A 285,408-nucleotide genomic window follows, 5' to 3' on the forward strand; every position below is an offset into this window, starting at 1 on the left:
GCGCGCTGCACCGATCCGAAGCCAGGAGCCAGGTGCTTCCTCCTGGTCTCCCGTGCGGGTGCAGGGCCCAAGGACTTGGGCCATCCTCTACTGCACTCCCGGGCCACAGCAGAGAGCTGGACTGGAAGAGGAGCAACCAGGACAGAACCTAGAGTGCCCGCGCCGCAGGCGGAGGATTAGCCTATTGAGCCATGGCACTGGCCAGATATTGAAATTTAAAAATAACATTTACTATAGCATCACAATGATGAAATACTTAGGGGGAAATGAGACAGGTGATACACACACTGTGTACACTGAAGACCATTAGACATTGATGAGAGAAGTTAAAGAACACCAAAATAAGTGGCAAGCAACGCTGTGTTCGTGGAGGGCTTGATGTGATGATAAAAGACTAAGAGAGAATCCATCAAAGCACAGAATTTTAAATCTGGGATTCAGAGGGTGCTTGGCTCCCAAGGAGAACAAAATTCTGGGTGTAAATTTCTGAAAATGAATGAGAACTTCAGGGAATCCATGGGCGGCTCTTCCTGCCTGGCTTCCATTCTTGGCTCTGATTCCAGCTTCCTGATGCGGCAGACCCTAGGAGGCGGCGATGACAGCTCAAATAGTCAGTTCCTACTACCTCCGTGTGGGAGACCTGGATTAAGTTCCCCAATCCCAACTTGGAGTTCCTGATTTCAACCGGGAGCCGCTGCACGCATCTTGGGAGCGGGCCAGCAGATGGGAGTTGTCTATCTATAGCTCTGTCTCTGTCTTTTATTATGGAGATCTGAAGAATACAGGAAACACAAACTTAAAATACGTTTTCTGGAATAAGCAAAGGGCTTGTGCCAGCACTGGTGAGGTTGGTCTTGTAAATGTTGCCAACCTTATCCTCAGTTTATAGAGGCAATGTGGAGGGTGGAGCCAGGTACAGGCTTCTTTTTTGGAGTGGATATATGGAGTGAGTGGCAAACGCAGGGCACAGGGCTTCCAGGGTGTGCCTGGGAAGCTCTCGACAGCTCTGTCAGCTCAGCTCATACTTGGCCTGTGGGGTGACTGTCCCGGATGTATACTGAATGTATACATGAAATGCATGAAATTTGCATACCTTAAATAAAAGGTTTCTAGGTTAAAAAAAAAAAAAGATTTAGAAGCTTAAACACCCTCTTCAGAGGGGAGGATAGGCAGTTTTAGAGGAATAGTAGTGTTTTTTAGGGGAAATGAAGGGACCCAAAAGCCAGGCAAAAGCCCAAGACTGTTTGGATTCTGGGTGTGGCATCCACCATCGTCTTCTTTGAGTTAATCTTGGGTGTTTGATGAGATTATAGGGAGTAGGCTTATGACAACTGCATTCCTTCTGCAAGAACTTCCTTTTGTCATATAAGGGAAAACCTCTCCCTGTGCTTAGGGAGAGACAGAGAGACTCTGATTCTGGGACTGCTTTTAATGCTGAACGTTCTCAGCACGCAACCTGCAGGGCACCATGTTCTGAGCCTCGACAATGGCTTTGCTCTGGATTTGCTGAGGTCCGGAAGCAGGGGTAATTCAATGACTTGGTAAAAATGATGTTTTAAAAATTAATTTTTTACTTTTTAAAGAGCTTTAGGAGAGAGAGAGAGAGATGATTCCATTCACTGGTTCATTTCCCAAATGCCTGCAACAGCCAAGACTGGACCAGGCTGACACCAGGGGCCAGGAGTAGCATCCAGGTCTCCCATGTGGGTAACAGAGACTCAAACACTTGAGCCATCCTCAGCTGCTTACCCCGGTCCACTAGCAGGAAGCTAGATCTGAAGCAGTGTAGCTGGGACTTCAACCCACATCCTCTGTGGGCATCCCAAGTGGTGGCTTAACCCGCTGCACCACAATGCTCCCTCCAATAATTTTTTTGAAAGTGGAACTGCAGAGCAGAGATTACCCTATAATTGGTAAAGACAGCTTGTGACTCATGAGACAGCCTCAGGGTATACACAGTCATTTTGAGGTTTAGACAACGTTCTGGGTTTTGTTTGTGCTATGATTATGGAGTAGTTTTATTTCTGTCTCGCTCCCCTGTGGTCTCAGAGTGGCCTTGTCTGAGGCTGGTGTTCTGTGAAAATGTGTGTGTTCAACAGAGCCCCGTATCCCACAGCAAGTGCCCAGGCAGCTCCCCACTGCCAGCGGTTGCTTTTCTCTTTCTGTTTAGCAACATTAAAAAAACAAAATTTCAACACATTTAGCTTAAAGATCGAACTGGTTTCTTCTAGTGATTCATGAATGGGGGAGTGCGTCACCAGCAGATTGAGAAAGGGGCTCGGTTGCTTTTCGTAAAGTGGCTGGAGCAGGCAGAAGGAAGCAGCATCACACAGAGACTGGATAGCAACAAGGAACTGCAGCTCACTTCCCACATAAGGCTTAAAGCAGGGGCGACGTCCTTATCACGCAGCTACCACTGGCTTGTTTGGGAATTTGGCTCTCATCTCTCTCCTGACTTCTCAGAATTCCCATTTAATGACATAGATCTTTGGCATGAGTAACTCCATTTGCTTTGGTCTGATCTGTTGGGGCCTAGTGCAAGAGCTCAGCTCAAAACAAGGGCCTCCCAGGATGGCCCAAGTGTTTGGGCCCTGCACCCGCATGGGAGACCAGGAGGAAGCACCTGGCTCCTGGCTTCGGATCGGCGCAGCTCCAGCCATAGTGGCCATTTGGAGGGGGTGAACCAATGGAAGCAAGACCTTTCTCTGTCTCTCTCTCTCTCACTGTCTACAACTCTACCTGTCAAAAAACAAACAAACAAACAAACAAGGGCCTCCCATAGATGTCATTTAACAGGGAGATTATATCATCACGGGTAGTATAGCCGAACTTTTAGCTCCTCCGTCCACACTCACACTGATGCTGCCACGTTGCCTCGTCTGAATCCTCAGCTGCTGGAGCCTGGACATCTGTGCTCTCTCTTGCCTAATGTGGGGCAGGATACAGGAATTAAAGAGTAGGAGTAAAGGAAACGGACAATACTGTGACAGACATGGACGACATGGACCATGGAACTCGGGTTCTTTAAAAATGCAAGGGGCGGGGCCGGTGCTGTGGCATAGTGAATGAGGCTGCTGCCTATAGTGCCAACCTCCTATATGGGTGCTGGTTCAAGGCCTGGTTGCTCCACTTCCAATCCAGCTTGTTGCTATGGCCTGGGAAAGCAGTGGAAGATGACCCAAGTCCTTGGGCCCCTGCACACGTGTGGGAGACCCAGAAGAAGCTCCTGGTTCCTTGCTTCAGATTGGCCCAACTCCAGCCATTGTGACCATTTGGGGAGCGAATCAGTGAATGGAAGCTCTCTCTCCCTCTGCCTCTGCCTCTCTGTAACTCTGCCTTCCAAATAAATAAATAAATAAATAATCTTAACAAAACAAAACAAAACAATGCAAGGGGCAGCCAGGCTTCTAGCCTACTGGTTCAGATGCCTGAGGCCCACATCCGAGTGTCTGCCCACCCACCTCCAGCTCCTGACTTCAACTTCCTTCTAATGCAGAGCCTGGGAGGCAACCGTGACGGCTCAAGTCATTGTGCTCTTGCCACCCATGTGGGAGAGCTGGACTGAGTTCCTAGCTGGTGGCTTCGGCCAGGCCCACCCCAGCCACTGTGGGCACCTGGGAAATTAACCAGGGGTGACTGCTCTCTATCTCTCTGCCTCTCAAAAAAGTAAACAGATAGTTTTTTAAAAAAGCACCGAGAGAATTCCAGGTATGCAAAAGATGAGCCAGCATTGGGGCTGGTGCTGTGGCACAGCGGGTTAAAGCCCTGGCCTGCAGTGCTGGTACCCCATATGGGCACTGGTTATAGTCCCGGCTGCTCTTCTTCCAATTCAGCTCTGCTGTGGCCTGGGAAAGCAGTAGAAGATGGCCCAAGTCCTTGGGCCCCTGCACCCACGTGGGAGACCCGGAAGAAGCTCCTGGCTCCTGGCTTTAGATCGGTGCAGCTCCAGCCGTTGTGGCCATTTGGGGGGTGAACCAGCAGATGGAAGACCTCTCTCTCTATCTCTATCTCTCTGAAACTCTGTCTTTCAAATAAATATTAAAAAAAAAAAAAAAAAAAAGATGAGCCAGCATAGCAGACTGGATATAAAATAGCAAGGGCAGACTCCAGTGTCGGAAAAGGCCAGCAGGCTGTCAGTGGAGATTTATTACAGCCAGGAGAACTGGGTACAATTAATTACTGGTAGCCTTGTCTGTATGTGGCACGAGGTCACAGTTACTCAGTGCACTGATGTCTGCATTTTCAATAAAAAAGGCAGGTAACTGGATCAAAGAGACAAGTTCACTTCTTCTCTTCTCTGAGAAGGTAATTTTCATCTAACTTTAAAAAAATTTTTAAATTTATTTTTATTGTATTTGAAAGAGAGAGAGGGAGAGCAAGAGAGAGATATCTTCTGGTTCACTCCCCAAATAGCAATGCATCGGATCAGGAGCCTGGAATTCCATCCTGGTCTCCCACATGGGTAGCAGAGGCCCAGCTGTTTGGGCCATCTTCCACTGCTCTCAAAGGTGCAGGGCCGGCGCCGTGGCTCACTAGGCTAATCCTCCGCCTTGCGGCGCCGGCACCCCGGATTCTAGTCCCGGTCGGGGCGCTGGATTCTGTCCCGGTTGCCCCTCTTCCAGGCCAGCTCTCTGCTATGGCCCGGGAGTGCAGTGGAGGATGGCCCAAGTGGTTGGGCCCTGCACCCCATGGGAGACCAGGAGAAGCACCTGGCTCCTGCCTTTGGATCAGCGTGGTGCCCCGGCCGCGGCGGCCACTGGAGGGTGAACCAACGGCAAAAGGAAGACCTTTCTCTCTGTCTCTCTCTCTCACTGTCCACTCTGCCTGTCAAAAAAAAAAAAAAAAAAAAAAAAAAAAAAAAAGTGCATTAGCAGAGAGCTGGATTGGAAGTGGAATAACCAGGAGTTGCTCATATGTGATGTTGGCATCACAGGTGGCTATTTTTTTTTTAAAGATTTATTTTATTTATTTGAGAGGTAGAGTTACAATGAGAGAAAGAGAAAGAGAGTTCTTCCATTAGTTGGTTCATTCCCTAAATGGCCACCATGGCTGGGACTGGGCCAGCCCAAAGCCAGGGGCTGGAAACTTCGTCCCAGTTTCCCATTTGGATGCAGGGGCTCAAGCACTTGGGCCATCCTCCACTGCTTTCCCAGGCACATTAGCAGGGAGCTGGATCAGATATGGAACAGATGGGACTCCCATGTGGGATGCTGGCACTGCAGGTGGTGGCTTAACCACTATGCCACAATGCCAGCCTGGCTGGTGGCTACTTGACCCACTGCACCACAATGCTGGCCCAAGAGAAGCATGCATCTTAACTGCTAGGCCAAATACCAAATAGCTATCTTAACACATCATTAGTTAAGTTTATTCCAAGGTATTTTTTCTTTGGCAGCTGCTGTGAACAAGATTACTCCTATAGTTTCTTTCTCAGTGGGTTCTTTATTAAGGTATAAAAAGGCTGATGATTTTTTGCATGTTAATTTTGCATCCTACAACGTTACTGAATCCATTTTTCAAGCAGAGAGTGAGGTGGAAGGCAGAGTGAGCTTCCAAAGCCAAGAGGCAGGAACTCCATTCAGGCTTCCACATAGGTAGCAGAAACCCAAGCACTTGGGCCATTATTCGCTACCTCTCAGGCACATTAGTAAGAAGCTGGATTGGAAGTGTTAAATAGGTCTCACACCAGGCACTCTGAAACGGGATGCTGGCACCCCAAGTGGCAGCTGAACTCACTGTGCCTGCCCCAAATCCAGAGACCCTTACGCTTGATCTGGTTTGTTACCAAGGCCTTCAACTGTATTTTTAAAAATTGATATATTTGAAAGGAGGTGAAGAGAGAGAGAGAGAGAGAGATCTTCCATCTGTCGGTTCACTCCCCAAATGGCCACAATGGCCAGGGCTGGACCAGACTGAAGCCAGGAACCCGGAACCCCATCTGGGTCTCCCACATGGGTTGCAGGGGCCCAGGCACTTGGGCCATCTTCTACTGCTTTCCCAGGTACAGTAGCAGGGAGCTGATCACAAATAGAATAGCTGGGGCTCAAACCAGCACTCATGTGGGATACCAGCAACGCAGGCAGCAGCATTCTGCCACAACTCTGTTTTTTATTTGAACAATTATTGAGTTCTTTGTTTCCAATATTTCTGTTTGGTTCTTTTTAAAGTTCTTGTTCCTAAATTTCTTATTCATGTTATGCATTGTTTTCCTGATTTTTTTCAACTGTTTGTATTCCCTTGTATCTCTCTCTCTCTCTCTTAAGATTTATTTATTTATTCGAAATTCAGAATTACACAGAGAAGGAGAGGCCAGAGAGAGAGAGAGAGGTCTTCCATCCACTGTTTCACTCCCCAATTGGCCACAACAGCCGGAGCTGTACCAATATGAAGCTAGGGGCCAGGACCTTCTTCCAGGTATCACACACAGGTGCAGGGGCCCAAGGACTTGGGCCATCTTCTACTGCTTTCCCAGGCCATAGCAGAGAGCTGTATCGGAAGCAGAACAGCTAGGACTTGAAACGGTGCCTATATGGGATGCCAGCACTGCAGGTGGTGGCTTTACCCACTATGCCATAGTGCCGGCCCACTTGTATCTCTGAATATCTTTATAATAATTCTTTTGAATTACTTCTCAGGCATTTAATCAATCTACTTTTCTTTGGAGTCCGTTACTACAGCATTACTGGGGGGCTGGGCTGTGGCACAGTAGGTTAAGCTTCTGCCTGTGGCGCTGGCATCAAATATGGGTGCTGGTTCAAGTCCTGGCTGCTCTACTTCTGATCCAGCTCCCTGCTAATGCATCTGGGAAAGCAGTGGAGGATGGCCCAAGTCCTTGGGCTCCTGTACCCATGTGGGAGACCCAGAAGAAGCTCCTGGATCCTGGCTCCAGATCAACCCAGCTCCGGCTGTGGCCGGCCATTAGGAGAATGAACCAATAGATGGAAGACCTCTCTCTCTCTGTCTTTCCCTCTCTGTAACTCTGCCTCTCAAATAAATAAATCATTATAAAGCATTATTGGGCTCCTTTGGGGCATCTTCTTGCCTTGCTTTTTCATACTTCCTGAGTCCCTACATTGATATTTGTGCATCTGGCAGATCTTCCTGTTACTTTTTTTTTTTTTTAAAGATTTTATTTATTTATTTGAGAGGTAGAATTACAGACAGTGAGAGGGAGAGACAGAGAGAAAGGTCTTCCTTCTGTTGGTCCACTCCCCAAATAGCTGCAACTGCTGGAGCTGCGCTGATCTGAAGCCAGGAGCCAGGTGCTTCCTCTGGATCTCCCACATGGGTGCAGGGGCCCAAGGACTTGGGCCATCCTCCACTGCTTTCCCAGGCCATAGCAGAGAGCTGGATTGGAAGAGGAGCAGCCAGGACTAGAACTGGCGCTCATATGGGATGCAGGCGCCACAGGCGGAAGATTAACCTACTGTGCCATGGTGCCAGCCCCTCCTGTTACTTTTAATGAGCTGCATTTACACTGGCAGAAGGCTTTTTTTTTTTTTTTTTTTTTTAAGATGTGTCTTCAGATCTCGGTTTCGTGGGCTAGTTTGGCTATATTTCCAGCTGGATGCTGTAGTATAGTCTCCCCATATCTTTCTTTTTTTATTTTTTAAAGATTTATTTATTTTACTTGAAAGTCAGAGTTACCCAGAGAGAGAAGGAGAGGCAGAGAGAGAGAGAGAGGTCTTCCAACTGCTGGTTCACTCCCCAATTGGCTTCAACGGCTGGAGCTGCACTGATCTGAAGCCAGGAGCTGGGAGCTTCTTCCAGGTCCCCATGGGGGTGCCGGGGCCCAAGTACTTGGGCCATCTTCCACTGCTTTTTCAGGCCATAGCAGAGAGCTGGATTGGAAGTGGAATAGCCGGGACTCGAGCCGGCGCCCATATGGGTGGGATGCCAGCACTGCAGGCAGCGGCTTTACCCGCTATGCCACAGCGCTGGCCTCCCTGTATTCTTTCTCCACAGCACATGATGGTAGTGGCAGTGGAGGCATGGGGTGCTCTCCGCACACTCAGCAGGGTGCATGGGTCTCAGTAGCAGGATCCAGAATCATGGAACACCAGCCCCAGCCCGCCAGTGGCTGGAACTGTAGAAGCACCAGCCTGGAGTCCTGGAGAGGTTGCTTGGTTACCGGCTTGGTTACCTGGAATTGTGGCAATGTGAAGTCCAGCAGGGGCACCAAGTCCACACAGTGCCAGCCTCAGAATTCCATGCAGTGTATTGGCACCCATAGGCCCTTTCTTGCCTCAAGCAGACAACTGCTTGTGAGTTATGCCTCCTGGTGCTGGGGGAGCAATGGCGGGGGATGGGGGGGGGGAGGAACAGCTGCCAGATCACAGCCAAAACCTGCAGCCCCCAAAGCCCAGCACATCATGGGGTAGGGCCAAGGCCCACTTGTAGCCTGAGGCCACTGCAGTCACCCACTGTTGATGCTGGTTGGGATCTAAGTCCAACTGACCGGGGCCGTGAGGCTCTAGCTGAAACCAGGGCAGTTCCAGGGGCTCCAACCCCAGTGACCATTATTATCTGTGCTGTGATGGTGTTGACAGATCCGAGATGCAGTCTCATTCTCGCTCTGGAGCCCTATTGGCTGGGCTGGATCTTGCTCTTTGCTGTCTGTGTACAGCTGGGAGAGGGTGATGAAGCCAGTTTCCTGGCTGCTCAGGCTGACACTAACCTGGGTTGCACGTGGGTCTTGCAGCCACGGGGCCCTGCACTCATAGTTTTGCGTATGCACAACAAGCATGCACGAGGCTGGGCGGGGGGGTGATGCAGGCTGAAACACTTGTCTGTCTTACCAGGGCACAGGCATCTGCCTGATGCCAGGGCAGGCCTAGAGGCTGAGACTGTGAGTAATGGTCAAGGCATAGTGGACTTTGGGCTTTATCTGGCTGCTGAGTCTCACTGTGGCTGGCTCTGCTCTGAGCTTCAAGGAAAAGCCAAGTTCACTTGCCCATCCTACTCCCCAGAGGCTAGAATTTCGCTCTGCTTCGTGCCAGAGGGCAGAGGAAGTGCAGTTCCTCAGCTGCCCTGGCTGACGCTAAGCTGGGTGGCAGCTGACTCTCGGTCACCAGGTTGCACTGTGCAATCCTGGCGTGGACATCTGGCCTGAGCGATGCTGGCACTGATACGAGTGAAATGAATCCATCCCTACGGGGTGCATGTCTTGGCCTGATGCCAGCTAAGCCAGCTTAGTTTCAAGGCACAGCCCGAGTTCACTTTCCTATCTCTCTCCCCAGTGCTGGAGTCTTGCCCTACTATGTGCCAGAGGGAAGTTGAGAGAGGAATTGTAAAGGTGGACCTTTGGCCACAGGCTCAGTCTGCAGGTACTGGCCTGGAGGCAGAGGCTGTGGGGTCCTGTCCAACTCTGGGTTTCTCTGAGCAGGCCTGGGACTGTTTTAAGTTTAGGCTGGACATCATCTCTCCCACCTCCCCTCTCCTCTCTGCACTGCGCTACCTGGAACTGGTGGAAGGGGACCCAGTAACTCTGTCCTGCCTGCTTCCCCAGGGTGTCCTTTCCTGTTAGACTAAAACCAGGCACTGCCGTCTCTCACTTGACTTCCCTGGCTCTTGTGATGGGGACCTGATGTGTGAACAGCTTTGCAAATTGGAGTCTCCATGGGGAGACGCTGGAGCTTCAGTCAGCTGCCATCTTGCTCTGCTTCCCTCCTCTACTTGCTTTGTCTCTCTTTAAAAAAAATCTGAGAGGCAGAGAGACTTACCGACAGAGTTGCCACCTGCTGGCTCACTTCCCAAACGATGGCCATGACGGTGGCTGGACCAGCCAAAGCCAGAAGTCATGAACTCAATCCTTGTGGTGGCAGAAGCCCAATTATTAGAGCCATCACTGCTGTCTCCCAGTGTCTGCATTAGCAGGAAGATGGAGCCAGCATCAAACCCAAGCACACCGACGTGGGATGTGACATCCTAACCAGAGAGTCAATGGCTAGGCCCAGTGCCCTCTCCCCAGTCTGCCTTCTGCTCCTTTTCTGCCTTGTTCAGCTCATCTCTGCCCATAAAGCCAATTCCGCTGGCTCGGCTCACTGGAACACTCACTCTATTTCATACTAAGAGGTGGCGCCTGACTTCAGAATCTCAAATAAAAGCCAATTAGATCTCTAAACCAAATTTGCCTTTCGATAGTTATAAATTAATTACCAGTTGATGTTTCACTATAATTTCAATTATGCTCAGATTCTGAGTTCTCCTAACAAAAGACCGTTAGCCTAAAAATAAAAATGTAATAAAACACTGCCTCATACTCACACTCCTCATTCCCTGTCTTAGCAAGTCCCATCAGTACTGCCTCCCAGAGCCCAGATCCAACACAGGCTGTCAAGTCCTCTCCCCATCCACCACACCTCTCTGGGACTCCAGGAAGTCTCCACCGCACTGAAGCCAGGGTTTTCAAGGAGTGTCAACTCCGCAGGCTGCCTGTGACCATTCACATAAAACCCGAACTCCTCGTGGAGGCTGGCTACTCCCCTGGTCTTTTGTCCCCTCATCTCCAGGCCTCACGACTTTTCAACTAAGTTTGCTTCTGTCTCTGCCCCTTGCACTTGCTGTTCCCCCTACCCAGAACGACCTCCTTGAATTTTCATGTAACCGCTTCTCAACTTTTCAAAGAAAATTATTTTTATTTGAAAGGCAGAGAGGGGTTGGGAGGGAGGGAGGGAGAGAGAAAAAAAGAGGGAGAGAGAGGTTTTCTATTTATTGGCTCACTCTCCAAATGCCCACGACAGCTAGGACTAGGCCAGGCTGAAGTCAGCAGCCTGGAGCTCAATCCAGGTCTCTCATGTGTGTGACAAGGACTCCAGAAGTTGAGTCATTACTTGCTGCCTCCCAGGGTGTGCACTGGCAGGAAGACAGAATCAGTAGGGACTCGAACTCAGGCGCTCCGATATGCGATGCAGACATTTCAAGTAGCATATTTATTTTTTAAAGATTTATTTATTTATTTGAAAGTCAGAGTAACAGAATGGGAGAGGCAGAGGCAGAGAGAGGGGGAGAGAGATCTTCCATCCATTGGTTCACCCCTGAAATAGCCAGAACGGCCGGAGCTGGGCCGATCCAAAGCCGGGAGCTTCTTCCTGGTCTCCCATGCGGGTGCAGAGGCCCAAGGTCTTGGGCCATCAACCACTGCTTTCTTAGGCCTTAGCAGAGAGCTGGATCGGAAGTGGAGCAGCTGGGTCTTGAACCGGTGCCCATATGGGATGCCGGTGCTTCAGGCCAGGATGTTAACCCGCTGCGCCACAGCTCCGGCCCCCGGACTGTATTATACGATGGATGAATCCTGTCTCTGAAGTAGGATGAAATGCTTTATTTTCCTGTACCACAGACTTCCTCTCCAAGGAATTTCCTGGCACACGGAGACAGGTATCACTTAGGAGAGATGACCCGAGAACCTGGGAGTCTCTGAAGCTGTCACTGCCTCGCTTTGCTCTGGCTCTGTCTGCCCCAGGCAGCCTTCTGGTTCCATTTGTCAGGTAGCTTCACATTCCACACTCAGCTGTTACGATGGGGCTGCGAGGAAGTGACTGGCTAATCTCCTGTTTTCCTCCACTCAAATTAAGGAGCAAACACATCAGCTTTCTGGAACAAGCCAGGCACTGACACAGTGGGACTGATGCGTCAGTCAGGTACTTGGGAGGGGCAGTGGGTGGCTTCCCCCCCAGAAAGCTAAAGGTCAAGGATAAGATCCCTTGGCACAACGGTCAATTCAGGGAACTCTCCCTGGCTTTTGATAGCAAACTTGATAAATTTGCTTAATCTACATCAAACAAGTATAATAGCTTACAGTGCACTGAAACACACAGTATATTGCTTAATTGACTTGCTATCATTTGTTATGATCATGAGAAAAACCAGGGGCGCACTAGAAGGGCAGGTGTTTGGTACAGTGGTTAGGCTGCTGCCTGGGACTTCCCTGTCTCCTATCAGTGTCTAGGTTCGAGTCCCGGCTCTGCTTCCAATTCTAGCTTCTTGCTAATGTGCATCCTGGAAGGCAGCAGATGATGGCTCAAGTACCTGAGTCCGTGCCACCCACACGGAGACCTGGATTCAATTCCAGGCTTCTGGCTTCAGTTTGGCTTAGTTCTGCCTATTGCCGCAGGCATCTGGGGTAGTGAACCAACAGACAGAAGATCTGAAAGATCTGGCTGTCTCTGCCTCCCTTTCCCTAATAAAATGCAAGCGTGCACACACACACTGCAACTAATTTGAAGAGGATACAACAAAGAGGTCATTGACAACCCCTCACCTTTTTTTTTTTTTTTAACACGGAGTAGGAGCTCCGAGAGGACAGATGCGTTGCTGGTTCTCTTCACCACTGAGTCTCTAGTTAGTCTTAGAACAGTGCCTGGCACGGATTCAAAAGTGCGGGCACAATGTGAGGAAGTCACACTTACTAGCATAAGAACCAGGGGCTAGGCAAGGAGATACTGGGTAGCGGAAATTGGGCCAAGTGGTCTCAATTACCCCGCAGGGAGGGAGTGGGGGAAAACACACCCACCTCAATCTCCTTCCTCCTGCCGGTACTGCGGATGGCTGAACCCCCGGCAGAAACCAGAGGGCAAGGGCTGAAGCTCAGAAGTGAGAATGGGGATGAGAGGGGCAGTGAAAGACAGTCTGTTTAGGCAAAATGAAAGACACGTCTTCAGAGTACCCGTGTATGACAGATTCAATCATCTGAAACACTGACTAGCGTTTCCTGCCCCACGTGGTTCACTAGCAGCGCTCTGGCTCAGTTAGCTGTTGTCGCTAACACCCAGACTGAGTGGCACACAACCACGCTTCACTTTTTCACATTTCTGCATGTTGGCAGATCAGGGCTGGGATGTTTCAAGCTGTGGGTGACTGGCACTAACAGGGTAGCTCCGGCCCCTGCGTCTCTCCTCCTTGGACCAACTGGCTGGCTTCAGTGACCACAGAGATGCAAGACCTTAAGTTTAGCCGTGAAATGTTTAAAATTTCTGTCATGTTCGTGTTCTGTAGCTGTGGTAATAAAGTACCACAAACTCAGTGGCTTAAAACAGCACAATTCTATTCTCATGCTTCCTGGAGCTTCGCGGGGCCACACCCCTGCCAGGGGCTCCCGGGCACAAGCGTGTTTCCTTGCATCTCCTGCGCCAGCAGCGTGGCGTCTCCGAAGTGTGACTGCAGAGTGGACAGTGAGAGAGAGAGAGAGAGAGAGAGAGAAAGGTCTTCCTTTGCCGTTGGTTCACCCCCAACAGCTGCTGCAGCTGGCGCACCGCGCTGATCCGAAGCCAGGAGCCTCCCCTGGTCTCCCATGCGGGTGCAGGGCCCAAGCACTTGGGCCATCCTCCACTGCACTCCCGGGCCACAACAGAGAGCTGGCCTGGAAGAGGGGCACCCGGGACAGAATCTGGCGCCCTGACCAGGACTAGAACCTGGGGTGCCAGTGCCGCAAGGCGGAGGATTAGCCTATTGAGCCGTGGTGCCGGCCGACTGCTGCTATTTCATGGCAAATATTTCTGACTTGCGACCTCCTCCCCTGCCCCTCACCCCAGCCCCTGCGTCTGCACACCCTTCCGCACATCAGCAAGGCTCCTTCCCTCAGGTGATTTTTGGGAACTAGAACATTTTTTTTTAAACCTTTTATTGCATTTATTAGAAGGGCAGTGTTGCAGAAAGGGAAAGGGACAGGGAGAAAGTGTCTTCCATCCATTGGTTCACTCTCCAAATGATGGCAACAGGCAGGGCTGGACCAGATTGGAGACAGGAGCTTCTTCTGGGTCTCCCATGTGGGTGTAGGAGCCCAAGCACTCGGGCCTTTCTCCACTGCTTTCCCAGGCCATTAGCAGGGAGCTGGATGGGAGGTGGAGCAGCCAGGACTTGGACTGGAGCCCACATGGGACGCTGGTGCTGCAGGAGGTGGCTGAACCTGCTAGGCCAGAATGCTGGCCCCAAACGTCAATACTCTTGGGCAGGGAGGACTTAATTCAGCTACCAAATATGTAACACCTGCTAACACTTCTATGGCCAAAGTCAGGCGGTGGGAAGTACTTTGCTTATGGGGGTTGAATGGGGAAGACAGTGAATTATTCCTGACAGTGCTCTAACCACCCATACACCTGTCAGGCCTTTCATGTTTATTGAAGCTGAGTTTGGAGCATAGTGACTCAGGGAGCTAACAATCTACGATTCCTTAAAACACCCCTGAGTTTGGATCGACTCACAGCTGTTGTGTCTGTGAGTTCCTGCTGGCCCTGCAAGTAGCCCTGCCTGTGCCAAAGGCAGATGGGACCATAGGCATTGATCCATGTATTTACAGTGCTATGGTGCACTCCAGTCACACCAAAACCGAGGTTTGGCGAGATGACGTGTATCTTTGCTGAACCTCCCAAAAGTGCAGAAAGGACTCTGCAGGGTTCAGAAGGTTTCCTTTAAACTCCTCCTGTTTGCCAGCCATGGCCCAGAAGTCAGCTGCGGAAGCCTCTCCTGGGGCAGTGAGGTCCTCACTGTGCTGTGCTGTTGAGTGGGTACAGCACACAGGGCTGTTTAATAGTGGGTTCCACTTGGAGGGACACAAGACACGAGAACACAGGAAGTCAACCGGGACGATCACAGGATTCAAAGCTGTGGCACTGAGACAGGGCTGAGGGAGTGGCTGCCTGGAGAACGGGGGACTTTCAGGTGACATGTTTTGGTGTGGCTGGAGCCAAGCAATGACTTCCCAGCCTGCACATAGTGAGAAGGCCCACAGCCAAGCCAGCAGCAACAAGCACCCAAGGCCCAGACAGTGGTGACAGTGGTACCTGAAGTCTCATTCCCAAGTAAAAACAATCAGGGCCCCTTGGAGAGACGGCTGCTAGTTCTGGGACCGGAGATAAACAAGACGAGCCTGGAAACCTTACTGTCCAGAAGCAAGCAAGCTCACAAGTTCAGGACTATTTCAAGAACTCAGCGGACAATGACTTGGGTCTTGTTGACAAAAGGCAGAGTAAGAACTGCAGGCAAAGATCATCAACGGGTGCCACTGTTTTAAGAGATACCCAGTCTTGGGAAGAAAAGCACTGGGATTTGAAGGGCACAGCAGGTCTTACAGTGTAGCGTGCAGAACCCCGGGCCAGCCTGTATAGTGCACGACTCCGTCCGGGATGCAGCCCAAGAAGCTGCATTTCTTTTTTTTTTTCTTTTTTATTTTTTTAAATTTATTTTAATTTTTTTTTTTTGACAGGCAGAGTGGACAGTGAGAGAGAGAGACAGAGAGAGAAAGGTCTTCCTTTGCCGTTGGTTCACCCTCCAATGGCCGCCGCTGCAGCCGGCGCACCGCGCTGATCCGATGGCAGGAGCCAGGAGCCAGGTGCTTTTCCTGGTCTCCCATGGGGTGCAGGGCCCAAGCATCTGGGCCATCCTCCACTGCACTCCCTGGCCATAGCAGAGAGCTGGCCTGGAAGAGGGGCAACCGGGACAGAATCCGGCGCCCCGACCGGGACTAGAACCCGGTGTGCCGGCGCCGCAAGGTGGAGGATTAGCCTAGTGAGCCACGGTGCCGGCCGAGAAGCTGCATTTCTAACAATCCCCAGATGCTGTCACTGGCCCAGGGACCACACTTTGAAAACCACTGGCTCAGGTGTTATCAGTTCACAGGAAACCCAATTGAGAGGTGACACAAGACTGCATCCAGCAAAGAATGGGAAACTATAGGACACTGACCTGCTTCTTTCACTGTGACTGCAAAGGGAAAAAGGAGGGACTCTAGGGCTAAGCTGTTCCATTCGTATGTTTTCCCAGACACCAAGCACTGACAGCCTGCTTTTCCCAGTATTGTCTTGAAGCAATCTGAACCCCCAAGCCCCTGCTTTACAGAATGCCCACAAATACAGCTTCTAACATCACCAGTACTGTGGCACGTCCCAAGAGTGAGTTTGAAGCAGGCTTTTTATAGGCCCACTGCCTTCCCACAAAATGTTAGAGAAACTGGGACTTTAAGGGAAGCCAGCTTATCACCATGGGTCCCTAGTGAGGAAGTACTGAGCAGTCTCATTCTTGGGATACCCCTGCCAAAAAGTAGTCAACGTAGATGCAGGAGAACCCAAACTGAGGGAAATTCTGTTCAAGACTACTGTCCTTTCCACATCGACAGGGTTGAGAGGATCAGTGCAACAAAATGTGACAAATGACATAAAGGACCATCATGGGAATGATGGAACCTTCTATTTATTCACAATTAAAGAGGGAGTGAATCTACTTCCATCTACTAGTTCACTCCCCAGATGGTTCCAATGGCCAGTGCCAGGCCAGGCCAAAACCAGATGCTTGATTCACGTCTCCCGAGTGAGTGGCAGGGGCCCAAACACTTGGGCCAGCTTCCAATGCTTTTCCCAGGGATCCATTACCAGGGTGCTGGATTGGAAGTGGAACAGCTGAGACACAGACCAGAGCCCATATGGATGCTGGATACAGGCAGCAGCTTTATAGGCCATGCCATAACACAGGCCTCCTGGGAATGATAGAATTTAAATGAGTCACGAACCCAACAGGATCGTGGTAACGTTAACTGCTTTGAAAGCTCTTTGCTCCTCAAACAGTCCTCCACATCTGTGGATTCTGCACTCACAGATCAACTATGGACTGAAAAGACTTAAGGGAAAAAATTACACTGGGGCGAGTGCTGTGGCACAGAAGGCTAAGCCTGCAGTGCCAGTGTCCCATATGGGTGCCAGTTCAAGTCCGATTCAGCTCCCTAATGCACCTGGGAAACCAGAAGATGGTCCAGGTCCTTGGGCTGTTGCACTCACACGGGAGACCCAGAAGCCCCTAGCTCAGCCCTGGCCGATGTGGCCATTTGGGGAGTGAAACAGCAGATGGAAGCTCTGCCTTTCAAATAAATCAATCTTTTAAAAAACTATGCCAAGCATGTACTTTGTCACTATGCACTAAACAATAGCGTGACCAGTCACGTGTTAATGACAGGGGTTGTGCAGAAAAGGGGATGACGACCAGCAGACGTGACAGTCGAACACAATGTGCCTTGAGGCTGTTCTGTGCTAACATCAGTGATTTATATAGACAACTGCATCGTAACTGGTGATAGAACCAAGTCATGTGGGTCCTGAACCAAACCTCCGTGGATACTGAGCTGACTCCACAACAGTCACTACCATCACCCACAGTCCCACCCACACCTCCTACACAGGTTACCACACCGAGCCAGCTGTTGCTTCACTCCCCTGGGGTGCTAGAGCGGGGTCACGGCTGGGCCCTGTTAAGTGGCTAGCAGATCCAACCCCAGCTTCTTATCTTCAAGGATTACCGTCATGCAGCTTTCAATTCTGGTACCTTCCAGGCCCTCTGGCCACATGGTGCTCTGCCTCAGATGGGTAAAACCAGTTCATGAAGTCCACACACTCCAGCCCAAGAACCTGGGGCAGAGCTATGATGTAGCAGGTAAAGCAGCTGCCTGTGAGGCCAGCATCTGTGGGCATTGGCTCGTGCGTGTCCTGGTTGCTCTACTTCTGATCCAGCTCCTTGCTAATGGCCTGGGAAAGGCAGAATGGGATGGCCCTAGTTTGTGCACCTACCACCCATCTGGGAGACCCCTATCAAGCTCCTGGTTTCCACCCTGCCCAGTCCTGGCCATTGCGGCCATTCGGCGAGTGAACCTGCAGATGGAAGACATGTCTCTCCCCTCCTGCGGAACTTTTCAAAAGCTTTAAGACCCAATGCACTGCAGGTGCAGAGGGACGATCGTATACACATTAGGGAGAATAGAGATGTCTCCAATTTACCTTTAATGGCTCAGAAATACTGGAGAACAATATTAACCGTGAACACAATGCCAAACAGATCTAAGTATTATTATCACTTTGCCTTTGTACAAATGAAATGAGCCACCTTTGCAATGTGAATTTCTCTAGATTTTCATAAAGCATCTCCAAAAAGGTGCCTAAGAAACTCAAGACCCGGGTTTCCAGAGGCCACAGGTTAATTTCTCCTTTCTACCCATGATTCCTTTCCATTCAATGAAAATGTTGGGGCCAGGATTGTGACCTAAGGATAAAGCCACCTGTGATGCTGGCTGTGTCCAGCTGCTCCACTTCTGATCCAGCTCCCTACTAATGGCCTGGGAAAGGCAGCAGATGTTGTCCCATGTGTTTATGCCCCCACCCACATGGAAGACCAGGATGAAGCTCCTGGCTTCAGATTGGCCCAGCCCTGGCCATTGTGGCCATCTGCGGTATGAACCAGCAGATGGAAGATCCCTCTGCTTCTCTTTCAAAATAAATCTTATTCAAGATGTGGCCACTGGCTAAGAAAACTCCAAGATGGGCATCTGAACAGATAATTAGTGTACCAGGTGGAAAAACTTAAGAACTCTCAAATAGTATCTTATATATTAAATGTCCCAAGTACTTAAGATCCATAACATATGCCAAGGAAGTACTATTCATAATATTAACAAATTGTCAAAAACAAAGGACATATACGAGGGTACTGAAAATAAATTGAGCTCCTGGCACAGCTTTTTCATAGTGGCTCACCTCCCATGAACTCTGGACACCCTTCGCAACATCACAGCCATCTGAGCAGATGCAGATACTAACACTGGCTACCTTAATGAGTGGATTCAGACCATCTGCTAAGAAAATCCAACCAGAACGTATGACAATGAAACCCTTTCCTCTAGGTTCTGCATTCAACAGGAATTGGAAGTTGGAAAACACTGCTGTCTGAAAGCAAGGATAAGGAAGAAACACGTGATGGTGTCTCCATGTAAACAGCCAGTCTCCACTGAGGCTTCCTAGTGGGAGGCGCTACAGTGTTGGAAAATTCTCAAACCACTGTAAGACATTAGCAGGTCTATCTCATCCATCCTAGCAGCTGACAACCCCTGTAGCACCCATCTATGCAATTCTCAGGCATTAACCTTTAATTTTCACAAACCTGGTTCCATATTTGACAGTGATGCACAGGGGTTAATGACTTGCCCAAGACAAGCCATTGTACTATATGTTGGTCACAAACTCCTAAAGAACTGAGAACCAGACTCTTTGTGCACTCAAGAAAGAAATGGCTTTGCAAATGGCAACTCCGACTCAGGAAACCTTTGCCAAGAATCTGGTGCTGAGGGGGAGCAAAAAATAAAAAAAATTGAAAACCAGTCTTTCCCTCAGTAAGCATTTTATTGATGAAGCATAAAATAGATGAACAAAGTGGGAGAGAGAAGATACCAAGATGAAGGTAGCAACACAGAGTGGGAACGTAAAAACTGAAGGAGTAGGTAGGACTAACACTGGCCATAAAGGCACTACGGCATATCATTAAACATTATCAAGTAAACAAAAGGGTAGTCAAGATGTTCCTCATTTCTCCTTGTTCTAGATCAGCTCAAGACTGCATCCAGCCTCTGATGAGCACACGGCATGCACTGTTGACTCAGATTCTACTCACAAATTAGCAAGGACCTAAACATATCTGTCAACTACGTTTTCAAATGGGCCAAAGTTGTACACAGCGGTTGGCTGCATCCAATCATTTAAAAAGTCTATAGGTACGGACTAAGAATTTTAAATAAACTGGTCTTTGCTGTATTACCAAAAATGTGATTGGGTACAGGGTTTTACCAATACAATTACCCGCTTTTTAGGGCAGCTAACAAAGGAGTCAAATGCCCATTACCATGGATGTCGTAAGAGCCCAGCTGAAGATGCTGTGAACTTATGGCCAACGCTCATCATAATACCACCCCTCCCTTCTTTTAAAAGGCTGTGGTTCAAAAGCTTTTAGGTTCTTTCCCTGAAAACAAGAGAACTTTGGTTAAAGCCAATTCTTAAGAATCATTACTTCTATTCTTTGAACAGGCAAAATAATGAACTACAAATACAGACACAATTTTCTTATGATGGAAAAATAAACCTATTTCTTATAAACATCTAGATAAACAAAAAAAGTATTGAAGAAAATAATAGAAGTGGCAACCTTTTGGGGCACTGTTGATATTCCTAAGATTAGGCTTTAAGGTTTAACAGGAAGCTTGGGAATTTCCTTAAAAACAAGTTTTCTCCACTGAGTACTCCTAGCTACTATGACTGACATCTGGATTCTTGAATCTATTCTTTTCACTCAGCCTCATTTTGTTAGGGACATCTTCTGGATTATCTGAACCTACAAACCAACTCCAGAACACAGACCACCACCATGCCTTCTAGCCACACCCAAGCACAGCGCATGCTGCATCACCACGCCTCATCATAACCCAGCTCTTGGGGCCTTGCATAGTGGCAGTGACCAGGAAAGTTGTTAAAACCGTGCCCATTCTTCTACATCTTGACCTCAGACTATAGTTAGTAGGTTTTTAAAAACGAAATTGAAAAGTATTTAACAAAGGGAAATAAGGTAATTAATTTTTCAAACTGCAGTTTCAACTAATTATGCTTATAGATGTAGGGACTAATTGCTAACCCAGTAATTCCCACAAATTTGTAATATTGGATATGGTTTCCACAGTATGCATTCATTCATAGTAAAGTACAAAGAGTTGAGTTTACCCATATAATTGCTTTCCAAATCAACAACACGAAGTATAAACTTTACAAAGATGACCTAACCGATTATCATATAACCCCACTAACTACCAAGGAGACTGTTGGGAGGAATCTTCCTTTAATCAGCGACTCATCTTACCAAGTGATCTGTTAAGTGCCTGTGAAATATAATGAACTTTCAGCAGAAAATGCAGTACATGCTTTTCTACTTCAACTACACCAAGTTTCTCAAAGAAAGGCTACTTTCCTTTTTATGTGACAAACATTAAAGACCAATGAACCATACTCCAACAACATTAATTACACTGACTACTTCCAGAAAGTGGGATTGTTAGTTGAGTAAGACCCAAAGGATTAGGAGCTATTTCTTGAGGCATTCAATCAAATTTAAGTTTGGAAAAAGTCTCATTATTTAAAACCCATTAATTTAGACAAAATTGTGTGTAACAGACCGACTACCAACTACTACTTATTTTCACCCTTCTTGTTAAAGGGGGCAGATGAAAACTTTGGCAAATTTGATTAACAGCACAAAATAGTGTTATTCAAACTGAATAATTTATTGCTGGTCTGAGGCTTGCCTTGTTTTACACTTCCGCAAAATTTACATTTTTTCCACGAATAGCAGATAAACATTGAAAGAATTTAATAGTGACCTATTCAATAAGGCAATCATCTTGGTAGCAAACTTTTATTTAAATCTTACATAACTCAAGCTTTATAAAAAGCCAACATAATTGAAAATTGGGTTCTCCCTCTAAAGCCTTAAGTATCCAAAGCTTGAAACTGTTAATTTAAAAATAAGCAACAAATAAAACAACAAAAACCCCTGCAGCAGATCCTGCTGAAATACTTAAAAAAAATCTAATTGAGCTTAATCTTTACAAAAGTTATTTTAGCTCAAAAGCTATAAAATCAAAGTTATCTTAATTCTACAAAGAAGGGAGAGGGTCTTTCATGCCACCATTTTAGAACCTCATCTTTTTCATCAAATTTGGCCACAAATCAAATTTCTGTGTGCCCCTGTTTTCAGGAGATTCCTCTTGTTGCAGAGGACAAGTACAAACATGGAAGAGTAACTGCCTAAGCAAGTAGGAAAGAGTTCTGTACTAGTGTGCAAAGAATGGAGAGTTCTGAGTTAATCTCTGGAACTCGACCTGGACCTTGACCTCGAACGAGATCTAGAACGGGACCTTGAAGTTGCTCTTTTTGGTGGAGGGGACACAGAACGAGCCTTTGAGGGCGGAACAGGTAGGGGTGAATTGGAACGAGATTGGCTCCTTGATCTGGATTTTGACTTTATGTCACCTTTTCCATTTTCTTTGGGGGACCGAGAGCGAGACCGAGACCTGCTTCGGGATTTCTCATACTCATCCTTAGATCTGCTTCGAGAACGTGACCGAGAGCCCCGATCAGACTTGGGTTTGGATTTGCTCTTCGATCTAGATTTCCTGCCTTTTGATCGAGAACGCGATCGACCTTTGCTCCGCGACCTGGATCTGGACACAGAAAAGCCCAATTTCTTTTAATGCCTTGCAGCACACACACGCACCCCACGAACAAGCACAGCAGCAGCCAGAAAAAAAGGACAACACAATATTTACCGGGAGCGACTTTTAGAAATACTTCCAGATCTACTGCGGCTGCTCCTGCGACTCCTACTTCGTGACCTTCTTCTAGAACGTGACCTGTAACAGAACCCACAAGGAGCCCTTAACCTCAACAATGTTTGTGCCTTATCAACAGATCAGCCACACACACACACAGAACGCATTTGCTTACCACAAAATTAAATGCACTAACAAAGCATATGGCAAAGAACCCAAGATGCATAACCAGAAGTACCAGTTACTGCTCTCCATGTTCTTCAAACAAGTTACCTAGATCTGCTTCCAGAGTAAGATCGCCTATGGCTTGTTCGTGGCTTATCTTCAATAAGCCTAATATTTCTGCCATTTATTTCTGTACCATCCAGTTTATCCAAAGCACGCTTCATGTCCGAGTAGGAGCGAAATTCAATTACACCTTCATTTGTGCGTTCTTTGTGAGCATCCGCATAGGTTACTTCACCTGCTTGGCGCATGAAATCCTAAAACAGCAACAAGACTGCTCAGGTGCAGAAATCTGAGGGAAAGTATCTATACCATACTGAGTTCTTAAAAAAATAAAGATTGCAAAAGAGTTTACTTTCAGCATGAATCTTAACCCCTTTCATTGTAGCACTTACCTTTAAATCTTGCCAACTGCACCGACTAGAAAGATTTTCTACAATTAGCCTGTACTCTGTACGAACAGGTGGTCCATATTTGTCTCTGCCAGAGGTTCTCCGACTGCTGTATCCACCACCACCACCTTTATCACACGAAGGGAACAATCAGGTGCTTGCAATGGTAAGGATGGATAACGTTTTTGAAAGTTAGTACAAACATATCAACTTTCATATACTGGAGTAGGACTTTGCTATTACACTGCTAAACCTTTGATACATTTGTGATTTGCCATAAATTAAATTAAGGGCAAGTCAAATAGACTAAATCCGACTAAACCTCTCCTACAATCTGTTAGAGAGTGACTGCTCCTTTATTCAATTTACCTCGCTAAGTTTTATTTTACAGAACATTGTAAAATATAAAACTTAACTGATTACATGCATTTCTACATTTTACAAAAATGTTTACTAGTTACACTAAGTACTTACATCACAGTGTGAGGTTTTTGGTGGTGGTTTGGCCACAAAACACGCAAGGTAACAGTCACCTAGTTCAGATTAACCAGTTTTGTCTAACCCTTGGAATCCTCACCATCACCCTGCGTCTAATGGCAAAAGGCTGCTGTCGTCATGGCTTCCGGTAAGGTCAGCCAAAGGGTCATAGGGCAAGGGTCACACAATGTATGGAAAAGCCAAGGCCAATCAGGAAAGGCAGTCATCTTAGCCTCAGTGGACACAGCCTCAGCCCCATTGGTCACTTTCAAATTGAAACATCAAGGACTTGTTAAAAAGTTTGAATTCAACATGCAACAATTTCAACATCAAACATTTAAAATAACCACCCCCACCCGTCCTCCCAATAACATGCCCCGGCAGTTCAAATGCAGCATAAAGCTTCTTTAGATTTAGTTTGTGGTAAAGTACCACGTTAGAATCGCATTTTCTTTGCCCCCACCAATTTTCCTAACTCCTAACTACAGGCTCCGCCCCTTTCCCCGCCCCCGCCCCCACCCCAACTCCCCCACTTCTAGCTAAGGCACTGACAGGTGAGCCGGGGGATTCGGTCAGTACGGCCGCCCCTCGCTCCCTCCGTGGGCAGCACCCACGTCAGTGCCAACGGGGCTCCGCACACGCCACCCCCTCCCACCGCGGCCCGCACCAAGCCCCAAGGCAAACACCCGGACCCAATCCCCGCGCTCCGGTGTCCCCCGGCTTCCCCGGGCAGGCGGGGCAGCGGCGGGGCCCGGGCGCGCCGGGACCAAACGACCCCCGGCCCCCGCGCCTGCCCGGGCTGGGAAGCCCCGCCCTCCACCCCGGTGCCCGCGTCCGCCCCCGGGGTCCCAAGGACGCGGAGCGCGCGGGGATGCGACTCACTGCGGCTTCCGTAGCTGTAGCCGTCGCGATCGCGGCGCGGGCCCCGGGCGTGCTCCACGATCACGCGCTCGCCGCAGAGCTCCTTGCCGTTCAGCTCGTAAACGGCGTCGTCGGCGTCGCGGGAGTCCTCGAACTCCACGAAGCCGTACCTGGGGGCGGCCGAGGGCCGGGCCGGCGGGGGCGTCGTTAGCCGGGGGCGCGCACGTACGCGCCCCCGCGGCCGCCCGCGCGCGCCCGCGGCGCCGCGCCGCCGCCATCTTGGGAGGCCCTGCCACGCGGCGCCGCGGCCTCAGCGGCCTGCGTTGCCGGACGGCCCCCGCCGCCGCCGCCAGGCCCGGGGCGCTGGGCGCGGACGCGGGCGCCCAGACCCGACTCACCCGTTTTTTAGGTCTACTTCGAGGAGTCGGCCATAGCCACTGAAAAAGCGCTGTATGTCCTTCTCCCGGACGTTGTAGCTCAGGCGTCCTATGTAGACGCGCGGCATGTCCGTGGCGGGCGTGGTCCCGGAGGCTGGCTGTCGAACGGCTGGCCGCAAGGCGGTAGCCGCGGTGCGGGTGCGGGGACGGCGAAAGCCCGAACACGCGCCTCACACCGCAGCGGCGGCCGAGTCCAGCCACACAATGGTGCGCGCGCGCGCCAGGGCTACGCTATATGGGCGGCCGGAGGGGGCGTGGCCCGGCGCGTGACGTCAGCGCGCAACACGCTGCCTTCCCGCTGCGAGCGCGGGGCTGGAGGGTGCCGGTGGACTCCGCAGCCCGTGAGATTGCGGTAAAAAGTGTTAGCTTGTTCGCGACCTTGATTTTCTCAAGTCTCCCTACAAAGTTTTGTGAATACAGTGTCCCGTGGTTCAGCCGCGGACTTGTCTTCGGACTTACACCTTTAAAAAACTTCCATAGGGCGATCGCCTGGGGGCTGGTGCTTGGGCGGGACGCTAAAAAAAAATTCCCCGGTTTTCATTGGTTCTCAAGGTTGTCATAATAAGACCCTTGGTTTTTGATTGGGTCCTCCAAACGAGGCTGCGGGTTCCCGCCGCCTATTGGTTCGCGCTCACTTTGGTGGGGAACGCGGTTGAGCAGCCTGTGTAGCAGAACCCGCGGGGCGCGCGAGGGGGTCGCGGTGACTCTGCCAAGGTCGCGCTGTGGGCGCCCAGCCGTGGGGGCCGCTGCCCCTCGGGGGCTCCTCCGCCCCCTTCAGCCGTTCCCCTCCCCCTCATGAAGCGCCGGCCTCTTGAGTCGCCCGAAGGTTGGGCTGTGCGTGGGAATCCCACGCTCGCTGCGGGTGCCCGAGAAGGCTGAGCAAGCCCTCCCACGGCGGAGAGCGTGTCCTAAATGCTAGTCTCTACTCCCAGGGTTGGAAAGCGCGGGAATATGCATTTGTGAGTTTATCAATAGAGATGGCATTTAGTGCTGGAGAACGAGGCGAGAACTGAAATGACATTTTTTAAAGTACTTTTTTTTTAAAAAAATATTTTATTTATTTATTTGAAAGTCAGAGTTACACAGAGAGAAGAGGTAGAGACAGAGAGAGAGGTCTTCCATCCGCTGGTTCACTCCCCAATTGGCCACAACGGACCGAACTGCGCCGATCCGAAGCCAGAAGCCAGGAGCTTCTTCCCAGTCTTCCACATGTGGCTTGGTCTCCCTTGTCGATGCAGGGGCCCAAGGACTTTCGCTGCTTTTCCAGGCACATTAGCAGGAAGCTGGATCAGATGTGGAGCAATTGGGACTGGAACCGGTGCCTGTACTGATGTGGTGCAACAGGCAACAGCTTAACTGGCTAGGGCATAGTTGTGGCCCCGACGTTTATCTTTTTTTTTTAAAGATTTTATTTATTTATTTGAGAGGTAGAGTTACAGACAGTGAGAGAGAGAGAGACAGAGAGAAAGGTCTTTCTTCTGCTGGTTCACGCCCCAGATGGCCCCAATGGCTGGAGCTGTGCCAATCCGAAGCCAGGAGCCAGGTGCTTCTTCCCAGTCTCCCACATGGGTGCAGGGGCCCAAGGACTTGGACCATCTTCCATTGCTTTCCCAGGCCATAGCAGAGGCTGGATCAGAAGAGGGGCAGCCGGGACTCGAACCAGTACCCGTATGGGATGCTGGTGCTGCAGGTGGAGGATTAACCTACGGCGCCACGGCGCTGGCCCCCTGACATTTATCTTTAAAACTTATTTTTTATTGATTTGCATCTACTCGTTCACTGCCTAGATGCCTGCGATTGCCAGGGCCAGGAGTCAGGAACTCCAACCAGGTCTTCCTGCATCGGGGCAGGACCTGAGTTAGTTAAGGTCACCACCGCCTGTCTCCCACGTTCTGCAGCAGCAGGAAGCTGCAGTCGGGAATTGGGAGCCAGATCCAGGCACAAAGGAATAGGCTTAAACGGAAAGCAGAAGCCCCAGCACCAAGCCCTGGGGTACCAGTGACTCGGAAGGTAGTGAGAGGAGCAGGTTCCTAAGAGGGTAAAGGTTATCATTGAGAATACCTGTTCTTGGTCTTTGTTTTTTATTTTTTTTTTAAGATTTATTTTATTTATTTGAAAGGCAGAGTTATGGGGCCAGGGCCTGCAGTGGAGGAGAATCTCCCCAAATGCTTGCAATGGCCGGGGCTCTGTAAGGCCAAAGCCAGGAGCCAGGAGCTTCTTCCGGGTCTCCGATGTGGGTGCAGGGGCCCAAGGACTTGAGCCATCTTCTGCTGGTTTCACAGACGTTAGCAGGGAGCTGGATGGGAAGTGGAGTAGCCAGGAATTGAATGGGCTCCCATATAGGATGCTGGCATTGCAGGTGGCGGCTTTACCTGCTACTCTACAATGCCAGCTCTAAGAACACCTGCTCTTTAGATGTTTCTGTATTCCTGCTTTTTTTTTTTTTTTTTAAGTTTTATTTAATTATTTGAAAGGCAGGGTTACATAGAGGGAGAGAGAAAGATCTTTGCTGGTTCACTCCCCAAATGGCTGCAACAGCCAGGGCTGGGCCAGGCCATAGCCAGGAGCCTGGAACACCATCCAGGACTCCCATGTGGATGGCAGGGGCCCAAGTACTTGGGCCATTCTCAGCTACCTTCTCAGGTGCATTAGCAGGGAGCTGGGTTGGAAGTGGAGCAGCCCTTAAATGGGATGTGGGGATTGTAGGCAGTGGCTTAACTCCCTGTGCCAAAATGCCCCCCCCCCCTTGAGTGGGACAACTTCAGTATCCTTTGGCTTCTGGTTGAAATGGGGGCAGTTTTGCCCCACAGGAGACATTTGGAAGAGTGGAGATGCCGGTTGACTTGACTGGGGAAGAGATACATTAATATTGGCATTTAGTGGGTAGAAGTCACACTTAAAGTTAGGTTAAAAATATAGATAGTGGGCCGGCGCCGTGGCTTAATAGACTAATCCTCCGCCTAGCGGCGCCGGCACACCGGGTTCTAGTCCCGGTCGGGGCGCCGGATTCTGTCCCGGTTGCCCCTCTTCCAGGCCAGCTCTCTGCTGTGGCCCGGGAGTGCAGTGGAGGATGGCCCAAGTGCTTGGGCCCTGCACCCCATGGGAGACCAGGGGAAGCACCTGGCTCCTGCCATCGGATCAGCGCGGTGCGCCGGCCACAGTGCGCCAGCCGTGGCAGCCATTGGAGGGTGAACCAACGGCAAAAAGGAAGACTTTTTTTTCTGTCTCTCTCTCTCACTATCCACTCTGCCTGTCAAAAAAAAAAATATATATATATATAGATAGATAGATAGATAGTGGTTAAGCCACCCACTAAAGATGCCTGCGTCTCCCACCGAAGCACCTGTACACTCAGCTCTGCCTCCTGATTCCAGCCTGCTGCTCACGCAGACTGCGGTGAGCAGCAGGGGGAAGGCTCAAGTCATTGGTCCCTTCCACCAGTGGGCAGTGTGGATTGACTTTCCAGCCTCTGGCTCTTGCAGGCATTTGGAGGATGGGCCAGTAGCTGACAGCTCGCTCTCTCTCTCTCTCTCTCTCTCTCTCTCTCTCTCTTTCTGCCTCTCAAATAAGTAATTGAAAACTATAGGTAGACATAAAATTTTTAAAAATTTGTGAGCTGTAGTTAGGGAAATGAGAATTCAATAGCATGATAACATTTTCTATTCATCAAATTGTCAGTATTTCAAATCTGTTAAAATAATTGCTTGAGTCAGTTCCCTTAAGAAATCCTGTCTCATTTCTCTCCGTGTGTTATGTATTTATCAGACCATACCCTGGGGTTCTGTATTCCTGAAATAAGTCCAAAGATTGCTGTAACAAATCACTACCATTTTAGTGACTTTTTTAAAAAAAAAAAAACAGTTTGTTTATTTATTTGAAAGGCAGTTACAGATAGAGGTAGAGATTGGCAGAGAGAACAATCTTTTTTTTTAAGATTTTATTTATTTTTTTGACAGGCAGAGTGGACAGTGAGAGAGAGAGACAGAGAGAAAGGTCTTCCTTTTTCCATTGGTTCACCCCCCAATGGCTGCTGCGGCCAGTGCCCTGCAACCAGCGCAACGCGCTGATCTGAAGCCAGGACCCAGGTGCTTCTTCTGGTCTCCAAGGCAGGTGCAGGGCCCAAGGACATGGGCCATCCTCCACTGCACTCCCGGGCCATAGCAGAGAGCTGGCCTGGAAGAGGAGCAACCGGGACAGAATCCGGTGCCCCGACCGGGACAAGAACCTGGGGTGCTGGCGCCGCAGGTGGAGGATTAGCCTGTTGAGCCACGGCACTGGCCAAGATTTTATTTGCAAGGTGGAGTTACAGACAGTGAGAGGGAGAGACAGAGAGAAAAAGTCTTCCTTCCATTGGTTTACTCCCCAAATGGCTGCAACAGCCAGAGCTGCGCCTATCTGAAGCCAGGAGCCAGGTGCCAGGTGCTTCCTCCTGGTCTCCCATGTGTATGCAGGGCCCAAGTACTTGGGCCATCTTAAACTGCTTTCCCAGGCCACAGCAGAGAGCTGGATTGGAAGAGGAGCAGCCGGGACTAGAACTGGCACCTCTGCTGCAGGCGGAGGATTAACCTATTGCACCATGGTGCCAGCCCCTGAGAGAACAACCTTCCATCTACTGGTTCACTGCCCAAATGGCTGCAACAGCTAGGACTGGGCCAAAACCAGGAGCTTCCTCTAGGTCTGCCACGTGGGTGCAGGGGCCCCAGATACATGGGCCATCGTCCACTGCTTTCTCAGGCGCATTGGCAAGGAGCTGGATTGGAAGTGGAGCAGCTGGGACATAAACCGGCACCCGTGCGGGATGCTAGCTTTGCTGGCGGGAGCTCAATCCGCTACGTCCCAGTGCCAGCCCCAGTGTAGTAACTTAACGGGACACACATTGACTCTCCTGCGGCTCTGGAGGTCACATGACTGCAGTGGTTCGCTGGGCTCCGGTGGAGGTGGCAGCGGGGCTGCCTTGCTCTGAAAGCTCTCGGGGACGATTCCTTCTGTCGGTGTTTCCCAGCTTCTAACTTTCCCAGTTCTGACTTCATTCTCTGGCGTGTGGGCCCTTTCTGTGTCTTCAAAGCCATTCGCTCTGGTCCAGACCTTTCCGTGCCCACTCTGCCGCTGAGCGCTGCTCCCCACATCCCATCTTCTCTGGTTGTCCTGCTTCCCTGCCGGGAGGGCCCTGGTGATTGCACTGGGACAGCCCCAGCAACCCAGGATTGGCCTCCCTTGTCACACCTGCCAAGTCTCGTTGCTGTGTAAGGCAGCGTCTTCCTAGGTTGTAGGGGTTAGGGCATGGGCATCTTCAGGGGGGCTGTTATTCTGCCTCCTACAAGGACCGCAGGGAAGGTGACTGGGAAGGAGCGCCTGATGAGGTGGGCAAACCCCTGAAGCCAGGAGTGGGGAGGGGCTCCAGGAAGTGGTGGCACCGGTCCATCGCCTTTGAGCAGCACCCTCCCTCCTAGAACTGTAGGCCCACGGCTGCATGCTCCAGCAGTGGAATGCTCTTTGCCGTTGCAAAGAGTCAGGTGCACGGAACAGGTATTTGCTGCGTTGACTGCCATGTGCCAGCCACTGCCATCCACGTCGGAGGCAGCGACGAGGGGCCGTGCGTCTGTAAGCCGTGGCCGCAGCCGCTTCTCACCGCCTGTGTTGTCAGTGAGGTTCCGTGGCAGCACAGGCACAGCTGTTCATTTGCACACTGCCTATGGCCGTAACCGTGTATCGAGCAGTCATTTTACTGAGCAGTTGTAGCAGACAGCACCCTGCCCACAATGCCTGGGGTATGGCCACACATCGCGTGCCGATGAGGCCGGTTCTGAGAAGCTCGCGGCTAGGCGTGGATGGTGGGCACGTGCTTACACCAGCCTGCATGCTGTCGCCTTCTGCATAGCTGTGCCGTATGGCATTGCTGTCCTCGGCTGGACTGCCTTGGTGTGCTCCACCAGATTGTCCCAGGAAGTTCTTTTCCTCCCTCAGCTTCCCTGCGATGTATCCAGAGCTCCAGCTCGCCACTGCCATTCCGGTAGGCAACGAGAAATGACTCTTGAATCAGTTAAACGCCCCAGAGCTGGCAGCAAATTCAGCATCGTGGCTGTGTGCGGCCTTTTCCTAAGAACTCAGGTCTCCGACATGGGCAGCAGGGACCTAATACTTGAACCCTCTGCTCACCGGCTGCCTCCCAGGGTGCACATTGGTGAGAAGCCGGGTTGGGGGCAGAGCAGGACCGGGACCTGCCCTCTCCTCCCAGCCCCAGTAGAAGGCAAGGTTCAACAGAGCAGGAATGCTGTCTTTCACTCCTGTGTCCCCAGCACCGAGGAATGCGCTGGACACAGTCACTGTGTAAGTAGAGCCACGCCGTCTGGGCTTGTTCAGAGCCCGTGGGGTGAGACTGCGCTGGGCCCTGGCTTAGCGGCAGGGGCTGGGGAGGCGAGGGCTGGAATCATCCACCTTGGGGCTTGTGCCTGCTCGCGAATGCTGCCCAGATGCACCCCTCGGAGGGCCCTCAGGCTCAGGGGTGCCCTCTCTGGGCCCCACCTTCCCTCCACCGAAACAGAAATTGCGGTGTGGCTAGGGGGCCACAGACGTTGCTGGTGGGAGTGTGAATTGTGACAGTCGCTTTGGAAAACCACATAGCGATGTCTGCCAAAGTGTCCACAAAAGCTGAAAGCTGCCAGTGGCTTCCCCTGTGACCTGGCAGTTCCATACCCAAGGGAATCGTGGGTATGGAATCCCCCATGCTGGGGATTCACCTGAGTGCCCCGTGCAGTAGCCCCTAAGCTCCCCGGCTCTCCAGTGGACCATCTGCAGAACAGGCAAACGAGTCGCATGCCGCTCATGCCACCGCTCAGCCGTCAGCGAAGGTCCTGAATGATGCAGAGGGAAGACACGAAGGCCCCCGCCCTGGCATCTTCTAGGTTTGTGCGGTGGAAAAGCAGGCAAAACTGCTCCACTGTGCTAGAACATGTGGTGGTGACCAGTGGGGCCTCCGGGGTCCCAGTCAGTTTTTGTTTCTTGAGCTGGATGCTGGTTACATAGGTGCTCTCTGTTTTGCAAAACTCTGTTGCAGTGTAAACGCACGGTTTGTGCACTTGGCCGTATGTCTGTCTGTCGTACTTCACTCGAACATGGAAACCAGTAAGGGTGATAAATCTCGAGAAAAATTGCAACTTCTTACTTTATCTAAGCCCCCCTACACCTCTACTAAGGATTTGATTTCTAGTCTTTACCCTTGAATGCCAATTTGTCTAAATTAATTGTTTATGGTTTTTTTGGGGGGTGGGTGGGTGGGAGGGGAGAGGCTTTGTTTTCCCATCAGGTTTTCTCTAAGTTAAGGTGCTCCAGGGCCCTGAAGGCGTGGCTTGCTCGCCACCTGGTGGCTAATCCTTGTGACTGCAGTGGCAGAAAGCCCTCTGGCCAGCTCAGACAGGTCTTTGCAGGCTCCCTGAATCCAAGTCTTCTAATTGCCAACCTCTGTATTCATCCAGAAACTTCCTGGCTCTTACTTGACTAACTCCTCTGACGAGTTTGCTGCCTAACTAGACACCCAAGGCTGTTGTTGGACATCTTTCACTGTGTGTTGTTCTTTATATAAAGTAAACCATTGCTGCGTTGAAGTGTCCCAGTTTTGCTTGAAGCTGTGCAAATACTGCATCTGTTTCCCACCAAGAGGGTCTTTCAGACACTGGGGCGGCACCCGGGTCCTCCATGCGTGACTTGTCTTCTGGCCGAACGTCCTTAGCCCTCCAAATCTCCCTGTTGTGAGCTGGTTTTGAGTCTCCATTGTCTGCCTGCCGATCTCTCCTGTGCTCAGACAGGAGACCTGAGGTGTGACCTTCAGAGCTGACCTTGGTCCTCCTGGATGCGTCTGCAGTCGTGTTGTTCGCTAGTTATGAGCCACGGCTGCTGTTTGCATGGTGGCAGCTGGTGCCTGGTTCCTGACTCGGTCCCCTGGGCCAGCTCCCTGTGGCGGACAATGTTTGTGTTCAGCGTGGAAGTAGGGCGGGCAGGCGGCAGAATAGAAACGCAGTGTCTGCTGACCTTGGGCAGGGGGCGCTGCTCAGGGTCCCCGGGCAATGGGGGGATGGAGACACTGAGGGGGAGGGCCTGGTTGGCTGTGGTTAAGCGAAGAGCACAAGGCCACGGGGCAAATCAGAAGATAACACTCAGCACTGGGAGCACACTCCTGTCAGTACTGTGGTCCGCAGGCCTGTCAATCTCATGAGGGGGTGGGTGTTTGGCCTGGTGGTTAAGATGCTGGTTGGGATGCCAGCTACTAGCGTTGGAGTGCCTGGGCTGGAGTCCTGGCACTGGCTCCTGGCTCCATCTTCCTGCCAGTGCAGACCCCGGGAGGCAACAGGTGAAGGCTCAGCTTGTTGGATCCCTGCCACCCACGTGGGAGACCTGGATTGAATTCCTGGTTTCTTGTTCTGGCCCTGGCCCAGCCCTGGCTGTTGTGGGCATTTAGGGTAGGGAACCAGTGGGTGGACGCTCGCTCTCCTATCAAGGAATGAAAAAGGAAGTCCTGCAGGAGGCAAAGCTGGGGTCCCGGCGCAGGACTTCTCTGGAGCTGGCACGCATGGTTTTCTGTTCTGAGCTGGCCCTGAGCCTGTGGCTGGCAGTCATTTTAGCCATTGTTAGTTCCAGGTGCTGTCACTTGGACAGACCGAAGCTGAAGCACGTTGCTGGGTGCCTTGAGGTTGCTCGTGCCTTCCACTCACCACAGCCCTGTTCTGACAGCGAGGCCGCAGCAAACGGTAGCCCTGCAGGGTCACAGGGCGGGGGAGTGAGCGAAACTGCAGCAAGCTGGCGGCACAGATGCCCTCCTGGGAGAGTGCAGGGAAGCGAGTCCTTCCTGCACCTTTCCTGGCCCAGGCAGGACACGTCACCAGGAACAAGACAGAGCCAGTCGGGCCAGCCCATGGTTGTGTTGCAAGGCCACGGTGCTCAGACGTCAGTGAGCCCTGCTGAAACAGACGTGCGGGCTCCACGGTGAGAGGTGGCTCTCGGGATCTCTGTGTCTGACATCCTCCTGCAGGACTACAGCCCAGGTCACCATACTGGACAGGGAAGAACTAAGGGGACGGAAAGCCGATCAGTGGCTGTCTGGGGCTGGTGACTTGGGGAGGGGATTGACTGCAAGGCGGCAGGAGATCTTCCTGGAGTGAGTGACAGGAATGTACCCTCTCTGGTTCTGGTAGATTGATTTGCGAAAACCCCTCTAACTGTATAGTTGAAATGGGTAAATTTAAAAAAAAATTATTTTTATGTGAAGTGCAGAAAGAGAGAGGGAGAGAGAGAGAGAGAATCAGACACCCATATGCTGACAACAGCCAGGGCTTGGCCAGGCCAAAGCCAGGAGTTCCATCTGAATCACCCATGTGAGTGGCGGGATCCAAGTACTTGAGCCATCACCTGCTGCCTCCCAGGGTACACATTAGCAGGAAGCTGGAATCAGGACAGAGCTGGCACTTGAAACAGGCACTCTGAGATAGGCTGTGGGTATCCTGAGTGGCATCCTAACCACTAGACCAATGCCCTCCCCCCTTACTCTTTGTGTGGCCTGAAGACCCCGTTCCTCCCCAAGCCTCTTACCCGTCAGATGGGTGTGGTAATGATGCCATGGCATCCAGCTGTTGCCAGTGTGGGTGGGTGGAGGCCATGGGCACAAGTGTGGGTGTTGCAAAGATGTTTTCTAAACAGAAAGCATGAACAAAGGCTCCACCTTTAAGGATTTTTTTTAAAGTTTATTTAAAAGGCAGAGTGACACAGAGGGACAGAGAGAGAGAGGAGGAGGAGAGAGAGAGAGAGAAAGACCGCTGGTTCATTCCCAAATGGCTGCAATGGCCAGGTCAAACCCAGGAGCTCCATCGAGGTCTCCACGTGGGTGCAGGGGCCCAAGCACTTGGGCCAACATCTGCTGCTTTTGCAGGCGCAGTTGCAGCCAGCAGGATTAGAAGCAGAGCAGCCGAGACCTGAACTGGGACTCCAGTGCAGATGTCAGCGTTGCAAGCAGTGGCTTAACCCGCCAAGCCAGAGCATCGGCCCATCTTCCAGGATTTGTCATGCACGGCTTTTCACCCATAGTTCCTCTGGATTGAAGATCATTTCTTGTCTCTGATCTGTGCAAACAGCCTCCTCTGGCCCCTCGTGGGCTCTGGGAGGAGATCGGTGGAAGGCACAGGGAGAGGCGTGATTGGCTGTGAGGAGGGTGAGGGGAGAGTTAAGCGGCCTGTTCTGAATTCAGGCCCAGGCTGGCAGGAGCTGCAGACAATCAGCTCTTGCCTCAAGGGCTCAGTGGTGTCTGGAAAGAATTAATGGCCAGGAAAGGTGTCTGCCAATTATCTTTCCACTCAAGGTGCAGAGATTAGAAGAACACAGCTGAGCCCATTTCAGATCCAGGCCTCCCAGCACTGGCAGGCAATTTCCTCCTTACAAGCCCCCTCCCAGGAGAGGGGTGTCAGGGGTCCTTCCTTGGAGGCTATGATCAGACTTGTAAGTGTGTGCAAAGACATTCCATGTTCCCACAGAGAACAGTGTAAGAGAAGAGGGCACATGTACCTCCTGGTTTGAGTTGTCCCAGAAGTGGGCCGCAGGAGAAGGATTCAGGTATGTGCCGTGGTTATGGGGGATGACCCCTGGAATCCCCGTGACAGGGGTAGAGAACAGAGATGGGGCACAGGGATGCACCAAGCAGCCAGCCGCACTGTGGGCGACGCTGGGTAATGAGTATGCAAATTGCCTCTCAGATCATCCCACCCAGTGGACGGGTACTTACACACCGACTCGGGGGTTGTTCGTTGAGGGCAGCCCCAGGGGTGTTAATGACCCATCCTTCCAAGTTCTAGGACAGGAGTCACAGCAGTTGGCAGCTGGTGTGCTCTGAGATGCTGAGGCCTCGGGGGTGAGCCAGGTACCCACAGAGTCTGCTCCAGCATGGCCCGAAGGTCTGCTCTGACACCTCTGATCTCATCTAATCCCCACGACCATCCAGGATGGACCGTGTGTCACCTCCTTTTCACGGATCTGCTGTTCAGGGCTGGGACCAGGGGAGGTGGGTGAAGACCTCTTCCCAGGTGCACGGTTTAAGGGAGCATCAGAAAACACAGCAATCAGATAATATGTTACTGCTACATTAAAGAATGAATGCAGGGAAATCCGTGATGAGCAAAATATCAAAATTCTTAATCAACGCTGAATCAGTGACGGTGCTGAGCCCAGCCACACGGAAGCCTGAGGCAGGAGGATAAATCAGTACTCTGATCTTGTTCAGCGTGGGCCTTTTGCATTCATTTTGACTTTTAAAAATTACCGCATTAAAACACCATTTATCTTGATTACTGAGTTTTTTGGTACACCTTTACATTTGGTTCCCTGCAGGGAGCATCTCTGCTCATCCCAGTCCTGGCCCTACTGTCCCATCCTAAGCATCCCGTCTCGGTGGGTGAGTACTCACACTCAGTCCACGTAGTTGCTCAAGGTAGAAATGGTAGGTGGGTGGGGGGCTGGGGCCAGCACTGCGGTGTAGTGGGTAAAGCCACTGCCTACAGCACCTGCATCCCATTTGAGCACTGGTTCAATTCCCAGCTGCTCCACTTCCAGTCCAGCTCCTTGCTGATGGGCTGGGAAAAACAGTGGAAGATGGTCCATGTGCTTGGGCCCCTGCATCCACGTGGGAGATCCGGATGAAGCTCCTGACTCCTGGCTTCAAGCTGGCCCAGCCCTAGCTGTTGTAGCCATTTGGGAATAAACCAGAGGATAGAAGATTCTCTCTCTGCCTCTGCCTCTTGCTCTCTTTAATTCTTTCACATAAATAAATAAATCTTTAAAAAAGAAACTGGGGGCCGCATGTTTGGAGCAGGGGTTAAGGTGCTACTTGGAAGCCCACATTCCATGTTGGAGCACCTGGGTTTGAGTGCCAGCTCCGCTTCTGTGCCAGCTTCCTGCTAATGTGCACCCTCTGAGGCAGCAAGTGTGTGGTTCCCTGCTGTTCATGTGGGAGTCTTGGACCCAGCTCCTGGCTTTGGCCTGGTCCAACCCCAGCTGTTTTTTAGGAATTTATGGAGTGAAACAGCAGATGGAAGGTCTCTCAGGTAAATAAAAACATAAAAAACTGGGGTTTCCTCCCCCGATTCTCCCTGAGCGGTGCCCCTCCTGATCTTCCAAGCCCACCTCCAAACCTCTGTCACGTCTGCTCTCTTTCCCCATCTCATTGCCGTGACCCCCACAGGAGTGGCTGCTTGGCTTTCCCTGCACGCTCTGCTGTGTCCTGCAGGTCAGGGCTCCTGGCAGCTGTGAGAGTCTCTGGTCCCCTCACAGCTGCAGATCCTCTCTTCTGTGTTCACTCTCCTTCCAGGATGAAATCTCTTACCCCAGGCTGCTTGCAAAAGATACCGCACACACACACACACACACACACACACATTTACTGGGAAGGCAGAATTAGAGGCGGACTCAAAGGCAGAGAGAGAGAGAGAGAGAGAGAGAGGTCTTCCATCCACTGGTTCACTCCCCAAATGGCTGCAATGGCCGGAGCTGGGCTGATCCAAAGTCAGGAGCCTGGAGCTTCTTCCAGGTCTCCCATGTTCTTCTACTTCCCAGGCACATGAATAGGGAGCTGGATGGGAAGTGAAATAGCCAGGACTTGAACCAGTGCCCATATGGGATGCTGGCATTGATGGCTGTGGCTTTACCTGCTACACCAGAGTACTGGTCCCATGGGGCTCTGTTTCTGATGCCAGGGTTTGGATGTAGTTTGTTCCCAAAGTTCATGTGCTGCAAGTTTGGTTCCTACTGTGGCTATGTTAAGAAATAGTGGGACTTTGGCCGGCGCCACGGCTCACTAGGCTAATCCTCCGCCTTGTGGCGCCGGCACACCGGGTTCTAGTCCCGGTCGGGGCGCCGGATTCTGTCCCGGTAGCCCCTCTTCCAGGCCAGCCCTCTGCTGTGGCCCGGGAGTGCAGTGGAGGATGGCCCAAGTGCTTGGGCCCTGCACCCCATGGGAGACCAGGAGAAGCACCTGGCTCCTGCCATCGGATCAGCGCGCCAGCCGCGGCGGCCATTGGAGGGTGAACCAACGGCAAAAGGAAGACCTTTGTCTCTCTCACTGTCCACTCTGCCTGTCAAAAAAAAAAAAAAAATAGTGGGACTTTAAAAAAAAAGATTTATTTATTTATTTATTTGAAAGGTGGAGTGACAGAGAAGGAGGAAGAGAAAGAAAGAGATTTTCTGTCTGCTAGTTTGCTGCCCAAGTGGCTGCAATGAGCAGGGCTGGAACAGGCCTAAGCCAGGAGCCTGGAACTCCAACCAGATCTCCCACGTGGGTGGCAGGGGACCAAGTACTTGGGCCTTCTCATCTGCTCTATCCGAGGCACATTAGCAGGGAGCTGGATCCAAAGAGGAGCAGCTGGGACTCCAACTGGCGCTTCGGTGAGGGAAGCCAGCATTGCAAGCAGTGGCTTAACCTGCTGGCCACGACCAACACTGTCCCAATGTTATTCTTCTAATTACATTTTCTCTACGTTTCTCCTTCCTTGGTTTCATCTCCAGGCATGGAGATTACCTATTATGGGGTGGACATGTTTCTGACCTCACCCATGGATTCCCACCTCTCATTGCTTATAATAAACTCCAGACGCAGGGCCTCAAGCTTTGCCCTTGTATAGTGCGCAGGTTTTGTATTTAGGAACTTCCTTCCACCTCCCAACCAGGCCAGTTTTTAAGAGTGCTGCCTTCATTCAGACTTGGGGCTAACCTGTGACCTCTTGATTTTAGGTGATGTCAGCACTCCTCTTAAAGGAATCAGCGCTTTAGATTTCACGTCTAGGAAGTGCTGGGAGAAGGGACATGGAACATTGTGAATGAGGGGGTGAAATGCTCATTTGCCTGATGGTTTTAGAAATACTATCCCCTTGGCACAGATGAATCCCCAAGTTCCCAGGACCTGTGCTCATCTCCTGGGCATTCGTTATTTCTGGAGAGTTCTGGCCACTTCTGTTCTCATTCCTCTCCACACAGGGTGGTGTGTCCTCTTGTCTCAGAGGCGAGTTTGTCTTGGGGCCACCCACTCGGCTCACTCACTTAAGTCCCTAGTGGATACAGGGGCTCCTTGAGTCCCTGATCCAGATTTGGGATGGACATTTCCACGAGGAAAAGGGAGACCTGGGTCCTGATCCTGGACCTGATTGATTCTGGTGAGGTCTCCGAGTGGACAGTGGGAAGACAGGTTGCTGGAAGGATTAAATGAGATGATGTGTGTCCATGATGCTTCGTGCAGCAGCTGGCCCGGACTTGCTCTGTGTTCTGTTTCCATGGCCTCCTGCCTCCCCTGTTCTCTGAGCTCAGCCTCCCTAGTTTAGAATCCTGCACACACACAGCCCCGCCCCCAGCACAGCCTAGTTTGTTAAATCACCTGTGAAAGATAACCCAGCTCTCCAGCACCTGACTGTGTGGCTGTCATTGAACAGGGATCCCTGTGCGTGGGCAGCAGCTGACCAGAGCTCTGGTTATTAGTGAGATTGCTTCAGCACAGAGCCAGGTGTGTTGGTGTTCAGGCCTGCGATTGACCTTGGAGTTGAGGATTCCCAAATGTGGTCTGATTATTTAATCATCATCATTATTGTAATAACACACACACACACACACACACACACACACACGGACACATTGTGGGCCCTGGCTCCTGTGTGGGAAGCTTGGATCAGCAGAGGTATTGGGTTAAGGGAAGTGAGTGGGGGAAATAGTAGAGAGGCCAGAGGTCCCTCCAGGTACCTGCATCCACCCCTTGCCAGATCACTCACCTGTCCAGCCCTGAGTACTTGCATCACACCTGTTCCGAGGTCAGTGTACACACAGGTGGCTGAGACAGAGCTACAGATCCCAGGGTGCAGTGACCCCTGGGGCCCTCCTCTGTCCTGACCCGCCCAGCCCCTCTGTGCTCTTGCTGCAGCCACAATGACATCGTCCTGGTGGCCCCCTCTGAGCCTCCCACCTGCCCTGCCAGCCCCCTGTGCTGGTGTCGCCTCCCCCACTCCTCCCATGGCTGCTTCTCATCCTCAGGTGTTGGCTCTCAGGTCCCCTCTTCAAAGAAGTCTTCCTGGCCTGCCCTGCATAAAGGGGGTCCTACAGACATAGCACCTCACTGCCTTCGTGGCGTCCGTCACAGTCTGTCCCTTCCACCAGACTGCACCCCACAAGGGCCAGCGCCTCTATCCCCAGCACCTAGAATGGGATTTTTTTTTTTTTAATTTATTTGAAAGACAGAGTTACAGAGAGAGACAGAGATCTTCCATCTGATGCTTCACTCCCCAAATGGCTGCAACGACCAGGTTTGGGCCAGACCAAAGCCAGGAGCTTTCTCCTGGTCTCCCACATGGGTGCAGGGGCCCAAGCACTTGAACCACGCTCCACTGCTTTCCCAGGTGCATCAGCAGGGAGCTTGATGGGAAGTAGAGCAGCCGGGACTGGAACGAAACCAGTGCCCGTATTGGATGCCGGCACCACAGGTGGCAGCTTTACCACGGCACCAGCCCGTAGGATGTGATCAGTATAAACACTTGGGAATGCATCTGCACTTCCCCTTTCTACTTCATCATCTTACACGAATTTCACAGGCAGCCGCTGGGCCATCTGGCTGACTCACACCGGGAATAACTTCTGGGGTCAGTTCTTCTCAACTCCTCAGAAGCAGCTGGGGTTGGATCATCCAATGTGCAGTGCTTGAGCCTCCCTGGAATTTATCTTGTACTTGCATTGCCAAGTCTAACCCTGCTGTGCCGCTTTTCTTTTCTTTTTTAAATGTTTAACTGTCATATAATAATTATATGTGTGTATGGGATATAATGTGATCTTTCAATACATGTATACATTGTGTAATGGTTAACTGGGTAGTTAATGTATCTGTCACCTCAAACATTTATGTTTGTGGTGAAAACATTAACAATTCTCTCTACTACTTTTTTAGGGGGATATACACCACAACACTGTGAATTAAGTCACCCTACTGCTGAACTTACTCCTCTGAGCTGGCTGTACTTTTGTGGCTGTTGACCAATCTCCCCGTCACTGCAGCCTCCACTCCTCCCAGCTTCTAGTAGCCACTGTTCTATTCTGTACTCAGATGAGATGAGCTTTTCTAGATTCCACAACTGCATGAGATTATGGTTCCTTTCCAGTAAGCGATTCTCTCGGCATCTGGTGAGGGGAAGTCAGGGAGTAGAAGCTAATTTTTATTCAGAACTTACTACAAGGGGACTTCCAGAAGTTCATGGAAAATGGGATGAAAAGTTTCTTTTGGTGCAAAACATTTTTGAAATCCATGCATAACAAGCATCTTCAAAAACTCATAAAATATATATTATGAAGATACTAGGTGTGGATGTCAAAATGTTTTTGCATCAAAAAAAACTTACCTTTGAATCCATTTTTTAATTTTTTTAAAGATTTATTTATTTATTTGAAAGAGTTACAGAGAGACAGAGGCAGAGAGAGGGAGAGAAAGGTCTTCTATCTGCTGGTTCACTCCCCAGATGGCTGCAATGGCCGGAGCTGCGCCAGTCCAAAGCCAGGAGCCAGGAGCAGGTGCAGGGGTCCAAGAACTAGGGCCATCTTTTTTTTTTTTCTTTTTTTTGACAGGTAGAGTTAGAGACAGAGACAGAGACAGAGACAGAGAAAGGTCTTCCTTCCATTGGTTTACTCCCTAATGGCCAAATGGCCGCTACAAGCCAGGAGCCAGGTGCTTCTTCCTGATCTCCTATATGAGTGCAAAGGCCCGAGTTCTTGGGCTATTCTCCACTGCCCTCCTGGGCCACGGCAGAGAGTTGGACTGGAAGAGGAGCAACCAGGGCTAGAACCTGGCACCCAAATGGGATGCTGGTGCTGCAGGCTGAGGATTAACCAAGTGAGCCATAGCGCTGGCCCCAACTTGGGCCATCTTCCATTGCTTTCGCAGGCCATAGCAGAGAGCTGGATTGGAGGAGGAACAGCCGGGACTCGAACTGGCAATCATATGGGATGCCAGTGCTGCAGACCCAGGGCTTTAACCTGCTACACCACAGTGCCAGCCCTGAATTCCATTTTATCATGAACTTTTTTTTTTTTTCCCCAAAGAAACCTCTTATTTAAGGAATACAAACTTCATGCATTTCATAAGTACAACTTTAGGAATATAGTGGTTTCATAAACTTTTGAAGTATCCATGTATGAAAACTGTGAACTTGGACAAATTAATCCCTGTAGACTGCAATTTTCCCACATTTAAGAATGGAAGGCTGAGCCGGCGCCGTGGCTCAATAGGCTAATCCTCCACCTTGCGGCGCCGGCACACCGGGTTCTAGTCCCGGTCGGGGCGCCGGATTCTGTCCCGGTTGCCCCTCTTCCAGGCCAGCTCTCTGCTATGGCCAGGGAGTGCAGTGGAGGATGGCCCAGGTGCTTGGGCCCTGCACCCCATGGGAGACCAGGAAAAGCACCTGGATCCTGGCTCCTGCCATTGGATCAGCGCGGTGCGCCGGCTGCAGCGGCGGCCATTGGAGGGTGAACCAACGGCAAAGGAAGACCTTTCTCTCTCTGTCTCTCTCTCTCACTGTCCACTCTGCCTATCAAAAAAAAAAAAAAAAAAAGAATGGAAGGCTGGCACCGTGGCTCACTAGGCTAATCCTCTGCCTGCGGCGCCGGCACACTGGGTTCTAGTCCTGGTTGGGGCACCGGATTCTGTCCCGGTTGCCCCTCTTCCAGGCCAGCTCTCTGCTGTGGCCCGGGAGTGCAGTGGAGGATGGCCCAAGTGGTTGGGCCCTGCACCCACATGGGAGACCAGGAGACCAGGAGACCAGGAGAAGCTCCTGGCTTCGGATCAGTGTGATGTGCCGGCTGCAGCGGCCATTGGAGGGTGAACCAACAGAAAAGGAAGACCTTTCTCTCTGTCTCTTTCACTGTCCACTCTGCCTGTCAAAAAAAAAAAAAAAAAAAAAAAAAAAAAAAAAAAAAAAAAAAAAAAAGAATGGAATAACAGTAATACAGGATTTTTTTTGCCCTAGTACCATGGACGTTTTTGGTTGGATCCGATTTTGCTGGGTGGACTGTGTGTTCCGTGCATTGCGGGATGTTTGGCAGCATCTAGATGCCAGCAGCAAACCCAGTTATGACAGTCAACAATGTCTCAACGTTGTCAGATGTCCCCCGGGAGCACGGCCTCATCTGCTCCTCCCAAAGAAAACCGCTCCAGTGACACCTGCCTTCTGGGACTGGTGGCAGTTTGAAAGTGATAGGTCATGCTATGTGCTTATTGTCATCACGTCTGGCATGGAATAAGGATTTTATATGTGTATATGTACACTTTTAAAATTAATACAATATTGTACATTGTAAGCCTGAGGGCCACAGGAGTTTCAGGGAAGAGAGGCGCGTGTAGGGAGGCAGGCAGCCCGGGAAAATCGACTTTTGTGGAGATGGTGCACCGGAGCTGTTCTGTCTGTGCTGCCAACTATGAGAGTTAATGTTTCAGGAAACTTTGCGAACGGGTTGTCAGGCACAGCCATCCTTGCAGCTGGCGAGGGTAGAGGTGCTTATGCTGTGGGAATTGGCAAGCACTACGTGGCGTGGCAGAACTTTATTTTCTGAGAGCTACCTGGCTGGCCACAGTGCTTCTCTGTTAATATGTTGAATGATGAGACCTTGTGGCAGGTCTGTTAACCACGTCCAGTCTGATAGAGTGCTGGAGGCAGACGACATTCTGAGATACCAGCAACGGCTCTGCTCCGATAGGACACCAAAGCCTGTCATTTCGAGTGGTGACAAAGTCACCCTTGCAGATTTGAAGGAAATGCTGACTTTCAGGTAGAAGTAGGAGGAACTAAGGATGTATTTTTTTTTTTTTTGGTCTATGGACCCCCCTGAATTCTACTCACGGACCTCGGTTAAGAACCTCTGCACCTGCTGCCGTGTTTACTCAGAGCCAGTTGTCTGCTTTGATTCTAGATTGTTTGCGCTTCCTTGGGGGAAATAGCCTCATGGGGACACAGTGTTATGAGTTGAACTAGAACACAAATTATTTTCTGGCCAGCGCTGCGGTTCACTAGGCTAATCCTCCACCTGCAGTGCCGGCACCCCGGATTCTAGTCCCGGTTGGAGCACTGGTTCTGTCCTGGTTGCTCCTTTTCCAGGCCAGCTCTCTGCTGTGGCCTGGGAAGGCAGTGGAGGATGGGCCAAGTGCTTGGGCCCTGCACCCACATGGGAGACCAGGAGGAAGCACTTGGCTCCTGGCTTCGGATCCGCGCAGCGCCGGCCATAGTGGCCATTTGGGGGATGAACCAATGGAAGGAAGACCTTTCTCTCTGTCTCTTTCTCTTTCTCACTGTCTAACTCTGCCTGTAAAAAAAAAAAAAAAAGAATACAAATTATTTTCTTTTCAATCATGCCCATGATTCAGATGACCAAGGTTGAGAACATGCTGCCCCCAAATATGGCACCTTGGCCTATGGAGTCTTTTCAGGGAAGGCCTTTGAGTAGATGGCAGAAATGGGAGGCTCCCTGACTCCTCCTCCGGCCCCTTCCCTGGTGGCAGGCCGCCTCACCCTCCTACAAGAGGGGTCCTCCCCATGCCTGGAGCTCAGAACACCTTGTCTCTGAAGGGGGACGTGGAGAAGAACCTGAACACACAGACCTTGCTAAGTCGCCGTTTCCTACTGTAGATCAGACCTGCAATCTACTGCTTCATCAAGCCTGGCATAAGAAATGCACAGATTTGCATATTTCTTTGGGTCCTCATTTCCTTCCGAAGTCGCCTGTGTCATATAAAACTTATCAAAAAATTTGTGTGGTTTAACAAAAACCAAAGGAATATGCTCCCGCTGCCCATGTCCCCACTCCTGGCTTGGGCTCCGAATTGCAGCTTCCTGCTCTTGGGAAGCAGTGGTGATGGCTGGAACAGCTGGGTTCCTGCACCCTGGTGAGAGACATGAGTTGGGTTCCTGGCTCCCAGCTTCAGCCTGCTCCAGCCCCGGCTGTAGGAATTTGGAGAGTGAACCAATGGAGAGGAACTTGCTCTCTTTCTCCCTGTCTCCTCCCAAATAAAAAAGAGCCAAAAAACAAAATGAAGGGGGAAAAAAAAACCCCTCTGTTCTAGTGGACACATTTGGTGGTAAAGTGTAAATGAACTAGGGCCTCAGGATCAGACAGAACTGGGTGTGAATTCCAAATCTGCTGGTTACCTCGGTGGGCAAACCTTCATTTCCTGTCTGTAAAGGGAGAACTTCAACCTCACGGGTGGTTGTGGGGATTAAATAAAAGGATGTATTTAAAGTGCTTTAAGAGAGGCCTGGCACCCAGTAGAGTTTGTGTGTGTGTGTGTGTGTGTGTTGTGTGCACGGGGCGGGGAGGGGGACTTTATAACATTTCTCTCCCACCCACAGTGCCTGCAGGGATGCCTGGATGTGAGCAGGTAAGGCTAGTACCAGATTACACCCCAGATGGCGCTCCTGGCTCATCTTTCCTTTTAGTTTCCATCTGTCTGAAATATTTGTGATGTGTACATTGGGCAGAACAAATAGAATTATGACTCACTTTTCACAATTGTGTAGCGGATTTCACATACTTGCATGCTTGATTTTCCACCATATTTCCAGCTGTTTTCTTACCCTTCCTCAGGGTGTTCCAGTGGGACAGGGCGCCATAGCCACCCCCCATCCTTTCCCCACATTCTCTCTCTTGCTCTGCCTGGAGGCGTCACTGTTCCCAGGCACAGGACACTTTTCCTGCTCATTAGAATCTCGAGCCGAGATAAAGGAGGGCAGAGCCATTAGATAGCAATTTATATGTAAATGTGGATGGTGTCAAAGAGAGAGCGGGCTCCTGTTCTTTAGGCAAATTCAAGTTGGGACTTTGTGGGGAGCGGGCTTCCTTGGAGTCCAGACAGACTCTGAAAGCCGCACCGCCTCCTGTTGGTGAGTAGTGTGCAGAGCCAGTAGGATGGACTCCAAACGTCGTGAGTAGTGTGCAGAGCCAGTAGGATGGACCCCAAAGCCAGCACTTGGCCTTCTGTGGGGCTCCTGAAAGGTCAGGGGCCCCTCACCAACCGCAGCCTCCCACTCCGTCTCTTCATTTGTTTGAGTTTTTTCAGGCTTTTCAGGCTGGCGTAGACTCTTTGCTTTGTTTGATCAGAACTTTGTTATTGCCCCTCTGAGGCTGAAGCAGGATCAGACCGACCTTGAGCTTCCTCTCTGACCTTACAGGATCCTGCCACGCTGCTTTAGAGAAAAATCTCGCCTTGGCTTGCCTTTCGCAAGCGCTCTCTTGAACTGACTCACTGATCCCCTACCCTTTAGGTGTCCTGTGAGTGATTTTGTGTCCGTACCTGCCACCCTGCTCTCTGGCTGTAAGTCTCCATTTGTCCTTGCTGAATCAGGGTTGAGTCCAGTCTCTCTCCTGCTCAGGTGCCCACTGCAGTTCTCTGTGCTTGTCAAGATGGCCCTTCTTGAACTGTGTTTGCCTGTTGTTTTTAACAAGTGTCACAAATGCTTATTTTTTAATGTGATTTTTTTTTTCTTTAACAAGCTTGGAACTTGGAGCTGAGGGGAAGTGAGTTGCACACTCCACTGATAAAGATTGAAGTACAGTGCTTGCTCCTTACTCTCAGAGAATATATATTTTTAATAAGGTATATATTTATTTTTTAAAGATTTATTTTATTTATTTGAAAGACAGTTACAGAGAGAGGTAGAGACAGAGAGCAAGAGAGAGAGAGGTCTTCCATCCGCTGGTTAACTCCCCAGATGGCCGCAAGGGCCAGAGCTGCACCTATCTGAAGCCAGGAGCCAGGAGTTTCTTCTTTGTCTCCCACACGGGTGCAGGGGTCCAAGCACTTTGGCCATCCTCCACTGCCCTCGTGGGCCACAGCAGAGAGCTGGATTGGAAGAGGAGCAGCCGGGACTAGAACCTGCACCCATATGGGATACTGGCACTGCAGGCCAGAGCATTAACCTGCTGCGCCACAGTGCCGGCCCCTCAGAGAATATCTTTTAAGACCCTCATTGGATCCCTGAAATTAAGGATAGTAGTGAGCCCTACTTCTTTTCTTTTTTCTTTTCTTTTCTTTTCTTTTCTTTTCTTTTCTTTTCTTTTCTTTTCTTTTCTTTCTTTTTCTTTTTCTCTTTCTTTTTCTTTTTCTTTTTCTTTTTCTTTTTTTTTACAGGCAGAGTGGACAGTGAGAGAGACAGAAAGGTCTTCCTTTGCCGTTGGTTCACCCTCCAATGGCTGCCACGGTGCACTGCGCTGATCCGAAGGCAGGAGCCAGGTGCTTCTCCTGGTCTCCCACAGGGTGCAGGGCCCAAGCACTTGGGCCATCCTCCACTGCACTCCTGGGCCACAGCAGAGAGCTGGCCTGGAAGGGGGGCAACCGGGACAGAATTCGGCGCCCCGACTGGGACTAGAACCCGGTGTGCCGGCGCCGCAGGTGGAGGATTAGCCTATTGAGCCGAGGTGCCGGCCCTGAGCACTACTTCTATTATGTCTTTCCCTATAAGCCCTGCAGCATTGCCACATAATCCCAGAGTCGACCTTTCCTTCCCAGTTTTTTGCCTTGGTGGTGCCTCCTCTGTCACTATGCTCGCACTTCGGAATCAGCAAGCAAAACCAGGGTCGCTGGAGCAGAAGCAGTGCGATACCGCAGCAGTGGGTCTGATGACAGAGACGACACTAGGTGGCTAAAGGAAGGTGAGTATGGGATAGCGACACTGGGCAAAGGGATGAGTCACGTCCTGGGTGGATGGAGTGGCCGGGAGAGGGATGACATCCCACTACCCACAATGGTGTACAATTTAAAACTTAGAAAGTGTTGACTTCTGGAATTTTCCGCTTAATATTTTTGGACCTCAGTGGACCATGTCTAACTGAAACTGAGGCAAACAAAGCTTTGGATAAGGGGATTCCTGTGAGTAGTGGTGCTCAGTGCTGTGCTGGGTATGTGGGGAAGAAAGTCCCTAGCGAAGGGGCCCTTTGGGCCTGGTCCCAAGCTCTGGTGTCAAGGTGTCAGGAATTAGGTGGAGGATGCTGTAAAGGAAGTTGGCACAAAACCTCCTCCCTACAACTAAAGAGAAGCAAGCTTCCTCCACACCCCAGGCTTTTCTTCTCTGGGGTCAGTAGTCTCCAACCAGCCCATTGCCCCAGCCTCTGGAGAATAACAGAGTCAGGGAGACTAATGAGAGATGACAGACTTCCTTCCCAGGGGAAAGTAGGGACCCACTTGGAAAGTCATTTTCCAAGGAGGGAAAGACATCCTCACCTCTGCTAAGTGTTCCAGCCGTATAGCAGCTTAGCATCCCTAGCCCTTGGATGTGTTGACCCTTGAACAGCAGTGCTACCTCCTTAGACATGGGGTGGACACAGAGATCAGAGGTGGGAGGTGATGTGTGTCTGGGGAGGCTGAGCATATCCTTAAACCAGTGTTGGGGAGACCTTCAAAGAGTTTCTTAGCAGGGAAGTAAAATCATATTTGTGGCTTGGAAAGATCCATGGGAGATGAGTAGGGGATGGTGGACTGCTTCAGTCATTTGGAAGAGAGATAATGGTGTCCAAACCAATGTACTAGCAGTGGAGGGGTGACAGAGAATGGATTTGATAGAGACCCCAGAATTTAAAATTGGTACTACTTGGTGATTGGTTCCATAGAGGGCCAAGACTGAGTCGAGGTGTGCGAGCTCACGGTTTGAGCACCTGGAAGAGTGGTACCATTTCCTGAGATGAGGCTGCAGGAGGAGCAGTGGGGTTGAGGGAAGGATGATAAGATTAATTTTGGCTCTGATGAGCTGGATGAACCCGTGGGACAACCGGAGATATATGGCTGGAACTCAGGAAAGCAGCTTGGGAGACATTAATGTCTAGATGGTAATTAAATCGAGGAAAGGAAATGTCCAAGGACAAAATCCAGGCAGGTGAGGGAAAGGGGTGAAAGAGGAAGAAATCGAGGCTGGAGTGGGGAGCAGGGTGCCATGGAAGTCAGTGGAAGATGTGAGATGCTGGGGCAAGGGTCAGATGGGAGGAGAGTGCAGTGGGGGAGGAGACGATACGAAGCAGAATGAGGAACAGTAGAGACAACGCCTCCCCTCCTCCCTTCCTTTCAACCAAAACAAGGGAAGAGTACCCTGGAACCCCACTCTGAGATGCTCGTCATGAACGTCCTGGTGCCTCCCTGCTTCTCCGTGTCTCCTGAGAACAGCTTCCTGCCCATGCACAAAGGCTAACTTGGATGAGATGACATCATGCTAGGTTTATCGTGGGTTCATCCCCACCTTAGCACACAGCCTCTCATCGTAGCCGGTCTCCGTGGCTGTGTTAACAATCTAGTTCGTGTTCTTCATAGTTTCCTTTGTGTGACTATAATCCTGTGCATGCATGCGTGTGCGTGTGTCCGTGTGTGTGCTTTACAACCGTAGGATGAGATTACTCACACCAGCTTTTCTCCCTCCCCAGTACCTCGGTGCGACGCCTCTAAACTGTTTATGGATTGAGTCCTTGTATGGCCCATAATGTCCCTCGTGTGCCACACTTTATTCAGGTGAATCCTGCTCCGGTGTGGCTGTGGTTGGAATGTGCCCCCAAGGGACACCTTTGCTTTATTACCTCTTTATTATCTACTCATTCGTCGTTCCATTTATCAATCTGTCTGATTTTTCGGTACATTTCAAAGTAAAAGATAAACAGTACACTTCGCCCTTAAATCCTTTAGTATGCATATTATTAACTTTAGTTCATATTTGTTTACGGAGTTTTTTATATATAATTTATATAAACTAAATTGTGCAGATCTCAAGTGTACCTTTCAATGAATTCTGACAAATGCATGCACTCTTGTATCCTTAATTCCAATGAAGTTATAGAACATTAACATCACTTCCAGAAAGTTCTGCTGTGTGCCTTCTCAACAGTTCCCACCTCACTCCCAGGAACCACTGCTCTGATCTTCTCATGATAGCGTAGTTTGACATGGTGCAGAATTTCCTGTAATTCCAGTGTCTTTGCTTTCTAGTACAGGTCTTAACTCTTCATAAGGAATGTTCAGGTTGTTTGTTCCTTTTTACTGATCAGTAGTCTTCTATTTTATGAATTTATACAGTGTATTTGTCCTTCTGAGCTGTTTTTGGCTTTTGATTTTTTTTTTTTTTTTTTTTTTTTTTTTTTTTTTTTTGACAGGCAGAGTGGACAGTGAGAGAGAGAGACAGAGAGAGAAAGGTCTTCCTTTTTGCCGCTGGTTCACCCTCCAATGGCCGCCGCTGCAGCCGGCGCACCACGCTGATCCTGGCAGGAGCCAGGAGCCAGGTGCTTTTTCCTGGTCTCCCATGGGGTGCAGGGCCCAAGCACCTGGGCCATCCTCCACTGCACTCCCTGGCCATAGCAGAGAGCTGGCCTGGAAGAGGGGCAACCGGGACAGAATCCGGCGCCCCAACCGGGACTAGAACCCGGTGTGCCGGCGCCGCAAGGTGGAGGATTAGCCTATTGAGCCACGGCGCCGGCTCGGCTTTTGATTTTTTTAAGATTTATTTTATTTTATTTTATTTGAAAGACTGAGTTACAGAGAGAGGTAGAGACAGAGAGAGAGATCTTCCATCCACTGGTTCACTCCCTAAATGGCCACAATGGCCAGAGTTGAGCTGATCCGAAGCTGGGAGCTGGGAGCTTCTTCTGGGGTCTCCCATGTGGGTACAGGAGCCCAAGGATTTGGGCCATCCACTGCTGCTTTTCCAGGCACATTAGCAGGGAGTTGGATTGGAAGTGGCACAGTTGGGACTCGAACTGGCGTCCATATGGGATGCTGGCGCTGTAGGCTGGGGCTTTAACCCACTGAGCCACAGTGCTGGCCCCTTAGCTTTTGATTATTATGAATAAAGCTACTGTGAGCGTTTGTGTACAAAACTTCTTGCAGACATGTTCTCTTTTCTTGAATAAGCACCTAAGAGTAGGATGCTGGTTCATAGGGCAGGTGTAGGTTTACTTTTATAAGATGTTGACAGATTCCCCGCCCCCCCCCCCCCCAGTGATTATACCATTTTATACTTTGCTCAACAATGTGTGAGTTATGGTTATACCACATCCTTAACAATAATTGCTGTTGTTAATCTTTTTTTTAAAATTTTTTTATTTTTATTTTTTGACAGGCAGAGTGGACAGTGAGAGAGAGAGAGACAGAAAGGTCTTCCTTTGCCGTTGGTTCACCCTCCAATGGCCACCGCGGCTGGTGTGCTACGAACGGCGCACCGTGCTGATCCGATGGCAGGAGCCAGGTACTTATCCTGGTCTCCCATGGGGTGCAGGGCCTAAGCACTTGGGCCATCCTCCACTGCACTCCCTGGCCACAGCAGAGAGCTGGCCTGGAAGAGGGGCAACCGGGACAGAATCTGGTGCCCCGACCGGGACTAGAACCCGGTGTGCCGGCTCTGCAAGGTGGAGGATTAGCCTACTGAGCTGCGGCGCCGGCCGCTGTTGTTAATCTTTAAAAATAGCCATTTGGTAAATATGTAGAGGTATCTCATTATGATTTTAATTTGCTTTTCCAGTAACTAGTGAAGGCTATTGAACATCCTAACGCATATATGTGCAATTCATATATTTTCTGTTGTGAAGTGTTGAGATATTTTGTTCGTTTTCACATGGGTTGGTCTTTTTTTTTTTTTTTTGAAAATTCAGTTGTAGAGTTTTTTTTTTTTTTGAAATTTATATTCTGAATAGTATAGTACTGACCATTGGTCAGTTATGTATTTTGTAAAATTTTCCCCCAGTCTGAGATTTGCATATTCACTTTTTTTTTTTTTTTTGACAGGCAGAGTGGACAGTGAGAGAGAGAGACAGAGAGAGAAAGGTCTTCCTTTGCTGTTGGTTCACCCTCCAATGGCCACCTCCACTGCACTGCCTGGCCACAGCAGAGAGCTGGCCTGGAAGAGGGGCAACTGGGACAGAATCCGGCGCCCCGACCGGGACTAGAACCCGATGTGCCGGCGCCGCAAGGCGGCAGATTAGCCTAGTGAGGCGCGGCGCCGGGCGCATATTCACTTTCTTAAAGGTGTCTTTTGATAAACAAAAGTTTTTAAATTTTGTTTTTTAATTTTTTTTAAAAAAGATTATTTATTTGAGAGGTAGAGTTACAGACAGAGGGAGAGACAGAGAGAAAGGTCTTCCATCTGCTGGTTCATGCCCCAAATGGCTGCAACAGCTGGAGCTGAGCTGATCCGAAGACAAGAGCTTCTTCCAGGTCTCCCACGCAGGTGCAGGAGCCCAAGAACTTGGGCCATCTTCACCGCTTTCCCAGGCCATAAGCAAGGAGCTGGATCAGAAGAGGAGCAGCTGGGACTGGAACCAGTGCTTGTATGGGATGCTGGTGCTACAGGCAGAAGCTTAGCCTATTGTGCCACAGTGCTGGCTTCTTTAAATTTGCATAAGACTAATTTGTACATTTTAAAAAATTTCATGGTTATTGTAAGAAATATAGTCCTCAAGTTAAGTTTCTACATTTGCTTCTAGAAGTTCTGTGTTCTTTTAGGTTTATAGATCGAGATCCATCTTGATGTAACTTCTGTGTGTGGTGGGAGGAGGTAGAGTTGAAGACCATTTTTTCCCCCATATTGGATATTCAGTTATCCCAGTGCTGTTTGTTGAAAACATTTCCTGTCTTTATTGGGTTGATTTGGTCATCTCACCTGTGAGAACCTGCCTCTGGGTCCTTGATCTGTTTGTCCCTAAGACGGTGCCGCAGTGCGGCAGCTGCTACAGCTGCGTCACGGGTCTCCAAGTCCACTCTGCAGACCTACAGATTTGTCCTTTTTTAAGATTGCTTTGGATATTTCTGGGTACTTCACATTTTCATATGAATTTTAGAACCAGTTTGTGACATTTTACAAAACTGTCAGATTTAATTATGGTTGGGAAGGCATTAAGTGTGTACATCAGTTTTGGGATAATTGATATCTTTCTTTTTTATATTTATTTATTTTTTAAAGATTTGTTTTTATTTATTTGAAAGAGTTACAGAGATAGAGAGGTAGAGACAGACAGAGAGGTCTGCTGTCTGCTGGTTCACTCCCCAGATGGTTGCAACAGCCAGAACTGAGCCAATCCAAAGCCAGGAAGCCAGGAAGCCAGGAGCTTCTTCTGGGTCTCTGTGGGTGCAGGGGCCCAAGGACTTGGGCCATCTTCCACTGCTTTCCCAGGCACATTAGTAGGGAGCTGGATCAGAAAAAGAACAGACAGGACATGAACTATTGCCTATATGGGATGCCAGCAATGCAGGCCAGGGTTTTAACCCACTGTGCCAAAGTGCCAGCCCCTCTTTTTTATTTTAAGGATTTTATTTATTTATTTGAGAGAGTTACAGACAGACAGAGGGGGAGACAGACAGAAAGTGCTGATTCACTCCCCAAATGGCCACAATGGCCGGAGCTGGGCTGATCCAAAGCTAGGAGCTTGGAGCCTCTTCCGGGTCCCCCATGCAGGTGCAGGGATCCCAGCACTTGGTCCATCTTCCACTGCTTTCCCAGGCCACAGCAGAGAGCTGCATTGGAAAAGGAGCAGCCAGGACACACACCAGTGCCCATATGGGATGCTTAGCCTACTATACTACAGCACTGGCCCCCTGTGCTCTTATTTTAATACTCCTTATTTCTACTAAGTTTGGATTTCCTTTACTCTTCTTTTTGTAGCTACTTGAAGTAGAACCTTTGGCCATTTATTTTCACAACTATTTTACTTTCTAGTATAGCTATTTTCATCTTTTTAAATAATGATTTATTTATTTGAAAGGTTGAGTTACAGAGACAGTGATCTCCCATCTGCTGGTTCCCTCCTTGAATGGCCACAGTGGCCAGGGCTGGACCAGGCCAAAGCTAGGAGCCTGGAACTCCACCTGGGTCTTCCATGTGGGTGGCAGGGACCCAAGCATTTGGGTCATCTTCCACTGCCTTCCCAGGAACACCAGCAGACAGCTGGATGGGAAGAGAGCAGGCAGGACTGGAACCAGTGCTTCTATGGGATGCTGGTATGCAGGTGGCAGCTTAACCCACTGCGCCACAACACCAGCCCCACTAATAATAATTTTTATGTCTCTGATGAAAATGGACCATCTTACCATCATAAACTGTCCATTTTAAGTCTTTGTTTTAAAGTCTACCTTTTTTTTAAAGGAAAGCTTTTATTTAATAAATATAAATTTTATAGGTACAGCTTTTGAAATATAGCGGCTCTTCCCCCCATATCCGCCCTCCCACCCTCACTCCCATCCCACCTCCTGCTCCCTCTCCTATCTCATTCTTCATTAAGATTCCTTTTTAATTATCTTTATATATAGAAGACCAACTCTAAGTATATTTTAACAGTTTGCATCCACACAGACACACAAAGTATAAAGTACTATTTGAAGACACGTTTTACTGTTAATTCTCATAGTACAACTCATTAAGGACAGAGGTCCTACATTGGGAGTAAGTGCACAGTGACTCCCATTGATTTAACAATTGACACTCTTATTTATGATGTCAGTAATCACCTGAGGCTCTTGTCATGAGCTGCCAAGGCTATGGAAGCCTTTTGAGTCCACAAACTCCAACATTATTTAGGCAGGTCCATAATCAAAGTGGAATTTTTTTCCTTCCTTCAGAGAAAGGTATCACCTTCTTTGATGGTCTCTTCTTTCCACTGAGATCTCACAGAGATCTTTTATGTAGGCCATTTTTTTGCCACAGTGTCTTGGCTTTCCATGCCTGAGATGCTCTCATGGGCTTTTTAACCAGATCCGAATGCCTTAAGGGCTGATTCTGAGGCCAGAGTGCTATTTAGGGCTTTTGTCATTCTATGAGTCTGCTGTGTGACCTGCTTCCCATGTTGGATCATTTTCTCTTTTTAAATTCTATCATTATTAGCAGATACTTGGTCTTATTTATGTGATCCCTTTGACACTTATTCCTATCTTTATGATCAGTTATGCACTTAAAATGATCATGAAAATCTATCTGATTGGAAATTAGCCTAATCCTCATTCCAACTTTTTTACAAAAATAAACCCTTATTTATTTATTTGCTTATCTGGGGGGTGGGGAGAGAGAGAGAGAGAGAGAGAGAGAGAGAGAGAGAGAGATGTTCTATTCACTGGTTCACTCCCCAGTGCCTCCAACAGCTGGGGCTGGGCCCAGGGTGAAGCCAGGATCCAGGAGCTCCATTATAGTCTCCCGTGAGTGTCAGGAACACAAGTACTTAGGTCATCATCCACTGCCTCCCAGGTGCATTAACAGGAAGGTAGATCAGAAGCAGGGGTGGGACTTGATTCCAGGTACTCTTGTATGGACTGTGGGTGTCCCAAATGGCTACCTAAACTGCTGTGTTAAAACACATGCCCACAATCCTAGTTTCCTTACGCAGGGATTGTATGTTGTGTGATGCATCTTTTCTCATCCCTTTCCTTTTGCCTAGCTGTCCTGTTGCATTTAAAATACATCCTTGGATGGGGGTTGTGTCTGGCAGTTAAGATGTTGGTTGGGGTGCCTGTATCACATATTGGAGTACCTGAGTAGGGAATCCTGGCTCTGTTCCCAATTCCTACTTTCTGCTAATGCACACTCTGGGTGAGAGCAGTGATGGCTTGAGTGATGGGGTCCTTGCTATCCAAATGGGAGACTTTGATTACGTTCCCAGTTCCAGTTTCTAACTGGCTCAGCCCCAGCTGTTGTAGGCAATTAGGGAATATATCAGGGGATGAGAGTTCTCTGTCTTTCTGTCTCTGTGCCTATCAAATAAATAATTAAAAATGTAAAGAATGCTTCTTGTAGTCAGAATATAGCCCTTTTTTTCTTTTAAAACTATTCCTACATTCTCTGTCTTTTAGTTGTTTAGTCTATGTACTGATCCAGTAATTATGGGCATGATTTAAAATAGATCTTTTATTTGTCAAGTTTTTGTTTTCATTTTTTTAAAAGATTTATTTATTTATTTGAATGAGTTACACAGAGAGAGGAGAGGCAGAGAGAGAGAGAGAGAGAGAGAGAGAGAGGTCTTCCATCCGGTGGTTCACTCCCCAGATGGCCACATGGAGGTGCACTGATCGGAAGCCAGGAGCCAGGAGCTTCTTCCTGGTCTCCCACGCGGGTGCAGGGGCCCAAGGACTTGGGCCATCTTCTGCTTTCCCAGGCCACGGCAGAGAGCTGGATCAGAAGTGGAGCAGCTGGGTCTTGAACCTGCGCCCATATGGGATGCCAGTGCTTCAGTCCAGGGTGTTAACCCACTGCGCCACAATGCCAGCCCCAAGTTTTTTTTTTTCCTTCCCCCTTTTTCCTGTTTTTGGGTTAAATAATTTTTAGAACTCTATTTTAATTTATTAATTGGCTTTTTAAGCTTTGCAACTTCACATTTTAAAGGTAGTTGTGATATGTGATTGTAATATTTACTTTTTTAAAGGCTCTATTTATGTTTTTGAAAGTCCGAGTTACCAAGAGAGGGACACACACACACACACACAGAGATCTTCCATCCACTGGTTTACTCCCCAGATGGTTGCAACAGCCAGATCCTGAGCCAGGCTAAAGCCAGGAGCCAGAAGCTCCTTCTGGGTCTCCCATGTAGGTGGCAGGCCCCAAGCACTTGGGTCATCTTTCGCTGCTTTCCCAGGCACATTAGCAGGGAGCTGGATTGGAAGTGGAACAACTGAGACATGAGCTGGTACCTATATGGGATGCTGGCATTACAGGCAGCGGCTTAACCCACTATGCCACAACTCCAGCTCCAATATTTATTCTTGCTTTAGAGTCTACATTTTACTTAAGTTTAATATTTTACCACTTCACACAAAATTTAAGAGCCTTGCAATGATAATAGGGTCATTTGCCTTCTCAACCTTTATACTGTTGTCATATATACATGGCATCTACTTACATTATAAACTCCACAGACATCATTGGAGTTTTTTCTTTAAAGAAAAAGATGCATTTAGAAACTAAGATGACTCTAGCCGGCGCCGCGGCTCACTAGGCTAATCCTCCGCCTAGCGGCGCCGGCACACCGGGTTCTAGTCCCGGTCGGGGCGCTGGATTCTGTCCCGGTTGCCCCTCTTCCAGGCCAGCCCTCTGCTGTGGCCAGGGAGTGCAGTGGAGGATGGCCCAGGTGCTTGGGCCCTGCACCCCATGGGAGACCAGGAAAAGCACCTGGCTCCTGGCTCCTGCCATCGGATCAGCGCAGTGCGCCTGCCGCAGCGTGCCGGCTGCGGCGGCCATTGGAGGGTGAACCAACGGCAAAGGAAGACCTTTCTCCTTCTCTCTCTCACTGTCCACTCTGCCTGTCAAAAAAAAAAATAATAAATAAATAAAAAAAAATAAAATAGAAATTAAGATGACTCTATCTGCATATTTAACTTTCCAGGAATTTTAATTTCTTCTTGAAGAGATGAGTTCCCATGTATGTCATTTCCCTCCATCTGATGAACTCCATCCAGGGTTCCTGTGCCACAGGTCTGTTGACAGTGAATTCCCTTGGCTTTCACTCATTTGCACATGTTTGTGTTTCCTCTCCTTGTGGTGGGCAGACCTTGAGTGGCCCTCAACAGCCCCCAGCTTCTGGTAGTCACCTCTTGGCGTAGTTTCCCATGAGTGTGGTTAGGCGACAGTGATTGTTTTACTTTGCTTTACGAAGGCTCCTTCTTGCCCACCGACTGTAGAGTCTCTTTCTCCTGCTGGCTTCGACCAAGCAAGATGAAGTGATCAGGGACACAGGGCAGAATACTGCAGGCAGCATCTCAGACAGTAGCTCAGGCTGGCTCCTGTCCTGCCGACTCAAAGCAGCGAATCCTGCTACCTACCTGAGTGGGCCTGCTCAGTCCAGGTTCTAGATAAGAACTCAGCCTGGGCTGACACCTTGACTGCTGCCTTCAGAGGACCCAGCCAAGCTGTGCTCTGACATTTGAGCCACTGAGACCGTGGGACGATAATGTGCATTGTAGTAATTGTCACAAAGCAATGTACTCATTTTTAAATGCATTTAACATTTCTGTTTGAGAGGTGCACATGTACATGTATGTGTGGGTGTGCGTGTATACACACACACAGCGTGAGTGAACGAGCAAGCACACTCATTTGCTAGTCCACTCCCCAAATTTTTGCACTGTCTGGGGCTGGGCTGGGTCACATCAGGAGCCAGGAACACAACCCAGGACTTCCACTCCTTGAGCCGTCGTCACCTCTGCCTCCTAGAGTGCATGTTAGCAGGAAGCTGGAGTCAAGAGCGGAAGCCTGGATTTGAGCCTCAGCCGTCTGAAGTGGGGTGTGGGCGTCTTAACTGCTAGGCTAATGTGCACTCCCAACACAGTCATTCTGGACGTATATTTTAGTGCATGTAGAATTCTGGTTGCTGATGATTCTTCCATCTCTCCAGTGATGTTACTCTATTGTCTTTTGCCCTCCATTATTTCTGATGTGAAGTCAGAAGTAATTCAAGTTGTTGTTCCCTGTGGGGAGCAGCCCGGACTGGACTGAGTTACTGGAATTAAGACTTATTCTATGCATCTGCTCTCCCACAATATGGCGCTGGGAGAGAAGTAAACAGCTTCTGCACAGCTGCCTCCAGTTCAACCAATAAACTGTAGGACTTGCTCCTGACTGGAGGAGAGCAGCGTACTCGGCGTGTGGGCAGCCGAGTTAGGATTGGCGGAGGAGGACTATAAAGGAGGAGAGAGACGGCATGCACCAGGAACATCTAAGGGGAACATCTAAAGGGAACACCTGTGCAGCCCCCGAGAGAGCCGGCCGGCGGTGTGCCGCTCCCCTGCGGAAGTGGGGAATGTGGCAGGGGGAACTGCCCTTCCACGGAGGTGGAAGGGATAGTAGCCAACCCGGGAAGAACCAACAGCAAACCTGGGGAGGGCCGAGCAGACGAAAGAACAGCGCAGGGTCCTGTGTTGCTCCTCCACGAAGACGGGGAGCGACAGTTCCCCAGTATACCAGTGTTGTTTCCGTGTCTATTTTCATGACATTTTCTTTTTTAAAATCTATTTTTATTTAGTTTAAAGGGGGGAGAGAGACAGACAGACAGACACTGGACAGAGATCTTCCGTCTGCTGGTTCATTCCCCAAATGCTCACAACAGCCCAGGCTGCACCAGGATGAAGCCAGGAGCCAGGCATTCACTCTGGGTCTGTCATGCAGATGGCAGGGACTCAATCCCTTGAGGCATCACCTGCGGCCCACCAGGGTGTGCATTAACAGGAAACTGGGATTGGAAGCAGAGCTGGGACTCAAACCTAGGCACTGCAGTGTGGGATGCACGCATTTGAAGTGTCTGAACGCTGCTCCAAAGGCTGGCCCTGCGGCATTTGCTTTATCTTTGGTTTCCAGTAGTTTGTTATGTGGTATTCGTGTGAGATTTTCTGTGTGCTTTTTTCTTGTGTGGGTTTGAGTTTCCTGAAATTGTAAATTTATAACTTGTACTAGAGTGGGAAATTTTGGAACATTATTTATTCACAAAGATTTCTGTCCCATTCTCTGCTTGCCTTCTGGGGTTCATATTAAACAAATGTTAAACTTTGTGCTATTGCTCCGCAGAGGGCCACTGAGGTTTTGTTACAATTTTTTGGTCTTTTGCTTTCTCAGATTGGACAATTTCTATTGCTCTATCTTCAAATCTGTTGATTCTCTGTCACCTCTAATTGCTTGTTAAACTCATCCAGTGAACTTAAAAGAATACAAAGATTATATTTTTTAGTTCTAGAATGTTCACTTGGTTCTTTTCTATGGTTTGTGCTGAGCTGTTTGAATTTCTGTTTGCTTCGTTTGTTTGGAGCGTATTTTTCTTGGCGTGTTGAGCATAATCACAATAGCTGCTTCGCATTATTTTATGCTGGCAGGAATTTCTGAGAAGCAGGTGCTGAGGCAGAGTCAGAAGAACCAAGGATTTTGTAGGGTGACGTCTGTGAAAGGAAGTGAGGGGAAACGGGTTGGGGAGGTGGAGCTACCCCGTCACAATGTAATCCTATCAGCTGCCAGCCTGGCAGGAGAGCTTTGTAAAAATTGTTCTGTAAGGGGCAGGCTCTGTGGCGTAGCCTCCCATGTGATCGCCTGTTCAAGCCCCAGCTGCTCCTCTTCCAATCCAGCGCTCTGCTATGGCCTGGGAAAGCAGTGGAAGATGGCTCAAGTGCTTGGGCCCCTGCACCCACGTGGGAGACCTGGAAGAAGCTCCTGGCTCCTAGCTTTGGATTGGTGCAGCTCCAGCCATTGTGTCCATTTGGGAAATGAAACATGGATGGAAGACCTTTCTCTCTCTCTCTCTCTCTCTCTGTAACTCTGCCTCTCAAATGAATAAATCTTGAAGAAAAAAAAAAAAAACAAGAAAAAATTGCCCAGTAAAGCAATCTTCTGTTGGGTAGGTAGTCTGCGATTTTGTGCTGTTACCTTCCTCGGTCATTGACTGGAGGCCACCCAGAGCACATAGGGCTACAAATAGCTTGTTGAGTCCTTTTAGCCTTAGCTGGCATGGTGGCTTTGAAATGTGTGAACTTGGCTGGACTGAACCACACTGCGTAAATTCCCTCACCTATAAAGTCCCAAGTGGGTCACGAGACAGGTTCCTGTGGGTTATTTGGAGGGCAGAGGTGATGAAGCGCTCATTTGTGGTTCCACATATTGTCTCCCACCTGCAGGCTCACCTGTGAGGTCTTGCACCTGCTCCAGTGTCTTTTCTCCCATCCTAGCAAGTGCATCATTTCTTAGCCAGCCAGTGCTTTTGTCGCCGTGGATTGAACAAGAGATTCAAGTCTTTCCTGGGTTCAGGGAAATTTTTTTCTGTCGTGTGTTTAATTATTGCCTCTCCCACTCTTACTTTGTCTTTGTCTGGAACTTCTGTTCTTTGCATGTTAGGTCTCCTGAAACTCTCCTCTAAATCTTTTATCTTCTCCCTCATGACTTTGTCTCATTACCTTTCTTCTCTAAGCTCTAAGATATTTCTTATTCTTGATCTTCCAGCTTTCTGATTCAGGGCTCAACAATGACATCCTCTCCTTTAATTTACCTATTGTTCTTTGTTTTCTTTTTCAAGCTCAAATTTTCATTTTAAACTTCAAAAGTTCTTTTTGCGATGCATTTGGGTCATCTTTTTTTTAAAAAAATTTTTTTTAAATTTACTTGAGAGTCATTTACAGAGAGAGGTAGTAGAGACAGAGAGAGAGGTCTTCCATCTGCTGATTCACTCCCCAATTGACCGCAATGGTCGGAGTTTCACTTATATGAAGCCAGGAGCCAGGAGCTTCTTCTGGGTCTCCCATGTGGGTGCAGGGGCCCAAGCACTTGGGCCATCTTCCACTGCTTTCCCAGGTGCACCAGCAGGGAGCCAGATCAGAAGTGCAGCAGCCGGGATTCAAACCGGCACCAATAGGGGATGCTGGCAGTGCAGGCTGGGGCTTTAACCTGCTGTGCTACAGTGCTGGCCCTACATTTAGGGCTTCTAAAAGCCTACTGTCAGTCTCAAAATTCAGGTATGAATTTGTCTCTTTTGGCTGCAGTTCTGTTTGGTGGACATGTGATCTGACTGTCCTACCTCACTCTCCTCTGGATCCCTCGGTTGTGCTGTTGTCTTTTGTTGTCTGCTCTTCTGGTTTAGATCTGGCTGAGAAGTGTCCTAGAAGATGGCTGGGGACAAAGGATGTAATCCTGAGGGTCCATGCTTCCTGGGAGGCTGTCAGCCCCCTGCCAAGTGTCCAAGGGAGGCTTCCCGCTCCCTGCATCTCTGAATCCTCCCATACTTGCAGGTGGCTAACTTAGTCCATGTCAGTCACGTCTGGGCCTTTTAAAGTTCAGGAAGGCTCAGCAGTTTCACACAGGGTCTGTGGGCCTTCAGACCCCTGATTCCCCTGGAATGGTCACGTTCAACTCCCCCATCACTGCCCTATGAGTGATTTCTGTAGGGATCAAGTCTTGCTTAGAAAAGGCAGTAGCCTGGGATTGGGAAGGGAAGGGAAGGGAAGAGAGGCCTTTCAGGCTGCACTGTCCTCAGAGCCCCTTCTTCAGAGTAGAGTGGAAACTTAACTTTCCATAAAGTGAGCATGGGTCAAAGATTTAATTAACTTATTAATGAGCGAAGCAGCAAGATGGTAAGGAGAGTTCAAAAAAAGTATGAGAGAAAGAAATATTTATAGCCACTTAGAAAAAGAACTGGAGTAAGATTGCCAAAATACATATAAAAAATCCATAATTTTTGCATCTGTACTGGATCAAATTCATTGGTTGCCTTTTGTTTTCTACAGTTAACATTTACCCTTCCGTAGCTGCAGAGTGACCTAATCAATCACAACTAGCAAGAAAATCACAGTACATATTCTAGAGCAAAGCTGTCCAAGAGAAATACTATGTGGGCCCCACGTGTGAGCCACGAATGCAATTAATCATTTTGTTTAATTTAATGTAATACATCCCAAATTGTATCATTTAAATGTGTATTGTGGATTGAGTTGTATCCCGTCCAAAAGGTTTGTTGAGGTCCTATTCCCTAGTATCTCAGAATGTGGTGTTGTTTGGAAGTAGGGTTGTGCAGATATAATTAGTTGAGACGAGATTATCCTGGAGTAGGGTGGTCCTTAAGGATGTCACGTGACGTCACTGACCCACATGGAGAATGTCATGTGACAACTGAGGTCCAGAGAGATTGGAGGGATGCTGCGGCCAGCCAAGAAATGCCAGGATTGATGGCCACGGTGAGAAATTAGGAAGAGGCAGGACAGGTTCACCCTTACGGGTCTTGGAGGGAGTAGGGCCCTGCTGATGCCTTGACCAGGGCCCTGTGGCCTTGAGAATTGTGAGATTAGAAATTCCTGTTGTTTCAGGTCGTCCTGTTTGTGGACTTGGTTACAGCAATCCCAGCAAGCCTCTGATAGAACAGGTGTTAATGAGGTATTTGACATTCTTTTTGTCTCACCAAGTCTTTGAAATCTAGTATGTATTTCATCCTTACAGCACACCTCAGTTTGGACCAGGGACATTCTCAATGTTCAAGTGCTGCCTGCGGCCAGTGGCTACTCTGCAGGATGGTGTGGCCCTTACAGAATCAGGTAACTGGAGAATGGGACACCTGCCTGGTGACAGGCAGTCCCGAAGGAGCCCACGGTGACTGCTTTGCCCCATTCCAGGTGTTGGCCAGTTTCCCCGAGTGCCGGCCTCTGCCCATGACAGCTCTGGAACTGAAGAAGAAGCTGGGAAGGGAGAGGCTGACAAAGATGACAGAGTGATAAAGGGTTCCGGGAAAACGGGTATCCAGGTGTCAGGGCCTCCGCTCACCTACAAGATAGTTTTTTTTTTTTTTTTTTTTTGACAGGCAGAGTGGACAGTGAGAGAGAGAGATAGAGAGAAAGGTCTTCCTTTGCTGTTGGTTCACCCTCCAGTGGCCACCACAGCCGGCACGCTGTGGCCGGCGCACCGCGCTGATCCGATGGCAGGAGCCAGGTACTTCTCCTGGTCTCCCATGGGGTGCAGGGCCCAAGCACTTGGGCCATCCTCCACTGCACTCCCGGGCCACAGCAGAGAGCTGGCCTGGAAGAGGGGCAACCGGGACAGAATCCGGTGCCCCGACCGGGACTAGAACCCGGTGTGCCGGCGCCACAAGGCGGAGGGTTAGCCTAGTGAGCTGCGACGCCGGCCTACAAGATAGTTTTACTTTGAAATGTGGACCCCTCTGGGTGGATGCATTAGAAGGCATGCCTGTCCTGCCTGGAAAGCAAGAATGGATGGGGTTTCAGTTCCTTCTGGCACCTGGGCTGGGTACCCTCGTGCAGTACACGAGCCGCACAGCCCCCCTGGCAGGCCCTACCAGGGGTGATCCCCACCCTCGGGTGGTGCAGTTATGGGCCCCTTTCCACCCTGGCAGGAAGGAGGGTGGGGAGTGAGGGTTTGGGCAGGAGCAGGACAGAGTGAGGTGAGGAGGGAAGTCGAGGGGCTCTGTGTGAGGGTGTTATTTCCTCCGCGAGGAGAGATGGGCAGGCAAGAAGGTGGGCCATGGAAGATCAGAGGGTCCTTGGGCAGTGTCAGATGTGGCGGGCTTTCCTGTGGCCCGGGGCGGGAGCGCTGAGCCCCCTGAAAGTGGACCTTGTGGAGTGCAGGCAGGAGGCAAGGAGCATCTGTTAGCCAGAGGTGAGACAGAGGCCAGCAGCTGCCCTCCATAAAATATGCGTGCCAGGCCCTGCTCCATGTGCTCTGCAGATACTAAGGTCTTCGATTCCCAATTGCTACTTCCACCTGGCAGGCCAGGGAACAATACAGCAGGGTTACAGGACTTGCTCGTCGTCCCACAGCTGGTGTGTGGCAGGGCGGGATTGGAATCTGGACCACCTGGTTCTGGAAGCCGTGTGGGAAGAGTGTTCCTGTAATTGTGGCGGGAGCTTCCCTTCTCACTTTTCTACCTGAGGTGCCTGTGTGGCCATGGGGTCCGTTTCAAGGAGGGGGCAAGGCGGTTTTTGAAGGCCAAAAGATCAGTGGTTTGTTTTGCCGGCTTCAGTCTACACAATGCTATGTCCAGATGTCACGTGCCCTGGGTGGGGCTGGGGCTGGGGCTGGGAACCTCAGCTGGGTCTGCTTTCTGCCCCAGATTGAGACAGACCTGGGAGGAGGCAGGGGTCAGGCAGTGACACCGCCTTATTCAAGGGTCTGTGTTAGACTGCAGTGTCCGTCTGTATGCATGGAGCCCTTCCTCTGCAACAAACCATTTTTCCATTTCTGTTTTTTTTTTTTAATTTCAGAAAACATGTCCAAATCAACTTCATAACCGTCTCAGTCCTCATTTTATAAAACACAACATTTTCTTGACGCTACCAGCAGCATCACTTCTGTCAGCCACTAGCCTCGTAAAATGAACGAATCCATAATCACCCCTCTACGGGAAGGAGGTCGATTTCAATGACTATCTAATAAAGGAATAAATTCAGCGTTAAAAAAAAATCAGAATCCCTAAGAACCCTAGAGGCAAATGCCAAAGGAAATCTGATCTGATGAAAACAGGTCTTTTTTTTTTTTTTTTTTTTTTTTTTTAAGGGAGGCTTTATTTTCTTTTTTCCCAAAGACAAAACTGCATTTTAAAAATGGTCGTTTGGTTTATCGACGAATCTCTATTTAAGGAACTGAATACAGAACTGATTATACAGCTGGGAAAACTTCTCCACTGCAACGCACTCTGAAATGGTCTGATTTGGTGGAAAGCTTGAATCAGGCCGAAGCGGATGGTTTTGCAACTCTGACGTGCTTAATTACTTTCAACGCAGAGCCAGCCAGGAACTCATTCTTTTACCTGCGGAGTCCGGGAGAACGCACCCCACAGCTGATGAAGATGGTTTGTAATGAGCGGCTCATCTGCGCACTGTGAGTCACCTGCTTCCTGTTGCGTGTACAGTGTGTCATCCAGGGAGCTCTTCTCCATCCTGAACAAAGAGTCAACCTCCCTGCCTCAGCCAGCGGCACTGTGGCTATCACTGCACTTAGCTTGGGGGAGGGGGACTTGCTCAAGGTGTCAAGGCTCAGCTGTGGCCAGAACACATCTCTCTCTTTGTTTATTTAAGATTGATGTATTTGAAAGAGTGACTGAGACAAAAGGAAAAATAGATCTTCCATCTACTGGTTTATTCCCTAGGTGGCTGCAATGACCAGAGCTGGGCCAGGCTGAAGCCAGGAGCCCAGAGCTCCATCTGGGTCTCCCATGTGGGTGGCAGGGGCCTAATCACTTGTCCATTTTCTGCTGTTTTCCCAGGCACATCAGCAGGGAGCTGGATAGGAAGCAGAACTCTGAAATGAGAGACCAACATTGTAGGCAGTGGCTTAACCCACTGCACCACAGTAACACTTTTTTTTTTTTTTTTTTTTAAGATTTGGAAGGCTGGCACACACACACAACACACATCTTTCATCCTCTAGTTCACTTTCCAAATGACTGCAAGAGCCAAAGCTGGGATGGGCAGAAGTCAAGAACCAGGGTCTTCTGTTTGGATTGTAGGGAACCAAATACTTGAGCCATCACCTGCTGCCTCCCAGGTGTGCATTAGCAGGAAAACTGAGTCAGAGGGCAGAGCTGGAACTCAAACCAGGTACTACGATATGGGATGCAGGCTTCCCAAGTGAAGTCTTAACTGCTGCACCAGACACAGCCACCTGGAACACCTCTATGACTCCCAGTGCAGTGCTCCCTGTGGTGTATATCAAAGTATTTGGCAGGGGCCAGCATTGTGACATAGGGTTTAAGCCTCTGCCTGTGACACCAGTATCTCATACGGTGCTGGTTCATGTCCTGGTTGCTCCATTTCCGATTCAGCTTCCTGCTAATGGCCTGGAAAAAGCAGCAGAGAGAGGATGGCCTGAGTGTTAGGGCCCCTGCCACCCACGTGGGAGACCAGGTTGAAGCTCCTGGCTTCTCAAGAGGATGGAAGATCTCTCCTTCTCTCTCTTTCTGTAACTCTGATTTCCAAATAAATAAATAAACCTTAAAAAAGTACTTGGCGTATGATAGAGTATTAGTGAAAGAAGAGAGTGTTATAGAATTGTTCTCTGCTGTGTTTTACACATTTCTCCTGTAATAAGGCCAGCTGCTGATTTGGCCCCTCTGTGTGGGCCAACATGTATGTAGCAGTTCTTACACACCAGGAACCCATCGAAATATTGCATATACCCTCAATCTTACCTGCAGTTTTATGATATATGATTACCATCTGCAGTTATATGTGGGGAAACTAACCCCAGAGCCCAGAGAGGTGAAGTGAAAATGCTGAAAACGGAGATTCCCAGCATTTCTTTGTGCCCCGTGCCCTGAGTAAAATTTTCATGGTTCCCTAAGGTCAAAAGGAATACTTAGTAATTTTGTTTACTAATTAGGTTCAAACAGCTTACAAGTCTTTATGGCCTAACAATTTCTTAGTCATTTGAAAAAAAAAATAAACTTGCACAAAATTGAAAGATACATTTTACAATTCTATCTCAAGTATCCAGGATTACTTAATAATGGGAAGTCTATGCCCGTTGGGCACTGCACAATGTAATGGATCAGATTGGACGTTGCCACCATGTTTCCTGTTCTTCATTGAGTTTTACGTGGAGCTTGCCCTGTATCACAGTAACCACTGGCAGAGGTCAGCAGAAGCAGCTCAGCACAGCTAATGCTGCAGCTGCAATCTGCCTCGAGCTGTGTCTTGCAGGTAGTCCTGTGTTTCTCTCCAACATTTGATAGAATCTGTGGTACTCTGAACCCCCCACCCCCAATGCTGCAGGATCCAGATGTGCAATATCTTTTAAAATTTGTCTTTTTTTTTTTTTTTTTTTTTTAAGAGAGAGAGACAATGAGAGAATAGTCCATCTGTTGATTTACTCCCCCACAATACTGGCTGGGCCAGATGAAGCCGAGAGCCTGGAACTCCAACGGGAGTCCAGGCCTCCCATGGTGAGTGTCCCTTATGTTTGGCACTAGGTGGGCTGTGTTGTCTAGTGTGTCCCTTCCAGGAAGGCCACTCTTAAGGAAGTAGATGCATCCATTCAACAGACTATTTTTTTTTTAAAGATTTATTTTATTTATTTGAAAGAGTAACAGAGAGAGGTAGAGACAGAGAGAGGTCTTCCTTCCACTGGTTCACTCCCCAGATGGCCACAATGTCTAGAGCTGAGCCGATCCGAAGTCAGGAGCCAGGAGCTTCTTCCGGGTCTCCCACGTGGGTGTGGGGGCCCAAGGACTTGGACCATCTTCTACTGCTTTCCCAAGCCATAGCAGAGGGCTGGATCAGAAGTGGAGTGGCCGGGTCTCAAACCGGCACCCACATGGGATGCTGGTGCTTCAGGCCAGGGTGTTAACTCACTGTGCCACAATGCCGGTCCCTCAACAGGATGAGCTGCCACTCTGTGCTACACCTTGGGCTGGGCTAGGCAGGGAGGGACAAAGATGGACATGCTCTCGGTCTGGTTTTGAATAATCTTGTTGTGTGGGAAAATACTTATAATTCAGATAAGATGGAAGGATGTACAAAACCCAGCTATACCCAGAGAGAGGATCCTGGGGTTGGGGGAGGCAGGGCACTACTGATGTGGCTGCCGTGAAAGCTTATTTAGGCTATGTTAGTAGAGACCTGAGGGTGGCATATGGCTAAGCAGTTAAGATGCCCCTTGGGATGCCTGCCTCACACATTGGAGTGCCTGGGTTTGAGTCCTAAGTCCTCTCCCGATTCCGGCTTCTTGCTGATGCACACCTTGGGAGATGGCAGGTGATAGCTCAAGTGGTTAGATCCCTATCACCCTAGTGGAGGCCTTGGATGGAGTTCTGGGCTCTGGTTTTGGCCTGGCCCAGTCCTGGCTGTTGTGGGGCTGACTGGTTTATGATGGCATCTTTGCCCAAGATGACGGGGCTGTCTCTCTCCACGTGGCTCCCTGTGATCCCCTCCCCAGGAGGCCAGCCACGGGGTGAATTTCCGGAGCTGCAAAAGAAGACAAACTCCATTGCTCAGGTACTTTCTCAATTTCTGCTTGCATCATTGTGCCTGCTTGTCTTGGCCAGATTGCACCCAGCTGGGTCCAGAGTCCAAGGGAGAGGGCATCAAGGTGACCTAACAAGGTGCGGATTCAGGGGCAGAGGGTATAGAGGGTATGGGTGGGGGAGGAAATTTGGTTCCTTTTTTGCAGTCTTCACAGCGGGACAGCCCTCACGACAGGAACATCTGTGTGCTTGTGTGACTGTGTGCCCCCCTAGGCTGTGAGCCTTGACTTCTGCAGATGCTGGCACGGAGCAGGTGTTTAGTCGTTACTCACTTCTGATGCCTGTGTGGCCCACATGGACGTTTGACCCAAAGGAATGGTCAGAGAACCCCCCAGGTGCAGCTGGTGGCAGGTCAGGGGAGGAAGGGACAGGACGGAGACAGCCGGTCCTTGTCAGGGTTTGCTCAGCAGCTCAGGCATGCAGTTTGTCCCAGGGAGCGATGAGATGTGATTCAGCCACAGTCTGGTCTCCACCTTTAAATGTTGGGAAGCGCATAAATCAGCACGTTCCTCCCAAGCAGACTCTGGGGACAGCACTGCCAGCCTGCTCACTGTAATTAGGCCTCCAGCAATGAGTGTTTTATTGCCGGCTTCCCAGGGGAAGGGGAGTGGAGTGACTGGGGCTGCGATGTTTGTGTGGGACCCTAATCTGGGGAGTCTGGGCCAAGAATGCAAGCCTGTGCCCGACTTGGGGTTTATCCTCCTCTCTTCACGTCCCAAGGGCATATCCAAACACTCTCCACCCTCAGCCCCTGCGAAGAACCTTCACTTGGCCCTGTGAGTCCAGGGGTGCACTCACTGGGGACTGTCACCCTTGGGAGGAAGGCTCCAAAGGAAGAAAGATACAAGTCCCGGAAGCAGGTGTGAGGCCACTGAGGTGAAGCCGAGAGCCTGGACCTCAATCCAGGCCTGGGGGATTCTGGGGTGCCGGGGGACTGTGCGTGGCCTGGGATGGGGAGGGTCTACAGGTGGGCATATGCTGTCTTTTCTCGCTTGGTTGGTAGGGGCATGGCCACAAGAAGGGTGGAGAAGGACCTTCTGTAGTAGGGGCCCCATGCGAGCAGGCCCTGGTCGCTGAACTCTAGGGGTGGTTCTGTTCGTGTGCCTGCCGAGCTGCCAAGGCAGGGGATCTGAGATTTGACCTTCCCACATGACCAGCAGCACTGGGCCTCCCAGGTTCTAGGAAACACGTGAGTGGAGCCAGGCCTGTTGAGGACTCTGGAAGCCACAGTCAGCACATCTCTCTACTGAAGTGGAGGCTTTATACCTTCGTTTTGTATTTGACGCTTGCCGTAGACCTATGGGTCACCACAAAGGGCATCTCAGCCCCTGTTGACGGGATGAGGATGCTGGGCTCTGAGGTAGGTGGCTCGGCACAGGCCACACCCACATCACTGGCGGAGCAGAGCTTACTGGGCCCCACTGGCGGACTCCAGGTGCAGGACTCCTGCTGCTGGATTTCAGGTTAGATCTTAGGGTATGGACCTATCTCTTGGACCTGTAGTTGTCTCAACTCCCCCTCACTGAGCTGTTTCCAGGTTCTCTTTTTCTCTTGCTACTGTAGACAATGTGACGGTGAGCACCCCTGCACTGGCAGGGCAGGGCCCCAAGTCTAGGATTGAATCCTACCTCTGGGGGGATACAATTACTGACTGTCTTGAGCATGTTCCCCCAATTTTTTTTTTTTTTTTTTTTTTTTTTTTTTACAGGCAGAGTGGACAGTGAGAGAGAGAGACAGAGAAAAAGGTCTTCCTTTGCCGTTGGTTCACCCTTCAATGGCCGGCGCGCTGCGGCTGGCGCACCGCGCTGATCCGATGGCAGGAGCCAGGTACTTCTCCTGGTCTCCCATGGGGTGCAGGGCCCAAGGACTTGGGCCATCCTCCACTGCACTCCCGGGCCACAGCAGAGAGCTGGCCTGGAAGAGGGGCAACCGGGACAGAATCCAGCGCCCCCCCACAATGTTTTTAAAGATAAAATTTTATTTCAGAAGAGTTTTAAATTTACAAAACAAAAATTGTGAAGTATGAAGAATTCCCATATCATTCTATCCGGCTTTCCTTATCATTAACATTTTATTTTAGTATAATGCATTTACAATCTATGGGCCACACCCTCTTTCCCCAATTTGTTTTTATCTAAACTCTATCTGTTCTTCCCACCCCTCTCAGCCTCTGGGAATTACCATTCTGTGTTAATATTGAGAGTTTTTGTTGGTTTGTTTGTCCCCACATATGAGGGAGAACTGCAGTATTTGTCTTGCTGTGTCTGGCTTCTTTCACTGAACATGATATCCTGTAGTTCCATCCATTTTGCTACAAATGACAGGATTTCATTCTTTTTTATGGATGAATAGTGTTCCATTGTGTGTATGTATTTTCCTTATTCATTCATCTGAAGACGGACACCTTCTGTATCTTGGCTATTGTGGATAGCACTGCAGTAAACATGGTGGAGAAGGTCTTTCTTTGATACAATGAATTTCTGACTTTTGGGTACATACCCAGTAGTGGGATTGCTGGATCAGACAATAGTTCTATTTCTAGGTTTTAAAGAAATCTCCATACTGTTTTCCATAGTGGCTGTACTAATTTACATTCCCCTTAACGGTGTGTGTAAGAGTTCCCCTTTCTCCACATCCTCACCAACATTTGTTACTGTGTGTTTTTTTTTTTATAATATCCATTGTAACAGCGATGAGGTGATATCTCACTTTTTGATTGCTGGCTAGTGACATTGAGCATTTTTTCATATATTTGTTGGCCATTGTGTTTCTTCTTTTGAGAACTAGCTGTTCATATCCTTTACCTGTTTATTAACCGGATTGCTTACTTTTTTTTTTTTTTTTTGTGCTCCAGATGCATTCTGGATGTTAATCCTTTGTCAGATATGTAGCTCGTGAATATTTTCTCCCATTCCACCAGATGTCTTTTCATTCTATTGATCATTTCCTTTGCTGTGCAGTAGGTTCTGAGTTTGATACAATCCCACTTGTCTCATTTTGCTTTTGTTGCCTGTGCTTTTGGGGTCTTATCCATAAAATCAATGCCTACAGCAATGTCTTACAGTATTTTTGCTATGTTTTCTTCTAGCAATTGCATAGTTTCAGGTCTTATATTTAGGTTTTTGATCCGCCTTGAGTCGATTTTTGGATAAAGTGAGAGGTAGGGATCTAATGTCACTCCTCTACATATATACATCCAGTTTTGCCAGCACTGTTTACTGAAAGTGTTCCCACATTTGATGTGTTAGAAACATAGTCTCCAGATTCATTTGTTGATGGTATTTGCAGGTGGGGCATGTGGGAGGTGACGGGGTCATCTCATGAACGCATTAATCCATCCAAGGATTGGTGGCTTATTGGGCTGTCACAGGACTGGCTTTGTTATGAAAGCAAGCTCTTTCTGGCAGCTCGCCGTGGCAGCTTGCCGTGTCTTGCCATGTGCATGCCCTGTGCCTCTCTGGGACTCTGCAGAGGGTCCCTGCCTCCCTGAAGGCCTTCATTGAGTGTAATCTCTTGGTTGTGGACGTGAACTTCTCAGCCTCCAGGGCTGTATTATAAAGATTTTGGAGTTGGTGTTGTAGCTCTGTGATTAGGTTGCCACTCGGGACACCTGCGTCCTGTGTTGGAGTGCTTGTTCTGTGTTCTGGTTTTTTCACCTCTGTTCCAGTTTCCTGCTCATGCACATCCTGGAGGCAGCAAATGATGATTCCAGTACTGGGAATTCCCCCTGCCACGCATGTAGGAGACCAAGGTTGAGCTTGGACCAGCCCTGGCTGTGGTGGGCATTTGGGGGATGAATCACAGGGTGGAAGATCTTCCTCTCCCTCTCCCTCTCTCCTCCCCTCTCCCTCTCCCTTTCTCACTAAACCTTCCAAATAAATAAGAAATGCATAAAACTTCAAAAAGAAACTAATTTCTTTTCTTTATAAATTGCTGTTCGAGGTATCTGTTATAGCAGAATGGACTAAGATAATTATTAGACTTCACTGAAACTCAATTTCCCCATTCATATAAGAGACAATAATATCTGCATAAGATACTGAAAAATGAATGAACAAGCAGACAGTGGTGTTGATGATGGGTGTAATGAGAATGATATGTGGTCTACCTGACAGCTGCATTCCTTGTTGGGTGTTCTGGTTTGGATACCAGGCTCTGGGAGCCCTGCAGGTCTGGGGCAGCATCTCTACACCTAACATATCTTGGGACTCAACAAGATGAGCCATTTTAGGCTTAGACCTTCTATTCGTTTTTTTTAAGACTTTATTTATTTATTTGAGAGGTGGAGTTACAGACAGTGAGAGAAAGAGACAGAGAGAAAGGTCTTCCTTCCCTTGGTTCACTCCCCAAATAGCCGCAATGGCCGGAGCTGCACCCATCCGAAGCCAGGAGCCAGGAGCTTCTTCCCGGTCTCCCATGTGGGTGCAGGGGCCCAAGCACTTGGGCCATCCTCCACTGCACTCCCGGGCCACAGCAGAGAGCTGGACTGAAAGAGAAGCAACCGGGACAGAATCCAGTGCCCCAACCGGGATTAGAACCCGGGGTGCCTATTAGCCTATTGAGCTGCGGCGCCGGCCTCATTTGGGTTTCTTTTAATGCTGTGTTACATGTTACTAAGTGTTCCATGTGTGCTAGCAAAGAATGTTGGCTAACGGTGGAGCTCTGTACACATGCATCCACTTGCTGATTGAGGTATTTGTTCACCTGCTTTATTGGTTTTAGAAGGGATGAATTAAATTCTCCTAATAAAATTATTGGCTTATTTGTTTCTCTATGAAGTTCCATAATTTGGCACATTATGTATTTCAAAGCTACAGTTTTTAGTGAAAATCTATACTTGTGGGTGGAAATGTGAAACTATACATCTTCCTCATGGTACTTTTGTTTGTATTGAGTTATATTTTGTCAGATATTAGGATCATTGCTTCAGCTTTCTGTTGGTTCATATTTGTCTGGTATATCCTTTTTAATCCTTTTTTCCTTCAATCTCTTTGTGTCCCATTGCTTTAAGCGAGTACATAGCTCACTCCTGGATTTATTTTGCTCATTCGCTCTTTGACTCTCTCTGTTTTGATTTGTGACTACCACCCATATATCTTTCTTGTAAATGCTGCTGTATTGTGCCTCATATCCGCTATTATTTCATATTTTCCATTTGCTGTATTTTCTTTTTGTTTCTCATTTTCTCCTTTATTGCTTTCAAATTCTCTCCTGTCCATCAACCAGTGAATGGATAAACAGCCTGGCACATCTATACAATGGGATACTACTCAACAATAAAAAGGAGCACGCTACTGATACACGTGATGGTATGGATAAGATTTAGAAGCCTTCCACAAAGCGAAGGAAGCAGACTGCGTACCTACTGAATATTTCTATTTGTATCACCTACTGGAAAAGCCACACTGTGGGGACAGAGGACAGGCAAGGGGTGACCAGAGTCTAGGGGGGGGGGCGAAGTTGACTAGACAGGGGCAAGGTGAGTCTCTGCAGATGATGGAAATATTCTGTATCTTGGTTGTGGTGGTGGTGGATTTGTGACTGTATACGTTTGTCAAAATCCACAGAGCTGTGTACTTTAAAAAAGTGAGTTTTGCTACATATTAATCATATCTCACCTACAAAGGACCCTGTCCAAGTCCTTATGTTGGTCTTGCAAGTTGCGTCCCGTGTACCCAGCATTCCTCACCTGCTTGTTGTCCTTCAGATTCCCGATTAAAGATGTCCACCCCCAACACTTTATCACCTCCTGATGTTGCAGAGATCTGCTAATTATGTGAGGGCAGGGGCTCCTCTGGACTGTACCTGTCACATAGGCAGAGCTTAAAGGAAGAGTCCGTGAGTTCATGGAGGCAACAGTACTCGAGGCTGGTGGTATTCAACAGAAAGACCATGTGAACCACCCCTGCAGTTTGTTTCTAGTGGCCACATTCAGGGTCAAACAGATCGAAGCATACATCATTCTAATAAGTGTATTTAATCCAACATGTTCAAAATATTATTTTAATAGCAAACTATAAAAATTGCTAGTGAGATACGTTTTATTGCTTTTTTCATCCTGAGTCACTGAGGTCTGGAATTCATTTTACACGTACAGCTCATCCCAAGTCCAGATTAGCCCCTTTGTAAGGTGTTCAGTGGCACAGGTGGGAGTGGCTACCTCACTGGATGGCACAGCTCTGGAGGGGAGGAGACTTGACTGACGGTTGAGTCCAGAAAAGAGTTTTCTCCTAGGTGAATCTGTTGTGAGAACTAGTTCCAAGTTAATAAGGACTTTCTGATTTGACAGTAAACATCTAATGCTGTGGCTAGAATACCACCATTTTTCCGTCCCCAAGGGCACAGTGGCTCTAGGCAATGGTCATCAGTGCCTGCTCACATCACAAGGGGAGATGGCACCTGTCTCCTGATAGAACACCATGACTTCTATGCACAAGACTCCACTAGATCCAGCTCCACTCGACCACTCAGAAAGCCGGAGAATCCTGGGGTGTTTGGTTAAGAAGCCCCTTGGGACGTCTGCGTCCCATATTGGAGTGCCCGAGGTAGAGCGCAGGCTCTGCCTCTGATTCCAGCTTCCTGCTGGTGTGCACCCTGGGAGGCGGAAGACGATGGTTCAAGCGCTTGGGTTCCTGCTCCTGGCTTTGACCTGGCCCAGCCCCAGCTATTGTGGGCATCTGGGGAGCAGATGTGGGTTATCTCTGTCTTTTTGTCTCTTGGATAAAAACAATTTTTTTTTTAAACGAGGACTGTGTGAAATGATACTGCTGAGATGCAACCCCGTAAATCTAGACTATGGGACATGTCAGGGCAAACAGCCCACTGTTTTTCAGTTAATGAATTAAAAGGAGCAAAAATGGAACTAACACAGATTTAAAAGGACTCAAAGACACTGAACTAGTTGTAATGCGCAAACTTCATTAGAACTGTGATTAATCTACAGAATTAAGAATTTATGAGATAATTTGATATGGATATTAAAGATTTTTCTTTGTGAGATAATGATCTTATGGTTACATTGTTAAAATATCTATAGATACCTATTTTAGAGAAATGCATTTTGAAGCTTTTAGGAGTGAAGTGATAGGAAATGTGGGATTTGGTTTTATTTGAAATAAATTGTGTTGGGAAAGTAGAGGCTGAGTAGAGAGGAAGACAGCTGGCCATGAACTAATAAACTGAAGCAGAAGGCGGGAGTTCATGGCCACAGCTCTCACGCCCTATGTGAATATTTCAAAATGTCCATCATAGTATGTTTTTAAAAAAGGAGATTGAACAGCCCCTTCTATTTTCTGGGCCCTTGAGGCCTGAAGCTGGTTGGATGTGAACCGCAAACCCCACAGGCGCCAGCAGAGGGTGCCACTGCTCTGCTGGTAGCTGCTCTGGCTTCTCCCATACAAAGCGGGATGCCAGGAGTGGGGTTTCTGGGGTCCAGTGTGGCTTTGCCCTTTTTAGTGCATGCTCCAAGCCTCTCCTGACCTCCATTGATCTAGGCTGGGGGAAGGGGCCTTGTTCTGGACCCACTGGGTCCAGGCTAAGCAAGGCTCCTGAGCTTCACCTTGATCTTGGAGTTTCTCCATCTCTTCCGACCCCGCCCACACCCAGAAGGCTGGCTCCCGCCCTGCTCTGTGTGAGGGATATTGATGTCACTGCCCCATGTCTCCCAGGCCTGTTACCCATCCCTGATTCCCCTTTCAGGGCTGGGAGAGCCGTCCTCTGCAGCTGAGCCCCTAGGTGCAAGACTCTCAACGAGAGCAGACCCCCCACATCTGGTGGGCTTGGCTAGGTACTGAGCTGAGGAGCACTGGACCCAAAGTCAGTAACCTGAGGTCAAGACTGGCTTTGATGTTGAGTAGGACTTTGTGTGTGTTCAAACTCTGGTGTCTTAAATGGTCAAGGGATTAAGGGTGGGGACTTGATCTAATTGTGGTGTCTGAGAGGTGGGTCTGCTGGGAGGTCTTTAGGTCACTGGGGGTGCAGGTTCACAGAGTAGTTCTCACGAGAGGGTTCGCTATTTGAGTTTGAATTCTGCCTAGCTGTGCCCTGCACCCTGGCTCGCCACGTGATCATTCCTGTGCACCTGCCGTGGCCAGCCTCCACCAGACACCAGACTGTAGGGCTGGCCGGTTCTGAATGGCAACCTCCAAACTGTGAATTGAAATAAGCCTTCTCCTTCCCGAGAAGCTCCTCTCAGGTCGTGTTAATGAGAGTAACAGCAAAGGGACAGATACACCAGCCTCCCTTGTGTGCGTCATGTCGGCTGTGCTGTAGAATCCCGCAGAATACTGTAGCATTAGGGAGCTGGGGAATAATGTTTTCTACCTTGATAAAGAAGTGGAATTCTATTTCCAGAACCACAGTCTATAAATCAGTAAGAGTGGGACAGATTCAGTCACTTGGGCCTCCTCTGGTCCCCACACCGACCCTAGAGTGAGAATTCCTAAGCTTTGGGTTCCTTACATTTCCCTCCCTCCCTCCCTTCCTCCCTTTCTCCCTCGCTCCCTTTCTCTCTCCCTCCCTCCCTCCCTCCTTCCTTCCTTCCTTTTTTTTTTTTTTAAGATTTACTCTATTTTATTTACTTGAAAGTCAGAGTTACAGAGACAGTGAGAGAGACAGCTGTTCCATTCACTGGTTCACTCCAAAGTGACTGCAACAGCCAGGGCTGAGTCAGGCTGAAGCCAGGAGCAAGGAGCTTCGTCTGGGTCTCCCACGTGGGTGGTAGGGGCTCAAGGACTTGGGCCATTTTCTGCTGCTTTTCCCAGGCCAGTGGCTGGGAGCTGGAGTGGAAATGGAACAGCTGGGACACAAACCGATGCCCAAAGGGGATGCTGGCATCACAGGCAACTGCTCCACCAACTTTGCCACGGTGCTACAAGATCAGCCCGATTCCTTACGTTTCTGGCCCAAGAGCCCATACAGCTTCTCCAAAGCTCAAGAAAGTCTCCCTCGCATCCATTCAACAAACACTGACCAAGCTGTGCTCTGTGCTTAATCTTCAGAGAGACAAGTTGATCAGGACTGGGACTCTGTCAGCCCTGCGCCCATAGTGTGGCAAGGCAGGAACACAATCTGGGCTCCTTGGAGGAGGCACCATACGGGCAACCTTGAGCAAAGTCAGGTAGCAAACAAACTGGAAGGGGAGAGGAGTGGCGTCAGGAAGATGGCGGGAAGCTTGCCTTCTTGGAGCGGCCATTCAGAGAGGACTCCTCACAAGGACAGGCGGGCCTCCAGGCTGGGGCTTTGGTGGCGCCCCAGTGTTTCCTTGTGGATTCCGGGCCTGGCCCTGCGCAGGAGCATCAATCTGTTGGGCCGCCCACACAGATGGCGCCGTGAGTCACGCCTCCTGAAGCGCCACTACAGGATGTCTGGAAGGAAAGCCATGTCCTCACAGAGGGAAATTGCCAATAATTGGCGCTGCCGAGAACGCGAATAGCTTCACGGGCCTCCCAATGGAAGATTGCATTCCAAATGTTCCCTCTAAGCACTGGGGGTGCGTCGGCGATAAAGCGCCAGGATTTTAGAGAGCTCCTCCCCTTTTGGGCAGAATGCCTCTCCATCCACAAATAGAAACTTGCTGAGAATTTAATTAAGAACAGTGTACATAAAACTCGCTGTTCCTAAGTAAACAAATATTAAGCAGGATACTTGGCTTTCGTGTTATGGGCTCTTAAGGGATGGGAAAAATAGGAACAGGAGGGGTGGGTGGGAAGCTCCCGAGGGGGAAGAGGAAGCAGGATTCAGACTGAGAGGAGAGTAGATCTCCAGGCTGGGGCAGAGCAGAGGGTGAGGCCGTCGTGTGTCCTGCAAGGCGAGAAGAGGAGCTGCTGGGAGGGGCTAGCTTCTCCCTCGCTCAGCTCTTGCTTTTTTTAAATTAATTAATTAATTAATTTGAAAGTCAGAGTTACACAGAGAGAGAAGGAAAGAGAGAGAGGGAGAGGTCTTCCATCCACTGGTTCATTCCCCAGATGGCCACAATGGCCGGAGCTGCACTGATCTGAAACCAGGAGCCAGGAGTTTCTTCCCGTCTCCCATACTTTCCCAGGCCACAGCAGAGAGCTGGATTGGAAGTGGAGCAGCCGGGACTCGAACTGGCACCCATATGGGATGCCGGCACTGCAGGCGGTGGCTTTACCTGCTACGCCCCAGTGCGGGCCCCAGCACTTGCTTCTGTCTCAGACGTCCACCTTCTGCCTTAGTTTCCAGTGGGTTCTCAGGACTATTTGCTCACTGAAGACAAACTGCTCCCCACACACCTGGGTTTTCTCTTGAGCTTTGTAGCAGGCTTTGCTGACAGTGGATTTCTGCTCACCCCGAGGATGCATACAGGTGGCACTCACCATTCCTGTGCCTGTCATGGTGCCTTACCACAGGCACCTGCCACTCTCCACTTGCAGGTCTCCTGGGTACTTGGGTGGGCTGCAGATACTGAGGAGTTACTGACTCTGAGAATAGGCAATGGCGGATGGGAGTTGGAGATAAATACCCCATGTCTCTTTTCCCATAGGTGGGTTAGTTCAGAGTTGGTCTTCCACTGTGCCTCCCAGAGCTCCACCGTAGGATTGAGTTGCTGTAGCTCACATTGGCAACCAGACTGCTAACACACTGCTACTGGGCTCCCATCTCTTCTCTCTCTTCCCTTCTCTCTTGCTTCTGCTTCAAATCCTTGTCTCAGGGTCTGCATCTGGGGCAACCCAGTGCTAAGAAAGGCTTCATAGATACACATGGACTTTGAGGGTCTCGCTCATCCTTCCCCACCCCCAGTGTAGGCCAAGCCTGTTTGCAATGCAGAATGACTGATAGCCTTTTATTGTCAAGGTTTTGTGTTAAGGTGTTTTCTGGTTGCATTTTGAAGGTGCTGTCATCTCTTAAAGGTGGCCAAAGCTTTAAGAAGCCACTCTGGAACTTTAGGGTTGGTGGTCAGTTTACTAGGAAGTCCCTGATGTTTCCATTTCTAAATCCTGAGATTATACTTGACCCAACCCTCTAGGCCAGCTGGAAGGAGAATCAATCCAAATAGGATCGAAGGGCTCAGCTGTCTTCTCATTTATTTATTCTTTCATCCATGAAGTAAATTGTTATTGAGTAAGCATGTGTGAGTGCCAAGCACCCCTGCACCGTGAACTTGCTACCTTGGGTAGTTTGAGATGGGATTTCTAATGAAAATGCTTATTCACCTCCTGTTTGTTGAGAGTTTCTGGGTGCCTGGCCTCGTGTTGCTTCCTGGGCAGGCAGAAATGGATAAGGCATGACCTGCATTTACCAGAAACTTGGAAACCAGAAGGCCGACATGGACAGCCTTATCCATGGGGGGATCATTTCCTGCGATAGGGGTCCCTGCCGTCAGTGGGGGTGTGAGTGAATTCTCCCTTAGGGGCTGCGGAGGGTCAGGAGGTCTTTGTGGAGGAGGGACCACAAGTAGAGCCTGGAGTATTCCAGGGAGAGCAAATGACTGCTGGGGCTGCAGCCAGCGTGTGTGAGGGCAGGGCTGATGGGGCCAAGTAGAAGAGCCTTTGGTTTTCAGATCTGGGCTGTGCTGGAAAGCCGTGTGGCACAAGCCTGTGGATAGACCAGAACTGCATCTCAGTTCTGCCACTCGCTCACCCTGTGCCCTCATCAGGGTTCTCCTGGGCACAGACCGCCTCCTCCTGCATACAGCTGCTGCCAGGAACCGATGGAAGAGCCGAATGTGGCCCCTAGTAGTAGGGAGTACTCAGAGGCAATGATTCATTAGCATGTTGCACCAAGATGTCCTGGCTGGTTTTAATAGGTGATTGGCTCTGTAGAATTTTTTTTAAAGATTTATTTATTTATTTGAAAGTCAGAGTTACACAGAAAGAAAGAGAGGCAGAGAGAGAGAGAGAGAAAGAGGCAGAGAGAGAGAGAGGTCTTCCATCTGCTGGGTTACTCCCCAATTGGCCACAACGGCTAGAGCTGTGCTGATCTGACGCCAGGAGCCAGGAGCTTCATCTGGGTCTCCCATACCGGTGCAAGGGCCCAAGGACTTGGGCCATCTTCTACTGCTTTCCCAGGCCATAACAGAGAGCTGAATCAGAAGAGGAGCAGCTGGGACTCAAACCAGTGCCTATATGGGATGCTGGCACTGCAGGCAGTGGCTTTACCCACTATGCCACAGTGCCGGCCCCTGCTGTATGGACTTGAGAGCCCCTCAGTGCTGTACCTGTGCATCTACCGAGTCCCTGGGGGCTAAGCAGCATCCTTGTAGAAGAGACTCAGCCATCTCCAGGGCATTCAGGAGTGGAGAGTGGACCAGACTGAGGGGAAAGGATGGTCCCAAAGGTGGCCCTGTGTGTAGCTGTGGACTGGAGGGTTGTACCGGTCACCACCACCATCATCCTGGTGGCTCCTGCAATTCATCCCTTGAAGTCTGCCTTTGACACGTGGGCAGGGTGATGGGGTGTGGTCTCTGATGGTGCTCCCTGCCCCTGGCATGGGCAGTTCACAGCATCCGGGGGCTGGTGCCTGTGTGCTGAGCGTGGGGACAGGACCGAGTGGCAGCATTCCAAACTTCTCGCTCGCCACAAGGCCCACGTCTCACCCTTTTCAGAAGCATCTGCAGCGATGTTCTCGGAGAAGTTGGAGACGTCCCAACTGCCCACCCGTGCTGGTGTCACTCCACACACGGGGCTGGCAGATGGGCAGAGAGACCTGTTCTGCAGAGGGCCTGAAACACAGCTCTGCTTTAGCTGTTCGGAGGCACCCAAACCCTGTGAAGTGTGCTCAGACTTGGGAGAGGGGAGGGACCAGAGAGGGAGAAGCTAGGCAGCCCTGCATTTGTGTCGGGGGGAGACTGAGGCTCACAGAGGTGAAGGGAGTGCCTGAAAGTCCCACAGCAGGTCACTTCCAGGTGGGCGCGTTTCCCCCTCTGGAATCCTCTGCACACCCCTTGTGGTGACGTTCACGCACCTAAGAGATCTCACCACCGAAAGGTGTTGCAAGGATCACCCAAAGCCTTTCCTCCCTTCCCCAGCCCCTCCCTGCATTTAACAAAAGCTTGATGCTGTCCATGCCTCACTTTTTGTGGTTGGGGAGGCAGAGGTGACTATGGTGGGGGGATGGGGGACAGGAACTCCCCACTGAAGCAAGGAGGGTCTGGGGTCACAGCTGTTCTACTAAAGAGTTCTTGTCTGTTTTCTCCCAGGCACCTGCATTTCCTTGTCTACTGAATCAATCTCTATTCTTTGGTAACTTGCAATCTCTCTGACTCACAGTGTTTTCCCTTGCTTCTTGCCATGTGCAATTTTGTCATCAGCCTGAGTGGCGGTGCTGGGCCCGAGAGGGAGACCTGAGTGACAGCTCCCGGGACCAGGGGGTCCAGTATGGCTCTGGCTTTTCAGGGCAGTTTGGAACCATCCTCAGAGGCCGTGGGTCATGGAGAAGAGGGGCAGGGATCTTCCAGATCAAACATCTCTGACTTAGGGTGAAGGCTGTGGTAGTTTGTTTCCCCCTTGTCTCCTGAATGTCTTGACAAAAATTGCCCTCACCCCTGGCTGGCTATGGTGGGGAATGGACCTTTTATTTCTTATCTGAATAAGGGAATGGAATGTGCACGGGGTAGTAAAAGAATAGCTTCAAAGTCTGGCAGTTTCAGCTCTGATAGGGAGGGCTGGAGTCAGTTCTCACTTTGCCTGACGTCAAAGTCCCAAGACAGGGAGTCGTTGGTTCAGTTTAGGTCAAGCATCTACTCCAAGCCAGCCGACTGTGGCCAGCGCAGGGACGTCACCATCTACAAGCTGGCTGCTTCCACAGTAACCATGGGAACGGGGTGGGGGTGGTCAGAAAAGAGGGTGCCTGGGAGGTAAAGCGTGTGTTCTGTAAAGGTTCACCCATCTGGGAGTGGGTCTGCAGACACCGTGCCTCTTCCAAGGCGCTCCGTTTGGCCCCAGGAACGTCCAGTCAGCACTGATGAGCCTTTCCAGGCTCCGACTCCCTCCCTCATTACTGCAGACCCTCCAGAGCCAGGCCGATCACCGAAGGAGTCCTGGTGCTCGTGGCCTTGCCTTTGTGACACTCCTCGTCAGGGAGACACAGGCTGTGGTCCAATCCAGACCTTCCCGCTCCCTGCTTTTTGTGTTCAAGGAGCAGAGCAGAGCTGAAAGAGTGGGTCTTTGGTGTCGTAACTGACACTTGAAGTTCAGTGTTAAATCAGAACGTGGGCGAGGCAGGCAGCCTCTCTGGGCTCCAGTTTCCTCACCTATGACACAGGGACAAGAACAGCCATTTTGCCAGGATTAGAGAAGACCCTGATCCGTGCCCCTGAGTTAGAGCTGCAGGTGCGTTAGAACCTGCTGGGGGCTGATGGTTGGGACCCACTGCCAGGGTTTCCGACTCAGCGGCTCTGGGGCATAGTCTGGTAAGCTGTGTTTTTAGTAAGTTCTCGGTGGTGCTGACACACCACTTGATGGGAGCTGAACTTTGAGGACTGGTGGTCCACATTTGTGTGGTTCTCAGTGGAGGAAGATTCTGTGGCACCTTGCTGATACCCTCTCCCCACCTTTGCCCCTGCCCTCCTTTCCAGGAGACATTTGGCAGTGTCTGGAATGAATATTGTTTAGAAAATTTTGATTTATTTGTTTGAGAGGCAGAAAGAAACTGACACACACATAGACAGATGTGTGTGGTCCACTCCAGAAATACCTATTACCTGCAATGGCTGGGGCTGGGCCAGGCCAAAGCCAGGAATCCAGGAACCCAGTCCAGGTCTTCCGTGTGCGTGGCAGGAACTCAAATACTTGGACATCACTGCTGCTTCCCAGGGTGTACATCAGCAGGAAGCTGGAATCAGGAGAACTGGGACTTGAACTAGCACCCTTCTGTATGTGATGCAGGCATCTTAACTGCTAGGCCAAATGCCCACCCCTGGAGATAATTTTGGTTGCTATGTTTCGGTAGGGTGATACTACTAATGTCTGTGGGTAGACACCAAGGATGCTAACCATCCTGCAATACAGAACAGCCCCCTGCAACAAAGAACTGTCCACCCCAAATATCAGCAGTGCTGAAGTCGAGATGTTCTTGTTTGTAAGTCCTAGCCATACTTCAGAGCTGGGATATCCTGTCAAGGTCACTTCACAATTTTAAAAAATGAATTCCACCTGAAAGGTGGAGAAAGACAAATGGAGAGAGATTTTCAGTTATCTGGCTCACTCCCCAGATGCCTGTAACAACCAGGACTGGACCAGGCTGAAGTCAGGAGCTGGGAACTCAGTCTGGGTCTCCTGTGTGGGTACCATGGACCCAAATGCTTCAGTCACCATCTGCTGCCTCCCAGGGTGCGTATCAGTAGGAAGATGGATTAGAAGTGGGATAGCTGGGACTTGAACCAGGCACTCCAATATGGGCTGCAGACATCCCAAGCAGTGACTTAACCACTAAATGGCACACCTGCCTCAAATTAAGTTTTCTGAGCCTCATAACGGCACAGAATTAATTCCAAGAATCTGTGCAGCTCTGCTATGCAGCAACTTTAGTCAAAAACCTTTTATTAAGAGCCAATTATGTATAAGACATAGTAGCATTTCCACGTAAGGCACTTATGTGGGATGGCACACTTGGCAAACATGTTGAAAATGTGGTTGGATTTTATGTCATAATGTGCAATGATTGTTTTTACAATCCTGCATAAACTTGCTTTGTTTTTTAGATTATTTATTTATTTGAAAGGTAGAGTCACAGGGGCAGAGAGAGAGAGAGAGAGAGAGAGGAGTCTTTCATCCACTGGTTCACTCTCCAAATGGCTGCGATATTTGGAGCTGGGCAAATCCGAAGCCATGAGCTAGGAACTTCTCCCAGGTCTCCCATGCGGGTTCAGTGGCCCAAGGACTTGGGCCTTCTTCTACTGCTTTCCCAGGCCATAGCAGAGAGCTGGATCAGAAGTGGAGCATCCAGGACTCAAACTGGTACCCATATGGGTTGGTGGCACTGCAGGTGGCAGCTTTATCTCCTATGCCACAGCGCTGGCCCCTATAAACATGTTTTTTTGATTGTCCTTCATGGAGTTTAAAAAAATTACGCCATGGCATCACAGCTTTCTATTTTTGTTGCTATGTCATAAATGCATGCACTAGGGAGGGCATGTAGGGCATGAGCTTGCTGACTGGAGCACGTAACCATGGGTATAGGTGCAAACCACAATAATCAAATTTTTCACACTTGGTTAATGGAAGCCAACCTTTGAGAATTAGGAAAATATTTATTGCAATTAGTTGTGGTTGATAACATTATTAATTAACAGTGGCTCTCAGTAGCTGGATGACTGAGCTGGAAAGGGCAGAGGAATGTGCAGTCATGGGCCAGGCAGGACTATTTGGCTCTTCTTCTTGGTTTCTAAGCAGCTGTCGGTAGAAAAAAACGGCATTTCCCCTAGGGTGGTCAGTTTATTTGTTTGCCCAGGGTTTTCCGTGGTTTTAACATGGAGGTTCCATATTCCAGGAAACCCCTCAGTCCTGGGCAACCTTAGATGGTAATAAGAACACAGGAAGGGGCCGGGGCTGTGGCTCAATAGGCTAATCCTCCACCTGTGGTACCGGTACCCCGGGTTCTAGTCCCCGATGGGGCGCCGGATTCTGTCCCGGCTGCTCCTCTTCCAGTCCAGCTCTCTGCTGTGGCCCAGGAGTGCAGTGGAGAATGGCCCAGGTCCTTGGGCCCTGCATGGGAGACCAGGAGGGAGCACCTGGCTCCTGGCTTCTGACCGGCGCAGTATGCTGGCCGTAGCAGCCATTTGGGGGGGGGGTGTGAACCAACGGAAGGAAGACCTTTCTCTCTCTCTCTCACTGTCTATCTCTGCTTGTAAACACACACACACACACACACACACACACAGGAAGGGAGAACTGCTCTGTGCTGAGTGCTTCCTGATCTCTTTTATTCTTGTGTAGGTGAATGGGAATGTAGCTGGAAGAACTAATGGGATATGGGAGGTGAAGTAGATAGAATATATACATTAGAAGAAGCAGTTTGGGGCCAACACTGTGGCACAGCAGGTTAAAGCCCTGGCCTGTAGCGCTGGCATCCCATATGGGTGCCGGTTCTAGTCCCAGCTGCTTCTCTTCTGATCCAGCTCTCTGCTATGGCCTGGGAAAGCAGTAGAGGATGGCCCAAGTCCTTGGGCCTCTGCACCTGCGTGGGAGACCCGGAAGAAGCTCTTGGCTCCTGGCTTCGAATCGTCGCAGCTCCAGCCACTGCGGCTGTTTTGGGAGTGAACCAGCAGATGAAAGACCTCTCTCTCTGTCCCTACCTCTCTCTGTGACTTTGTTTTTCAAATAAAATAAATCTTAAAACAAAAGTAGCAGTTGTGCTAAGGCCCTGAAGAAGGATAAATAAATCATGATATATTCAAGGAAGCCTGGTAATGCTGGAACAGAGATTAAGACAGGAGAGAGTGATGTGAAAAACGGCTAGAAAGGTAGGATTTAGGACTTTGAAGTCAGTGGAGGTGGAGTAAAGGGAACTCTTGTTCACTGTTGGGGGGAATTATGGAAAACACTACGAAGGTTTTTAAAGAAACTGAAAATAGAATGCCAAGGCAGGTGTTTGGCATCGTGGTTAAGACATTGGTTGGGAACCTGCATCCCATATTGGAGTGCCTGGGTTCAAGTTCCAGCTCTGCTCCCAATTCTGTCCCCTGCTAATGCGGACCTTGGGAAACAGCAGGTGATGGTTCACGTGGTTGTGGTCTGCCACCAATTTAGGAGACCGGGATTGGGTTCTTATCTCCTGGCTTTGGTCTGACCAGCTATCTTCACTGTTGCAGGTATTTGGGGAGTGAACCAGTGTATGGGACCATTCTGTCTGTATTTTCTCTCTGCCTCACAAATAAATAAATAAATAAATGGTTTCAAAGAGATTATCTTCTATTAAAAATTCAAAAACTACACGGGTTTCGCATTTTTTGCATCAAAATAAACTTATGTTTTAGTTCCTTTTTTTCTGTGAACCTTTTAAAATTAAAGACTTACTTATCTGACAGGCAAAGTTACAGAGAAGGGGCTGGGAGAGGGAGAAAGAGAGAGAGAGAATGAGGGAGAGAGACCAATCTTCCATCCACTGATTCATTCCCCAAAAGGTCGCAACAGCCAGGAGCCAGAAACTTCATCTGGGTCTCCCACATGGGTGGCAGGGGCTGAAGTGTTGGACCATCTTCTGCTGCCTTCCCAAGAACATTAGCAGGGAGCTGGATTGGAAGTAGAGCAGCTGGGACTTGAACCAGTGCCCCTATGGGATGCCGGTGTTGCAGGTGGCAGCATAACCCACTGTACCATAATGCCAGCTCCTCTGTGAGCTTTTTGAAGTACCCTTGTATACCCAAAGGAAATTGAGTCACAACCTCATAAGGATATAATCACTTCTATGTTCATTGCAGCCACATTCACAATAGCCAAGATGTGGAAACCATCTAAGTTTTCATTGACAAATGGATAAAGAGACTGTGGTACATCTATCCAATGGAATATTATTCAGCCCTATACATAAAAACAAGATCTTGGCATTTGTCACAGCATGGATGAGGCTGGAGTATATTTTTCTAATTGAAATAAGCCACACATAGAAAGATACTGCATAATCTCATGTGGAATCTTAAAAAAGTTCAAATATGCAGAGATAGAGAATGAAGCAATATTCACCTGGAGTGAGGGTGGGTGTGGGGGAAGCAATGTGGAGACAGAGGGCAGAGGACACCTAGCAGCAGATGTGCAGGGTGAACAAGGCTGGAGATCTGAAGCACAACTTGAGGACTGCAGGTGGTAGTTTCACTGTATACAGGATTCATGCCAAATGAGCCCATTTTAGCTGCCTGGCACATTGTATTCTTTAAATCTACCCAATAAAATTTATTTAAAAAAGGAAAGTCAGTGGAAGAGACATAGAAGAGTTTAAACAGAGGGACATCATGACTGTGAAGTGTTTGCGTTATAAAAACATCCCAGCAGTCTCTGACATCATAGAGAACCGGTTTCTGAGGGGCAAGGCAGAAGAAGAGAGAGATCATCGGGAAGCCGTGGTAATCGTGCAGGGCAGAGATGGGCATGGGTTGGCTCACAGCGGTGGTAGTTGTAGTGATGAAGAGAGGAACCTGAGACTTGGGGATGGATGGGGCTCGGAGAGGTTCCTGGCATGACCAGCTGGGCTGATGGAGGGAAGCAGGACAGACTCACTACACTGCCCTTTCCCCAAGAGAAAGAGCGTTCTGTGCCCTGGGGGTGGCCTCTGGGTGACCCCCCCCCCCCAGGGGTAAGCATCGTCAGTAGAATCAGCTGGGGAGGGCCAATGTGAGCCGACTACACCTGCAGCTTGTGTCTTTGAGTTGACAGCATGTGGAGCCCGGTTGTACTTGTTTACTCAAGTACTATTTAATGTGTGTACTTTGGTCAGGCAGGGTAGATTACCACTGACCGGCCAGCCGCCATGATCTCTCCCCTGAGTGAAGGTAACCCCCAGCTGGACTTCTGGGTGGTTTTCTTTGGAATTAGTGAATATTATGCATGAGCTGTCTTGGATTTGGGCTCCTGTAGCACAGGCAGGGGCAACTAGGATGGCAGCTGGGCCTATGGAGGTGAGACGGAGATGTCTGCCAAGGAAGAGGAGCTAGGTATTGGAGGGGGGACTTCAGTTCAGCGTTTTATTTTATTTTTTTATTTTTATTTTTGACAGGCAGAGTGGACAGTGAGAGACAGAGAGAAAGGTCTTCCTTTTGTCGTTGGTTCATCCTCCAATGGCTGCCGCAGCCGGTGCGCTGCAGCCGGTGCACTGCGCTGATCCGAAGGCAGGAGCCAGGTGCTTCTCCTGGTCTCTTATGGGGTGCAGGGCCCAAGCACTCGGGCCATCCTCCACTGCACTCCCTGGCCACAGCAGAGAGCTGGCCTGGAAGAGGGGCAACCGGGACAGAATCCGGCACCCCGACCAGGACTAGAACCCCGTGTGCCGGCGCCGCAAGGCGGAGGATTAGCCTCTTGAGCTGCGGTGCTGGCCAGTTCGGCGTTTTAAACATGGACTTGTTGGGAGTGGAGTTGGATGTGAAATCTGGGTGGAGCTAGAGGTGGCCCTCTGGGAGTCTTTGGTGTACAGATTTGAATGCTTGTGGCTCCTAAGGAAGGAACGGAGCAGAGAGAGATGAGGGCCCTGGACCAAGCCTTGAGTCTGGGCTTCGCTGGACTTGTTTTGGTTAACAGACTGCAGCATCAGCGAAGCTCTGCCACTTTCAGAGCCGTACCCACTTGGCATCCTCCCACCCTGAAGTAACAAAGTCCCAGATAGATTATTCGATGAGTCCTCGTGGAAAGAAAATCCCAGCCACCCTGAGCAGCAGAGCCCCTGGTATGCAAGCGAGGGCACTGATGGATCCTCGGCAGGATTGGGCCCAGCCCAGACTGCAGAATCCTGAGCAAATGGTGATTGCTACTCTGAGTTTGGGATCTATTTATTACATTGCAATAGATAACTGATCCGGGAGGGAAGAAAACTAACATGGTACAGGGTTTGTTAAAAGCAATGCTACTGTTGGCGACTAGGGCTTAGCCTGGGAGCCACACAGATTGTTCCCCCTTCCCCAGGCCTCTGCTGTATCACTTGTATGTTGCTGAAAAACAAATTACCCTAAACCGCCTCTCAGTTCCCGAGGGTCAGGAATCCAGGATGGCTTTCGCTGGGTTCCCTGGCCTGGGGTTTCTCAGAATGCGGCAGACAGTGCTGGCTGGGCAGCCCGACATCTCGGGCTTGACTGCGGACCCTGCTGCTTCTACGCTCCCTCACGTGTATTCGTTTTCCTAGGGCGCAGCTGTAGCAAATTAACACAGCCAGGATGCTTAAAGCCACTGAATCCCATCCCTAAACAAGTCTGGAGGCTGGAGTTGAAGAGCAGGGTGTTGGCAGGGTTGATTGAAAGCCTTGAGGGTGAACGTGTCTCACGCCCCTCCGAGTTTCTGGGGTTGGCTGGCAGTGCGGGGTGGGGGTTCCTTGGCTTGTAGCAGTGTCATTGCCGTCTCTGCCTCTGTCTTCACATGGTGTCTCCCTTTGTGTGTTTGTGTCTCTGCGTCTGGCCCACCTTACTCCAGTATGACTCAAATAATGCAAATGCAAGAATTTTATTTCCAAAAAAAAGGTCACAAACCAAGGGTGAAACTTCAACATATTTTTGGGGGCCAAAATTCAACCTGTAACAGTTGACTGGGTAAAGCCCTTTGCCACGTAGACCTGTTCTTGGGGCATCTCCCAAGGTGGCAACGGGCTTCTCCCAGAGCCAGCAAGGGAGAAAGTGGTAGAGAAAGTCAGCAAGTGAAAAACTGGGTCTTTTTGTAACCAAGTATCAGAAGTGACACCCTGGGGCCAGCACTGTGGCATAGCGGGTAAGCCTCCGCCTGCGACACTGACACCCTATATGGGCACCAGTTTGTGTTCTGGTTGCTCTACTCCTGATTCAGCTCTCTGCTAATGTGTCTGGGAAAGCAGCAGACTATGGCCCAAGTTCTTGGACACCTGCACTCATGGGGAGACCTTGAGGAAGTTCCTGGCTTCAGTCTGGCCCAGGCTTGGCTATGGGGGCCATTTGGGGAGTGAACCAGCGGGTGGGAGATCGCTCGCTCTCTGTCTCTCCCCTTCTTTCTATAACTGCCTTTCAAATAAATAAAACTCCTAAAAAAGAAAGTGACCCCCATCACTTCTGCTTTCTGTTTATCAGAATTGGATCACTGGATGCAGCCCGCAAGGGGAGATTACACAAAGGGGTAGGTGCTGGGGCTTTCGCAGAGCCTGCCTGTCCCGCCCTCCAGGGAGCAAGGTTGCTGGTCTCATTTTCACTGGCTGAAAGCTGTGCTTAGGGGGCTTCCTGACTTAGTATCAGAAGTTCCACTACCTGGGAAGCCTTTCAGCTCCAGGTGAACCAGGAAGTTAGTCACCCTGGCACAAAGTCTGCTACAGCAGCATGGTGGAATTGGTGATGTGCTAGAATCACACAGGGTGATGTGAGGTCGTATAGACTTGAGTCCAAAGTGCTGACAGCTTAGAGGCAAGACAGGAGGAGGTGGGACCTAACCTGACCTATAGAAAATAAATGAAGGGGTCTAGTTTATCTTGTGCTCAATCCCTACCCACACGTTAGTTTAGAAACAGTTGAGTCAAAAGCTAGTGAAAGAGACCTCAGGAGGCATTCAGAAAAGCATCACTAAAGAAAATCCACAAGTGCAGGTAGAAGCTCAGACCATCAACTGATCTGTCGGCAAAACAGGGGAGAACTTTGCCCTGATTTGAGAGGATAAAGCGGGGTTAGGATAAGTTGGGAGTGTGATGAAGAAAAAGGGTAAGAGATGGTGTGGGCTGTCGCAGGTAGCCAAAGGGATAAAGGATACAGCAGGCAGAATTCATGAACTTCCCAGAATATTCTGGAAGACGTTCTGGTGGTGAACATCTCAGACCCCCGGGAGCATCTGTGTTACCATGGTGATACAACTGGTCTGCATGGAGATGGCTGGGCCATCCACTGAAGGAGCTCCTGGCACAAAGCGTGGCACAGGCTTTTTGGTTTTTTTCCTTTTCCAGATGTCACAACTTGGGTCAGTGGCTCTCGGAGTTGAGCACGTGTCAGTGTTAGCTGGAAGGCTGCTGGAGGCACAGATGGCTGGGCCCACCTCCAGAGTTGCTGACTCAGTAGGTTTGGAGTGTGGCCCAAGAATGTTCATTTCTAAAACATTTCCAAGCGATGCTTATGCTGCTGGTCCAGGGACCATACTTGAGAACCACTACCCTAGGGAAATGAGCCCAAAGCTACTCTCTGACATCAAAGGCACTTGAAATTCATCTCAACTCACATTCATAATTTTGTCATGGTGCTGTTCTCTCCACTGTATGGCAAGTGTGTGTGTGAGAGAGTGAGAGGGATGCAGGTGCAACTTTTGGATTTCCTTTCATTTCTGACATCACAAGGCAACCAGCTCCCTTTTAAAGTCTGTCAGATGTCACCCTCTAGCCTGTCTTCTTGATGGTGACCTAATGTTTGAAATCTTTGCTTCTTTCTGATACCTGGCATCTACTCATCAAAACTCTGGCAGGTAGCACATATGTGGTAGGTCTTTCCTTCAGGGGAGGGGAATGTCCAGCCTGTGTATTCTATAAGACCCATAGAAGGGGCCAGCAACTGTGGCATAGTAGGATAAGCCTCTTCCTGCAGTGCCAGGATCTCATATGGGCACCAGGTCATGTCCCAGCTACTCCTCTTCTGATCTCTCTCTCTGCTGTGGCCTGGGAAAGCAGTGGAGGGTGGCCTAAGTACTTGGGCCCCTGCACCCATGTGGGAGACCCAGAAGAATCTCCTGGCTTCAGACTGTCCTACCGTTGTGGCCATTTGGGGAGTGAACCAGTGGATGGAAGACCTCTCTCTCTCCCTCTCTGTCTCTAACTCTACTTCTCAAATCTTAAAAAAAAAAAAAAAAAAAATCCATAAAGTCCTGTGGTCTGGCCCTGCAAAGGCAACTGCAGGTGTTACTTGAAATTCAGTGAAGCCCTAGCAAGCAAGTTTTTAAGCCGATAATTTGGTGTGGCCCATGAATGATGCTATAAATATTCAAATGGCCCTTCGAAGGAACTGGCCCCACCCCTGAACCTTTGCTGCACTTGAGAATCTCCTGAGCTTGAAGATCCTCGATGTTGGGCCGGCGCCACGCCGCGGCTCACTAGGCTAATCCTCTGCCTTGCGGCGCCGGCACACCGGATTCTAGTCCCGGTTGGGGTGCCGGATTCTGTCTCGGTTGCCCCTCTTCCAGCAAGCTCTCTGCTGTGGCCAGAGAGGGCAGTGGAGGATGGCCCAAATGCTTGGGCCCTGCATCCCATGGGAGACCAGGAGAAGTACCTGGCTCCTGCCTTCGGATCAGCGTGGTGCGCCGCAGTGGCCATTGGAGGGTGAACCAACGGCAAAGGAAGACCTTTTCTCTCTCTCTCTCTCTCTCTCTCTCTCTCTCACTGTCCACTCTGCCTGTCAAAAAATTTAAAAAATCCTCGATGTTGGACCTACACAAATGAAACATGTTGGGACCTCTGTGGGGGAAGGGAGAGCCTCACCAGTTAAAAGACATTCTGAGGCTATTACTATGATATGAAACCAGGGTCGTGAACCTGCTTCTTGTTCTCGACTCAGGAACAGGCTCTATGCAGAGATAACTTGAAGCCGGTGGTGACCAAGCTTGGCCACCAAGTGGAGTCATCTGGGGACTGTTAAACTCTCAGTGCTTAGGCAGCATGCCAGACCAGACCAGTTAATTCAGAATCTCAGGGAGTGGAATCCAGGTACAAATAGTTTAAAATATAACCCAGCTGATTCCAGTGCGCTGCCAATGTTGAGAGCCATGGGACCGTTGTATTGCAGGTTTCCAAGGGGATGTTAGACGGGTTGCTTAGAGCATAGGGACTTTAGGTCTGGGGCCCAGCTTCCTAGGGCCCACCTCCAAGGTCAGACACCAGCATGGTTGAGTGGGGCCCCCTACTTAGAGGTCTTGTCTTTGACGCTGAAGAGCCCTTTCTCCAATCTTTCAAGTTTCAATAACCAACTTCCTATTTCCCCAGCCCTACAATGGTGGTTCCAATCTATTACACTTTAGTGTTTTATTTTTGCCTCTTTAGTGCCTAGTTAACACTTTTGTCTCTAGCTCCCAAACAATTATTTCTAATAAAATGAGCAATAATTTCTTTAAAAAATTATTTATTTGAAAGGCAGAGTTACAAAAAGGGAGAGACAGATCTTCCATCTGCTGGTTTACTCCCCAGATGGCTGTAATGACCAGGATTGGGCCAGGCCAAAGCCAGGAGCTGCTTCCCAGTCTCCCACATGGGTGGCAGAGGCCCCGAGACTTGGGCCATCTTCTACTGCTTTTCTAGGCACATGAGCGGGAAGCTGGATCAGAAGTGGAGCAGCTAGGACTCGAACTGGTGCCCATATAGAATGCTGGCATTGCAAGCCGCAGCTTAACCTGCTGCACTGGCCTCCATGATAAGAGTTCGTCTCCTGATCAGATCTTGACTGATAGACTGACAGATACAGAAAAGAGGGAAATCTGTACTGATGTGGGCATGGTCTGCAACTGTGGCTAGTAAGAATGCAACAGAAACAATATTTAAAGGGAAATTAGAAGAAAATATCCCTGAAGTAAGGGTAGTTAGGAATGTTCAGCTTAAAGAGGGTTACCAAGTAAACAATGCACAGAAGGACCAAATGGTGAGACATATGCGGTGATGTAATTGTTACAATTCAAGGATAAAAAGAGTTCAGTGATAACTCGGGCAGAAGAAGCAGGTTGTCTGCAACAAAATATAAACCATAAGACCTCAGCTTTGCAACTCTGACATTAGATTCCGAACAAAAAACAATGAAGACAATGGAAGTAGAAAAGAGGTCCAACATTTTATAAAGGTTGACATACACGTCCAGGTATGTAAGGAATTAGGAAGCGCATCATCCATGTATCTTTCTTTGGGGAAAGAATGGTGAGGCAATAGACGGAAAGGTGCTTCAGTCGCCCCAGGGATGAATCAAAGGACTCGAGATGAGCATGTAGCATTTCTGGAAAAGAAAATGGATTATGGTGGTTGGTTTTTAAGTTAATTATTTATAGATAACCAAATGTAAACAACCATGGAAAAGTTACAGAACAGAATGTAGCTATTCCCATTCTCAATGTGAAATATATGTAGCAAGATAACCTCCTAACCTAGAAGTTCCCAGATCATCTCTTTGGAAGCCAGAAGATGGGGATGAGGAGAGAGGAAGTGGAGGGAAGCAAGGCTTCGCTTCTTTCATTAGGGGACTCAGTGGCTGCTTTTCCTTGCTTGAAGTTGATGACTTCAGACGTGTGAGTTAAAGCATGGTATTTAAAGACCTAAAAATAAGCACCTGTACAACAAAAGCGTTCTGTTTACCAAATTAATAGTAGGTAGGGAAGACTAGAAAATAAGGGAATGGAAGCCTAGAAAAAATACAAGAAAATGCAGAGAAGGCCAAAGATACCTACTAGGAAAGCAAGCTTAAAGTAATACATTGAAAGGAAGTCACTCTTAGATCGGATCTGTCTGACCAAAGTCCAATCCTATGCCGATTTGCAAGTGTACACCTGAAGTGAAGTCAGATGCTGAATGGACACATCTATATCAGCCAAATGCAGACAGAAAGCAGGCATGGGGTACAAGACTCCTATGGGAGGAAGGGGATTCAAGGTTAAACTAGATCGAAGTGGACTGGCGCTGTGGCGTAGCCAGTAAAGCTACCACTTACAGTGCTGGCATCCCATATGGGTGCTGGTTTGAGCCTCGGCTGCTCCACTTCCGATCCAGCTCTCTGCTAGGATCTGGGAAAGCAGTAGAAGATGGCCCAAGTCCTTGGGCCCCTATACCCTCATGGGAGACTTGGACAAATCTCCAGGTTCCTGGTTTCAGATCAGCACAGCTCCAGCTGTTGCAGCCATTTGGGGAGTGGACCAGTGGACCAGATTTATTTATTTGAAATGCAAAGTGACAGAGAGGGGGAAAAAGAGAGATTTTCTATTTACTGGTTCACTCCCCAAATGCCCACAACAGCCAAGTCTTGGCCAGGGCATTGCCAGGAGCCAGGAACTCCATTCAGGTCTCCCACAAGGGTGCAGGGACCCAAGCACTTGGTCCACTCTCTCTCTCTCTGCCTCTCTGTAACTCTGCCTTTCAAATAAATAAATAAATCTTTAAAAAATATATCAAAGTAGATTAAACAAGATCAAGAGATCTCAGAGCAAACTGACATTGGGGGTGGGGGTACTTAGCCTGCAACTAAGACATGACCGTTTGACTGTAACGTAGCCTATAAGTGCATGTAAAAGTCGGAAAGACAGAGCCGGCGCCGTGGCTCAATAGGCTAATCCTCCACCTTGCGGCGCCGGCACACCGGGTTCTAGTCCCGGTTGGGGCGCTGGATTCGGTCCCGGTTGCCCCTCTTCCAGGCCAGCTCTCTGCTATGGCCAGGGAGTGCAGTGGAGGATGGCCCAGGTGCTTGGGCCCTGCACCCCATGGGAGACCAGGAAAAGCACCTGGATCCTGGCTCCTGCCATCGGATCAGCGTGGTGCGGCGGCCATTGGAGGGTGAACCAACGGCAAAGGAAGACCTTTCTCTCTCTGTCTCTCTCTCTCACTGTCCACTCTGCCTGTCAAAAAAAAAAAAAAGTCGGAAAGACAGGGAATGGACACACAAGTGGTGAGAGCCTTGGAAGTGCCTACTTCTTGACAGGTTATTGTGACAAAAATAGAAATCGTGCTTTAGAGAAGATTTAAATAATGAAGTTACTGCCTCCCTCAGCTTATTCCCAAGTCCCTAACTGTACCCTCCCCACCTTTTAAAAAATATTTATTGGCCGGCGCTGCGGCTCAATAAGCTAATCCTCTGCCTGCATTGCCGGCACACCGGGTTCTAGTCCCGGTCGGGGCACTGGATTCTGTCCCAGTTGCCCCTCTTCCAGGCCAGCTCTCTGCTGTGGCCTGGGAGTGCAGTGGAGGATGGCCCAAGTGCTTGGGTCCTGCACCCCATGGGAGACCAGGAGAAGCACCTGGCTCCTGCCTTCAGATCAGCGCGGTGCGCCGGCCACAGTGCTCCGGCCGCAGCGGCCATTGGAGGGTGAACCAACGGCAAAAGGAAGACCTTTCTCTCTCACTGTCCACTCTGCCTGTCAAAAAAAAAATTTATTTATGCATTTCAGGGGCCGGCACTGTGGCTCACTTGGTTAATCCTCCACCTGTGGCACCAGCAACCCATATGGGCGCTGGATTCTGTCCCGGTTGCTCCTCTTCCAGTCTAGCTCTCTGTTGTGGCCTGGGAAGGCAGTGGAGGATGGCCCAAGTGCTTGGGCGCCTGCACATGCATCAGAGACCAGGAAGAAGTACCTGGCTCCTGGCTTTGGATCGGCATAGCCCTGGCTGTGGTGGCCATTTAGAGGGTGAAACAATGGAAGGAAGACCTTTCTCTCTCTTTCTCACTAACTTTGTCAAGTAAATAAAAAAAAAATAAAAAATATTTATGTATTTCAGAGTTAACACAGAGGAGAGGCAGAGAGGGGGAGAGAGGCCTTCCATCCATGGGTTCACTCCCCAAATGTCTGCAACGGCCAGAGCTAGGACAATCTGAAGGAGCCTGGAGCTTCTTCCAGGTCTCCCATGTGAGTATAGGGGCCCAAGCACTTGGACCATCTTCTACTTTCCCAGGCCATAGCAGAGAGCTGGATTGGAGGAGGAGCAGCCGGGACTCGAACCAGTACCCACATGGGTTGCCGGCACCACAGGTGGCAGCTTTGAGTGGTACACCACAGCACTGGTGCCTCCCCCCCAACTCCCTTTTGTAATCTGGGCCTAGATAGTAGGAAAGACAGAGTTGGAATCCCTCGCACCTGGACTTCGGGCCTGGTGCCGTGAATCACTCATGTGCAGCCTTCAGTGAGGCACTTCTCTCTGAACCTTGTCTCTTTGTGCATGAGCTGGGGAGCGATCCTGTCTCTTACAGGGTTCTGAGCCTCTATAAGGAGCGGGTGTGTCTTCTCGTGGGAGGACGGGCAGCTGCGTGGCGAGGACTCGATTACATCATCCACACAGAATCGCACGTCCATATGTCTGCAATGCGGCTTCTTGGCCTTGGCACTACTAACATTTGGGCCGGATGATTCCTCGTAGGAGAAGGAGTGGCGTAGGCTGGCGAGCAGCCTCCTTGGCCTCAACCCGCTAAATGCCAGTAGCACCCCTCCCGGTTGTGACAACCAGATATATCTCCAGACTGCCAATGTCCCGTGGGGAACAAGAAAGCCCTCAGTTGGAGCACTGGCACAGGAATTGGTAGCTTGCTCTCCTTAAGGGGGATGATTTTTGTATCTGTGTGGTGAGATCTGGGGGCATTTTTTGAATGCACAATCTACAAAGTGCACGCACGAGGGTGTTGAATGAAACACAAGTGCCCCATGTTCTACAATGTTCTGATTTATTTTGTGAAACCAGGGGCCAAGCTGTCCTTCCTCAGTTGTTATCCTAACCTCTCCCCTGCACGGCTGCAGTGGGCACCGCCCGGGAGCTCAGTGTTTCTTCTGCTGCCTTCGGCTCTTCTGGAGAGCGAGCAGCGATTGGTGCAAAGTCGTCTTCTCCAGTGCTGACAGAATGGGCAGTCTCTGTGCAAAGCCATTCACAGCCGTGGGATTTTATTTCAAAAGGGCAGACGTGTGATTTGTTGGTTAAAAATCAACCTAAGAAGCACGCACAAGGCAGTGATCCACCTGTGCTTAGGGCAAACATCTCAAAGGTTCCCAAAAATGTAACATCATCATATTCACATCACGCTCTGAAGGGAACAAGAAATGTGCCATTGAGCCTGATTCCTCCATTATCTTGTTGAGTTCTGATTTTTAAAAGAGCTCAAAATTCCATTTTTCCCAAAGAAAGGGAGTGCAGATTCACAGATTTCATTACCAACTTACAACAAATTGAGCAAAAAATTAGGGGGAATGTTTTCTTGTACCCAGCAAGGCCTCCTTTAAAACCAGCAAACATCTGTGCACTTAAGTACCTTCTGTTGGGGTCTAAGGAATTCAGTTTCTGGAATAGATGTGAGTTCTTTGACTCTGCCTCACTTTCAAAGACTGAATAAGAGATGAAGAAATCATCCTTGAGTTCTTGAAAAAGTATTAAAAAGGATACATCTGCCGAGAAGGGATGGCTGGGGTATTTGGATCTTACAGAAACAGATGCAGAACACAACGCCGGACTGGCACCCAGCCAGACGCTGGGGGCAGCGTTTAGATGTTCCGTTCTGAGTTTATACTCACTAACGTAGGAATTGCACTGAGTGCTCATTTTATAGGTATAGAAGTACTTGTTGGGGCTGGAACTGTGGCATAGTAAGCAAAGCTTCTGCCTGTGGAACTGGCAACCCATACGGGTGCCTGTTCATGTCCTGGCGGCTCCTCTTCCCATCTGGCTTTCTGTTATGGCCTGGGAAAGCAGTGGAAGGTGGCCAAGTGCTTGGGCCCCTGGATCCACATTGGAGACCCGGAAGAAGCTCCTGGCTCCTAGCTTTGGATCAGTGCAACTCTGGTGTTGAGGCCATTTAGGGAGTGAACCAGCAGATGGAAGACCTTTCTCTCTGTCTCTTCCTCTCTGTAACTCTACCTCTCAAATAAATGAATAAAATCTAAAAACAAACAAAAAGTAACCCTAAAGTATTTGTTCATCTTAAACATCCTAGAGTGCTGTTCTCAACTACAGTAGCTGCTAGACAAGTGAAACTTTATTTAAATTAATTTAAATTTAAGTTAATATAAAGTTTAGGACTCTAGTCATTTAGCCACATTCAAATGTCAAGAACCATGTGTGACTACTGGCTATTTTTATTTTTAAAAATTTATTTTATTTGAAAGGCAGAGTTAGAGAGGGAGTGACAGAAGGAGGTCTTCCATCTGCTGATTCACTCCCCAGATGGCTGCAGCAGCTGGGGCAGGGTCCAGGCTGAAGCAGGGAGCCAGGAATTTCTTCCCAGTGTCCCACGTGGGTGCAGGAGCCCAAGCACTTGGGCCATCTCCTGCTGCTTTCCCAGGCATGTTAGCAAGGAGCTGGATCAGATGTGGAGCAGCCGGGACTCAAATTGGTACCCATATGGAATGCCAGTGCTGCAAGTGGTGGCTTAACCCACTACCCCACAACACTGGCCCTTCCTTCCTTCCTTTGAGTGGCAGAATGAAAGGGAGAGATGGACAGAGGGAACATCCTCCCATCTGCTGGTTCACTCCCCAAACGCCTGCAACAGCTGAGCCTAGGCCAGGCAGAATTCAGGAGCTGCAAACTCGATGCAGGTCTCCCACGTGGGTGGCAGTGACCCATGTACTTGAACCATCCAGAGTCTACGTTGGCAGAAAATTGGAGCCAGATATTGAACCCAGGTAGTCCAATGTGGGATGTAGTTATCTTAACCACCAGGCTAAATGCCCACCTCTCTGTCATTCTGAATAGTGTTGTACTGAGGACTTGGAAAAGTACAAAAGACAAATGGCAACATGATCTTATCCCTGTGCCTTCACTCTTCAGAACTGCTGTCATGCACATGGGCTGAACTGCATTCTGATCTTAACACCTCATGTATGGAAAAACTGCTTTAACTGCAACAGACATGGGCACCTCAAACCAACCATGGAAAAATGGAATTAGAAGATAAGTTTATTTTGTTGAGGCATTTTTGAAATCCATGCATTTTTTTTTTTTGACAGGCAGAGTGGATAGAGAGAGAGACAGAGAGAAAGGTCTTCCTTTTTGCCGTTGGTTCACCCTCCAATGGCCGCTACGGCTGGCGCGCTGCGGCCGGCACACCGCGCTGATCCGAAGGCAGGAGCCAGGTGCTTCTCCTGGTCTCCCATGGGGTGCAGGGCCCAAGGACTTGGGCCATCCTCCACTGCACTCCCTGGCCACAGCAGAGAGCTGTGCCTGGAAGAGGAGCAACCGGGACAGAATCCGGTGCCCCGACTGGGACTAGAACCCGGTGTGCCCGCGCCACTAGGCGGAGAATTAGCCTATTGAGCCGCGGTGCTGGCCCATGCATGGTTTTTTTAAATACATACCTTCCATAAACAATTGGAAGAATCTCCGTGTGTGTTGTCTTCACAATATACTGGGGATTTTAGCATGAGAGTTTTCCTGTCTCAAGATATATTCTTTGAAAACATGATTTTTAAGTGTATCTGTTTGGAAAGATAATGCATTCTCAGTGTGGGACACTGAAGTAAAGGAGAGAGCAAAACTGTCCAGGAATCTCACTGCTTGGTGATAAAAAAAACTTTGACCATTTGAGTAATTCTTTGGGCATAAACACACAGATGGGCACATAAATAGTTGGTTTTATTAGGGGTATTTCCATGTTGGTGAACAGAAAGAGCTACTGTATTCCTTCTATTACCTGCGGAATATCCCAGGATGCAGATGTGAGGTTTGTCTTTGTTGCTTCATCTGGTCACTACCTCTCTTTGGCAAAACTTTTCCCTTCCTTCTAGAAAACCTTAACTTTTTCACCTTCCTTTCTAAAATGCTTTATTTTTTTTTTTATCTGAAAGCTAGAGTGCTATCTCCCATCTGCTGGTTCACTTCCCCTGCAGCAGCCAGGACTGGGCCAGGCCAAAGCGAGGGGCCAGAAACTCAATCTAGGTCTCCTGCATGAGTGGCAGTGACCCAGCTACTGGAGCTATCATGCTACCTACCCGGATGCACATTAGCAGGACGTTGGAATCCAAAGCAGAGCTGGGACTTGAACCCAGACACTCAGGAAGGGGATGTGGAAGTGGCAAGTGGGGACTTAGCCAATGCCTGCTCTTTATTCTGTTCATTTCCCTCCCATCGTCTCCCTCCTTCCATAAAGTGTTGCTGTGCCCAGTGCTCTGCTAGTGTAAGGGAGAGAACAGTGGGGAAGGTAAAGTTCCTGCCCTCAAGGAAGTTAGAAACTAGTGGAGGTGGCAAAGACCGAAGGGAAAGACAGAGGGAAGAAATATTAACCAGGCAGAAAAGGCAGAAGGGAAGAAATATTAACCAAGAACGTCTCAGTTACAGGGCGTGGGGCTGTGCGGGAGCTGGGCTGGCTGGTGACCAAATGGAGTGGCCGAAAGCTGAGACCCTGGGGTTGGTGACTGAGACTCTGACTTTCCCCTGCTCCCTGGGTGACTGTGGCAGGGCAGAGGCAGGTGGCTTCACCTGCAGAGGGGTACAGCCCAGTGGAGTGGCTTTCCCCGGGCTGGGGTGGTCAAGGCTAAGGCCCTGGAACAGGGAAGAGATGAGGGGAGAGGAAGGCTTTACGAGACAGCTTTACTAAGGCGAGGAAGCCATGTCCAGGAGTGGCAATGAGGAGCAGAGGACACTCACTGTGAATTTGGCCTTCAGGTGGGGGTGTGTCGCTCCCCCTCTTCGTGGAGGAACGACACAGGACCCTGCGCTGTTCTTTCGTCTGCTCGGCCCTCCCTGGGTTTGCTGCTGGTTCTTCCCGGGTTGGCTACTATCCCTTCCACCTCCGTGGAAGGGCAGTTCCCCCTGGCCACATTCCCCACTTCCGCAGGGGAGCGGCACACCGCTGGCCGGCTCTCTCGGGGGGCTGCACAGGTGTTCCTCAGGTGGATGTTCCCCTTAGATGTTCCTGGTGCATGTTGTCTCTCTCCTCCTTTATAGTTCTCTTCCACCAATCCCAACTCTGCTACCCACACGCTGAGTACACTGTTCTCCTCCAATCAGGAGTAAGTCCTACAGTTTATTGGTTGAACTGGAGGCAGCTGTGTAGAAGCTGTTTCCTCCTCTCCCAGCGCCATATTGTGGGAGAGCAGATGCATAGAATAAGTCTTAATTCCAGTAACTTAGTCTAGTCCGAGTTGCTCCCCACAGGGGTGTGTGTGTTGGGGTCAGAGGGAGGGAGGGGCAGAGCAGGGCTGCAGGGAAATGGGGCTGGATCGGTCCACCGAGCCAGGTGCAGGTGCTGGACATTTGGGGGGAGGTTTAAGCCTGGAATGAGCTTATTTGAAAGAAGGCTTCTGGGGCAGGTGTTGGGCAAAGAGGTTAAGGTGCTGCTTGGGATGCCTGGGTTTGAGTCCTGCCTCTGCATCTCATTCCAGCTTCCTGCTCAGGTGGGAGGCAGTAGGTGATGTCCACGGGTCCCTGCTACGTGGGAGATCAGGATTGAGTTCCAGGCTCCTGGCTTCAGGCTGGCCCAGCCCTAGCTGTTGTGGCCATTTGGGGCGTTGAACCAGTGGATGGAAGATCTCTTTCTCTCTTTCAAATAAAATAGAAAGGAATACAAAAAATGTTTAAATATAAAAGAGGGGATCCAGAGAGGACAGGCAGAAGGAGTGATGGAGAAGGCGAGTGCTGCCCCGTCTTCCCCCCGCCCCCCCATGCTGGAGGCTGGCCTGGGGGTAAATCCAGGTCTGTCTGCCAGTTTACCCTGAGGCTGAGCTGTTGGGGGAGACAGGGAGAGGAGCCGACCATGGGCAGGCTCTGTAGAGAATCTGTCCAGGGAGGTGCCAGCTGCCTTGTCTGAGGACAGGGACCCGGGTTGGGTGTTCAGGGCTCCTGGACCCCAGGCGGACTGCATGTCTGTGGACAGGGAAGCAGGTGCTGGAAAGTTCGAGGGTGTTGTCCAGTGGCGGGCTCAGCTCTTGTCTGGTGCTACGGATACATCTGAAGGCTGAGAGAACAGCAGCCTTACCTTGTCAGTGGGTGACTACAAAAGGTGAGGCTTGCAAGCCAGGAAGTCTTGGGTTCGAATCCTGGATCTACCACTTACCACTGGACAAATCTGGATGATTTTGGTCTCTCTCTTTTTAAGATTTTATTTGAGAGGCAGAGTTAGAGAGAGAGAGAGAGAGAGAGAGAGAGAGGGAAGTCTTCCATCCACTGGTTCACTCCCCAAATGGTCACAACAGCTGGAACTGGGCTGATTGGAAGCCAGGAGCCAGGAGCTTCTTCTGGGTCTCCCATGTGGGTGCAGAGACCCAAGCACTTGGGCCATATTGCACTGCTTTCCCAGGCCATAAGAAGAGAGTTGGATTGGAGGAGGAGCAGCTGGGACGTGAACTGGTGCCCATATAGGATGCCGGCATCACAGGCAGAGGCTTAGCCTACTGAGCCCTACACAGCACCAGCCCCTGAGTTGGCCTCTTTGAGTGTTGGTTTCCTCTTTGATGGGGTTGCTGGGAGGATTAAATGAGGTCAAGCCGTGTGGCAGTGATCTGTATGTGGTACAGTGCCTCCCCACGTGAGATGCGGTCGGGACCTGTGGCAAGGAGACAGAGGGCCCCTGTAAGTTCTTGAGCGGTGGACGCTGTGGATTTGAAATGTCAGCAGCGCAGGCTTGCTGCGTGGTATTTCTGCCCGAGGCTGAGTCAGAGGACTCCGGCCTTCACGCCGCCACTCGTGATGCCACAGAGCAAGCCTCATCTCCTCCCATGCGGGCCCCACAGCATGGATGGAAAGGGACAGAGGCGGAGACTGTAGGTGCTCACCTGGGAGCGGGGTCTTCACCACCTTCTTGAGAGGAGAGCATTTTGTCCCCATTTCACAGATGGAGAAGCTGAGGCCCAGTGGGAGAATTAACTGGCCATGAATGGTGCTGCTAGGGTTCTTGGTTTTCTTCTTTATTATTATTTTAAATATTTATTTATTTGAGAGGTGGAGTTACAGAGAGAGGTCTTCCATCTACTGGTTCACTACCCAAATGGCTGCAACGGCTGGAGCTGGGCTGATCCAAAGGCAGGAGTCAGGAGCTGCTTCTGGGTCTCCCACATGGGTGCAGGGGCTCAAGCACTTGAGCCATCTTCCACTGCTTTCCCAGGCCATTAGCTGGGAGCAGGACTGGAAGTGGAGCAGCCGGGATATGAACCGGAACCCATATGGGATGCCAGGTAACCTACTGTATCACAGTGTTAACCCTGTATTTTAAATGTTCATTTGAGAGGCAGGGAGATAGAAACAGAAAGTTCCCATTTATTGATTCCTTCCTCAAATGGTGGCTGAGCCAGAGGCCAAGCCTTGGTGTGCGTAGGGGAGCTCTTTTCCTTTTTATTTTGCTTTAGCTGGAGAATTCCTCATTTGCATATAGGAAGTGATCACCTGCTTTGCTATGTAAACCAGGGCAGGTTTTGTTCATCAGAGCCAACGGTCTATTGAATGTCAGGTCAGAGAGGGCACTGTTTCTGGAGGCCTTGCAGGGGCCACCCCACCAATCCCACGGTAACACGTGTGTGAGCCCCTGGCCTGGGCACAGGTCTCTGCTCTCACAGACAGGGCGAGTCCCTGAGCTAGGTCTCTTCTAGGCCGTGGAAGGAAGCTCTGTGTCTTGTGCACATCACAGATTCTTGCTCACCCTTAAGTCCTCGGCTCATGCATCACCTCCAACAAGAAATCTTTCTGGCATCTTCTCCTAAAAGTTAGTGGCTCTGAGCTCGGGGCTCTGGCCCGGTGTTGACTCTGTGTGCATCAAGTGCATCTTCCTATAGCTGTCTCCCACCAGCCTGGGAACCACTCTGACCCCTGTCAGAAGCAGTGGTTTGAGGGGACATATGGGGTACTTCAGAAAGTTCATGGAAAAACAAAAGGTGAGTTGATTTTGGTGCAAAAAATACTGAGATCCATGCAGAGTTTTTTTCATAATGCACATGTTCCATGAACTTTTTGAAGACCCTGTGTGTGCCCTCCTGTATAAGGCAGTTTGCTTTTTAGTGTCCTGAGTGGTTATGGCTGGAAGAGTCCAGAGGGAACTAAACCCTTATGGAATTTGGGGGGAGATGTCCTGGGCGTGGGGGGCTTCCAGGCAGAGGAAGGTTCTAACAGGTACTCAGGAAATCTTCCTTGGATTCACACCATAATCCCATGAGGTCTATATGGTTATCCCTAGTTCACAAATGGGAAGATGCATCGCAAAATTTGCCTAAAAAGTCTCTCACTGAGAGCTGCAGAACCAGGACTGGCACTCTGGCCAGACTCCACGTCCAACATGAGTTACTTGTCCCCTCTGCCAACAGTTGTTGAAAGTCTGTGGCACTGATTCTCCAAGAGCGGTCCCTGGGCCAACAACAGCAACAGCAGCCCCTGGGAACTTGTTAGAAATGAAAATTGGGGCTGGTGCCTTGGCACAGTAGGTTAATCCTCCACCTGCAGTGCCGGCATCCCATGTGGGTGCAGGTTTGAGACTTGGCTGCTCCACTTCCAGTCCAGCTCTCTGCTATGGCCTGGGAAAGCAGTAGAAGATGGTCCAAGTGCTTGGGCCTCTGCACCTGTGTGGGAGGCTGGGAAGAAGCTCCTGGCTTTGGATCGGCACAACTCTGGCTGTTGCAACTATTTGGGGAGTGAACCAGTGGAAGGCAGACCTTTCTCTCTGTTTCTTCCTCTCATGTTCTATAACTCTACCTCTCAAATTAAAATAATAAAATAAAATAAAATAATGAAATTAAAATAAAATAAAAAAGAAATGCAAATCCTCCAGCCCCAGACATTTTCAGGTCCAGGCCAGCCGTCTCGGCTCTGATGGATTCTCCTGGTGATTGGTTTGTGAGCCACTGGCCTGCTGTTTGTAGGATACTGGGGAAGCAGAGGTCAGAGGGGACCCAGGGCTGGGAGAGACTGCCCTGTGTGCTGACCATGCGGACTGTGGTTGTGACGATGCCCAGAGAAGACAGTCTGTGGCTAAGCCTGGGCCCCTGGGCAGTAACAGGGTCAGAGTTTGGTGCCACTGCCCTAGCCACACAGTCTCTCAGTAGCTGCGCTTCCCTGTGAAGATGGTCTCTGCTGGGGGAGAAGAGAAGCTTCGTTCTTGCCCGCCTCATCTTAGGGGCCCTTCCTGCAAATAAAGCAGAGTTACTAAGTGGGGTGAACTCCAGGCCCCTCCGTGACTGTGCTGACCGGGGGTGGAACCACTGTGTGGGAGAAGGCTGTGTGCCCTGATTGGCTCTTCAGGTTCAAGTGCTTTTTATTTATTTATTTATTTATTTACTTATTTTCATTTATTTGAAAGGCAGAGAGACACAAAGGTCTTCTGTTCATTGGTTCATGCCTTTTTTTTAATTTTATTTTTAAAGATTTATTTGAAAGAGTTAGAGAGGTCTTCCATCTGCTGGTTCATTCCCCAGATGGCCACAACACCTGGAGCTGCGCCAATCTGAAGTCAAGAGCTTCTTCCAGGTCTCCCACGAGGGTGCAGGGACTTGAGCCATCCTCCACTGCTTCCCCTGGCCATAGCAGAGAGCTGGATTGGAAGTGGAACAGCTGGGACCCAAACCGGCGCCCATATGGGATGCCGGCACCTCAGGCCAGGGCTTTAACCTGCTACGCCACAGCACCAGCCCCTGGTTCACTCTCCAAATGCCTGTAACAGCTGGAGCTGGGCAAGGCTGAAGCCAGGAGCCCAGAACTCAATCCTGGTCCCCCACAGGGGTGGCAGGGACCCAAGTACTTGTATTTACTACTGCCTCTCCAGGAAGCTGGATCAGAAGCAGAGGAGCTGGGGCTTGACCCCAGGCACTCTGGAATGTGGGCATCCCAACCACTGTTACCCAGTACCCGTCCCCAGTATCTTCTCCATCATTTGGGTGGATCACCAGGGACCATTTCCATTGGGCCAGTTAGTGGGTGGCACGATGCTAAGATTCAGACTCAGGTTCAAGGGAGTTGGTGGATGAGGCTGGTTTCTGTTTTACTAATGTATAATTTATATCCCATAATATGCATAGATCTTTAGAAAATTTAAAAAAATTACTTGAAGGCAGAGAGAGAGAGTTAGAGCAAGCACTTCCATCTTTTGGTTCACTTCCCAAATGCCTATAAAGGCTAGAGCTGGGCCAGGATTAGAGCCGGGAGCTTCCATGTGGATGGCAGGGACTTGATCACTTGAGCCATCCTCTCCTACCTGTCAGAGTCTGCACAGGCAGGAAGCTGGAGTCTAGAGCCAGAGCTGGGGATCAAACCCACACACTCTAATGTGGGACATGGATGTCTTAATGACAAGACTAAATGCCTGCTCTCCATGCACGTGTCTCAAGTGTGATGAGTACAACTGACAGTCGTGTACACATCTGGGACCAAGATACAGACACTCGCATCAGCCCACGATTCTGGAGTCTTTGCTATCAGTTCTTCCACCCCACGTTCTCCTTTTCCCAGAGAGAACCACTCTTTTGTTTTTCTAGCACAGGTTGATCTTCCAAGCGGGTTTTGTTGGGGTGACCCACGTGGTCTGGTTTGCTGGGGACCTTTCCCGTGTTAGTGCTCTAAGTCCTGCATCTGGGGTGGTCAGTTACCTCAGCCAATCTTGATGCTCCGACCACTGCCCCTTCATCTGCTTCACAAAACCCACGGCCTCTGGCAGCAGGATGCTCTGGTCCTCCCAGCTGCCCTCTGTCTTGGGATGAACAGGGCAGGAGTCTGGTGTTTCTATTCTCCTGACCCCACATAGCCTTGAGGTTTGTGCTTTTATCTGTAAGCAGGGTGATGGAGCAGAAGTCCCAGGCAGTACAGAGACTTGCTTCTCAAAGTGTGATCCCTGGGCCAGCAGTACCAGCAACGTCTGGGCTCCTGAAGGACTGGCAGCATCTCGGCCCCTCACCCCCACTCCCTGACCCCCTGTCCTCCCCCGAGATCTACTGAACCAGGATCTGCATTTCAACAGAATCCCCGTGAGGCCTGTGTGCACCTTTGGGTTTTACCACTCACACCATGGAGCTTATGTTCCCCTTACAGTCCTGGAGGTGAGGATGTTGTTGGGATGATCCTCACCACCAACAGAGAGACAGTAGCCAGCGAGAGCTACTGCTGGACTCGGCCCAGGCCTCTGGAAGTTTCTTTGTCTCGTCGTGATCGGGCTCTGATAAATTATTGAGCCAGGTGAGCTTTCTCCTCCACCTCTCTGAAGTAGATTGGGAGCCTCATCCAGTGCATTAAGCCCTCTCCCTCTTGTTCAAGCCCAAGGTCATCTCTAGTCAGCCTCCGCTGGATGTGTTCTTCCATGCCCCCCTAAGGACAGAGCCTCCCCCACGCTCACGCCTCTGCAACTCTGATGAATTATTGAAACACCATTTGGTCAGTCACGTAGGTTCTGGGAGCCCCAGAGAGCTGCACCTCAGAATAACTGCATGATTTTTTCTTTAGAAACTTAAAATAAAAGACAAATACCAAAGTAAAGAACTGGCCTGCCCACCGCTGGGATGATAACGATAAGTTTTGTTGTGTTTACTTGCAGTATACTTTCTTAAAGATTTTATTTATTTATTTGAAAGGCAGAGTTACAGAGAGGGAGAGGCAGAGAGAAGGAGAGAGGGAGAGAGAGGAAGAGATTGGTCTTCCATCCACTGGGTCATTCTCCAGATGGCCTCAATGGCTGGAGCTGTGCCACTCTGAAGCCAGGAGCCTCCTCCAGGTCTCCCATGCTGGTGCAGGGGCTCAAGAACTCGGGCCATCTTCCACTGCTTTCCCAGGTATTAGCAGAGAGCTGGATTGGAAGAGCAGCAGCTGGGACTTGAACTGTGACTATACGGGATTCCGGCATCAGGTGGAGGCTTAGCCTACTACACCACAGGGCCGACCCTGCAGTATACTTTTAATAAGGAGATGGCGCATCACAGAGAAAGTAGAAGTGTCTTTTAGTGGACATCCTTAAATTCTAATCATGACCCCTTTCCAGGCTCAGCCACCATCATGATGTTCATGAAAGCCATGCTTTTTACAGTAATTTTCTAAAGCTTTGTATTCCATATATATAAACTATCATGTACTACCTGTTAGTTTATAAAAATGGTATTCCTGGCCAGCGCCGCGGCTCACTTGACTAATCTTCCACCTGCGGCGCTGGCACACCAGGTTCTAGTCCCGGTCGGGGTGCCGGATTCTGTCCCGGTTGCCCCTCTTCCAGGCCAGCTCTCTGCTGTGGCCTGGGAGTGCAGTGGAGGATGGCCCAAGTACTTGGGCCCTGCACCCCATGGGAGACCAGGAGAAGCACCTGGCTCCTGGCTTTGGATCAGCGTGCTGCGCTGGCTGCAGCGTGCTGGCCACAGCGGCCATTTAGGGGTGAACCAAGGGCAAAGGAAGACCTTTCTCTCTGTCTCTCTCTCTCACTGTCCACTCTGCCTGTCCAGAAGAAAAATAAATAAATAAATAAATAAATGGTATTCTTGTGGGAAAGCCTTTCTGTGCCCACACAGATCTGTGCTGGGTCCCCTCACGCATGGTTCTTTCACAGAAGGCCACTTTTGACTTCTGTTTCTGTTGACACATTGAGCTCTCATTCTGACTGGCGTGAGGTGTTCTGTCACGTGCACAGACCGTGTTTTGTTTCTCATTTCTGTCTTGTTGCATATTTAGGTTGTTTCCAGTTTTCAGCGTAGTGAACCATGCTGTGTCCCGTGTCCTTGTCATGGACCTCACTGGGCTCACGTGGAGCGTGTCTAGGTGGCATGTCCCTGGAAGTGGATTCACGAGGGTGCACGCGTGTGCCTTTCCCACTTTATTAGGTGTTACCAATTGCTCTCCAAAGTTGCTCTCGCGATGTGAAGTCCCACCAGCAGTACAGAGTACAGTTTCTTGCATATTTTCCGACACTCGATATTGTCAGAGTTGTTTTTACTGTTGCTGGTTCTGTGGGAGAAAAATGGTTTACCTGTGTGGTTCCAGTCACCAGTAGTTCCTTCTGGTTAGAAGAGGCCTTGGCAGGGCGGAGGGTCGAGGTCTGAGCTGGGGTCTGCAGACTTAGATTCTTGCTCAGCTCTGTTTGAATTGGAGATTGGGTGGCCTTTCCCGCTTACTGGCCTTCTAAGGGATACTGGGCTTTATGGTATTTAGGGAGAACTAAAGGGGACCCCACAAAGTGGGCAGGATTCTTCTTCAATAATATATGTACAGGAAGCACCTGCACTTAGACCCTGGGGTCACCTCTTAGTGATTCCTGGATTAATGAAAAGGCTCCAGCCTGGGGGTCAGGAGCACGTTTTGGTCCTGGCTCTAACACTGACCTAAGGTGTGGTTGTGGATGGTGACCAGGTGTTGACAGTCGGTAGGGTTCCAGCATACATCAGCTTTGAGGGCAAGGAGGGCCTCAACTGGAGGAGCCTAGGTGGATGTCATTTTGCAGATGGGGACCAAGCTGTGCATCAGCTGTGAAGACTCAGGCTCGAAGTGTAGATCTGATAAAGTGTATTTCCTGAGATTGACTCTTTCTGCTCGTTCGCTTTGGCTAATGTGGTTTTATTGTGAAGCAGAGGCTATAGCTTCACTTGAGTTGAGGCTCACCTGGCTGCTTCAGGGTTAGCAGGAATGTGGCTCAAGCACCGGGAGACCTCAGGGGTAGGAAGGTAAGGTTGCCAGACTTAGCAAATACAAATAACTATTATTATCCATTATTTATGTGAGATCCCAGTTTAGGCATCCTGCCTTTTATCTGGCAACTCTCAGTAGGGGGGAGAAGTCATTCAGTGAAAGAAGTAACTGAATATTGGGTAGGCTGACTTTGACAAGTAGTGAGCATCTTGGAGATACACAAGCAGAGGTTGTAGGCTGACTTTGATGAGTAGTGAGCGTCTTGCTGGAGTACACGAGCAGAGGTTAGATAAAGCACGAGTGGAGATGCTGTGTGGGTGATACGGTCTTGTAGCCTCCGCCTGCCTCCCAGGGTAGGTGGTCACCATTGCCTGAAACAGCTCAGGACATCTTGTTTAGTGAGAAAGGCAGACTGTTGCCGGAGGCCCCCAGCCTCCTGTGCCCCAACCTGTAAGCCATTCCCATGGCTGGGAATAGCCTTCAAGGAGCTTGCTCAGTGAAGCTCTGTGCTTTCTCGGTTCTCAAAACAGGATCCTAAACCAGCAACACAGGCACAACTTGGGAATGTGGCGGAAGTGCAAACTTTCCTGTCTGACCACGGGCCCGCTGATTGGAAACTTGGAGTGTGAGTCCAACCATCTCTGTCTTTTTTTTTTAAAAATTACTTTTTATTTACTTGAAAGGCAGAGTGACACATAAACACAATCTTCCAGCCACTGATTCACTCCCCAAATGCCTACAACATCCAGGGCTGGATCAGGCCAAAGCCTGGAGCCTGGAACTCGGTTTGGGTTTGCCCACTTGGGTGGTAGGAACTGAAGTCTCTGAGCCACCATCTGCAAATTGAGCAGCAAGCTGGATGGGAAGCAGAGCCACAGCTGACACCCCGGCACTCCGATAGTGGAAGTGGGGGTCTCAAGCATGGCCCCCGCCTCTGTGTTAAGAAGCCTTCCTGCAGAGTCTGATGCACGGCCAAGCTGGAGACTCAGGTTATAGGGGGTTGGATTTATTTATTTATTTTTGGACAGAGTGGACAGTGAGAGAGAGAGGCAGAGAGAAAGGTCTTCCTTTGCCGTTGGTTCACCCTCCAATGGCCACCGTGGCCGGTTCACCGCGCTGATCTGATGGCAGGAGCCAGGTGCTTCTCCTGGTCTCCCATGGGGTGCAGGACCCAAGCACTTGGGCCATCCTCCACTGTACTCCCTGGCCACAGCAGAGAGCTGGCCTGGAAGAGGGGCAACTGGGACAGAATCCGGCTCCCCGACCAGGACTAGAACCCGGTGTGCCTGCGCCACAAGGTGGAGGATTAGCCTAGTGAGCCGCGGCGCTGGCTAGGGGATTGGATTTAGAAAGCTGACCTGAGGTCCTGAAACTGTTGCTTTGAGCTCCTCTTCTCTACCTGGGCACTGCATTGGGGTAGAGATGCAGGAGGGGAAAGGTGGCTGATGCTCTGGTAGGTGTGTTGAGCTTAGAAGTTGGAGGGCAGGAGGCTGGTGTTGTGGTGCCGTCTGCAACACCAGCATCCCATTTGAGCACAGGTTCAAGTCCTGGCTATTCCACTTCTGATCCAGCTCCACGCTGATGAGTCTAGGAAGACAACGGAAGATGGCTGGAAAGCTTGGGCCCCTGCCACCCATGTGGCACTGTTGAATTTGCTGTGATATTTGCCCATGTTGTTCACAGCCATGATTGTGACAAAATATACTTATCTCCTGTTATTACTGCTATCTCTAGGGGCATTTTTTAAAAAAGCAGAATGACAGAGGGAGAGACAAAAAGAGAAGGTGAAACTTCCAACTTCCGTTTCACTCCCTGGGACTGGGCCAGGCTGAAGCCAGCAGGCTGGGACTCTATCTGGGTCACCTGTATGGGTGGTAGGGGCCCAATCACGCAGACCACCACCTGCTGTTTCCCCAGGCACGTTAGCAGGATGCTGGATCAGAAGAGGAGCAACCTGAACCCAGGCTGGCACTCATGTGGAATGCCAGTGTTGAGGAGAAGTCTTCACCTGCTGTGCCACAGCGCTGGCCCCTCTGAGAACACTCGTATTTTACTTGTGACTTACAGAGTGCAGCCATGCCCTGGCATCCTCACGGGATTGGTTCCAAGAACCCCCTGTGGATACCAAAGGCCACAATGCTCAAGTGCTGTATATGAAAGGATGTAGTGTTTGCACAGAACTGATGCACATCCTCTCATGTGCTTTAAATCATCCCTAGATTCCTTATGACACCTAATACAATGTCAGCCCTTTGTGAATAGTTGTTACACCATATGTTTAGGTAGTAACGATAAGGAGAGAATTCTGTACATGTTGAGTTCAGGCACCAGTTCTTGCAAATATTTCCCATCGGGTTGGTTGGATCTGGGGGGCCAATTACACTTCACGATCATTATTTAAGCTTCTGATGTGTCCATTTTCTCATCTGTACAATAGGAGTAATGACGGTAGCTGAGACAGCATAGACTCAGGACTCCTGACATCAGGGCCTTCCTGACCTCACTGGCTCCAGCTCCAGCTCCAAATCAATCAGGAGCAAGGAGCCTCCAGGCCCCAACTGCAAAGACTCCCCTCTGCTTTGTAAGGACTTCCCCAACCTGCACTCTTGCCTGAATAACCCGTTCGACCTATATGTGACCTGCCTGGGGCGTCGGTGGTGAGAAACACAGCCGGTAAAGCGTGTCATTGCCAAAAAATCCAGCAGTGGCTGTGCAGATCACGGAGCTGGGGTGCAAACCGATGTGCCATGTGCCGAAGGGCAAGCGCTCTGCCTCCCCAGCCCCCCCGAAAGCACCTGTGGCACTCCCAGCAGGGAGCCAGTTGGTAGAAGCTCTTCCCGCCATGCCGTCTGCCTTGTGCTGGAGCATACGCCCCGGATAAACCTTGCTGGGCTGCGTGTTGGCAACCCAGTGAGCCAACGAGCCCTGAGTCGGTGTCATAGCCACCTCCTACCTGCAATAAGAATTAAATGAATTCATGTAAGTGCAGCTCTGAGAACAGTGACACATGGCAGACAATAAATGTGAACTACCTTCACTTTCTGTTTTTTTTTTTTTTAAATGAACATCTTTTAATTCTATTTTTCATGATTTTTCTCCCATTTATTTGAAAGGCAGAGAGACAGCCAGCTGTGCTGGTTCACTTCCCAAATGCCTGCAAAAGCCTGGCCAGACTGAAACTCTGACCCCAGAACGCAGTCTGGGTCTCCTGCAGGACTAGCAGGGGCTCCGCTACTTGAGTCAAGTTGTTGCCTCCCAGGACGTGTATCAACAGGAAGTTGCAGTTGGAAGTGGAGCTGGGACTTGAACCCAGATGCACTGATATGAATGCCAAGCACCTGCCCCCATGTTCACTTTTTGAGGCTGGAGTGATTTCCCTAAAGGAACGAGAGGGAGGCAGCTCACTGATGGCCTCCTGAGGATGAGGTGTTGCCACGGGAGCAGACAGTAATGAGCATTATCTTTAGAGAATTTAAAAGCAATGAAAAAGCCCAACAAGGTCAGCCTGTTTTTTCTTATGTGTGGGCAATTTTTAAAAAAAGAATTGTTTTTTACTTATGTGAAAGGCACAGCTGCAGAGAGTGAACAATCTTCCAACTGCTGGTTCACTGCCCAAACGGCTACAACGGCTGTGGGCCAGGCTGGATAGAAGCCAGGAGCTTCCTCCAGGTCTCCCACATGAGTGACAGGGGCTCAGGGACTTGGGCCATCCTCTACTGCCTTCCCAAGTGCATTAGCAGGGAGCCAGATTGGAAGTAGGGCAGCCAGGACTTAAAGCTGCATCAACATGGGATGCTGGCGCTGCAGACGGTGGCTTTACCTGCTACGCCACGTCACAGGCAAGCTACTGCTTTACTCTAAGATACTGAGTTGAGGGGTAGGTGCTTGGCACAGCAGTGAAGTCACAGTTTTGGACATCCACATCCCATATCGGAGTCACCATTACTCTGCTTCTAATCCAGCTTCCTGCCAATGGACAGCTTGGGGGGCAGCAGGTGATGGCTCAAGGAGCTGGGCCCTGGCCACCCTCATGGGAGACTAGGATTGAATTCTAGGCTTTTGGCTTTGGCCCGGCCCAACCCTGGCTGTTACTGGCATCTGGGGAATGAACCAGGATGGAAGATCTGTTTCTTTGCCTTGAAAGTAAAAAAAAAAAAAAAACTGAAAATGAGTTGATCTAAGGTATAAATTACTGTGAATTGAGTTGTATTTTAATGATATGCATGTAAGCTTCACATTAGCATATATTAATCATTTATCCTTTAATAAATGATAATTTTAATCATTTATTCTTTAATAATTTTCTATTTTACATGAGAGTTAATTCAAAAAATTCCCTGTTATGTAGTCATTCCTCTATACACGTGGGCTCAGCTACATGTGTTCATTTTGAATAAGTTCCTAGTATTTCAGTATCTTTCGAGCTTGCTTTGGGCTTGGTCCAGGTCCCTAGCTCCTGGAGTACTATATTTCCCTGCATTTAAACAGTTGATCCAATATCAGCAATGATAGCTCACTAATTATATAATGAAGAAATCTGACGTGAGTTCCTCGAATTCTATCATTCTATATGACCATGTAGGGTTTCAGTTTGTGCCTAAAATTTTGAACAGTGAATGCAATGTGGACGGTGACCTGGAATATTTTTGCTTGCTAAGTGCAAATTTTCCTACAGAAAATATTTTACTGAGTCTGAATAGTTTATATAACAATAAAGCTTCTTCTTCATAATTAATTGTTTTAAGGCTAAAGAATGAATCAGGGAAGCCATGATTATTACTAATTACAACAGGATTATTACTGGAAATAATTTTTGCTGTATAGTAGGGTGTGTGTGTGTGTGTGTGTGAATACAATCCTTTCTAATGGAGATGCACTGTGTCTGCTGGCTCTGCTGAGTCTTTTATGCTCAATGTCTCCCTTCACATACAGGGTGACCCAGAGAAGGAGGGCATCTCATTCCTGGCTTACGATTTTAATGATCTAATTCTGCTAATGATACAAACTCCTGAAACATGGCGTATTTTTGCACTCAAATTTACTCATTTTGTTTGTCACTCATAACATGTTTCATTACAGATGTAACCTGGGAGACCGCCAGTGCTATGAGTCGAGTTCTCTGAATGCTGCCTACAATGCCACTGTCCAACGTGAGCCCCTTCCTGGCCTCGTGTGTGTGTGGGGGGCATGAGGGGAGAAGGTCCCTGTGGTAATGCTGCCACTAGGGGCTTCAGGAGCTGCTCTGGGGCCTGGGATGTCTGTGTCGTTATTATTTCTCCTCCTTGTTGGCCTCCTCGTACTCCCTTGGCTGGGGTGGAGGGGATGATGTTACCATGACAGTTGGTTTTCTTGGTCTCCAGCCCAATGCTGCCTGGGAGATGCCAGGGGCTCTGACTCTCCTCCACAGGGCAGGGCCGGCTCAGCCCCCTGCAGTTGGCACCTTCAGGCACCCATGAAGCTTGGAATCCCAGGCAGATTTCCTCCCTGGCCAAGAGGGAGAGGAAATCCTTTTTTTTTTTTTCCTAATTCCATTTCTGTTGCTGTCACTGAATGGTGCAGGCTGTTGAACCTCCTCCTTCTCCTTTCTCAGGTGGGCTCCACACCACCTCCCAGGGGGTTCCCAGTGAGATTAAACCTCGCCAGCCCCCTGAGATGGACCCTCCCGTGAGTGCAGCCTTTATTAACTTCCTGCATTCCCTGTCGGCTCTCCTTCCTTGAACTTGTTTGAATCTGTTCCTAAAGAGGCACCGCGCACCCAAATCCTTGTCCGCAAGTCTGCTTTTGGGGGCGATACCTCTTTGCTTCTGAGGCCATTATCAGCAGTGGAAGTCGCATCTCAGCCGGTCCCTGGAAAGTCTGCACTGCCCGCCCTGTCCTGCCCGGAACTGCCCGGCCGTCCTCTGATCTCCCTGGCCAGTCCCTCCCTCCCCCCGCCACATTGACTTTGTGATTGCACAACCTCGTCTCTGTCTCCTGGAGACCCCAGGCGACATGCAGCCTCAGCAGAGGGGACATAATTGCAAAGGCACCTGCTGCCTTAGATAGTGGGAAAGTATCACAGTCAGCATGTGGCTTAATTGAATTAAAGGAGAAAAAGTCCTGCTCCTATCTCCACGGTAACTCATCGCCCTTGACGGGATGCACATAGAGCTCGTCTCGGAGGCAAGAGTCAGGGCGGAGAGGGTTGCTGGGCTGCGGACCTGGCTCTAGGGAGCTCCCGACTCGGAGAGGGTAGGAGCTGAGTGCTTGGGCCTCTATCCAGAGCTCAAAGGCCGGCCTAGGTAGGTCCTGGCCTTAGGTGTGAAGAAAGGAAGGTGTTTGGGGATGAGGAGACTAGGGCTTCACCCTTGGGATGGAGAGCATGGCTCTGGAGCAAAGGAGATTCCTCTGTGACAGTCCTGTGCTAAGGGACAGCATCCGAAGCCGGGAGCCAGATCTGGGCTCCAGCCCCAGGCCCGCTGAGTCTTGTGGGGGCTGGGCATGGGTGCCACTCAGCACAGCATAATGGGGTGTGACAGGGCTCCCCAGGAATCCTGCAGGGAGGCTGGACTTTCTTGGTGTTTTCAGGCTTTCTAAGGTGCCCAGATGTAAACACATCAAGACTCCACTTCCTTTCCTAACCTAAGAGTGACCTTGATGCTCTGACCCCATCAAAGGAGTGGGAGGAGCTGTATGTGTGTATGTGTGTGTGTGGGGGGGGAGTCCTGAGTAGGTGAGGGGAAAGGGAAATGAACCCATCAAAGCCTGGTCTTGGGTATTCTTGTTGCTGAAGGTCCTGTGTCACAGGATAAGGCAAAATAGCTCTACTTCTGGTCCAGTGGCAAATAATAGTTTCCCCTCCTCTTATCACTTGGCCGTCTGAGTAGACTCAACCCAGTGGGTGCTTTGCACCTGTGCTTGCTGGGTGGTCTGCATGCCCAGAATTCCCTCCCTCCCTCTGTCACACCCCAGAAGGCTTGTGTGTCACTGAGACACATGGCTGGAGACCTAAGGAGCCAGGTTAAACACAACCTTGACCATTAGGCTGAGGAAGCCGTGAGCTAGTGGCTTTGGTCAGGACTACCTGGGATTTGTGGAAGGTTGTTGGGCTGAGGGAGCACAGTGAGCAGCGCTCCGCTAAATGAGGGGAGAGACACGTGTGCGGGTGTAGGGAGGTGTGTGATGGGGCCTAATATTCTGGGGCTGAATATTTGCTCCAGAAGCCTTTGGGTGTACTGGCCCTCTGCCTGCAGCACTTGTCCCAGCTTGAATATGACTTCCCAGAGAGTACTTCCTTGAGGCCCTGTGCATCTAAATTAGTTTCCCCATTACACCCTCTTTCATAGCATTTACTATAATTTTCAATGTTTTAATTTGTCCTCCTATCACGTCTGAAATTCTTTGGGGGTCAGGATCTTTGTTTTCATTTTTTAAAAAATTTTTTAAAAATTTATTTGACAGGTAGAGTTGTAGGCAGTGAGAGAGAGACAGAGAGAAAGGTCTTTTTCCATTGGTTTACTCCCCAGATGGCTGCTATGGCCAGCGCTGCGCCGATCTGAAGCCAGAAGCCAGGTGCTTCTTCCTGGTCTCCCATGCGGGTGCAGGGCCCAAGCACTTGGGCCATCCTCCACTGCCCTCCCGGGCCACAGCAGAGAGTTGGACTGAAAGAAGAGCAACTGGGACTAGAACCCAGTGCCCATATGGGATGCCGGCACCGCAGGTGGAGGATTAACCAAGTGAGCCATGGCGCCGGCCCCTGTTTTCATTTCTGTACCATGAGTGCACTGGACAAAGTTAATCAGGCAAGGAAGACTATTAAAATTTCAGATATTTGAGACAGAGTGATGCCATGCACTGGCCCACTCCCCAAATGCTCACGGTGGTGGACTGAAACTGGCATCTGGGAATACAGTCTAGGTCTCCCACGAGGGTGATGTGGACCCAGCTACTGGAGTTATCATCTGTTGCTTGCTTTCCAGTTCCACTGTAGCTGGAGCTGAAATCCAGGTACTCCGACTGACACAGGAATCTGAACTGCTAAGTTAAGCGCTCACCTCCAGGAAGACTATTTAAGGCAATTGCAGTAGGAGAGAGAGATTGAACTGACGTCCACTGTAGCAGAACATGGGCATTTGCAGCTCTGAGAGGATCTAGTGCAGAAGTTGTTGGGGGCACTAGTAGGATGTTGGTCAGGGTGGCCAGGCCATCTGTGGTTCCCAGCTGGTGCTTCTCAAGGCTAGGCTCCTCTGCTCCCCCAGGGACTGGGAGATGGGGTGTTTCCTTTCCTGATTACATTTTAATGGGATGGCTCTCGGGTCCTTAAGAAAAACATTACCTTGGCCAGTGCCACTGCTCATTTGGCTAATCCTCCGCCTGTGGCACCGGTACCCCGGGTTCTAGTCCCAGTTGGGGTGCTGGATTCTGTCCCAGTTGCTCCTCTTCCAGTCCACCTCTCTGCTGTGGCCCGGGAAGGCAGTGGAGGATGGCCCAAGTGCTTGGGCCCGGCACCTGCATGGGAGACCAGGAGGAAGCAGCTGGTTCCTGGATTCAGATTGGCGCAGTACGCCGGCCACAGTGCGCCAGCCATAGCAGCTATTTGGGGGGTGAACCAATGGAAAAGGAAGACCTCTCTCTCTCAAAAAAAAAACATTGTCTGGCTGTAAAACTGGCTCAAGATGGGGAGAATGTTTACATCCTGAAGGAACCCTGCACTCTTCCACCCCACAATAGCAGAGTTTTCTAAAGTGAATGCTGTAGGAAAGTGGAGGACAGGACCCAGCGGTCACGAAGAAACCTATCTCAAGTTTCGCTGGACTGCGGGGAAGTGAGGTGTTCCGGGTGGGGGACCCTGGCTTCCATGCCCAAGGGGTAACAGGTGTGTTGAACTGGAATGTAATGTACACATCTGTTATCTATGTGGTTGGCGAGTTTCGTGAGGTCCGGGCTCATGCCCGTGGTATTCATTAGGGCAGACACAGTGGTGCCAGCGTGCTTCTCGCCTAGTGCGGGATTCAGGAAACACTCATGGGAAGAACGATGGAACGGATGTGTGAAGAGCTAGAAGCATCAAGGATGACTCTGCCTTTTCGGCGTGGCAGAGAGACAGGGACGGGTGAGCGCCGGCTCCTGTGAGGGCGGATGGTGCTGGGCTGAGGGCAGAGGAGACTGTGGAGCCTGGGCTCTTTGGAGGGCGTGGCGGCTGCATGCTGAGTTCTCGGGGAGCCAGGGCTGTCAGTGTCTGGTGTCTGTGACAGAGATGATTAAGGGAGCGCTGCTGGTGCCTGGAGAGACGGCTGCATGTGCAGTTTGCACCTCTTCCCTGCCCTCTGTTTGATTTCTAACAAGCCACAACGATCCTGGGATCCTGGGGGAAATGACAACGTATGCTCTTTTAAGTTTATTTAGAAGACAGAGCTGCGTGGAGGTGAGGACCCCCTTCCGGGCTACCCCACGGGCAGATGGATGCTGGTGCATGTAATTACTTTCAGGGTCAAAGCAGCGCAATCAGCTCTTTTGTCAGCAGCATTCATTGAATAGTTTTATCGAGCGCCTGAGGGTGATTTGTTCCAGCACTGGAGTAATTGTCCGGCCAACCATAGGCTCCCTCGAGGGAAGGTGGTTTGAAGGAAGCATCCCAGACGTTTGTGATTAAGGCTGGACGGCTTCATTCATTAATCCAACAAGTGTTCATTGAGTACCTACTGTGTGATGGGCCCTGTGCCAAGCTCTGGAGGCGGAGAGGACAGGGATGGCTGTTGCTCTGTAGACACTGTGGGTTGTTAAAGGGGATAAATGGAGCCCCCTTTCGTTGCACACTCATTCCAGGTGCCCCCTGGGAGGACCCCAAGGAGAAAAGGCTTCCTCCTGCTGGAAGAGGCTTTGGACAGGGTCTGGGGGGATGTTGGGTAGGCATGGGGGGTGTGGCTGGACAGTGGCACCCATGGCCATTCAAAGGTCAGTTCTCCATGGAAAACTCGCACTGGAAAACCAACCCACACAATCTTCGAGGAAAGAGGCACCAGAGCATACAGGACCTTGGAAACGGAAACAAGGAGTTGGGGGCTTTATCCTAAGCACCACAGGAAGATTTTAGATTGGGGAGTAGTGGGATCAGAGCAATGCCTAGCACACGAGGGAGTAGTCGCTATTAGGCTAATTTTTGTAATTATTACTTATAGCTAAAAAGAAAAATTCATCTGGCTGTGGCCTGGAGAAAGGATTGGGAGGAGCCAAGGTTGAGTTGGGAGGAGGCCACTGCAATAGTCCAAGCCACATTTGGTGGTGGTGTGGATCAGTGGTTAGAGACATGGAGAAAAGTGAGTCCAGGAAAGATTAAGAAAGTCAAACTGGCAGGACCTGGTGAGTGGCGAGAGGGGGTCGGAAGCGGTGGTGGGAAAGGGGAGGAGTGGGGATCATGTCAGTGTGTCTGTCTCGAGAGGGTGAGTAGATGCTGGAGTTCGCCCTGGTGTGGGGTCGGGTGACTGGCAGGTGATGAGAGCTTGCCTTTTCACACTGAATCGAACAGCAAGTGGGGGTTTCCAGTGTGCTTTTGGGTGACAGGGCTGGGGCCCTGGAGGGCTGTTTTTCAGGGAATTGAGGTTATGTTTGTTTTCACAAGGTGCTTGTTGTGGTCTCGAGTTCAGGCACAGCACTGAGTTTGGCACCTTCTCAGCCTGTGCTCTCCTGGATGCTGAGACAGGAATACAGGGGGGCCGGCGCTGCGGCTCACTAGGCTAATTCTCCGCCTTGCGGCGCCAGCACACCGGGTTCTAGTCCCGGTCGGGGCACTGGATTCTGTCCCGGCTGCCCCTCTTCCAGGCCAGCTCTCTGCTGTGGCCAGGGAGTGCAGTGGAGGATGGCCCAAGTGCTTGGGCCCTGCACCCCACGGGAGACCAGGAGAAGCACCTGGCTCCTGCCATCGGATCAGTGCGGTGTGCTGGCCGCGGCGGCCATTGAAGGGTGAACCAATGGCAAAAGGAAGACCTTTCTCTCCATCTCTGTCTCTCTTTCACTGTCCACTCTGCCTGTCCAAAAAAAAAAAAAAAAAAAAAATACAGGGGAAGAAAATTTGGGAAGCAGAGGAAGTAGGGGAGCAAAAAGCGTTTCTCTTATACTCTTATACACTTTGGGTGGAGCCCTGTAAATTAGACGTAGAAAAAGCCAAATGAACAAGAGAAAAATAAAAAGGTTTATTAACACGGCAGAGTTCACATGGATGGGAGTGTGTCACGAGCTTAGGGCTCCTACCAGCATCTTGTCAAAGAACAGTGGTTTTGTAGAGAAGTGACGTGACAGAGGAAAAAGACTTCGAACTCCTGAAGGTGGCAACTATGTGGGTGCTGTGGTTTGAATATGGTTTGTCTCCTCCAAAACTCATGTTGAAATTTAATTCCTCTTGTGAGATATTAAGAGGTGTGACCAGGTATGACTTTTAAGGGGTGATTAGGGCTCTGCCCTTGTGAATGGATTAATCTACTATGTGATTAGTGGATTACCTGGGGAGCGAGTCTGCTGTCAGAGTCAGTCTGGCTAGGTTATCCCTGCATCTGGCTGTGGGGTATGTGGAGCCACCCTGGGACTCTCCAGCCAGAAGGCCATCAACCTTGGGCCAGAACTGGGAGCCAAAAATATCTCTCTGCTTTCCAACATACCCTGTCTGTGCTACTGGGGCTATTAGCAACAGAAAATAGGCACAGACCACAGGGAAAGTAGAGGCAGATAAGGGTAGTTAGAGATACTTTGTGTAAACGTCTTCCATGTTGCTTCCTTTCTGGGGATAAGGTTGTCATTCCCTTCCTGGTGTGACATGGGGGAACACCCTCACCAGGATGTATGTCCTGCTTTCAGGCAGACTGGGAGGCCAGAGAGCTAAGCCTACACTTGATTTTTCTCAGTCGCCTTCAGCTCAAAAATAATCCCTATGCCAGAGTGGCATATTTTGGGATGATAGACTCTGAATTTCTTCAATTCGCACAAGTTGGAAAGTGAAGAAGGGGGAAGAATGGAGACAGCAAAGTGTGTTACTGAGTCAGCAGCCGTGATAGTTCAATGCTGTGGGGAGACTTGGGGAATTGGTACAGAACATGTCTCAAACTGATCCTAGGCAGGAGGTGAGGAAGCAGAGAGACCTGTACACCATTCTCTCAGTCACTGGTTGAGTGTAGCTCCTGGGAGTGTTCTTTCCCTGGCATATCTGCCCTGTCCATGCCTTGGATGGGCAGCTTGCTTTGGTGCCTGGGAACAGGTGCAGATATTGACAGGTGGGCGTTGCTGGAGCACAGTGAAATGTCCAAGGGGGGTGAGCAGCACATTGACAAACATCATCAGCTGCAAAGTTTAATAATGGAGGTGGTCTAGATTTCTATCCCACGCTTTCTAGCAATGGGTCCTCTACTCAGACATATATCATATTGGCCGTCTTCAAATAGAATCTGGTTGCTAATGGAGCAAAGTACTGTGTTCATAGCACAGGGGATGGGATACAGCTGTAATCAACCTGTCTGTTAACAATTCCACATCTCACCTGCTTGGGGTTCATTCGTTCATTAGAAATGAACATAATTCAGTTATGTTCATGTTAGGTACTTTCCATGTCTGAGCTCAGTGGATGTTTATCATAAAACCTGTGGATACAGTTAGACCCATTTCATAGATGAGGATGGACTTGGTGGTTTGTTCTTGTTTGAAGTGGTTTGTAATCATCAGGGCCAAGTTTCAGGTTGTCTTCTTTCCCCTACCTTTTGCTGCTTTCTGGCAGGTAGGAATTACGAGAGCCATCTAGGCTCAAGTGTTTGCTGTATATTTGCATCCAATATTTATTGAGGTTCCCAGGTCCCTCCAGTACTTACTGTCAGGGCTTAATAAGTTCTAAATAATAATGATTTTCTCCCGGATGAGTATAGATGCTTCTGTCAGCTGAGGCTGATTTCCACCTAATTTGCAGGGAATTTGTGCTGCACAATGATGAGCTAAATATTTATGCAGAGAGAGGATGTATGTACAAATCACATTTCCATAAGAAACACGAGGCAAATGAGAGTTTCCCATAAAAAAGTTTATTGATGGGAAAAGATGCTTTGGAGAATTAAACATTAGCCAGGATTAACCAGCATTATCTAAGAGTTAGCCATATTTAGGCAATTGAGCATTTATACCAGAGTAAGTGTCTTTGCTGAGTTACCAAGGGTTACTGGAGGAGGAATTATTTCTGTGTCTCAGAATTCAGGGATAAGATTGGGAATGTGGTCTAAGTTTCTCTGACCAAATCCTTTGGATGACCGTGGTCCAGATGCTCCATCTAGCTAAGCCTCAGGTTCTCAACCATAAGTTACTGGATAGAATTGGATGTTCTTCAAAGCCCTGCCTACTCTGTCTTGTAATTCCGTGTGCCACAAGTAAGTCTTGCTGTTTTTGTGTATGCCAAGGAGCAGACTGTTGACCTTGGCTGCCCATCTTCCTGTCTAGGGGAAGGAGTCAACATTTAGGCTACTTACGATATGCCAGGATCCTACCAAGTGCTTTATATGAATCAACTCATAACTCCCCAAAGCAGCTCTGTGGCATGAGTTTTATTTCCATTTTAGAGCTGTAAGCTAAGGCACAACTGCTACTTCTGGGGTCATGTCCAGCCTTTCCTACCCACACCTAAATAAGTTCAACAAAGATTCTTAGGGGCCAGCACTGTGGCATAGTGGGTAAAGCCACCGCCTGCAGTGCCAGCATCTCATTTGGGTGCTGGTGATAGTCCTGGCTGTTCCACTTCCAATACAGCTCTCTGCTATGGCCTAGGAAAGCAGTGGAAGATGGTCCAAGTCCTTGGGCCCCTGCACCCGCATGGGAGACCTGGAAGCAGCTCTTGGCTCCTGGCTTCGGATCGGCGCAGATCCAGCAGGTGATTCTCTCTGGCTCTACCTCTCTCTGTAACTCTTCCAAATAAATAAATCTTTAAAAAACCAGATTTTTTAAAGGTAGCTATTTTTGTTTGGAGTTATCTACTAAGAGGGACCCATGTGGCAAAGAGCATAGGACTTGGAGTTGTACTGGTCTGGATTTGCTCTTGTTGAAACAGTGTGCGACTGGCAGAGCCAGGTTTCCACCCATTTTCCTTCTTCCACATTTTGCTGCCTCCTGGCAAGATTACAAGAGCATCTGAGCCTGTGTTCACCTTCTCCATGGACCAGTGAGAGTCACTGCATTTATTCGTGTGTCGTTTGCTCACCTGCACACCCTCACCTGTGATCTCCTTGGATCCTGTGAGAAACCATCCGGCTCGTTGGTGCCTGTTGAATCGTTGACCGTTCTAGGTTTCTCCCCAGGGACTGTCATTCACTTGATTTCTCTGGACTCTATTTCTCTTCTGTAAAATCGGGATGGTTTTGAGACTTTAAGACTTTTCTAGTGGGTTAAAGACCATTATGTTGACCTTAACTGCGTATTGAACAGTGTTCCACTCTCACCCCAGGGAATGAGCTCGGTCCTCTGGAGAGGATTTTTGGCTGCAGGGAGGAGGGCTCATCAGTGTTAGAGGGACACCTGACCCAGTCAGTGCACTGTTGTGAACACCATGTGGGCCACGGCAAACATGCGCGGTCTTCATGCATATATTTTTTTAATATTTTATTTATTTATTTATCTGAGAGGTAGAGTTACAGTGAGAGGGAGAGACAGAGAGAGAGGTCTTCCTTCCGTTGGTTCACTCCCCAAATGGCTGCAATGGCCAGAGCTGCACCGATCCGAAGCCAGGAGCCAGGAGCTTCCTCTGGGTCTTGCACGTGGGTACAGGGGCCCAAGGACTTGGGCCATCTTCTACTGCTTTCCTAGGCCACAGCAGAGAGCTGTATTGGAAGAGGAGCAGCCAGGGCTAGAACCAGCACCCATATGGGATGCTGGTGCCGCAGGTGGAGGATTAACCCATTGTGCCACGGTGCTGGGCCCTTTATGCATCTTAAAAATGGAAAAGGAAGATTCCATTGCCTTGACTATACATGGGTGAGCAACCTTCCTCAAATGTTGCTTTAAGATTTGTTTCTGGGGCCGGCAGACCTGACTCTGGATTCCAGCACAGCCACTTGCTGGTTCTGTGACCTCAGCAGGTTGTAAGCATTCAGTGGGGCGCATCTGACCCGAATGATTCTGAACCCAGAAGAAACAGAGCTTTTTAAGATTTTATATATTGAGAGGTAGAATCACAGTGAGAGGAAGAGAGAGAGAGACTGACTGACTGACTGACTGACTTCCATCCACTGGTGCACTGCCCAAATGGCCACAATGGCTGGAACTGAGCTGATCTGAAGCCAGGAGATGCTTCTGGGTCTTGCACGTGGGTGCAGGGGCCCAAGGACATGGGCCATCTTCTACTGCTTTCCCAGGCCATAGCAGAGAGCTGGATCAGAAGGGGAGCAACTGGGACTAGAACCGGTGCCCATATGGGATGCCAGCGCTGTAGGTGGTGGCTTAGCTCATGCTACAGTGCTGGCCTCCCACTGTTTAATTTTAGAACATTTTTATTACCCCCCCCCCAAGAAATCATACATCCATTAGTTATCATTCCTTGTATACTCCTGGGAACCACTGAATTACTTTGTTTCTTTGTGAATCTGCCTATTCTGAAAATTTCATATAAATGGAATCATATGAAATGTGGCTTTTGGTGACTAGTTTCTTTCACTTAGCATTGATGTTTTTGAAGTTCATCTTTCTTTTTTTTAAAGATTGATTTATTTATATGAATGGCAGAGTACGGAGAGATCTTTGATCTGCTGGTTCATTCCCAAATGATCCTGAAGGCCAGGGCTGGGCCAGGCCAAAGCCAGGAGCCTGGAACCCCATCTGGGTCTCCCATGTGGGTAACAGGGACCCAAGTACTTGGTTCATCGTCTGTTGCTTTCCCAGGTGCTTAAGCCAGGCGCTGGATCAAAAGCAGGCAGCCCAAACTTGAACGGGTACTACTGTGGGATGGTGGTGCTGCAAGACGCAGCTTGACCTCGAGGTTCCTCCTTGCAGTAGTACGTGTTAGTGTTTCATTCCTCACGGGTGAGTAATAGCCCAGTGAACGGATACACCACGTGTTTATCCATTCACTGTAGAACAAGGCTGATTCCCTGCCTGTTACTCCCAGACACGCTCTGTGATTCTGGGTGTTTGAGAAGGGAACGATCTTATTGCCATCCAACAAGGAGGCATGAGAAATGACTCAAGTCTGCTTCCTGGCCTGGGCCTAGGGAACTTTATGGATTAGATAGCAGAGCTGGTATGTGGAAGCCTCTCACAAGCCAAGTTAGGCTTGGATTCAGGCCAGCGGGTAGGTCAGACTTTTGGTTCTGAGTTTCTGTGTTTGAGGGAGCTCTCATTTCTGAAAGGGCTCCCGTGTATTTAGGTTCCCATGCGGCTCTGGTTTCTTTGAGTCCTTCTGCACATGCTCAGGATGCCTGACATGAAGCTGCTGGTGCTGGGTACCCTGTGTGCATGCACGGCCATGTCCTAAAATGCAGGGATCTGGGCGCTGGTGTTGTGGCGTAGCAGGTAGAGTTGCCGCCTGCAAGGCTAGCATCCCATGTGGGCACTGGTTTGAGTCCCAGCTGCTCCACTTCTGATCCTGCTCCCTGCTGATGGCCTGAGAAAGGCAGCAGAAGATGGCCCAAGCATGAGGGCCCCTATTACCCATGTGGAAGACCTGGATGAAGCTCCTGGCCTTGGTCTGGCTCTTTCCGGGCTGTTGAGGCTCTCTGGGGAGTGAATAAGCACATGGAAGATCTCTCTCTGTAACTTGGACTTTCAAATTATATAATATATTTTAAAAACAGGGACCTAAAGAAACATCAGACTCATTGTTAGAACATAAGACAGGGAGACTTCCAGGAAAATAACAGGGCACATAATAAGAGATTTTGGAGTTTGGGGCACTGGGGAGAACCTGGTAAAGGGTGGCTTGGTATCACATTCATCAAGTTGTTGATGGATGTTCAGGCTGTTTCCACTTGCCGGCTGTTGTGAGTGCTGCTGCTATGAACACTCAAGTGTACACTTTTGTGTGGACATCTATTCATTTCTCTTGAGGACGGACCTAGGAGTGGAATTGTTGGGTCATGTGATAACTCTGTGTCTGACATTTGGAAGGACTGCCAGACTGTTTTCTAAAGTGGTTTTTCCGTGTTAACAAGCCCACCTCCAAGAACTCTCTTATGGTTGATGTTGGTGCAAATGTGTTTGCCGATGCTGTCATTTATTGGAGCCTCAAGTCCAGTTTGGTCCAAAGTCTCGGAGGAAGACCGAGTGTGAATTATAGTATTTGATTTAGCGTTGCCAGAAAAGGCCTCTTCAGGTTTCCAGTGTTGCCACCTTAATATCCTGTAATAAAATGGAAAATTTAGTCCAGCTTGGATTGAGTTCTTGAGTGAGTTCTGTGATCCAGCAGAGGGAGAATAGCTTAGAAGGATGCCTGCCTTGCTTTGAGTTCCTTTGGAAGGAGGTCCTGGGGCCAGGATTTGCATACAAGGAATTTATTTGGGATGTGATCCCAGGAATTGAGACACACAAGGGAAGGAGGTCCACGAAAGGGCTGTTATCAAACAGGTTACTACCGCGGGCAGCTGGAGCTCCGGCCCGTGGAGGAGGAAGACAAGGAAGCTGGGGCATTTCCCCACTAATTCGTGGTCTATTGCCTGAAGCCTGCTTCTGGGGGTGTGAACTCCCTGGGTCTCCTGGCGTTCCCTGCACCCATAACCAGAAGTAGAACGCTGCAGTGGGTGCCCTGAGTGGCCCTTAGTGCTTCGAGGTGAGTGTTGAGAGGTCATGGGCAGGCAACCACCAGCCAGGGGACCAACCCACCTGTGGCCATCCCCAGCTACATGAAAAGTTTCCTTCAAAATGCCATGTTAAGGCTGTCTCTGTTGATCTAAAGAAATCAAAAGTAGGACAAATAACATCTTTTCCTAAACCCCTCTCTGTAGGGGTAGGAAGCACAAAGCTGCCAGAACAGGGGAAAATAGCTGATAGATATTTTAAATTGGAGTTAGGGGCCTTTCTTCAGGAAAGAGAAGAATGGGGCATATTGAAAGGCACTTGCTGAAGTAATCAGAGTTGAGAGGCAGGAATAGAAATGGAAATCAGAGTCTGTCTCAACAACTTACAGGGATAATCAAGGGCGGGGAATTGTGCCAGCTCCCCTCCGCAGAGCCCTGAGCACATGTTTATCTTTGGGCCCAGTCAAGGGAGGCCTGTGGAGCCGCTATCTCCCCATGCCTCTGGGAACCAGAGGGCATGGGGTGAAAATCCCAGTCTGGGGTCTCCCGTCAGGAGTCCTGGGTGGGGCCGTGCAAGGTGTACTTGAGAAGACCCCGGCTGGCTCTGAATCGGGTTTGGGGGCCTCTGAGAGGAGTCAGTACTGCTGCAGGTGAGGTTCTAAATATGTTTTGGAAAAGGACAGGAACAGGCAGCCAGATCAGGCTCTTTTCTTTTTCTAATAAAGTTAAACACACGTGCTTTCTTCTGTTTTTAAGAAATGATTAGAAGGTGGAAAGAGAGACACACAGAGGTCTCCCATCTGCTGGTTCACTCCTCAGATGCCTGCAACAGTCAAGTCTGGGCCTTGAAGTTGGCAGCTGGGAACTCAGCCCAGATCTCCAAGTGAGTAGCAGGAGATCTGCTTGAGCCGTCACCCTCTGCCTCCCAGGGTGGACTTTAGCAGGAAGCTGGAATTGGGAGCAAAACCAAGACTTGACCCCGAGCACCCCACTATGGGATGTGAACATCCCAAGCGACATTCTAATCACTGTGCCTAGCACCTGCCCCAGCTCCTTTCCTAGTGTTGCTCGGGGCCCTACTCGGATCTAGCCCATCCTCCCCTGTTCCGCCTCTGGCTAGAGTACCCAGAGGAAAATCTGTTGGGGCCGAACTTCATCCTTGATCCTATGGGAACTGCAGGCCATGTGGTCATCTCTGTAATACAAGCAATCACCCAGGCTCATCAGCTCAGAGAGACAAGCCGACTTGGTTTAGCTGGTATCTCTCTCCAGTCCTGGAAGTCCACTGGGACTTTCCTGCGTCAGTGTTCAGGGTAACTCGTGTCCCTCCCAGGTCCTGGGTTGCAATCTTCACCCCCAGTCCCTCAGCATGGGACCTTGTTTGGAGACAGGGCCCCTACAGTGGTCATGCAGTTAAAGTGAGCTCTTCAGAGTGGGCTCTAGTCCAAGGGGACTGGTGTCCTTATAGAAGGAGGCTTTGGAGACAGATACACACGCGTACTGAGCACCACGTGAACATGCAGTTGGCTGCCTGCCAGCCCAGGAGAGTAGCCTGGAGCAGGTCCTGCCCTCAGAGCCCTCGGCCCTCCTGGCCCCATGGCTGCAAGTCTCCAGCTTTCAGACCTGGGAGATGATGGCTATGGTGCAGTTGAAGCCCCCCACTCCCTGGGCTGTGGGACCCCAGCAAACCCAGACAGCTGCACCTGCAGGGGGCCTCTCGAGTCTCGGTGTGCTCCTCACAGCCTCCACTGGGGCTAAACCACCACCCTCTCCCTGGACTCCTGCACAGGCTCCTACTCTATGCTTTTGCTCTCACCCCTGCTACCTTTGCTCTGCCAAGCCACCAGCATCGTGTTTTATAAACACGCATCTGATTGGTCACTCCCTCGCCTAAACCTTGCCTGTGGCTTGAGGATAAAGACTCAAATCCTAGTGCCGTGTGTGTAGGGCACAGAGCCTTGCCTGTCCCAGCGCTTGCCTCCCCGTGGTCTCCTCTCACTTCCATGTTCACCTTTCATCTGTCATAGACTCTGCCAGCAGTGCCCCTCCGATCCCTCCCCTTCTGCCAGGCCTCCGTTACTGCCCTTCCTGGGGATGGATACCAGGTTAGGCTGCTTCTGCTGGGCGCTGTCTTGAATGCTGCACTGTTCCATCGCATCAGCTCTAATGAGCGACTTAGGTAAAGACTTGTTTAATGCCTCTGAAGTGCAAACCCTAGGGTGGGCATCATTGTGGTACTGTGGACTAAACCACCACTTGCAATGCCTGCATTCTACCTTGGAGAGCCTGGTTCACGTTCCTGCTGCTCTGCTTCTGATCCAGCCTCCTGCTAATGCACCTTGGAGGCTCAAATGTTTGGGTCCCTGCCACCCATATGGGAAACCTGGGTAGAATTCCTGGTTCCTGGCTTTGCCTGGCCCAGCCTTAGCTATTGAGGGCACTTAGGTAGTGAACCAGTGGGTGGAAGATTTCTCTGTGTCTCTTTCAAGTAAATAAACAAATCATATATATATATATAATTACAGAGAAAGAGAAAGAAAAACACAGATCCTCTATCTGCTGGTTCATTCCCTAAATGGTCACAATGACTGGGGCTGGGCCAAAGCCAAGAGCAGCTTCTGGGTCTCCCATGCTTAGGGGCCCAAGCACCCAGCCACCCTGCACTGCCCTCCCAGGCACACCAGAAGGGAGCAGGATTGGAAGTGGAGCAGCTGGGACTCAAAGTGGAGCCCATGTGGGATCTTAGCACTGCCAAGCGGAGGTGCAACCCTTCATGCCACAGTGCCGGCCCATAAACAAATCTTTAAAAAAAAAATACAATGCACACCTTGCCATGGCCAGGACTTTGGTTTCGTTTGTGCACTTCTGTATCCCTGCCCCTGCTCTGACCCCACCCCCCACCCCCCACAACTGGAACAGTGCCTGGCCCAGAGTAGGTGCTCAATAGACATGCATCACGTGCACAAATGGATGGCAGTGTGCACAGGGGCGCAGGCCATGTCTGCCACATCCATTGTTTCTCCAGCACCCAGGGCAATTCCTGGAGCAAAGAAACCGCCTTGTGAGGGCCGGGGGGGGGGGGAGAGGGAGACGTCAGCGGAGTGGGTCGGGACTGCATCTCATGAGATCCTCCCACCCCCTTGGGAAGCTCTTGGTTCCTTGCGGGTAGATCTTTCTGCTCATAGACCACTGTGACGTGGTCTGGCTTAATCGTGATGGGAACAAACGCAGGGGCCGCTGGAGTGCAGTGAGGGAGAACGGGGGCCTGGGTGGGCAGGAAGAGGGAGGTAGGAGAACCGGATCCCGGGGACAGCTTCTGGGCAGCTGAGGGGCTGAAGTGAAAGCTGTGGAAGGGACATTGTCCCGCATTTCCCTGGGCTCTGCTGGCTTGAGGGTGGTGCGAGAACTTGCAGGAGGCAGCAGAAACTCTCCCAGTGCTCACCGCCAGCATCTGAGCTCCACGTGCAGTGGTGCCTTGGTTGATCTGTTTCCCATGGTCACGGGCATGTGTCATGTTGGGGTCTGCCCAGCTGCCCCAAGTGCTGCACTTTGCTCATGGAAAAACTTGTCAACTTATGACAATAGACAGCGCTCAAGAGAAGAAATACAAATGGCCAGCAAACCTATGAAAAGATGCCCAACATCACTAGCCATCAGGGAAATGCAGATCAAAACCACAATGAGATATCACTTCACTCCTGTCAGAATGGCTGCGATCCGAAACGCGGTAACAAGTGCTGGTGAGATAGTGGAGAAAGGGGACCCTTACACACTGGTGAGATAGTGGAGAAGGGGGAACCTTACACACTGGTGAGATAGTGGAGAAGGGGGAACCTTACACACTGTTGGTGGGAATGTACGTGAGTGCAGCCACTGTGGAAAACTGTGGAGATTTCTTGCAAAAGAAGTAGACTTGCCATATGATCCAGCAACCCCATTGCTGGATATATACCCCCACAACATGAACACATAACACCTGCACCACCATGTTTATAGCAGCACTGCTCACAGCAGCCAAAACATGGAATCGACCAAGGTGTCCATCATCAGATGAATGAGAAAGTGTGGTCTATTTACACATGGAATATTAACTCTAAAAAATGAAATTATGCCATGTACATCAAAATGGATGCAAGTTGGAGGACATCATGTTGAGTGAAATAAGTGCGACACTGAAAGACAAACACTGCGTGTTGACCCTTATTAGTGGGAGCAGAAATTAAAGAAAAATGCCTTTTTGTGTCAGTATTGCTGCAAATACGGTTTTGTCAATCTTATTTTTATACCTTTGTCAAACCCATGGTTAGGAATGCTGTTCTACTGTAGCTTTAATGATCTGTGATTACTTTAAAATTCACTACTTATGGGTGAAATGGTCCTCTTTCCATTCAGTTGCTGGTCTGTAGCTCTTTGCCTAAGTTTCCGCTAAACTAGGTTCTTTTTTGCTTTTTACTTGTTGAACTTTTTATTTGGTGGAGTATTAAGCCCTTGTCTGCAATGTAAATTAAAACTATGTTATCTCTAAAAAAAGACAGAAAGGGAGAAAGAAGGAGGGAGGGTGGGAGGAAGGGAATATATTCTTAGAACCGCATCCATGAACTATATTGAATCTGTCAAAAACTAAACATTAAAAAAAATTCGTTGATCTGTACCAGAAAACAAATCCCATCTCTCCCAAGACGCCTTCTGATTGCCTGTGCAGCTCCGGCACGCGGGCCCCTCCCTCAGGAGAACCAAGCCTTCCTCTGGGCTCCCTGCATTTTGGGGCACTTCGACACCTGTCAGGCTGTTTGGGTTGGATCGCAAAGCAGCCAAATATATTTTCCAGGGAGAGGACTGGGAACATGATCCTCTCCCTGCTGGGGAAACATCCCCAAGCGTGGCATGGCCTCGGGGGTGGAGCTGGAGCTGAGAAATGCAGCCCAAGAGAGCGAGGCTGGCGAGCAGCCGTGTGGGCTCGGGCCCTGTCTGATGCAGGTGCCCTAGCCAGGGTCCCTTGGGAGTCTCCACTGGCTTCTCTGATGTCTTTGCAGCCTCTTCTCTCGCCCCTCCCCCAGCAACAGGTGTCTTTGAATTAGTGCCTCCTCGAACCCACCCATGGAAAGGAGATAAAGGAGAAAGTGTGGAGACTGACTACGTTACACACTTGCTGCATTAGGTGTAATAGGAATGTGATGGGATAATTAATGGGATTACTCCATGCTTTGTTGAGGCTGCTACAGTAGAAGCAGAGACTGAACACAATCTGCTTGGGTTTTTGTTTCTCTTCCTGTTCATCTGCCTTTCAAGTCCTCTGCTTCTAGTGAAAGGAGAGAATTAGACTGTATCTCACGTGCACCCACAGTGGTGGAACAAATATCTTCCTCGCCCTTGTTCCCAGCCCGCATCAATGTCTTGCTATAAACACACCGTGATCTCACCTCTGTGTACCTCAGTTTTTTCAACTGTAAAATGGGGACACTGAAATTTGCCACACTGATGGGGCTGTTGTGAGGATTAGCTGAGTTACTATAGGTAAAGCATTTGAAGATTTATTTATTTGAAAGGCAGAGTTAGAGAGAGAGGTCTTCCATTTGCTGGTTCACTCCCCAGTTGGCCACAGTGGTTGGAGCTGTGCCATCCACAGCCAAGAGCCAGGCTTCTTTCATGTCTCCTACGTGGGTGCAGGGGCCCAAGGACTTAGACCATCTTCTGCTTTCCCAGGCCATAGCAGAGAGCTGGGTCGGAAGTGGAGCAGCCAGGACTCTAACCAGTGCCCACATGGGATGCCGGCATTGCAGGAAGGGCCCTCATAAAGCATTTAAAACAGTGTCTGGCATGTAGTATATGTCCAATAAACATTGCATATTGCGGTCAGTGCTGTGGCATAGTGGATAAGTTGTTGCCTGCAGTGCTAGCATCCCATATGGTTCAAGTTCGGGATGTGGGAGATGGCCCAAGTCCTTGGGCCCCTGCACCTGTGTGGAAGACCCAGGAGGGGCTCTTGGCTCATGGCTTTGGATCAGTCCAGCTCTGGCCATTGCGTCTATCTGGGGAGTGGGCCAGCAGATGGAAGATTGATGGATCTCTCTCTCTGCCTCTGCCTCTCTGTAACTCTGCCTTTCAAATCTTTTTTTTTTTTTTTTAAAGTTGGGTATTATTGTTATTATCACCAATGTCTGGAGTCAAAGAGGGAGAGAAATATGAAGGAAATGGACCCATCAGAATTCCCATGAGGAGTAGAACAGGAGGGTATCTAGGATGCACTTACTTGAGGGCGTTGGCTCCTGGGATTGTGGGGCTGACGAGTCGCAGATCCCCAGGGCAGGCTGGAAGCCGCAAACTCCACGGCAGGAGCTGGAGCTGGAGCTTTTTTTCTTGCCTTGCTCTCAGTAGATGGGGCAGAGTCTGTCCTGCTTCAACAGTGCTGACTGTCATTTGTGCAGGACTTTTGGTTGAAGATGAAGTAGCGGCACACAGGTGTCTGTCAACCAGTGCTAGAGCGTGCCTCCCACCCCCACCCTTGTGGACTTAAGACTCTTCAGTGGGAAACCTATGACACACAGCTTTGCTGTGGTCTCCCCAAGTTACAAAATTTTCTTTAAAAATAATGCTTACCATGAAATATGTGCAGGTGAAATCATACACAGTCTGGGATTTGCTGCAAAACATTGCAGAAGGAGGAAGTGGGTATGGTATCATTAAAACGAGATCAGCCATAAAGTGATAACTGTTGAAGCTGGGTGGTGGGTACATGGGGATTCATGGTGGTATTCTGTGTACTATTGAGTATGTGTAATTTTTTTCCATGTGAAACATTTAAAGAGAAAAGAAAAACCATGTCACACTAAAAAGTCCTTAAGAATTCGCAGTGTTTCCCAAGAACATTGCCAAGTTTGACTGCCATCGCAATTTTTAATATTGTCTGAACTCTTGAAGCCTTGAGATGACAAGATGTGGTATAATAGAATCAGGGCTGACAAACTGCGTGCAGAGCCGGATTGAGAATATTTTTTAGCTCTTTGGGCTGGGTAGTCACTCCCATTTGCAGTGCAGAAGCAGCCATTTGGCAATATGTAAATGAATGCACATGACTGTGTTCCAATAAAACTTTATATATATGAACATTAAAACTTGAATCTTACATAATTTTCACACATAACAAAATAGTTTTCTTTTGATTTTAAAAAAGTGTAGAGAAACGTAAAAATCACTCTCAGTATGTGGCACTGCAGAAGCAGTGGGCTGGATTTGGCTTGTGCTGGTTTTACAAAGCAGAAAGAACCAATAAGTTAATTTGTCTTTTTCACTGTTTATTCCTTTGAACAACCTGGGCAAAGAATCCTCTCCTGTGATCTCTGTGCATGATAAAGAAATGAGGCAGGGATGAGCATTTGGTATAGTAAAGACCCTGCTCAGGTTGCCTGTTCCCAGTATCAGGGTGCCTGGGTTAGAGTCTTGGCTCAGCTGCCTGCTAATGTGTACCCTGGGAGGCAACTGGAGACGGCTTGACCAGTTATGTCTCTGCTACCCATGTTAGGGACCTGGGTTGAATTCCTGGCCCCTGGCTTTGCCCAAGCTCTGGTTGCAGTAGGCATTGGTGGTGGTGGTGGGGAGCAGTGGTGAACCATCAAATGAGAGCTTTCCATTTGTTTCTCTGCCTTTCAAATACACAAACAAAACAAAATCCCAGCCAACTACAGCATGTGCTGATTGAAAGAGAATCAAATAATTCAGGTGGGACAAAAGGACCAAAGTGAAAGCTCCCTTCCTCATTGCCCGTCTCCTATCCCACTACTCAGAGGTGACAGCCGGGGTCCCAGTCCTCTAGGACACACTTCTCTGTTCTCTTTTTTTCTCCCCAGAAGGCCAGACGTACCTCAGTACTACAGGGAGGACCAAGGAAGAGTAAAAGGAACGCTGACCACATCCCCAGATAGGAACAGTCGTACGCTTGAAATCTGAGCGTCAGCCTGCTCACGGCCAGGTGAGCTTCTGGGTCTATCTGAGGAACCAGGTGAGAACAGTGAAGTGCAATGTCAGGGTTGACAGGTGCCAGTGTTGCTCTGTGAACTACATGGGTTGTAACACCTGTGAGCAGGGTCCTATGAGGGAGCCCAAAGCTTAGCCCAACCTTTCTCCCTGCCTCAACTTCCCCAGTGTCTCTGGATCCCAGCTGTGGGCAGAGAAGCTGAGCTGTGAATCTGATGTATCACATTTTGTTCCTCTCTTGACTTTTCCTTTTGATTTTCTGAGAGTGGATGCTAACTTCACTCTCAGCATCCATTCTATTTTTCCCTCAGGAATCAGACCAGGCTATTTTTGTTCGTGAGATGGGGAAATACATTGAAAGCAGTGAGGATAAAAAAGCACGAGAGATTGCGTCCGCTGCTTCCGCTGGGATCCTAGCTGCCGGTGCCTGAGTTTTCCAAGGGAAGCACTTAGATCCTCGGTGCAAAGGCTAAGTGGTGTGTGTGTGGTGCATTTTCTTTGAGAGACAGAATGGAGGAGCTCAGGGATTTGCTGGTCCTAACCACTTTGAAGATGGGGAAACTGAGGTTCATAGAAGTGGGAGGCAGGAAATGGGGGAGGGTGCTGCAGGGCATGCGATGGTCGTGAGGGCCTGGCTAAGGCGGACATTGAATGCCCAGCTTGAGACATGGCCTCTTGTTGGAGGGAGTGAAAGGCTATTGGATGCTTTATGCAGGAGAGTGTTAGGTTCAGGTGTGCTTTAGAAAGAGTGCTTGGTCGACGGTGGACTAGGTTGGGTATGGCTGGAGGCTGGCACATCTGGGGTGAGTGGGAAGGAGGAGATGCAGGTGTAGGCATTGGGGGAGGAAAGGAGTGAGAGGGGCAGAGTCAACCAGGGGGCTCTGTCCAGATGGTGAGATGAGCACAGTCGAAGGTTGGCACAAAGGAATCCATGGAGGGAGGAGGGACTCAAGATAGATGAGTGTTGTCCTGAGGGTCGAGATCTGTGGGTTGAGTGGGTTTCCCCAAAGGTCCTCAGTGTGACAATGTGAGAAATGGGTGGGGATTTAAGAGGTGCAGTCTCCTGGGAGGTTAGTAGGTCACTGGGGGTGGGCCCTTGGGAGGAATCGGCATAGTTCTCATGGGGTCCCAGTTGGTCCCTGGTCTTGCTCCCTGGCTTCCTGTCTCACCCGTGATCTCTCCCTCTTGCATTGTGATGTGTCTGCCCCGAGGTCCTCACTAGAGCGCAGGCAGTGCTGGCACCATGCCCTCAAGCCTTCAGAAGTGTGAGCTGAATAGAGTTCTCTTCTTTATAAGCAATCCAGCATCGTGTAGTTCGTTGTCATCTTGGAAAATAGCCAAATACAGCGATCCAGGACCAGAGGTGGGGGTGGGGAGGAGTGGGGGCCGAGGCGGCAGGTGTTGACTTTGGCAGCTGAGAGACTCAGCCTACAGGTTTGGGTTCAGCTAGAGACCGACTTATGAGGTCGAGGTTCTCAAGTGGGAGGCCCCTGACCACAGAGGCATCAGCCAGACAGGTGAGCCCTCGACTCCAGGCTTTCCCGGGTTCCTCCAGCACCACACCCTCCAGGCTCAAAGTCACGCTGGTTATTGTTTAATGAAGGCCGACACGAGAAGTGGAAGACTTGATGACCAATATGAGAAACTGTCCGCAGCTGTCTGGGCACCCTTACATTTGTTCTGACCTCCTCATCCTGGTTCCTTCCGTGATGTCAAGCATCACTCCAGCCCTATTCATTTCAGACCCTTTCCAGTCTCTTACAATTAGTTTCTTGGCCATTAAGCCAGACTGGAACAGGAATATTTTAATGTGCTTATTTATATCTCATTGGTTACATAAGTCCCTTGTAAGTAAGCACTGTGGTTGCCCAAAGTGTCAGTGTGGAAGCTTAAATTGACTCATTAATTTCTCTGTCTTCCTGAAGGTCAGCTTTGAAGCAAATTACATCCTTGTCACCACTGAGCTCACAGCCCTTCCACTATTTGCCTCTTTTTGAGGCTGAAGACCTTAGAATCATAGAGTTATGGTATTTGATTTGTGAGAGGAAGGGGGCAGGGAGAGACGGTCCCCCTGGGCTGAGAAGGAGTCTGGGAGAAGGTGTGGAGGCTGTTGACAGCCTGGCCCCTCTGGAGAGCTGGCCTGAGACCTAGCAGGGAGACGGCGCCATCAGACTTCTCTTGGAGTGGATCACTTTGGCTGCATGGCAGCAGGTGCATGGAGGGCGGGGAATGCAGGAGGCAGGGGTCTGGTAGAGTGCCCACTTCCATTCCGCAGTCAGGGCCAGCTCTGATCAGCCCCATCATTTTAGAGCCCAGTGCAGAATGAAAATGTGAAGTGTCTCGTTCTGAAATGAAGTGTGATGGGATATGGCTTAGCTGTCTAAAGGAAGTGCTGATGCACGCTACAATGGATGGACCTCAGAAACGTTATGCTACATAAAAGAAGCCAGATACAAAAGGTCACCTACCTGTGATTCCATTGATATGAAAGGTCCAGAATAGGTAAATCCATACAGACAGAAAGCAGAGTGGTGGCTGTCAGAGGGTGGAGGCAGAGAAATCGGGAGTGACTATATAATGGATATGGGGTTTTCTTTTAAGATAAAAATTCTTTATTTATGAAAGGGGGAAGGGGAGACAGGTCCCATGTACCAGTTCACTCCCCAAATGCCTGCAGTAGTTGGAGCCAGGCTGTATCCAATGCCAGGAGCTGGAACACAACCCTGGTGTCCCACATGGGTGGCAGGGACTCAGCTGCTTGAGCTATTACTTGCTGCCTTCCAGGGTAAGCAAAGACAGGGAGCCAGAACTGGGGCAGAGCTGGGACTCAAACCCAGGCCGTGGACATTGCAACAGGCAGCTTAACTGCCAGGCCGACTCCCATCCTGAAAATGTTTTGGAACTCGATGGAGGTGGTGGCTGCACAATATTGTGAATGCACCAAATGCCCCGGAATGTTTTATAATGGCCAAGTTCATGTGAGATTTTCCCTAATAAAAATACTGTGTGTTAAGAAGTTACGAAGTATTTCAGGATGGTGACAGCAGGGCATTAAAGCAAGTGGATCCCTGAGTGACAGGTCCCTCAGCCATGGAGCCAGCCCTGGAGTCAGCCAGGGTTCTGAGTGTGATGCCTGGTGGATGCTGCTGGCCACGTGGAGCTGAAAGCTGTGTCCTCCTTAACTTCTGAGAGCCCTAGGAGGCCTGATGCTACAGGGTACCCCCCCTCTATTATTTCTTTACTTAATTGATTTTTTTTTGACAGGCAGAGTGGACAGTGAGAGAGAGAGGCAGAGAGAAAGGTCTTCCTTTTGCCGTTGGTTCACCCTCCAATGGCCGCAGCCAACGCACCGCGCTGATCTGATGGCAGGAGCCAGGTGCTTCTCCTGGTCTCCCATGGGGTACAGGGCCCAAGTACTTGGGCCATCCTCCACTGCACTCCCTGGCCACAGCAGAGAGCTGGCCTGGAAGAGGGGCAACCGGGACAGAATCCGGTGCCCCGACTGGGACTAGAACCCGGTGTGCCGGCGCTGCAAGGCGGAGGATTAGCCTAGTGAGCCGTGGTGCCGGCCTTCTTTACTTAATTGAATAGCAGAGTTAAAGACACATGCACACATAGATCTTCCAGCTACTGGTTCATTCCTCAAATGGCCTCAATGGGAGGCCTGGGCCAGGCTGAAGCCAGGAGCCTGAAACTCCACATGGGTGGCAGGGGCCCAAGCATTTGAACCATCACCTACTGCTTGCCCTGGCGCATGGACAGGGAACTAATCAGAAGTAGAGCAGCCAGGACTCAAACTGGTGCTTATATGGGATCCCAGTGTCACAGGCGGTAGCTTAACCTGCTGCGCCACAATGCTGGCCCAGCCACAGGCCCATTCCTCCCTCCCTCCCTCCCTCCCTCCCTCCCTCCCTCTCTCCCTCTCTCCCTATCTCCCTATCTCCCTATCTCTCTCTCTTCTTTTGTTCTGATTTTATTTATTTGAGAGGCAGAGCTACAGACAGAGGGAAAGACAAGAGACAGGTCTTCTATCCACTGGTTCACTCCCTAAATGACCACAATGGTCAGAGCTGGGCTGATCTGAAGCTAGGAGTCAGGAGCTTCTTCCAGGTCTCCCAAACGTGTGCAGGGGCCCAAAGACTTGAGCCATTTTCTACTGCTTTCTCAGGCCATTGCAGAGAGCTGGATCGGAAGAGGAACAATTAGGACTAAAACTGGTGCCCACATGAGATGTCAGCACTGCAGGTGGTGGCTTTACCCGCTACTCCACAGCGCTGGCCCCACCACAGGTCTTTTCGACACCAATCCAGCAGTGCCCTGTTCTCTCTCTGCCACCTAGATGGGAGAGGGGGCCTATCCAAGGCCACGAGCATCTCGGCCTGATTCTCTGAGCTCCCACCCGGAGGCCTCGCCCAATCAGTGTCTCCTCTTACTACCCACTTTGGGTCCAGGCATCTTCTTGGTGCCTTGTGTCACACTCCTCTGCCTCAGCACCTGCGTGCAGGCCTGGCTCCCTGCATGGTATGCCTCCAGCCTCCCTTTTCAGCCCTAGCTCAAGTTCGTGAGCTTGTGGCTCTCCAGTTTTGGTTTATGCTAGTTGCCTGCACACGTGGTCACCAACACAGAGCAAATGTGTTGAGGGAGGGCCTTGGCATCTCCATTTTTAATAAAGCTCCTTGAACAATTCTGAGGCCATTGAAGTTTGAGCATCCATGCAAAAAGCCACAGCCCTCCTGGAACCTTCAGACTAGAAGTGCTGCTGTGGGAAGTCACGTTTACTCTTCCAATGGTGGGAGCACCTGCAGCGATGCTAACAACGGCACCTTGCAGTGCACTTGGACAGAGTGGCGGCTGGAGCTCAAAACACACAATCCCTGCCAGCCCCACCAGAAGGGTTCCCCCTGCCAGGTTACCCAGGGCTCCCACCACCAGGGAACACCTGGCACACCTGGAAAACTACCTACCTATGCCTTTTGGGAGACCTGGGAGCCAGGAGCAGTTGTCTTGATTAGGAACAGGCTGATCCCTGGGAAGTCTTAAACTCTGAGGTGCTCCGACCTATAGCCTGCCCTCCAGGTCACTGTCAGCCACTGCTCTGCAGGCTGACCCTGCCTGGACACCATGAATGTTGCTCCTGGAGATGCCCCTGCCTCTGCTGCTGTGATGGCCTTTGGCTGCCCTGTGAGCATGCAGCCAGCTGGGCGGTTATTAAGCCAAGATGCAGACTCCAGATTCACCTTCACCCGCTGCAAATTGTTGGAAATGTCCCTGCACTGAGCAGGGACCCAGTGTTCTCACTTCCTAAGGAGCAGTGCCACAGTAGGCTCAGAGTAAGGTGCAAGGACAGATGGGACCATTGACGGGGTTCTCTGTGCCAGGCAAGACACTCACAGCGTGTTATCTATATAGCGCTCACATCAGCCCTGCATGAGGAAAATGCCTCCATATGCAGAGGGTGGAGACTCAGAGAGGTCAATTAAGTGGCCCGGGTATGCACTGCTAGGACATTGCTGACCGGAAGTTGAATCCAGTTTCCAGTTTTGGACTGCTTGGTCCTCTCTTAGTTTTCTACTGTGCTGTGACAAATTACCATGCATTTGGCGGCTTGGAGAAGCACACAGCTATTTATCTTGCCGTTCTGGAGGTCAGAAGTCCCTTGGGTCTCACTGGGTGAGATCAGTGTGGGCAGAGTGTGTTCCTTTCTGGAGGCCCCAAGGAGAAGCTGCTTCCTTGCCTTTTCCAGCTCTCAGGGCTGTGGCTCAGTCCTGCTTAGCCCACTGTCTCTCTGGTTCTTTGACCACAGCCCAGAAAGGGCTCTCTGCTTTGTGATGGCACATGATTGGACAGTGCCATGTGCATGAACCAGGGTAATCTCTCCATCTCAAGGTTCTTAACCTTCATCACATTGCAGAGTCCCTTTGGCCATGCAAGGGAGCACACTCAAGGTACTGGGGTTTAGGCATGGATATCACTAGAGGGCCATTGTTCTGCTGACCACATCCTCTAGAAGGTGGATTCCAGACCTGATGTATGCAGAGCCTGTCTTCCAAAAGCTTCATTGCTGGATAGGGTTCGGAAATTCTTTTACATTTTTAGAGGATTTTTCTATTGTGTGTTTATGAAGATCTGTTCATTAAGATTAGTGACTTGGACATTTTGGATTAATGTCATGAATTCACGTGCTTGAATTACATGTCATTCATCACTGTCCTTACAGTTTATCTAGTCTGAGAGAGAGGTGGGTAATTATTAGGACCTCTGTAGCCAGCGTTGAGGTGCAGCAGGTTAAACTGCCACTTGGCTACGCTGGCATCCAAGTTAGAGCAGCTAGGTCAAGTCTTGGCTGTTCCGCTTCCTATCCAGCTTCCTGCTAATGTACCTGGGAAGGCAATGGAAGATGGCCCAAGTACTTGGGCCTCTGCCAACCATATGGGAGACCTGGATGAAGCTCCAGGCTTCTATCTTCAGCCTGGCTCAGCCCCAACCATTGTGGCAATTTGGGGCGTAAATCTGTGGATGGAAGATCTCTTTTTTCCCTCTGTCTCTCCCTATCTCTGGGTCACTCTGCCTTTACAATAAGTAAATCTTTAAAAAAATTATTGAGGCCCACAAGGGCAAGTACTTAGCTAAATGCTTTAGTCCAGACCTCTGGTTTGGGCCACCCCAGAATTTGAGACATGCACGAGAACCTGTCTAAGCCCCTGCTGGTCCGACTTAAATACTCGACGTGAAGGGAGCACGTGGCGTGCCATGGCAGCTTCCTCCCAGGCTGACTCTTTCATTGCCGAGGACATTTTCATTTTCCTGAAGTTGGAACGCAGCTGTTTGTGGCTGCCAGCCTCTGGGACATGCTGGTCACCTTTCTGCACGGACATGAAGCCAAATTTTGTCTCTGTATGTCACTTCCATTTTTTTCTAAGTTTCATTTTATTAACTTCTTTTAAAAATTCTAGAGGTAGAGAGACAGACACATACACACACAGAGGGAGGAAAGGAGAGGGGGAGGGAGAGAGGGAGAGAGGGAGAGAGGGAGAGAGGGAGAGAGATCTGCTGGTTCACTCTCCCAAACACCTGCACTGGCCAGGGCTGGAGCTGGGAGCTCAGTCCACCTAAGGGGCAGGAATCCACTACTTGAGCCATTGCTGCAGCTTCCCAGGGCCTGCGTTGGTAGGGAGCTGGAGTCCGGCTCTGGAGCTGGGATTCAAGCTTATGCACTCTGGGATGGGATGCAGGCATCATGCTGGGCCATGTCCCTCATTTTATTTTTAATTGACAAATAACGATGGTATGTATTTATGGAGTCTAGTGTGGAGCTTCTGTATATGCATTTATTGTGGAATGATTGAATTAGGCTAATTAGCATGTCTGTCTTTCAAGCATTTATCATGTCTTGGTGGTGAGAACATTTAAAATCTTCTCTTTAAGCTGTTCTGAGCTAGTCACTGTTGCTGGGTCCTCCTGTGCTGTGCAGTGGGCCGTCAGAACCCACTCCTCCCAGCCAGCTGAAGCCTCATTCCCAGTGGTCCACCTCTCCCCTTGCCCTCCCATCCCCAACCCAGCCTGTGGCCACCACTCCTACTCTGCCTCGCGCTCAGCTTTTGCAGAATCACGCGGTATTTGTCTCTCTGTGCTGGGCTGACTGCACTTGGCCCAGGTCCTCTGGGTTCATCCACGTTGTCCCCAGAGAGTGCGCCCTTTCTCCTCAAAGCCAGAGCTCCCCTCTCTTCTTCCTCAGGCACGGTGAATTTACTCATGTCCCCACAAACCCCCGGTTATCCCATCTTCTCCCCGCCCACCCAGCGCCCCTGCACCCAGTGTCCATCTCAGTGTGTTACCACCCTCTTCTGCTGAGAGCGTCCCCCATGGCGGGGCTTGCGGCTCTCCCAGGAAAACAAATCCTGGCCCTTGAGGCTCAGTAAGCTTGAGGACCCTCATGGAAAGGGAATGGGCTCAGTGATGGGTGGAAGTATGTCCCCCTTTACCCCATAAATGAATAGGTTGAAGTCCTAACTCCCAGTGCCTTGGGGTGTGACTGTTTGGGGACAGGGCTTTTAAAGCAATTAAGGTAAACTGAGGTCATATGGCTGGGCTGTGACCCAGCAAGGCTGGCGTGTTTGGAAGATGGGGGATGAGGACACAGATGTGTGTGTGCAAAGAGGAAAGACCAGGAGAAGACACAGGAGGAAGGTGGCCCCTTGAGGCCAAGGAGAGAGGACTCAAAATAAACCAACCGTGCCCGCTCTTGGATGGCAGACTTTAGCATCCAGAATGATGGAGAGATAATTTCTGCTGTTGGTGCTGCCCAGTCTGTGGAGCCCTCCCAAACTCACACTGGATCTTCCCAATGTGATCTGTCCCAATGGCCTCATCAGATCCATCCCAATGGCTTTCCCTCCTTTCCAGAGACATTGCCCCCTGGCCTGACCCCTACTCATCTACAGTCAAGGATAGAGAGGGGGACTTAGGGTTGAAGCAGAACAATCCCCCTGCCCCCCAAAAAGCAGGTCACCCACTGGATAGCTCACATCCAGGCTTCGGTGGCCTCCCTTGGTTCTCCAGAAAGTTGGGTCCTCTTTTTCAGTGTCTCATATGTTGATTTCCTTGCCTCTGAGCGATGGGGGTTGCTGTCTGGATGCCAACTCACCTTCTAGGTTCTCGTGGAGGGAGAGTGACTCTAAGAAGCCTACCCAGAGGGATGCCCAAGAACACATGGACTTAGCTGTATTCTGGGAAGGCGTGGATGGTTTCCAGACATCACTCCCGTCAGCACTGGACAGCGACCTGGCCTGGGGGGCTGGGTGGGACCTGACTCCCAGAATGCAGCTGGCAGAGGGTGGCCTGGGTAGGTTTGGGAGCACTGGCAGCTTGCAAGTCTCCACCCCAGCAGTGTGGCTGCATAAAATCTTCACATGCTTCCTGGGGGGCGGGTGATTTCTGCAAAATAAAGAGCTATGAAGCTCATTCTTCTCTGATGCTTGAGCTGTGTTACAAGCAGAACAAAGGTCATCCCTTTCTGTAGGTTCAGCTCAGATGGCGTTTCAAACCAGGAATTGATTGTAGAAGTTGAGAAAGGCCATTGCGGAAAGTGAACGCAGCCCCTGGATTGGCTGGGCTGGATTATGGGGAGCGAAGAAGGCAGAAGGAAAGGAGGCAGGGGTCTAGCCGGAGGGTCCCAGGATGGACGCTCATCGCTGACAGCCAGCTTCCTTCTGTGCCGAGTGCTATAGGCCAGCAGCAGTTGTCTTGGTTACGGAGCCCGTTTTCTTCCAAGAGCAAAGGGCAGCAGTACTAATGTACGTCTGTGTCGCACATCGGAGAAGGAAGGCGGAGTGAGGGATTCACACCCTGGGGGTGGGGGTGTCTGGCCTTGCCCAGGCAGAGGCATTTACAGGGAGGAGCTGTGGGGGTGGGGTGGGGGGCAGGTCAGGAATGCGAGATCGTCTCAGCTCTTCTCACAGACCGAATCCCAGCTCTGAGCCCACTTCAGCCCCAGTGAGCTCTGCTGAATGGAGTTCTGGGATGCGGGGCCTGTCGAGGCACCCTGAGCTGCTAGGGTGGACCCCGGGCAGTATTCTACCAGGTAGGACCTGCAGCAAAGGCCCGGCAGTGACTGCTGCCTCAACACCCGGTGCAACTGGGAGGCCTCGAACAGACAAGATTTCCTGTCCCTCTGCTCCTGTGGCTGAGTCCCCCATTAGCCCACAGCCCTCTGTGTCCAGGGCACCCCGCTAGCCCACAGCCCTCTGTGTCCAGGGCACCCCCGTTAGCCCACAGCCCTCTGTGTCCAGGGCACTGTGCTGCAGTTCCCGCACGCCCCTCAGTAGCAGAGTTCAGCTGCCTGCCACCTTACGGAATTATTCAAACAAGCCGGTTACACTTGCTAGTAGGAAACAGGGGCCACGGCACCCTCTTGTTGCTACAAGGCCTGCCTCCTACAGCCCCCGTTGTCCACTCTCTTCCCTAGCACGATGCCTGTGTGGCCTCTGTGTGGTGCACTGTGTCCTCACCTGAGCTGTGAGTGCCTCTGGACAGTAAACTGCTACTGGGTGTGTCTGTCCCCACTTGGGAGTTGTGCATTTAGCCATGCCCATAACTCTAGGTGCGAATCCCTCCTTCACCCACCGGGTGAACAGGAGGAAATTAAAATAGATTCTCTCTCCAGCCCTGATTGACAGCTGTCCTGTTAGTCTCCTTGGAGAGTGAAACTTCTGTTCGCAGTTTAATTCAATTAAACCTTTTATGTTCAGACCAAGCTCCCATTGGGCTGGGGAGGAGCGCGCCAATTCGGGGTCAAGCCTGGGAACCTGCAAGCGCCGACCTTGGAGGTCATTCTCTGCTCCTTCCTTTGATTTGGGGTTATCAGGAGCTCTTCCAACAACCCACACACCCTCCTCTTTTCTCCTTGGAGGCCCTGATAAAGGAAGATGTCTGATGATTGTCTTGGTTTGGACCACTCCTGGGGTTCTGATGCTTCCTTTCTGGATGAATGAGTGAGTGAGAGGCAGCAAAGGATGTGATAATAGAGTTTTAGCTTGGAGCTCTCTAGTGGCACATAGCAGTTAGGATAAAAGTTACTACAACAGGAGTACTCTAAGTACACAGGAGCCAGAGGAGCTATTCTAGGTCAGCAGGTGGCTCTGCTCCATGTGATCACTTGGGATCCCAGACTGGTGGTGGCTGCCATTCCCATGTGGTTTCCATCGTCATTGCCGTACAGTTGGTAGAATGGGAAAGGTGCAAATCTGGGGCCATCAGTACCTTAAATTGAGGGGAGGGCTCTGCCCTCACCACTGGGTTCATGTCTTTACCTGGGGAGTGGAGTGGGGCCTGGTGACAAGGAACCTGTCTCACAAATGCTCACTTGCCTTCCGTCACCTTGTGACACAGCACAGGGCCCTCACCAGGTATCAGTGCCACTTCACAGCCTCCAGACTCATGAGCCAGATTAGCTGCTGCTGTTTACAAATAACCCAGTTGATGCTTCTGATATAGCATCCATAAATGAACTGACATCACTCTCCGGCAACCAGGCTATCAACCTTACATTTCCTTGTAAACAAGTGAGGCACATCATACGCCATCGCAGGAGCTCAGGTATAGCAGACCCCAAGGGAAGCTGAGGAATCCAGCCCTTGGCATGACAGCCATGTCCCCATCTCATGTGCTATGGAAGAAGGGGAGAATGGACTTGGGTAGACCTGATGCACGAGAATCAGGGGTAATAGTGGAAGTCCAGCATCCGCTTTTGCTAGCCATGTGCTCTTAGGCAGGCACTCGAGTACTTTTCCACTTGAACTCCACCTTCTCCATCTGCAGAGTCAAAACTACAGCATTGCATGCCTCACTGAGTTGTTCTTTATTCCTAAAGATTTATTTATTTGAAAGCCAGGAAGAGGGAGAGGAAGGGGAGGGAGAGGAAGATCTTCTATCTGCTGGTTTACTCCCCAGTGGTTGCAATGATCAGGCCAAAGCTAGGAGCCAGGAGCTTCATGCACTATCCAGGTTTCCCACATGGGTGCACAGACCCAAGCATTTGGGACATCTTCCACTGCCTTCCCAGGTACCTTAGCAGGGAGCTGGGTCAGAAGTGGAGTAGCCAGGACATGAACTAGCACCCATATGGGATGCCAGCATTGCAGGTGGTGGCTTAACCTGCTACACCACAGTGCTGCCCCCCAACTGAGTTGTTTAAAGTGTCAAAAATGAGATGACGTGGAAACTGAATAGCCAGCAGGCATAAGACATGATTTCTCTGTCCCCTTCTGGCCTTAACATTCTGTGCCCTGTGGAAAGGTGACTGTACACGTTGATAGTCTAGTTGCTGGGGTGCGATGTCGGTCCATTTACAGCTGCTATATCAGAAGCATAGACTGGGTTATTTGTAAACAGCAGCAGCTCATCTGGCTCATGAGTCTGGAGGCTGTGAAGTGGCACTGATACCTGGTGAGGGCCCTGTGCTGTGTCACAAGGTGACGGAAGGCAAGTGAACATTTGTGAGACAGGTTCCTTGTCACCAGGGCCCCACTCCACTCCCCAGGTAAAGACGTGAACCCAGTGGTGAGGGCAGAGCTCTTCCCTAATCACTTAGAGGGCCCCCCTCCTCACACCGTTGCAATGGCAATTACAGAGGGGATGTTCAAACCATGGCACTCCTCTTCATGAAACTGGCTGTTCACCAGCAACCAGGCAATCAAGAGGATTGGAGTGGGGGTCACTTAAGTGCCCAGCACCCCAAGATTGTTCTGAGAGGGCCTGCCTCCACCTGCAGCTTTAGGACTGACTTCCCGCTTTTGGTGAGACTATTGAAAGGGTTCAGAGAGGAAGATTTGAATATATGCAGTGGAGGACAAAAGGGGTTGAACAGGCTAGAATCAGAGCTGGGGTTTCCAATCTTGGGTCCACAGACTTTGGAGGTTTATCTACGGACATTGGGGTTGTGAACTCCTTGAAATTTGCAATGCAAAATTTTGTGAGTATGGCACTTGTGGCTTTAAAAAAAAATTTCTCCGTGGGGGAGTTACCAGAATCTCAAAGGTCCTTAATGCAGGAAGGCTAAGGGGCTTGTGAAGGATAGACAATTTCAATCAACCTTCCGTAAAAAGGACAAGGGCCAATTGCTATGTGTTTACAGAAAGGGAACCAGAAGCTTTGGGGACAGGAAGTAAGTTTTATGAGGAGGGCATGGAATGAGGAATTAAGCTGCCCAGTTTGGAGGTGTGAGGAGTAGCGCAAATGCATGATGACCCGATTTCTGTAGGGCATTGTTCTGAACATGCTCATAGTGTCCTTGTTCAGGTTCCTGTGACTCTGCCTGAGGGCTTTCTCTGGCTGCAGAAACTAGCCGGTGCCTGGAGCAGTTTGAAATGCTGGGGAACCTGACCCTAGGAGCATGTTCAAGCAGAGATGGATGGAAATTGGCGGGTCAAATCCAAGCTTCCTCAACTCTTGGGTTGGGGTAATTCTAAGGAGTGGTTTCTATCAGCATTGAGGGGTAGCAGTATACTGTGTAGGCACGTGTGTGCTGTCGCACTTAAGTCACCTGCATCTCGGATGCTTCTCTACTTGCTTCCAGCCTCCTGCGAATGAGCATCCTGGGAGGCGGCAGGAGGTGGCTCAAGTGCCTGGGTCTCTGTCACTTGCATGAGAGACTCAGATGGAGCTCCAGGCTTCTGACTTCAGCCTGGTCCAGCCCTGCTGTTGTAGGCATTTGGAGAGTGAACCAGTGGATGGACGATCTCTATCTCATCTTCAACTCTTCCTCCCTCCCTCCCTCCTTGCTTCCTTTCTTTTCTTTGTGGGGAAATTAGGCACAGGAGGCAATTCAAAGATGGTGGCTGAAGGGAAATTAGGCACACGTGGCAATTCAAAGATGGCGCCCAAAGGAAGTAAGGTGGGCGGTGCCCAAAGTCGTTTACCACCAAAGCTGATTGGCCGCGCAGCATCAAGGGAGGTGACGACAACTGATGACGAGTGTACAGACATATGGCTGGTCCTGTAAAAAGTCGCCCTGTAAAATGACCTTTTAAGTAATTGGTTGGTCCTTAAGCCCTGCCCCAGTAATCATGTGGTCTTGTGCTTTAAAAGGCTTTGCTACACGTGCAATAAACGGAGTTCTTGCTTGCTTGACTTGACTCCCCGCTGTGTCTGACTGTCTCCAGGATCGGGAGGCTGGGAAACGGGCGAGCGGCGCACTTGCCTTTCTTCGGATCCAGTCCATCCTCGTTCCGGTGGACTAAGACCCAGCATTTCTTCCTCTCTTCCTCTCTCCCTCTGCCTTTCAAATAAAATGAAATAATAAAAAGTTACGAATGTGAGCTACATGTGTACTTTTAAACAGAGAATTCATTTTGCAACTCTGTTTTAACCCAGTATAGCCAAGATACTATCATTTCAATGTGCAGTCAATATAAAAACCACTAATGAGCTATCTTAACCTTTTATTTTTTTTTTAAATACCAAGTCTTGAAAATCTGGTGTGTATTTTGCACATATTCTACCTCTCAGCTTGGGCAGCCACATTTCAGGTACTCAGTAGCTCTGTGTGACTAGCAGCTGCTGTATTGGTGAGTACAAACCTATACCACGTTGCCAGAGGGATTGAGCTGCAGTTGCCCACAGTGGTAGCCTGCTCCTCGGTATATTCAACTTGCCCTGTTTCTCCATCTTCATTCCCCATTCCCCAATGGGAAGTTCCTCCAAATGTCTCCAAAACTGGTGTCACTTTTAGGAGCCCCTTCCTAAAACAATCATGAGACCAAGGGTGCTCAGAGGGTAGTGCTGAGAGTTGTTAGAGCAGGACCAGAGCTGTTACTTCATTCATTCATTCGTCCTTGCTGTGTGCTGAGCACTGAGCCGGGCACGGTCCATCATGTGGGTGGGCACAAGGCTCCTGTCGCGTGGGTGGTCCAGGCACTTGCAGAAAAAGGCTTCGCAGGGCGGTTTCATGAAGACTTCATGAATCAGACTAGGATTTCGATCACGTGCCATTTGGCACCCTTCCAGCCTATCAGCACCGCCTCCTGTGATTCATCTGTGCCTCGAGAAGCTTCTCACATCGTTAATTGCCTGTCTCCCATGGCACGCTGCTCCCAAAAGCTGCAAATCAAGGTTTTTGTGACATTTCTTCGCTAGCAGTGACTTGTGATTAGATTGTTGTTCCTAAAAAAGGTCTGTCCCTCATCATCTTTGCAATTTCCCCTTGATTTTCTTGTTTGGGAAATTGCAGTTCTTCAGATAAAGACTGGTTTGGAGTCTACTCACTTTTCCCCTTCTAGACTTGGCTGGAACATACACCTAGGACTCCTGCTGCTGGAAGGGACCTCAGAGGCCATCTGTTTCAGCACCCTTCCTTCCAGAGATGGGAAACTCAACGCTGGAAAGAAAATTGCCTGCCCAAAGTCGCAGGGTGAGGCAGTGGCTCTGCTGAGACAGAAAGGAGGCGCCTGGGGTCCCCTGTTCAGTAGTCGCTGGCCCTGGTCCCTGGCTCATGAGGATGGCCCCCTGCAGGCCAATGTTGTGCTGAGTGCATCCATCACTGGCTGGGGGTGGTACCTGCCCCTGAGAGGAGATATTTCTTCTTATGGTGGAGAGAATGTTTTTGGTCCAGAATTGCCCTGAGGCTTTTGGAGGTGGCCACACAGTAGTTAGGATGAGTCACAGTTCCAACTGCTGTGGGTCTCCTGGCGTCTCTGAGCATCCATTTCTATTTCTTTGAAGCGGGAATGATGATAAAAGACACATAAATCCTTACCCCGGCGCACAAGCCATGGGCCCTGCTGAATTTGGTGACTTCCTTTCCTTCCCAGCTGCCTGGTGAGCCCTGTCCCCAGGCCTCTCCAGCTTGTTCGCAGTCCTCCAGCTGTGCTGTGATTTCCCATCACCGGGCCTTTGTCTACACTTTTCTCCTCCTCCAGCGATGCTCTTTGCATCACCTTCTCTGTACTGCATCTCCTTTGTGCTTGCTCATCCTTCAGTTCTTCCTTTTTTTTAAAAGATTTTATTTTATTTGAAAGAATTACACAGAAAGAGGAGAGAGAGAGAGAGAGAGAGAGAGAGAGAGAGGTCTTCCATCTGTTGATTCACTCCCCAACTGGCCCCAATGGCTGGAGCTGCTCTGATCCTATGCCAGGAGCCAGGAGCTTCCTCTGGGTCTCCCATGTGGGTGCAGGGGCCTAAGGACTTGGGCCATCCTCCACTGCTTTCCCAGGCCGTAGCAGAGAGCTGGATCGGAAGTGAAGCAGCCAGAACTCGAACCAGCGTCCATATGGGATGCCGGCACTGTAGGTGGTGGCTTCACCCACTATGCCACAGCACTGGCCCCCAGTTCTTTTTTTTAATAACACTGATTGCTTAAAAATTTTTTAAGATTTATTTTATTTATTTGGAAGGCAGAGTTACTGAGTGGGAGAGAGAGAGAGAGAGAGAGAGAGATCTGTCTGCTGGTTCACTCCCAAATGACCCCAATGGCTGAGGCTGGGCCAGGGTGAAGCCAGGGTCCAGGAACTTCATCCAGGTCTCCCTTGTGGGTGCAGGGGCCCAAGCACTTGGGTCATCTTCTGCTGCCTTCTCTTGTGCATTAGCAAGGAGCTAGATCAGAAGTGGAGAACCTGGGACTTGCCCCAGTGCTCACATGGGATGCCTGTGGTGGCTTCATGCTGCGCCATGATGCCAGCCCCATCCTTCAGCTCTGACTCAGGAATGACCTCTTCAGATGAGTCTTGGCCGAGTCTTCCTTGGATGAGTCGGGCTCCCCGTTGTACACCATGCTTCTCTCTTCAGAGTACCTGTCATGCTCTCATTGGTGTGATTACCTGAGTTCTGCCTGCCTCATGCGTGAAACGAGAAGGTACACAAGGAGGCGAAGCTGACCGGTCGTCTTCCCAGCCGGAGCACATGGCCTAGGATATTATAGCTATACGACAAATATTTGACTGAGTTAGAGTACTGAAAGTCTTTTTGAAATATAACTTTCTCCTGACCCTTGTGGTCCCCTAGTAAGAGAGGTATTCTTATCACACCTTGTGGCAGAGGTGTTATTGCTCATCAAACAGTCTATTTGCGTTTTTGTATTTCTTGGCTCCCTCACAGAGTAGGCAGCAAGAAGTGCCTAGTTCTGGCTACCAAGATGTGAGTGGGAATCATGTGGGTCCCTTCCAAGAGAGTTAGGAGTCCATGCTATGGTAAATGCGGGGCCTTATGTACCGGGTGGTGAGCCTCAGATGCAAGTAGCTCTGGCCGCCTATGCCATTGTGTGGAACAGAGCCCTGCTCAGGTGCATTTTGGGTATTTATTGAGAGCCAGAAGTAGACATTTGTGGCATACAAGTATTGGTTTTGTGCTTGTTTGTTATGTAGCCCATGTTGGTTTACCCTGACACAGTCCCATTTACAGGTAAGAAAACTGAGCTCTAGAGGGGAGAAGTGACATAGTCAGTCACACAGAGTCATAGCCAAGGCTGAGATCCACTCCTGCTGGCCTCATGGCGTGGTGAGGACTTAAGTGAGTGTCCATGGAGAACTATAAATTGCCGTTTAAAAGATGAGATTTCTAAGGTGCTTTTCTGAAGAACTGTTCTAGATCTGTCCCCCACGTTAGGGGGTGGAAGTAGGGCCGTGGAGATGCTGGTCTGGGGACTGCATGTGACCTCTGAGTCAGGCTCTTGCCTCATGGCTGGCTATGGTCAGCTCTTCTGCCACTGAGGGTGAACGCCAGCCTGTTTGTCTTCCTTCCCCCTCCATGGAACTCTTCTCCTAATGACGCAGACCCTGAGTTCTTTAGGTCCAAGTCTTTACCAGTCATTATTTTCCCTAGAGCACATGCTAGCCTATATGGGGACACATGCTGTATTTCCACATCTGATTGGAGGTGAGTCAGCCTGCTAGATTTCAGCCTCTGATCCCCTGTTCTCGATCCCAGTCACACACAGCTCTCAGGACAGAGCAGTCACACCCACCGAAGGCTTCTGAAAAGAAGTGGAGTGCGTCTGAGGCAGAAAAGACGGCAAAGATGTGAGACATCAGATAACAGTGTATCAAGGACAGTAATTATGAATGAGTGTTTTTAGTTTCTTCCTTGATTCTAAGGAGCAGAGTTTTCATCTCCTTGGTCCGCTCCTGAGTTTTCCTTGGTCGTATTGAATTCAAGTAATGTGTGAAATGGGGAGAAAGCAGCGAAGATGTCAGAAAGCTAAGATGCCCTACCCAGTAAAGAACTAATATGGGAAATAGAAGGGTGACATGGTCTGGGGTTGAGAGTGGCTGAGAGCAAGAGTGTTAGGTAAGTCCCACGGTGCTGTATGTTGAAAGCCATGCTGATGATGGAGAGCTCAAAGATGTTCGTTGGTTGTTATATGTAAAGAATGCACTTCTCCCTTTGAAGATTCTTTGAAAGATTGAGTAAATGTTTAAAGTACAGATGTGCCTTGATTTACAATGGAGTTATGCTCAGAGAATTCAGTTATCTAAGTCAAGATGCATTTAATCCACCCAGCCTACTGAACACCATATTTTAGTAACACAGCACACCGCACACTGGAATGCTGTAGTGCCAGTTGTGCAGTTGTGTCCTCTGCAATCGCATGGCTGATGGGAACTGTGTCTTCCTGCCTCTGCCCAGCATCATGAGAGGGTATTTTTACTGCACACCACTAGCTTTGGGAAGGACTGAAGTTCAACCTGCGGTTTCTGCTGACTGCGTACCACTTTCATACTATCATCATAAGGTTGAAGAGTTTTTTTTTTTTGTTTTTGTTTTTTTTTTTTTTTTTTTTTTTTTTTTTTTTTTTAGATTTGAAAGTCAGAGTTACTCACAGAGAGAAGGAGAGGCAGGGGTGGGGGAGGTTCTTCCATCTGCTGGTTCACTCCCCAGTTGGCTGCAATGATTAGAGCTGTGCCGATCCAAAGCCAAGAGCCAGGAGCTTCCTCCAGGTCTCCCACATGGGTGCAGGGGCCTAAGGATTGGGCCATCTTCCACTGCTTTCCCAGGCCAGAGCAGAGAGCTGGATCAGAAGAGGAGCAGCCAGGACTTGAGCCGGTGCCCATCTGGGATGCCGGCACTGCAGGTGGCGGCTTTACCCACTATGCCACAGCGCTGGCCCCAAGATTGAAGAGTTTTAAGTTGAACTATCCTAAGACTGGGACTGTCTGCATGTTAAGTTACTTTATGGTTGCTGGATTGTTTCTTCCAATATAACATTGCTAATCCCGGCCCACGTGGCCCACATCCATGGTTGGGTTCCATGATGTTTGATGCTGGACTTGAGGGGAGTTAGTACCAGGGTTATGAGAGGTGATTTGGGTGGAGAATGTGACTCTGAGAGGCTGGAGAGGTGGATGAGGGTCTTCAGGGCAGGGCTAGATCCACTCCTGTTCCAGTTGCTTGCATTCCTCAGATGCTTTCCTTGTGCCTGGTAGGTTTCTAAGAGCTTTACCCGTGTTGCTCAGTAATTCTCACAGCTTCCCGATGTGGTAGCTGTGTTGTCGTCTCCATCTCCTTGACAAGGCGTTGACCTGGAAAGGAGTGGTGATAGCTCCACTTGGAATTGGTGGTTCATGGATCTGGATCCAGGAAGCCTGCCTCACAGGCACTGCCAGAGGGTCAGAGCAATTGTTTCAAAAGAGAAGAACAACACTGGAAATCTCTGCACGCGTCGTCTTCTTCCTTTCCCTCTTTCTCCTCCTCTTTTGAGGGACTTAACATTGTATTATGTGAACTTATTGGACTTATAATATGGTTTATGGAAGCAAAAGTTTCAGTTAAATAAAATTGGTTTCCTTTCCAAAATGTCATGTTTCTCATTTTCTCTCAGTATCCTGGGCTTTTTCAAGCTCCCCTCAGCTTCTAAGTCATTCAGAAGCACGTTTCACAATTAGAGTGCCTGCAACCCTCACGGACCAATTTGAGTTTTGTATGTGTCTCAAAAACACTTAAAATAAACCCAGGAGTTGATTGTGGACAGAGAGGAATGGGTGAGAGCTCGAAGGGAGAGGAGAGAGGCCAGTGTGAGGCAGTTAGACTTCCCAGGACCGGGGGCTCATCCGTCCAGGCGCACACTGCCCACTCATCTGTGTATCAACCCTTCCAGAGCTATGGCATCCTCACCCATCCCTCTACCCAGGCATCCATCCAGGTCCTTGCCTTCTCTCCTTTCCTCCCTCCCTCCCCTCCCCTCTTTCCATTTCTTCATGGATTCATTGGCTTATTCTTTGGAGGACTGAGTCATTCAGCTAGAGGCTGAAGACACAAAAATACGATAGTTCTGCCTGTAATGGTCACATGGAGAAGACAGAAATGAAAGCTGAAAGCACAGTGAGATACCAAAGAAGGGTTGATGAAAGATCTACAGTGGGTTTCCAGCTTAGGGTTTGGGTTCTTCTAGCACCTCAGTGGAGTGATGCCCTTGGTTTTCCTCAGAAATTAGCCTGCAATGGCTGACTTATTACCATTTATTGAATGTCTTCTGCATGGTTAGAATTGTCCTAGAGAGTTTGCAAACACCTACATCCAATATTCCCAACAATCCTGAGGATGTGAGGTTCAAAGGAGTTAAATTTTCCCCCAAGATCATACAGATGATGAGAAGCAAAACAGAAACAGAGAAAGTGGAGAGATGTCTTGGGAACTGGTACAGATTTTGCCTCTGATGGGATTAGGTTCTGGGGACAGAGCAGATGGAGACATGGGAAGTTCAGGTAAAGGTGGGTAAGCCCAAGTGTGCACAGGTGTATCCATCAGCTCTTTCTGCGTAACCAACCAAAAATTCTCATTCAGGTGTTGGTGAATGGGTGATCTTGGTGTTAGGTGATCTAGGCTGGATCTGGATAGACTGCACTCCTCAATGTTGACTTGTTCAGATCTGCTTCATGTGTGTTCATTCTGGTCCCAGGCTGGAGGGACAAGATGAGATCTGGGCATGTTCTTCTCATCATGGAGCACTAGAGGCCACGAGTATAAGGCCAACTCTACAAGCAGTTTTTGAGCCTGTTGAGTTACGCCTGCTAATATCCCTTTGGGCAGAGTAAGTCGTGTGACTAAACCCGAAGTCAAGGGGTGGGAAAGTCCACACAGAGGCTGAGGGTGAGGTGGGGCAGAGAGGACAGCCAGTGGTCCCAGTAGCAGGTGTGTGGCAGCAGTCTGGACAGAAATTAGGCTACTGGAGTTGGCCAAGGCCACTAAGCATCTGAGTTCAGGGATCAGCTTCTTCCAAAAAGAGCTCGGGTCTAGGCTCAGAAGGGGACCAGGATTCCTCAGATAGCTAGATGTGGACTGAGATGGAAATGAAGCATTAACCTTTGCCCTTCTGGGTGGTAGGAGTGCAATTCTCAGAGTTAGGGCCTGGAGTCAGAATCAGGTGCTAATGCTTTCAGTTAACCTAGGGCCAAGACAGGTTTATAGAGTAGTGGCCCCGTGGTCAGAGGCAGATGGATGAACATGCCGCAGCCCTTGTAGACCACTGGAGACACAGCCAAAGCCAGGAGTGGTGAAGGCATGGAGAAGGAGGGCACTGGCTGGAATGTACCCTCAGGAGAATGTACCGTGTCTAGTGATCACTGAGTGCCCACTGGAGGTCTGAAGTGGAGAACAACATGTGATCACAGCTGTCATTTAGGACCGTGCCCCTCAGAGTGTGGTCCATGGGCAGCAGCATCAGCATCCCCTGGTTCCTTGTTAGAAATGCAGCATCTCAGGGCCGGCGCCGCGGCTCACTAGGATAATCCTCCACCTAGCGGCGCCGGCACACCGGGTTCTAGTCCCGGTCGGGGCGCCGGATTCTGTCCCGGTTGCCCCTCTTCCAGGCCAGCTCTCTGCTGTGGCCAGGGAGTGCAGTGGAGGATGGCCCAAGTGCTTGGGCCCTGTACCCCATGGGAGACCAGGAAAAGCGCCTGGCTCCTGCCATCGGATCAGCGCGGTGCGCCGGCCGCAGCACGCCGGCCGCGGCGGCCATTGGAGGGTGAACCAACGGCAAAAGGAAGACCTTTCTCTCTGTATCTCTCTCTCACTGTCCACTCTGCCTGTCAAAAAAAAAATAAAAATAAAAAAAAATAAAAGAAATGCAGCATCTCAGGCCATACTCCAGACCCCCTGAATAAGAACCTGCAGTCAGTGAGATTCCCCAGGTGGTCCCTGTGTACGTTTACCCCTTTGAGCCAGATTTACAGATATTAGGGTATAGTCTTCCAGACTGCCAAGTTTGCTCTGGACTTCTCATCCCAAATGCAAGGAGCTGGGTTAGAGGGAGGAGTCCTCAAGACCTCCCTCACTTCTGACACCAACTGCAAGTGTCAAAGCCACCCCAAGCCACACTCGGATTCAGTCATTCTCCAAAGGACTCACAGATCTCACTGAAAGTTATTATACTCACAAATTTACTTTTTAAAAAAAATTTATTTGAAATGCAGATTGATAGAGGGAAGGAGGAAGGGAGGGAATGAACTTTCATATGCTGTTTTACTGTCCAAATGCCTGAAACAGCCAAGGCTGGTCCAGGACAAGGCTAGGAGCCAGAAACCCCATCTAGGTTTCCCACATGGGTGGCAGGGATCCAAGCACTTGGGTCCTCATGTGCTGCCTTCCCAGATACGTCAGCAAGGGGCTGGTTTGGAAGCAGAAGCCACCGGAACTCAAACCAGTGGTGCTCTGATACAGGATTCCAGTGCTGCAAGTGGTGGCTTAACCCTCTGTGCCACAATGCCAACTCCACAAATATGGTTTACTGGGAAAGAAAACATTTAAGTCAGCCAAAGGAAGAGATGCCTAGGGCAGAATGGGGAAAGGTTTCAAAAGCAAAGCTGCTGTCATCTTCGGGATGTGTTACCTTCCCAGCATGAAGGTATGACACTATGGATGGAGTATGGAGCTCAGGAAGCTCGCCTGAGCCTCAGTGTCCAGAGTTTCTGATGCGGCCACATTACTTAGGCGTGACTGATTGTCTGCAGGTTGAACCCAACCTCCAGTTCTCCCTGCCTCCAGGAGCCCACGGGGAGTCCCCTTGTTAGCTGTCAGGTGTGGTCAGGGGAGCACCACAGATAGCAAGGATGCTCCTATTCCTCAGGGAATTCCAAGGATTTAGAGGAACCAGAAACAGAGACCAGACCTTTTTTTTGTGGGAAAGGCTAAGTTATGTACTACACAGCATTAAAATGTGAGCAATTGTTTTAGGAAGAGAGATGGAAGAGAGGTAGGATCTTGTTGCTTTCATCCTCAGACAACTGCTCCTCCTAAGTAAGCTCAGAATAGAATAGTGCATAGATTCCATCTGGAATTATTGAATTTCTTCTCCTCTTCTTCTACTTCTCTTCCTCCAATCAGGGGGCCTGGCCTTTTCCTTTGGTGTAGAATCCATGCTGTGAGCAGCCAGTGTGGTCTGTGGGACTAGGTTCAGTATAAAGGCTTTAAGTATGTAACAAATACTTTAGAGTCCAAAGGAGACAACTTGTATTGAAATACAGCTACCCAAAGTTTTAGAAAACAAACATATGGCCTTGTCATATAAGAGCTTCTTCAGTAGCCCTTTAAATGTCAGCTTAAAATTACTATGACTTCAAAACAGCATTGAATGTAAATTTTGAAAAATAGCTGATATCCAAGGGTACTTCAAAGTTTGTGGAAATTGAAATTGTCAGTTTATTTTGACACAAACATTTTGAAATCCACGCTTAGCTTTTTCATAACATGCATGTTTTTATGAACTTTTTGACAACTCCAAGTAAGTAGGTGCTGGTGGCCAGTCCACAAACATCCGTGGATTTCGCTGATGAGTGCCCCGTGTCCTGCTACTGCCTACATTCCTGATAGAAGAAAAGGCTAAATCTGTTAGAAATGAGTGAAAGGAAAAAGGTGTAACTCCTCCCCCACCCCCCACCCCCCACCCCCCGCCTAAGTTTATAGCTCAGTGGATTCTGTACACCTGTAGATTAAGAAGTTAAGAAGCCCTGCTTGGAAGTCTTGCATGACATGTACTTATTTTTAATAGGGTACTGTATGAAAATTCAGTTTGTTTTGAGAAATGTTTAAGAAGTTTGAAAGAGTCATTGAGATAATTGGAGGCACCACGGAGTTGCACAGAATGTGAAATAGGACTTGGTGTGCTGGGATCTGATGGATTCTTGGATAGGCGTAAGTGGGGCCATTGAGGGTCTATAATCCCCTCATCTGAAAAGTTCACATTATATGACATGGCTCAAAGTGGGCTTGGCTTTTCCAATTATCAGTAATGGGATTTAAATTTATTCAACTCAAAAAGCACGGGCCTAATGCCAGGCTGAGGATGGAAGAAAAAAAAAATAAACGAAAATTAAGAAAAACTGAACGAAAACGAAGTGTGCACAGTCTTTGGGAAATCCAAGAATCAGCCAGACTGTCTGGATAAAGCCAACATTTCCACTCTATTTGGGGGAGAAGAAAAATGGGCGAGGCCCAAGAGCAAGACTAATGTTTGAAGAAAAAGCATTTCTGTCATGGCCACGATGATTCTGATTATATTCATCACTTTCTGAATAATTTTCACTGGCAACGTATGAACTTCCATTCACAGAAGGGTTTTCCTTTCTGTTCCCTTTTAAGGGCTCCAGAGGCATCCGTTGACTGTTGGGTGCATGCCAGTGCTGTCGGAGCAGTGTTCCTGGGAAGGCAGGGACCCAGAACCCTGTCGTGTTTCTGTGTGACTCCCAGGTGACAGAATCTCAGCATGGATCCCCTCGGGGGGTCAGATCTGGTGGGAATGAAAGCCTGGTGATGGGCTTCGGGAATATTCTTACCCCAATTCATCTTAATTGTGAGAAGTTTGACAATGCAGAGGCAAGGGATGGGGAGTCCTGCCTTGCCGGCCTTGGCCTGACTGCCTGCGAGCTAACATGGGAGGCACGGGAAGTTCCTTGAGAAGGCAAGGAGTGGAAGCCGGGCGCCTGCCGGCGGGGGCATCAGGCAGACGTATACTCCCTGGGTTTGGCCTGAGCCCACCAGACAGAGCCCCAGGAAGAGAGTCCTGGTGTTGGGTGGGCATGGGGGAAGAGTATGCTCCCCTTTGAAGGTGGGGTTGAGCCTCATAAACACATCTGTTCCAGGTGGAACTCGAGTCTCCTCCCTAACATAGTTTGATCCCCAGGAGCAGTGAAGCCAGTCTTAGGTGTGATCTCGCCTCCCAACCCCATGTCCATTCCGTCAGCAAATCCTACCGATGCCATCTCCCAATTGTTTTTGGAAACTGTCTGCTAGTCTCCGTGCCCTCCACCATCACCCTATCCCAGCCACCACCATCTTTTACCAAGGGCCTGGGACAGGCAACTGCAGTGGGCTTGTCATTGCTTCCATGTCTCACCTTCCCTTTTCACTGATATTCCTGTGAACCTTTTACAAACAAAGCAAAGACAAATGCATTTGTTGCACATCTACTGTATTTTAATTATCTGCTTCATTCATTCATTTGCTAAAGATTTATTGAGTATCTACTCTATGCCACATGTTCTGTCTTAGCTGGCACCCTGGAACACACTGTGACCCCTGTCTCTGTGTGTGTTGAGTGCTAGCCTGGAACCATTGCAGAGTTAAGCGTCTCTGTTCTCAGTGAATGATTACTATGAGGATTTTTTTTTTATTTGACAGGTAGAGTTACAGACAGTGAGAGAGAGACAGAGAGAAAGGTCTTCCTTCCGTTGGTTCACTCCCCAAATGGCCACTACGGCTGGTGCTGTGCTGATCTGAAGCCAGGAGCCAGGTGCTTCTTCCTGGTCTCCCATGCAGGTGCAGGGCTCAAGCACTTGGGCCATCCTCCACTGCCCTCCTGGGCCACAGCAGAGAGTTGGACTGGAAGAGGAGCAACCAGGACTAGAACTGGCATCCATATGGGATGCCGGCCCTAACCAAGTGAACCATGACGCCAGCCCCAACCATGAGGATGTTTTAAAGAGAGAAAAATCCATATTGATGCTGAACCATTCTATTTTTTTCATGCAATGATGAAAAATTTCAAACGGCAAGCTGAGTTTGGAAAGTGAGCCAACCAAGAACCCACCACCCAAAATTAACACGTGGGAACAATGAATCCTATTTGCGTCAAATTTTTATCAAAAAAAAAAAAAAAAGAAAAGAAAAAACCTGCTGTGTTTACTGTTGAAGCCTCTCTGTGTCCCTCCCTGATCCCATTCTTCTAGGCAGCCACTGCCCTCGGGTCGGTGTGTTCTTCCTGCTCATGTTCAACACTTTGATTATCTCTAGGTGTATTTATAACCTCTCTCTCCACTTGTGGATTTAAGAAATTAACATAAGTGATACCATGATGTAAATATTCTGTAACTCGCTTTTAAAAATTCAAACATTATGTTTTAGAAATTCATCCATGCTGATTGTATGGATTAAAGCACACCCATTTTTTTTTTTGGACAGGCAGAGTGGACAGAGAGAGCGACAGAGAGAAAGGTCTTCCTTTTCTGTTGGCTCACCCTCCAGTGGCCGCTGCGGCTGGCACACTGTGGCCGGCCCACTGCGCTGATCTGAAGCCAGGAGCCAGGTGCTTCTCCTGGTCTCCCATGTGGGTGCAGGGCCCAAGCACTTGGGCCATCCTCCACTGCACTCATGGGCCATAGGAGAGAGCTGGACAGGAAGAAGAGCAGCAGGGACAGAATCCAGAGCCGTGACCGGGATTAGAACCTGGTGTGCTGGCGCTGCAGGCGGAGGATTAGCCTAGTGAGCCGAAGCACCGGCTGCACACCCATTTTAATCGCTGTGTAGTATTCCAGCCTACGAATGACCTACTGTGGGTTATTTAGGTGGCTGACACTTTTAAAAATATTTGTTTATTTGAAAGGAAGAATGACAGAGGTGGGGGGACTCATCCATCTACTGGTTCACTCTTCAAATGCCCGCACTAGCCAGGATTAGGCCTAGCTGAAGCCAGGAGCTAGGAACTCCATCTGGGTCTCCTGCACAGGAGGCGGGGACTCCAGTGTTTGGGCCCTCAGCTGCTGTCTCACAAGCGCACTGGCAGGAAGCTAGGTCAAAAGCGGAGTGCCTGGGACTCGAATCAGGCCCTGTGGTGTGGGGAGAGGGCGTCCCGGACAGTGGCCTGACCGGCCGTGCCGCAGTGCCAGGCCCTGCTGCTGCTTTTCCTCATGACAAACACGGCCGCAGTGAATGTTTTCCTATGCCTCTCCTTGGGCACACACCAGATATTTGTTTATCTTCAGTCTTTAGCACATATTGACAGATGGGTTTTCACGGAAGTTATCTTGTGATGCAGTAGCAAACGCTGTAGAATCGGGAGCTGGGGGACTTCGTTCTAGTCCAGTTCTGGCACCAACTCACAGTGTGACTTGGGCCTCTCCTTCGGCCTCAGTTTCCCCGTATTTAAGATGAGAGCTGATAAGGAGCAGCAGATCTCTGCAGTGCCTGCCTCCTGAGCTGGTCAAATACGTGTTTTCTAGAAAAGTCTTCCCTCCCAGGAATAAAGAACTCTCCCAGAGGCGGGCTTGCTGGAACTGAGGGCAGAGGTGGTTAATACTTGTTGGGAACCTACTGAGAGTTGGTGCACTCTTGGTTTGCCTATTCCAGACTCGAGGTTAAATGACTTTCCAAAGACCACAGAGCTAGGTAGTATCAGAAGTGGGACTTGAACCCTGGTCTGAGGGATTTCAAAGCCTCGTTCCTGTTTACCGTACAAGCTGTCCCTGTGTTGTCACAGGGTCATTTTTTGCGACACCCTTATCTGGGTTGTTGTAATGACATTTTCCTGGGCAGCTCAGTGAGCAGGCCTTCGATTTCGAGGGGCCCTTGCCTTAGGCGGAGACTGAAGAGCCAGATGCTTCTCCAAGATGTGAGAAGGGGCTCAGAAAGAGGCTTCCTTTGGAGGGAAGATAGAGAGCAAATGGGACTGATCCAAAGGCCGAGGACGTTTCAGAGGATGAACTCCGAAGGCATTTATCCTGCAACCACAGCTAATGAGCCAGTAAGGAAATGGTATCAATAAGAAGCAAATTGAACACGAGCTCCAGTTAATTCATAAGCACAGCTGCCTGCCTTCCTGCATTCAATTTCAGACCCACATTATGAGTCGCCTCCCTGGAGAAACCAGCCCCTCCCCCCTCGAGAAAGGGCCTGGAGCCAATAAACCAACTTTTAATAGACAGCATCTTTCAATCGGAGGACGGCAACTTATCTCTGGGCCCTGGTTCTGTGGTGACACAAACTCTCTGAGCTGCCCAGTCTCACTCAAGGTTAGTGATTAAGGTATAATTGAAATGAGATTAATTGCAATAAATGTGTAATTAGCACAGCCATTGATTAAGGGCATTTGAAATGCGGTCTGTGCATGAGACACTGATTGCCACGCTTTTTGATAAATGTAATTGCAATGATATCTTTTGTTACTCCAGAAGGTCTCCTTTGTGTAATGAATTTCCACAGGAAGGACTGGTCTTGAAGCCAGCTGACTTCCTGAAAATCAGAGGGATAAGAAGAATATTTCAGGCCCAGTTGTCTTGTGTTCAGGCTCCTTTGCCCATATATTTCCTGTAGGGTTTATTCGAGGGCTGCTTCCCAGGCCATACTGTTTCTTAGTGCAAATTAGAAAAAGGAACCCGGCCGGTGCCGCAGCTCACTAGGCTAATCCTCCTCCTGCGGCGCCGGTACATCGGGTTCTAGTCCCGGTCGGGGCGCCGGATTCTGTCCCGGTTGCCCCTCTTCCAGGCCAGCTCTCTGCTGTGGCCAGGGAGTGCAGTGGAGGAGGGCCCAAGTGCTTGGGCCCTGTACCCCATGGGAGACCAGGAGAAGCACCTGGCTCCTGCCTTCGGATCAGCGTGGTGCGCCGGCCGCAGTGCGCTGGCCGCGGCAGCCATTGGAGGGTGAACCAACGGCAAAGGAAGACCTTTCTCTCTGTCTCTCTTTCTCACTGTCCACTCTGCCTGTCAAAAAAAAAAAAAAAAAAAAAAAAAAAAGAAAAAGGAACCCCTTCCTTTGGGCAGACCCAGCCCAAGACAAGGTGCATAGTTTGGAAATTGAGCTTGGGGTGAATTTCAGCCCTTGTCTGTTTAACTCAACTGGGTGCCTTTGTGCAGTGAACCACATATACAACCATGCATAGCAGACATCATTGGTATCTGTCTCCATGTAGAAAGAGGTGACAGGAAGACAGAGTCAGACCTTGTTGTCTCAAACCTTGACCGTGGATGACCCTTTCTCTCCAGCTACTTTAGATGCTATGCAGAAATTTCCATTTGAAGCACTGAGACTTCAGCAGCAGTCATAAGAGAAGGGCAGTAGGACTGGGCTAGGTTTGACCTGGGGGACTGTTGGAATGAACTGGCTGCAAGTGGTAGGGGGGTGAGAAGTCCATGATCCTACCCACTCAGTCACAGGAGGCGTGGTGACTCCAGGTCAGTCAGATTGGTGTCCACAGTAGGGGTCAGTCGTGGTAGGTGAGATGTTGGTTGACAGCAGAACTGGGGTTCCTCGGGGTCCCATGTTGAGTCTGGGGCATGGGTGGTGGTATGGAACCTTACTCTGGATACACCCCTTTCTGAGCCTTGTTTCCTTGCCTGGGGAGTGGGGGTAATGGAACACGGTTAAGTGAGGCATCACCCCACTCTGTAGCCGCCACAGTCCCCACCCCACCCCCTCCAGCAGAAGCCCCAGCTACTCACCTTGTCTTCCACCTGCAGGGCTGATCCCACATGACACCCTTCTCCATCTTGCCGATACACTTGAAAAGATGGTATTTAAGAAATTTATGGTTAAAAACCACACTTATCAGCATAGCCATTTTTAAGCGTACAGTTCAGTGGTGGAAGCACACGTTGTTGTGCATCGAACTCCAGAACTTCTTCGTCTTGCAAAACTGAAGCTCTCCATCTGTGCACACCAGCTCGCCTTTGCCCTGCCCTCCCCAGCTCGGGCAGTCCCCCTCTATTTGTCGCAGTGAATTTGACTACTCTGGGAACTTTATGTAGGTGGAATTATATTTTATTTTCTTTTTTTAATTAAAGATTTATTTTATTTATTTGAAAGAGTTACAGAGAGAGGTAGAGCCAGAGAGAGAGAGAGAGAGAGAGAGCGAGCTTCCATCTGATGGTTCACTCCCCAGATGACCACAATGGCCAGCGCTGAGCTGATCTGAAGCCAGGAGCCAGGAGCTTCTTCCAGGTCTCCCATGCAAGGTGCAGGGGCCTAAGCACTTGGACCATCTTCTACTGCTTTTCCGGGCCATACATAGCAGAGAGCTGGGTCAGAAGTGGAGCAGCTGGGACTTGAACCAGCACCCGTATGGGATGCTGGCGCTGCAGGCTGGGGCTTTAACTCACTGTGCCCCAGTATTGTATTTTGTTTTGGTAATTGACTTGTTTCACTCAGCATAAAGTCTTTGAGGGTCAAACACATGGTAGCACATGTCAGAATTTCCCTCCTTTTCAAGGCTGAATAATATTCCATTGTATATACATGCCACATTTTATTTATCTGTTCATTGACAAAGAATGTTTGAAACGCTTCCATCTCCTTGCTTTGTGAAAAATTCTTTCCCCTCTTTTATTTGACAGGGAGAAAGGGGCAGAGAGAGAGAGGGAGGGAGGGAGGAGAGAGAGAGAGAGAGAGAGAGAGAGAGAGAGAGAGACTCCCATCCATTTGTTCCTTTCCTGATGGCCGGGGTTGGACTGGAGCCAAAGCTAGGAGCTGGGAATTCAATCCAGGTGTCCCACGTGGCAGGCAGGGACCCAGCTACTTCAACCATTACCATTGCTGCCACCTCAGGGCTGAATAATGCTGCTTTGATCATGGGTGTACAAATGTTTCTTCCAAACCTAGCTTTCAATTCTTTTGGAAACCCAGAAGTGGAATTGCTGGATCATATGGTAGTGCTATTTCTAATTTTTTGAGGAACTGCCATACTGTTGGAAAAATAAAAATAAAAATAGGTGCTGAGTACCCCCTCCTCGAGCCCCTCCCCCGCCCCCTTCCTGGGTGATACTGACTCAATCGATCTGGTTGGCGGAAGGAACTAAGCATCTGCCTTTAACAAGCCTCCCTAGAAAGCCCTCGCACCCTCCCGCGACTTTAGTCTGCATCCCTGAGCCGGGCATCCCGTGCCTGGACCTTCTCCCTCCCTTCCAAGCCCCGTCTTCTGCCACTGTTCATTTCCCCACACAGAAGCCCGGGAACGGCCCATCTGCTCGCTTCCTGGGCACACCAAGGTGTCTTCCACCTCTAGGCCTTTACACATGCTCTGTTTCCTGTCTAGAATTCCCACCCCCTCTTGAGTGCCTGGAAAATTTCAATTCATGTAAAATTCAGCTTGGAGATTGGTCACCTCCTCCAGGAAAATCCTTCTCCTCCTGGCCTTGACGTCTCTTGGCCAGCAGCCAAGTTGAGTCCAGACAGAGGAGAGAGCAGAACCACGCTGGGCCCTCAAGGTTCATCTAAAGAGCTACTTCTTCACCCTCATCAGCAGATTTAGAACAAAGTTTGAACCTCACACATGCCAGGGTTGCCATGGTTACTGTAAAGGCATTCTAAATGTAGATGATTATGTAATCAGCGGGAATGACTGTTTTTTGGGGAAAAGTTTTGCCCCTCTTGCCATGAACAACTTGTTGACCCAAGGGGTGCGTTGACCCTGTGTGGGGTCACTGTGGGATGATGCATTTGGGCCACAGGCAGTAGTAGGACTTGGCTTCAGAGCACAGTGCACCACCATGCTGGACAAGGCTCTTACTGCACAGATGGGACAACTGAGGCCAGAGAGGGGAAGTGACTTTCCCTGAGTTCTGCAGAGAGTGAGAGCACGAATCGGGACCAGCTGCAGGCCACCAGGGCAGGGTGCCTTTGGGGAGAGGGCCCTGAAGGTGACATGAGGCAGATGTGAGCATCAACATTGGTGTTTAGAGGCTCAGTTTTTTTAACCTGTTACTGTGGTTCGAATGTGTCCTCCCCAGATTCGTGTGTCGGGAACTTGGTTCCCAATGCAGCAGTGTTGAGGGGTGGGAGTTGGACCCTATTTTCAAATTTATCTGAGACACACACACATACACACACACACACACAGATCTGCCATCTGCTGAATTATGCCTCAGTTCCCACATCAGCCGGAGTTAGTCTAGGCTGAAGCCAGGAGCTGGGAAGTTAATCTGGGAACTCCCACGGGCGAGGCAGGAATCCGACTATTTCAGCCATCCTTGCTGCCTTCCAGGGTCTGCTCGAGCAGGAAGTTAGATCCGAAAGGAGCTGGGAATCAGAGCCAGGTACTCTGGTGTGGGCCATGGGTGCCTTAACGGGTGCCCCAACCACTGGGTTGGATGCCTGCCCTGGGGGCTGAGACCTTTATGAGCTGATGAGGGGGTGGAGGCACTGCCTTTGTGAATTAAGGCCATTTTCATGGGAGTGGGTTAGTTATGAAAGGGGATTCAGCCTTTCTCCTCTCTGTGTGTGTGCTCTCTCCACTATGTTACAGTGCAACACGGGACCCTCATCATGTACAATCCCTCAATCTTGGACTTCCTTTGCCTCCACAACTGTGGGGCAAATAAACTCCTCTTGCTTATAATTTACCCACTCCATGGTATTCTGTACAGCAGCAGCAAACGGACTAAGACACGTGTGGTATCACTGTACGTATTAGTCAATGTCATTAATTCTGGTTGTTCTAGTCACTTTGAAATCCCAGCGGTGTTTCAACCATTGAAGGCTATTTCTTGCTCAAGACACAGTGCATTCGGCAACTTGAGGGGTGACTTTCTGTGTTGTGATGTTAGACTCAAGCTCCCTGCATTGTTGGATTCTATCATCTCCAAGCATCTCGAAGGTCATCAGTGGAGAAGCAAGCGATAAAGGACCTTCTGCTAGGTGGGGACACATGATGACAAGGGGGAGGAGCTGTAGAGGGAGTGTGGAAAACAGTTGTCCTCTGCCAGGAAGTCTGCTTGGAGTGTTACGCTTGGGCTCCATTTATTACTGCAGCCAAACCTAGACTCCTCTGGCTGACACAAGGGCTCAAGGGCCCTGGAGCAGGGGGAGGACTGGGGATGTGTTAAAGTCATCCACTTTCCATCCATATGACTCCATCCCTAGCTACCATGTTGGAATTCATGTCTCAGAGACCAGAAAACATAGGAAAATGTCAGTGGATTTTAATTTTATCTTTGTGCCTACCTTTAAGTAGCCCTGGACCTTGGGCAAGCCATTTACCCCTCAAAGTCTGTTTCTTTATTAAAAATGAGGAAAATCAATAAAGGCAAAAGGATAGGATGTGTATAGAACCTAGGCCAATATTTTCCCATAGTAAGTACTCAATAAATATGCTTGGCTTGATGCCGGAATGTGTGTAGGACCTGGAACCTGCTGACCCCTCAAACTATAGCCCCTATGCTTCCGTATCACGTTCTTCCTGCGTCTTTGCATCGTCACTTTTTTTTAGAAGTTCCTAGAACATGCAAGGAACTCTGCCTTCTTAGAATTTCCCTCTCTAAACTCTAGACCCATTCTAGAACATTGTGATTCTAACAGGGGAGAGAGAGGCCATGTGGACCTTTTTTAGGATCCACAGGGCTAAATGATGAAGTTCTTTTGGAGGCTGTGGGGTGACCAAATTTTATTCTACATGCAGCCAGAAACCACTGAACTATGTGTCAATGTCAGAGAAGGAGGATACCACTTAATTTTAAAAAGAGATGCATTTTCCCCCTGCCCTGTGGAGAATGAACCGTAGAAGTACAGGACTAGAAGCAGCGAGTCCTCTTGATTGGGATGCAGAGACAGATTTGAGAACTGTGTTGGAGAAGGAACCAACAAAACTTGACTGGGAAATTGTTCCAGGACATGAGTTAAAAGTGGTGAGAGAGGGGCCAGCGCTGTGGCATAGTGGGTAAAGCTGCCACCTGTAGTGCCAGCATCCCATATGGGCACCAGTTCAAGTCCCGGCTGCTCCACTTCCCATCCAGCTCTCTGCTGTGGCCTGGGAAAACAGTAGAAGATGGCCCAAGTCCTTGAGCCCCTCTGCCCATGTGGGGAGACCCAGAAAAAGCTCCTGGCTCCTGGCTTTGGATCGGTGCAGCTCCAACTGTTGTGGCCATCTGGGGAGTGAACCATCAGATGGAAGACCTCTCTCTCTTTCTCTCAACCTCTGCCTCTCTGTAACTCTGCCTTTCAAATAAAGAAATAAATCTTTTAAAAAAAAGTGGTGAGAGAAAAGATGAAGACATGAAGGAGTGCAAGGAGGATTCCAAACCTGGAATGTTGTTTTTCCTGAGCCAGAGACAGTAGCAGAAGCAGCAGCAATATTTCATGTGCAGTTACAGAAGCTTAGCCGACAAAGCCTGGAGTCCACTGATGGAAGGGCCGTCCATGGAAATTAGAAAGTAAACTCCCCCCAGTCATGGCCAGGGGAAATTTACACTTCAGGGATAAACAGTCCTGCAAGTGTATGTGAAAGTAAACATTTTAAAAAGAAGCAAAGGGAGAAAAATCAGACTGACTTGACAAATTTCTCCACAATATAGAATACAAAAGAAAATAGCCCATCAGAGTCAAAACTCTGAAGGAAAAGCTACCCCAAAATTTTATGCCCGAGTGGGAGAGCTTTCATGTTGGAAGATGACTTAAAGACATTGTTAGGTACCCAGACACAGGGCCTCCACTGCTTGTATGTTTGTTTTTCTCTGAAAAAGATGACTGGAAAATGCGTGTCAACATATCGAGTTATGAAACAAATACTTCAAGAATGGAAGATCCAGCATATCGATGGTAGACAGTAAGCATTGAAATAGTTTAAACCTAGCATAAATCTAAATATGGTTTTTGAATGGAAGAAAATGTCATGATCATTCTAGAAGGCATAAAGTAATATTGTCTTAGTGAGCACTTCCTATTTGGTAGGTAGTTAGTACCTTATGTGTTTTAATTCATTCAATTCTCATATAGTCCCGAGGTGGGTACTTTACAATCCCTAGTTTAAGACTGGACATAGAGAGATGAAATAATTTCCTCCAAGTCACACATACAAGATGAGTTCAGAGCCTTCAAGACTAAATTGTGCTTCTTCCCATGTATATATTGGAGGGGATAATAACAATAAAAGTAGATAAAGGCTAAATCTTGAAAAAAACATACAAATAAAAATGTGTGTAGGAGGAAATTCAAGTGGAAGTTCAAGCCAGTCACCCTCCTACAATAAACATGATACTCTTGAAAGAAGTTTTTAAAGTCTGTGTGATTTGATCCAGCAGTGCTACTGTCGATGAGTGCTTCCTGACAAATAATCAGTACTCAGCCCAAGATTTTTGTACAAGGATTTCACTGCAGTCACATTTGTTATTTTTTTTTAATTTTTAAAAATTATTTATTTCGGCCGGCGCCGCAGCTGAATAGGCTAATCCTCTGCCTGAGGTGCGGGCACACCGGGTCCTAGTCCCGGTAAGGGTGCCGGATTCTGTACCAGTTGCTCCTCTTCCAGGCCAGCTTTCTGCTGTGGCCCAGGAGTGCAGTGGAGGATGGCCCAAGTGCTTGGGCCCTGCACCGGCATGGGAGACCAGGAGAAGCACCAGGCTCCTGGCTTTGGATCGGCGTGGTGCGCCGGCCGTGGCGGCCATTGGAGGGTGAACCAATGGAAAAGGAAGACCTTTCTCTCTGTCTCTCTCTCTCACTGTCCACTCTGCCTGTCCTGTCCAAAAAAAAAAAAAAATTATTTGACAGAGTTATAGACAGTGAGAGAGAGAGAGACAGAGAGAAAAGTCTTCCTTCCGTTGGTTCACTCCCCAAATGGCCGCCACAGCCGGCACTGCGCCAATCTGAAGCCAGGAGCCAGGTGCCTCCTCCTGGTCTCCCACACGGGTGCAGAGTCCAAGCACCTGGGCCATCCTCCACTGCCCTCCCGGGCCACAGCAGAGAGCTGGACTGGAAGAGGAGCAACCGGGACTAGAACCCAGCGCCCATATGGGATGCCGGCACCACAGGCGGAGGATTAACTAAGTGAGCCACGATGCAGGCCCTTGCAGTCACATTTATTTCGAAGAAAAGTTTGAAAGCAACACAAATGGCCAAGAATGTGTAATTAGTTAAACAGGGTGAATTTTGACATTGAGTATTCATGTGATGGTATGTTGTATTCATGTGATGCTATGTTGTAGAGGGGCACGGAGAGACGTACCTGTCTGCAGGCTCAGCCAGTTACCAACTGAAAATACTTGGAAAAAGCAAGTCGTGTCTGTCCTGAACATGTCTGGCCTTTTCTTCTTGCCGTTGTCCTCTGAGTGATACAGCACCACAACTGTTTACACAGCAGTTACGTTACACAAGTAGGAGGTATTGTAGGTAGTCATGGGATGATTTAAAGTATATAAGAGGGTGTGTGTAGGTTATATGCAAATACTATACTATTTATTTAAGGATTTATTTATTTTAAAGGAAAAACATCACAGGGAGAGAGAAAGGGAGTGGGAGATGGAGAAGAAAGAAAAGGAAGTGGGGGCAGATCTTCTGTCTGCTGGTTTGCTCCTCGAATGGTTGCCAGGGCCAGGCCATGCCAAAGGAAGAACCTGGAACTTCATCCTTGTGTCACATGTGGGTGGCAGGGCCATCTCTGCTGCTGTCGTAGCTGCGTTAGTAGAACACCGGGTCAGCTGGGACTCAGACCCGCACTCCAGTATGGGATGCAGGCATAGCGAGTGGTGGCCTGACCTGCTGCACCATAATGCCAGCCGCTCCACCATTTACCATAAGGCACTTGAGCATTTGCAGATTCCGGTGTATGTGGGATCCCAGAGATGCTGAGGGACAACTCTGTTAAGATATAGATTGAGTTGCTATGAGAAGACCAAATCCACAATGAATTAAGTCAGACAGGAGTTTTTTCTTTTTTGACAGGCAGAGTGGACAGTAAGAGAGAGACAGAGAGAAAGGTCTTCCTTTGCCGTTGGTTCACCCTCCAATGGCCGCCACGGCCAGCGCACTGCGGCCGGCGCACCGCGCTGATCCGAAGGCAGGAGCCAGGTGCTTCTCCTGGTCTCCCATGGGGTGCAGGGCCCAAGCACTTGGGCCATCCTCCACTGCACTCCCGGGCCACAGCAGAGAGCTGGCCTGGAAGAGGGGCAACCGGGACAGAATCCGGTGCCCCGACCGGGACTAGAACCTGGTGTGCCGGCGCCGCAGGAGGAGGATTAGCCTAGTGAGCCACAGCGCCAGCCAGATAGGAGTTTCTTTCTTCTTTCTGCAGCAGTTTGGACATGGTCAGTCCAGGGCTTGCAATGGATCTGCTCCGTGAGGTCACTCAGGAACTCCGTCATCTTATCATCGCTCTGCTTCTTATCCTTGTTATCAGCCTATCTTGTCTTGTCAGATTTCTCCCATGTGACCAGCCTACCTGTTGTCCGTCTTCTGTCTTACTGTCTTGTAGAACACGGCACAAGGCAGTCCATACCCATCCTCACTTCCATTAGCTGACTGACAAAAGAGGGAAATATGGGGATTCTTTTCCCTTCGATGCGGCATCTGGACCTCGCATGCTCTCCCTTCTACTGGCTAAGTGTGGCTGCAAGGGAGGCTGGGAAGGATAGCTTAACACACCATGTGACAGATATAATAAACATTGATAGAGGCTGTTACAAAAGGGGGCGGGAGAACAGTTATGGGAGAACAGTTAGCCGTCCCTTACTCAGCACAGAAAAGTTTTATAGCTTACTTAGTGGAAAAAAGCAGAAAACAAGACCAGGACCAATTTTACATGTCTGTGTGGACCCATACGTGTAATTCTTCATCTTCTTCTATAGGGATAGTGGTTATCTTTGGGACTGAAAATTTCTATTTTTTTCTTTGTGCTTTTTTGTATTTTCTCTATTTTGTAAAATTGGCATTTAAAAAAGTAAGCAGAAAACCCTCACAATAAACACATTAAAAAAGTCATTTAGGAGACAGAGCAGTGCGTGCTATGGGCGGAGCCCCCTCCCCATTCTTCTCTGCCGTCCCTCTGCTGGCTCTGGTGTTGGCAGAGTTCTGGCTTCTCAGGCTAAGGGAGGCGTCCTTTAGGTGTCTCAGGGAGGGTGTGCCAGAAGATTTTTTTTTTTTTTTTAAGATTTATTTATTTATTTGAAAGAGTTACGCAGAGAAGGATAGGTAGAGAGAGAGAGAGGTCTTCCATCTGCTATTTCACTCCCCAGTTGGCCACGTGAAGCCAGGAGCCAGGAGCTCCCACGTGAGTACAGGAGCCCAAGCACTTGGGTCATCTTCTACTGCTTTCCCAGGCCATAGAAGAGAGCCGGATCAGAAGTGGAGCAGCCGGGACTTGAACCGGTGCCCGTGTAGATGCTGGCTCTGCAGGCGGTGCTTTACCTGCTACACCAGAGCACAGGCCACGCAGTGAGGTTATGGAGTGTGGGCAGCAGTGTTCTGCCAGGCACAAAGCCAGCTTCCAGTGTGGTCCTCCCCTTCAGGTGGAATACTGGAGAACGGCGCTCTCAGGAGGGAGGAGCTCCTGCCCTAAGATGGGGAGGGGAAGGGTGGAGTGGGCCCTGGAGCACAGGAAGGAACAGGGCAATGGACGACTTACGAGGCTGCTCTAGGAGCTGGAGACACAGGATTCAGGCGAGTCCGGCTCTTCCCCAGGGTCTAGCTTTTTATCCGTCGTTCACAGAACAGGGGCAGTTTTGACACCTCCTCAAAGCCTTGTTGGATTGGCTTTCAGCCTGGCCTTGGTATGTGGAGGCGTTTTAAGGGGGAAGAAGAATAGGTGACTGGCTCAGCAGCAACGCGGTGGGGGGAGGGTCTCCCCTGCGGCAGGTGGATGTCTCTTGGTAGCCGGTGGCTGCTCAGAGCTGCCGCTTTCCGTGTGGTTGCAGACGGCACCTGACCGCTCGGGGTTTAGTTTTCTGAAAAGTGGCCTGGTGCAAGCTCCACCTCCCATGATGAGTGGCGCACAGTTGAAGTCAGGCCTGGGAAACACCTGTCACAGAGCCGGGTGCAGAGTAAGGCTCTGTGTTCCCTCGCCAGGGCTGCGTAACAGAGCACCGCAACCCGGGAGCTCAGCACCAGGGCCGGGCGGCCTCTCAGTTCTGGGGGAGGAAGTCACTGATCGGGGTGTTGGCCGGGCTGGTTCCTCCCGGGGCTGTGAGTGGGGAATCATTTCCAGGCTTCTCGCCTTAATTTGTCAAAGGCCACCTTGTCCTGGTATCTCTTCACCACTGTCTTCTCTCCGTGTAGGTCTGTGTTTGTGTCCTGATTTACCCTCTTCTAAGGTACCAGTCATACTTTTTAGGGCTTACCCTAACGACCCCATTTTAGTTTGATTTCTCTTGCAAAAGTCTGTCGCCTCTTCAGGTCCCCTTCCGAGGTGCTGGGGGTTGGGTCTTCCACATTGGAACTTAGGAGGGACACAATTCAGCCCACGACAAGTACCTGCAGGGTCCAAAGCAGAGTGGCAGGACAGTTGGTCACCACTGTTACCAGGGATTTCTGTGAGCCGTGATGGGTCATGCTGCTAATCCAGGCTGCCTGGAGTTGCCGTGCCATTGACTTCCTGGACGGGGGACAGCAGTCTTTCTTGCTTGAGCCACGAGGGTGACATTCCTGTCTGCCTTCGGCTCGCTCCCCTACAGCTCCATGTGTCTGCAGTGTCTGGAGCACTGGCCAGCCGCCACTCCACAGGTGCACACCCTGCGCCTCCTTCTCCTTGCTGAGAGTTGGAAAGGTCCTTTATTTTGCTCGGTGGTTTAGCAAGCACTTCTCTGATGCTTGCTGTGTGCTGGGCATTATTCTAAGTGCTTTACAATTATTAACTTATTTCATCCTCCCGACAACCCTGTGGTTACCTCCTAGAGGAGGAAACTAAGGCACAGAGAAGTTAAACAACTTCCCTAAGGTTTCACGACCAGCAAATGGGGCAGCTGGGACTCGAACTCCTGGCCATATGGGATGCCAGCACTGCAGGCAGCAGCTTTACTCATTAGGCCACAGCACTGGCTCCAAGGGAAAGTTTTGTTGGGAATAATTATGCTACGAAGAGGAGGGGTTGGGGAAGCAAGACCAGTTTTGCAGCCGGAGAAATGTGAGTTTGAGTTGCCATGAATGAACAGAACTAGGTGTTTCCACCACCGTCTATTCTACCTACAACTGTCCCATGAAGAACAGGCATCTCTCTCGGTTCTCTCGGTCATGCTCCATTGTGTTGTTCAAGGCCTCAGCTGGTTGGCCGGGGGTGGATGTGTAACTTAATGGTGACCCCTGGGAACTGTGACTTACACGGCCAATCAGAGTTATCTCTCAGGGAACTTGGACAGTGGGGACGAGGAATGAGTGAGTTGGTCAAGAGGTATTGTTAGGGGTCAGTGCGGTGGTGCAGTAGGTTAATCCTTTGCCTGCGGTGCTGGCATTCCATATGGGCGCTGATTTGAATCTCAGCTGTTCCTCTTCCAATCCAGCTCTCTGCTATGGCCTGGGAAAGCAGCAGAACATGGCCCAAGTGCTTGGGCCCCTGCTCCTGCATGGGAAACCCAGAAAAAGCTCCTGGCTCCTGGCTTCAGATCGGCCCATTTCTAGCCTTTACGGCCATCTGGGGAGTGAACCAGAGGAAGGAAGACCCCTCTCTCTGTCGCTCCCTCTCACTGTCTGTAACTGTACCTGTTAAATAAATAAATAAAACCTTAAAAAACACAGAGGTATTGTTGGGCTGCACTTGTTATTCTGGGTCAAGTGTAAGCCGGAGTTAGAAGGCAGAAGACTGGTGTGGGCAGGGAGGGCTGCTTTCAGAGATGGGGGAGTGGGGCCCAGGGGGGCATACAGAGAACCTCACCCTGGGTAGAATTGTTGCTGATAGAAGATAGCAGACACACGCACATGTGAACCGGGGGCACCCCTTTGCTTCCTCACGCAGGCACCTGCATCCCGTGAGCTGCTGTGACCTTGGCTGTCTGTGCTATCTCGTTGTTCCTTCCCCAGAGACATCCTTGACTTAGCGACTCCTGGGCCAGGCTGCTGGCTCCTCCTTTCCCAGCAAGCAGCTGCCAGGGACAGAAAGTGCCTAGCCAGCTTCCCGGCCTAGAGAGGGGAGGCCCTGGGGGCCATTCTCTCTTGAGTTCCTGTGGAATCAGCAAAGCCGGCCCCCACCCCGAAACCTCGCCCGTCTTTCTTCTCCCCACTTCCTCCTGACAGTGAGTCAAGGGCCCTGGAATCACCATCCTGCGGGGAGCTGCATTCCCAGGAAACGAAGCTGATGCTTTGGCTCTCACGTGCTGTTAGCTTTCAGGTGCCATAAGCTTTGGTCTTACTGTTTCCTCTCCTAGAGTTCTCGACAACCTGTTTTCTTCATGCTACTCCCCTTGTGCTGAGTTAGTTAGCACAAGGCTTCTCTGGCGTCCACAGCCAAGTGCCTGACGGCGTGAACTTGGTGAAGTTGATCCTGGAAGGTGGCGCCCGGTATTCTGACTTCACGGCTTTGGTGACTTCAGACGAGAAGGCGAGTGACAGCTCCCAGCATTGTGGCTGGCACTCCCGGAGCTCGTGTTTGTCTCCCAAGAGTCTCTTCCTGTGTCTCTGCTTCCGTTGGTCAAGTGGAGTCAGGCTGGGGCAGCCTAGATGGAGTGCCCACTGCTTCGCAAATGACAATGCACGGCGAATCCCCTGGGGCTCTTGGAGGAGGTCTGGATGGAGCCTGAGGTGCTGCCTGTGTCATGAAGCCCCAGGGAACGCTGCTGGTCTGCAGAATAGCAAAACTGAGAGCAGCAAAGCTCCCATCTCGTTCGCATCCAGAGTGACTTTTGTCCTTTCCTCAAAGCCCCTCTGAATGGTGGACTCTCCTTTGTCCATTCCACTTGGCACCTGCTGTGAGCTGTGGCCGCTACCCGTGAGATCTCAGTGGCTGAGATGGCTGGGAAAGCCACCCACAGTCAGGTGTGGTGTGCCAAGAGTAGAGCCAGCTCTAGGGGATATCGGGGGCTAGGGGAGAACACTTAGAATTGGAGAGGAAATCAGAGAGGTCTTCTTGGAGGAGGCAAACTGGTGATCTCTCACTCTGCACTGATATTTCCTCGTTCCTACCACTTTGCTCCTTTAAGCAAGTGTGACGCACCTGGAGTCCCAGGGCCTCCCAGCCTCCTGCACGGGAGAGGCCCTAGCCTGCCTCTTGTAGATCTAGGGCTTGTTTCGACACTGTGGCTCTAATGAGATGTTCATGCAGTTCCAGCTATGAAAAAATGGTGTTTGTAACCTCCACAACATTTAATGAATTTCCCCCCTTTCATTATACTCCTGGCCAAATCCCTACAAGCATTCCTCTTTCCAAGCCGAGATTGGTTTTCCTTGTTCACCGCTGCCAGCAGCTGGGGCGAGCCTCCTCCATCTGCTCATTTTCTCTTTGTCCCCCTCCCGGGGGCTTCAGAGTGGCGGCTTTGCCTCGGCAAAGCCAGTGTTGGCTGAGCAGGGGGAGCAGGGTCTCCTCTTCCGACGGTCCACCTGCGGGCTTTCGCTCACAGCCCAGCGGGGACTGGACCGGGAGCAGGGCCCCTGGTTGGTTAAGCCTCTCTTGGACATGTGCGGAGAGTCCAGATGTGCCAGGCGTCGCTCTGGGGACAGGCTGCAGAGCAGTCGGGCGCGATTCCTGCCCTGCCAGTCTAGCTGAGAGGATCTCACTCCCCTTGCCAATGAAGCACCTAACACACGTGCACACCCGTGCGTGTGCACACACATATACACACACGCACACAAACGTACACTCACGCTTTGGTCTTCAAGATTCTAAGAGACTAGTCTTGCTATCCTACAGTCTAGCTGGGAGGATCACACTTCCCTTATCAATGGAAGCACCTAACATATGCACACACACGCACACATGCATGCTTTCTGGCCTCCAATCTTCTAAGAGACTTAGTCTTACTATCTTCAGGGCCTCGTAGCCTTGGCCCCAGGCCCAAGGAAAACAGAACCAGCTGAGGAGAAGTGCAGGGATGGATCATTTTGACTGAATGCCCCCATTTCTGTCCAATTTCCAGCAGAAACTTACAGATGACTCCCCAAGCTGATGGATGGAGGATGGTGGCTGGAATGGGTTCAGCAACTGGGGTCCTGGACGCTGTCCTTACCCCAGCCATCTGTGACCAGCCTGGCCCCTTTCCTTGTAGGGGCTGTGGCCAGGGATGGACCCACAGGACCCACCCCTGCCTGTTCACGCGCTTTGGTCCATCTGTAAGAGATTGCCTCGTTTTCCACCCTAGGCAGCAAGTTGAAAAGGGGCCCATCCAGACATGGCTGATCAGCGGGTGGCACTGCAGCTCCCCCAGGCTCTTCCCCTCCTGTCTCCCCAGCTCCGCCCCTGGGAGCTGCACAGAATTATCACAGAAGAGTCACTCTTTGGCGCCACCCTGGCCAGGGCCTCCAGACCGGAATCCTTAGGCATTCAACTGCGGCTTTGGTTCCTGCTACTCACCTTCCCTTCCCACTCTAAGGTCTCTTGGAGGTGGTGACTTGGGGTGGGAGCAGGACTAGAGCGTGGGAAGAGTGCTCCAGGAAGAGCAATGGTGCAGCCCTGAGTGTGCTGAAGCAGGAAGAGCCAGGGTGTGAAGGGGACAGGAGAGGCCCACAGAGGCTGAGCACACAGGGCTCGGGAAGCCAAAGACTGTGGACTTGATCTTCAGGTCCGAGGGAAGCCCGTGCAGGAGGTGGGGGCTTCTGTTATGCTACTCCACTAGGTTGTTGGGGTCAAAGTTGAGAAGGGATGCATAGGAGCAGTTAGGAGGCTAAGTCCTGGCCCAGGGGAGAGTGGGGCTCAGAGCAGAGGCCACAGTGCAGCCGAGGTTGCTGGGCTGTAGAATGAGCGGGACCTGGGAGTCACTAGATGCAGGAGGCACGTGAAGGCTTCTGCGGTGACCAGCCGGCCTGCAGGTGTCTCTGCACGAGCTTAGGCAATGTAGTGCCGGAGGGAGAGAGAGGACAGCATTTTGGGGGGGACAGCATTTTGGGGGGAGGGGGCTGAGGGAGAAGCGGATTTCGCATCTCCTGCTTTCACTCGGATTCTGCATCTCCTCGCATCACAAGGCAACGATTGCCTGGGCCAAGCGGCAGACCAATTTCCGTGTAGACTCAACTCTGCAGCTTCCATAACTGGGGCATCCTTGTGCCGTCCACAGCCATGAGGTGGTTTGTGATCGACTTCTGTGGAAGCAGTAATGCCAATTGGACTCACTGTTAAAGCAACTTCTACACCTGATCGGAGCCAAGTAGCCCAGAAGTGATCATTATTATTTCTGAAGTGTGACTGCACAGGAGCCACAGCCCTGAGCCATCAGACTTTTACAAAGTTGGGTATTTTGGACTTTTAGTAACCTGCAAAAATCAGGAAACTGCGTTTACTCTCTTACGCGGACCTGTTTTACATTTAAGAGCTGATCTTCGTGACTACTTTTTTTTTTTTTTTTTTTTTTTTTAATCTGGGGGGACATTTGGCAGGCAGAGGCAATGAGGAGCCACAGGACAGGGCTAGCAGCACTGGTCCAGGAAGGCAGAGTTCAGATGTGGAGGGGAGGGTGAGTGTCCCCTGGGTGGAGAGGGGTGCTCCAGGCAGACGGCCGTGACTGGTCCCTGGGTCCCACCTGCTCATGTACAGAATCCCACCTCCAGCAGGGAGAGGCTCTGGCCTGAAACCGGATGGTGAATGCAGACACTGTTCCAGTCCCTGCGGAACGTGATTGTGCTCAGCTCCCTAAATTCTGTTTCTCCATATTTATATATACTGTTACCCAGTGAATACCTGATTAAGGAAGGCAGCTGCCAAATGAATGCATTTGTCGCTCATCAAATGGCACCATAAAGCCAGCGATGATGGGGCTTATTAAAAATCTTCTTTCACTCAGTCAAAAAATCCCTCCCATATCCCAGCCAGTCTCAATATTGCAGCTAATGGAATGGGTAACCAATACACAAAGAGATGTATTCAAGAGCAAATTAACGCCTCAGGAATAGGCGGCGTGAAGATTGCAGCCTGGGAAATAAATAGACAATGTATTGGGCAGATCGGCCTCGTGTTTAAGTGTTGATTGTCAGAGATACTGGTGTGGCTTCTTGAGAGCGCAGGCAGTGCGGGATCTGGAAAGACAGACGCTAGCAGTGAAAAGCCAGGCTGGGGCCTCTGGTCTCGGAACTGGCCAAAAACGGAGAAGCAATAAGCATGGATTTCTCTTTTTCAATTTTCTTTAAAATATATATTTTTTTAATTTGAAAGGCAGAATGTCAGAGGGAGGGAGGGAGAGAGGTAGTGAGGGAAGGAGGGAGGGAGGGAGGGAGAGAGAGAGAGAGAGAGAGAGAGAGAGGAAGAGAAAGAGATTTTTCCATTCACTAGTTTATTCGCCAAATGCCTGCGACCACCAGGGCTGGGTCAAGCTGAAGCCAGGCACCAAGAACTTCACCTGGGTCTCCCTTATGGGTGGCAGGGGCCCAAGTACTTGGGGCATCTTCAGCTGCTTTCCCAGGTGCCTTAGCAGGGAGTTGGATCGGAAATAGAGCAGTTGGTACTCAAACCAGTGCTCCAATATGGAATGCCAGTATCATAGTGGGCAGCTTAATACCAGCCCTGAGCATAAATTTCTTGTCTTTGTCTTTGTCTTTGTCTTTGTCTTTGTCTTTGTCTTTGTCTTTGTCTTTGTCTTGTCTTTCTTTCTTTCTTTCTTTCTTTCTTTCTTTCTTTCTTTCTTTTTTTTTTTTAAAGATTTGTTTATTTACTTGAAAGGCAGAATGCAGAGGCAGAGAGGGGGTGGTCTTCCATCTGTTGGTTCACTCCCCAAATGGCTGCAACTGCCAGAGCTGGGCCAATCCAAAGCCAGGGTCCAGGAGCTTCCTCCATGTCTCCACGTGGGTGCAGGGGCCCCAATACTCCAGTGCTTTCCCAGGCTGAAGCAGAGGGCTGGATTGGAAAGGGAACAGCCGGGACTCAAACCGGTGCCCATATGAGATGCCGGCACTGCAGGTGGCAGCTTTACCTGCTAGGCTACAGTGCTAGCCCCCACAAATTTATTGAGCCAAACCCAAGTGCCTGGCCTTTTACAAGTGTTGCCACCTGATCATTACGCTGGCCCATGTAAGTGGGACCTGATATTTTTGGCCTTACTTGCCTGTGATCATATGGTATTTTTCAAAAAGATTTATTTATTTATTTGAAAGGCAGAGTTACAGAGAGGCAGAGCGAGGTCTTCCATCCCCTGGTTTACTCCCCAGATGACTGCAATGGCTGGAGCTGCACTGATCAGGAGCCAGGAGCTTCTTCCGGGTCTCCCATGTGGGTGCAGGGGCCCTCACAAGGACTTGGGCTGTCTTCCACTGCTTTCCTAGACTAGCAGAGAGCTGGATCAGAAGTGGAGCAGTTGGGACTTGAACCAGCACACATGTAGGATGCTGGCAGCGCGGGCGGCGGCTTCACCTGCTACACCACAGCGCCGTCCTCGATCATATAGTGTTACACTATGAGATGACTCAAAGAGATTTTATTTTCTCTGTATATTCAAACATTACTGCATGAGCCGCCTCCTATTTTTTAAACATAATGAACCCCTCAGGGAGATTCCCTAGATATTCCTGAGCTCCCTCAAGGGAAGATCTCAGGACCTCCAAAGTTTCCTCTGCTATGAATTCCGCTCCTGCCATCCCAGGGCAAGATCCCAGGGGCCTGTCTTGCCTCTCTTCTTCTCTGAGCCCCTTGCATGGAATCCGCTATCTACAGGCTGAACGGCCATTCCCAGAACTGGGGCTCCTTCTCTAAGACCCAACGTTGGGCCTTAGTGCTCTCCCTCCCTCCTCATCCCAGTCAACACACAGGACCACACACACAGCCTGATGAGAAGGCGGTTGTGTGGGTTTAGAGTCAGGTAGATTCAGGCTGTCACCAGCAGATGGAGTTTGGGGAGTCACCTGACCACCACCCCCCCCCCCCCAGTCCCTGTTTCATGCTCCCCGCCAAGAGTGAAGGTGACATTGTCTCCCTCAGAGGCATGTGTCTCAGTCTGTTTCCTGTTGCTATAACAAAGTACGCAAGACCGGGTGCTTTACAAGGAGGAGTTTATTGAACTCAGTTCTGGAGGTTCAAGAGCATGGCCTTGGCGTGTGGCGAGGCCTCCTGGCAGACGGCCTCACACGGCAGGTGCGCCTGGGAGAGGTCGCGTGGTGGGAGAGGAAGGAAGAGAGTGAGCTCAGGAAGCCAGGCGCCCTTGATTGCAGCTCACCCTGGCAGTAACCAGTGCTGCTCCATGGGGCAAGAATGCACTCCCTAGGGAACAGCACTAATCCATCCTAAAGGCCGACCCACCTCTCTTACAGGCCCTGCTACCTCAGGACCATTACCGTTGCACTGGGGATTCGGCCTCAACCTGAGTCTTGGTGGGAGCGAACCACGTCCAAAGCATAGCAGCCTGTTGACGGGGGCTGATTATTTTTGCTTTATTTATTTTGAGTTGCAGCTCCACTTCTTTTTTTATTCTTTTAAAGATTTATTTTATTTATTTGAAAGGCAGACTTAGAGAGAGATAGATAGAGAGAATCTTCCCTTTGCTGGTTCACTCCTTAAATGGCTGCAATGGCTGGGGCTGAGCCAGGCAGAAGCCAGGAACCTGGAACTGAATTTGGGTGACAGTGGCCCAAGTGCTTGGCCATCTTTCATTGCTTTCCTGGGCATATTAGAAAGCTAGATCAGAAGTAAGGCAGCCAGGACTTGAACCAGCACCCTAATGGGATGCCAGCGCTGCAGGCGGCGGCTTAACCGGCTGTGCCACAAGTGCTGGCCCTGGACTGATGATTTTATCCGTATCCCAAAGTCCTCACCCACTGCACTGCCTTCAGAGGTCTTCCTTCTGTCAGGGGCAGTAGCGCAGGGATGCACTGAGGAAGGTCATTGTCCCCATCCGCTCTGGGGAGGGCGGAACCATTGGATTTACTTTGCAGCAAGAGCACAAAGAGGCAGAAGTCCTGAAATACCTCTGCCCCTCGCACAGTCTCATTAACCTGATTATTAAGATGATTATTATTATTTTTAAAGATTTATTTATTTATTTGTAAGTCAGACCTACAGAGAGAGACAGAGAGACCTTCCATCTGCTGGTTCACTCCAGACCAGGTCAACGCCAGGAGCCAAGAACAACTTCTGTGTCTCCTTTGTGGGTGCAGGGGCCCAAACACGTGGACCATCCTCCACTGCGTTCGCAGGTGCAGTAGCAGAGAGCTGGGTCAGAAGTAGAGCAGCCGGGACATGAACTAGCCCCCATATGGGATGTCGGTGTCGTAGGCGGTGGCTTTGCACACTACACTACAGCACTGGCCCCTAAGATTATTTTTTAAAGGGAAACAATGCATTGTTCAGACTTCTTCCCTGACCCATTCCAGGCTAATTGACAGTGAATTTCCATTGGCGTGCATGGATTTTAGTGGGCTGGAAGGGCTGCACACCCCCTTTCTGTGTTAGTACATGTCTCATGTTGGGCTCTCTCCCGAGCACACCCCAAGACAAGGCTGTGAGTGTCAGTGGTTTGTCTGAGGAGGTGGGCAGTAGGGGAGTGGGAAGTGAGATGAGGGAGGCAATGATGAGGGGACCTCATTAAGCAGTTAACTGCTAGGGCACCTGGGAAATTTCTGGCAGGCAGTACAGAACACAGGTCAAGCTCATCTCACCAGCTCTGCTTGCTCATTGGTCGAGGACTGTTCCTAGACACGCTCATCTCACCAGCTCTGCTTGCTCACTGGTCGAGGGCTGTTCCTGGACACACTCATCTCACCAGCTCTGGTCGCTCATTGGCTGAGAGCTGTTCCTGGACATGCTCATCTCACCAGCTCTGCTTGCTCATTGGTCGAGGGCTGTTCCTGGACACGCTCATCTCACCAGCTCTGCTTGCTCATTGGTCGAAGGCTGTTCCTGGACACGCTCATCTCACCAGCTCTGGTCGCTCATTGGCTGAGGGCTGTTCCTGGACATTTGCTTCTCCTTACTTCCAGCCTGCACGCAGGGATCACTCAGGTTCTAGAAGCAGGTTCTAGAAGCGGGAAGCCATTGCCTTGCATGGAAATGGTGAGTGCCAAGGGATAATGGACGAGGCACTGCTGGTGTCTACACACACTTAAAACTGTGGGCCTCCCAGCACTTGGTACAGAACACCCCACGTTTACACTGATGCACTGCTGTGTCTGTTTTCTCCCCATACTGTAAGCTCTCTGTGGGCAGGACCATGTCTTGTTTTCATCCCCACCATCCAGCACAAACCTGATCCAGAGCAACCTCTCAGCAAAGACCTACTGACTGCATGAATGAACACCTGAGGCAGTGATACTGAAAATGCACAGGACGGGGAGTGCCAGATACTTACAAGGGCCAAAAGGATACTTGAATGAGTTGCGTGGGCCAGAAAGAAGAAAAATAGGGAGGTGGGGTTTGCGGGGACCTGGAAAGTGTGTGTTGTATCTCTGGGGACAGCGGTTATTCAGCTCTAGGTGACTGTCATCGATGGGAATCCGATCCTTGGCAGCTGGACCTCCTGACTTTTTAAAAAAGAAAAGCTAAGGCATCTTATTTTTAGGTCAAATTTATTGATTTTTAAATGTGCATGATGAATTAAAAATTTTTTAACACAAGGGACAGATCCCTGCAGCCACATCTGGGGGATGGGACTCCTTGCCAGGCAGGTGTGGTCACCTGGGTACGTGGAACAGGAGCCAGCACAGAAAGAGGCGTGGGCTTCCCAGGTTCCCAGAGGTCCCCACTGGGATAGTCCCATAGGCTTGTGGTTTTGTGTCGCTTTTTAGCTCAGAGACTTGGGTTTTAGTACTGATTGACTCGGGGAAGACCTAAGGTTCCCATTATCTGCAAAGTGGGTGCAGCAGGGCCTCATCTCTTTTGTGGGAGAGGGTTCATATGTTGGTGAGCGAGCCGTCCTTTATAAACCCTGAGTCCAAGCTGGGCTGCTTGGACTTAGAGCTCCTTGGCTTAGAGTTCTGGCCTCTCCTCCCATCCCTGCCCTGAGCCCCCGAGGTCTGCTCTGTGATTCTCAGACTCCCATCTGGTGGCCTGTCTGTGACTGTGTGACGGGTGGTATGTTCAGCTGTGACCTCACTCCACCCTGAGATGCTACCTCTGGACCCTCAGCCTGGATTTGCAGACCCAAATTCATGAGGCAGATGGGAAATCAGTTCCCATTTTTGAGGTCTCAGTCCAAGCAAGGCAGACCCTAAGTAAGGACCACACAAATGCTAGGGGTTGGCAGCATTCCTTTTCCTCCTGGGCCCGCAGCGAGGTGACATTTCCCAGGCTTTCGTGAGATCACGTGACTGAATTCTAACCCATGGAGTGGGAGAGGCAACACAGACCATTTCCTATCATGGCCCCCCAAAAAATCTGTTGTCCGATTCTCAACCCTCTATCTCCTTCCCCATCCACTGGCTACACAGCGGGAACTCCGGGCACTTGGAGGAGCATGGGACCGCAGGATGCAGAGACTGGAGCCCTGAATCACTGCACAGAATGGACTTTCCCACTTTTTCAACAGCCCCGTGTTATCCCATGATGTGAAAGGTCAACTTCACGGAGCTGTGGGATCCTCACTCTGTCACTTATCCTACTCTGACCAGTACTGTGTCTGCGGGGAAGTGCTGTGCAGAGTGCCACAGGCGTCCTGGGCCCCCTTAGGGGAAGGCTGTTGGCTGCAAGACGGCTCTGCCTCAGTGCTGAGCTCACTAAGGAGCACAGTAGGTTTGCCATCAGTGCAAGGGGAGCACAGCACTGGGACAGAGGCGGATCTGCTTCCACGCATGCTGAATCAGTCACAGTGCAGTGTTCTGTGGTGTCCCCCGAGGTGGGCAGGAAGAGCTTCAGACAGGAATAATTGTTCCAAACTGTGGGTGCAGGTTGCATTTTGCATCCTCTAGGAATTCTCTGTGTGATCCGTCTCTGCGGTGCAGGTTGACTGCTCTTGCAGGGACAGCCTAAGATCACAAGCTGCTTTTAGCAAACGTTCCACTGTTTGAGCAGTCGACGGTCGTACTGAGCTTTGTAGGCAGACAATGATCTCCGCACTCAAAGCTCTACCAGCAACTTCTGTCCTGCTCCAGAGACGTGGGACAGAGTGGGTAGCATCCACTGGCGCTCGGTGCGTGTCTGCCGCAGCAGGAAAGGGGAAGCCGTTCAGTCCCATGTTATTCAGGACTAATGTGTGAGCCTCTGCTGCAGGTTGATATCATTGACCTGTAGGGAGATGTACGGCAGATGTCAGAGAACATGGCTCTGCTTCCCCCAGGGATCGTATTAGAAGGTTCAAAACCGAACTCTGGCCAGTACTCACAGAAGAAGGCTGTCAGAGGCCCCCAGTGGGCCCAGGCTGGAGTAGGAGGTGCCAGAATCAGGGCAACTCCGGAGGGTAGGAAGGAGGAACCGTGCAGGATGGGATGGCCCTCATCTTTTTGTAGCTTCTTTGTTTCTCTGCTCAAGATTTATATCTCAGGAAGGGAAGCGAGTGACACAATGCACGAGACGGCACGGTTCTTTTCCTCACAGACGCCCAGGTCCCTGTGAGCTGCAGGCCGAGAGAAGTGGGCCTTTGCCACTCTCATGGGGGTGGTTCTCCTCAGGCCCCATCCCTCCTCCCTGCCATCTGACTGTTCCAGGCACTCTGGCAACCAACCCATCAAACACAGCTGTGCTGCCAGCCTGAGTGATGGCTGCAGGCCTGGGAGACTCAGGGGTGAATTTTCCAGACACAGCATCACTCAGCAGGTGTAGGCCTCAGAGCTGCCCAGGTCTATTTTTGAGGCTGGGATTGGCTTAGCCCTAATTACTCTTCCTTCCACCAGCAGGACAGATGGCCTATCCCTGAGGGTCTTTTTATTCCCAGCTGTGACAGCTCCTTGGCCAGGTGCTTTTGTCCTCTTACAATTAAGAAATCATTTCAAGGCATCTTTCAGGCCTGGCTGTGTGAGAGTGGTCTGGGTGGTGACGGCTCCTGCCCACCCTGGGAAAAGCTTGTGTCTTCAGGGACAAGGAAGGAGGCCTCACTTTGCGATCTCCAAGGAATTAGGGACAACACTCCCAGAAAAGTAACAGGAACCAAATTCTCTGAGCAGAGACGCTGAGTTAGTCTTAAGAAGGCATCTGACCGGTTGCCCCTCTTCCAGGCCAGCTCTCTGCTGTGGCCAGGGAGTGCAGTGGAGGATGGCCCAGGTGCTTGGGCCCTGCACCCCATGGGAGACCAGGAAAAGCACCTGGCTCCTGGCTCCTGCCATCGGATCAGCGCGGTGCACCGGCCGCAGTGCGCCGGCCGCGGCGGCCATTGGAGGGTGAACCAACGGCAAAAGGAAAACCTTTCTCTCTGTCTCTCTCTCTCACTGTCCACTCTGCCTGTAAAAAAAAAAAATAAATAAAAATAAAAAAAGAAGAAGGCATCTGAACCAAATTTTCACCATCGCAGTTTCAATGAGGTCTTCTGTGGCTTCCCTGTTTGGGCTTCCTTGGCTGGAATCAGAAGGGAGGCGGGACCTCTTTGTAGACAGAATAATTTCTGAATGTGGGTCAGAGTGGGTCTTTCAGAGTCAAGAAAAGTCAAATGAGAGCCAAGATCACTTTGGCAGGGGGAAGGAGATGCTTTAAAAGGGCACTCTTTATATGTTGTATTTCCTCCTTAAGTGTTCATCAGTGTCATACCCAATGGTTTATTTATACCTGACGGCACTGATAGAGTTTTTTCAATGTGTAAAGCCCTGGGAGGGACAGATCCAAACACAAATAAGGTGCGAGCCCTACTCAGTGAGTTATAAACTAGGGATAATGTTAGTAGGTAACGGTTGCACACTGCTGTACAGTTTGCAAGGAATCCATGTGAATGTCGTGTTACTGTTGATCATGGGAATAATGTGTTCGGTATTATTTTTGCTGAGTGTCGTGAGTGCTTTAGGAACCTGAAGCTTGGAGAGGTTAAATTACTTCTCCAAGTTTACACAGCTTGTCAGCGAAGCACCTGAACTTGAACCTGAATCCTCTAAGCTTCTAGCCTATCTAGCTAAGGACTCAGGCAAGGATTCCAGTGGTAGGAAGGACTGCAGGGCTTTTAGAGAAGAGGAAAGGAGGGGAGTGTTACAAATGAACTCAGTGTGGAAGGCTGAGGGGAAGGGTGCGGCTGGTGTCCTTTTCACCTCTCTTCCTTCTGTGCCTGCTTCTAATCTGTCCCCGCATTGCTGCAGAAATGATCTTTCACAATGTACGTCTGATTGAGTGGCTTCCAAGCTTGAAACCCTCTGACTCCTTCCCGTGGCTTCCCTGGTAACTTGAAGAGTTACAAGTACCACTGAGTGGTTCTGTCCAGTCGCGTTTCCCCAGCGACAGCATGGAGGAGACGGATGGTTGCTGCACGCAGGACCGGGCTGTTGCCCATTGATGTAACGCAGAAAAGGAGAGGAGGGGAGGCGGTAGAGTTAGATAGGTCAGAGGACCCAAACATGAAGGGGAGGAAAGTGAAGACAGGCAGGGCCGGTGAGCAGGAGGAAGGGGAGAGGCTGATGGTGGTCTCGATGAGATCGATGAGTGGCTGTGGTGGATTGTCTGGGCTTGCAGGCTGGGAGGAGAGGAAGTTGCAGGGGAAGAGTGGGAGGTGTGTTAGTAACTTTGGAGGACACAGTTTCTGATCAGGGAGACATCTCCATCCAAGCCCTGTTACCTGGGAATAGATTACCTTGCAGAAGGAGGGAGAGAGGGAGAGAGGGAGAAAGAGAGAAATCGTTTTGAAGATGCTACACTACTGCTCTGAAGAGGAAACCGTAGGCCAAGGAGCGCGTGTGGTCCCCAGAAGTTGGAAAAGGCAAACACACAGAATCTCGGAGGAGAGCACAGATACACTGACAGCGACTCATTCTGGCCGTGTGGCCTCCGGCACTGTAAGTTAACACATTTGTGTCCTGTAAGCCACTGCGTTTCTCCCGATTTCTCACCATAGCAATTGAAGACTAGCAAACAGAAGGAAGCGTCTGGATGGCTCCTCACGTCTTAGCTCCCTGTTCCTTCACCTGCTTGTCACTAGCTCCACCCACTCTGTCCTGTGCTGGACCTGCGTCATTCTCGGCTGTTACGTAAACTCTCCTCCCTCTCGTTAGCCTCTCTCCTCACCTGGCTGTCGGCAGTTGTTCTGTCTCCTGTAGTCGTTCAGAATGCACTGAGGGAGCTGGGACGTAAGACGCCTTGGAATGAGGCAGAATTTCTAGGACGTTACAACACAGATGGGGAAAGAAGAGGAGACCTTGTCTGGAGCGCAAAGATTCTGGAAATTTTTAGAACAGGTGGTATATTGGTCTGCTTAGGAAATTCAAGCCATGAAAAAAAATCGTGACTAAGCTGTTTGGTATGGGAAAATGAGAAAGATCGTTTTGCACAGCTTTGAGAAAGAGGAAAACATCAGGAGAGGTAGAAGAGGAGGAGGAGGAGAGAAGAGCCTTTCTCCCAGGCAGAGGCTGGCGGCCACCTGAGGCAGCGGAGTAGCTGGAGAGGCCTTCAAGAACAGTTTTACTCTGTGCAGTGCCAAGTCCTTTGCCATTTTGCAATATGTGTTTTCCGCTCACGGCCCCACAACATCTTTAGCAAAATGTTCAACATCTTTTGCTTTTATCAATGAAATTTTGGAAATCAAACATGGATTGGTTTTAACTGGATCAACCTAAAATGGAAAAAGGTGGTATGTGCAGAGGCAGGGACCCAGAGGCTTTAAATGGCTGTCTGTCTCTGTGTCCATCTATCCACCCATCATCCAGCCCTCCATCACCGATGCATCCATCCCATCTTTTCCTCCTCCCTCCCTCCACCCACCCACCTGCTTACCCACTCTCTTTCTTATTCACTAAGTCATTCATTCAACAAACCCACATCAAGTATCTGTCATGTTTCTGGTCTGTTCTGGATCCCAGGGATACGGCCATGGACCAGACAGGCAGAGACACTGCTCTCAGGAGAGTGAAAGGCAAATCAAAATGAATTAACTGAATAGATTACCATGATAATTTCAGATTGTGGCAAATATTATGCAGACAATAAAACAGGGTGACGTTATAGAACAGTGACTCAATGTGGTTCCTGGACTGATAACATTAGCATAGCTCAGGCACTTGTTAGCTGTGTAGATGCTCAAGACCCACCCTAGGCCTGCTGAATTAGAAACTCTGGGGGTGGTCCCAGCAATCAACATTTTTTTTTTTTTTTGACAGGCAGAGTGGATAGTGAGAGAGAGAGACAGAGAGAAAGGTCTTCTTTTGCCATTGGTTCACCCTCCAATGGCCGCCGCAGCTGGCGCGCTGCGGCCAGCGCACTGCGCTGATCCGATGGCAGGAGCCAGGTGCTTCTTCTGGTCTCCCATGGGGTGCAGGGCCCAAACCCTTGGGCCATCCTCCACTGCACTCCTGGGCCACAGCAGGGAGCTGGCCTGGAAGAGGGGCAACTGGGACAGAATCCGGTGCCCCGACTGGGACTAGAACCCGGTGTGCCGGCGCCACTAGGCGGAGGATTATCCTAGTGAGCCGCGACGCCGGCCCCAGCAATCAACATTTTAAGCACTCTAGGTATATCTGATGCTGGCCAAGTTTGAGATTCACTGGTAGGGGACTGAGAGTGTGGTTACCTGGAATGGGGGTGGTCAGGGAGGGCTTCTCATAGAAGGTGACATTGGACGTGAGATCTCAGTGGCAAGAGACTGTGCATGCAATCCTAGAGAAGTGTGTTCCAGGCAGAGGGCGTAGCAAGAGAAAGGGCCTTCAGGGAGGAGCAACCTTCGAGGTTTCAAGGGACTGAAAAGAAAATCGTGGCTGGAGGGTGGTATCCAGCCCTGTGGATTAACTGCAGTGGACAGAGTAGGGACATCCCGGTTGCTCTTTGGCTATGCATTCTCTTCTTGTGGAGATGTCGTCTTTGCCTGTCTGCCTTGGAACATATGTATTGGAATTCTTTTTTAAAGTAAAGTAATGAATGTAAGCTGCATACTGTGTTGGAAGAAGATTGTGGGAAAGCAGCAGAGGATGGCCCAAGTGCTTGGGCCCCTGCACCCAAGTGGGAGACCCAGATGACACTCTTGGCTTTAGTCAGGCCCATTTATGGAGTGAACCCTCTCTCCCTCTCTATAATTCTGCCTTTCAAGATAAATCTTAAAAAAAAAAAAAACTCCCCATTTATAAGGTCAGAGGGGGCAGGTGGGAAGAACAGGTGCATCTGTGCCCTGAGCCAGGAGCCTTGTTGCCATCTCCACGAGGAGCAGACCAACTCCTCCTCCACTGTGTCCCAGGGGCGCTGGGGGGAGGCCTCCTGCACCTGCTATCCTCTTCCCGATTCATCCTTGGATAGGCCTGCCCGAGGCAAGGCCGGAGGAGAGAGGCAAACGGGTCCCCTTGGAACCGCCGTTGGCGTTGAGCGGTGTTTTAGAAGTCTGCTTTGGATATGCAATGGTGCCGGAGCTCAAGTCCGAGCTCCTGAAGGCAGTTTCCTTTATAGTTACTGCCCTGCTGCTGAGCCGCACAGTTTTAGTTCTTACCAATGGACGTCTTAGGCAAAGAACGGGCAACAGAGCCGTGGGATCACGAGCATTGGGAGTGGACCCTGCGGGACTGGGGAAGCCGAGAGGCGCCCAGACCTAGGCCTTTTCCAAGGAGGCAGTGAAGTGCAGTGGGAGGACGCTGGGCTGAATCCTTTCACTCGAGTGCATTGGCAGGCCTCTCTTGTCATCTGCAAAATGGGCGTGACAGCACTGGAACTGTGCTCAGCAAGAGCCTGGCACACAGGAGGTGTGTGGTGGGGAAGCGGCTCTCCTCCATTGTCAGCAGGCACCCCTTTCTTCCCAGCATCCTCTGGGCTTGTTTTGCTTGTGTGCTGATCAGGCCCTGGCTGCTGAGAGTATGCAACCCCCACCGCGCTGCCTCTCCCCCCAAGCTGCTTCGGCTGACGGGGGGCTGGGAGGTGGATGACGGCTTGTTTACGCAGGGAGGCTATAAAATATTTTGTCGAGGGAACACACAGACAGGCTCATTTGTCTTGTCTCTCCTCTCCACCCTACAGAGTTGAGAAGGGCTGCGCTCCTCCTATCCAATTGGCTGCTTCTCCTCCAAGCACTGCTCAGGGATGCTGGGGCTTCCCAGCCCCTCTCTCTCACTACACTGCCTTTGGTAAGAGCACCCAGTTGCAGGCTGTGCCGACCACTGCCCAGCCAGGAGCTTTACCCCCGGGCCCCGGCGTCTGGATGTCTGTTAGGCCTCACCTGCCTTTCTGCCATCACCCCTTCTCTCTTCTGAGCCATGAGCAGCACTGGCCACCCACTCCCCAGCCTGAAACCTGGGAGCCCCCTCCAGGCGCCCTGCTGCCTCTCAGCTCAGCATCCCGGCCACCCGGAGCTGCCTGCGTTGGCTCTCATGTCTCTCTCCATTTCAGCCCAAGGCACTGCCTCCTTGGGGATGGCTCCCTCCTCTCCACCCCCACTACTCCCCTTGTCCCGCAGGATGCAGCCAGAGGGATGTTTCTAGAACACACATAGCCTGTCACAGCACCTGCACCAGGCTTGCGGGCCTGAGGACAGGGCCAGGGAAGAACCCGCGATCACCCCCCATGGCCTGGCAGTGTCGGAAATGAGCCGACAAACAGCAAGCCGAACTCGAGCAAACTCAAACAACCCTGGCCTTGCATTCTGGCACAGTCACTTCTTAGCTGCGCCGTTCCTGGCAGTGTTGAAAGCCTCTTGGGAGCCCCATTGCTCTGAAAGGGGGGTAATATGCGATTCCTTCCTGAAAAACTTGTCTGTAAGTAAAATGAAGCAGTGTGTATAGCAGGAAGTGCAAGCTGGGTCCTTCATTTAAATTTTGTTTTTCTAAAATTAATTATTTTATTTGAAAGAGAGCAAGAGAGAGATCATCCATCCACTGGTTCACCCCCCCAAATGCCTACAATGGCTGGGACTGGCGCCAGGCTGAAGTCAGGAGCCAGGAACCCAATCCAAGAGTCCCACATAGGTGACAGGGCCCAACTACTTGAGCCACTATCTGCTGCCGCCCGAAGTGTATCAGCAGGAAGCTGGAATTGGGAGCAGAGCCAGGGCTCAAACCCAAACCCAGGCACTCCAGTATGGAGTGTGGGAACCTGAACCATCCTCCCTCCCTGTCCTTCTCTTTTGAATGAAATTTTGTAGTTTTCAGAACCCCTTCTTAGATGATTCTTTCTCTTTTTCTCTCTCCCCCCTCTTCTCCTCTCCTCTCCTCTGCCCTCCTCTCCCCTCCCCTCCCCTCCCCTACCCTCTCCTCCCCTCTCCTCTCCTCCCTTCTCCTCTCCTCCTGTTTTCTCTCTTTTACCATTTCTTCTACTCCTCCCTCTCCCCTGTCCTCTCTCCCTTCTCCCCTCCTCTCCCCCCGTATCTGTTCTGTGCCTACTCAGAGCTGGGCGCAGCACTAGCACTTGGACTTAGAGGAGAACAAGGCAGACCTCATCCTGCCTCCCCCAGGGTTTACTTTTTTGGTGGGGACACACACACACAGAGCAAGAGGAAGACACACAGACGAATGGCAGGTTGCGTGAGTGCCTGGATAAAAATAAAGCAAGATAAGTAAGAAGTGATGGAGGCCGGGAAGTCCCTGGGTAGAGCGTGGAGATGTGTGGGAAACAGTCAAGGAACAAGCCAAAGAATAATTAAAGCCATTTACAGACTGTGGCAAGCGCTGTGGAGGAAGTACTTGGGGCTGTGGGAAACCACACACAGGTGGAGAGAATCCAATATTAGAAGTGTGTGGAACAGGCTTTGCATGATGGTAAATGACAGACAGTCCATGACCCATCCGTTCCCTGAATAGCTCCCTTCCTGGAGCTTTGATTTCTTCCTTCCCACCAACACTTACACACAGCCGGCCTCTCTCTGCTTAGATCCTGCCTCTCTGGTCCAAGCCGCACACCGGGGTCCAGCCACGAGCACACCCTGCCCTCCTCAGAGGAGGCTTCCTGTCCTCCTTGTGTCCACCTCCACTTCCTCCGCTCATTTCAGAGCAGACCTGGAAGCTGTTCTCCCTGAAGCCATCAGCACCCCCCATGGCCCCCGAGTCATTGGGCTCTCACATCCCTGCTCTCCCGGCTGCACTGACTCACCCTCACCACTTTCCAGTTCATCACCTCTTCAAGCGCACTTCCCTCCACCTCTCTGCTTGTTCCGTCTCAGGCTCCTTGCTGTCTTGTCCCAGGGTTCCATTCCAGGTCCCCTTCTCCTCCCTCTCTCTGGGTTGTCTCTGGGTAAGGGCTGAATGCCCCCTCACCTGCCCCCTCAGCCCCATTGCCTCTCCTGACTTCCTGGTCCGTGTTGGCACTCACTCTTGGATAACCCCACTTGCAAGTCTATCGCTGTCTAACCTCAGCAGGTCCAACTTGGAATTCACCATCATCTTCACCTTCCCTTCCTGTTCTTCTACGCTTTCCTTCCCGGGAGTTCTGATGCCATCCACCTGTTGTACAGGCCATGACCTCAGAGGCCCTGGCTTTGGCTACAGACTAGGCCTGGGCACTAGACCCAGGCACAGCTCTGACCCTGCTTCCAGACTTGACCTTGATTCTGGAAGACGTAGCCCTGATCCTCATCCTAGACTGGGCATTGATCATGGCTCTGTCTAGACTGAGCCTGCATCCTAGTCTGAGCCTGATCCTTCTCCCAGACTGAGCCCCTGTCCCTTGTCCCAGACTGACCTCTCATATAGGTCCCACAGTCGGCTCTGATTCCAGTTCCAGAATGAACCCTGACTGGGGCCCTAGACGGAGCCCTTGCCAGCTCACAGATTAGACCTGCATGTTAGCTGTGGGCTCATGGTGAGCGTGCACTGGACTTGGGGCAAACCAGTGCCCTCAGAGGACAGGCGGGGAATGTCTTCCTAGGACAGGCAGAACAGAGCCGGCCTCCGGCATCATGGCAGTCATGGGCAGTCATGGATCTGGGGGACCCATGCTGCAGGAGAGCCACTCCAGAGGGCTGCTAAGAACCCCATCTGGCAGAGCCCCCCAGCCTGCTTACTCCTGCATAATGGAGAGATCACTCTGGCCTGTGTGTGTCACACTCATACCCAGACTGTTTCCAGAGGAAGGAGCTTTAATGACTCTTCGTTTAGGGACTACTGATAATTGTCTGGGGTAGATTGCTGTGGTCTTGGGGGACACGGAAAGCAAGGGAGGGTGGGTGTGGCAGAGGGCCCCTGGGACGTGCTGGGCTGGCCCTGCAAGGCCCCTAGAGGGAGCTGTCATAAGTGACGCTGCAGGATAAGGTAGAATAAGGTGGGCGTGGGAGTGGAACAGGCCCTGCTTGGCTGTGGATCCGTGTCTTCTGCAGGATGGGCCACTTCTTGCTTCTCCAAGTGGACCAGTGGCTAGTAGACTTCCCATGGTCACTTTCCTGATACTGAGTCCCGAAGAGGCTGTGACACTCCTGCTTCCAAGCTATGAATGTAACAGAGCTTCTGAGAGCTGCTACAAGGAAAACCCAAAGAAGGTGCAATGGAGCTGACCTGGGTGTGTGAGGAGTGGATTGCCATCCTTGGGACTGACTCTCTCGCTCCCTGGGGCTAGGAGGGGAGCCCAGTTGATCACAGGCTCCTCCTGGGCTCCTTTTGCTCCCTGGGGTCTCACCCATCTGCAGGCCTAGCCCCCCAGAGAAATGACCCCGAGCCCTTCTCTTAAACGCTGGGTCTTGCTCACGTCCTCTGTGGCTGATTTTCTTTCTGCTGCGTGAGCTATTTGGGGGCATTTTGAGAGAATCATGGGCTTTGACTTGAAAAATAGACTCCAGTTACTCATTTCAAAGGAAACATATTCTGTAATAATTAGATGGTAAAAAACTGGAAATGATGAGAAGCAAACCAAATCAAGCCCTGGTTGGTGCATAATATAATCATTTATACTAAATTTAGATCAATAAGGTATCAATCAGCCAAGGAATGTACAAGATAAAGTAAAGGGACCCTCCTACCATTTTTCTACTAGAAGAAGATAACATTCTTAAGAAAGATGCATACGTCTTAAAGGAAAACAGGAACAGATTTTACTATAAGAAAACTTCTATACAGGGAAACAGATAAAGTTAAAAGAAAGCAAAGACTTGGGGGAAATACTTGTGGCATATGCTACCAAGAGCTAATCTACCAAATATATGAAGAGTTTCTGCAGTTCTGTACCAAAAAGACAGAGGTGCAGTGGACCTTCGCACTCCTTTGCAGTGGAGGGTGTGGCCAGGTAATTTCTAGGGAGGAAACAGTGCGCTACAGTGGCAGCCGTGGAGGTGCACTGCTCAGATCTCACTTCAGAAGAACTCCTGCTGGGAGAGGACTTGAGTGACAGCAGCTCCAGCAGCTTTAGGTCCACTGGAAAGGCTGTGTCAGGTTGTGCTTCTGCTCCCTCGGCTGCCCCCAGCCACTAACTGAACCCTGTGGGTCCATCTTGGGAAGCCCACACTGGTCTAGGGGAGGTGTTTCAGGACTTCACCATGGATCTTCTCATCCAGTCCTTCCTCCTCTCCCTGCCCAGATGTCAGACCTGGATCCCCACCTCCTGCTGCTCCCTCGAGGCCTCTTGGTCCTACAGAGACATTTCCCCTGCGTGGGCTCTCGCTTGGCTAAGTCCGTCTTAGCACCTGCTTCTTGGAACATCTGAACTGAACACCACTACAGACTCAAATGGAAAGCCATTCAGGGGCAGGAGTCTGGCTTGCTGATTAAGGTGCCAGTTAAGAAGTCTGCATCCATATTGCAGTATCTGGGTTTGATCGCCAGGCTCCAGGTTCCTGATTTCAGCTTCCTGGTCATCCAGACCCTGGGAGGCAGTACGTGATGGCTCAAGCCATTGGGTGCCTGCTACCCATGTGGGAGACCTGCATTGAGTTGCAGCTTCCAGCTTTGGACTGGCCCAGTCCTGCCCATTGCAGGCATCAGGGGGATATACCAGTGGATTGGAGCTCTGTCTGTCTCTCTCAAAAAACATTATTCAGTTTTAGTCATAGTTGAACAAGTGTTCTACATATCAAATTAGCAAACAGTTGAAAAGGGTAATTAATATCTTGTTTAGTGAGGAGGTACAAAATGAATCTTTCCCAGATATGCTGATGCCAAGAACATAAAATCTACATATTAATTGAATCAATGTTTTACTTTCAGGAATCTGTTCTATAGGGTATATGTATGTGTGTGTATATATATATATTTTATATATAATATATTCATTGTGGCATTATTTATATTAGTAAGAAATTTGGAAATAGCCTAAGTGCACATTAATAAGGAGCAGTTGCACCAATCATGGGGCATCTACACAGTATAATTTGCCACTGTGTAAAGGAATGAGGTCAAGCTATATGACATGAAAAGGTGTTGATGATGTCAAACTAAGTGGGAAGAAAAAGCGACTCTGAGGAGTGTATTGCAAAATGCCCTTTGGATAGGAAAATCCTTCATTAAGTGCTTTTCTATGCATACAAATGGGCCCATAAGTGCAAACATCTGGAAAGGTAGATGCTAAATTGCTGAAATTATTTGTCTTCAGGGAGCACAGGGAGACAGAGGATAGCTACTAACAGGAGCCCTCACTCTTCACTCTATTTTCTTCTTTACTGTTTAGATGCTTCACGGTGAGCATGGATTTTTATTTTTAATTAAAGTGAGCAACACACAGGAAAAAGAAAAGACCCCAGAGCATAACCACTAAAATGAGTAGTGACCCTTGGGAAGCTGTGTCCATGTTCCAATCAGCCTGTTCTCAGTGCCGGACTTCCCCTGGGAATGACCTTCTGCGACCGTTCACCGTGTAGGAAAATTGTTCTTATTCTTGTCTTCAGCTTTGAAATTACTGTTACAAAAATGTTTGCAGGAAGTGGCATGGCTCACGTGGGTTCTTTCCCAATTACACACTCTTGACTCTGAGTGTCTTCTTAACTACTCTCAAAGCTGCCCTCTGCCCGGCTACTGTCAGCCTGAAGTCAGACGCGCTGTCACTGAAGGCGTTGCCGGGCCACACCCAGGTGCTCTGGCCTCAGTGGCCCCATCTGCGTTAGATTAAATGGCTTTGGTGTCTGGCTAGTGTTTTAGGATTTTGAGGCCATGAGTAGAGCTGCCATCCTGGGTGCAGTCTGGGACCTGAGATATCAGAGAGCCCCACCCATGGTCATCGGCCTGGCGTCCAACCAGCTCTTCCAGCTCCCCATCCCCATGCCCCCCATTCTCCAGTGTGAGGTGCCCAGCCTGGTGAGCGCACCCCAGCCTGTGCCCTCCCTCCCTCTGGTGCCCAACTGCTGCCCGTGTCCTCAGGCCTTAACTGACGCTTCCATGACTCTCTCTGATGCACTAGTCTGGATTCCCATTGTACTCTCTCTGTAGATCGTGTGGTGTGCAGAAGCCAACACTGTCTCTTTGTCCTGAGTCCAAGACAATGAGGCGTTTTGCCTAGGACACCAGAAGGGGGAAAAGTCACCGAATGGATACAGCCATGCATTCCTAAAGCCTGAGCCACCCAAAATCAGGGTCTCCAAAATGAAATCCAGGAATACTTTCCTTAAACCTGGACTCCCCAGCGAAGACAATTTTATTCCTGATTATTGCTGTGATGATCTTTGAAGGTAGGTCAAGACCTTTGTGAGAAAGTTGCCGTTTTCATGCCATGAACAGATGAATGTAAGCCTGGTGAGCTTGGTGATTTCGCGATTGTTTTCTTTGAAATAATGGCTGTGTTTGTGTTCGGTGAGCCAGTTTTTCCAAAGCCCGACTCCCTTGCACCCTTTGCAAGCAGAATTTCCTTTTATTTTCTAAATACTTCTGTGTCTGAGTCTTCCTTTGACAGATGGTATGACTTAATACATTATTTGGTGTTGTGTGTCCCTGTTCTAAGGTAAAGGGGATTTTATCTTTTCTTGCTAAGAGAGACTGCTATTATAAGAGGAAAAGCAGGAGTTGCCTGAACAGGAATCTCTCTCTTGGTTTTGTTTGTCTCAAAACCTGGGCTCACTGCTGGGGTTTGGGGAGGAAGGAGACCTTTAGGGGGGAGAAAGACAAGGAGAGAGAGAGGGAGAGGGAGAGGAAGAGAAAGAGAGTCTCTTTAACCCTTTGGTTTACTCCCCAAATTTCAGAAACAAGCCCAGAGCTGGGAACTCAATCCAGATCTCAGAAAAGGGTGGAAGATACCCAAGCATTTGAGCCATCACCTGCTGCCTCTCAGGTGTGCATTAGCAAGAAGCTGGAATGGAGAGTGGAGCCAGGACTTGACCCCAGGCACTTGTATATAGTTTGAAGTCATCCCAAGTAGCATCTTAACCACTTGGCCCAACACCCTCCCTGAGAGGTTATTCTTGAAGAGTAACGAGGACGTGTTGTTTGGGATTCTGTAAAGAGAAAGAAATTTCTGGAGGTAGCAAGACGTTGAAACAGATGGCTGTTAGGGATGTCTAAGGAGGTTGGGCCCAGAGCATCGGGGCTCCCAAGCTGGTCTGCTCTCTGAACCCAACCTGGCATGGGAGCAGCCAACAAGGAACCCTAAGGACTTGGACAACAGCCTAACAAAGACAACCAGTGTGACCTCCAACCACTGGGTGCACCTAAACTTGGCCCTGCATAGGGTCTGAGACCCTCCTGGGATCCTGAGGAACAAGGAGAGAAGCCCACACATGATTACAATCTCCTACCAGCTCAGTAAAATGAGTCCTGGGATAGATTTGCAGAAGATAAACTCATTGTAAAATTTCCTGCTTTTCTTTTTTTTGTTGTTTTTAAAGATTTATTTATTTGAGAGGCAGAGTTACAGACAGAGAAGGAGGAGGAGGAAGAGGGTGGGAAGAGGTCTTTTATCCGCTGGTCCATACCCCAAATGGCTGCAAGGGCGGAGCTGGATGGTCTGAAGTCAGGAGCCAGGAGCTTCTTCCAGGTCTCTCACGTGGGTGCAGGGGCCCAGGCACTTGGGCCATTCTTCCACTGCTTTCCCAGGCCATTAGCAGGGAGCTGGATTGGAAGTGGAGCAGCCGGGACTTGAACCAGTGCACCTATGGGATGCAGGTGTTGCAGGCGGAGGCTTAGGCTACTATAGCACTGGCCCCTCCTACCTTTCTGAGCTTAGGCATAAAATAGACACCTAGTGCCACTTTCCTCCCAGCATTTAGCCTTGTCCACTTTGTATTGTTGCCAGAATCTGCTCTCCATCCTCCCCAACTTCCTGCCTTCCTCACATCCTGACACCCTTTAGTTGGCTCTTCTGTCCTATGGGTACAACCTACCTTCTATTCGTCTATCCTGGGGGCTTGGTACCCCGTTGGTGTTCAGTGGTTGAAACACACTCAGCTGCACACTACCCAGTCCTAGAGCTATGCTTTGTGTCTGGCTGGTATTCAGCCAATGTCAGCAGAAGGGAGAGAAGTGTATAAAGTATTCCAAGGTGACCACTTTGAAGGGGGCAAGATGAACCTGAACGCGTAAGTTCGGGTGTGTTTGTTCAAAAGTGTGTTAGTGACCTGGTTTAATCACAGGAGACTGGCGAGGAAGGGGCTATACATCTGTGAAATGAGCCATTTTCTGCCAACCCTCACACAGGAGCTGGTGCTGCTTGATCAATTAACCCCACGCCCTTGTCTTCCATCTGTGCTTGGATCAGGATGCAGGGCTCTGTGGTGAGTGCAGAAGGTAATATCCATCCTCCGAATGGGCCGCGAGTAATTGACGCACTCCCAGGATCCCAGGAGAGGGAGATCCAAAATCAGTCATGTTGCTCCACCTTGCTGCGCACTCCCAGTGGCTGATCCTCACCACACCTCTCACTGGGGACACCAGCTAGCCAGACAGACTGAGCCTGCCAAGGGCTATGGGGAGGGCTAGTCCTTTGTCCTCGCCACGGCTCTCCCTCCTGGCGGAGAAATGCCTCTTGATTGTGCCCGGGGCCACCCAGACACCTGTCGACTGGTAAAAACAAGCTGTTTGAAAAGATGATGCCTGGCAGATGATGTGAGTATGCTGGCCTCTATCTGAATTATTTTTTTAAAACTCGTTTTCAAACTAAGTGAGGCTTGATTCTGCTCTACAGGATGTATTATTGGGCCAACCTATTGAAGGGAATCTCACTGCGTGGATTTAATCTGTGGCTCATCCACCTGCCAATCGTGAGTTCTTGGGCTTCCCTTGCTTCTCTAACACTCAGTTTCTCCTTCTGTAAAATGCAGATGATATTAATGTTTAACTGATAGCCCATAGGATGGTGGTCAGCTTGGTGCCGGCTGCTCTGTTACACAAAGCACCTTCCCGTCAGAACCCAAGATGTATTGAGAAGACGATGCTGGAGATACTTAGAATCTGCCTTTTGCTACACTGACAGCAGCATGAGGGCTCGGGCTGTCTTGTCACTGCTGGGCCCTCAGAACTTGGCATTGAACCTGATTCAGAGGAGATACTCAACAAGTATCTATGTTGGGGAGAAAATGAGGAACGTGATATAGGCATGAGCTGTGGACTCGGAGAGGGCTGGGGCAAGTGATAGGAATTAGGTCGAAGTGTCCATCCTGAGACACTGTCACCCTAGCAGGGAGCTGGAGCAAACCACAGAACAAGGGCAGGGGGCCAGACCTAGACTCTGCAGGAGGACATGCCTTCAGCTTTCTTGCCATGGTGCAATGGGTCAGCCCTGGGGGCAAGAGACCCAGCCAGCTCAGCCTCAGAACCTGTTTGGTGGGGCCAGAGTGTTCACCTATCAGATACCCCTGTAGGCAGCAGGGCAGGTGTACAGCCAGCAGGGTACTGCGTCAGCTGCCAATGACCAACGTGACCAGCGAGGACATCTGGGGACTCACTGGCTTTGGAGTCGTAGACGTGTGGGCCCAGATCCTGTGCTTTGAACCCTGGATTGGTTAGTGTTCAACTTCTCTAAGCCTCAGTCTCCTCACCTGTAAAAGGGGGTCTGTAACATCAGCCTCACAAGGCATTGTTTGGTTGAAATGAGGAGTATACATAAGGTGCCTATGCAGTACAGCCTGGTGGAGTAGGTGCTTGATAACACCAGTTCTCCACCCGCTCCCTCGTGGCGATCATCAGAAAGCCAGTATCTCACTTTTTTGGTTCCATTCAGAAGAAGGAAAAGTACTTTGTAGATGTCTTTATTTGGGAGCAGTGAGTGATCGACTCACAAATTCACTGTGGGAATTCAGTGATTACTTTTGAATATGTGGAGCTTTGGGGTTCCTGCAGCTTCCTCAACTTTAAAGTAAAGCCGGCACCGGCTTCTGACAGTCCCTGTAATTACCTTTCAGTGAATCAAGCTGAGGTTTGTCTTTGAGCCTGAGACTGGTGCGGGCCTTGCTGCCCCTCACCCTCCACACCCACACTTGAAGGTAGCAGCTAATTACAATTCACGGCAGAATTCACTGGTGGAAGCTGGCAAGCTTGTCTGGGGTAGGGTGGTAGAGGCGGTCCCCTCTCTCTTTCAGACAGCAGCAAGCAGACTCATAGATGGCATGGCCCCCTGTGATCGAAGAGCCCAGAAACTTTATTATTAAAAATAGATAAGTTCTGGGAATATGCACTAATACTGGGCTACTGACAGCTTCTAATTCCTACAACAGTGGCAAGATGTGTTTGTCTTTTAGAGTTGTGTTAAGAAGTGATTTTGGGGGTGTTTGTAGTGGGGAGGAGGCTGTGTACACTGAGGCTGTGGGTTAAGATATCTTTTAGAGCTCTGTGAGGCACAGAGGAGGGAGTTCAGGCATATTGCTAGTGGCGCTATGAGTATATGGAGATTGCTAAACCCCTGAAGACCAATAGGGTGTTTAAATACCACTTATTACCCACTCTCCAAAGAGATTCTGTCCATCCATGCATCTACTGGGTCATACATCCATGTGTTCACCCACCCATGCACCTATGAACTCATTTATTCAATCCATCCATGCATCCATCTACTCTTCCACCCACCCACCCATCCATCCATCCATCCATCCATCTCTCCATCCATCCGTGCATCCATGCATCCACCCACCCACCCACCCACCCATCCATCCATCCACTCTTCCATCCATCCATCTATCCACACACACACACACACACATCAGTCCATTTATTCACTTCCTCCGTCCATGAGCCCTACAAGTATTTATCAGACACCTTCTTCAAGGTTCTAGAGATAACAACATCAGCAGCTAGTACATCCAGAGATGGAGAGTTTGGCAGACTTTCTCTGGGCCAGACTCTGGGCTAAGTGCTTCCCAGTCCTCATTTGATCTTCACAATAGTGCTTCAAGCTAGAGATGATTATCATCATCCTCATTTCACAGCTGAGGCAGTACAGGTTCATGGAGGTTAAGTGGCAGATATGAGAATTGAATTCAGTCAAATTGAGCCCAGAGCCCAAGTTCTTACCCATTAACCCACACTGCCTCCCAGGGTTTCCCCTTGGTTTAGTTCGTATCTCACGAGCCAGGATCTGTATGAGTTCATAAATGTTGTCTAGATTCTGTACTGAAACCTTCATTTTTAAAAAGATTTATTTTATTTATTTGAAAGAGTTACAGAGAGAGGTAGAGGCAGAGAGAGAGGTCTTCCATCTGATGGTTCACTCCCCTGATGGCCACAACGGCTGGTGCTGCGCTGACCCGAAGCCAGGAGCCAGGAGCTTCTTCCGGCTCTCCCACATGGGTGCAGGGGCTCAAGGACTTGGGCCATCCCCCACTGCTTTCCCAGCCCATAGCAGAGAGCTGGATCAGAAGAGGAGCAGCCAGGACTAGAACCGGCGGCCATACGGGATGTTGGTGCCTCAGGCCAGGGCTTTAACCTGCTGCGCCACAGTGCTGGCCCCGAAACCTTCATTTCTATGTTGGGTTCCTTTTAGATGAATATGATGGGCTTCAGAGACTGGAATTTTGTGACTGTTTTAATTCTTCAACAATAATATTAGTAATTGTGACAACAGGAACAAAATGACAACTGAATATATAGGCTTTTTTGTATGTAAGCACTAATCTGAGTGCTTCAACAGTAGTAGCCACTTGAACCCTCACATTAGCTGTACAATGTTTCTTTATCATATCCCTACAACTCCTCTTACTTTATAGATGAGGAAACTGAAGTAGAGGGAGGTCAAAGTAGTCTACTGTGTTTCTGGAAGTCTCTCTGTAATGCTTGGGATTACATTTGACTGCAAGTAACAGAAAATATAACAATAGCTTAAAGGATTTTTTAAAAATAATCATATAACAGGAAGTTCAGGGGTAGAGAGTCCAGGGCTGGTCTGCAGATCACAGATGCCATCAAGGGCCCAGTCTTGGCTTTCCATTCTTTACTCTTAGTATACTGGTTTGGTTATCTGTGGTTGCAAGGCAGCCGCTCCATTTCCAGTTTCATCTTTGCATTTCAGGCAGAAAGACGAAGGAGATATGAAAGCGAGAGTTCCCAAAAACATTCATTGGGTTTCCATTACATTCCATTGGCCAGAACTGTGTCACAGATCCACCCAGACTGTGAGAGCAGCTGGGAATGGAGACCCCCAGCCCCTCCTCCTTTCAGCCTTTGCAATAAAAGGAGGTAAGAAAGGAAAGGTTGGGAGTGAATATTGGGTGAGCTCCCCATTGGAGTATCCCACGTGCCTTCTCAGCTCTCTTTTTTTGGTGGGAGGGTTTGCTATGGCTCTATTCTTTCTCTAAAATTTTTTATTTATTTGAAAGATAGAGAAAGGGAGGGAGATAGAAAGATAGAGACACAGAGAGATATCCTCCATTTGACGATTCATTTACAAAGCACAGAACAGTCGGGACTAGCCAAGAACTCAACCCAGGTCTCCCACATGGGTGGTAGGGATCCAAGCATTTGAACCATCACCTGCTGTCTTCCAGTGTGTGCACTAGCAGCAAGCTGGAATTAGAAGCAGAGCCAGGACTTGAACCCAGGGTGTGTTCTATATGGGATAAAGAAATTCCAAGAGGCTTCTTAATCACTGAGTCAAATGCCCACTCCTCTATTCTCTTTTGACCTAAACTTTACCCCTAGATTTGAAATTTTTTCATGATATTGGTGTTTGAAGAGCCAGACTATTTGTCTTATAGAGTGTTTCACATTTCTTCCTCTGCTTTGCTTAAACATTTTTTATGGAGATTTCATACATATACCATAAAATTTGCCATTTGAAAAATCTACAATTCAAGAAAACTGTATTTAGTTGCTCAAAAATTAAACATAGAATGACCATATGACCTAGTAATTTCACTTCTGTATATATACCCAGAAGGATGAAAGCAGGGACCGGAACAGATATTTGTAAAGTATTCTAATGTTCACAGTAGCATTATTCATAATAACCAAAGTATGAAAACAACCCATGACCATTGGCAGAAGAATAGATAAATAGAATGTACTATATATGTATGATGGAATATTATCTAACCTTAAGAAGAGAGGAATTAAATTATACTATAAGCTACAATACGAATGAACCTTGAAGATGTTATGCTAAGTGAAATGAACCAGACTCAAAAGGAGAAACACTGTATAATTCTTGTTATGTGAGGTACCTGAGAGCAGTCAAGTTCACATGATAGAAAGTAGAATGGTGATTTCCAGAGGCTGGGAGGAGGGGAAAGTGGGAATGATTGTTTTATGAGAATTTTAACTTGGAATATCAAGATTAATTTTATATGTCAAGTTGACTGGGCCACAGAGTACCCATTGATTTTTTGGAACACTTTTGGGTGTGTCTGAGAGGGCGAGGTTCATGAGTGAATCAGTCAACAGAGTAAGGCCCTTCCTAATATGGATGTTCATCTTCCAGCCGGTTAAGGGCCCTCACAGAACCTGAAGCCTGGCCTGCCCCTGAGGAAGGGGAAACCCCTCGTGCCTTACTGTCTTCAAGCTGGGACATTGGTTTCCTGTTCCCCTCTACTTTTGGGCTTGAAATGAAATATTGGCTCTTCCTGGGTCTTGAACCCAATGATACCATTGGGTTTCCTGCTATTCTTAGATCTTGGGACATACCAACTCTGCAGTCACAGGAGCCAGTTCCCTGTCATAAGCCTCTTTATATCATAATCTACAGATGCCCGTGCTCACGTCCAGTTGGTTCTGTTTCTCTGGAGAACCCTGACAAATACAGGGAAGATGAAAAAGTTCTAAGGTTTGATGCTGATGATAGTTGCACACGAAGTGAGTGTACTTATTACTACGGAACTGTTGATTCACAAGTGATTAAAAGGGAAAATTTTCTGTGTGTATTTGGACACAATATATATGCACAATTCAGTGGCTTTTAGTATATTCACAAGACAGTGTTATCATCATAGCTATCTAATTCCAGAAGGTTTTTATCACCCCACAAGAAATCTCTACCTCTGTGAGCTCCTCATTCTCCTTCTCCTACTCTCTGACAAAGACCATGTATTGCATGGTTCCATTTTATGAAATGTATAGAATAGGCAAATGCTGTCATTTATTTTTAAAGAAGATGGTGATGAGCATATGTGTTACTCTATGTTGCTTCTTGGTGTGGGAGATGAGAGTGTATGGAGCTATGCTTGTTCTTTCCTCAAATTCCCATGGTAAACAGCAGTCTTTGCCTGGGGAAGCTGTTGGTTGCCTGAGTTGGGTGAAGCAGAGAAGGTCAAGCATGGGAATCGAGCCAGGAGGATGAGCCACGGTGAACTTCTTCACCATGTTTGAGTAGGTGATGAGTCACGACTGGACCATATCAGGAATGGCTCCAAGAACTGAGATGCTGTATCAGATGACAGAAGACCCAAGGGCAATATTCATAGGGCTGTCACAGAAGGGAAATATGATATTGTGAATAAAATGGGAATTGTGGAAGCTCCTAGACATGTATTGAAATTCTGGCTCTTTGTAGTTGTCATATCTTAGATACAGCTGAGTGTCCACTTCCTCCTTGGCAAAATGGATGTAATTATAGAATTACAGGGTCACTGAAAGTATTCAATAAGATAACTTATGTATCTTGTTCCTGCCTTCTCCATGTAACCACTTGTTTATTTGCAAAGTATTTGTTGAAATCTATGCCTCTGGTAGGCATGGGGAGTCACATGGAAGAAGCTAGGGAGAGAGACACCCACTGAGGAAGTGGATACATGAGCAAGTGTTCTACGACTCAAGGTGAGATGTGCTGCTTCATTGGAAATATCACAAGGGACAAAGAAGCTGCCAGGAGAGCGATGGATGACTCAAGCTGCGTCTTCAGGGTGAAGAAGAGTTCTCCAAAGGAGAAGGGAAACATGTGCACGGCAAAGGCAATGAAGGATGAAACACGATGCTTTTAGGGCACGGTCAGGAGTTGGACAAGAGGTTGACTGTGGTGTAAACGTGGGGGAGTTACGGTGGGAGAGGGGGTTGTGAAGTGAGTCAGACTAGACACGAAAGAACCTCAACCATTGGGTTCTAGAGTGTGCCCTTTTACCTCTCTTGAAGTCTTTTTTTTTTTTATTTAATAAATGTGAATTTACAAAGTGCAACTTTTGTATTGTTGTGGCTTTCCCCACCCACAACCTCCCTCCCTCCTGTGGCCCTCCCCTCTCCCACTCCCTCTCCCATCCCACCCTTCATCGAGCTTCATTTTCAATTACCTTCATATACAGAAGATCAACTCAGTATATACTAAGCAAGGATTTCAACAGGCTGCACTCACACAACCGCACAAGGTATAGGGTATTGTTCGACTAGTAGTATTGTCTTTAAGTTTCATAGTAAAATACATTAAGGACAGAGATCCTACATGGGGAGCATGTACCCAATGACTCCCGTTGTTGATTTAACAATTGGCACTCTTATTTATGACGTCAGCAATCACCCGAGGCTCTTGCCATGAGCTGTCTAGGCTATGGAAGCCCCTTGAGTTCACCAACTCTGAACTTGTTTAGTCTAGGCCATATCACAGTGGAGGTTCCTTCCTTCCTTCGGAGAAAGGTGCCTCCCTCCTTGATGGCCTGTTCCTTCTGCTGGGGTCTTGTTCACCAGGATCTTTCATTTAGGTTGTTTTTGCCACCATGTCATGGCTTTCCATGCCTGTGAGACTCTCTGCCTTTTAGCCAGATCCGAATGCCCCAAGGGTTGATTCTGAGGCCGGAGTGCTGTTTGGGGTGTTTGCCATTCTATGAGTCTGTTGTGTGTCCCACTTCCCCTGCAGGATCATTCTCTCCCTTTTAATTCTATCCTTCATTATTTGCTTACACTGGTCTTATTTGTGAAATCTCATTGACACATACCTTATCTTTTTGATCGGTTGTGTACTTATACTTATCACTTTACCAAGTGCGCTGGCATTGGTACATGCCTCCTTGATAAGATTGACTTGAAATCCCCCGGCACATTTCTAGCTCCACCATTGGAGGTAAGTCTGAGTGAGCATGTGCTGACCTATGTATCTCCTCCCTCTCTTATTCCCACTACTATGTTTAACAGAGATCACTTTTCTGTTAATTTTAAACACCTAAGAATGATTGTGTATTGATTACAGAGTTCAACCAGTGGTATTAAGTAGAACAAACAGAGCAAAACAACAACAACAACAACAACAAAATACTAAAAGGAATAAAATAGTAAGTTGTTCCTCAACAGTCTAGACAAGGGCTGCTCATGTCATTGTCTCTCATAGTGTCCATTTCACTCTTGAAGTCTTATAAAACTTTCAGGGGTGATGTTTGGCAGAACTCTGGAGACCGTGATGAAGGAAGGGGCACTGGAGGCAGGTGGCCCCCCTCAGTTCAGGGGAATGAATATGGGAATGGTTTAGTGATGGAAATATTTGGGGAGTCAGACAGGGATCTTGGAGAAGGTTCAAGGGCATGGTTCTGAGGTAAAGGTATGTAGAGAATGGCTTGCTTAAGAACCCATAGACTGATAGAAGGGACCAGAACTCAGAACTTTGGTTTTCCTGAGCAATGTAGTGGGATCATTGTAGAGACCAGTATCTAAATCCCAGCACTGGCAGTGGCTATGTGACTTTGGGAAAACAAATCCAGCTCTGTGAGCTCAGTGTTCTTGTCTCTAAGGCAAGAGTGATAAAAATCCGCTCCATTGTATGAGGATTAAACAAGATTCTTTAATGCAGGCTTTGCAAATTGGAGGCCTGATTATTTGAGAGCATCTGAACAAATTTTCCTGGAATATTAATTGGGCACGGTTTTAGGTGTTATGGGTATATCAGACCAAAGCAGATAAAAAAATCAAAATATTTAAAATCAGATAATTGCCAACTTCAAATGAGGAGGTTTCACAATAAAGTCTAAGTTTCTGATTTTGCTTGGAGAACTTGGCTTGGCTTGAAAAAATTTTGCTTGGAATATCTGGCTTCTTTGAGTCAATCTTTTCATGGGAAGCAGTGGGTTGGAGGTGTGTAGTGACTTCCTTTTTGTCAGAGCACTTCTCCTCCTATTTTCCAGTCTTCACGTCTCCCTGTTGTGAACCCTGCTTGCTTCACTCAAGTGTATCACTTATGGACATCTGGGTTTGCAGCACCTGGTTTGGCCAAGTCTCCATATACAGTAGGTGGTTGGGTTTCAGAGGCTGGAGGCAGGAACACCACATGGAGTATTTATTGTTAGAATAGTTCAAGGGCTCAGACGTATGTTGAAACTCTAGTGAGGAAGAAGAAGGGATAGAAATGACAGAGATACTGCTATGGTTTGGCTGTGGTTTGAAGATGTCCCCAAGGGCTCGTGTGTTGAAATGGAATCCCCATGAGAGATATTAAGAGGGCAGGATCTTAATCCAACTATGATGTTTCGAGGCAGGGCCTTTGGGAAATTGTTAGGATTAGATAAGATCATCAGCACGGAGCCCCCATGGATGAATACTGGCCATGTTGTAAGAAGAGGGAGAGGGACCCTGTCTCTTGCCTTGTGAAGCTCTATGCTGACTCAGAAAGAAGTCCATCACCAAATGCAGCTTTCAACCTTCAACCAGAATTGCAAGTCAAAAGAAAACCCTTTTTCTTTACCACTTACCCAGTCTGTGGTCCTGTGTTACTGACAGAAGACAATGGGCTAAGATAGAAAGCAATCATAAAAATAGCCTTGATGGTTAACAAGATGAGTCCAAAGTTATCTAAGATTTCCAGCCTGGATAGGGAAGGTGATGGGGTGGGAAGCAGGCATTGGAAGCCAGGAAAATGGGAAGGGGGCAGGAAACATGATGTTGGGATCTAACACTAAGCACTGTCCCGCTGCTGGGCTGCCTTGGCGTTATCCATTTCCCACAGCTGTGCAGACGTGCTGCACACGGCCCCTTTGAGCACTGCTCTGACGTCTGGACCTCAAGAAGCACAGGTCACCAGGAACAATGCCAGGAATCTGGGATTTGCCTTCACTCTGATTGTTGTGTTGCAAATGAGACAAGCCAGTGCTTTGTGCTTCTCTTCTCTGCCTTGTCTACCTGGGCAGACACCCAGGGCTCAGGCGTGGCCTGGGGGCTGAGCACAGGTGCCTGGCCATGGCACCACTCACTTGGGGTTTCTTTGCCAGCACTTGCTTACCATCTTTGGGAACTGATCCATTGCTTACAGTTGGGGGAATTTGCCTTCTGCTACTTCCTCCATCAGTGTTTCTCCTCCATCTGTCCTCTTCACTCCTTCTAGAATTCCAAGTGGGGGTTTATTGAGCCTCCTGGATCCACTCTCCGTTTCTCCCCCTCTTGTTTTGTCATATTCATCTTTCCATCGTTTTCTTCCAAGTTTAGGGAGATGCTCCTGCTGATATTCCAAATGACCACTTTGGCTTTTGGCAGTAGCCAGTCCATTGTGTGGTCTCCATTCATTTAGATATTTTCGTGATCATGTTTGCCTTCTCTATTGAAGCCATTTTCTGGTTTCAGAGTTTTCTTTCACAGAGGCAATGTTTGTTTTATTTCATCTTGTGTTTGCACATTACTTAAAAATAATTTTAGTTTTAGTAAAAGATGCAAAGATACTACAGAGAGTTGCCATGTATCTTTCACCCTGCCTCTCTTAATGTTAACATCTTGCAATGTGATTTTGGGTGTTACTGCATATGTAAGGAGAGTTTTCTCAAAGTTTCCACAAATATATATGCAGGGAAGTGTTCACAGAGACCCTGCAGAGCTGAGCTGCTGTTTTCAACACCAACTCTTTGCTGATGGTGATTTAAAACAATTTTTCTTTTTCTTTGAGAGATTTATGTTTTCCCAAGACTGAGATGAATTCTGTGAGATAGCGTAAGGGCCTCTGCTCAGATGTGCCCCAAAGAGAGGGAAGTAGAGTCTAATGTGTGCATGTGTGTGATGGGAGGAAGACGTTTAGAGGGGTCCCCCCCCTTTCTGTATGCGTATCAGTGTGACACTGACTGAGACAACAGCTCTCCTCTCTGAAGAACTCTGCTGCCCACTCTCGGACCCCACGGCAGCTGTCCACTTTGCTCCATCTACCACCCACACCTCCAGGAGGCGGAGTTAGCTCCCTGCTTAGTTTGGGTTTCCACAGAAGCCGGTCCTGATATAAATATTTAAGAACTCATAGCTAACTTGAGAGGAGACTTCATGGCACGTCTCTGCAGATGTGAGGAAGGGGGACAGGAAAGGAAAAGTGGCTAACACAAGGCGCATGACCCAGTGAGGCACCACAGTGGACAGAGGAGATCGCGGCACCGGGAAACTCCAGGACTGGCACAGAGCCTAGGCCTTGGAGTTCTCCCATCTAGGAGGTGACAGAGCTGATGTGTTTATACATCCTGATCCAGGGCCTTGATACTTCTGGATTGTTCCACAGGGGCGGGGCTGGCTGGTCAGCAAGCCCTCAGGCAAACACTGCAGGTGCTGGAAGTTCAGGCTGGTGTAAGTGTTGGGAGGATGTGGGCAGGGCGTGACAGCATCTCACACCCTGCTCCCTCTACACCTGCTGCTGTCCTACCCTGCTGCTCCCCCTACACTCATACGGGTTTCCGATTTTCCCCTCGCCACATGTCTGACATCGCACTTTCATCTTCAGCTGTGGACACTCTGAGCTTTTTTACTGGTCGTGGGCATGTGGGGAGGTAAGGACTGTGGTTCTACCAGAAATCTATCTTGTGCACTTTAGGATGGGTTTTGCCTTCACTTATTTTGAATTATGAGCCGGCTAATATTTTCCTCAATCTAGTGCCACCTACAGTGTGTTCTAGGGACATGCCGCAATGCTCCTGGCTTGTTGAGAGCACCCCTCCTAGTTTCCTAGCATGGAGACAGAGTCTTTCCTTCTATTAAATCTCTAGATTATTTGACAATTCCTACTGGCAGCTTGGAGGAAAGGGATTTAAATCCCTAAATTTGTAGGTTCAAATCCGTTTCTCCACCTGGAAGTATGACTTATTCCCAAAGGTATTTTCAAGGCATTTTCTTGGGGACAGTTGAACTTATATGTATTTAATTTAATAACAGTTATAAAAAATGCAGGCAGAAGCAGCTGCATTATTCACTTGGTTCAAAGACCATTTGTGTTTCCCCAACATTAACTTCCTGCACTTAAACTGACAAACCCTAGATAAATGCAATAATTTCTTCACATTTCACCATGATCAGCGCTTTACTTCTAACAGCAACAATTGTATTTCTCATTAACTTGTCCACCGCTGATCCTTGGAGTGTTTGAATCCTTAAAAAAATTGTGAGAAGCTGTCATAGCTACTCTAAGAGTCTGAAAAAGTAAGGAAATAAACTATTGTGGTTTTTCTCTTGGAGATAAGGATGCTGTTCAGATTTGAAGCCAAAATTCTCTCCTGTCTTCCTCCTCTGCCAGTGGTGCTAAGTCTCACATATGCTGCCTGTAGTTGATCCTCTGGGGTAGGCAGTGGGTGGGGTAGGGAAGACCTTAGTGGGATACTTAAGGGAAGACTGGGGGAAGTACAAGGCCCAAGTATGAAGAGGGAAGCCAGTATTTGATATCAAGAGTTATGGAATAACTTTCCATGACTTCACCTGGCTTCAGCGTGCTTAGCTGACCTGAGGTCAGAGGAAGATGCTCAAATCGACATTAACTTTATGCCAGAGTGCAAAGTTTTGGCTTCTTGAGTGTTAGAGACCATGGCTGGCTGTTTGCCAAGCCCATTTCCTCCTCTTTTCTGGGCACTTAACCAGACTGTGTTTCCCAGACTGCTGCGGTCAGGTGTGGCCATGTTGCTTGTTCTAGCTGATAAAACATGAACAGAGTGGAAGGCGCCATTTCCAGGCCAGGCCCATAAAACCTTCCATCCCTGCCCTCCATTCTCATTTATGACATATGGAGGCGCAGTGGGGGAAGGTGCTTCTGTCCACGAGAGGAAAGCTGTCTGGCTTCCTCAGGACCACTTGGAGAAGGGCCACATGTGGATCCCAAACACTCTTGTCTTTGTGTGGAGAGGACTACATTTATTCTGGGTCTGGACTGTTCTGTATAAATACCTTACAGTAGTGGCTGTTGTCAGAGTTAATAATAAACCCAGGGGCCTGAAGCAGAGCAAAGAGCATCACCCGGATGCTTGCACTCTGGTCTTCAACTCAGTCTGCACTTCGAGAAATCCAGACTGGGACAGTTGGTACAAGAAGTGGTCTGAGGAAGCAGGTGCTAAGATGGGATTATGGAGGTGGGTTGCCTGCTATCCAGATGGCATTGAAGACCCCAGCCCCTAGTGGTAGATGAAGCATAGATAACCTCTTCCATAAGACAGCTGTAGAAGTAGGAAACCCTTCACCAGTGATGAGCTGAGTGGTGTTTGGTAGAAGGGACTGGACTTGGTGGAACAAGGTGTTGGATGATTGAGACGTATGGAATAAATGTTATCTATACATTCAGAGGAACTGGATGGCTGTTGCTAAGTTCAATTGACACATTGGAAAAAAGATAGGGAAAGACTTTGAGGGGTTTTGGGAAGCCTCACTGGTAACTGGGAAAGGAATTCTCATCTCCTGCAGCCTGAGGGCAGAGAGAGCTGAGGACCAGGTCTTTATCAGGAACATAGCAGAAGGTGCAATTTACAACTTAGTCCTGTTGCTGTGCCACAGTGAGAGCCTTGGTTGAGAAAGAACCAGACTGTCACACACAAGACCATCTGGGTTGATGCATCCCCAAATCTTGAATCCTCAGATTCCCCTAAACTCGCCCAATCTGCAGAGGTGGCCACTGGTGCGCCTCCCCTTGCTTGAAGGTGGTACAGATGCTTCTCTCCTGCAAGATCTGTGCTGCTGTCAGAGTCTGCCACACCCACCTCCCCTTCTGATCACAGAGGACTACTCAACATAATCCAGTAGGGTTATGGATAAAGAAGAAAATAGAATATTCTTCAAAGGAGACACAGCATCTAGTCAGTCAGTACTGTGAAGAGCCAGGCGAGTGCATATGGGTATAGGATTAAGATCTTAGAGTGCTGAGTAAGGGGAAGAGAGATCCAGAGGCTGATGAGTTTATCATGTGGGCACACTGTCCTGGGTCATGTGACTTGTGAGACCATGGGAAATGTGCATGCATTTTCTTAGGAGAGCTTCTATGGGCATGCAAACAAAGCTGCGTGGACTCCAGCAGGTGCTGATATGCTGCCTAGATCCCCAGGTTGGACTGAAGGACTTACTCCCCTGACTGATGGGGGCCTTGTGGGCTGTCAGTCCTCAGCTGATGGTCCTTTTTAGAAGTGCATCAACTGTAGAGAGTCAGTTGTCTCACGGTCATGTCCCTTGCGCAGGAGGCTTGTATTGATATGTGTGCATGGAAGTCTAGTCTGCTTCCTCCACCTGAGACAACTCCAAATGACCAGTTTAAGAGCACCCCATGGAGCCAGCTCAGGGTTTTACTGAGACTGCTTCACAACCCAACTCCTCTCTCTGCCCAATCTTGCTTCCTTTCACAGGGAGTGATCCCAAGAGCACTTGCCATTGTCTGTCTTGGGGTCTGCTCCTTGGTGAACTCAACCTGCCCAACCCCTCAGAAGGCTCTCTCAGAACAGATTAATGTGATGCCTCTGGGGGGGTCCAGCATAGCCAGCCTCCCATCCAGTGTGGAAGCATGAGTCAAGAACCTTGTTGTAAGTAGGGAACATGTGTTCTCAAACCATAATCCTGACCAGTGCAAAGAGAAGCCCACATTTTGGAAAGCTCAAGAGTACAGAGACTAACCAGGGCAACAACAGACTCACACTCCCAACTCACGCCTACTCTGAGACCTATGCTCGTTGCCTGGACCTGAAGTGATGCTGAATCTGGTGAAAGAGAAGGCAATCACCTGACCATGTATCCATGCATCCACCATGCTTCCACCATGTACCCACTTACCCATGCATCCATCCAACCAAACATCCATCCATGCACCCATCCACCCACATTCTTCTAGGTACCCAATCAATCTTGTACCCAACATGCATCAGTCCATCCACACATCCACCATGCATTTACCTATGCATCCATTTATTCTAAGCACACTTATTGATAAGTATTGCTTAAGAGATTTAGTACTGGGCACAGCAAGCTATGAGATGCATAGGACTCAGGGCCCATTCTCAATGATCTCACAGTTGAGAAGAGGAGACAGACGCATTCACAGGTCCAGGGAAGTCTGATAGCATAACTCAGGGAGCCCCATGATCCTGGAAGATGGAGGGACCACACGCCCTGTGTCTTCCCAGAGGAAAAGATGGCTGAGCCTGGCATTGATGGGTGAGGAGGCATTTTAAAGGTGGGAAATGGGGGGTCGTTGGTGCATGTGTCAGAAGATAGCATCTTCAAAGCCATAATGAAAGATAGACTCCATCCATTCCAAAGAGACCTTGGGGGATGGACAAGGGAGTTAAAATGCAATATGGAGGCTGGACACTGAGAAGATGGTGGCAGGAGGCCTCTGCAGAGGTTAAGGTAAGATCTAGATGGTTGGAAAGGAAGGGGGCAGGCAGCCTGTTGCATAGTGGGTAAAGCTGCTGCCTATGATGACCCGGGCATCCTGCAAGGACACAAGTTCGAGACCCAGCTGCTCTACTTATGATCCAGCTCCCTGCCAATGTGCCTGGAAAAGCAGTGGAAGATGGCCAAAGTGCTTGGGCCCCTGCACCCACATGGGAGATCCAGAAGAAGCTCCTGACTCCTGGCTTTAGCCTGGCCCACCCTGGCTGTTGCAGCCATTTGGGGAATGAGCCAGTGGATGGAAGATTGATCTCTCTCTCTCCCTCTCTCTCTCCCTCTCTCTGTCTCTCTCTGTCTCTCTGTCTCTTTGTGTGTGTGTGTGTGTGCATGTGCATGCATGTCTTCCTCTCTGTGTAACTCTGACTTTCAAATAAATCTTTGAAAAAAAAAAGGAAAGGAAGAGAGGACACAGGACAGGAGAGGTTGAGATGGTAGAACCCGCAGGACTTGCTTATATCTGCAGTGGAAGGTGAGGGAGTGGATTAAGGCCAAGTTGCTGTGGCATTTCTCTCCGTGGAGTTTGGGGACATGATAATGCCAGACATGGAGAAGGGGTAACAATTAGAGTTAGGTACATTGGAGGAAGAGAGAAGGGTGTAACCCCAGAAAGATCCCAGCTTGCGTCTCTTATGTGGGGAGCACAGAACTCTCTACAGAGCCCTTAACACGCTCTGAACAATTCACACGCTACCCGAGCACCATAGCTGTGTTTCCGTGGCCCAACATAAAATTAGACACTGTGGTATTCAAGTCCCACCCGGATCCACGTTTAATGTCACATCTCGTCCATTTGATACGTGAACAATTTTTGAACAGAGTGTGGGATTCAGATTTCTGCGTTCTCATTTCCACTGTTAGATTTGGCCCACCACCTCAACCTGGCAAGATCATCCTGAAACCCGATTCTGTCATTCAGTGTGTGTGGGAGAAAATTAATCCTAACAGCTCAAGGCAGAATCCAAGAATTCCGAGCAGCTCTTCAGCCCCTTTGAAACGGTCTGACTGCTCAAGGTTGGGGCGGGTGGGGGCACCTGGGGGAGCACTGAGATCAACAAATGCCCTTTGTGAAGGTGTGTGTGTGTGTGTGTGTGTGTGTGTGAGTGTGACACAGAACCGAGAGAGAGAACCCCAACACCCAAGCCACTTGAGCATATCATTTACCTTGAGTTCTGACAAAGATTCAGCTCTTGGTCATCTGCCAGGCCAACTGGGCCTGTGCACGGTTCATCTTCTGTGTCCACCTGGGGGCTCTGTGCAGCCGCCTGCCTCCCCCCGCAGAGCTCTCGAGCTGTGACAGGTGGTTATCGACTCTCTCTGAGTTCTCCTTGCATCTGGTCCGGCTGCCTCCAGGAACAAGTGGAACAGGACTGGCCTGGGATTCTGACTCTGCCATTGACTTCCCGTGTGGCTATTGTTCTTTGAGCCTCAGTTTCTTCAGCTGTAAAATGGAAATAACAGTGTGTGTCTCAGGTGTGTGTAAGGATTAGGTGAAATACTTGAGCTACACAGGCATCTCCCTGGGATGTGATATGTCCAGAGGACAAAGGTGGGGAGGGGGCAGGCCCGCCGGGGTTCTACCAACACGTGGACGCCAGGAGCTCCGGGGGAGAGGTTTTGCAGAGCGGCAAGCCTGGCTCGAGGATGAAAGGTCAGACCAAAGAGGATCTCCTGAGCTCAGCACAGTGGGAGTCGCCCAGTGGAGCCCTGGCCATTGCTCAGCTCTCCGGAAAGGTAGCTGCACCCAGACCACCAGGAAACCCCTGCAGGCTGGAACGCACTTCCCCCAACAGCAGTTCCTACTGGCGATGGCAGGCCCCTCCCCAGCGCCAGATGTCCCCCCACCCCCACCCAGCAGCGGGGAGGCAGTGGAAGCTCTTGGCAGTGCAGGTGGTAACACCACAGCAAGTTTTTCCCAGGAGCGGGGACTGGGACGACAGGGCAGCAAAGGACGCCCTAGGGGTGCTCAGGAGCCTGCGGGAGAGCCTCAGGGTGGGCCGGGGCTCCTCAGGGTGTGGGTGGGGACACAGGGCGAGAAATGACACTTGAGCTGGCTTTGTGCCCCTTTCTTTTAAAAATAAATCCGGTGCAATGTGCATAAGGTGGGATTTGCCACTGTGGCCATCTTCAGTATGCAGTCTAGTCGCCTCAAGTACACTCACGTTGTTGTACCCCACCACGGTCTCGTTCGTGCCCCCACCACAGTCTCGTTCGTGCCCCCCACCACGGTCTCGTTCGTGCCCCCCACCACGGTCTCGTTCGTGCCCCCACCATGGTCTCATTCCAAGGCATTTTCATCCTCCACACAGAAACTCAGCAGCCAAAATTTCCCATTTCTTTCTTCCCCCCAGGCCCTGGTAATCTGCATTCTGTCTGTCTGTCTGTGTCTATTCTGGACATTTCGCATAAATGGGAATCATATAATGTGTCCTTTTGTGCCTGGCTTCCTTCACTTGGCATAATGTTTTCAAGGTTCTTCAGTGGTGGTGGTGTAACAGCATCAGTAATTCATTTCTTCTTGAAGCTCCTGCTGCAGGAGCCCTGGCACCAGACATGGATACAAACATCCCCTTCCTCCTTAGCCTTTTCAAGGACTTATTTCCAGCTGTCGGGCCTCCAGGGTGGTCTCGGAGGGGAGGGCCGTGGGCGTGGGCTGCGCCCAGGAGCCATGACGTTTCGGTTCCCTTGGAGGGGGTGTAACATTCCAGGCTCCTGGCTGGCACTAACCCTGAGCACTGCCAGGGGGCAGCATGTGCCCGTGGAGCCTGCGTGCCTGCCCTCCGAGGAGCCGTATTGACGAAGCCGTTGGGCTCTGCGTGCATTCACAGCCCTTCTATCGCGCAGGATTCCGATGTGGTGCTCCTGCCAAACAGATCGTCCAGGTTTAATTTCTGAGAAATCACTGTCAAGAGTTGCTGAGCCAGTTTAATTCTAAATCATGTACTTATACGGGGCCTCAGAACCGCCATCCCTGTGCCGGTTACGAAGGGCAGGTAGTGGAAGTTCAACCGGGAGTAAGATGAGGTTTGTGTGAGGGAGCAGTGATGGTGTGGGAGGCAGGTGTTTGGTGGACCAGGCTCGGGAGCATCCGGGGCTGAGGGCTGGGACTCCCCTGGGGCTCGGCCTGTGGACAGCCTGGTTTGGAAAAATTGATGTGTGGGAGGAGTCAGGGCTGCGTGGCTCCGGGGACGTCCAGGATGCCGAGGTGAAATGGCCTGTTTAGCTTCTTCTGTTGATTTGTCCCGCCCTCTGCAGGATTGCCAGCCTGCCAGCATCTCTCCTTGCCACTCCGCGGGGCACACCTTGCTTCTGTGTCCCCCGCTCTGTCCAGGTGCCTGCCCTCAGCTCAGGTGGAAGCAGCATCTGTAAGGTCACACTGGCCGGAGGCAGTTGGAAGAAGGCAGGGAGATCCTTGCTGACGGAGACTGCCTCGCCCCCGGCCCTCTGCACTGGACTGTCTTGTCCATGAACCACCTTCCCAGGAAGGTGTGGACGTGGCCTGTCCTGGAGCCCAGCATGGACAGAGCCAGCGTTGGCCAAATTCGGGGTGGAGGGCATGTGGTGAAGGGGAGGACACCTTCCACGTAGAAGTGGCAGAGCTTCGAGCTAGGTTTGCCTAGTGGCCTTGGAAAAGCCCTGTCCCTCTCAGCCTCAGTGTTCTCATCTGTAAAGTGAATGTGTTGGACCCATTCCGATTCAGCAGCAAACGTGACCAAGCAGTTTCTGTGCACCAGGCACTTTGCTGAGCTCTCTCACGTCCACAATGTGGCTTAACTCTCAGAACTCCAGGAAGGCCGGGTGATCTCCCATTTTACAGATGAGGAAGTAGGGGCTGAGAATGGGATGCAGCAGGGGTGGAAGGAACATTGCATCCCCCGCCGAGGTCGTGGGGGCAGTTTGGCTTGACCTCCGGGTCACACAGCTGGTGCTCTCAAGGGTGTGTCCTGTGGGGACCCTGAAGATGCACCCTGAGAACGCAGAGTGAAGCGAATTCTGGTCCCTGGGACTGTAAGAGATTTGTCTTCGGAGGATAATCCATTACAGGAGTCGGCTTCACTCACAGTTCCCCAAAGTCATCAAACCTTTAAAGAGAAGACAGGACAAACCCATGTCACATTCTTTGACATCTGGGCCACTGTAGCTCCTTGCACACAGGGTGGCTGCTGGCTTCAGAGAGGCCTCTGTTCACAGCCCAACTCTGTCATTCGCTCGCAGCATGGCCTTGGGCAGGCTGTCCAGCGTCTCTGTGCTGGGGATTTCTCATTTGTAGAGTGGAGATGATAAGAATGACTTAATAATTTGTAGGAATTCGATGAGAGAGCCTCAATAAACAGTGGCTTTCGTGCCAATACACGGATTGGATTTAACTCCGCAGTTGTACACCCAGTGTCGGATTACATTGGAGCCCAAGTCACCTGTAGCCGCCTGTGTTGGGGGGACAAGGACTGAGAGTGCTGGGTCTGGAGCTTGGGTGTGAGTGATTCTCTCCACGTTTGGCAGAGCATCAGCCACAGGGATGCCGAGCAGTCTCCTTCGTTCTGCTCGGCAACCTTCGACTTTATTTATTAAACCCTGCTTTCTGTTTAATCTTTCTTTTTGTGGTGACACAGCCAAACGCCGCAATTTTCTAATACTGTATGGTGCTAACATCTGCCCAACGGTCACATGACCTGGGGGCAGGGGGCGGGGGGAAGGACACCACCTATGACAGCTGAGTCATTGTCTATTCTGATGTTGGCGAAGAGTGAGCAACCAATCCCAAATGGCCTGGAATTGGACTTAGCCCTGTCTTGAGGGGGATCTACTGTTCTTTTCAGAGAAACTGAGGCCAGAACTCAGTGAGGACCAACTGAAAATTACAGATCTCTTCAGGGAGCTGGTGGGATTCTAGCCCATTCCTCCACAGACAGGAGGGCAGATGTGTGACTGGTTCAGCTTGTGCCTGCTGCTATAACGAAGAACTCCCATCCCTTTAGTCACCTCCCTCAAGTTCTTTCTCCTTAGGGACACCCAGGTCCCTTCCATCTTGTGGCTCCACATTCCCCATGTCCGATCCAGGCAGAAGAAGAATGAGGAAAAAGCACATCCATTGCCCGTTTCCCATTGGTCAGAACTGTTCACATGACCTCACTTAGCCGCAAGGGGAGCTGGGAAATGTGGTGCGTGCTGGGCCACACTGCTCAGAGTCAACTCTGTAGCACAGAAAGGGGCCATAGGGGGCTTGTGCCTCCTGATGAACTGTCCTGATGAGCCCGGCAGACTCCGCTGGGGAGAGGCCCCAGGGAGCCCCGCTGGGGAGTGGGATCACGTCTTTGTTCTACCTGGGGGACGCAGCCCAGAAATGGTCCTTAGGGATTTGAGCTGTTTCCAGCCCACCAGTCTGTGGCATTGGGCAGAGGAGATAAAGACTCCAGAAAACACCACGCCTGGCAAAGCACACCGGAAAAATAAACGGACACATGAAATGGCAATTTCCTGCCCGCGGGCCCTGGGTTCCCGGAACGGCTTCTGAGTACACAGGGTCTGAGATAAATCTGGTGTCCCTCCCGCAGCCTCTGTTTGTGTTCTCGCTGTGTTTGAGTTTGATCAGCTCGATTTCTGTTTGGAATCAAGGACCTTCTCCCACCCGTTTCTTCCTGGCCTTTCCCAGATCCGAGGTGAATTTGTGTGGAAGGCTGAATTTGTAGCCTGAGGGCATTCTCTCAGCTGCTCCTTGTAATGATCTAAATATAGACGCCTCACCTCCGGAGCCCAGCCTCGAGGGGGAAGAAGGCGGCTGAGCAGACACCTTGCTGCAGCATCCTGTCTCGGGCTGGGGGTGGGGTTGGAGTCTTGGCCTCTTCTCTCCTCTGTGTGACCTTGATGCATCCCAAGAGCTTCAGTGCCAGTCCTTCATCTATAAAATGGGAACAGCCGCTGTCACCATGATGAAAACAGGTAATGAGTTGGAAAGGATTTTGCAAGCCATAGAATGGTTGTGCCAACACGAGCAGTCGCAGGCAGGCGCGTGGTGGGTCCTGGTTCTGCCACTGTGTACCTGAGTGACCTGGGTGAGCTCCTGCATGACTGTATGCCTCCTTTGCGCCACAAGGTGAGGACCCTGCCTACCTGGTAAGGATCACACACTGTCTGGCCCATTGTTCCTGCCCAGTAAGCACTGGTGGCGATGGCTGCTCCACGCGTGCATGCCTGCTGTTCCTTCTGTCCGATTCTGCTGCAATGCCTTTCCCCACCTCTGTGGGTGTGGTCCCCTTGGAGGTTCAGCCACAGTGGAATCCTGCCCTGATACCAGGGCGACAGGTTGCACAAATCCTGGGAGTGCAGTTCACATAAATCGGTGTTGGCTCCTCCTGCCATTGTACGGCATGGAGAGACCGTGTACTATCACTGAGAAATTGCTCTGCGGGGGTCTGAGGTGCCCTACTAAGACACCTGGGGACGCGTCTCATCTCTCCCACGAGCACAGAGTTCTGCTCGGGCAGGGAAGGTGAGTTTGAGTGATGCTTGCTGATAGAACGAACAAATCCCAATATTTGGTATGAGCACCCCAGGACAGCAGCTGGCAGGAGTGCCATAAACGTGTAGTGAATGTCTGGAGAAATGAGCAGAGGAATGATCAGGGTGTCCTTAGGGAAGAAGACCTCTGTGGAACCTTGCGACTCTGGAGGAAGCAACCTTGAGGGCAGCTCCTGTGTGTTGAGTCAGGAGCGAGGGCAGAGCGATGGCGGGGGTGGTGGTGGGGGTTGTGGGGGGGTCAGGTTCCCAGTCTAGCGGTGTGTGCGGGACCAGGAGGGGAGCTGGAGTTGCCGTGGCCCTGCGGGGTGAGGACGTGCCTCAGCTTGTCATTCTGTGTCACTGCAGCAAGATTTCAGTGCTGCAGCAGGCACGCTGGTGCCTCTCGTGGGCTCACCTGTGGTTCCAGGTGGGGAGGACAGTTCCACGAAGAGCACCAAGCCCCACCCCAGCGCCTTCTGCTCATCTCCCCACGTTTCTGCCTGAGCCATGGCATCGCTCAGTCCATGTTCAGGTGCCACCCTGAGTATGGGGGCAGCTCACACCCCCTGGGGACTGGAAATGGGTGGGTGGACAGACACTCTGACTCGTCTCCCTTCAAAGGGACCATTCCGGCCTGCATCCTGCCCCCTCCCAGGGTTGAGCCTCTGTGGCCTCCAGCCCTGGCCTGGAGACACAGCCTGTCTGGGAACTTCTCTTTCTCCTTGCTTCTCTGCTCAGCTTCCTACGATCACCTCTCCAGTGAACACTTTCACCCAAGTCCTTGCGTGAGTCTGATGGAACCTGGGCTCTTCCCACCCCTGACAAGGCTACCCCACACAAGTAGCAAATAAGTAGAAAACCCTCAGGCTAAGTACTGGAGTGGCTGTTTTGAAATTGCTTTTGTTTCCTTCCCCAAATAGGCAGATACAAGTGGTGGGGGAGGGAGAGAGGAGAGATGAGAGATCTTGTCTGATCACAAACCTCCCCTCACCACTCCCAAATGCAGCAGTCACCTGCGAGCAAAACCACCCTAACTTCAGTTGGCCTGGTCCCACTTCCTCTCAGGGGCACACTGGTTTCTGGAGATGCTGTTCCCAAAATGCTCTGGAAGGGGGTTGCTGTTGCGGGAAGCTTGCAACATTGCTGCCTCCTAGTGTGGGAGGTTAGAGGTCTGGAGTCAGCATGTCTCTGAGGGCTCCGGAGGAGGGTCCTCCCTTCCTCTTCTCAGCCTCAGTTGCCGGCCGGCTGCAGGTGCAGCCGGGGCATTCCTTGGCTTCTAGATGCGTCCTTCAGGCTCCGCCCCCATCATCACACATTTCCCTGTGTGTGTCTGCTCGTCTCACAGGGACACCAGTCATTCGGAATTTAAGACCCACTTTAAACCAATAGCATCTCATCTGCAAAGACTCTTTCTGTTTCTTTTGATTTATTTTATTTATTTGAAAGGCAGAGTGACAGAGAGAAAGAGAGAGGGAAATCTTCCATCTGATGGTTCATTCCCCAAATGGCTGCAATGATCGGGGTTGGGCCAGGGTGAAGCCAGGAGCCTAGAGCTCCACCCAGGTCTCCCACATGGGTGGCAGGAGTCCAAGCGCTTGAGCCATCCTCCATTGCCTTTCCAGGTGCATTAGTAGGGAGCTGGATCGGAAGTGGAGCATCTGGGACTTGGTGCTCATATGGGATGTCAGTGTTGCAGGAGGTGGCCTTTTTTGTTTAAGATTTATTTATTTTAAAAGCAGAAATACAGAGAAAGAGGGATAGAGGAGGAGGAGAAGGGGAGGGAGGGGGAGAGGGAGACAGGGAGAGAGGGAGTCAGGGAGAGAGGGAGAGACAGAGAGAGGGAGAATGAATCTTCCATCTGCTGGTTCATCCCCCAAACAGGTGCAACAGCCAGGGATGGCCCAGGCCAAAGCCAGGAGCCTGGAACTCCATCTTGGTCTCCTGTTAGACCCTCAGAGTGAGGATGCTAACACGTTGAAAGGCACACCCCAAAGACTCAGACTCCAGACCAGCTGATGCAAAAGCAAGAGGATTTATTCGGCTTAGGTCACTCCATCTTGGTTTGATTTTTAAGGTTCTTCACTCCCACTTGGTGGCAGGGGACCAAGTACTTGGGAAATTTCTGCTGCTTTCCCAGGCACATAGCAGGGAGCTGGATCAGAAATGGAACAGCCAAGACTCAAACCAGTGCATCATATTGGGATGCCAGTGAGAGAGGGAGAGAGAGAAAGATCTTCCGTCTGCAGGTGGGGTGTGAACAAGCTGCCGTCTGGGCCATGGCTGGACTGCGCTGCTCTCCCTGCCTGTGCCCATTTCCTCTGCACCACTCAGCGGCTTCTAGAGCCCTGCAGCCCAGCACAGGACAGGAGGGAGGCAGGGAGGGCCCAAGCAGGGCACAGGATGGCCTGCGAACAGAACACCAGGCCTCCTTTCTCCTTATGCTTGAAGCCTCTGACCACAGCAGGGGGCTCTGCTTTGGCCCGGAGGTGTCACGGAATTGAATTCTTTTATAAGCCTTTGGAGGGGCCTCTCATCCAGAAGCAGTTTTCATTGTGGGCGTCATTTGCAGAAGCCTTGACTGACTCCGATGAACGAGATCCCGGTGGAGTTTTTCTTTTCTTCTCCCGGCTTCCTGTGATGTCAGGCCAAACAAGAATTCTCACGGAGGAGGTGAGTGCCATGCTCCTGCCAGCCTTGTATCCGAAAGGCCCTGGGAGCGTGCTAATGGCCTGGAGCGTGGCACCGAGTGGTTATTTATGTGTGTAGGTGATAGCCTAAGCACACCCTCTAGTAATGATTCACAGTTAACAAGCGCTTCCATAAATGAAGAAAATCTGTTCTTAATCCATTGAGGCAGCAATTCTTTATCCAGAACTCGTGTACCCGAAGCTTCTGGTTAGCCAGCCTTGGCTCGCAGCTCCAGAACAAAGCTAATTAGAGACGATAATCATGACCTTCAGGTTCCTTCCCGAGCCTGAAGGGTACTTGAGTCATCCATAAAATATAATGTGTGCAGTAGAAGCTCCGTTGACAAGCATAATAGGGTTGGAAATTGGTGATCTATACGTACCTGTTAACTCGCTGCTCACTGGCGTGCTTTGGCAGCAGCTCGTGTGCAGTGAGCCCTGGCCGTGAGCCAGGTGCAGCCCACGAACTCTACAGGTGTCATCTCACCCCATCCCCCAGTGTGCTCCCAGTGTGGTGGGCTTGCAGAAGGTGAGTTTGTCCTCGGGCAATCAGCGGGGACCAGGGCTCTCTTCCCCTGCTTGTCCATTCTCAGGTGCTGTCCCCTACTCAGATCCCCATGTCAGTGCAGACCGTGGAGAGCCTGAACTGCCTGCACTGGAGAGACCTCTCAGAGGATCCCGTTCTACGCTTTCATTTGAGACTGAAGTGAGAGTGGTGTGGCGTGCTCCAGTTTGCCCCTGTCTCCTAGATTCCTTTCTGTTACATCATGGCACATTCAACACAATTCAGTGGTCGTGTTGGCCATCTCCGGAACTATGTTGATACATTTTATGGCCAGCAATAGAACACAGAAGACAGATTCTGTGGTTTTTCATTTGTTTGTATGTTTTAATGATGACAGATGATGTGTTAATGATGACAGATGGCAGTCTTTTAGCTAAAACCCTTTACATTGTCTATGAGTGTCAGGAAGTGTTGGCTGAGTCTCGATCCTTGAGGATAAATGCAAGATGCGCGGTATTTATGCCTGCCCGTGTAATTTGGCATATTTGCATCACTCTCGTCTCCCCTCACCGTCCACATTCAGCTTGCTGGTGGTCCTGCCTGTGCTACCTTTAACCCAAAATTAGATTGCTCCTGACCATCCCAGAGATCCTATCCTGGGCTCAGCCACCTTTTGCTCTCACCTCAATGACTTTTTTTTTTTTTAAGGATTTGTTTGTTTGAAAGTCAGGGTTACACGGAGAGAGAAGGAGAGGCAAGAAAGAGAGGTCTTCCATCTACTGGTTTACTCCCTAAACGGCTGCAATGCTGGAGCTGGGCCAATCCAAAGCCAGGACCCAGGAGCTTCTTACAGGTATCCCACATGGGTGCAGGGGTCCAAGCAGTTAGGCCATCTTACTGCTTTCCCAGGAGCATTAGCAGGGAGCTGGGTTGGAAGCAGAGCATCCAGGACTTGAACCAGTAACCGTGTGGGATGCCAGCACTGCAGGTGGTGGTTCTCCCCACTATGCCGCAGGGCCAGCCCCCCGCCCCGCTCTTGTGTTTTGTGCAGACATGGGCTCAGATATCACCCTTTCACAGAGGTTTTTTTCCAACTTGCATTTCTAAAGGAATGCCCCAGCCTTCATTCTCTACTTCTTGACGATGCTTTGGTGTTATATAGAGCGGTGATCACTGCCTTATTATAAATAACCGTCCTGTTTGTCGATACTATGGCACTTCAAAACTCATGGAAAAATGGAATTAAAACAAAAGTTTGTTTTGGTGTAAAGAACCTTTGAAAGCTTTAATAATGTACATTTTCCATGAACTTTTTGAAGAACCCTCTGTTTGTTTGTTTCCCTGTTATTTGTCTTCCTGCTAGAATTCAGGCCCTACAAGGCCAGAATAAAATTAATGCCACCTTTCTTACAACAGGGCCTGGCACAGGAGAGCTGCTCAGGGAGAGCTGTTGTTGAAATTAAAAAAAAGAAAAATTTAGAACCAGTGCAAGAGTTCAGCAGGGTGGCTGGTTACAAAAAAAGTAAAACGAAAGCCAAAAATCAACCCTGAGGGAATAACGACTCTGCGGGTTTTCAGACGCGAGGGTGCGGTACCAACGTGGTGCACCTGGTGAGAGTTCACAGAGCCACATGGAAGCCGGCTTAAAGAAATGCGGAAGCAGATCATGTGTTTGGATGGAATGACAATATTTTAAAGAAAACAATTTTCCCCAAGTTAGTTCATAAATTGAATGCAATTTCAACCCAATGCCTGTAGGAATTTATTGTGTAAATTGACAAAATTATTCAAAAACTCATCTGGAAAGATAAATAAGAACAAGCCAACAAGGGATTTTTAGAAAAATAATAACACCGGGAAGGGAACTTGAACGTCCAGATTCTAATATGTATCATAAAGCTGTGATGATTAAGATAGTATATTACTCGGGCAGGAGATACCTCAGGATCCACAAAATACAGTAGTAGATTGTGCAAGAGAAAAAGTGATGTGTTAGAATTTCCTGGAAGAATTGGATTATAACCCACAGAATACAATAAATTTTCACAAATGCAGACTGATGTGAATAAATAATCATCTTTATTGGGGGAGAAGGGACTGGGGATTCCAGTGAATAAATGTAGAGGAATGGTGGCTATGAAGTTGCCGTTAGGCAGACACTGCCCTAAAGAACTGTTGCAGGCAGGTACCATCAAGAGATGCCAAAATTATGGGGCCAGCGTTGTGGAGCAGCAGGTACTGCTGCCGCCTGCAACACTGGCATCCCGCATGGGCTCTGGCTCAGGTCCCGGCTAATCCACTTCTGCTCCAGCTCCCTGCTAATGGCCTGGGAAAAGCAGTGGAAGATGGCCCAAGTGTTGGGTCCCTGCCATCCACGTGGGAGACCCAGAACAAGCTCTGGCTCTTGGCTTCTGCCTGGCTCTGCGCTGGCAATTGCAGCCACTGAGGGGAGTGAACCAGCAGATGCGGGAGGGATCTCTCTGTCTCTCCTTCTCTCTAACTCCAACTTTCAAATAAATCAATAAATCGTTAGAAAAAGGAGATACTAAAATGAGTGAAAGCACCATGAGAAGCAGCATGAGTATGTTTCCCACAAGATGTTTGCTAAGGACTAAGAGAATAATAATGACATTACAACGAAGAACCCCGGCTGAGTGAAGGTGACCTCATCTGTAATGAGACACTCAGCCTCACGTGCCCCCGCTGTGATGTACTGGGAAGGACGTGACGATGTCGCTTCTGTCATAGCCTTGCCCCGCATGCGAAACCTCAATCAGATCATGAGAAAGCGTCAGGAACGTCCAGATCGAGGGATGGTCTACAAAATGGCTGTTCAGGGCCCTCCGAAAGCGCAAAGCGCCCCGTGGTGGTGAAAGGGGAGGGAGCTGAGGAGCGTCGGGTGGGAGGTGCCTGAGACAGCAAATGTGGGATCTTCAGCTGGGTCCCAGGCCAGAAAAAGGACACTGGCAATCATCAACTAAGAGCTGGCCATCAATTAACTAAGGATAATTTGCATTTCCACAAACTTTTCAAGCCCCCTTGTATCCTGTACCTATGTGAGTTTTCTGGTTTCAGCAATTACACAATGGCTGTGTAAGTTCTTCACAGAAGGGGAGGCTGAATGAAAGGTATGGGAATTCTTAATTCTATTTCTTAAAAGTTTCTGAAAAATCTAAAATTATCTCAAAAGCTAAAAAGTAATTTGAGTAAGGTGGGAGTAATGATTTTCTTTAGTTAATGATGGGATAATTAGCAAACCCTCTGTAGAAATAGATCATTTTATTATATGTGTTACATTTATGAAAGCATAATTCATGTCACATATCAAAATAAATTCTATGTTATTAAATATCCCTAAGTAACACATGATAGAAAGTTACACTCTCTAAGGTAAAAGAAGAGAAACTAATGTTTGATGGAGCAATGTTTAAAAATGACTTTATTTATCCTTAGTAGTTAGAAATCAGTTAATGTCTCTGCTACTCTTTAATGTTTATAGTTTGTTACATTTATATTCATGCTATTACTTACATTTTTCTAAAAATAAAGCTATTATCCATCTCTCCTAATCATCTTAATTAGGCATATCCTGGTCAGTTTTCATGTGAAGGTCAGAGAGATCTGGGTTCAAATTCAGTCCCCCTTGCAAATTAGCCTATGCCTTGGAGTCTATGTTTAGACATTAATTGCTTTGATTAATATTTGTTGAGTGACTACCATGTGCCAGGCATGGTTCTGGATTCATATTCTGTGTTCTGCTTTTGGTTTTAATGAATTCAACTGGGGATTCCGGGTCTGTCTCCTAATTTTGTTGATAGGTAATAAAATGGCATGCTGAGGCCTTTGGAACAAAGAGTGGTATACTGTAGGAGCTCATTCAATGTTGGTGCCTCTTGCATCCATGTATTAGGCACTACTTCATTTGCAAGTGACCATACATAATCAGCTGCGTTATAAAATGAACACGGAAGAGTATAATGTAGGGGCAGGCATTTGGTGCAGAGTTTAAGACCCCACTGGGTTTGCTTACTTCCCATACTGGAGTGCCTGGTTCGAGTCCCAGCTCCTCTACATTTGATCTAGTTCCTTGCTAATGCTGACCCTGAGAAATGACAGGTGGTGGCTCAATAGTTGGGTCCCTGCCACTCACCTGAAACACTAAGCTAAATATCTGGCGGGGGCCAGTGTTTCGGTGTAGTGGGCCATCTGCAACACCAGCATCCCCTATGGGCACTAGTTTGAGTCAGTCTGTTCCCCAGCTCCCTGCCTGGGGAAGCAGCAGAAGATGGCCCAAGTGCTTGGGCTCCTGCCAACGGGCAGGACCTGGAGGAAGCTCTGGCTCCTGGCTTCGGACTGGCCCAGCCTCAGTCATTGTGGCCATTTGGAGAGTGAACCAGCGGATGGAAGAATCCCATTCTCTGTCTCTCCCTCTCTGTAACTCTGCCTTCCAAATAAATAAAATAAATCTTTAAAAAAATTTCCTTGCTCCTGTCCTTGGCCCAGCCCAGCCTTGGGTGTTGGCGGTGTTTGGGGAGTGAACTCGAGGATGGAAGATGTTAATCTCTCTCTCTCTTTCTTTCAAATAAAATGAAAAATATATAGAGAGTATATAGTGATTCAGGAAGCACAGAATCTGGGGCCAGGCTGGGTTGGAGGTCTGACTTCTCCAGGTGTTAGCTGTGTGACCTTGAGTTGGTTACTTAAGCTGTCTGTGCCTTATTTCCCGTCTACAAACTGGAAATAATAAGAGCATTCACCTCATAGGAGTGTTATGAAGATTAAGTGAGTTAAGATTTGAAATGCACTTGGGGCAACACCTGGCACATACTAAGTACCACATAAAGATTTGCTAAATAGAATACAAATGATACCTGGCCTTTAAAAATAGAACACGAGAGTGAAAAAAAAATCACTTTACTTTCTGCATTGAGATTGGAAAAAGGTGCTATCATTTTTAGCTCTGTAAAGGCCCGGGCAGCCCTTGGGAGTCAGCCCGTGCTTTTGCCCTGGGCTTCGAGATCAAAAGCCTCGTGCACAAGGAATCTACAGCAAAGCCATGGGCTCGTGGGCGTGAAGGAGGGGGCTGTCTGGGGAGGGAGGGGGGAAGGACTCTGCAGTCACATTAGGACTGTAGCAAATACAGGGATGGTGATCTCAGAGACAGATTTGTGGATCAGTGATGAAGTTAACCCTTTCGTCATTGTATCTGCTGTGTAACTCATGTTGGGTTAAATAGCACAAACTTTCTTCTAAGAAAGAAACAGGAAGCTACTCCTCAACCACAGAAGGCGATTCCCCGTAGATCATGAAGTGTTTCACAAAGATGCCAGCAGACTGCCTTTCTGCAAAGCAGAGAGATTGCCCAGTGGCAAGAAAGTTCATGGCGGGGGGGCATCAGGGGATGGCAGGACCGTGGTGATCTGGACCCACCGCTTTCCCTGGTACAGCAACCCCCCTCCCGGGTCTGTTCTGATTGCTCCTGCCCAGGCCCTACTTGCTATTTAATATTTTTAATATCACTTGTGTTGAGGACCATGGTGAGTTGACTCTGATGAGGTTGTTCCTAAGCACTGGTAGAGAATTATTTGCAATCCAAGAGACACCAAAAGTAAAATTTGTTTGCCTTGTCAGGTACCCTCTCTAGGACATTGGTTGCCAAGTAACCACTTAGCTTCTGAACTTTGACCCAAGTTTGTGGCTGTAACTTAACACTTTCTTTTTCTTTGCACAGTTCATTCAGATGTGTGTGCATACTTAGTTTAATTCTGTGGGAAATTAGGATGAACTGGTACCTTGGCCATGGCCTTCCAGGGGCTGGAGAATCTTTTTCCTGCTAAAGGCCATTTGGATATTTATAACATCATTTGAGCATCCATACAAAATTATCAACTTAAAAATTAGCCTGCTATAGATTTATTGAATTTTGAATCCTGCCCGCGGTTACCTTGGCAGGGGGGCAGACCAAACAATTTATATGACCTGCAGGTGAACGCCCCCCGACCCTGGTTAAGCATTGGGGATATTAAAGTGTCTTACTTCTCTAAAAATTACAAATGAGAAAATATTAAACACACACACAGGTCATCAGTGTCGCTCCCCCTCTTCGTGGAGGAACGACACAGGACCCTGCGCTCTTCTTTCGTCTGCTCGGCCCTCCCGGGGTTTGCTACTGGTTTTTCCCGGGTTGGCTGCCGTCCCTTCCACCTCCGTGGAAGGGCGGTTCCCCCTGGCCACTTTCCCCACTTCCGCAGGGGAGCGGCACACCGCCGGCCGGCTCTCTCGGGGGCTGCACAGGTGTTCCCCTTAGATGTTCCCCTTAGATGTTCCTCTTAGATGTTCCTGGTGCATGCCGTCTCTCTCCTCCTTTATAGTCCTCCTCTGCCAATCCCAACTCGGCTGCCCACACGCCGAGTACGCTGCTCTCCTCCAATCAGGAGCAAGTCCTACAGTTTATTGGCTGAACTGGAGGCAGCTGTGCAGAAGCTGTTTTCTCCTCTCCCAGCGCCATATTGTGGGAGAGCAGATGCATAGAATAAGTCTTAATTCCAGTAACTTAGTCTAGTCCGAGTTGCTCCCCACAATCAGGATTCGGAATTTGGGGTGTGTAAAGAAGGCAGCATGGTTCTCTTTGTAACCGAGCAAGAAAGGAGAGGGAGAACCAAGAGAACCAACCAGGTCTTAAAGGATGAGGTTCTGGAGCAGAGAGAAAGGTCAGAAAAAACAAATAAGTCTTTGCAGAAACTTTGCTTTTTGAACAAGGAGGTCTCTGGGAGGTGTGTTGGAGATGAAAGGAATAGTCTTCTCAGATGTCCACGGACATGTTTAGCTAAGGAGAACTTAATAAAGGGGCTGTTTACAGAGTGTGACAGAGTTTAGGGAAACCAACAAGGGGTGATACAGCACCTGGGGGTGAGCAACTTTGGGGATCCCTCCCCACTCCACCCTGAAGAAGCAAGATCAGGAAGCAATTCTTGGAACTTGGAGAGGAGCTCAGCTGATGTGTGCTAGGTTCCGTCGGACTTGCTGAAGAATCAGCACATGAAGGGACCTGTCGTATAAATACCCCGGCTCCTCCTCCCCTTGCACAGGGCAACTCCGAGACATGTGTCGCTAATGGTTCCACCATGCAGGTGTGTGGATACACACCCTTCACTGGCTGCCTACCCCAGAAAGGGAACACCAGGCTCACATCCCTGGGGAGGGATGCCAGATGGGCGTTGTGGCCAATGTGCTGTCCCTGGGAGGGAGGAAGCGGGGACAGTCAGGAGCACATTACCCCAGTCACACACCCCAGTTCCTGAGGGCTTTGTCAGGAGTCAGAGAAGGCTCCTTGGCTCACAAGGTGGAACAGAGCACTAGCGTGTTAGCCTCAGTCATTGGCTGGCAACTTACCCGTGACCGGCACCTTCTGGTGTTCACACTGCTGTGTGGCCTCCTCCCAAAAGGAGGCGCTGGACTCCCTGCCTCACTTCCTTTCTTCCTCTCTCTCTCTCTCTATATATATATTTTTTTCACTTGATTTATTCATTTAAAACAAGTCACTTCATGCAGCATCTAGGTATTTAAAAATCATACACCTTACAAATAAAATCAATGCAACTTCATGACAATAGCAAAATTATATGAGTTGCACAAAATGAAATTAGACATTTTCCAGAAAGCAACAGTACATTAACTTAGAAAAAATGCTGGCAAATAGACAATAGAACATTTTTTTTTAAATAAGAAAACACCGTCAATTTTTCATTAAGAAAAAACATATTTTTTAGTTCAAGAGACACAACCTCATTGTATTTTTCCCTCCCTCTCCTTTGCCGTTGCTCTCAAGTTCTTGTTCTCAAGCTCTCAATCTAGTTGATGGTCTTTTCTTGTGGTTTTCCTCTGGCTCCAGGAACCCTGCCTCGACCCCATCAATGGAGCAACTACAGGTCTGTTGTTATTCTCTATCTCATTGAACAAGCTCGGCAGACTCTGTATTTTAAGCTGATTTCAAAATTTTTGAAGGACAAAACTACTTTGCTAAGTATATTATTTCCTGTAAACAGCTTGAGTCTTGAATGGCACCAATGAGGATTGGAAAGCTGACAAGCAAAGGGATCACATAAATAAAACCAAGTGTCTGCTAATAATAATTGATAGAGTTAAAAAGGGGAGAATTATCCAACGTGGGAAGCAGGACACACAGCAGACTAAAAGAATGACAAATGCCCTAAACAGCATTCTAGCCTCAGAATCAGCCCTTAAGGCATTTGGATCTGGCTAAAAAGCCCATGAGGGCATTTCAGGCATGGAAAGCTGAGACACTGGCAAAAAATGACCTATATGAAAGATCTCTGTGAGTGAGATCCTGGTGGAAAGAAGGGGCTATCAAAGAAGGAGGTACCTTTCTCTGAAGGGAGGAGAGAACTTCCACTTTGATTATGGCCTTGTCTAAATAATATCGGAGTTTGTGGACTCAAGAGGCTTCCATAGCCTTGGCAGCTCATAAGAGCTGACGTCATAAATAAGAGTGTCAGTTGTTAAATCAACAACAGGAGTCACTATGCACTTGCTCCCTGTGTAGGACCTCTGTCCTTAATGTGTTGTACTATGAGAATTAACGGTAAAACTAATCTTCAAACAGTACTTTATACTTTGTGTGTCTGTGTGGGTGAAAATTGTTGAAATCTTTACTTAGTATAGAGTTGATCTTCTGTATATAAAGATAATTAAAAATGAACCTTCATGAAGAATAGGATGGGAGAGTGGGTAGGAGGTGGGATGATTTGGGGGTGAGAGGGCAGGTATGGGGGGAAGAACCACTGTAATCTAAAAGCTGTACTTATGAAATTTATATTTATTAAATAAAAGTTTTCTATAAAAAAAAGGAAAGCTGACAAGAATTGGGTCCGCTGGTCTTTACAGGCTGTAGTTAACTACATACCCTATACCTGTAAAACGGTCATGTAATCTTAGTAGAGATTCTAAGCATTTCAGTTTACCTACAAGTTAACCAAGGCATATTTTCACTATACCTAAACTTCTACATGTAGATACTTTGAAAAATCTAAGTGTAAAGGGTATCATGACTGCCTCACTTCTAATGAATAAAATCCAGCAGAAGTACAGGACACCAACTCGAAGATTCGGTGAGCCAAAGTGTGGTTTCCACCTTGGATGTATTCTCTCGCTTTCCCACTCATTCGTTCCGAGGGAAGCCTGGTACCTGTTGTGAGGCACCCTGTGGAGGGACCCATGCAGCTGGGAACCTGGGGAGGCACCTGGCCCACAGCCAGTGAGGGACAGGGCGCCCAGGAGCTGGATCCTCCCCCAGCTGAGCCTGTCCACAAGCCTGCAGTGTAGACTGGCAGTTTGGCCGCAACCTCATGAGACATCTGGAGCTAAAGGCGCCCAGCCATGCTGTGCCTGGGCTTCCAATCCATACAAACTGTGAGATAATAACGCGTGTGTAATTTTTTAAGTGGCGATGTTTTGGGTGAAATTTATTATCCAGCCATAGATAGCTCACGTAAGATTTCTCTTTCCAGTTGTATTTTACTCATTTTCTAAATAAATGGCTTGCACTTGAGTTGCCAGTGCACGCTCTGCTTCTCAGAGGAGCTCACACTGAGAACACACACGAAGAAACGGAGACCCAGAGAGATGGAGAGAAGCAGGCGTCCTGCTCTGGGCTGGTGATGGAGACAGGACCAGGACACGGAGTCTGAGTCTGGTGCTCACAGCGCCACTTCCCAAGGCGGGAGTCGCTGATCAGGGTATAGGGGAGCCCACAAATGCTAGGCATCAAGTCAGACAGACTGGCTTCAAGCTCTGCCCTTGACAATTCTGGGGCAGGGATGAAAGTACTTAATACTCCCGGGATGAAGGTTTCTCATCCTAACAATTCTTTAAACATTTTTGAGAGAGAGGGAGGGAGGGTGAGAGAACAAATACACTCATCTGTGAATTCATTCCCCAAATGACTGCAACGGCCAGGGCTGGGCTGGGGCTGAGGATGCAAATCAGGTGGTCGGAACTCCATCCAGGTCTCCCACGTGGGTGCCAGAAACCCAACCAGTTCAGCCATCTCCTGCCTCCCGGGGTCTACAGTGGCAGGATGCTGGAGTCACGGGCCAGGCCCCTCCAATGTGGGATGTGGACAGACGTCTTCACTTCTTCACTGCTAGGCCAAGTGCCTGCCCCTTGTTTGAGGAATTCTAGCCACCCACTCAACTGCTGATGCCAAGTCAATGAGCTAAGCCGGTGACCAGGGCTTGGGAAACATCTGACTTCTCTCAAGTGTGAATCATTCTTATCAGCCATGTGGCCGTGGCCCCTCAATTTGCTGATCTCAGGACTTGGCTGTGAAACTCTTGAGTGGCACAGGACTCTGTCACTGCCCACTGGACGTCCAGGGCTGGAAGTTCTTCTCTCTGCCTGGAATGAGTGCTCTCGCAAGGCGGGCAAGCAAGCAGCCAGCCAGCCCGCTCTCAGTGTGAGCACACAGCTGCTCTCTCCAACGGAAGGATTGTATCCCAAGGTCCTTTTAAAATAATCCTATTTTGAGATGTTTATATACAAACCTGGGAAAGCATGGGGTTATTATGCTCATAATGGAAAGTGCTTGTAAATAAAAAGGTGCCATTTGTGGTCTATTTCCAAGGCCGCTCTGTGGGCTGCTGCCATTGGAGCTGGGCCTGGGTGCGGGCGGATGAGCTGATGGGCTTTTCTGGGGGGTTTTGTGGGGCCTTGTCAATCAGGCTTGCTGGGGAAGGAGCAGGCTTTGTGCTGAAGATTCCGAGTTTGCAGAGTTCTGGAGCATCTCTGCAGGACTGCTTATCTTTCTTGCCAGTGGGGCCTGGCTACCTCCAGTAGATGGAAGATCCACTTTAGGTAAATCACTTTTCTCTTTGTAATCAAGGCTTATAACATGTGTCAGTGGATTCTTCAGAATCACTTGTAATCATTGTCAAGAGCCCCAGGGAGGGGGACAGGGGCGGGGGTGCGTTTTATATGCAGCATGTCATTCAGTCACACGCACACACACACGCACACTCACATGCACACATCATCACCACTCCCAGCCAAGTTGTTTGGTTACTGTCCTGTTGAATCAGACACCACACACATCCAGTCTCCAAGCACAGCTGCCAGGTACCTGCTCCTGACTGTAAGTAGGTGTTTATCAGACAGGCCCCATCAGGAGGGGTGAAGGAATGAATATATTTTTGGGTGCTAACTCTACACCAGTTACAGCACTGAGGACTCTATCTTCATTTTCTCACTTTATCTGCCTTGTAGCTCTGAGAGGCAACCACCGCCATAATTTCCAGTTGACAAATGAGAAAACTGAAGGTCACACAGGTGAGTTGACCAAGGTCAAGGAGAGAGTAAGTGCAGAGAAAGGATTCAAACCACTGTGGTCTCTTGTTATAATTGTGTCTCCCAAGTGATTCGTGAATTTTGGCAAATAGAACTTGAGAAACAGATTTTCTGCTACTTTCGTGTCCCATTTTACGAATCTCTGCAAACATGCCGGCACTGGCATGTAGTATGGTCTATTACAGAAGTATAACCACTCTTCAGCAAATACGCACTTTCTATGTGTGCGCCTGGGAAGCGTGTGCCCCCCTGTTTGGTTGATCTTGAGCTTGGCTGTGAATTTGCTTTGGCCAGTGGGATGCTCCTGCCTGTGATATAAGCAGAGGCCTGGGGTGCACCTTCTTGTCTTCCTGTCTTTCAGCATGAGAAGAACATGCTTAGGCAGTTACCAGTCCAAGCGGCATGGAGACACACAAGTGCGTTGGGATCCAAGTGCAGCTTGGAGCCAAGCACAGCTGAACGTAGCCCAGATCTGCTGGCCCCAGCTGACACTGTGAGTGAGTGAATGGGAAATCAACACTCGCTGCTGTTTGCCCTGATACTTGTGGTTGTTATGCAGCAAAAGTTGATTAATACAAGAAGCATCTCCCCTCCCCACTGCTGGCCAAAAAAGAACCCTCTGACTTAAACCTCAAAAGTATTCTCATATCTACTCATTTGTCTACACAGACATTTATTATATAGTTAGTGTGTATCAGGTTCTTAAAATGATTGTCTGTATTGGCTTTATTGCTGCCATAGCACATGGCACTCAGCCATTTAAAATAGCATGCGGAGAGCGTGTCACAGTGCTGCAGGTCGGGAATCGGGTCCAGTGTGGCTCAGCTGATCGTGTTTGGAGCTTCCCAAGACTGAGACCCGAGTGTTGGCAGCCTGTGGTCCTTTCTGGAGGCCCTGGAGGATGAACCCACTTCTGAGCTCCTTCTGGCCGAACTCCATCTTTTGCACCTGTAGGACCGAGGTGCCTGTTCCCTTGCTAGCTGGGGGTGGGCCAGGGCTTTGCTCCTCCTCAGATTTCCACGTGGACCCTTCCAGCAGTGGTGAATTGAGTGCCTTCAAGCTTTATCTCTCCAGCTTCCCTACTGGTGCGTCTCTGTGATTATGGAAGTGGGCAACACTGACGTGCACTCTGCCCCAGGGTGATTACAGTCCAGAGGAGACGGCTAGTGCAGGTCCTGATCAAGACGACCAACTGTGGCAAGCACTGGGAAGGACTTCAAAGAGAAATGGGCCAGAATGGAAGAGGGAGCTTCTAGAGGCAGGGGCACTAACTCTGCCAATCACTCCAAGTCCTTGGAACATGAAGGGCTTGATTCACTGTGAAGCCCACAACTAGGTGGGCAAACAGAGGTTCCAACCTGGTTTCTTCCTCCCTCCCCCCTCCTTCCTTCCCTCCCTTCTTCCCTCCCTCCTTCCTTCCTTCAGATTTATTTATTGATTTGAAAGGCAGAGTTACAGAGAGACAGAGGCAGAAAAAGAGAGAGAGAGGTCTTCCATCTGCTGGTTTACTCCTCAGATGGCCACAATGGCCAGAGCCATGCCAATCTGAGGCCAGGAGCTTCCTCTGGGTCTCCCAGGTAGGTGTAGGGGCCCAAGGACTTGGGCCATCTCCTACTGCTTTCCCAGGCTAAAGCAGAAAGCTGGACCAGAAATGGAACAGTTGAGACTCAAAGTGGCGCCCATATGGGATACTTGCCCTGCAGGCGGTGGTGCCAGCCCCCCAACCTGGTTTTGAGGCTCCTAATGCCTTGCTTGACTGTGTGTGTCTACGCTGGCTGCCAGTCCTATCCGGCCGTGCACAGTTGGTGCTGTGGTGATGGCACTGGGCTTGGAACCAGAAGATCTATGCTCAAATCGGGTCTCCTTAGCTTGCTGGCTTTGTGATCTTGGCAAATGCAAGAAACCTAGTGGAGTCTGAGGTTTCCTTACCTGGAAGATGGGGATGTAATTCTTTCCTTCCTACTTCCTGGGTTCTCTGTGATGCTATAATATAGAAGCAGTAAAAATGAAGGAAAAATGTCCATGCACGTGGCTGACACCTTCCAAAGCAAGGTGACCTTAGGAGAATGTGTGGTTGGATGTGTCCTGGAGACTGTGCTGTTCTGGGAGAGGGGTGACTTATCCCCTACTCTGCCGGAGGTCACCCCTTTCTCTTCTCTGGAATGCGGCACAATTGATCAGCTCTGTGACGCTGCCTGAATTCTTACTTCTGCTGAGTCTGTGTCTGTTCCCTCAGCTATAGAATGGGCACTGTTATGCTATTTACCTTGTTGGGGCAGTGAGACAATTCATGAGAAGCGGTTGTGCCAGGTGTGCCAGGGCCCCTCCCATGTTCCCTCGATCCTGTGGGCGCCGGCAGTTCCTGTACATGCCCGTGGCCTCAAGCACCTCCGGCTCCCCGGCACCTGTGTTCCTCTCCATGTAAAGGCTCCTTTGGCTGCAGGAGCAGTCTCAGTTGCTGCACAAGGTGTTAGAAGCGCTGGGGAATTAATGACCTGGAGTGGCTCTCCACCAACAAGGGAGGGGAGTTGGTGGATAAAGACCCCACCTACCTCACTCTCAGTGGAGTAATTCCCAGGAGTCCCAAAGTGTCTCCACTATTTATTCTTAGACTCTTAATTGATTTTCCTCTATTCCCTATCTCATTTAATCACTTTTTCACTCTACTTCCTGGAGTCATTTCTCCAGTAAACCACTTGTCTCAAGGCTTCTGTTTGGGGGAATCCAGCCAAGGCGAGGTTTGCCCAGAGCCTGGCAGTTAGTAAGTCCCCATACACAGTATTTGTTTTTGCATTCGTTTGATGTTAGCACTGCTACTGGCCTGGCTCAGCAGCATCCCTGTGACATCTGGGGCTGTCCTGTACCCTCTCTCTGTCGGCATCCAGCTTTGCAGAACATGAGCTCTGCCTGTGAACTAGAGGCTGGCTGGCCAAGAGAGGCCCCCCTTCTTGAATTCTGGCTTCAGTGTCTGCCCACAGACAGTGCCTGAAATTCCAGGGAGCTTAGCCAGCATTGGCAAGGCTGTGTCCTCCCTACTGGCTATGGCTCATGTCTCAGAATAAGAGAATCTACTAGGTGCTGCTTATCCCAGAGCTGATGGCTGAGCCTGTTTCCTCCCCTGTACAATGGGGGTGATTAAGAACACAGGGTTATTGAATGACTAATGCCCAGGAAACACGCAGTACAGTGCGTGGGAGGACTCAGTAAACACTGGCCAGAGATTTTTCTCCAGACTAAACCTCCCGACCTCATGCCTGGAAATCTGAAATTCAGAGACGGATTCATTGGAACTTTGAGACAGGCAGTCCACTTGCCATGGGCTACAGAGGCGGCAGGGCCCAGATGAGAGCAAGCTTCCTTGTGAAATCTCTGGCAATGGCAGCATCCACTGATCAAATATTTATCGGCCCCTTCAGTGTGCCCACAGCACTGCGCAAAGATGAAAACCACCCTCATCTGGCTCCCAGGAAGCTCAGGGCCAAGTGATGCCGCACAGAAGAATATGTGCCTGTGGAGGATGCTCTCAGGACTCTGGGAGAAGCTGGCTTGGAAGTTGCCGGTTAAAAGCCTGTGCCCTGTCCTTCTGAAGGCTAAATAATCACAGTCATCATTGACATTGATACTTGCCCTGATGCAAGCTTAGCTTCCTTTCCTTTCCTTTCCTTTCCTTTCCTTTCCTTTCCTTTCCTTTCCTTTCCTTTCCTTTCCTTTCCTTTCCTTTCCTTTCCTCTCCTCTCCTCTCCTCTCCTCTCCCCTCCCCTCCCCTCCCCTCCCCTCCCCTCCCCTCCCCTCCCCTCCCCTCCCCTCCCCTCCCCTCCCTTCCCCTCCCTTCCCTTCCCCTCCCCTTCCCTTCCCTTCCCTTCCCTTCCCTTCCCTTCCCTTCCCTTCCCTTCCCTTCCCTTCCCTTCCCTTCCCTTCCCTTCCCTTCCCTTCCTTTCCTTTCCTTTCCTTTCCTTTTTAGCTCAGTTGATCCTATATACTACATAAGCATAGACTCTACAAGCAAGGATGGACCACATTTATCATCCCCTTTTACAGTTAAGAAACTGAATCCAAGAGTATCTATGTAGCCTCCTCAAAGTGATACACTTGGTAAATGCAGTTGCTGGTATTTGTACGTTGATAGTCTGGACCTGTTGTTCTTGCTTTTTTTTTTTTAAGATTTATTTATTGATTCGAAAGGCAGAGTTACAGAGAGGCAGAGGCAGAGGCAGAGAGAGAGAGGGAGAGAATCTTCCATCTACTGGTTCACTCCCCAGATGGCCACAATGGTTGGAGCTCTGCCGATCTGAAGCCAGGAGCCAGGAGCTTCTTCCAGGTCTCCCATGTGGCTGAAGGGGCCCAAGGACTTGGGCCATCTTCCACTGCTATCCCAGGCCAGAGCAGAGAGCTGGATCGGAAGTGGAGCAGCCAGGACTTGAACTGGTGCCCATATGGGATGCCGGCACTGCAGGCAGGGGCTTTACCTGCTATACCACAGCGCTGGGCCCATATCCTTGCTTTTTAACCATCGCTGTATACTCTGCCCTCCCTCTCTCAGGGTACACAGGGGACTTGGTCACCTGAGCGTTCAAGGATCCCTCTGGGGAGCCCTTGAACAAGCTTTGTTAGTCACACTCCAGTTGATCTTGGGTCCTTGGATCCTTCCTGCACTCTAAAAATTCACAAGTTCTGGGTTTGGGTTGAATGAGCTGGGAAACTTGGGTCAGTTGGATGTGCAAGGCCAGCTGGACAGCAGCTTTGTCCTGTTTTCTTGGGGACCCATCATTGCTCTAAGTGTTGGAAACTTGTCATAATTTTTATCATAGTTTCCCAAGACATTGCTGCCTGCTCAGCCATTTCCATCCTATGGATGGAGGGTTTCGAGCCTTTTTGGGGTCACAGATGGTAGGAGACCCTATTTTGGTTTCTTGCCAAGGTCCCCTTCACTCAGTTTCTATGTGTGTTGACTGCTTATGGCTCAAAGCTGCCCCTCTTCCTAGGGTTGCTACGTTCAGCAAATAAAAATATTTTATTTAATCTGGAAACCTCACTTCTCTAGAGAATAGAATTGTCCTTGATTGGTGGGAGCAACTCATCGCTAATGGCTGATTGACATGGGGTGCAGGAGACTGGCCTTGTGCATAGGAGGGGATAACTCATGGCACAGTTAAGGCTTGGGTCCCCCATGGACCGGGGCAGGTCTACACATCACCTGAGAACACATCCTTGCTAACCGCTCTGTCTCCTCTCTCTTTCTGAGGTTCTCCTGGGGGTCCATCTTCAGTAATCCACATGATCCTGAATCCTGGCTTTGGGCGCTGCTTCTTGGGGACACAGATTCCCTTGAGGGTATGATAAAAATTCTAGACCTTTTGCCTCCAAGAAAGCCCAGGTGCACCTACATAGATAGCAACATTAGCACAGGCTTTGGGGGTCTACCTTGAAGGGAGCCCCCTTACTTCATGCTGTGTTTCCCATACCTTGCCTACCTCACCTGTAAACCAGGGACAAGTGCCACTGGGATGTTATGAGAGTTAGCATTGCAAATTACAAGTGCATATTTTTTAGCCAGTGTAATTTCCATTATTTGCAGAAAGTCCATGAGGAAATCAAAACATACCCAGTGACAGGAAGTTGTCAGTTGAGTGTCATGATAAGAAATAGTAGTTGAAAGGACATGAAAGAAACACAAGTTTGATCAAGTCACCGCTCTGTCTAAAAGCTTTCAGATTTCCCACTGCTTCCTGATAAAGACCAAAGTCCTTGACATGTCCTGAGGCTGTCCATGGAGGGATCCCCCACCCCCTCCCCACACCAGTTTCATTATGAACCGCTCTCTCGTTGGATGTCCCTGCTGTAGCTGCACTGTTTTTGTCCCCCCACCTTCCCAACCTATTGTGTTTTTTCCTGCTCCAGGATTTATTTATTTATTTATTTATTTTGACAGGCAGAGTGGACAGTGAGAGAGAGAGACAGAGAAAGGTCTTCCTTTTGCCGTTGGTTCACCCTCCAATGGCCGCTGCAGCCAGCGCACTGCAGCCGGCGCACCGCACTGATCCGATGGCAGGAGCCAGGTGCTTCTCCTGGTCTCCCATGGGGTGCAGGGCCCAAGCACTTGGGCCATCCTCCATTGCACTCCCTGGCCACAGCAGAGAGCTGGCCTGGAAGAGGGACAACCGGGACAGAATCCAGTGCCCCGACCGGGACTAGAACCCGGTGTGCCGGCGCCGCAAGGCAGAGGATTAGCCTAGTGAGCTGCGGCGCCGGCCCCTGCTCCAGGATTTTTGCGTGTGTCACTTCCTTCCCTTCCAGATTACTCTTCACAACTTCCCCACTCCTCTACATAGTCAGCACTGAATGGATATTTATTGAATAAATGAACAAGTTTAATTTTTTCATCTCTGCCATTCAAGAAAATCTTTGGCAAAGAATTCGTGATCAATTTTTAATAGAATGTCATTGACACTTGGTGTACCCATGAAGAAATCTCTTAGCTAGTTTTTCAATTTCAGTTTAAGAGTGAGACATAGGGTAAGGAAACCATTAGCTTTTAGCTTTTTTTTTTTTTTCATCCAGCAAGCAAACATTTATTGAGGAGCAGTTATGTGCTAGAAGGAGTGCCAGGTACTGAGGATCGGAGATTAAGAGAAAGCACAATGGCTTTTTATAAATTAAGACATCCACATCTAACATAGAAAGCATCCCAATGCCTTTTGAATAATTCTCAAACATGAGCGACAATGGGCAGCTGTATTAGCAGCAGACCCCTTGATACTGAGTTTGCAAAAGCTGTTTTATCAGCGCAGCATGTTGTCCCAGCCAAGTGGAGTATTTACGTTTAATTCCACAGTGGTTGTGCCAACAGAAATCCTCTGGTTTTCATACTTTTGGTCACTGTTTGCAAATGTATAAAAGGTTTTGTCAAAGGAGCTGGATAAAGATGCAGAGAGAATGGCGTTATGTATGACTAGCAGAGATGTCAGAGTGGCGGATGCTGGGAAGCCGTGGGCTAAGGTCACGGGGCCATACGTGGAGAGCAAGGATAATGTGAAGAAATGGAAGTGGGAAAAATGAAATCACAGCAGACATGGGCTTCGGCTAAAACGAGTGCCGAGTGGTAGGAGCCCTGGTCCAAGGCTCCGGACACCCCAGGCCCAGTCCCACACTTCCCTTTCCAGGGCGTCTGAGTCCTTGTCTGTAAAATAAGGATGTTGGCTCAGAACGGAAGTTTTGAAACCCCTTTTCTGTTGTTGTCTGCACATCTCTAGTCAAGTTGCACTTAAACCCAACACCAGGAACATGAATCAGGTGAGGCCGAAGCCTCTCTTCTCAGAGGAAGAGGAGTAGGGAGTTGTAGCCCATGCCATTGGTGCTCCCTCCATATTCTTTGCTCTGCAAAATTCATTCCACTGAATCCTATTCCAGCCCACGTCTCCCAGGCCCACCCCCTCAAGGCTTTTCTCTGACGTCCAGAGTCCATTTTGCTACCTACTTAGCAGGCTGCGCGTGCTGGGAACTAGCCTTGACAAGCAGCCTTCAACCAGGGACAAAGGGGAGTTGGAGGATGTATTTATTTTTATTTCATTTAAGAAACAGAGACAGGTCAATCTCGTCTATCCATCCATCCACCCATCCTTCCATCCATCCATCCATTTCTCTAATTAAGCATGCACGCACCTGCTGATTTGCCTACCAAATGCCCACGATGGCCGGGACTGGGCTGGGGTGAAGACAGGAGCTGGGGACTCAATCCAGATCTCCCACATGGGGGCCAGAGACCCAACCACTGCACCTGCTGCCCCCCAAGGTGTGCGTTAGCAGGAACCTGGCAGTGAGCATTGAACCTAGGGGCACTGATGTGGGACACAGTCAGCCTAAGTGGTGTTTTACCTGTAAGCTGGGCCCAGTGCCCACCTCAGTGCAGAGGCCATACACCAGCTCCTGTGTCTCAGGTGGGCTGTCCCTGAGACCCGTGATCCTGATGGGCCCATAGAGTTCCTCGGGAGGCACCAGCTCGGTTGCCCCAGTGGTGACTGCACTGAGAACACCCCCCCCCTTTTTTTTTTTTTTGACAGGCAGAGTGGACAGTGAGAGAGAGAGACAGAGAGAAAGGTCTTCCTTTTTGCCGTTGGTTCACCCTCCAATGGCTGCCGCGGCCGGCGCACCACGCTGATCCGAAGGCAGGAGCCAGGTGCTTCTCCTGGTCTCCCATGCGGGTGCAGGGCCCAAGCACCTGGGCCATCCTCCACTGCACTCCCTGGCCACAGCAGAGAGCTGGCCTGGAAGAGGGGCAACCAGGACAGAATCCGGCACCCCGACCGGAACTAGAACCCGGTGTGCCGGCGCCGCTAGGCGGAGGATTAACCTAGTGAGCCGCGGCGCGGACCGAGAACACACCCTTTGTTAGCTGCCTCTCTTTCCCCTTCTCACTTCCTTCCTCCCCCATTGTTGGTTCCTGGGATCAACCCCAAAGTACTTGACTCTCACTTAAACCTTTGTCTCCAGGTGATCTGTGGGGACCCAAACTTAAGACAGGAATTCAGAGTAGAAAAATCTTTCCCTTCCCCCTCCCTCACCTGCCCAAGACAGCTCTGTAGAGCTCCTATGCTCCGGAGAAGTTCGCAAACCACTGGGTTAGAAAAAAGAAAACTCTGTATTTGCTTATGGTCGGGACACTAAAAAGCATGCACACTTCTCTGCTTTAGTAGAACGTGGTGTTCAAAGCAACTTCACACGGGTGTCTCCAGGTGGAAAGAACCAGGGTCTTGGAGACTCTGAGCCACATTGCACCTCAGCTCTGTGGAAGGGCTGTTACGAGCCAGCTTTCTCTGTTGCTCACCTGCTTTACGTAGTGGGAAAAAACTCTGTGCCAACTGGCAAATACACTGGCCCCAGACAGGTTAGGGGCCATAAAGCTTGAATGGCTTTGGGATGGATATAAGCGCCTCCTCTTTGGTTGGTGCTTTTCTTTCTGATTCTTCTTACAACCTTCACAAGGAGGAGAAAGGGGGCAGAAATCAGGCTCTTGGAGGTGTTTGCCCATGCAGCTGGGAGAGGAGAGAGAAGCAGGAGGGGAGGAGCCTGCACGACGCCTGCTCAAACTCCCTGGCTTTTGCTGCTTCCAGGCACCGTAGCCTGACTTCCCGGTGCTGGCACTACTGTTCCTGCTGGCGCTTTGCTGCCTCTCAGGGACTTGGCGGTGAGATGGGCAGGCTCAGGTGTGTGTGTGCGACCCCCTTCCCCAGTCTCCTGGACTGAAGCTCCCATGGGGTAACTAGCTTGCTGCTGACATGCCCCGTGTTGGCTGCCTGCCTTCCCTGCCTCACTTCCCCACTGCTTTACTGGTATTTCCTTGCATCTCCTGAAGAATTCGTGTCCCAGAGCCCATTTCTGGGAGAACCCAAACTGAAAGTGTTGCCCGGACAAGCTCAGTTTCTGCTTATCCATTCTGTCTCCCTGGCAGCCAGTTTCACTGGGCACAACCTCATTTAATGAGAGACGGTTTGTAGGCGCTGTCCAGACCCTCTGGGTGGGGGACCCTGGCTCCTCAGAGACCACCATGGGCTGGGAGTACAGGTCTAAGGGAGTGTCTTCCCACCATGATCAGCTCTGGGACCACTTCCTTGTGGGCCAGCCCTGCTCTGCCAGCCTGCATCCCTCACCCAAGTGGCTCCTGTCATCATTTATGGTCTCTGCTCACTGCTGTCCCTTATCCCCATACCTCATTTCCCCATCCTTTCGTGTCTGTTGACTGAGTAACCGTCCCCTCCCCTCAGCTCATCCGTGAAGATCCAGTCTGAGAATCACCTCCTCTGTGAAGCCCTCCCTGACTCCCTTAGAGGGAGGAGGAACAGCTCTTGACCCCATTTTCATGCCTCCACCCTTCACCCCCTGCGTCTTGCTCTTACATCACCTCTTTACATGTTGAATTGAAATCGGCAATGATGTGTCTGTCTCTGCACTAGATGGAGAGTTCCTGAGAAACCCAGGCTAGATTTTTGAATCGCCAGTGTCCTTCAAAGAGCCTGGCTCCCTGCAGGTGCTGGATGGAGGCTGTGCGCCCCAGAAACAGACCTTGAGATGGGAATTTGTTTGCAAGTATTAGAAAATGCTCCCGGGAGAAACGAGTTAGGGATGGAGGAAGAAGGCCAAGGAGGGGGAGGAGGCCAAGCAGGCATGTGGTTTCAGGCCCAGGTCCTGCAGAGGGGAGCTCCGGCCCCATCCCATAGGGAAGCCTGGGACGTGAGTGACGTCTTGTCCCGACACCTGAGTCTTTTTTTTTTTTTTTTTTTTTTTTTTTTTTTTTTTTACAGGCAGAGTGGACAGTGAGAGAGAGAGAGGAGAGAGAGACAGAGAGAAAGGTCTTCCTTTGCCGTTGGTTCACCCTCCAATGGCTGCTGCCGCCGGTGCACTGTGGCAGGCATACTGTGCTGATCCGAAGCCAGGAGCCAGGTGCTTCTCCTGGTCTCCCATGTGGGTGCAGGACCCAAGGACCTGGGCCATCCTCCACTGCCTTCCTGGGCCACAGCAGAGAGCTGGCCTGGAAGAGGGGCAACCGGGACAGAATCCAGCACCCCGACCGGAACTAGAACCCGGTGTGCCAGCACCGCTAGGTGGAGGATTAGCCTAGTGAGCCGCGGCACCGGCCCCGATACCTGAGCTCTTACGCTCCTGCACTGGCGGTGCTGGGGGCATCTCCAGGGACAGCGTGTGAGAGAGCGGCTCCATGCCAGAGACAGAGGCCCAGATGGCGGCTGCTGGAGACAAAGGCGGGAAGCCAGAGTGGTGTCCCCTGGGGTGCTAAGTGCTTGAGAGGCTCAGGGTCCAGCAGCAGCAGTGTCCCCGGAGGGCTCATGACCCACCTGACGAGCTGCACTGAAATGCGGGCGGACCCTGTGCTGCTCCCGGCGCCTCAACTGAGTGTGTGGCAAACCGGCTCCTCCCGTGGCCCAGCCGCTTGCATTCTTCCTGTGCTCTCGGGGCATGTGGCTCCAGCATACTCGGTGTCTCCATGGTCACCTTGTCACTTGCCCTTTATAAATTCACCCGAATCTTTTGAGTGAGGCTTCCAGAGTCTCTTTTGAAGTCATCCCCATCCCTCCATCCTCATCACTTTGTTGCTGTGTTCCCAGAGCCCAGCATCTTGCACATGTCTATTTATTGAATGAATGAATGAATGAATGAATGTTCGATGACCCAGTCTGTTCATAGAAATTCAGCCTCCATAGCCTGGCACAGAAGTTTCCCATGAGCCGATCCCAACCCCTTTCTCAGTTCTGATACCTTCCCAAACTGTGACACGTTCGGCTGCAGACAAAACGACCCTCTCATCATCTCGCAAGGTAACTCCTGCATCCTTGGGCTCTCACCTTTGCTCTGCCTTGCACCTAATAAGACCAGCTCCTCAGCTCTACCTGTGAAAATCCCGCCCCAAGGCCCAGGTCCCTGAGTGGGCTCTGCCTTCTTTGAATTTGTTGACATATAATTTGTTTCTGTCCTAGGGACCTGCTAAATTTTTTTTTTCTTTTGGCATCTTTAAAAGAATTGAGCTCCTCCACGTCCAGAGTTGAGTGTGGCTGGCGTGAGTGGGTCACCAAATGCTTTAGTTACGCCCTCTTGTGGGCATGCAGGGCCTTGTCTTCCTACATCCTTGAGTTAAAGCCATGTCTGGACAATTTTCTTTGGCCAATGAAATACGGGCAGAATGACTGGTGTCATTCCCAGATGCAGTCTTTGAGAGTCAGTGTGGGATTCTCCATGTCCCTTTCCACTGCCCTCACAATCACAGAACGGCAAAGACACTCTTCAGCCTGGGTCCCTAAGTGAAGTCAGTGTATAGCAGAGCACCCCCTCCCCCCCCATTTCCACAACTGATATATGGCATAAGCAAGAGATGCCCTTTGGTTGTCTCAAGCCTCTGAGATTTTGTGGTTGTGCCACAGCATGACCTTGGCTCTCACGACCACCATGGCCTAAGATTTATCTCCCTGGCTTCTGAGAATCCGACGGGTATCTTCATGTAGAAGGTCCCCAAGGTATATTTGCTGACTGGAGCATGCTGGGAAAGTCTGTGTCTTGACTCAGCCCGCTGTTCTGTGGCTGAGATGATGGGAAGGATAAGATGGGCTTTCCTTAACGGAGACATTAAAGACTGAATGTGTACAGGAGGAGCTACATGAGGTGTGGACGATCCACTTTCATTGTAAATGGCCATTGAGGGAACTACTATGTTGGAGCTAAAAGAAGTTCCTCCATATACTATGGCTTTTCTCTCCTTCCATCTTATTTATTCATAAAAATCTACTTGAAGGGCAGAGAGAAGAGAGAGAGGGGAGAGAGAGGGAGGGAGGGATAGGGATAGAGATGAGAAGGAGAGAGAGAGAGAGAATATCTTCTGTTTCACTCCCCTAATGGCTACAACATCCAGGGCTAGGCCAGGCTAGAGCCAGCAGTCAGGAGCTAGGAAGTCCATCCTGGTCTCCATGTGGGCGGCAGGGCCTCACGCACTCGCGCCATCATGTTGCTTCCAGGATGCATTAGTAGGAAGCTGGGTTGGAGACAGAGAAGCCAGGATACAAACTGGCACTGTGACAAGGGATGTGGACATGCCAAGCCAATCCTAGTGGTGACATTACTGCGCCACAACTGCTGTCCTGCTTCCTGCTTCTAAACTACTTCTGAGTGTTGGCCGAAGTGGTGAGCTGGTGAGAGAAGCAGGAAGACACCATTCACATGACTTTTTATTTCTTTAAAGTATGAAGAAAGAACAGGAAACCTTGCCATAAGAAAAATAAACTTGTATTTTGAAAACACAACACTCTGAGCCATGGAGGCAGTTTTGAATAGATCTTCCATTCCTCAATTTCTCATCTTCTACAGCTCAAATTTCCCCCCAAAGCGAAAAGGATGGATTTTCTAATGACAAAATAAATCTATAAATTTTAACATCTTGCTTTCCTCACCTTTTCAGGTTATTTCCTATCATCACGGTCCAGGATTGTGAAAATATCTTTAAGAAAAAAATATTTTTCATCAGTGCCTACAACAAATGAATCACACAGACAATTTGCTACAACGGGCTTTTTCTTTTTGTGCAAAGGCAAGAAATCCTGAGTGGGGAAGCTGAGACTTCACCAGCCTTGTGGTTCTGAAATTGCTCACCCAGACATGAAACAAAATTGAAAAATCAGAAAGATCAGTTTGAAAGGAAGAGAATGCTTGATGGCCTGGGAACCAAGTGAGCGCTCATTTTGCTTTTGTGCTATTAGATGAAGATACCTGGATCAAAAGAGGACTCGGAAACATAAACATCAAGGAATTGACAGGCAGGGCTAAAAGACTCGGGCAAAATGTTTATCATACAACAGCAAAAAAAAAAAAAAAAAAAAAAAAAAAAAAAAAGAAAAGGCAAAACCAAAAAGCCATATGTCTGGAGTGTCAGCACTCACAGGCAGGAGCCTCGCGGGGCCCCTCTTGCCACAACAAACTCATTGACAAGAACTGTCATTGACTGTGCTTTATCTTCCGTGTGCTACTAAGAGGGCGCTCTCCAAGTGCATCCTACGTAAATTGAGGTTTGCTTTCTGACCCGGGAGATCAATTCTCTGTCAAAGAGAGCTGGCTGATGGATCACCTTGTGGCTGCCACTGCATTGAAACTCACATCAAATACCTTCTCAGACACACTTCTGAATTACATGCTGGACTCTCCAAAGCGGAGGTTATCGATGAACCTGGAGAAATGTGTGCTCATCCCTGGCGCCCCGCCCCAACCTGGGTGTCTCACAAAGCCAGTGAGACGAGGCTGGGGCAGAGTAGTTTGGGTTTGTTATCTTAGCCAGAGGCAGCAGAGCTCTGGGTTAACAGCATGGGGTTTGGAGTCTGGTGGCTGGGTTTGAGGCCAGGATCTACCACCTTCCAGCTCGGTGAGGTTGCAACTTATTCAGTCTCTTGGATTCAGTTCTTGACTGTAAGATAAGGGTGGTAATAATGCACCTTGCTCCCTCACAAGGCTGCTTGTGCATCTGGAAGATTCTGAGACAAGGATTTTCTTCCCCCAAAGAAATCTTTTATTTAAGGAATACAAACTTCATGCATTTCATAAGTACAACTTTAGGAATATAGTGATTCTTCCCACCATACCATCTTCCTCCCTCTCCCATTCCCAGTCCCATTCTCCACTAAGATCCATCTTCAATTAACTTTATACTCAGAAGACCAACTCTATACTATACTCTATACTAAGTAAAGAGTTCAACAATTTGCACACACAAAAAAACGTTCCTCAACAGTGGAGACAAGGGCTGTTCAAAGTCATTGCATTTTGAAGTTAATTTCACTCCTTTTTTTAGAAACTTAATTAACTTTAAAGAAGCATCCAAAAATGATACATCTTTTGCAAGCATTTAGACATAACTATAACTTGTGAGACATAAGAATAGCCTCCATTTAATACATTAAAAGAAAGTAAGTACTTGAGAACAAGTTTTATCATTAATTAAGGAAGCACCTAAGAAAACAAGCAATGGAGTTGGACACTAAGGCATAACTGAAACTTACTTGACATAAGAATATCCTCCACTTAATATACTAAAATGAAATAAATCTTTGAGAACAAGTTTTACTGCTAACTCTCATAATACAACTCTTTGAGGACAGAGGTTCTGCATGGAAAGTTAGTGCGGAGTGACTCCTGTTGTTAATTTAACCATTAACACTCTTAGATATGATGTCAATGATCACCTGAGGCTCTTGACATGAGTTGCACAGGCTATGGAAGGCTTTTGAATCCACAGTCCCCATCAGTATTTAGACAAGGCCATAAGCAAAGTGGAAGGTCTCTCCTCCCTTCAGAGAAAAGTACATCCTTCTTTGATGGCCACTTCTTTCCACTGGGATCTCACCCACCAAGGTCCTTCATGTAGGCCTTTTTTTTGCCACAGTGTCTTGGCTTTCCATGCCTGAAATGCTCTCGTGGGCTTTTCAGCCAGACCAGAATGCCTTAAGGGCTGATTCTGAGGTCAGAGTGCAGAGACAAGGATTTAAGAGCAAGTAGTGAATTGGGAGGTGAAGGTAGATGAGTAGTAAAGGGAGACAGGAAAGAGAAGTGGGTGATAAGTGGGTGAGTTACCAGGAAACTTAGCACTTTGGGTGCCATAAGCTCACTTCCGCTGGGGGGCTCTGGGAGACCATGTAAGACACACACTCAAGGGATGAGGGAGCTCCAGTGTTCACCCCCGACTCCCATCCATCCTCGAGTGAGGGTTGCTCTTGTACGCGAGTGCATGCCTGTGCATGGGCATGTGTGAGAACGTGTGCAAGGAGGAGGTGTGAATCTCCTGATGCTCCTGGCTTGCCACATGGTCCGTGTAGGGAGGGAGTGACAGGAAGAGAAAGCCCACAGGCCAGGTCCTGCCCGAGTAGCAGCTGGATGCGGGCAGTGCACCCTGAAGAACCAGGATGAACGGGGACCGCAGACCGTTTTGAGGATGACACAAGCCACTGATTGTGAAACACTTAGCAAAATCCCTGGCACAAAATAAGCACTCCTTGAAGAGCTTGGTTAGCACAGGGGCCAGGTCGCTCCTCTCTGGGATGGCTTGCAGTCTTCACATAGATTCCATTTTTGCTTTTCATGCTTTACTTTGAGACAATGAACCATTAGTAGGACCTTGATACTACCCTCGCCAAATGTGTGGCACTGGCTTTCTTGAAGCTGATTATGGAAATATGAAGTGGGTTTGCTGATGGAGCTGTCTCAACCAGGCAGAATGTCATCGTGTCACAGTCTGCGTGACAATTATCTGCCTGTCTTTAATGGAGAAGCTAACATGCAAATAGCACCTCATTCAGTAGTGGAGACCACCACCAAAGGATGTCATTCTGCAATAACACAAAAGGCCAGAATCTTGGTGGCTTAACAAGGACTAACAGCAGTCTCACCCACTCCATACATCCTGCATAGTGAACTCCCTGAAGACAGGTGCTGGGTGGAAAAACCGGATACATCACTGTATTCTTAGCACTTAGTGTAGTGTGCAGCACAGTGGTGAGTGCATGAATGAACGAGTGAATGAATGAATCACATCAACATTAGGCTCACAGCTTTCCTTGGGCTTCCTGGCTTCTTCCTGTTTCATATCTACTCAGTTCAAACAGTTTCCTCTTTGATGCTTTCTTGCACTCTCAAGTGTGAAATAACCTCACTCCCTAACTGGTTGAGTGCTTCGTGTGTCCCCAGTGCACCACATTCTGCTATGGGTCATGGTTCTTTGTGTCTGTGTCAGCCCTTGTTACTCTTCCCGCGAGTCCCCCTGATGGCTCCCGAGCACACTTTGTACACTCCCCGTGTCCTGCCCCGGCTGTGAGACTCTGGGCTCCAGGACGTGCATCTCCCCTTGCAGTCCCACCCACTGCTTTCTTCTCGCCAGCTCTGCTCCAGCCACAGTGGTCTCATAGCTATTCCCTGCATCTGAATGCATAGTCCCACCTCAGGTCCTTTGCACCTGCTATACTCCATGAGTGGACTCTACTTTCTGCCTCCAGAACACTTGCTCAGCTGATTCAGATCACAGCTCATGTCATCATGACCTTTCCTGACCACCATATGTTAAAAAAGCACACAGTACTACATGAATCTGCCTTATGTGTTTTCAGTGTCATGTTTATTTGGTTGTCTTCTTGTCCACTTCCTCCACTCACAAGAATGCAAAGTCCACAAGGACAGGAACCTTGTTTTATTGAATGCAGTATCTTCAGCTCCCAAAGCAGTGACGGGCACTTAAAAGGAGCTCAGTAAATATTGGTCAAATACATATATAAGGGTTACTATCCCATTTTAGAAATGGGCTGTCTTAATGCTAGGGAATTGAAGAAACTGCACAAAGCAAGATAGCGATTATTTATCAATCATTTCTATCACATGTCCTGTGCACAGACAAGGCTTATTCAGGTCATGCTCCTTTACCACCAGACTACCATGGGCTGCGCGGCTTGTAAGCAATGGACGCGTGTGAGATCAAACGCCGGCAGGGTCAGGTTCTGGTGAGAGCACTTTGCCAGGCTGCAGACTGATGGCTCCTTGGTGTAGAGCAGAAAGAGTGCTAGTGAGCACGCCTATCTCTCCTTCTTTTCCAAGATTCATTTGAAAGGCAGGATGACAGAGATGTGCTGGGGGCTGTGGTGGAGATCTTCTGTCTAGTGGCTCACTGGGCCAGGAACTCCATCCAGGTCTCCCATGTAGGTGGCAGAGACTCAAGCACTTGGGGCATCAGGTGCTGCCTTCCAGGGACATTAGCATGAAGCTGGATCAGAAGTGTGGAGTAGCCAGGACTTGAACCAGTGCTCTGATACGGGATGGCGGCATCCCAAGTGGTGGTTTAACCCGCTCTGCGTGATACTCGCTGCTGCTTCTCTTTCCTCTCCCTCTTCTTTTTTAAAGACTCAAATCTTTTAAAAATTATTTTTAACTTGTTTATCTGAAAGAGAGACAGAGGCAAAGAAAGATCTTCCATCTGCTGGTTTCATTCCCCAAATACCCACAACAGCCAGGCTGGGCTAGGTTGAAGCCAGAAGCCCCAAACTCAATCTGGGTTTCGCCCACATAAGTAATAGGGACCCAACTATTTGAGACATCACTCAATGTGTGTGCATTAGCAGGAAGCTGGACTCAGAAGCAGAGTAGCTGGGACTCAAATGCAGGCACTCGATATGGGACGTGGTCATCTCAAGTCCCCTTTTAACTGCTGTGCCAAACATCTGACCCTTGGCTTCCTGTTCTTCTTCTCCTTAAAGATTTATTTATTTATTTGAAAATCAGAATTAGAGAAAGAAAGAGAAAGAGAAAGAGAATCGTCCATCCACTGGTTCACTCCCCAAATGGCTGCAATGGCCAGAGCCAGGCTGATCCAAAGCCAGGATCCAGGATCCAGGAGGTTCTTTCGAGTCTCCCAAATGGGTGCTGGGGCCCAAGTATTTAGACCATCTTCTGCTGCTTTCCCAGGCACATTAGCAGGGAATTGCATGGGAAGTGGAGCAGAAAGGACTTGAACAGGCATACATATGAGATGCTGGCACTGCAGGCAGTGGCTTTACCTACTACACCACAGTGCAGCCTCAGTCTGGCCTCTTATAAGGACATTAACCCTGTTCTCTAGGTCCTCACAGCCTAATTACTGCAAAAAGGTCTTGTTTCCAAATACCATCATATTGGAATTTTGACATGAATTCGGGAAGGGGCACACACATTAAGTCCATGTACGATGCTTCATTTAAATTTTTATAACAATTTTTACATATATGGCAAAGGAGTCAGTGAGAGGTTACAGGACTTGTGTAGGGCCACAGAGCCAGAGAGTGGCAGAGCTGTGATTTAAACCAGTAATCTAGCTCCCGGGCTCATGCTCTTAACCACTGTGCAATGCTCCAGGAGACAGCCAAGGGGACACTCACTGTGTGTTGCTGGAGGAACCTCCAAGAGAAGACATTTGAAGCTTTTGTCAGGTCTCTCAATGCTTATGGGAACTTTCTCGTGTTGGGATCCCTGCCCCTTGAACCTGGATGAAACCCAGCGGAGCTGTGTTGGAGGTGAGGCGAGTTACTCCTTGAGGAAACCCTTGAGCCCACATGGCCTCTGACACGGTCTCATCAAGGGGTCTCAGAGAAACTTCACACACAGGCTGAGGGCACAACTCACGAAGGCAACCAACATGGACAATGTCTCTGCTTCCAGAATATTCTGCCACCACCATCCAAATAGACCCACCAGTGGCTGGCTGCCTGAGCAAGGGATCCTTGATGCAAATGCTCTGTGTTTCTGCATGTATAGGTGAGGTGCTCAATAAATGCTCAATGAGGGGAGGTTGTTTTTTTTTTCTCTACCCAAAAGCAGACATCCATCCTTACAGGAACACATTCATCTGCCTGACACAGGTCATGTCACCCCCTCCCAGGCTGACCCATCTTACACAGGTGCTCAACTATTTTCTTAACCCCAAATAGGTTCATAAACTTTCCCCGGATTTTCATTGTCCACAGAGAAAGAATTTCAGTGGATTCTCTGAGCTCCAACGAATGATGGAGAATCAGCTCCTGCCAGAGGCCTTGAGACCAACTGCTGCATTCCCTACATCCTCACCCTCTCCTTTAATGTAGAGTCCTGGTAAGGGAAAGTGAATTAGCCAGGGATGCAGTGGCTCAGTGGTGGAGCCAGCCCTGGGACCCAGGTCTCTTCGTGTCCAGCCCAGTGGTTCACTCTCTGTAGGATGAGCCCTGCAGGACACAAAAGATTTAACTAGAATGTCACAGAGAGCAGCTTGCTGTTTGAAGGCAGCTGAGTTCTCCCTTCACCCTGTCATGGTAACCATTTTCATAGAGTTTTATTCCCCTTTGGCCTCTGATCCATGGACTAGATAATTAATCAGGCTTCTGAATAATTAAAACTATTAAAAATGCCTTTGTACCTGTTAAAATCACTCCAGTAATTACTGCCTTATCAAAAAACTGCTTCCGCACACTGGACTATTTTTCCAACAGATAGCAAGTGCTCTCACCTGAGGCTGTGCAGATTCAGGCATGGAGGAAGGGATATGTGTGACGCAGGCCAGTGCCTCTGAAGAAGAACAGGGTCGGATTTTGACTCCACAATCTCCATGGAACCTCCTCTCATTCTAACGGATGGATACAGCCTATCTCGTTCCTTCCTGTTACAGCCTGCTGGAAAACGTGGTCATTAATTAAAATATGGGATTGACTGATGGCAGCCGGATTCTTCACTATGGCCAGGCATCCACTTTTCAGTATGTCAGCTCCTTTTTTTTTTTTTTTTTTTTTTAAGATTTAGTTATGTATTTGAAAGGCAGAGGTAACAGAGAGAGAGGGAGAGGCAAAGAGAAAGAGCGAGGGGCTGGCGCTGTGGCACAGTGGGTTAACGCCCTGGCCTGCCTGAAGTGCCGGCATCCCATGTGGGTGCCAGTTCTAGTCCCAGCTACTCCTCTTCCGATCCAGCTCTCTGCTGTGGCCTGGGAAAGCAGTGGAAGATGACCCAGGTCCTTGGGACCCTGCACCCGTGTGGGAGATCCGGAGGAAGCTCCTGACTCCTGGCTTCAGATCGGCACAACTCCAGCCGTTGCAGCCAATTGGAGAGTGAACCATCAGATGGAAGACCTCCCTCTCTACTTCTCCTCTCTCTGTGTAACTCTGACTTTCAAATAAACAAACAAACAAACCTTTTAAAAAAAGAGAGAAAGAGCAAGTGAGCAAGCCTTCTTCATCTGCTGGTTCATTCCCCAAATGGCTGCAATGGCCAGGGTTGGGCCAGGCTGAAGCTCGAAGCTTCATCTGGGTCTCCCACACATGTTCAGGGGCCCAAGAATCTGGGCCATCTTCCGTTGCTTTCCTGGGTGCATTAGCAGGGAACTGGATCGTAAGTGGAGCAGTTGGGACTGGAGCCTGTGCCATATGGGATGCTAGTGTCACAGGAAATGGCTAAACCCACTGAGCCACAGCACGGACCCCAATAAGTCAACTCCTGTAGGAGCATAGTCAGTGGTGGGCTTGCTTTGCTCAAGTCACCATCTGGTTCTTCCTGACTCAGCCAACACCTGCTGCTGAGCCCTAAGCCAGGTGAAGTCAATGGGACCACTCTGGGAGCAGGACAAGCTGAACTCCAGCTTCAGCATCTATGGGACTTTGGGGACAGTAGACTGCTATCCTGAGCCTTGGATTTCACATCTGAAATATTGGGGCAAGACGGCTTGCCACAGACTTGTGAAAATAATATGCCAGGAGATGCTTTATATGGTGTGTGGCATTTGGTAAATGATTCAACAAATGGCAGCTTTTATTACAGTCATCATGATGAGGCTGGGCAAAGACATTGGCAAGTGTGAGGGACACAAGGGTGACTTCGTGGTTGATGATGCCAGCAATGACAGGTAATACACAATTTCTGTCTCATCTACTGACAGTTTTAGCTGTTCAAGACTGCAGTGACAAGCTATATTATGATGGCCAGCTGCTCTGGTCAAAGTTTAAGAGAATCACTGCTTGGAGTGCCTTTTTTTTAAAAAAAAAGATTTTATTTATTTATTTGAGAAGCAGAGTTATAGACAGAGAGATGGAGAAACACAGAAAGAGGTCTTCCATCCGCTGGTTCACCCCCAAATGGCCACAATGGCTGGCATTGAGCCCATTCAAAGCTAGGAGCCAGGAGCTTCTTCCAGGTCTCCCATGCTGGAGTAGGGGCCCACGCAGTTGGTTCATCTTTCACTGCTTTCCCAGGCCATAGGCAGGGGGCTGGATTGCAAGAGGAGCAGCCAGGACGGACCAGCGCCCCTATGGGATGCAGGCGCCACAGGCAGAGGCTTAGCCTACTGTGCCACAGCGCTGTCCCCTGAAGTACCTTTTTTTATAGAATTAGCCTGGACAGTCCAGGTTACTATGCTTTGAGGGATCAGCACCAAATTGCAGTGACTTAAGACACAAAGGTTTATTTATTGGCCCACATCGCATGCTCCCTGGGGACTAGCCAGAAACTGCCCCATGCCACCATCTGAAACTTTTGCCAGTTGCTGTGGCGCAGGCAAGGAGGAAATGGCCTACTGCTCCCTGCTTTAGAGCGTCCAGCAGAGCAACGGGTGTCTCTTCTCATATTCTTGGCTAAAGCAAGTCAAGTCGTTACTTCTAAGGGAATGGGGAAACATCACCCATATCTCTGGAAGGAGAATTGGAACTATTCAGTGCACAGGGCTAATGACCAGCACACTCCCTTGTTGCCGTAGATTTCTCAACAAAGTTGCAGTGGATTCATTTCTGAGAGGAGCAGCATGGTGGGGGCAAGAGGCGCGCAGTCACCACACAGACCCCTGGAGTCCGGTGAAAGCAGGCTTGAGGCAGACTCGATTATTACAGTTGGAATAACATCTTATATAGTCAAGACCAGCCAATCTGGTCAAGGGGCGGTCTGTGCCCCAACCAATCACAGCCTGTTGCCAGGCAGACTCTATTGCCAGGTGTGTTTCAAAGCCATTCCTGAGTAACTGACACTTGCTTGCCAGTGGCCACCTTGGCATGGCCTTCTCATTCCACCACATTCCCTCACTTTCCAATTCCGTCCACTGGGAGAATAAGCCTATCTTGACCTGGGGACACCAGTTTTTTCTTTTCTCCTCCCCCGCCCCACCTGATTCTCACACTCAACCCTGCTGGCCGCAACAATGGGCACCTGATTCAAGTTAGGCAGCTCACAAGGCTCCACAGCCCAACCACCGTCACTGGTTCACGGGAGAAGCCTGGGACCAACCAGGGTCATTCATATTGGAGTGAAGAATGCCGCAGTCTGTTTGAAGATGGAGCTGGGGTCCATGCTGGGGTCCACTCAGCCTTGCGCTCTGTTCTGCGGTAAGTGGTGAGGTGCTGGGGGAACGGGGCTGGCAGCGTCCTGGTGACCAAGGCTGACCCTGAGCCTGTCTACTTTCAGATCCGTGCCTTACCTCTAATCCCTGCTCCGCGTTCAGAGGGGTGAGCCCTGGTGACTGAATTTCCCCAGGTACTGACTGCACGCGTGGGCAGGGGAAAAGCAGGGGGCGTCTGCTTTGAGACATTTCTCCAGCAGTAAAGCAGTGCCCTCCTTGGCATCAGCTGCCCCAGTCCTCGGCCTCCAGCACCTTTGTCCCTCCCTCTTTGGACTGCTAGTGGCTTCTTGGTCTCTGCTATGTCTGGGTTGCCACTTCACCCCTTGGTGGCTTCCTAACTCCTATGTCATCCGCATAACTGACTGCCGACATTTAGTCTCCATTGTAAAGACTTAGAGCAATTTCTGATTTCCAGGTTATGGTTGGGCCTTGCCTGTTTAACTCCTGCTTGATGAGGTAAGCTCACAGCTCTTCTGTTTGGCTGAGGTCAACTTGAGATGGGTGTCTGTCTTTGCCACCCAGAAAAGCTGGTCCAGTGCAGGAGATGGTAGGAAAAAAAGCAGCTGAGGGCCTGAGAGCCACTACTGCCACGTGAGTGCCCAGCGCTTTGTTTCCACCCTGGAATCCCCAAGGCAGCAATTGTGACCTCCAGCTTACCCACAAGGAAGAGGGGACACCGGTGATTTCTGTCCCCATCAGGTTCATTTTCTTTGAGTGGAAATCCACTTAGAGCCAGCTGCTCCGTTAAACAAGGCAGGCGTTCCCACAGGCATGCGGGGACCCTGGGGTGTCAAGACGAGGGAGGGAGGCGAAGTCTATTTGCTACTTCGCGAATGGCCCAGAAGCTTCACCTGCTTCTCCCAGGTGGGAGTGTCGTGAGGTGGGGGAGCCCTCCACGGAAATCGGCCACAGGCCTCTCCAGGAATTGTGAGCCAAGGCGGCACTTGCTGCTAATTGCACACACATTTTGCTAAAGGTAGTAAATAGGAATCATTCACTTGTCCTTAGAGACCACGGCGCCATTCAGTATTCATGGTGAATATATCACCGGGCTTCATAAGAGAATCATTTTAAAACAAAGCTTGGTCAGCTGTTTAATAATTTACTGATAGTGACAGCAGGGAGAATATCTAATAACCAGAGAGATTGGCTTTCAAATAGAAAATAAATTCATGTTAGAAGAGTTAGAGGAGGGAAAAAATGGTGCTGGGGAGAGCATGATTAGCAGCAAGGAAATATTTAACACTTGTCAATTGCTGATTTTGTTTTGAATCCTATCAGTGGAGAAATCTGATTATTAAGAGGTTGTGAAATTCCATGTATTTAAGTTTAAGACATTCAGAGGTCCTTAGTGTGTGTCTCACGGGAAATAAGAATTATTTCCAGCAGGGGCTGGGCACCACGGAAGCGTTACCGTTTGTTAGCCTGGGTGCTTTGGGGGGCAGAAGGTCTGCGCTGTTCGCAGGTGCAGAAAGCTAACCCACAAAGAAACAAAAGCAACCCAAGCTACAACGGTACAGTGTCCTGCCTGGGGAGAGGCCCAAGCCCAGGAGCGACTGCAGAGAATCCGGCAGCTGGGTAAACGGAACCCTGTTGAGATACCTGTAAAATGCAAGGGGTTTGAGACTTCAAGTTGCCTGTTGATTGCCATATTCTTAGCCTACGATTTGGGAGATGCAATTACAGTGATTTGAGAAGGTCCAGGAACTGCTGAGAGGAAAACCAAAGCTAAAATCCTCACTAAGCCCCAACCACCAAGCTTCCTGTGCCTCAGTGGCCTCACCTGTGATTGGGGAGCGGTAGGAGACCATGCAGGGCAAATCCTGCCTTGATGGCCTTCAGCTGTGTGCACCATGTGGCACAAACCCTCACATTGACTCCAGAGGCAGAAGCTAAACCTCAGCGCCACCCCGAAGATCTCCACTGGCAGACAGTAATGTGCAGGGCTCTCGGTGAAGGGGCATTGTGCTGCCCTCTCCCCAACACGGCCCTCGGGGCTCAGGGCACAATCTGTCCTCAAACCAGCACCCAGACTCCGCACTCCAGACGAGGTGGATGGTCTGGGTTCCCAGATGATGTTTTCCACATTCCAAGTTTGTACCCTCAATTCTTCACGTTCATTTTGACAAACCCACTCCTATTCTGCCTTCAGTTGTTAGCATTATTTTAGCTTGTAGAAATGATGATTTGTCAATGTTTTACTTGATGTGGGAATGGCCTGTCATGCCAGCGACAGTGTCAGCATGTCTGGGGGACCCCCCCCCCCCACCATCGTGACCTGGTCCCACAGGGGCTAAGTTCTCAGCTACCATTTTGGGTGAAACATATTCCTGTGCAGTGTGATAAAATACTTCTTAGGTAGGTGCTATTTTCTGAAATTTAAGAAACTGGTATTTATCCCATGGGATTGGCAATGGAGTAACTTGGTGCTGTGAGCATCTCCAGGGTAATGCCTCCTTTGGTACAGAGGGCAGGGAGGGTGTGTAAAAATCCCTGGGTCTGCATGGGCAAGGGGGCTTGGAATGAGGGTCAGGGGAGGGCAGAACCCAGCTAACTGGTGAGGTCTCTACAGGCGTTGGGCACTTGGATAAGTAAATGTGGTAGGCAGATGTTGCTGTACTGCTTGTGTTTCACCGGGAGAAAACACCCTACTCCCTACTCGGTCTTCAAGGGGCTGTCAGAGCGACGACCCTCAAGCTGGGGCAAACGGCCTAGGCTGGGCGATTAGTAGCTCCCGTCCCCCTCCTTGGCCGAATGGGCTGGTTCAGGAAGTAGAATGGGAAATGAAAGCAGTCACTGAGTGTCTTCTCTGGTTTCCAGTTTTGGATTGGGTTTGGCAGGTGCTGCAGATGACCCCGTGTACTGAGGGTGCCATGCTGTGGAAACTGCTCACACAGCTGTCACTGTCCAGTGTCTGCACACAGAAAGAAGCACAGCTGAGATACTGAGAGAGGAAGCCCAGAGGCCATCATTTAAGTACCTAGATCCAGCTTTACCTGAAGGTGCTCAGGAATCTCTCAGCTAAACAAGCCACTGGAGTCCTCTCTAGCTTGTTTGAGCAGGGCATCTGCTGCCAGTAGGAAAGTGTATTGCCCGAGACATAACAGGTGCACGTGTCCCAGGCTCAGGGTTCATCCTGCACATGTTCTAGGCCCTGGAGACACAAAATGGGCAAGAGGTAGACGTGGCCTCAGCAGGCTCAGAGTCAGGCGCAGAAGCTCCCCACTTCCCCTGTCCCTGACAGCACATCGGCTGCTCACACACTCTCTGTGCCTGAGATTCCCTTCCACCGCGGCCTCCGGAGATCCCGGCTCTGCTCTGTGACTGATTAACGCACATCCTGCTGGTTCTAGTGCTAGTGCTGTCCAGGGACTCGTGTGGACAAATGTCCTGGCCCCGAGGCCAGCACACTGGATTCACCACTGTCCCTGATGTGCAGGGACACCTGACCTGGGCACACAGGATCGGCATCTCCTGGGTTATAAAGGGGACAGAGCCCTTGGATGATTCAGGTCTCGCCCCCTGCCCCGCGGTGGGAAGGATTCTAGAGGAAAAGCCCTGGCCATAGTTCTTGATGGAGATAACCAGAGATTTAAAAGATTCTGCTGCCTGGGTCCTGCTCATATAGGCTGAGGGTGGGTTCCCAGCTGACTGTGGTAAGTAGCAGGTTTGAGGACCACCATAGCGGCAGTCAGCTCTGGAGTCCCCCACCCAATACAAGCCCTCCTGACAGCTCTCAAGGGCTGGAGTGTTGGGGGCAGCATTCTTTGACCTTCAAGGGCTCAGTAGTTGTGGTGGGTGGAAGACCCATAGGCACCTGCTGTCGCTCCCCCTCTTCGTGGAGGAACGACACTAAACCCTGCCTAGGCTTCATATCCGAGTCACGGCACCATTATGTCGCTCCCCCTCTTCGTGGAGGAACGACACTAAGCCCTGCCTAGGCTTCATATCCGAGTCACGGCACCATTATGTCGCTCCCCCTCTTCATGGAGGAACGACACTAAGCCCTGCACTGTTCTTTCGTCTGCTCGGCCTTCCCCGGGTTTGCTGCTGGTTCTTCCTGGGTTGGCTACTATCCCTTCCACCTCCGTGGAAGGGCAGTTCCCCCTGGCCACATTCCCCACTTCCGCAGGGGAGCGGCACACCGCTGGCCGGCTCTCTCGGGGGCTGCACAGGTGTTCCCCTTAGATGTTCCTGGTGCATGCCGTCTCTCTCCTCCTTTATAGTCCTCCTCCGCCAATCCTAACTCGGCTGCCCACACGCCGAGCACGCTGCTCTCCTCCAATCAGGAGCAAGTCCTACAGTTTATTAGCTGAACTGGAGGCAGCTGTGTAGAAGCTGTTTTCTCCTCTCCCAGCGCCACATTGTGGGAGAGCAGATGCACAGAACAAGTCTTAATTCCAGTAACTCAGTCCAGTCCGGGCTGCCCCCCACAACCTGCCAAAATACAGTCAGTGAAAATAACAAATACATACATCAAACTAACAAACACATATCAGCTCATGCAGGGAAACATGAAAGTAGGGTCATGAACCAAAGATTCTGATTGAGCCACTCTGTAAAGCTGAGGTCTGAGGGAAGTTTTCCAAGATTAAGACAGGGACGCTTTCTGCATCATTTCCATGGCAAATATCTTGGTACTGTTTCTTTCTCGGAATTTGGCCTCTGCTGTGGCACTTGGGCCCCTGTAGGGGGGCAGCCCAGCACTGTGGGCAGACAGGTTCCTCTTCATGGCTCCTCTCTGCCAGCTGCTCCAGCACTCTGACCACAGGGTGGTCTCCAGGGCAGCTGTGTTGGCCTGGGCAGATGTGCCCAGTTCTGCCCTTTCACAGGACTCCCTGGGGTACAGTCTGATGAACAGGACAGATTTCTAGGCTCTTCCTGAAGTCTTGGATTTAGGAGTCCGGGGTGAGGAAAAGCCGAGTTAATAACAATCGCTCCTGGTGGGTCCTCAGATCAGGGCACAATGGCAAACCTCATCCTGCTTACCTGGGAATTTTGCTGGGGTTCCTTTTTGATGAGCTGGTGTCCCTATAGATCTCTCAATAAATGGGCACTCTCCCTTTTGCTTGGGAACAACTCATCCTGAATGTATTTGACCCTGGCAGGTAAACGTGTCCTTAGTCTTAACTAACACTGAGTGTTTGCTGTATGCAAGGATGGGGCCTGCTTTGGAGATGTGAGGGTATATGACACAATCCTGGCACCCTCTGAGGCTTCTCTCCTTGTGGAGAAGGTGATCTACAAATGTTAGGCCCCTACAGTGCAACCCATGGATACCTCAAAGCCACGCCCTGAAGGATAAGGAGAGATGAGGAATTTTGGGTCTGGCATCCCAGAGAGAACTACACAGGCGCAGGTCCGGAGGGAGGTCATGGGAGCAGGGTGTGGAGAGGTGAAGTCATAGTACAGGGAGCCACTGCCCCAAGACCTCAGTTTTCGTGCCATGTCTGCACCTGCTTGAGCATGCAGTGCCTTCTGATCTCTGAGCATTTGTGCAGCTGCTGCAGTCACCTGGAAAGTCCTTCCTTTCTTCTCTACCTGGGGAGACTTCACATGGAGGGGAGCCTAAGGTGAATTAGGGGTAGGACGGGTGGGCTGTGTTAAGGGCTCTGTCGTGTATGCTGGGGGCATCCGTGAAGGACTCTGGTTGAGTGAGAGCTTGGGCAATGACTGGAGCTTCTAACAACTGCTGTGGCCTCTGTCGGGATGGAACTGGGGTCAATGAGGAGCTGAAGGTCGCTGCAAGGAGGTGTTGAGACGCAACGGGTTCTCCTCTCATCTTGGTTATGGGCCTGCCCCTGCCTGGAACCTTCTGGAATCTGAAGGTGGAGTCAGGGTCCAGTCGAAGGGCTGAGAGACTTTTTTTTTTTTTAAGATTTATTTATTTGAAAGTTAGAGAGTTAGAGAGAGAGAGAGAGAGGGAGAGGGAGAGAGAGAGAGAGAGAGAGAGAGAGAGAGAGAGGTCTTCCATCCGCTGGTTCACTTTCTAACTGGCTGCAATGGCTGGAGCTGTGCCACTCAGGAGCCAGGAGCTTCTTCTGGGTCTCCCATGCAGGTCAGGGGCCCAAGGAGTTGGGCTATCTTCTGCTTTCCCAGGCCATAGCAGAGAGCCAGATCGGAAGTGGAACAGCCTGGAATTGAACTTGTGCCCATGTAGGATGCTGGCACTGCAGGAGGCGGCTTTACCTGCTATACCACAGCGCTGGCCCCGGGGCTGAGAGTCTGAAAAGGACCCCCATGTTCTGAAAAGGCCTGTGTCCAGTTGGTGAGCACCAGGTCGCTGCAAGGACGCTGGCCTGGGGACCAGTGGTGTAGGGGACTGGGTGGCGTGGGGAGGAGCTCCTGACTCTGGATCGGGGCAGCTCTGGCCATTGTGGCATCTGGGGAGTGAACCAGCAAATGGATGACCCCCACCCCCACCTCTCTGTGAATCTGCCTTTCAAATAAATAAATCTTTAACAAAAAGAATGGTGGCTTTTCTCCTGTTTGATCAGAGAAGCTCTTTGATAGAAGGAAGAAGTAAAGGCTGGGCCATGTCTCAGTTACGTTTGATGGCTCTCATTCAAACCCTGACACTCCATCCTCTTACTCAGGCGACCTCCCATTGTGGGCTCCGTGTGGATGGGGTCCCTTTAACTTGACGTTCCTACTGCCTGGCATAAGGTTGCTGTGTGAAGCAGGTGCACAGATCCATGCTGGGTGCTTGCCACATATCACTTAGTATTTTTTAATTAAAAGAAATGGCTCTTTGACAGATCACACTTGGGCTAGATGCAGCCCAAGCATTAAATTCAAGGCATCCCAGACAATGAGATCTACTTGCCAATCCACTGGTCTGCATGCTGGTGTTTTGGCCCACGAAGGTGGCAGCTGGCTCTCCATGCTGTGCTGTTGGCCAGGTGTGTCTGACAGTTGGCCAGTGGTCAAGGTTGGGTGGTGTGGTGAATCTAAGACTTGCAAGCAGAAAACAAAGAGAGGAAATGATCTTCTGAGTGGGCCAAGCCCAACTCTAAGCGTGTTCACATCCATTAACTCCCTTAATTCTCCCATCAGCTCGGTGAGGTGGGAATAATTGCCCCAATTTCACAGATGGGGAAACAGATTTGGAGAGAGAAAGGGACCAGCGTGTGGTCACTTGGGTGGTAAATGGAGGTGTGAAGAATGAGCAGGTGCAAGGCCTCCCTGGAAGAGGGGCGTTCTCCAATTGGAACATGGCTTAGAGGAACAGGAAGGACATAGGAACGGAGGCTGCGTACCTGCAGCACGGCCAACATGCACACGAAGGCCTCTTGGAAGTGTGCCCACGAACTTTCTCTGTCCCCAAAGAGCACTGAAGGGAGGAAACCAGAGAGCGGGAGTGTGAACTGGGGGTAAGCAAAATACAACTGCCAAGGCCCCAAACTGACAACGGATTCCTTCATAAAGGCTGGCTTTGGGAGAGAGAATCTTACTGGATAGCACATGCTTTTATAGACAAGCAAACTGGTGGGATCACGGGGTTAAACTTGAAACATACTTAGGATGTCTAAGTTGCATTTGGGTTATTTATGTTTGCATGTCTTGACAGACAGCATGAATGCATATTAATATTCCTGTTGTCAAAACATTATGCAAGCCAGAACTCCTGGCTCTGAAGGGGTCTGTGGTGTGAGCACAGCCACTGTGCTAATAGAAAGGTTAACTTGTATTTCTGAATTATTGATGGTTGCTTGTTACTAATTTTTTCCCCCAGAAAGGAAATTATTAATGAAGAGATCATTGCCAATGTGTCTGACATCTATTAATGGTTTCATCTTGCAACCAGATTAGAAGAGACAGCTGGTCCAGGAATTTATGCGTGGAGACGGCTCCAAATGTGCTGACAACTCCGTGGGAGGGTGGGGCACACGGTTGCGGGGCCTGGGCATCCACACAAGTGACTGGTGCGAGGGGCTCTCTGGGCTGGCACGGGCTCGGTGCCATGGCTGCCATAGGCCTCTGTGCAGAGGGGACCAGGTGGCAGATGGCCTATTAACCTCCTGATGGCTTCTCAAACTCTTGTTCCCCACGGGAGCCCCTTGGCCCTCAGACTGTGCCACACATGCATTGGCATCCCCTAATGGGTGCTGCACAGCCATGGTTTTCAACTTGAGCGTGTCTCATCATCACTGGCAGAGCTGGCTGACAGATTCCTGGGCCCCAGCCCCCAACATTTCATTTGGCACATTTGGGGTCTGCGAACTTGACTTTCTAATGTGTTCCCAGGTAATGCTGATGCTGCAGGTGTAGGGACCACACTTTGAGAACCAGTTTTAGATCAGTGATGGCCACAGGGCACTGGGAGATTGTCTGCAGAGAAGGGGCGGGAAAACTTACTGTAAAATTTTCAGCACTGTGGGCTGGAGGACTCAACTCTGCTGCCCTAGGTCAGAGAGCAGAACTCAGGCAATATGGAAGTGAATCAATGGGTTTGTGCTCCAATAAAGCTTTATTTATAAAGATAGGCAGGGGGGAAGGGTGGATTAGGCCCATGGGCTGTAGCCTGTGGCTCTATGCTCTCAGAGAAGTGCTGTTGAATGGGAGATTCTGCAAGAAGCAGCAAGGGGCAGTACACAAACAAGCATGGCTGTGGCACAGCTGAGCTTTTTAATCACAGGCAGGGGCTGGATTTGGTGGGCGTCCACTGACCTCTGTTATAGAGCAGTGCCGACAACTCTCTGTGATCAGGGACCTGCTCTGGATGTGGGAGCTGAGTGGGGTAAACATGGTGTCTGAGAGATTGGGGCCCTGAAGGTTCTAAGCTGTAAACTGACCTGGCCAGTGGCCACCTGGGCCACAGCGGTGGAACCACCTCCCTTCTGCACATGAAGTGCCCTTCCTTCCTCCTCACACAAGTCTTTGCCCCACTGGAGCCTCAGTTTGCCCATGTATAAGGTGGGCACAAAACAACAGCTGCTTCATCAGCCTTTGCCCACAGAGAAGTGAGGGACCTGGGCCCAAAGAGTCCCCCTGGAACTCTGCTTCTGCCCTGGGGGTGGGTGGACAGTGAGGCCAGCTCTGGATGCCTTTATATCCTCTGTCCAGCCTGTGACCATTGTGAGGGCCAAGACCACATTTGCTCTGGCCACAAACCCACAGAACCTGCACATGGCCCCTGCACATGCTGAAAGGATGCCCCACGTTTCAGGCTTCCCCGGAAACTGCACTTGGATGAAGAGCTCTGCATCAAACAACCACTGCAGACTTGTTCCCACCAGAGATGAAAGGGAAGCCCCCATGCAGACTGGGAAACAGGCCCCAAGAGGCCTCTCCAAAGGGCCCCCAAAGTTAAAGGCACAGTGGCCCTAGGAGGCCTGCTGGTTGAGCAGAGGTGCCAGAGGACGCAGGGCCATGCCACTCCTCCCACATGCCACGAGCTCTCCCCAGGCCTGGGTTCCCTTGCCCTGAGCCAAGCACCCACGCGGAGTCATGTGGCAGCCTTGCAGGCTGATGGGAGCAGACAGGAGAGTGGCTCCTCCTTTGTAATCAGCACCCAGGCTCCCAGTGCTGGGGAGTGGGAGATGTGCTGTCGTTCTCCGTGAAGCCCCCCACCCCCCAGCCAGTGCGGAGGGCATCTCTGGCTTTGTGCCTGCATTCTCTCTCCAACCCCGCGCGGTCCTATGTGAAGCACACAGGTGCCCTTCCGGAATGTAGTTCCGTAGAACAGACCAAAGAGGAGACAACACCCCCACCATGTGAAGAATATCCCGCAGCAACCAATCCAGGGGGCTTTGGTCAGGAAGAGCCTGCTGGCCAAAGCTGCAGAGAGAAGCCCTAGGGATATAGGATGTGGGATGGAGCCTTCCAGAAACAGGCAGAGGCAGGTGCAGAAGCTTTAAGGGGACAGATTCCAGTGGGGTGGGTTGCTCAGAGAGCATGCAGGGTCGTGGTGCAGGACCACACACCCGGGTAGGGAAGGCCTGGTGTGGGTTCAGGTCCTGCTTTGCCAGCGGGGTTATCCCTGGAATGGGTTTCTCCCAACCCTGGGGTCCCATGAACCCATTCAGACCTGGGAGCTCTGCCTGCAATGATACATACAGCATCCCCGGAGCGTGAGTGAGTGTGGGAGGGTGCGAGAGAGCACGTGCTCTGGAGAGCTGAGAGCTGCTATTTTATGCTTCTCCAGCAAGCAGGAAGACGGAGGAAATTGTCAGGGGCCCAAGGGATCCGAGACAAGTTACAAGTGTGACACCAAGCTCCTCAGTGGCTTAGAAACCTCTTCCCTGCCCAGGCTGGCTGCTGGATCAGCCATGAGTTGAGGGAGTCCCAGGTCCCGGGCTTGGGTCAAGTCCCTTCCATGGGGGCTCCCTAACAGCTCATTGGCCCGAAAGGGCTTGAGTGAGAGTGTGCTGGAGCACACAGCTGGCAGGCAGCTCTGAGCCAGAAGGTGCCTGCTTTCCCAAGGGTCCTGGAGGGCTGTTCATTGCCATGTCTCCAGAGACAGTGCAGAGAGCAGGAGGGGAACGGCGTTGCAAAGACTCGCTGAACTATCAGGAGGATCCAAGCTGCTAGTTAAAGGTTCGCCTCCTAGGCTTCTCCCCTGCCCCTCCCCCACCCAGGACCTGTGGCATCCCACGATTTCCAGGCAGGGCTCTGAGCAACCTCCTTGGTAGCTCCTTGGGACCCAGGGCTTAGGCCAGCACCTGGTGCAGGGGCTACACCTCTTTCAAGGTGGTGGTGGTGGGGAGCCCAGGGTGGAGTGGAATAACGTGCCTGGGAATACAGGGGTGGGATGTGCAGAGCAACTGGGCCTGTATTCAAGGCCTTGGGGTTGGAGAGAGGCCTTGTGTGTTTCTCAGCCCCAGTATCTCCAGTCCAGAGCTTGGCCAGCTGACTTTCCCTCTACTCTCCGACAGGCTGTCCGATCCGATCCCTGGAGCCCCTGCCCAGAAGGGAGGCTGTGCTGATGTCCCCTGAGCATGTCCCGGTGTCCCCACTCCAGGTGTCTACACCCCAGCCCCCTGCCAGCCAAAACCTCGTGGCATTGTCTTCCCCGTGGGCTCCCTGCTCCCAGCACAGCAGTGAGGGACAGCTCTGACTCTCATCTGCGGCTTTCAGCCCCAACCAGGTCTTTGTTCAGACCGAGAAGAAAAGGGAAAAACCTACCCGGTTCTGTCTCCCGAGAAAGGGAGGGCGCGAGCGTCCAGAGCAGGAGGGGGTGCCTCCTGCCCGGTCTGCATCGCCTCCTGCGTGGGGGTAGGGATGAGGGCGAGATGGGGGTGACTGCGGGTGGCAGGTAGGGTGGCTGATGGCGATGGGAGGCAAGAGGTTGCGGCGTAGTCAGAGATGCGCCCAGCACTGTGTGTGTGCACGCAAACACATGTATGTACGCTCTTAGATTTTCATCTCCGGGTGTGTCCAGGACCCTCACCAGCAGCCGCCTGCCCCCCGCCCCCGCAATCCACTGGGCCCCTCAGAGCGGAGAGAGCTGCTCGCCACCCCACCCCCCCGCCGGTTCACCTGTCCCCCACCCAAGCTAGAAAGCTGCCCCATCTCCCCTCTGCCCCCATCCACCTGTTCCCCTACCCGGAATTCAAACATAGCTCCCAGTCTTCCTTCTCCCGACCGCCCCCGTACCTGCGCCCCCGCAGGGCAGACGATGCTTGGCTGCGTGGCGCCGTGCGGGGCGAAGAAGCGAGGACCCCATGGCTTGTGCGGGTGCGAGGGCGATGTGGGTACGCGCGTGAGTGTGCGAGCGGCTCCGAGCCGGCCAGCCCCGGAGAGGGTGCGCGGCGGGACCCGCGTGTGCCAGGGGCGGGCGTACGCGCAGGGGTGTGTACGCGGCCAAGGCGGAGCGGCCGGGCGGCGGCGGCGGCGGCGGCGTTAGGACTCGGGGGACACCGCCCCCCCCGCCCCCCGCGTCCCGCCCCCGCCCAGCCTCCTGCCTCAGTTCGCGCCGCGCCTCGGCTCGGAGCGCAGCGGCGCCGGCTCCCGGAGACCGAACCGAGCCAGCCGGGGCGCCCAGCAACGCGCACAGCCCGCGGCCGCGCCGGCGATGCGGGGCCGCCCCGCAGCCGTCCCAGTCCCGGCCCGGGCCCCCGCGGGAAGGGACTGAGTCGCCCGCCGCCCGGATGGCGAGCCTCGTCGCGCTCGCCCTCAGCTTGCTTCTGCGGCTGCAGCTGCCGCCTCTGCCCGGGGCCCGGGCGCAGAGCGCCGCAGGTGAGTGCGCCCGCCGCGGGCTCCCCGGAGCTCCCGGATTTGCGCGGGACCCGCTGAGGAGAAAGTTGTGCCGGCTCGCGGGCCGAGGGGTCCCGGCGGTGGCCCGAGCCCGGCTGCTGGCCCCCAGGAGCGGGCAGCCGTGCCCGGCGCGCCCGGCCGCCGATGTCCCTCGGCAGCCCGCGGCTCGGGAAGTTCTCCGCTTTACTTTCCCGCCGGCCCCCCGGGCTGGAGTAACTTTGCGCGGCTGTTGGGAATATTTCCACGCGCTGTCTCCCACTTGTCGGAATCGGGCGGCGAGACGAGGAGCGGCGGGTCCCCGGCAGCGCCTTGGGCCGCGCGCTTCCGGCGGGGAGCGCGGGGCTCGGGCAGGCCGAAGCTGCGGGCGCCGTGGCCTGGCTTGGCTTTTTCTCCTCAGAGACGTGGGAAGCCTTGGACTTGCTGCCAACGCGCCGTGGCCCCTAAGCTCCCCGCTGAAGGTGCCCGGGGGGGAGGGTCTGCGTTGATGACCGGGACAGCTGCGCCACCGCCCAGCCCCTGGTTTGTTACCCGGAGAGAACGGGCGCCCGTGGAGCGGCTCGGACCCGCAGGCCGGTCTGCTCCTGAAAAGTTTGGGGGACTCGTGTCTGGGTCTGGCCACAGGCGGGAGGCGGGCAGAGGCGGGTCCCTCGGGTGTCAGGGTTCAACCTGGGCTCTCCTAGCTGTAACTCGGCGCGTGTGTGGGCCCGCTGCCTCCGCCGCTCGGAGTGTGTGTGTGTGTGTGGGGGGGTCTTCCACATCCCCGGGCCCTCTGCCCGCTGAGAGGAGGCTGGAGATGGCCCAGGGACACTTTCAAGTTCAGCCTCACCTTGAAGTTTCTTGGCCCCGCCGGGCGCTGCCGTGGCCATGCGGAGCTGAGCCAGTGGGACTTGGGCGAGGGTTCTCTGTGCGTTCCTAAGCAGCACCGGGCCCCTGCGTCTTCCCGCGGAAAGGAGGCGGCCGGCAGGGAGGGGCGCTCCTTTGGAGACGCGCTGGCCTGCCCTTGCGGAGCCTGGAGCTGGGCCCTCCAGAGCCTGTGCCTGTGGCTGGGGTGGGGGTGGGACTGGGACGCCGCGGCCGTGTTCTGTATACAGCTCTTAATGTCCTCGTTTTTGGAGGGACGGTGCTCTCGGCCGACCTGGGAACCCGGGCGTCGTGAATCACTCAGATCTTACCAACCTCCAAGGCCTGGCCGGCAGAGCAGGCGCTGATGGTATTGTCGGTCCCGCGGCAGAAAACAAGAAAAAAAAAAAAAAAAAAAAAAAAAAGAATCTTCCCCGCCCGCGGACCTCGAGTGGTTCTTGGGTGAACCCGTAGCTGCTCGGGCAGCTGTCCAGTGCTGAACGCGAGCTCGTTCCGGATGCTCCCGCCAGGTGGCGCTCGCCCACAACTGTTCAAATGCAAATCTGGTTGCTTTCATCTCAGGCATAGAACTTCTTTTCAATTTTTAAATGAGTAATGTGTTTATTCAGCAGCCTTTTGTTAAAACATTTAGAGAAGTGTGAGGAGCAAGCACCTTTTCTTTGTTTGCTCTTGGGCACTCACGGGAAAGAAAAGCAATGCTAGAGAACAGTTTGGGAAGAAATCCGCTGTTAAGACACCCTATGTTTCTTTCTGTTCTACCTGAGCCGCGCTGGCTTTTGCAAACCTTCTGTAGCATATATTTAGCAAGTGGCTGCGTTCGTTCTCGGGGCTCCTTAAAGGAGTGAGATTATCTTGTGTTGGAGATTTGATGCATGCTAAGCCTCTCATATTTGTAGAAATAGGGATTTTCTGTATATATTTGTCCTCTCCTTTCTGGCTTAATGCTAACTAGACCATTTAAATTCGATTTTTCTTGGTTTCTCCATGAACATCTGCATTTGTAAATGCAGGAATGCTGCAAATGGTCACTTTTAAAAATGGGTTTACCTTCTCACTCTACTTCTAAATTCTGAAATCATTGAGATCCAAATGCAGCATAGATATAAAGATAGCTTTCAGGTATCCTTTTAAAAACTTTCGGCAAGTTTGGGTAAATGTTACATTTTGAAGCTCAGCGGTGTGTTTTCCATGTTCTTTTGATCTGAAAATTCCCAGTTTTGAAAGCAGTTTCAATTTGTAAGCTTTCATCCGGCACATAGTTGGGGATTACATGTATTGTTGTAACATATTGGCCACAGTGTCCAGAAGTCAGGGGTGGAAGTTTGTCATCAAAAGTAAATTTCCTCCTCCTCTAATGTGTGTGTCATGAGCCATGACGAGTTTTGTAAGGGTCGATAGTAAAAATAACATCTAAAAATAGCCCGTTAGCAGTATGGGGAAACACGATTTGGGGTTGGGGAGGAAGGAGACAGGTAAGCAAATAGGGGGTCAGTTAGTGCATTTACTAGTGGGTTTTAGTATTTAGAATCTGTATGTTGAGAGTGAACATACATCTTCCAGGGGACTGACTTGAAATTGCGATTGTTGGCAGCCTAGTCATAGTCACTGCCAGATACCTCTGGGGAGCAGTTAACAGCGCAGTGGAATCTTGCTTTCTGTCCTGGAGTGCTTGATTTGTCTCCTAATAGAAGAACAATTAATGTGCAAACCCGGCTTGGATTCTGTTCCCACAACAATTGGGAACACGTAGCAGGCACAGCCCATCTTCTTGGGTTACAACCCATGGTCCTTCTCTGTTTCTTAATTGCTCCTTGCTGGTTCTTAGCGCAGCTCTTGCACGCACCAGGCTGCCAGCTGACACAATGTCCTCTGTAGTAGTGTAACTGTCACCTTTCAGAGCCATGATCAGAGGACATCACAGCGTCATTCTTTTAAGCACGGGATCCTCCCGTGACTCTGACAGTGTGTTGCTGTGGAAACAAGAGAAAGCAGAGTAGGCATGGTCCTTGATAAATATTTATTGATGATGATGAAGAGATGGTTAGAGTCTCGTGGCAACCATGATGGGGGATAGAGGAATTTAACTGACAAGGCAGCCTGGTTTAGAGAAAAACAGTCTGAGCTTTGGCATCTGAAGTCCTTAGTTTGAATCCCGCCTCTGCCTCTTCGTAGCTGTGCCAGCTTGGGCAAGTCATTTATCTTCCTGGATCCCCAGCCTCTCGTCTGTAAAGTGAGGATAATTATAGCTGCCTCACTGGGTTTTTGTGAAGACTAAATGAAGTGGCATATGCAGAGAGAGTAGAGGGTTGCCTGGGACAGAGTAGGCGCTTTGTCCAGGAGGTGAGCCTTGTCTGTTACGTGCCTTTGCCTCAGTGTCCATACAGAGGCCAGAGGGAGGTCACCGATAGTAAGCTGTGAGTTGTGAGTGAGCTGGCTTAGGTTTGGGGGTGATTTTTAGCCTTTTTTTTGTTTGTTTTTGGGGGGCTTGACTCTGCAGCTACTTTCACATAGAGATATTAGATGAACGTTTCTAACAGGTCAGCACATTTTATCTTTTGAATTACAGCTGATTAAAAAAACCCACATGTGACTGTGTTGCAACAAGGAAGTTTTTGGGTCTGTTGTCTTCTGGTGCCTGCCACGCCCCTGCCTCACGGTCATCCTTGCCTGCAGGTCCTGACCCCTGCTCCATTCCCAGCTCCTACCCAACCTAGAAATTAAGTAGACGGCACTCAGGCAGGGGAAGGAAAGATGCTTTTCACTCCATAAACAAGCAGGCGATAAGAAAACACAGGGCCACGGCATTCCAATAAATAAATAAAAAAGCGATGAGATTATTGAAAACAAACCGTGTCTGACAAGTGTAATAGCATTTGCAAACACATTACAGAACTGGGCCTAGGAGCCAACCTTATGTAGCTATAAGAAATCTTATAAAACGCACTCAGGTTGTTGGTTTGTAGAGAAAGAAAGGCACAGATATTTAGATGAGTCATCAACAATCAGATGCAGCCAAAGAGACTGCAGTGGTCAGGGTCTTGTGTCCAGGTGTTGGGGTCATGGGATTCAACGTTGGATGTGGTCCTGCTAAACACTTTTATTTGCCTGTGAAAGGGAGGAATACTTTCATTTCTTTGTTACCGATTGGTAAGAGTCACAGGAACCAAAAAGGAAATACAGGGACGCAGGGTGCATTCCAGACAGAGACCCCAAGAGACCTGCCAGAAGTCAAGCCTGAAAAGTGGGGATTAACGTGTCAGTAAGGCAGAGCGGTGGAAGTACGAGGGGCCAGTGAGAAATGGTGATCACCAGCACCTGTTGTATCCCCAAATGTCAGCATCGTTGCAGACTGCATTTTTTTCACGCTGGAGTGAGGCTGCCGGAGGATGCTTGCCACATCCACATCTGCTAAGTGGAATAGATGCAAAGGATTTCACATTTCTTGAATATTTAGCCTACATTTTTATTGGATGGGGGAGGTATGGGAAGATGTTGAAGCCATTTTGGTAATCAGTTTGGCAGTTCCTGGCAAAGTTAGACATACACTTGCCATGGGATCTGGCAGTTCCACCGCAGCTAGGAGTCTACCCAAAAGAAATGAAAACACAGGCTCACAGAGAGACACAGATGTAAATGTTTGTAGCAGCATGATTCATCACAGCCAGACATGAAAACAATCCAAGTGTCCATCAACTGGTGACTCCGCCCTATGAGATACTGCTCGTAGTAAAAAGAAGTGAGCTGCTGATCCGTGCTGCAGCATGAATGAGCCTCAAAAACATGCTGAGAGAACCCAGATACAAAGGGCTACATATCACATGTAGGATCCAGAAGAGGACAGATAGCCTAGACAGAAACAGCCTGCTAGGGTTGGGCGTGGGAGCAGCGGTTAATAGAAAGCAGGCTTCAGAACATGTTGGGATGATGGGAAGACTTGCAAACTGGAAGATGGTGATGGTGGTGTAACTAAATTCACTGAAAATTATGGAATTGTGTGCTCATGGTGGATACAGTTGTAAAGATGTTAACATGTTTGTTTGACAGTGAGACTGTGTATAACCTTAAAGAGTAGATTGCAGCTCCCCAGTGCACTTGTGACGGGACCTGCCTCTCTGTTGTGAACCTTTATTTCTGCATCCATCAAGTGGAAAAACTTGTGCCTTGCTGCTGGAAGGGCTGGAGAGAATTTCTGTGACTTGTCCAGCTCAGTCCCTGGTGCAAAACTGGTTCTCGGCAAATGACATTACTTGTCTCCTGCCAGTTTTCAAACTTGTTTATTGGATTAGTTGTTTGTGAGACACTAATGCCTCCTCTCCATTTGAGACACTTGATGCTGTGTATTAAATCTATGAACAAGTATTTTCCTCTTCTTCATCAAAAAAATTAAAAGTTTAGGACTATCAGGTTTTGACAAGGATCTGAGCAATTAGATAGCTTTGTTCATTGAGTGTTGAAAATTGAAAGAGTTTTTTCTTCTTTTTTTTTTTTTTTAGGGCTAATTTGGTGATGTCTATTGAAATGGAAGATTTGAGTGTTTTGTGCTTGTAGTGTTTTGGTAGAGTGGGTTTGGTGGGAGTGCAGGGGTGGGGAGGATGAGACCATTCATTTCTTTCTTTTTCACTAAGCCAAGGTTGTAGAAATTTGGATGGAAGAGAAGCAGATCCCTGGGCCAGGAGCAGGTGCAGCAGTTTTGGGTCCCTTGATTTTCTGCCGAGAGCAACAGAACTGCCCCGCGCTGCCTGGGTCTCTGGCTTTGTATGGCCCTCCCATCCGTACCCAGGGAGACTCTCACCCTGACAGCCCACGTGCTGCTCTTCAAGAGACATCTACAAGCCCCGCACTTTGTGTCATCCTCGCGCCCATCCTCATCCCTGGGTGGGATCCTCATCCACTCGTGTGGCCCCGAGCAGCTTCCCTGGCTCCTGCTTCCCAGAAAGTTGGCGTCTTCTCAGACTGCCCTTGGCTTGTCCTTGTCCTTGCTCCTCTGACATCCGAGTGGCTCTGAAACCAGCCATGAGACCACAGACCCATGTCTCTTGGTACCCCTCAAGCCCAGGCGGGTACCAGATTGCGTATCCATGCTGGGAGGTTCGTGCCCTTGGTCTCTGTCACTGAGTGTGAAGGAGTGGAGCCGCATCAACAGGCAGGGCTTTTCTGAAGAATGCTGCATGCTGGATCTCACTGTGGCCTGGAAGCCTTGGAGAGTCTTGACTTCCTCGAATTGGCTGTAGTTATGATTTTGTTGTTAGTGGCTGCTCGAATGATCACCGTTTGGTTAGTGAGCCTGTTTAGGCCACTTGCAAGCCTTTTTTCATCGTTGAGAGAGTCCCTGTGTTTCTGTGACAACAAGATCTTGAGGCTCACTTCTAGATAGTCTGCTCCTGACATGTAATCGGTTGTTAAAGAGCTCTGATCCCTTTCTGTGGGGACAGCAGAGTCTGGGTTGTACATTTTTGTTGGCCTGCTGTCATAGAGTAGGGTAATACTAGGGATGGAAAAGAAAGATCATCTCAAGAGTGTGCATTTTTGATCATTTATCTCTCTGGTTTTGTGAAGCCAGTTTGAGGATGAGATCTTGTGAAAAATAAAAGTCCTAATTAAAAATAATATTGTCAGTATCTTGGCATGTACTTAAGTTACTATAGCCTAGAAGTTGATGTCATCATTGCTTTATTTCTTAGGCATCTTGGAGTTGTCTTCTTATTCATGGGCCCAGTGATAAGTCCCTCGTGTTAGTTTTTCTCAAGTATCTACTTCCTGTAAAGAAGAGACCCAGGTCTCACTCTAGGGAAACTCCATTCCTTGTCTATTGCTGTGTGCCAAGGGCTCTCCCAAGCTTAGGGGTTTCTTGTCTCACTGGTTCTTTGGGTCAGGAGTCTGGTGGGTCCTCTGCCTCTGAGCTTCTGCGAGGCTGCAGCCAGCCTGGCTCACATGCGGAAGGAGCTGCTTCCAAGCTCACTTGCATGGCTCTTGGCAGGACTCAGCTCTCTGGACTGCAGGCTTGGGGCCTCAGTTCCTCATGAGCTGTTAGGGTGTGGGGAGGCCACGCTCAGTTTTTTGCCACGTGGGCCCCTTGGTTGGGCCCGCTCACAACGTGGCAGCTGGAGCAAGGGAGAGGGCAGGAGGGAGTGTGAGCGAGAGGCAAGTTTCAGGTTCTTGAAATCCAGTTTTGAAGGTGACATCCTGTTAATTGCACCGTATTCTGTATGTCAGAGGCAGGTCATGAGGGCCAGCCCACACTCCAGGGGAAGGGATCACACAAGGGCGCTGTGTTAGAAACAGAAAGCAATAGGAAATGTACTGAACTATGTAGTAAGATAGGTTTATGCATAGAGGAAATTTACTATGGGAATTGGCTCACACAGGGGGACCAAGAAATCCAGTGATCTCCTGTCTGTAAGCTGGAGACCCAGGAAAGTGCCAAGACCTGAAGACTTGGTGGGTCATGGTATAAATTCTGGTCTGAATAGTCTGAAAATTTAAAAACCAGAAGCACTGATGTCCAAGGCCAGGGGTGCCAGCTGAAGCAGAGAGAGTGAACTTGCCCTTTCTCTACCTTTTGTTTAGTTGGTCCCTCAGTGGAGTGGGCGCTGCCCTCCTATGCTGGCGAGAGCCTTCGACTCTGTGCAGTTCTCCAACTCACATGCTGGTCTCTCCCAGACACTCTCATGAACACACCCACACATACATCTGCACAGACCTATGCATATCATCGCAGACACGCCTGCACGTAAAAATGCACCCACACATGTACACATACTGGCATGTACAGCTGCACACACACCCTCACAACACACACATGCACATCTGTGGTGACAGACACACACACCTGCATGTGTGCTCACACCTACTGGCACCTACATGTACACCTGCACACATGCCCTCACAAAACACACACGTATGCCTATGGTGAGGCGCACATCTGCACGTGTGCCTGCACATACCGGCATGTATACCTGCACACATGCCCTCACACACACATGCACGCCTGCGGTGATGCACACATCTGCATGTGTGCCTGCACATACCGGCACCTATGTGTACACCTGCACACATGCCCTCACACACACACATGCATGCCTATGGTGACAGACACACACATCTACATGTGTACTCACATACTGGCACATGCATGTATACCTGCACATAAGCTCCTCACGAAACACACATGCATGCCTACAGCGACACACACGTCTGTATGTGTACCCACATATACCAGCACGTACACGTATACTTGCACACCCCCCTCACACACACATGCACACCTGTGGTGATGGACACACACGTCTGCACATGTGCCCACACATGCTGGCACATACACGTATACTTGCACACCCCCCTCACACACACATGCACGCCTGTGGTGATGGACACACACATCTGCACATGTGCCCACACATGCTGGCACATACACGTATACCTGTACACCCCCCTCACACACACACACATGCACGCCTGTGGTGATGGACACACACATCTGCACATGTGCCCACACATGCTGGCACATACACGTACACCTGCACACACGCCCACACACACACACACACACATACTGTATTACTAGCTATCTGGGCATCCTTTAGCCCGCCCAGGTTGTCCCATTTCCACAGTCTTTATTATCATGTGAAAAGCCAGAATTTAATGAATTATGCTGATTAAAAGGTTTAGTGTATAGCTGCAAATTATTATATGGGTCAAAACACATCATATCTGATTCTTTTGACTGTGTTGTGGCACAGTCATTGCAAGAAATTCAGCCACAGTGTTATTTCATGGTAAGCATGTGTGAGGCCTACATTAATCTGTTTCTCGTGACTATAATAAAATACCCAACACTAGTTCACTTTTTGAAGAAAGGAGGCTGCCTTTGTGTTCTGAGGAACCACACGGCAAGAGACGAAAGTGCGTGCATCTGTGTGGTCTCTCTGTCTTCTTATCAAGTTCCCAGGGTTCAAACCTGGGGCCTCCATCCTAGTAGCCTTATCCGGTCCCAATTGCTTTACAAAACTCCCACTTCTGCATACCTAGCTTTGTTGTTCCCACCCCCTCCATACTGAACAGTGGAGATTCAATTTCAACCCATGGAGAAGTGGGTGCTGCTCAGATCCTGTGCAGCCATAGTAGGGTCCCAAAGTATCCTCCAGGGAAGAATCCTTTGTCAAAATCCAGATGGACTTCCTGGTGGCGATGTTCTCCAGGAGTTTATAGTTTTCACAGATTGAGTGTGTCCTCGGGGATGGGGTTGTGGTTCTACTTGTGTAGGCAGCGTCCAGAGAGTCACCAGTTTACAATGGTCCCAGCCTCAGGTCCTTCTGAGTCATTTCTATGACGCAGCCCCAGGGGAGGAGGACCCCAAGCCCCTGGAGTTCACCCTTCAGCTGGCTGGAGGCCGTGTTTGGCTTCCACTTGCAGGGGGTGGCTTTTGGAGCAGTTTGCCACTTATTGAATGTCCTCTTCAGCTCTGCCTACTCTGGCTGTGCAAGGTTGGGTGTGCCAGGCACCCCTCCTGTTAGGAGAGGGTTGGGACATCATATTCCTACGTGTGTGCGACACACACACACACACACACACACAACAATTCATGACAGGTCTGGGTCCAGGACATGGCTCGGCCTTGCTATTCCAGCTCTGAGTTCAAAGATGTTTCTTTTTTTTTTTTAAGGATTTATTTTATTTATTTGAAAGAATTACAGAGAGAGGTAGAGAGGTAGAGGTAGAGGTAGAGAAAGAGAGAGAGAGAGAGAAAGAGAAAGAGAGAGGGAGAGGTCTTCCATCTGCTGGTTCACTCCCCAGATGGCTGCAATGGCTGGAGCTGTGTCCATCTGAAGCCAGGAGCCAGGAGCTTCTTCCAGGTCTCCCACGTGGGTGCAGGGCCCAAGCACTTGGGCCATCTTCTACTGCTATCCCAGGCCATAGCAGAGAGCTGGATTGGAAGAGTAGCTGCTGGGACTAGAACTGGCCTCCATATGGGATGCCTGTGTTTCAGGCCAGGGCTTTAACCTGCTGTGCCACAACACTAGCCCTGACCAGTTTGTCATTATTAAATGTCCTCTTCAGGTCGGCCTACTCTGGCTGGGCAAGGTTGGGTATGCCAGGCACCCCTCCTGTTAGGAGAGGGTTGGGACATCATATTCCTATGTGTGTGCAACACACACACACACACACACACACCTGTTCATAACAGGTCTGTTCATAACATCCAGGACATGGCTCTGCCTTGGTATTCCAGCTCTGAGTTCAAAGCCATTTCTGTGCCCAGTCCTTCTCCTAGCCGCAGATCCAGAGCTCTGGATGCTTTAACTGTTAATTATTTTATTCAGTGAATCTTCACTCTGCCTGATAGTATCCATTTCCATTTCTCCACCTTTTGTTGCAGGAGGTGTGTGAATAGTGGAGTAAAGGGAATGGTTTCCAGCTCAGAAATCAAGACTTTAAACCAAGATTCTGAACTGTCTCAAGTCAAAGGTGGATGGGAGGGAGATCATCAGTTATTTTCCCAGGGCTCCTAGCCCTAGAAAAACCCGGCTCTTTGCCAGCCTCTTCCCTTAGTCTTGCTGGCTCTGGTTCAGGATGTTTATCTTCCCCAGAACAAAAGTGCCTGGAACAAAGTGGAGGCCAGCTCTCTAACACCTTGGTTGCATTGTCTTGAAGCCGTTTCAGTTAGGTTTGCTCAAGAACTGTGGAACCAACGGAGAAGAGGGGCTTATAGTTTAACACCAAGATGCTTAGTGTCAGTGTGCAAACACCTTACCTGATTCCAGGTACCACATCATCCTTGCTTCAGACAGAAGTTCTGAATGCCATTTTTGGTGTATACTTTTCCATGTGAATTTTCCATCTTGACTACATCCTCTACATTTTCCTCTTGGGGAGTGCCTGTTCCAAGTAGAAAAGTATTTGTGGAACTTGACCCCATACGCATCACTTTTGGTAGAGAAATGCAATTAATTTGAGCAAATTCCAGAGTTCCAAGGTCAGTGCTGCCTATAAAAAAGTGTACACATATTTTTAATAGTTTCTTAGTTTAAAACTAACTACGGATCCTTCTCCTCACTGGTCTCTATTTTAATGAAGGCTGTTGAAGATTGGGTTCTTACCTCTCCCCCAACATGGATCGGGAAGCATATGTTTAACTTCCCTGTGTGTGATGTCTACTTGGCTGTTGTTCTAGGAGTTGACTTCATGGGCACGGGAGCTTTGCTCAGTTCCGTGTCTACTTCCTCTCACCTCCTAAACCTCAGCAGGTGTCGTCTGTCTCTGGAAAGTTGCTGACTTCCTGATCTCCTTTGGGTTCTTGGTACCTCCCACAGCCCAGGTTCCCTTTTCAGATGTCTCTTTTGGGAGCATCCTTTTGTGATCCACAGATGTTTGGCTCAGACCTCTGGCATTTCTTCCTATGGGGGTGCCAGCTCTCTTGGAGAGCCTTACTTCTAGCTACTGATTTGAGTCACATGGAAAGTTCCAGGCATTTTGCCTTGGGCTTATTCATCTTTTGTCATATGTTAGAGGGAGAGTAATTGTGGATGAAGCCCAAGACTTAGCTCCTTCTAGAAAAGTTCTCATGTTTCAGGCCCATTTTACTCAGTTTCCTACTGACCCTTGGCCATGGTGCATCTGTCATGCCTGTCTCACTTTGACACCAAAAGGATATTTTCTGATGGGTTCCAGTTTATCTGTTAGAGACCTTGTATATGTGTTCCCAAACACTTAGTTGTTCTTGATTTATTTAGCCAAAAGTTCAGGCTATCATTGAAGTGAGATGACTTTACAAGACCAAAGTGGATGTAGATCTTAGCCTCGTCTTTTCTGGACTGGTTGGTTCACTGAAGGGTTGCATAGTTTTCTGACATCTTCAACACTGCCTGAATCCTGTTTGTATATAGAAGTAACCCATTTTTTTGCAATGTCATTTCATTTATATAGTATATATCAGCATATTGGACAAAATCTTAATGCTGATAATATGAACCTCTACTTAAGGAACATTTACAAATATCTTGCTCTTTTGGTTCATGAACCAAATTGAGCACATACAAAGCCACATCTTCTTCTGTGGGGAACAAAACAGCAGGTTCTAAGGATGTAACAGTCAGATATATATCAGTAATCAAATGATGTATGTTTATGTCAGTATAAGAAGAAGAAAAAGCAGTTTACACTCCTTGGAGTAGGCGTGGAAGAGATGGAAGGTGGAAAAGGAACATTTGGGACTCATTCATAATATTCACTTTTGGAAAAGGGAATGCACTTTAAGGAAGTTTATTAAAATCAGTTGGTAAGTCTTGATAGAGAACAGAGGTGTTAATTACACTTCTTTTTGTAATATTTCTATCTTTAAATTAATTCCTTTAAAAAGTGGTATCTTTAGAGTTTAAGATTTGTTAGTAAGGTACAAATGATGAGATTTTAAACATATTTAAATATATACATGTATATATGTATATATGCTGTTTTTCTTCAGTCATCTTTTCCAAAAATTGGATTTTCTAAGTGGAGAGGCTTATTTCGGAGTTGCAATGAGGGCTCCTTTGGGGAACTTGCAGCCTTCTGCCCCTGGTTAGGAGGTGGGTAGAGAAGTGTGCTGCAGACCCACGCAGACGTTTGAGCTGCAGTGCCTGGGGCACTGATGGAGGGGCCTTCAGTGTCCATCCCCTGCAGGCCCCAGAGCCCTCTGGAAGGGGCCTCCCCCAACCCCAGAGGAGTAGCATGGGTTCCTCCCGGGGCAGTCTTCTGCCCTTGTTTCACTTGAGGCCTCGGAGAGGTATATTTGACATAAAGGATACAGTGTTGAGCGATCTTCTTGGTGTTTAGAGATACTGGGCACCTGGGCACGGCCTTCCCATCTGTGAAATGACCCCCTGACTTCTGTGTTTATTAAGGGCTGCAGTTCTATGGCTCTGCCTTCAGAATTTCTATCTTCTGAGTATTAGATTACTTGAGATCTTTGATGAGGTTAAGTGGACTAAAAATCTGCCTTTTCCTGGTGAATCAGTGTTGCCATCCTTGATTTGTCCAAGGAACGGGTTGTGCAGACCCCAGGTGATGAAATAGAACTTGTTTCCAGGGCTGTGTGTTTGCAGCAGCGAATGTACCAGAACTGTCTGGATCCGTCTGTGGCAGCAGGGTCTCTGTCTCTCCTCGACGACGATTTATAAACCCAAAGAGTTAGGCCGAGAGAGAGGAGTGCTCGGCTCCTGTTGGAGTGGAAAACACAGAATACAAGGAGATGACGAATCACTGGGTGAAATGATGGATGGTAGGAGGATAATAGGGACTCGATTCAGAAGTTAGGAAAATCACAGGTGCACCAGGGTGTGTCTAAGATCATGAGGGATCCAAACTGAGCACCAGGGGAATGGATACAGGGGCGCAAATGTCTACGAAATAGGGAACGCTCACACTGCTGCCCACTTGAAATACTTGCAAGGAGCCAGAACCTTTCCAAAGGCTTTACTAATGGGCATTTATCCAGTGTGTGAACCAGTCATGATGTGGCCACAGCTACCAACATGGAGCGTCAGAGTGAGCCCAAGGCCACCAGCTAGCGAGCAGCACAGCAGAGCTGAACTCAAGCAGTCAAGGCTGGAATCTGTGTTCCTAGCCAGAACTTTGCTGTCTCTCTGCCTCACTTTGTGCCACCTGCTGTGCTAAATTCATAACAAAGGAGAAAATTAGGTCCTGTTGGAAATCCCAAGGTAGGAAGCGGTCCTTTAGAATCTGCAATGAGGGTTCCTTGTGGGGAGGCTAAGGCAGATACGGTACTCCCCTAAATTGGGGACAGAAAGAGGTTCCATGGAGGTTCAACCACTTGGCCACAGCCACACTTGTCTCATTTCAGGGTGCAGGTTCTTAATCACCACAAAGTGTTGAGCATTAGAAGGTCTTTATGGCAGCAAGGGGTTTGGAAGACAGGGCTGTCTTTCTAAGAAAGAATCCCCATCTCCTCCGGTTGGGAGTCTCCACTCTCCCAGGCTTGTGGGGGTGGGAGGGAGAACGCTCCCCTGTCCTGGGGCAGAGGTGGAGCCCCTGGCTGTGACAGTGGCCCTGCCCTGGGGACCTGATACCTGGACGTTTATCCCAGACGATGGTCTTGGGCACAGCACTCCAGGAAACAGTTTGTGGCTGGAGGTAGTTTATTGAGTTCATTTAATCC

The 285,408-nt window shown here is 49.9% G+C and overlaps 2 protein-coding genes and 3 long non-coding RNA genes across 20 annotated transcripts in view; 2 read left to right on the forward strand and 3 right to left on the reverse strand.

The window, feature by feature from the left end:
• Positions 1 to 21,049: 21,049 nt before the first annotated feature.
• On the reverse strand, positions 21,050 to 24,749 carry SRSF6 (serine and arginine rich splicing factor 6). The gene is made up of 6 exons (XM_051846089.2): positions 24,471 to 24,749; positions 24,094 to 24,242; positions 22,738 to 22,862; positions 22,391 to 22,599; positions 22,115 to 22,198; positions 21,050 to 22,009 (listed from the first exon to the last, which is right to left on the reverse strand). The coding sequence occupies exons 1-6, from the start codon at positions 24,575 to 24,577 to the stop codon at positions 21,649 to 21,651; spliced, it is 1,035 nt and encodes a 344-aa protein (XP_051702049.2). The 5' UTR covers positions 24,578 to 24,749; the 3' UTR covers positions 21,050 to 21,648.
• On the forward strand, positions 24,725 to 136,824 carry LOC103352311 (uncharacterized). Of its 4 annotated transcripts, XR_011379885.1 has the most exons (7): positions 24,725 to 24,861; positions 62,441 to 62,535; positions 64,216 to 64,831; positions 66,782 to 67,944; positions 68,694 to 68,833; positions 69,682 to 69,800; positions 73,200 to 87,950. It is a non-coding gene; the product is annotated as an uncharacterized lncRNA (long non-coding RNA). The 4 variants fall into 4 exon arrangements; XR_011379884.1 differs by lacking the exons at positions 69,682 to 69,800; positions 73,200 to 87,950 and having other exon boundaries at positions 66,782 to 66,893; positions 67,886 to 69,638; XR_007919615.2 differs by lacking the exons at positions 66,782 to 67,944; positions 68,694 to 68,833; positions 69,682 to 69,800; positions 73,200 to 87,950 and adding an exon at positions 135,346 to 136,824.
• A 27,050-nt stretch (positions 136,825 to 163,874) lies between these two features.
• LOC127491110 (uncharacterized) lies at positions 163,875 to 166,429 on the reverse strand. Its single transcript, XR_007919616.2, has 3 exons — positions 166,260 to 166,429; positions 164,602 to 164,660; positions 163,875 to 164,496 (listed from the first exon to the last, which is right to left on the reverse strand). It is a non-coding gene; the product is annotated as an uncharacterized lncRNA (long non-coding RNA).
• Positions 166,430 to 254,127: 87,698 nt separating this feature from the next.
• On the reverse strand, positions 254,128 to 271,016 carry LOC127491112 (uncharacterized). Of its 2 annotated transcripts, XR_007919617.2 has the most exons (4): positions 270,795 to 271,016; positions 266,456 to 266,529; positions 256,335 to 256,494; positions 254,128 to 254,261 (listed from the first exon to the last, which is right to left on the reverse strand). It is a non-coding gene; the product is annotated as an uncharacterized lncRNA (long non-coding RNA). The 2 variants fall into 2 exon arrangements; XR_011379886.1 differs by lacking the exon at positions 266,456 to 266,529.
• Positions 271,017 to 271,123: 107 nt separating this feature from the next.
• Positions 271,124 to 285,408, forward strand: part of PTPRT (protein tyrosine phosphatase receptor type T) — a 1,128,555-nt gene continuing 1,114,270 nt past the window's right edge. For all 12 annotated transcript variants that reach the window (XM_070051826.1, XM_051846098.2, XM_070051827.1 and 9 more), the window contains exon 1: positions 271,124 to 271,376. In XM_070051826.1, coding sequence (XP_069907927.1) covers positions 271,289 to 271,376 — 88 coding nt within the window. In that variant the 5' untranslated portion in view covers positions 271,124 to 271,288. The remainder of the gene's footprint in view (positions 271,377 to 285,408) is intronic.

Source organism: Oryctolagus cuniculus, chromosome 11 (genome assembly GCF_964237555.1).
Source record: "Oryctolagus cuniculus chromosome 11, mOryCun1.1, whole genome shotgun sequence".
Taxonomy (NCBI): Eukaryota; Metazoa; Chordata; class Mammalia; order Lagomorpha; family Leporidae; genus Oryctolagus; species Oryctolagus cuniculus.

Coding starts and splice junctions, on each gene's coding strand:
- SRSF6 (XM_051846089.2), bottom strand. CDS start 24,577: ATGCCGCGCGTCTACATAGGACGCCTGAGCTACAACGTCCGGGAGAAG. Junction 22,863..24,093: donor CTACAGCTACGGAAGCCGCA/GTGAGTCGCATC, acceptor CGTGTGATAAAG/GTGGTGGTGGTGGATACAGC. Junction 22,199..22,390: donor TACTCTGGAAGCAGATCTAG/GTAACTTGTTTG, acceptor GTTCTGTTACAG/GTCACGTTCTAGAAGAAGGT.